This window comes from Macaca nemestrina, chromosome 9 (assembly GCF_043159975.1).
Source record: "Macaca nemestrina isolate mMacNem1 chromosome 9, mMacNem.hap1, whole genome shotgun sequence".
In the NCBI taxonomy this organism is placed as follows: Eukaryota; Metazoa; Chordata; class Mammalia; order Primates; family Cercopithecidae; genus Macaca; species Macaca nemestrina.
The window spans coordinates 135,888,782-136,103,701 of NC_092133.1; the positions used below are offsets into that span (position 1 = coordinate 135,888,782).

The 214,920-nt window shown below is 40.5% G+C and overlaps 1 protein-coding gene across 3 annotated transcripts; it reads right to left on the minus strand.

The window, feature by feature from the left end:
* Nucleotides 1–6,732: 6,732 nt before the first annotated feature.
* LOC105494346 (TATA-box binding protein associated factor 3) lies at nucleotides 6,733–209,015 on the minus strand. 3 transcript variants are annotated; one of them, XR_011608308.1, is made up of 8 exons: nucleotides 208,640–209,015; nucleotides 202,883–203,125; nucleotides 58,180–60,014; nucleotides 56,387–56,522; nucleotides 46,074–46,156; nucleotides 13,092–13,344; nucleotides 7,924–8,030; nucleotides 7,116–7,148 (listed from the first exon to the last, which is right to left on the minus strand). XR_011608308.1 is itself a non-coding variant. In XM_011762673.2 (7 exons), the coding sequence occupies exons 1-7, from the start codon at nucleotides 208,803–208,805 to the stop codon at nucleotides 7,034–7,036; spliced, it is 2,802 nt and encodes a 933-aa protein (XP_011760975.2). In that variant the 5' UTR covers nucleotides 208,806–209,014; the 3' UTR covers nucleotides 6,733–7,033. The 3 variants fall into 3 exon arrangements, 2 of the variants coding, with proteins under 2 accessions (XP_011760975.2, XP_011760977.2); XM_011762673.2 differs by lacking the exon at nucleotides 56,387–56,522 and having other exon boundaries at nucleotides 6,733–7,148; nucleotides 208,640–209,014; XM_011762675.3 differs by lacking the exons at nucleotides 56,387–56,522; nucleotides 202,883–203,125; nucleotides 208,640–209,015 and adding an exon at nucleotides 161,104–163,128 and having other exon boundaries at nucleotides 6,733–7,148.
* Between the last annotated feature and the right edge of the window lie 5,905 nt (nucleotides 209,016–214,920).

The following is a 214,920-nucleotide window of genomic DNA, read 5'->3' on the forward strand; positions in this document are numbered from 1 at the left end:
AGACCAGCCTGGCCAACATGGTAAAACCCCATCTCTACTAAAAAAAAAAAAAAGAAAAAAGAAAAAAAAATTAGCTGGGCCTATAATCCCAGCTACTCAGGAGGCTGAGGCAGAATCATCTGAACCTAGGAGGTGGAGGATGCAGTGAGCCAAGCTTGCACCACTGCACCCCAGTCTGGGGAACAGAGCGAGACTCCATCTCAAATAAAATAAAAAAAAAAAAAAAGAAAAAGGTTTTTATACGATCAAAGCTTTTTTTTTTTTTTTTTTTTTTTTTTCTTTGAGACGGAGTCTCACTCTGTCACCCACGCTGGAGTGCAGTGGCACGATTTTGGCTCACTGCACTCTCTCCCTCCTGGGTTCAAGCGATTCCCCTGCCTCAGCCTCCCAAGTAGCTGGGACTACAGGTACGTGCCACCACGTCGGCTAATTTTTTGTATTTTTAGTAACGATGGGGTTTCACCATGTTGGCCAGGATGGTCTTCATCTCCTGACCTCATGATCCACCTGCCTTGGCCTCCCAAAGTGTTGGGATTACAGGAGTGAGCCACCATGCCTGGCCATATTTATTTATATATTTATTTAGAGACAGGGTCTCACTCTGTCACCTGGTCTGGAATGCAGTAGTATGATCATGGCTCACTGTAGCTTCACCCTCCTGGGCTCAAGTCATCCTCCCACCTCAGCCTCCAGATGAGCTGGGACCACAGGCACGTGCCACCTTGCCCAGGTGGTTTTTATTTTTACAATTTTTTTTTTGTAGAGATGGGGTCTTGTTATGTTGCCCAGGCTGATCTCAAACTCCTGAGCTCAAGTAATCCCTCCCAAATCCCAAAGTGTTGAGATTACAGGCATGAGCCACCACACCTGGCTAGATTATTTTAATTGTAAAATAGCAAGCAGATAAATGGCTAAAACTTATATACACAGTTTTAACAAACAGATATAAAGAGAATCTTGTATAACACTGCCCAGGTCAAGGGGCAAGGTGTTCCCTTGTCCCTGGGAAGCTGCCCTGAGCTTGCTCACTCCTTCCCCATCAAAACTCCCTTTCTTCCCAGAGGCAGCCGCCACATTCACTTTTATTAGGGACTCTTGCTTTCCCATCATTGCGTGCATCCCTAAATAAGAGAGTGTGGTTCAGTCTCTTTAAAAACTTTCTATACAGGGAATTCTAGGTGTTCTTTTTATTCTTGAGGTGGAGTTTCGTTCTTGTTGCCCAGGCTGGAGTGCAGTGGCACAATCTCAGCTCACTGCAACTTCTGCCTCCTGGGTTCAAGCGATTCTCCTGCCTCAGTCTCCCAAGTAGCTGGGACTATAGGCACCCACCACCATGCCTGGCTAATTTTTGTATTTTTAGTAGAGATAGGGGTTCACCATGTTGGTCAGGCTGGTCTTGAACTCCTGACCTCAGGTGATCCACGGGCCTCAGCTTCCCAAAGTGCTGGGATTACAGGTGTGAGTCACTGCGCCCAGCCAGAATCCTATGTATCCTTATGTTTAATGTTGCTTTACCTTTTGTGCTATCTCCTTAGTCTCATTGACCTACAGCCGAACATCGGTCAAACTGAAGTGAAAAACAATCACCTTTCAATGCACTTCTGGTTTGCACCCGCTTCTGAGGTGTGTCCTGTGACGGCTCTCTGCAGCCCCGGGCACGCTGTCTCCTCCACCGCTGTATCCCCACAGTGCACGATGTGTCTTGCTCCGAGCGATGACTGATGAACATTTTTTACAGAAATGTATGAATATTGTTGAGTGTGGGACATCCTGGGCCTAATATTTGTTTTTGTGAATGTTGTAAATAACAATGTCAAAATAAACAAAATGAAGGGAAGATGAAGAATTAGCTATCAAGAAATCAGCTCTAAAGAATTCACTTTTTGGCTGGGTGCGGTGGTGCACGCCTGTAATCCCAGCACTTTGGGAGGCTGAGGCGGGCGGATTGCCTGAACTCAGGAGTTCGAGACCACCCTGGGCAACATGGTGAAACCTCATCTCTACTAAAATACAAAAAATTAGCCAGTGTGGTGGCAGGTGCCTGTAGTCCCAGCTACTGGGGAGGCTGAGGCAGGAGAATCACTTGAACCCAGAAGGCGGAGGTTGCAGTGAGCCAAGATCGCACCACTGACCTCCAGCCTGGGTAACAGAGGGAGACCCTGTCTCAAAAAAAAAAAAAAAAAAAAAAAATCACTTTTTGATTTGGTGCAGTGGCTCATGCCTATAATCCCAATACTTTGGGTGGAAGCAGGAGGACCACTTGAGCCTAGGAGTTCGACATGAATCTGGGCAACCCTGTCTCCACAAAAAAATAAAAATTAACAAGATGTGTGGCACATGCCTTTGGTCCCAGCTGCTCAGGAGGTCGAGGCCACAGTGAGCTGTGATTACACCACTGCATTCAAGCCTGGGTGACAGAGTAAGACCCTGTCTCATAAATAAATAAATAAATAAACAAATAAATAAATAAACAAATATTCACTTTCTAAAAGCTAGCAGAAAACAGTTTCATCAACATCCCAAACAGTATAATAAGAAATAATCAAAATATAACTTGATAATATTTTTGGATGATTTGAACTTCCTCTGGTAAGTACTTCTGATGCTCTGAATGAGTTAACTAGATCAGCACAAACATTTTCTTCAAACCATTTAACCTGGCAATAGTTAACTCATTAAGGATAATAACAATGACATTCTTCAGGTTTGTGGTTTTTTTTTTTTTAAACGATAGTCCTATTCTGAATGTTTCATTAATCAAAAACAAGACCAAACCAAAAAAAAAAAAAAAAAAAAAAAAACCCACAAAACTTCAAAAGGTGAAAATACTGACTAGGTTCTAAGGATATGGTAGGAAATGATTGCTTAGGGCTATGCACCTAAAATGAACTTCTGTTCTGAAAGCCCAACACATTTAAACTTTGTGGTGTATGTATCTATCTACATGTATTTTCTAATATCATGTCTACTCTGCTAGTTCCTAGGATAGTTAATGCAAACATTTGCTAAGTTCTTGTTTTGTTATGAATGTAAAATTTAAAAGCATGAAGCTCTAGTAACATTAAAAAATAGTTGCAGCCTAAGACGGAAAGATTATGTATGGAAAAGTGGGAAAAGAGTAATATGGAATACACTTAGAATTTGATGCAATACACTTTAATACATAGTATACTTTGGGAATGATTCCAGAATCATGGAGCCAGAGGAAGGGCTAGAGCAGATGAAAAACCAGACAACTGGAAATGAGCTTGGTTCTGATACATCATTGCCATTTCCATAAAATGTACTTAGCCAATGTGGATGAAATGAATGAAACCACTTAACAATGTCCTTCAAACTAAATTTACAACTGAGTTGCCCAGAATGAAAAAAATAACCAGTAGCCATTTTAGTAACTCATATGTAGACTAAATGAACAAGCTGTCCACCTAAATATCTCATTTCGATGTCATCTACTGGCCTGCACACATGGATTAATAGTTACTTTATACTTTTTAGGCTACAATGAACGCAAGATTCTCAAAGAAATAGTTTCCTAACAGAATGACTGATACCATTGTGGAAAAAGACATTATTCAGGACATTATCTGTTTCATTCTTTGGTCAAGGTAACTCATCTACTTTTAGACTTACACTTCTAAAGAAAGCTGCTATGATCTAAAGAGATTGGCCATAAAACTATTTGTATTGAAAACTTAGCCAGCATGGCTTTCGTGAACTTTCTTCATTAGCATTCTTAGTGGCAAGGTTTCCATATCTCAGTGTTCATTTTATACTTCAATTTGGTTAGTAGGTCTTTGTTTAATCATCCCATTGAAAGGAGAACAAAGGGGTTTAGGTGATACAGGAGAGTAATACACTATATTTTATCTTTGAAAAAAGCCCGACGAAGTCAGAACACTCTGATAGCCTCTGGTTTTCTCCAGAACGTTTGGAACCACAAATCAGTCAGGGGATAAAGATCCTCACTGTGCCTCACTGTAGACACCTTTGGAAGAGAAACACCTTGTCAGCCACAGAAATTAAGCTCTGCCAGTTCCATCTGGCTCTGACGGCAGATTATCACACCAGAAGGGTGTCTCGATTTCATGAGGTGAGGGTCTGTTTCTCAAATACCATCTCCCTCAATAAAATCACTGGTCAGGACAATCCCCGCGCCCCCTCCCTCCCCCCGCCCCCGCCATTACTTGTCTTTATAAAGTATTGATGCTATTCAAATGATAGTGCTGGGCTAAATTAAAACCAGTCAGGATTTTGCTTCCAACTGGAAAACTGCAAATCCTCTAAAGGGAAATACTTTTCATTCCTTTGTATCTAATTCTGCTACAGTAGTTCCTCAAATTGCTGCTGCCTTTTGCGATTTCCTTCTCCCTCAAAAGTCAAAACCCATTTTTTCCTAAAGTTTGGGCCCCTAAACTTTTTCTCCTGATCAAATCATCCACCCCACTTAACCCTCTCCTCCCCTCTCACCCAATGCAGGCTTTTCTTTTCCGGTTTTGCTTGACTTCATTAAAGAAAGTAAATTAATCTCCGTTTGTCTGTGGTATTTGTAAGTTGCTCTTTTTCCTTCAGTATTACTTTCTGGAAAATGACTACGCCCAACTTTCTAACTTTTTCTTTGTAACATAGACGTTTTATTTTCTAATCCACATTTCTTTTTGCAGTTTCTTGAACTTCCTTTGGTTGGTGTCACAGCCAGCCACCCAGTAGAGGCTGAGACCACCAGTTCATTTCACACAGGCCACTGAACAGTCATAAGATGGTGACAACTTTTGGTCTCTAGTGACCTGGACTGGATCTGACTCACTGACCTAGAGGTGAAAGGCTCTGTATTCCATTACTAATCCCTCGAGCTCTCCAGCCCCCTGAAAATGATTCTTTGGTTTTATTATTGCAAAGACCATTTATAAAATCATGAACTGGATTTAGGAAAGCAACCATGAAATAGCAAGGGACAACAGACTGATTGAAATTCCTTGAATGTAGCGTGGGCTGAAGCCTCTCAGACAGGAAGATCGGGGGAAAGTTATAGACAAGCACCTCCATTCTGGTTTCAGTAGCATGACCTGCTCACTTAAACGTGGCAACTTGAGATCATGGCCCATGCCTCAAGGAACTAAATCCTAAATAAAGAAAATGGAAAAGCAAACTATGAAATAGCCAATAATCTTTATTTTGCACTTCCCCCACCCCTCACCCCTCTCCAAAAACCACTAACGCGCATTTTTGTGCATGTGAAAATATTGTATAAAGTATTTAGAATGATCTCAAATTAATAAAACAAAAAAACACATATCTCAACATAGATGCTTTGTTTCTTTGCAGGGATAGAAAAATTCGGGCCTCTTGAACAAGGAGGGCAATGATACCCTGCACTCTGAAGAGGTCGACTCCATTTCCACTGATTTGCAACTTCACATTCACGGCAGAAAACTGCATTTCTCTAACCACATAATGTTTTAAAATATGACTAATCCATACACTAATAGCAATTTACTTGGCATTTAAAAAAAATCACATTTTCTAGTAATATATTTGTATTAGGTTCAAAGCCCATATTCTAGCATCCAAGAGATCCAGTACATGGGCCTACACTGGGATTATTTCAAAATCAAGTAAAAGTCCATATTTATTCCAAAGTTGCTAAAATATGCTAATAAAGTTAAATTTGATGTTTTTTTAACATTAAAAATAAAATATTTGGTTTACCTCTCAGACATCTATAACATATAATAAATAGTGGGCAGTATAATAATATAATAAAGTTTTGTGATACCCTGAAATTTGATGAGTTTTCTTAAAAAAATTCATAATATACTTCATTTCAGCCTTAAAGCACAATATTAATGAACAGATTTGTAGAAATAAAACAATATAAAGACAAAATGCTACAGTATATGTGGGGTTTTTTTTCTTTTTTTTTTTACTTTCATGGAAACTACATGTCCTTTTAGTAAAAGTCTGTCAAAGAAATTTACAAAAACAAAACAGACAACAAACGAAACACCTTCAAATCATAAACTCTAAATTTAAATTGCCTTGCTTTCCTTCCAACTGCTCGGGCCCTTTCCCCCATGATATTTTCGGGCACTGCACAGGTTGAGCTCAAGGGAAATTTCTTTGAACGATGGCTTTTTCTTTAGCCTTCTTTGTTTCTGTCCAGCGTCATTACAGACCTGGCTGAAATCACAGTGGATTTCAGAGAAAGCCAGAATTAAACACGATAAAAATTTAAAAAATAACTACTTCATAAATATTTATTATTTACATTAGGGGCAATCTTTTAGTCTGAAGAGTTTTTATACAAGTTGATGAAATGTACAAGCAGTGAGAAGAGACTCCAGCAGTTTAAAGAAGGGCAAAATTAGAATGCAACGAAGATATAAAATACATGAAACAAAAATAATTTGCACAAAAGCAAACAGGACATGATAGAAACCTTTTTCTTAAAAAATATAAGGTATTTCACAAAAGCCTGAACATTTTACATGTTAGTACTAAAAACGGGGGAAGGAGGGAAGCTTCGTATATTCTTATCACAAAAATATTTACCGGCACTCCCACTGGAGGTTTCTTTATGTTATTCTGATTATCTTACTATAGAGGGAAAGGGGCTGAAAACTGTATACAGACTCTATCATCCTTAAATTACAGTTGAGGCAGTTTGTACATTATCTTCTCATCTAACACCTCAATGAAAAGGCCCTGGAGAGAATAAAGGAAATCAAAAGGGAAGATGTACGCTCTTTATTAATAATACTTGTCACTGGTATTAGAGAAGTGGAGGAGGGGCAGCCCCCAGGCCACGCCTCTGCTCCAGTTTCCTTCTGTCGCACTGCCACGGAGCCACAGGCCAACGCGGCTGGGGAGTGAACAATGCAGGTGCGCGGTGTGTTCCAGCCGCAGTCCTCCCGGGTTCTTTATCCACAGGCATCTGGGCTGGAGGTGATGGCAGAACTGCACCAGCTCCCTTCCAGGGGCGCCAGGGAGGAAGCCTGGGCTGACCCCGCTTGGTCCAGCCCCTCGGGAGCCGTCAGTGCGCTCGATGCTTCCTCTTCTTGTGCTTTTTGTCCTTCTTCTTGTTCGCACACTTGGGGCAGAACCACTGCATCTCTTCTGGGGGTGCAGCCATGATTCCCACACAGGGCCTACACATGAAAGCAAGCTCAGATAAGCAACTTTTACACGGTCGATTCTCCTCCCTTCTGTTTTAAAGTACTTTTTAAAGTCTATGACATGTTTACCCGAAATCAAAGCCAAGCAGCACTGCTGTTGGGCATGCAGACTAGGATATCACAGACGCGCCCTTTACACGCCCTCTGCAGAGATTCATTAGTTCGTTCCTCCTTTCAGCCAGGAAGAGGAGGCTTCTGAGCCACGGCTTTGTCTTTATCTCACAGATATCGTATATCATAACTGAACAGGTTGCTATCTTTTTGTATCTGACATTTTAAAGATAACACGAGAAGATTATCTGCATAAATTCTGGTTGAGCTTTTCAGGTTTTAGGAACCGCTGAAGAGGTTTAAAAAAGTTAAGCAGTCTTTAGTCCTGCAGTTTGTTCCATCCTTACAAAGGGGCTGCCTCTTCGTGGCCCTGGCCAGTGCTACAGCTTCTAGGGAACATTACCGGAAAGGAAGGTCAGGGACGCCCCTGGGTCTCCTCTTAGTATTATTATTTTTCATAAGAAGGATAGATAAGCTAAGCAGAATGTTCAGAATTCAGGGTGAATAACAATAGTCTAAAGACTCTTGGGTTTTGCAGTTAATTGCATTTCACAGGCTCTGTAATTTGACTCCATGTACTGTCCCTAGGACAGCCCTGGGTCAGTCCAAAGGCAGGAATCTACTCAGTGGACGCTTTGTCTCAGGAGAGGCTGAGCTGCCTGATGCGTGCGGCCGGCAGGGCGCCCTGGGCACTCACCAGTGGTACCAGTCATCGCAGTCGTCACAGCCAATCATGGGACTCCCATCATCAGGCTTGTTACACCCAGGGCAGATCCAGATCTGATTGCCCCACTCATCTCGGATCTGATGTTTGCAAAGTGGAAGTGGCAAAAATGGAGGGAATGGGAAAAAAAACAAAAAGAGGTCAGATCAGAATGATTACTTTATACTGTTTAACTGAACCAACAGGCATATTAAACTAAAAAATATAGTAGATCAGCACTTCATTAATGCCATGATCAGCGTCATCACTGCTTTAGAATCGTGAAACAGAAAAATGCCAAGTGTTCAATGATAAGACATTTCTAATGAATATTCTAAGCTTTCTTTTGTAAGTCACAAAAATAAGCATTTTATAATCATCTCTGTGAACAATATGACCGGTAACCCCTTTCATAAACAAACAAACAAAAAAACTATAACTACATACATTCCTAATGATTTGGATCTCTATAAGGGTGGTAACAACTGATTTTTTGAAAGCTACAGACCTCCACTTTCTTTTTTTTTTTTTTTTTTTTGAGATGGAGTCTCGCTGTGTCTCCCAGGCTGGAGTGCAGTGGCGTGATCTCGGCTCACTGCAAGCTCCGCCTCCCGGGTTCACGCCATTCTCCCGCCTCAGCCTCCCAAGTAGCTGAGACTACAGGCGCCCGCCACCACGCCCGGCTAGTTTTTTGTATTTTTAGTAGAGACAGGGTTTCACCATGTTAGCCAGGATAGTCTCGATCTCCTGACCTCGTGATCCACCCGCCTCGGCCTCCCAAAGTGCTGGGATTACAGGCTTGAGCCACCGCGCCCGGCCCAGACCTCCACTTTCTATGTGGTTTTTCTCAATCACATTCATAGGCATGGAATTAATATAGACAGCCAAATGAGCATGCACCATCTTATTACTTATTAGCCAAGCCCTTCTCCTGAAGGAGCTGATAAGATCAAGGATATAAAAGAGTTGTTACTAAGTAACTTTCCATTCCCTTTATGACATTTTTAGTAAAGTACAATCAACTAAAGGGCAAATGAAATAAGGGGATAGGGAAACCAAAGAGCTATAAGGTTCAACATTATTTTGCTACAAATGTTGTGTACTCTGGAGTTGACTTTATTTAACTTAGCAGTCCTAAAGAGGGAACATCCTATTAACCACTTCCTCAAACTCCACATGAACAGAGCCAACCTGGAAGAAGTAATTCACTGATGGGCATTAAACACCAGCAATAAGAAAAAGGTAATTTCAAAAGTGTTTACAATAACAGAGCACATTATTGCATCCGGTTTATTTCATAAGGGATAGTTCTTCCTAGACTTTCAAATACCACACTGACTAGATGTGCTTTTAAAAAGGCCTTCTTTGTGTGTGACAAGTGCATTGGGGGTGCATATACGTTTCACTGTACTGATGGGCTTCCTTTAAGGCAACTCTACAAAGGCAAACTACATTGACAGGAAAACTTCCTAAAGAAATCTGTGGGCGACTACATCTCTGACCCTCTGTAATTTCAGGAGAAAAAGTAACAAGGGGTGAGAACCAGCAGTCACCTGTACCCGCTGTCTCATGGCCAAGGCTGGTGGAACATCCTATGCCCTGAAGCTCCCACGTGTGGCCAGTCCTGCTGCTGGCTGACCTTGCTTGAAGTCAGAAGGCCGTGACTCTATGTGCTGCACAAGAGCTTTGCCACAGCATCGACAGTAACTAACACCAAATACTTCACAGCTTACTACATTCCTCTAAACATCTCATTTCGTTTAATCATTGTAAAGCAACCTCTGGGTAGCTTATGAATGGGGAAACCGGAGCTAAGAGAATTTAAGTGGCATTTCCAACATCACACCATTAGGCAGTGACAAAATCTGCCTTTTTGCTCTCTAGCCTTCATATGTCATCTAAATCACACATTTTGTCCTCTGCCCACAAAGCGTCTCTTCATGAGGTAGAAGGCGTTTTTAAAATTGTCATTTTTATTTTAAAGACAGGGTTTCACTTTGTCGCCCAGGCTGGGGTGCAGTGGTGTGATCACAGCTCACTGTAGCCTTGACCTACTAGGCTGAGATGATCCTCCCAGCTCGGCCTCCTGAGTAGTTGACACTACAAGCACATGTCAACATGCCCAGCTAATTTTTGTATTTTCTGCAGAGATGGGGTCTCACTATGTCACCCAGTCTGGTCTCAACTCCTGGGCTCATGCGATACACCTGCCTCAGCCTCCCAAAATGCTGGGATTAGAGGCGTGAGACACCATGCACAGCCAGAAAGCTTTCCTTCTACACTGTCTATTCCAGCTGGACTCATCTCCAGGAGGTGAGTTAGTTCAAAGATCTACTGGAAAACCAGAACTTTCCGAGCTGGAACATGCCACAGAGATCACCAAGTTTAATACAAACTTCTTAATTATAGATGAAGACACAAAGGTTGAGGAGGTTAAGTACAAAATCTTTCCTGATCAACCCATTTGGGGGTAATGCTGCCTCAATTAAACACCTGCAACGATTGGTCCCTGGACAGACCAATTGGATGATCACAGTTTTAGAAGTTCCTTCCAAAACTCCTTTAAGGAAATTTAACAATAGGCCAGGCATGGTGGCTCACGCCTGTAATCTCAGCACTTTGGGAGACCAAGGTGGGGGGATTGCTTGAGTCCAGGAGTTTGAGAGCAGCCTGGGCAACATAGGGAGACATCATCTCCACATACACAAAAACAAAAAACAGCCAGGAAACAGCTAGGTGTGGTGGCAGACGCCTGTGGTCCCAGCTACTTGGGAGGCTGAGGTGAGGGAACCATTGGGGCCCAGGAGGTTGAGGCTACAGTGAGTGGTATTGTGCCACTGCATTCTAGTATGGACAAGAAGAGGGAGACTACTCAAAAGAAAAAAAAACAGAAAAAAAAAAGAAATGTAATATTGTACAGTTTATAATGACAAATACCATGAGTCCTACCCGGCCACTTTCCAATCATATTAGTACCTACCTAGTTACACAAGGTCAGGGCCACCATTAGGCTAACACATCACAGTCTGTGGATTTGGTAGTCACAGCAATGGCAATGGCTCCATACACCTTAAATACTTTGTTGTGTGTTTGTGTGTTTAATTCTATAGTGTCCAAAGAACATAATCTGTATAAATACTTTACTGCCAGACTGTATTCAGGGTTTGAGTAAGACCTAATACTATTAAGTAAGAGGAAAGCAACTAAAAACAGTCCCAGAACAACGTGGACTCATTCGACATGGTGGGATTTACTATTTTTTTTTTCTTGAGACAGAGTTTCGCTCTTGTCGCCCAGGCTAGAGGGCAGTGGCACGATCTTGGCTCACTGCAAGCTCTGCCTCTTGGGTTCAAGCAATTCTTGTGCCTCAGCCTCCTGAGTAGCTGGGATTACAGGCATGAGCTACCAGGCCCAGCTAATTTTTTTTGTATTTTTAGTAGAGATGGGGTTTCAACATGTTGGCCAGGCTGGTCTCAAACTCCTGACCTCAAGTGATCCACCCGCCTCAGCCTCCCAAAGTGCTGGGATTATAGGCGAGAGCCACTGCGTCCAGCTGGTTTTACAATTTGAAGTCATGCTTGGATACTCAGGAGTCTGGTGGTCTGAAAGTTCATTTCCATTTAATATGCAAGCCCTGGCATATTCTGGATCATAGCCAATAAAATATAACTAGTGCTATTATTGACAACCACCACCTGGCTCATAATATCAGTGCACATTATATAACTTACACTCAAATGAATAACTGAATTGCTTGATGAAGAAACTCAGTGTGAGATTTCAGCACCACTGTGCATCTCTACATTTACAGATTGATACTACTGTCTACATGTATAGAGTCATATCCAAAACAACATAAACACAATGCTTTGATGTTATTTATGGAGGCTATGTGAACACTGCAATGTAACTTTTTTTTTTTTTTTTTTTTTTGAGACAGAGTCTCGCTCTGTCGCCCAGGCTGGAGTACAGTGGCCGGATCTCAGCTCACTGCAAGCTCCGCCTCCCAGGTTCACGCCATTCTCCTGCCTCAGCCTCCAGAGTAGCTGGGACTACAGGCGCCCGCCACCTCGCCCGGCTAATTTTTTTGTATTTTTTAGTAGAGACAGGGTTTCACTGTGCTAGCCAGGATGGTCTCGATCTCCTGACCTCGTGATCCGCCCGTCTCGGCCTCCCAAAGTGCTGGGATTACAGGCGTGAGCCACCGCACCCAGCCCACTGCAATGTAACTTTTCAGCCAAAAGCTTGAAAATGCAGTGAAAAATGGCAATGAAGAAATGCATCTTGGCTGGGCATGGTGGTTCATGCCTGTAATCTCAGCACTCTGGGAGGCCGAAATGGGTGGATCGCTGGAGCTCGAGACCAGCCTGGGCAACATTGTGAAACCCTGTCTCTACCAAAAAATACAACAAATTAATCGACAGTGGTGGCAACTGCCTGAGATCCCCAGTTACTCAAGAGGTGGAAGAATCGCTTGAGCCTGGGAGGCAGGGGCTGCAGTGAGCCGAGATCGTACCACTGCACTCCAGCCTGGGTGACAGAGTGAAATCCCCTTTCAAAAAAACAAAAAAACAAAAAAAAGGCCAGTCGCGGTGGCTCATGCCTGTAATCCCAGCACTTTGGGAGGCTGAGGCGGGCAGATCAACTGAGGTCAGGAGTTCAAGACCAGCCTGGCTAACCTGGTGAAACCCTGTTTCTACTACAAATACAAAAAATTGGCCACCCATGGTGGCAGGCGCCTGTAATCCCAGCTACTCAGGAGGCTGAGGCAGGAGAATCACTTGAACCTGGGAGGTGGAGGCTGCAGCGGGCCAAGATCTCACCACTGCACTCCAGGTTGGGCAATAAGAGCGAAACTCCATCTCCAAAAAAAAAAAGAAAAAAAAAAAAAAAAAGAAAAAGAAAAAGAAATGTGCCTGGCCAGGGGCAGTGGCTCAGGCCTGTAACCCCACCACTTTGAGAAGCTACGGCAGAAGGATCGCTTGAGCCCAGGAGTTTGAGGTTGGGCCACTGTACATAGGGAGACCCTGTCTCAAAAATAATTAAATAAATAATAAAATTTGAAAGAGAAATGCCTCTGAAATTCGACAGCGACTCAGAGCACACACTTGTCTTGAACTGAAAACGTCTCCAGGCTAACCGCTCGGGCGGCAGGTACGCACCACGTAGGTGCTGACCGTCTCAGTCACCACGCTGCGCACGGGAGCTTTGGCACTGGCCCCGGAGGCGGCAGGACCCGGGGAGGGCAGCAGGGCAGGGCCCGCGGCGGCCTGGGCGAGCAGCGGCAGCGGCACGGGCGCAGGGCTCACGAGCATGGGGCCGGGGGTGGGCGCGGGGGCCGGCGGCGGGGTCTTCGGCCTGTTCTGCGAGGGCGCCGGCTTGGCCTCGGGCGCAGGGACCACCTTGCTGATAACACTGTCAACAAAAGAGGGAAAGGTAAAAGTCAAAACAGGATCATCATCGAACCCAACTCGTGCTTAAAAACATGATTGCAAAATAGCTTTTCTTCCAGTACCGACATATTTCAACGTCCAGAAGCGGCTCAAGAACTGAGTTTGAGGCCCTACATCAAGTGGCCTCTCCACTTACTCAGAGGAATTTTTCATTTTCCCAAACTTCCCCTCAGTGGCCAGATACCTAGAAATTTCTAGTAACCAATACACATGCACAGGCAGTGTGATTTCAATTGCCTGTTCCCGCGCTGAGGCAGAAGCTCTGACAGCTTCACAGGGGGAGCTGCCCACCCCCACCTCTCCTCAGTCCTCCACCGGCCCAGACAGGGGCCGCTCCTTCCACTGGGGCTCCAGCTGGAGAGGACCTGGAGCAGCCTGTGTCCCACACTGGAGATGGGCAAGAAAGACACATTTGCTGTTGGAAGTCCTTGAGATTTTTGGGTTGTTAATGACCATAAACCTAACCTGGCCTAAGCTGCTGGACAGGGCAGCTAAAAAAAAAAAAAAAAAAGAAGTTTCTATTTATCTCTTCTCAGTTCCAATGTTTCTTCTTAATACTCTCAACGCCATTGTCAATAAAACTGTGAAGACTTTCTCACTTCTGGATTTGGCTTTGATTGCCAGGTTTTACAGACTGACTGTTCAGGCTGGGCAAGGTGGCTCACGCTTGTAATTCTAGCACTTTGGGAGGCCGAGGTGGGTGGATTCCTGAGGTCGAGAGTTCAAGACCAGTCTGGCCAACATGGTGAAACACTGTCTCTACTAAAAAATACAAAAAATTAGCCGGGTGCAGTGGCGCGCACCTGTAATTCCAGCTACTCGGGAGGCTGAGGCAGAGAATCGCTTGAACCCAGGAGGTGGAGGTTGTAGTGAGCCGAGATCTCGCCACTGCACTCTAGCCTGGGCTACAGAGTATGACTTCGTCTCAGAAACAAAACAAAACAAAACAAAACAAAACAAAGCAAAACACAAAACAGAAGATTGTTCCCAGAGGGGCTGCAGAGGTGAGGAGGAGGTAATGCAGCGGCAGCTTCTGTCCTGGTGACGCTGCTGCGGGTCACTAGAGCTGTGGTGCTGTGACCCTGCTCCTCCACTAACAGCGTCCTCTTCATACAACTCAGTGGAAGCAGCTCTGGACTTGGGGTCAGGACATCTGCGTTCAAATTCTGCAGCCGCCAGGGACTAGACCTGTGGCCTTGGATTATTCATTTACTATAAAAAGCACGATTTATTGAGGACCTATCTATAAGAAGTTAGAGGTTATACTAGGCACTTTACAAATATCATCTCATCCAGTCCTCATGAGAACATCAAAGAAGTAATGATTACTCCATTTTGTAGATGAGGAAACTGAAGATCAGCGAGAGAAAGGAATTTGAGTAAATGGGTGGCAGCTTTTGAACCAAGGTCTACTTGATTCCAAAGTTTGCTTTTTTTAAAGCTTCTTTATTTAAAAAAAAAAAAGTATCATATATACATTATAAATATATATATATATATATCATTTTACACACAGAGAAAACAATATATCAGATGCCTAGGTAATAATCAGAGATAAAATATGTTAGCTTTGCCATATTTATTTCAGATGAACTTCCTTCCCTGCCCCAGAGCAACCGCTGCCCTAAAACAGGTAGGGTTTTGTTTATTGTTCTTGGTACTTTGTTTTCTCTGTACCTCTCCTGCCTTTGTAGGTGTCCATAAACAATACATACCACATTAGTGTTTGCTGTCTTTTAACTTTTATACACACAATGTCACACTCTAGTTATCAATAAAGTTTCTGGGCCATGCAATATGGCCATCCTCACCTCACCAGGAATCGCCAGCCTGCGGACTGTCCCAGCCTGTCTCTTTCTACTATTCCACACAATTCTTTAGGCCTTGTTTTTCTCATCAACAAAGTGAAAAGAAATGCAGTGGCCTCAGAGGGTTGTAGTGAGAACCTCAATATGGAGAAACACTTTAAAAACTGCATCCAGATGGGAAGTGTCAGCCCCGTGTCATGTTCACGGCTGTTGTTCACAACAGCCTCCGGCCTCACTGCTGCCAGCCTGCACGGTTCCACTTCCTCATAGTCCTAGTTTAGAAACCACTTTCACCAAAAGGCACTGACTCTTTGCTATTCTGATCATAAATTTATAAAACATTAAGTTACTTCAAAAACTTCACCATTATTTCAGCAAATAACTTCATTACTGCTAATTGTTCTCCATTTGTTTCCTGCAAGGGTGATCATCTTCCTAACCTGGATACAGCCAAAGATCAAGAGAATTTAACACACACTTGTTGGTGCAGCAGACACTTGATAAATGCTTAACATAATAATTAGTGACTATTTATTGAGCACTTACTATAGGTCTGACTGTCCTAAGCATGTGAAAGCCAATTGTGGGCCAGGTGCTATGCTAAATGTTTACTTGCCTTGCCTTATCTCGCTTTTTTTTTTTTTTTTTTTTTTTTAGATGGAGTTTTGCTCTTGTTGCCCAGGCTGGAGTGTAATGGCGCGATCTTGGCTCACTGCAACCTCCCTCCTGGGTTCAAGTGATTCTTCTGCCTCAGCCTCCCGAGTAGCTGGGATTACAGGCATGTGCCACCATACCCAGCTGATTTTTGTGTGTGTGTGTATTATTATTATTTTTTTTTCCAGTAGAGACGGGGTTTCTCCATGTTGGCCAGGCTGGTCTCGAACTCCCAACCTCAGGTGATCTGCTTGCCGTAGCCTCCCAAAGTGTTGACATTACAGGCATGAGCCACGGTGCCCGGCCTCATTTGTTTTTCATAATGACCACATAAGGCAAGCTATTATTCTGCTTTTTTAAATGAAGAAACCAAGGCACAGAGAGATTAAGTATCTTGCATAAATTAACACAGGGTACTGCTACATGGCAGGGCCAGGATTTAAACAAAGCAGTCTGATTTTAGAGCCTGTGATCTTTTTTTTTTTGAGACAGAGTCTCGCTCTGTCGCCCAGGCTGGAGTGCAGTGGCACGATCTTGGCTCACTGCAAGATCCACCTCCCAGGTTCACGCCATTCTCCTGCCTCAGCTTCCTGAGTAGCTGGGACTACAGGTGCCCGCCACCACGCCTGGCTAATTTTTTTGTACTTTTAGTAGAGACGGGGTTTCACCGTGTTAGCTAGGATGGTCTCGATCTCCTGACCTTGTGATCTGCCTGTCTCGGCCTCTGAAAGTGCTGGGATTACAGGCGTGAGCCACTGCACCCGGCAGAGCCTGTGATCTTAATAAGTATATGACACTGTCTCTCAATGTGTACTGAGGTTTGCCTTACATAAAAGGCATGTAATGTAGGAGTTCAAAGTTATTGCTATGGCATTTATATCCAGAGAGTAAGCATTCTCTATTTTTATGGCTAGACTAAATTTTAAAACGCTATTTCTGGAGGCAGTTTCCCATAATGGTTTAATACACAAGTGATGGAACCAAAGCTAAAGGAAAAAGCAGGAACCCTGAGAGGTAAGCAGAACACAGATGCTTTACCCCAAGGGCATTTACGCATTAGGCAAGTCTGATCTTTGGTTATGATGAACAGAACCAATGTCGAAGCCCAGGATCTGCCCAAAGTGGAAGGTCTAATAGAACTTCCTCCCGATACTAAGGATTCCCAATCAGCTATACCCATAAGGTAAAGATGAATGAGAATGTCATGAATTTTCACCTCTGGTGTTCTAGGATACTTTACATTTAAAGTAATTGGGACTTGCAATGTGCCCAGGCACACAGCACAATCCTGAGTGGAAATATCTTAAAACCTAGGTCTCATATTAATACAGAAAATTATCTTTAAAAAAAAGTAAGTGGCACATAATGAAAGACAATCAAACCTATGAGGAAGTAAGGTGGGATCAGGGAAAACTGTTAAGACATAACAGCTAGTATGAAGGGACAAAGACCACAGATACAAGAATTATCAACTATAAAACAACTTTGCTTACAGCATTAAAAAATAATAAAAGGCAAAGGCTGGAAATATAGGTGGCAGGAAGTCACAGATCTAGTGGATTTGAAAAGAACCAAACAGACTTTCTACAAACTAAAACATACAGTAACTGAGATTTAAAATTCAATGGAGTGATTTAAAAACAGATTGGAAACAACTTAAGACAGAACTATAAACTGAGTATTAGAACAAAGTAAATTTTCGGAGCATAGCCTGAGAAGCAAAGAGAATACAATAAAAGGTCTAATTAGTGCATGTTTGATCATAATTCTAGAAGAAAAATGGAGCAGAGACAAATGTTAACAAGGAGTACCTGAGACTTTTACAGAACTGATGAAAGATACCAATCCACAGATTTATGAAGCCCAACAAACCCCAGGCAAGATAAATAAAAACAAATCTATATCTAGGCACATCAAAGGGAAGCTATAAAATATCACAGAGAGAGAGGAAACATCTGAAAGGCAGCCAGAGGGAAAAAAGAACAATTCCTCTCAAAGAAGAAACAGGTGACTGCTGACTTCTTAATTAGCAATGATGAAATCTAGAAGACAGTGGAGTAACATCTTCAATGTGCTAAAGAAAAATAAATTGTGTCTCTGAAAACATCTTTAAGGAATAAAGATGAAACAACGACATTTACAAGCAGGCAAAAGCTAAGAATTTGCTGCCAGCAGACACTTAAAAAAAATTCTAAAGCAACAATTCTCAAATTTTTGGTCCTAGGGCCCCTTTAAATTCCTAAAAATTATTAAAACTTAAAAAATGTGCACTATATCTGTCAATATTTACCATATTAAAAATAAAACTGGAGCAGGCACAGTGGCTCATGCCTGTAACCCCAGCACTTTGGGAGGCCAAGGTGGGTGGATCACTTGAGGCCAGGAGTGATTCATCACAGTCAACAGGGTGAAACCCCATTTCTATTAAAAATACAAAAATTAGTGGGTTTAGTGGCGCAGGCCTGTAGTCCCAGCTACTCCAGAGGAGGAGGCAGGAGAACTGCTCAAACCTGGGAGGCGGAGGTTGCAGTGGGCCAAGATCACACCACTGCACTCCAGCCTGGGTGACAGAGCAAGAATCTGTCTCAAAAAAATAAATAAAATAAAAATAAAAATAAAACAGAAAAGTTTAAAAATATTTAGTAATTCATTTAAAAGTAACAACAATGAACCCATTATAAGTTATCAGATAACATTTTTTAAAATGCAAATAACTGTATTTTCCAAGACAAAAACTTGAAAATGACTGGCAATGTTTTGGTTGTTTTTTCTTTGATAATGGCGTCTTGCTCTGTTGCCCAGGCTGGTATTGAACTCCTGGGCTCAAGCAATCCTCCTGCCTCAGCCTACCGAGTAGCTGGGATTACAGGTGCATGCCACTGTGCCTGGCCAAGACTGGCAATGTTTTAAATTTTTTGCAAACCTCTTTAATGTAGGCATATGTAACTAGAGAAGGGAGGAGTATTTTAAAAGATTTTTTGGATAATGGTGTAAGTTCTTCCTTAATGCTGCATTAAATGCAACAAATGATAGTTTTTTATAAGTTAGTTACAATGTGTAATCTGAAATCATATCAACAGACATTCATATTCTGTTACATTAAAATTTATTGCTCTGTTTAGCACTCTGAATACAAAAGTTACCCATGCATAATTTTATAATGTCATACATTGGTCATTTGGAAAATACTGGTTCACTGACTTAGGCAGATCTTCCAAATGTTTACATAATTCATTACACAAGATAATAATATGTAAGCCAGTAATGGGTAAACAGAGCTAAGGTATTTTAATATCCCTCTATTATATAAAATGTAGTGTACAGGTAGTGAATAAAGTATGGTAATTTCTAGGGTAACCATGCAAAAATTACAAACGAAGTATAGTATGAGGAAAAAAGGAATGATGAAAAAAAACCCTTGGTCTGATAAAAGAAAGGAGAGAAAAAAAAAACACTGAACAGTAAAGTAGCAGCACAAAATAATAAGGTAAATTTCAAACTCAAAACATCAATGATTATATCATATAAATAGTCTAAGTGATTCAGTTGTCAGGCTGTATAAACAGTGAAACCCAATATATTCTAATGCCCAGAGGCACATCTAGCAATAGAAGGGCTGAAAGTGAGAGGCTATAAAAAGATGTATGCAAATACAAAGAAAAGTAATACTACACAAAAAAAGACTTTAAGGCAAGAACTATCAGTGATAATAAAGGCTATTTCCTGATGATAAAAGGTTCCAATTTGCCAGGAAGCTATAACAGTTAAAAATTTGTATGTACCTAATAACACATCTACAAAACATATAAAGCAAAAACTGACAGAACAGTAAGAAACAGATGAATCCACAATCATAGCCAGAGATGTAAGCATATTTATCTCCCTGCACAACTGACAGAATAAGCAGTCAAAAAACCAGCAAAGATATAGGTTTGAATATGAATAATGAAATTGACCCAATGGAAATTTAAAAAAAAATCTGTCTTCAATCAATGCAGAATATTCATTCTTTTCTAAAATATACTGAACACTGAAAGAAACTGACCCAATTTCATAAGGCTAAAAAACAATTTGAATAGTTTGTACACAGATTTGTTACCCCTGCTATATCAGTAGTTCCTCAAATGAACAAAAAGCCTTTTTAATTTCTATGTCCCCAGTGTTTAACATGACGGTTATTAAAATAAAATGTGTTAGAATCCAAACTAAGAAACAAAAGCTGATCCAGAAAGTAGTAATTGTCCAGATGACATGATACTTTTAGTGTATTTTTCTATACATTCAAAATTATAGCTCCTCCAAAAAAGTAGCAGAGTAATATGCTTTATGATGTGGGAAGGGATAAAGCACAGGTGAGAGAAATATGGGATATCAATGAAAACAGAAAAAAAGAAAAGAGAAGAAACAGAGCAAGTGAAAGAATTACAATTTTAGGTCAGGAAGCATGAGGACAACCCTGGCATTTTCAGTTGTTTGTTAATGGAGTTAAGTTCCGGGGCAGGAAAAAGAGAGGACAGAGGATGACAGGAAGAAGAAAAGAGAGTTGTGATCAATAAATATGACTGCAGGCAAAAATATGCCTGAAAATTTAAGTTATCAATAAGAGAGGTTATTCAAGGGAAACATCTTCTATCTTATAATACCCATTCGCAGGATCGATGGATGGGGTCTTAGAAAACTGCTTGCAAAGATTATCACTTTGTTTTAACTTCACTATTTGCCGGCTATGAGAGTGGGAAATGTTGGAGGTAAAGACGGAAGCTATTGTCCACAATAATTTTTAGACGTTCATGTGGTATACTATGCAATAATTATGCACGTGCGATTGAGAATTAGCTCAATTATGACTCCTTGGATGGTAGAGTTAATTTTAAAAAATCCTCAGAATTGGAGCTGTATCACAAACCATAGATTCTAAATGTCTTAAAAATTAGGCAAAAGAAAACAAGAGCATAAAAATTCCCAAAAAAGTAAGTAAATATAGATGTTTTTAGTCTTGGGGTAGGACGAAATTTCTAAGCATCTCACCAAAAGTTGAAACCATAAAGGGAAATGCTGATCTAACTGCACAACAATTTTATATGGCATAAAATAACCTCAGGAAAGTTAAAAGGCAAAAGACAAAATGAAGCAAACTACTTGCAACAATAAAGCATTCACTCCTTCTTATACAAAGAGTTGTTCTGAATAAAAAAGAATTAATGTTCTTATTCAAACATAAGCAAAGGAAACAGCAAGTAGAAGATAGAATAAAAAAACCAAAACCAGCCAACAGACAAGAAACAACGTTCTATTTTCATAGTAATCAAAGATATAAACCTGACGACAAAATGCTTCCTTGGTAAAGATGAAAAAGATTGACAACACCTGGTACTCTCAGTATGGGGGAAAGGGAGAGATGGTTGGTCCAGTATTTGGAATGATTATGGAAACCTTCAAAATGTGCAAGCTCTTTACCAGCAATTCCGCTTCTAGAAATGTATCCTGAGGCAATATTAGACAGCTGTGTAAAGGTATGGGGTAAATAATATGATTTGTAGCACTGTCTATGACTGCAAAAAATAAAATAAAAAAATAAACACTAGAATAACTGCAATTTAAAATACCCCCAGAATAGGAGATTGGCTACACAGATGATGATGAACAAAATACCATGTTGTTATTTGAAGTGGTGATACACATGTGTGCACACACACAAATGATATGTTTATCCAAGAAAAAGGCAGGTGTAAGATGCAATTTTTCTAAGAAAATAAAAAAAGCAAACAAGAAAGTATGAGTGTATACTTAGAAAAAGTTTGAAAAAATATACACTAAAGTGTCCAGCAATTGCCTCTATATGAAAATTATAGATGTTTCATTTAATTAATTAATTAATTTTTATTTTTTTTTGAGACAGGGTCTTACTCTGCTGCCCAGGCTAAGGTGTGGTGGTGCGATCTTGGCTCACTGCAACCTCTGCCTTCCAGGCTTATCTGATCCTCCCACCTCAGCCTCCAGAGTAGCTGGGACTACAGGTGCGTGCCACCATGCCTGGCTAATTTTTTGTACACATATTTTTTTGTGTTGAGAGATGCGGTTTTGCCATGTTGCCCAGGCTGGTCTGGAACTCCTGGACTCAAGTGATCCTCCCATCACAGCCTCCCAAAGTGTTGAGATTACAGGCATTAAGCCACTGTGCTGGGTGGATGCCTTTTTTTCCCTTTTATCTATAATTAACAAACATAACTTGTATAATAAAAATAACGAAAAAGTCTGGGTGCAGTGGCTCACATCCGTAATCCCAGCACTTTGGGAGGCCGAGGGGATCACCTGAGGTCAGGAGTTCAAGACCAGCCTGGCCAACATAATGAAACCCCGGCTCTACTAAAAATACAAAAATTGGCCGGGCATGCTGGCGCATGCGTGTAATCCCAGCTACTCGGGAGGCTGAGGCTGGAGAATCGCTTGAATCCAGGAGGTGGAGGTTACAGTGAGCTGAGATTGCGCCACTGCCCACCAGCCTGGGCAACAGAGCGAGACTCCGTCTCAAAAAACAAACAAACAAAAACCAAAAACAAAAAAGATGAAAACACCTGTTACAATGTATACATCTAAACTGTTGCTAGGAATTATTAAAGGATGGCTTGAGTTATACACTTAAAATTAATTCACTTTTCTGTGTGTATATTATACTTTATTAATTTACTGGGGAAAAAATGATAGCTTGGTTAAAAAGCCTTCAAGACAAATGTTGACCATAGTCTAGTCCTACTATGAATTTGTGAAATTCAAAGCTCTGAGAGAGATCAAAGAGCTGCACAATGGGGTGTGTCTAAGTTGAGTGCATCATCCATACCAGACCAACAAGGCCAGGGTCAAAGGAGGGGGAAGAGAAAACCTCCGATAAAGATGGTGTTTTCGTACAAAAAGTAATAAATCTGGGCTGGGTGCGGTGGCTCACGCCTGTAATCCCAGCACTTCGGCAGGCCGAGGCAGGAGGATTGCCTGAGATCAGGAGTTTGAGACCAGCCTAGCCAACATGGTGAAACCCCAGTTCTCCTAACAATACAAAAATTAGCTGGGCATGGTGGTGCCCGCTTGTAATCCCAGCTACTTGAGATACTGGGGCAGGAGAATCGCTTGAACCTGGGAGGTGGAGGTTGCAGTGAGCCAAGATCACACCATTGCACTCCAGCCTGGGCGACAAAGTGAGCCTCCATCTCAAAAAAAAAATTTTTTTTTTAACAGCCTTTAGATATTAAGGTTGGTATGTAGTTTTGGGTCTTATCTTTTCAAAGAAATACATTGCCCATGGTTGCTTTGTGTCCCAATTGTGTGCTGATCTGTCTCTATCATCCACATTAGGCAGTCAATTTCCTAACAGTAAGGTTTGTATCTTGTCTCTGGATTACTTGCAGTATTAAACACAGCAGCTCAAGAAATATTAATTAGCTTTAATAAGCATAATACCTACTACTGCAGTGAGAACTCTTCTGTAAAAGAATTATTTTTGCCTGTTTAAAATATTTTAAAATACAAGCCCATTTCCTCTGTTCTTTCCTCCCTGCCTACCTGAGTCACAGGACCACTGAGATTTTTGTTTGCCAACAGATTCCAGTTCCTCAGCCACCTAGTCATTCCCAACACCAGGTACAACCAGATAGATTATGAAGGCTTCGTTCTGTTTTCTGGAAATGGTTTTACATTGTTTTCAGCTATACCAAACACATAATGAGTATTATTTGCCTTACTTGACTCTTTTCCAATGTCCTTTAATTTTCTCCCTACATTTCTTTTTTTTCTTCTTCTTTTTTTTTTTTTTTTTCTTTTGAGACAGAGTCTCACTCTGTTGCCCAGGCTGGAGTGCAGTGGCGCGATCCCGGCTCACTGCAACCTCCGCCTCCTGGGTTCAAGCAATTCTCCTGCCTCAGCCTCCCGAGTAGCTGGGATTACAGGTGTGCACCACCACACCCGGCTAATTTTTGTATTTTTAGTAGAGACGGGGTTTCACCATGTTGGCCAGGCTGGTCTCAAAATCCTGACTTCAGGTGATTCGGCCTCCCAAAGTGCTGGGATTACAGGCGTGAACCATTACACGCCCGCCTCTCCCTACGTTTCCTAGATCTCTCCCTTACCTATAAGGCCTGATAATGGTGCCCATTAGAATGGCTTAAAATTAGCAGTGTGGCCAACAGATAGAAATAGATTGTTGACCGATTTTATGGGTTAAGACTTAAAATCTCAGAAATGTCTGCTTGTGCATATGTTCTCATTTTTTTCAATTTAGAGAAATGGCATTTTGCTAAAAATAACTTTGTAATGATAAGATAATCCTTCAAAAAATGCCTAACATTCCCAGTTCAATTACACTACCCCTTTTAAATTAAAAAAATATATATAGAGAGAGTGAGTTCTCACTCAAATTTTCTTAGTAAAAGAAAAAACATTCAAGTGGCTACTCAGTGTTGACAAGACAAACTTTTATCCTAACTCTTTGCTTTCCAGGGGTTAGACTGGTATATAGGCACTAAAGTAACCCATTTTTCCCAACTCTTTTGAAATTCAAGAGAAAATTCACCAGAGTTTGAAAGTCTGACTTAAGCTAAGGTTATTTTTGTGATGACTGAAAATAGTTTTAAAAACAATCCTTTTATTATTTCTTTAATTTTAAACAAAACAGAAAAATATTTAACAGTGTAACATGATACAATTTTTCATCACTTGTGAGATGAACTATCATCACTTAACCTAAATTGATCATTGTAAAAATAATTTGGAATTCCTATTGGCCTTTATTGCCAACCATTATTTGTTTCATACTTCTAGACGGTGCTTTGCTTTTCTGTATTTTTCTCCCTGAAGTATCACTTTTTCTCTCCTGTTTCATTGCATAGTAAGTTCTCGTCCAGAGCTTTCTGTTGAATAAGATGTCTTACAGAGAAACCAATACCGCCCACAGCTGGTCCCACAATGGCTCCATGCTGCTAGCATTACAGCTTTTGGAGGATTTGATCACAGTGCCCTCACTGCTATAAACACTGGCGTTATTCATAAAAACGTGCAGAAGGAGGGATTTTCAGCAGGATTTCTTTACCTGTTTCCCCACCACAAACCAGTGACATAAATAGAATGGGTCATGAGCTGCTTGGCCTGTAATGCAAACTCACAGCTTGTCAAGTCAATAAAGAGCCCGTGCTCACCTCCCCAGCTGCACGGAGCCTCCAGGGTTAGCGGCAAACACAAGTTGGATATGTCTGCACAAGACATTTAATGATCCTCATTATTCAGCTATTGTGTGCAAACACGATGAAACCAGTAATCCAAATTATCAAAGTCTGAATAGCTGGCTACTAAACTGCACACAAAGTTCCTAAGTTTCCTTACAATGGCTTACTTATTTACTTCTGAAAGTGAACGGCCATTCTTAAATGGTAACAAAATGATGCCACAGGTAAAAACGATTGCAACCACTTCCATGAATTTTACAGAAACTTTTGAACAGGAAGGTCAACATTTGGGAGGAAAATCACCTTAATGAAAAAACATATTGTTTACACCAAAACTTACTTTTCTTCAGATTTCAGTTTTTGATCAATCTCAGAAATACCAACCACCTTGAGAAAGAGATTCCCATGCTGTATTTTAAACTAACCCCCTTCTCGGCTGGGCCCAGAGGCTCACTCCTATAATCCCAGCATTTTGGGAGGCTGAGGCAGGCAGATTGTGTGAGCTCAGGAGTCTGACACCAGCCTGGGCAACATAGGGAAACTTCGTCTCTACAAAAATACAAAAAAAAAAAAAATTAGCAGAGTGTGCTGGTGCATGCCTATGGTCCCAGCTACTTAGGAGACTGAGAAGGGAGGATCACTTGAGCCCAGGAGGTGGAGGTTGCAGAGAGCTGAGATTGCACTATTGTACTCCAGTCTGGCTGAGACCCTGTCTCAAATAAATCCCAGAGCAAGACCCTGTCTCCAAAAAAGAATACAGATACCCAAAAAAACTTGACCCCTCCTCACAACAAATACAAAAAAAAAATCATTGAAATTTCACAATCAATCATATTACTATAAAACCTCATATCTGGATCAGTGATACACACATACACATAATCTTCATATTTTTGTTTTCTGATTTTTATGAAAAGCCCCAGAAATACTAAGCCCAAGTGTGGTGGCTGGCCTCCTGGCATTCACACACTGGCACAGTTCCCTCGCAGACTGGACAGGCTGAGCTGGATGGCTGGCGGCACATGGTGAAAATAACCACATGTCACCTCCAAGGCTAGGTCACAAAACAGGCTGTGGCTTCTATGGGGACAGTCAGTTACTCTGTGGGGAGGATGCTGAAGCTGCCTTATGAAGAGGTCCCTGAGGCCTCCTGCCAACAGCTGTGCATGAGCTTGAAGTGGCTTCTCTGCCCTCACAGAAGAAGCCTCTGGATGCCTGTGGTCCCAGTCACCGGCTTGCAGACAGACCTGAGCCAGAACCACCCAAATCCCCAACCACAAGAAACTAGCAAGTAACCAATGTTTATTCCTTCAAATCACTACGTTTCAGGGTCAATTATTATGTGGAAATAGAAAACTAACACACCAGGTATTCGATTTTTCTAACTTAGGTATGTAAATAAATATTCAGAAGTTGGAAGAAACTATATTTAGAGTACCAGTCCTTAAGATACCAAACTGTAACACAGTCATTTCCATATTTCAGATTGGATCAAAAAACACCAAATACGGCCGGGCGCGGTGGCTCAAGCCTGTAATCCCAGCACTTTGGGAGGCCGAGGCAGGTGGATCACGAGGTCAGGAGATCGAGACTATCCTGGCTAACACGGTGAAACCCCGTCTCTACTAAAAATACAAAAAACTAGCCGGGCGTGGTGGCGGGCGCCTGTAGTCTCAGCTACTCGGGAGGCTGAGGCGGGAGAATGGCGTGAACCCGGGAGGCGGAGCTTGCAGTGAGCCGAGATCACGCCACTGCACTCCAGCCTGGGAGACACAGCGAGACTCCGTCTCAAAAAAAAAGAAAAAAAAAAAAAAAAAAAAAAAAAACCACCAAATACCCAATGCCAATTATGAGAATCAGTTTTACGTTGATTCTTCAAGTCAATCATTGTTCCTTATTCTTCTTGATCCTCACAGCTCAAATTTTAGCATTCATATAATTTTAACACAACTATAAATGGATTTAATTCCTGAAGCTCGTGGCTTGCCTCTTGAATATTTACATCACCTCATAAAATGGTTATTTTATCTTGTCATAACCCAAGTACATATCAAGTAGCAAATATTTTATCTTTTAATGCAGGCATGACCTATTTGAAAAATGAAACAAATTGCATGAAGTAATTAGAGGAAAATACAGCCATTGTAGAATCTCCATTTCCAAGGGAGATTCTTAAATGATGACACTTCTATATCAAATGTTCCGAATCTGTAAAAATCTCTAAAAGGACATTAATATTCAGGTAAGCAATATATAATCCACATTTCCTCATATCTACAATGAGATACACTAGAAAGATAATAATACAAAAGAAACCAAAACGGCCTATAGGATAAGGGGTGTAAAGGGCATAGGGAAAAAAGGCATGAAAACAAGACTTCTCTGAATATATTCTGTTATACAGCTTTCACTTTGGAGTTAGGTAAATGGTCCACATATTCAGAAAGTTAAGTTTTAGAAAAATTCCTTATGAATCAAAACTAGATGAAACGAATGAACCTCAATGTATATCAAGCTGATGACAGAACCATGTGGAAACAAAAATCATTTCAAGTGACTTTAGGACAGTATTTTGTAAGCGTATCCATAGTGAAATGTATTTTAAGAGCAAATGCTGGAAAAAACCTTAGTCTTTAAAGACTTTATTTAATAATCTTGGTAGTAGTAGTGATAGTGGTACTATTACTTTTAGGCTATTTTATATAATTCTTGTTGAATAACACAAACAAATAATTATAATAATGCTCTTACTCAGGATTTCTTTTTTTTTTTTGAGACAGAGTCTTTCTCTGTCGCCAGGCTGGAGTGTAGGGTCACAATCTCGGCTCACTGCAACCTCCACCTTCTGGGATCAAGCGATTCTCATGCCTCAGCCTCCTGAATAGGTGGGATTACAGGCACGTGCCACCACACCCAGCTTTTTTTTTTTGTATTTTTAGTAGAAACAGGGTTTCACCATGTTGGCCAGGATGGTCTGGATCTCCTGACCTTGCGATCTGTCTGCCTCGGCCTCCCGAAGTGCTGGGATTACAGGCGTGAGCCACCAGGCCCGGTCAAGACTCAGGATTTCTAATGTGAAAGAAAAGATGTGACTGGGCACAGTGGCTCACGTCTGTAATCCCAGCACTTTGGGAGGCTGAGGTGGGAGAATTGCTTGAGCCCAGGAGTTTGAGACCAGCCTGGGCAACATAGCAAGACCTCATCTCTATTTTTTAAATGACAATAAATAAATACATAGCAGTAATGTTAAATCTGAACTGGAAACAGTATAAACTCATAGTTTTTTTTCCTTTTCTTTTCAAACCCATCTATTTCCTATTTCTGTCCCTTGTAAAGGCCTAGAATAATGACATCCCAGTAGCAGTGGGCATCTCTAGTGACAGATTATGGTTCCTAAACACCATTCATCATCAAAAGGAACCAATGTTCCTTGGAGAAATTGCTAATTCCAGATCTGTGGAAATATACAAGAATACACAGGAAATACGCAAGATAAACCTAGAATATTTTTTATCAGAAAGTAAGACAGCTATCAAACACAAATGGGGTTGTGTCGAAATCCAGTAGGCAACATGAAGGAATTCACATTGGTCAAGATGGTACAATACGAACATGAAAACAAAAGAGAAAGAGAAAGAAGGGGGACAAAGGAAGAAGGGAAATGGGAGAGAGGAGGGGTGGGGGGAGAGAGAAAAAGAGAGAGGGGGAGGGATGGGGGAGAAAAAGAGACAGAGAGAGAGAGAACCCTTTCTCCTTTCCAAAACCCTGTGCTCATCACTGGAGGTAACTATATCAACTCCATCAGCTCTTTTCACTGAAGACTGGCAAGTAAAAAAAAAAAAAAAAAGACTGCATACTTATCCTGCCTCTCTGGGCAGCTGAAATTTACCTTTAAGGATGAATTTCAGCTAATACATGTGAAAGGAATGACTGGATTAAAAAATAAGTTCCCAATGAAATGATTCAGTATCACTAAGAATGTGACAATCAGATATTCCATGCCTACTGATCTGAAGTAATAAGAAGTATGTAGCAGCAAAATATCCTTTAAGAAAAAAAGATTGAACTTAAATCTAATCAAGTACTTAGGACTAAATGCCAGTTACAGGGATAGAACAATAATTGAAATGACATTACAAGGAAGTAAACAGACAAATCCAGAAAGTGAGATATTCTGCTAAACAAAAGATCTGGTTTCTTCAACAAATCAATTGCACGGCAAAAAGGAAGGGGCTGCGCACGGTGGCTCATGCCTATAATCTCAGCACTTTGGGAGGCTGAGGCAGAAGGACTGCTTGAGCCCAGGAGTTTGAGACCATCCTGGGCAACATAGCAAGACCCCATCTCTACAAAAAAAAAAAAAAAAAAATAGCTGGGTGTGGTGGTGTGTGCCTGTAATTGCAGCTACTCGAGAGGCTGAGGTGGGAGGATGGCTTGAGCCCAGAAGTTCAAGGCTGCAGTGAGTTATGACTGTACCACTGCATTCCAGCCTGGGCAACAGAGTAAGAACCCATCCCCTTCCCCAGCAAAAGAGGAGGAGGGGCGTAGGAGTGCGGATTAGAAATAACAGGTCTAGATTAAAAGTCCTTATGAGATGTAAGTCTGGCTTGGATCCTGGTTAAACTGTTGAAGATATTTTTGAGACAAATAAAGATATCTGAATATGGACTAGGTATTAGATGATAACACGGAAAATGTCTGTATATTTTATGTATAATAGCATTGTGATTATATGAGAAAATAATCATATTTTTAGAGTTGCATACTGAAGAATACAGAGGTGAAATGATACTAAGTTTTGAATTTGTTTGGAAATGCGTTAGGAAGAAAAAGAAGAAAAGAATCAAGTATGGCAACATTTTGATAACTGTTAAATCTATCCAAGTTGCCAGCAGATGAAAGTGTATTATTTTACTCTTTTATGTTTGAAAATATGAATAAAAACTTTTTTTAAAAGTTGGTAATATGCATTCAATCCAGAATGATTTCGGATCATTAATCATAAAACTAGGGCACATATGAACTACTATGTCAATAGAATACTATGGAAATTTCTTAAGGGAAAATGTGCATTCATTATATCACTCCATACATCTTTGCTTTTATTTTTCTTCTTCACATTTCTCCATTTGTAAATTTTACTCACCCTAAAGGGCTCTACTTAAATTCTACTTTCCCCAAACCTCTTTAGCCCTTCCTAGTTGGGAGTAATCACTTTGAACTTCTTTATAATTTTAGATGTATCTCTTCCAGCCTTTAACACTTCCTACCGTCTACTGTGATATTTACTTATGCTCCTGAGAGAATTAACATGTGATCCAAATTCACTATTTTCAAGTCTACTACCTTTGACATGGTTACATTATGTATATAATCAAAATCAGTATGCGTTAAATGCAGATCAACTTTTCAAAAATGTAAACCCTGAGAGTGTTGTCTGGGGTACTTTGAGGGTTCTTTTCAAAACCAAATTTTCTGGAGTCAGAACTTTTAAAATCTTTTGTGATTTCAGAAAGGCTTTTGCTGCTCTGCAGCAAACAAGAGGGTGCTTTTACTAAGAAAAAGCAAAGCCAAATGAAATTGAACATTCAACATGGATGAAACTTTACTTTCTGTAGTCCCTGAGCCTACAGTCTATAGACGATGGGTAATTATTTAGTAAAAGATGCTTTCACATGAAAATGTTAAAAGTTGTAAGTTAGCCATAAAAGACACACCTTTACTTTTTATTTTTAGGATCAAATGACCTCCCAAGTTATTTGAAAACATTAAAGGTAATAAGATGATATGCAGTGAACTTGAAAAATGAACAAGATTGTGATTAAGATTTGTATCTCACTGGAGAGTTATAAAATTCAGTTATTACTGAAGTCATGCTTGGAAAATCCAACATTACCACTTCAAAATATATTAAAATTCAAAAAAGCTGCTAGGTCTTCACCAAAATCACCATGGTTTATATGAATTCTTATTGTACTTTGTAAATAGGATGGAAAAAATATAGTGTATATATACTTATTTAGAGTATGTGATATAGACACACACATACATATACATATATTCATCTGTGTGGGCTAAGAAGTGACTATGTATGCATGTGTGTGTGTGTGTGTGTGCATAAATCTATATCACACTGCTGACCTTTGTGCTGTCATTCTCCTCTGCGATTGCCTGTTTAATATTATATCTCTTTTAATAAACAAATGATCTTCCAAAATGAGAATGAAGAGGAGTTTAACAGTTTGGGGAAAAAAAATGGTGCAATGGTAACTGTAAAATATAAGCACACACACTTATTATATATACATGCACATGGGTGTGTATGTATACATGTGTGTATATTAATTTATATATACACACATATATATGTATGTACATAAGAAAGTTTCCAAAATTTTCTCTGAGGCAAGAGACGACTGAAATTACTACACTGACTTCAGATTCACATTAAAGATCATTGTAAAAGAGAAAAAAAAAGAAAAGAAAAGGTCACTGCAGCTCCTAACCTTGAAGGTCTTAAAAGGGTTGAAGGCGTCTGAGAGCTGCTTTAGGTTCTAGGCCTCTGAATCCTCCAGGTTCTGCCTCTAACATCTAGGACCATGGAGTAGGGTTAAGAGAAGCTTTCAGCCTCAGCTACAGGGACATGACAAGCAGGCAGGGCAGTGAGTCAGGCTGGTGTCTTCTGTGAGGAGGGCTGTGGGATAAGGGCTCAGAGCAGGACTCTCTAACGTACCTCTTGTGCTCCTCTTCCTCTTCACTCCCACTCATGTCAGCAATACGGGCCCTGCAGAGACTTTTGAACTGATGGGGAATCTTTTAATTGTTTTAATTTAGATGTAAAGGGAGCAAAAATAAGCAGAACAGCCAAATGCTGGACAATCTAAAATGCATTTCCTATTTAAGAGCCATTTTTCTTCTTTTAATGTATTTTAAAACTATATAATAACATAATAGCACATGTACTGATTTACAGAGGTATGTATGTATACAGAAAAACCGTTCACGCTAGCAAGGCGAGAAAAAAGATGTAGAGGTCATTCAAAATTTACCCTGACCATGTACTTTGAAGGCAGCCTCCATATAAGGCAGATACAAATTTCCTTGTATTAAATTATAAGCCAAATAAACAAAATGACGAAAACAATAAAAGGGTAGCCAGCCATTCTGCCTTGCTCACTTGGCTTTGAATGGTTTGATGAGAAAAAAACTAGAACATGGCTATTTACCACTTGCAATTGTGATTTACTCATTCTATTCATTCCGTTCAGAACAAATGACCCCAGAGGCATTAGCAACTCTCAAGGTTCCTCAGTGTTTTAGCAGAACTCATATTCATATACAGGTCAAGCAGTATTTCTCAGGTGGGTTATAACACATTAGAGATATATTCAAAACCAGGCTAATGTCGAACATCAGCCAGAAGCGTCCTACTAGTTAATCTAAACTAGAAACTAAAACAATCCCTTAAAAATATATACAGTTACTTTTAACTGGGTCTGTTGGGAAAAATACAATTCTAAAGGGAATTTTAAAGATCTTCCAATTACAATAAACTTTAGAAAAATATTATATTCAAGATGCACACAGTTATAAAAATAAAAGCAGGTAAGTATATGATATCATAGACAGAGTTGACATACATATACCGGGAACATTATGCTTCAAACTTTGGACAATGGACTAGTACCAGTCACCATCTCATTTTTACCTAACAAACAAATATTCTCTGCATCTGAAGTTAAAAGGTTTTATACCAAACGCCGAGATATTGTTAAAGAAATGCTGAAGCTTATGATTCAGCATGGGAAATACTGGTAGATTGGAATCTACAGAAACTAGGATGTTAGCTTTTAAATATGCCTATATAGAAAGGTAACACAAATTTTGTAATTTCTATCAAAAGTTTTAATTTAGTATCTATGATGTATATAGCACCATGTGGGAAAACAGTATTACCTCTGACTACCTAATATCATGATACTTAAAAACATATTTCATAGGAAACTTAAAACAGCAGCACAATTTATGGAAGGAACGATTCACAAATAAATAATGCAAATAGACATTTCTCAGCACCATGAAATATATATAAATAAGCCCAATGGCTTCTAGCATTTGGCATAGCAGAGGTCTAGGCTCGGGGCATCTGCTGGGTTTGCCTATCTCTACACAGCACCCATTTGCCCTGCCCCTGCCTTCAGTCCTCTCTCTTTTCCTTCTTTCTGGCCATGTGGTCTGAGTGGGCTTTATCCTACCTCTAGTTCCAAGCGACACACATGAGCCAGGCCAATCAGAGCCGCCGTGTCTCCACGGGTACAGTGACTGAGGCTGGTCACGTGATCTTAGCTGGCTCACTGACAGCTTGCTTGCTCTGGGACTTCCGGGCCCATTTCCTCTGGGTTGAAATCTTGATAGATCATGTGCTTGAATTCACAATAGACCAGCCCTGCCACCACTTGGGGCAAAGCTAAGTCTGATAAAACATATTTTATAAATAAAACACCAGGAAAGAATCTATACAATGACTAAAAAACAGGCAACAAAGAGGACACACTTTTTAATAGACAACATTTTTACTGTGGTATTTATACAAAAATTAACTTTTTTTTTTTTTTTTTTTTTTTTTTGAGACGGAGTCTCGCTCTGTCACCCAGGCTAGAGTGCAGTGGCCGGATCTCAGCTCACTGCAAGCTCCGCCTCCCGGGTTTACGCCATTCTCCAGCCTCAGCCTCCCGAGTAGCTGGGACTACAGGCGCCCGCCACCTCGCCCGGCTAGTTTTTTGTATTTCTTAATAGAGACGGGGTTTCACCGTGTTAGCCAGGATGGTCTCGATCTCCTGACCTCGTGATCCGCCCGTCTCGGCCTCCCAAAGTGCTGGGATTACAGGCTTGAGCCACCGCGCCCGGCCACAAAAATTAACTTTTAAGTGCAAAGTACAAACAATGTGCCATTTTACACAGGGATTTATAATAGATACTTATTTCCAAAAAAGAGGGGTACTATAAACAAAGAAACAAACAAAAACCAAATGGCTACTTGATCATCTTGATTTTCCTTTTTTTTTTTTTTTTTTTTTTGAGAGACAGAGTCACTCTGTTGCCCAGGCAGGAGTGCAGTGGTGATCACAACTCACTGCAGCCTCCAACTCCCGGGCTCAAGTGATCCTCCTGCCTTAGCCTTCCAAATGGCTGGGACTACAGGTACACACCGTGACACCAGGCTTTTTTTTTTTTTTTTTTTGAGACAGGGTCTCACTCTGTTGCCCAGGTTTGAAGTGCAGTGGCACGATCTTGGCTCATTGCAACCTCTGCCTCCTGGGTTCCAGGGATTCTCCTGCCTCAAACTCCTGAGTAGCTGGGATTAGATTACAGGTGTGTACCACCACACCCAGCTAATTTTTGTATTTTTAATAGAGACGGGGTTTCACCATGTTGGCCAGACTAGTCTCAAACTCCTGGCCTCAAGGGATCCCCCCACAGTGCTGGGATTATAGCCATGAGCCACCCTACCCAGCCCTGATAACCTTGATTTAATAGCAGTAACAACATCAAATATATTGGCCTTAAAAACTGTTTTTAAAAATTGGTTACTTATAAACATTACTTACAAATATAAGTTACTTATAAATATTATGAGTAAATTCATAATATTTCCCAGGTTCCTTCACAGATGAATTTCATACATGTACTCCAAAGCACAAACACTATCCCAGAGAAAGCAATTCTCTGCAGTATTATGTTTACATGAGTAAAGCCCTTAATGAAGAAAAACTCACCAGAGATGGAGCCAGCACCAAGGACCTACAGACTTCAGAAGAGACCTGGGAATAGCCTGAATAAAGCTGTTAACTGTTCTTCAACCAATAGCTTCCCCCAAAGAGGAAAGGATTTCTCTTTGTAAAAGGAACTCACAGGCCCTCAAGGGGGAAGAATGGATCGAACTTTTCATATAAAATTGCTACTAGTTGCCCAGAGTCGTCTTCAACTTTAGAACCATAGGATTGCACTAATTCTTCTTAAATACAGGGTCATTTCATTCTCATGTACTGCTGGTGGGAATTTTAACTGGTACAGCCTTTTAGAAGGTAATTTGGCATAACAATGTCTTAAACATTTTAAATGTTTACATTCTTTGACCTAGTAACATTGAATAAACAAAAATCTATATATGAGGATGTTGTTTATTTGTTATAGCAAAACCTGGAACTTAACTGTCCAAAAATTGAGGACGGGAAAGATAAACTATGATACAACAGTAAAATGAAATACCACGTCATACAGACATGGGAAACTGTTCATGATCTATTAGAGGGGAGGGGATAAGCTGCTGAACAGTATGTGTGAGATAATTCTAAGTTTTTTTGTTTTTGAGACAGGTTCTCACTCCTATTGCCCAAGCTGGTGTGCAATGGCATAATCATGAATCACTGTAGCCTCGATTTCCCAGGCTCAAGTGAAGCCTCAGCCTCCTGAGTACTTGGGACTAAAGGCACATGCCACCATACCTGGCCAATTTTTCTATTTTTTGTAGAGACAAGATCTCACCATGTTGCCCAGGCTGGTCTTGAACTCCTGGGCTCAAGTGATCTGCCCGCCTTGGCCTCTCAAAGTGCTAGGATTATAGGTGTGAGTCATCACGTCCAGCCCCTAATTTGTTTTCATAAAAATTGCTGATATACACATGGGACAGTCAGCAGTGATTAACTCAAGGGAAGGGTGAGATGTGGGGGAAACTTTTGCTTTCTAGGTTACATATTTTGAAGCAGTTAGTCTGTTTTTTGAAAGCCTATTATGTCCTGATCAGAGTTTTAAGTGTTTTGCTTCTCAGATCTTCTTATGTAATCTTCATTGATTAAAATCCTAGCTACATATCGCTTTTTCCCCTGTTTCTTAGCTGAAGGTATCTTTGCTTGGGGTGAGTTATGGATCCCTGTGAATAAGGATACAGACTTCTTTCTCTCATTGGCTGCTACTGACCTGACCATTTGTGTCTAGACAAGGAGGAGAGAGCCAAGCTTGAAGATGCTGAGCGGAAGTTACAAGATGCTGAGAGTTCAAGTGGATATTAAAGGAGACTTCTAGGTCAAGGCCTTTCTCTTTCCTTGGTTTTGTTCAGTTTGGGAAACTTTTGGAGCTAAGAAGACATTTATCTTTGCTTTTAGGACATCCAGTCTGACATTATGACATAAAGAAAATCTCCCAATTCTGTTAGTCAGATAGTTTTTGCCTCCATTCAAGTTACCCTAATGCCCCAAATGCCTTGAAAATGGAGGCACTGGTCTCATCATCAACATATAGGAAACAGAAGGAGAAGAACCACGCCGGGGGAAATAACGCTGGGTTCAATTTTGGAAATGCTATTTTTGAGGTGCTGCTGGTTCACCCAGGCAGAACTTTCCAGTAACTGGGCAGATTAGTCTGACTCTTGGGGGAGAAACATGAGCTGGTAATAAAGAAATGGGAAGCATCATTGCATAACAAACCTAAAGAGAAAATGAGAACATTTACGTAGAAGAAACAGCATTAATGTACCAAGAGCAAGAAGAAAAGAAGGGGGAAAAAATAAGTCCATAAAAGAAAACCAAAAGGAATCAATGGTAAGAGAGAATGAAAGGCCGGGCATGGTGGCTCATGCCTGTAATCCCAGTACTTTGGGAGGCTGAGGTGGGTGGATCACCCGAGGTCCGGAGTTTGAGACCAGCCTGGCCAACAAGGCGAAACCCTGTCTCTACTAAAAATACAAAAATTAGCCGGGTGTGGGGGCGGGTGCCCATAGTCCCAGCTACTCGGGAGGCCAAGGCAGGAGAATTGCTTGAACCCAGGAGGTGGAGGCTGCAGTGAGTCGAGATCACACCACTGCACTCCAGCCTGGGCCACAGAGCGAGACTCCATCTCAACAACAACAACAAAAAAAAATGAGAGAGAGAGAGAGAGAGAATGAGAGACTGAGTGTAGCATAGTATCACAAAAATCAAAGGAACAGAAAGTTTCTGAAAGGGCTTAGGGGACAGTGTCCAAACGGCAGAGGGGGTTTGTATAATAAGAGCTGCTGCAAGCTCTCTGGAACTGGGAATTGGGAAGCATCTAATGGTCTTAATAAGAAGCTGTAGAAACTTTTCTAGGGCAGAAACCAGAATATAGAAGGTTTAGGAGTGAATGATTGGAAGAAAGTACGACTAAAGAATAAGTTTTGAGAAGCAGAATGAAAAGCAGATGTTACATAGCCTTTTTCTCATACAGAGGGAAGGCTTGATGAAGGTGAGGAGGTTAGCATGGGAGAATGAAAGGCTGAACAAAAATGAAAAAAAAGAAGAGGAAGACACAGAGGAGAGGAGCTAATAGAGGGAAGGAAGTTCCAGCCGGGGCAGGAGAGATGGGAATGGAGGCAGCAGCTAAGGAAGGCTGACCATAGACACAGACTCTTTCCTAGAGCCTGGAGGACAAGCCGTGGGGGGTACAAGTAGGTTTGGAACCCAGAAGACAAGTCGAATCAGCTGGGGTACAGTGGCGAGGCAGTTCCACGTGCTGAGACTTGTGGCTACCACGTGAAAAAAGACTGCGCGTATTCTAAATGACAGCAGTCCTGCAGTGACGTGGATATCCACTGTATAAGCTGCGCAGGCAGGTGTGGGAAAAGAGAGGAAATGTTGCGCCATGCAGCTGCAATCTTTATGTAAGTATCTGAATACAGTATAGGCCCATAACCTAACAGGAAATAACAGAATGCAAAGGATTGAAATGCTCCATGTTGTTGGTAATAAGAGTGCCTAAGTGTTTCCATTTGTAGGAACGTATTCTTTTTTTAAATGCCAGAAGTGTGAGTAGTTTGATCTTTAGGAGAAATTATAATCAGATAGCATCCAAAAGGTTTCCATGATACAGCTAAATTATCTCTGCCTGTCACAGGTTAAGGAACATTTACATTCTGGAAGTCCACATCAGCTTTTTCTAGATAATGAATCTTAAGTACCTTCCTATATTCACTCAATTAGTGATCATGGACCTTGATAACATTGTGGAGAAAAAGTTTCCAACTATCATTCAAATCATATCTAAAAAGCTGGTCATAAATATTTTAAAACCTCAGTGAACTAATAAGACCTGGACCCATTAAGGATAAGATCTTTTACAACAAATTAAATAAAACAATTTATTGAAGTCTGGACTCAAGATAAGCTAGATTTACTAGCTGACCTTTTATTCATTTAAAGAACAAAATTAGCTCTAATTGCATTAGAATGGAATCCAGTAAATTTTCCTGAGTCTTCTAATGCGGCATCTATGTAAGAACTGCTGTAATTGTTTACAAGTAAGATGGAAACGCTTTGATTATAATCTCTCCACTTGTTTTACTGTGTAGTAAAAGTATTTCTGAAAAACCTAAAGCCAGTTTTTCTGACAGTTTACTATTTTTTCTAGTAAACATATTGCATCTTTGGTGTTAATGAATAAACAGTATTGTGCCAGGGGTAAAAATTAAATTTAGAGACTGTGTCATTATTCTAGGCAGTAAAAATAAGAGTAATATAAGGAAGTCAAAAACTCCTTTTCTGGAAAAACCAGAAAAGGGATGAAGACATGAATAAGAACATTTTAACTGCTACCTCTTGGATGTGGCTTGGAATCATAACTGAGATCTATGGGTTTGGGACTGCTGAATTTGTAAGTACAGGAAGGTATCAACAATGACGTATAAAACTCACAATTTTTGTTGCAGTTGTTCAGCGCCTAAGAAATTTCACTGGTAATGTTAGCATCTTTCCCTAGCATTAAAAATAGGTCATTTGAAAATTTTAAATACAGTCATTTAGAAATGTTAAATAATGTCACTTGTGAACTTTACCACAATCATTATTTATTTATTTATTTTGAGACGGAGTCTGGTTCTGTTGCCCAGGCTAGAGTGCAGTGGCGCCACTCGGCTCACTGCAAGCTCCACCTCCCGGGTTCCTGCCATTCTCCTGCCTCAGCCTCCCGAGTAGCTGGGACTACAGGCGCCCGCCACCACGTCCGGCTAGTTTTTTTTTTTGTATTTTAAGTAGAGATGGGCTTTCACTGTGTCAACCAGGATGGTCTCGATCTTCTGACCTTGTGATCCACCCGCCTCACCCTCCCAAAGTGCTGGGATTACAGGCGTGAGCCACCACGCCCAGCCCAGTAATTCTTAAAATTCTTTTTTTTTGTCATTATTTTGCTTTTTAAAAATTTATTTATTTATTATTTTAGAGACAGGGTCTCATTCTGTCCCCCAGGCTGGAGTTCAGTAGTGCAATGACAGCTCACTGTAACCTTGAGCTCCTGGGCTCAAGCAATCCTCCTGCCTCAGCCTCCTGAGTAGCTGGGAGTACAGGTGCGTGCCACCACATCCAACTCATGATGTTTAGCTTTTAACGTAGGCAAAATACCTATGAAATGTTTCACTTTCAGTAGCAAGTTAATCAGGGAAAAATAAAACTACTGATATTCTTTAATCTTTTTGTTTTTTGTTTTAAATCAAAAGCAGACAGTTTTATTAGGAGGAAATACTAAAAATAGAAAAGCAAAAGGCATTCCAAGTGTGACAGGATGACGTTCTGAAATGTTCCTAAACTTTACATTTAAAGTATCCTTTTGTACACCAAGTAGGTTCTTTGCCCTGCCTCCCCAGCACACTTCTATAAAAATGCAAAACTGACAGCATTTTCCTAACTAAAATAATACATACCCATTGCCTTTGCCTGCCTCTTGCTCCTTATTCTGGTGTGAGCCCTCCTTTCCTTCTGGAACCTACCACTTCCCCTTCTGACAGGGCAGCTTCCCTACCACAGGGGCCGGAGAAGTGCAGTCCTTCACGGGGACTGATAACAGAGGCCCGGGAAGCGGGGCTTCGCCAGGGACTGTGAGCACCAAGAACCACATCAGCCTGAGTGGCCAGGACCACCTCTGACACCGCAGAGGCCAGATGAGAAGAGGAGGGTGGGCAGAGCACTAGGATACTCGGCAAGCCTGCAGGCAGCCCCTCCGAAGTCACACGCACCCCTGCTGTTTTTCCCTGTAAGCTGGTTTGATTTGGGTTTCCGTTACTTGCCACCAAGAGTCTTGATTAACACAGTACAGAAAAGGAAATAGGAGTGTTTCCACTAGAGATGAAGAGGTGCTTAAGAGCTGTCAGCACTGAGCTGTTCTTTCATGCTTCCCTCTTGGAAGTGTGCAAAAGTCAATGAAAAATGTCTTTGGGTCACCTATAAAAACTGCTGTGGAGGACACTGTCCTTGTCATCTGCTCCCACATAGAAATTAATTTTTAAATTTACTGCCTTGAAAAACTCTCTCCTGAGAAACTGAGACACCTTCCTTTAAAAAAAGAATGTATTTCAGTCAAGCAAGATGGCTCACACCTGTAATCCCAGCACTTTGGGAGGCCGACGCAGGTGGATCATTGGAGGTTAGGAGTTTGAGACCAGTCTGGGCAACATGGTGAAACCCCATCTCTACTAAAACTACAAAAAATTAGCCAGGCATGGTGGCACATGCCTGTAAGCCCAGCTACTCGGGAGGCTGAGGAAGGAGAATCACTTGAACCCAGGAGGTGGAGGTTGCAGCGAGCTGAGATCAAACCACTGCACTCTGGCCTGGGCAACAGAGTGAGGGAGGCTTAGTCTAAAAAATAATAATGATAAATAAATAAATAAAAATAAATTAATTTTTAAAAATGTATTTTTTTGTTCTTACTGCTAGGAAGGTATGATCATATTTGACATACAATCATTTGCTTCTTTTTTCTTCTCTTGATCTTAGGGAAGAAGATCTATTTCTATTTCCGACTGTACTCTATATACTCTCTTTACTTTCCCCTAAATGTGTTTAGACTAGGAAAAAAGTTATAAATGAATAAAAAGCACTTCAAGTATAGAAAGAAAAATTCGAAAAGTGGGATAAAAACCATTTGCTATTATTTCTCTAAAGAATTTTTCACTAAAATACCACTACAAGTTTCACTCTGTTGAATGTCATTTGGTTAAATCTGGCTATATTTTAAAATATAAAATGCTTATTTTCCTTAAAAATATTTTAAATGATTATTTTTGTAACTGCCCATGATTATTCTCTACTACTATTGTCAAAAAGCATTAATTGGAAAAGTTTAGATCACTCAAAGACAAGTGTTTATACATACTATTTTTAAAGATTAACAAGCAAAGCTTTAGCTAAATCACATAGCTTTAGCTGTCTGCTAAAGCTTCTATATACAATTTTTATTGTATACAGAAAAAATTTAGACATTACAACTATTAAAAAGCCCCACAAGGCATAAGCTAAACTCTATGAAATGCAACAACAACAAAAAAACTAAATGACATGAGAAGCAAAGCATCACATTCTCAGCACTTTTGTTAGGATGAGGACTGATGATAAAGTTACTGAATTGTAAGAAATCAATCCACTTGCCACCGGAAATCAAAATGTCAGCAGAAAGAAAACTCTAATGCCAGAGGTAAAGTGGTTCCTGAAAAATATCTTGACAAAATTTGTGTATTTTGAAAAAGGAGTTATATTTGTTAAACAGAATACCTACTGTGAACTCTCAAAGGGAATTTAGAATTACTATTGATAACAATATTTTCCTCTGAAGGGCATCTCAAATGGTTCCTGTATCACCTGATCAAATATATTATGAGATATTAATTAGAGAAAATGTGACCATGCATGATGGGATGTCTAGAGGGGCCCAGCCAGTCACCCCTTCTCTGGTGCTTGCTGATAAAGGCAGGAGTGCTCAGAGAGCAGGAGGAGGAGGAGCTGCTCACCATGGACCTGGGCATGGGGGACCCACTGCCCGAGGGCAAGGGCGGGTGAATAGATGGAAGAGGACAGAGGCTTCCTCTTCAGTCCTTGGGAGAAGACAGCAGCAAAAGAGACATTTGAGAAATCTGAGGGGAAGAATGCTTATTCCTCTACCTTGTATTCATCCCAAAATCTTTATGCAAATTTGTATTTTTTTCTTAATAGTTTAGCAATGTTTCACTTTTTTTCACAAAGCTCCTTTAACTAATTCGAGCTTTATGGAAGAGCTGCACGTCCTATTCTGCCAAGTCTTTCTTGACAGTTCCATCCAAACAGTCCCTGTCCCTAAAATCCATCACATTACCTTGCTCCTACTTTCTTGACAGAAATGAGGAGAAGGATGAACACTGTAAGTTAGCCAACTCTACCTACACTTGCTCAAAATGACCAAACTCAATACGTAGTAAGATGGGGAGGACAAATAACCTGGTGCCTGCTTTGCTGCCTGCCCTGCCCTCCATGGTGGCTGTCACCCTGCTCCCAGCCCCAAGTCCAAGTGGGACCTCAGGATCCCATCAAGAGAGTTCCAGGCGGTGGTTCTGAGGCCAGCTGAAACTTACTTGCTATCCCAGCCTCAAGGCAAGGCTTCTGCTAGGCGGGACCAGATATTTCAGCAATTCACTTGAATATATTGTCTCTAGGTGTTGAGACTGTAATTTCAGGGTTAGGTTTTGGTTTTATCTTCAATATAGACTACAAGGAACTCTGGACAACCATTCCTGGAAGACCTGTTAAAGGAATATGAGGTCCTTGGAAAGTCATCTTGAATTTTAACACTACCAGGAGGAGGTCCTGGACTCACCATAGACTCCTTTAGAATACAGTTTCCAGGAATGTTAAATCAAGGGAAAAACAAGTTATTCCTGTCTTGCTTCAAGGAACAATAATAGAGAACAGAGCTCAAAGTACTTTTCTGGATCGAGGGCAGAAGACATAACTGCTTTATTTAAGACTCAGAAACTAAATATCGTCTTAAAGATCTTCCAACGAGAAGGTATAATTTGAACCCTGTAAAGCTTTTTCGTTTCTCCTAATTTCAAAAGATGATTCTGCCTGTTCTTCAGCAACAAATACCCCCCTGGACTATTCAAACTCCCCCTTTTGAATCCCGTCTGCTCATTAATTTCACTTCAAAAGAGTATTATTCCCCCTCAAGGTGTGTGCAAACTGGGTAACCACAGGCACAGTGACAGGAATCTGTTGCTTCCTTCTCCATTATTACCATGGGCTAAGCCATGTATCATGCTACCACCATGGGGGATCACTGAAATTTGAATGTTATATAATTTTCATGTGTCATAATACATTCTTCTTTTAATTTTTTTCAGCCATTAAGAAATATAAAACACATTCTGAGCTTGCAGGTCACAGAAAACAGGCAGTGGCCTGGATTTGGCCACGGGCCATAATTTGCTGACCTCTGATTTAGAACCACCCCTGCCCCACAAAAAGCACTTTACTGAGTAAGTTTTATTTTACATAAAATTCTATCACTATGAGACTTAGTCCTCCTTCTTTCTTGCTCTATTTTAATTTAAAATGTAATCTATTTCACTTCATTTATCTCTTTCTTCATTATAAGGATTTTCTTGCATCTGCCTTTGGTCAAATGATTAATCCTTCATATAACATGGGGGTCATTACCCACATATCTGAAAGTTTACATGATATATAATATGCTTTCAAGGGCGATTTGTCTAGAATACCTGGGTATTATAATTTCCCTGATACTAGACATTTTGTTCCAAATAGGATTTCTCACATCTTTCAATATCTCAGGTGTATGAGTGATTTATTGAGGGGGAAAAATAGAATAAATAGTCAACAGAATGACTGAAAGATGCTTAAGGGCAGGTGAGTTGAATATAACTATCAATACCTTTTTATTTTATTTTTTTTAGACGGAGTCTCGCTCTGTTGCCCAGGCTGGAGTGCAGTGGTGCAATCTCAGCTCACTGCAAGCTCTGCCTCCCGGGTTCACACCATTCTCCTGCCTCAGCCTCCCCAGTAGCTGGGACTACAGGTGCCCAGCTAATTTTTTTTGTATGTTTTAGCAGAGACGGGGTTTCACCCTGTTAGCCAGGATGGTCTCAATCTCCTGACCTCGTGATCTGCCCGCCTCAGCCTCCCAAAGTGCTGGGATTACAGGCGTGAGCCACCGCGCCCAGTTGCCTTTTTTTTTTTTTTTGAGAAGGAGTCTCGTTCTGTCACCCAGGCTGGAGTGCAGTGGCGCCATCTCGGCTCACTACAAGCTCCGCCTCCCAGGTTCACACCATTCTCCTGCCTCAGCCTCCCAAGTAGCTGGGACTACAGGTGCCGGCCACCAAGCCTGGCTAATTTTTTGTATTTTTAGTAGAGGGGGGTTTCACTGTGTTAGCCAGGATGGTCTCGATCTCCTGACCTTGTGATCCACCCGCCTCGGCCTCCCAAAGTGCTGGGATTACAGGCATGAGCCACCGCGCTTGGCTGCCATTTATTTTTAGAGACAGGGTCTGGCTCTGTTGCCCAGGCTGTAGTGCAGTAGGCATAATCATAACTCACTGTAGCCTTGAACTCCTGGCCTCAAGTGATCTTCCTGCCTCAGCCTCCCAAGTAACTGGGACTATAGGCACGGCCCACCACACTTGGCTTTTCAACCTTTTAACAAACCTTATTCCTCTAAAAGGTATGAGCAAGCCAAATTTCTGTGTGGGAGTCAAGATTAAGTAATGGTGAGTTACTGAGAAATGGGAATAAATATAAACTGCAGGAGAAAAGTACTTGTTGAATGATGGATAACAGCATCTTCCTCTTAGAGAAATGAGCCCATATGCAGAATTTGCATGGAGATGGAAGAGTTACTTTGGTTGGGTCTTCTCGGAGCCCTACTGGTTAAGAGATGAGGACATTTACGCTTCTGTAGGTAACATAGGTGCCCTGGTATACCAGAGAGCTGGTTTGAAAAGCACTGAATCCACAGGATTTTTGCTGCATTTCCTAGGTCTCTACCAGCACAACCAAAAGGAGTAATGTGGAAATTATCCAGAGAATTTAGGTGAGAAAAACAGAAGCCATTGGATTTTCTCCTTTAAATCTTCAGAGGGGTATACACTCCCCTGGAAAACCAAGTTGCCTCTCTGCTCAAATTCATCAGAATCATGCTGGACTTTTTCTTTGCACTATACATGGAGTTGATAGAAGCAACAGTATCAATACATGTAACTTTTAAGATGAAATAAACCAGTGAGAATACAAAGCAAATTTTCTGTCCTCTACTAAATAAATTCATGGCTCCTACTCTCACTTTTATGGCTAAAAATTGAATGTAAATGGAATGCCTTCTAAGCCTATTTTCAACACAGTATTTGATTACAATGTAAACTGCATTTTCAGGCTTAACAGGAAAAATAAGGTTGTAGAATTTTTATCTTGTGTATTTTATTTAGAGATGCATAATATGCTTTTAAAACAAGGAGAATGATTTTCAACATGAGTTACAAAAAAAAAAAATCAACATTTCATTACCTTATTAGGATCAGGTGAGAGCACTATAGGCCTTAATGCCTCCACAAAAAATGAATAAAAGAAACATATCCAACAGATTAACTGTAAAGACGAGTGGGTTGATATGATTCCATGAAAATTAAGATAAACAAACAGCAATGTGGGGTTTACATTTCTAGTGCTTTCTTTAAAAAAAAGAGTAGACTAAGTCATCAGTTGTGACGATTACATTCTGTCTCTCCAAGCCTTTGGTGTATCTTTGTTTTACAGGTACAGAATAAAACCATGTGTCATCTGAGTAAAAAGAGAATCTTTGTTCTTTGTCATGGTGATAGCTACTATGTACTTGCGAAAGTGCAGCATTGCATCTACCTGGGCGTAATGTGGCAGTAAGTCCATTCAGTACAGAGTTTCTTACTTTTCAGACACCTGGGACCTTAAACACCATGTAGAAATGATGTCAGGTGCTAGTTTTTAACAAAGAGAAAAAGAACAAGAAAAAAAAAAAAACAATCCTCTAGGTCAAATAAAGTGAAAAGCATTTACTCTGTGGAAGAAACCAATAAAAATGTGAAAACGAACAGTTCTAAAAAGAAAGCTTGACCCCACATGTTCATACCTGGGAGAAGCCTGTGGAGTTCTAAGTCCATTAGGAAAGGGTAGAGAAGGTTAAGTTTCATTTGTTTCACTCTGACTCAAAGCGTGTATACTTACATCTTGTCTTGGCCAGCACCGACTCGGAGAGTTAATCGGGGGATAACCGGACTCGGGGCCAGAGCGACTGGTTCCACTTTTATCTGTGGAAGTTAGCACGTTAAAGTTCAATATGGTTTTTCAACAAAAGTACCTCCTACCACTTCTCCTACTCCCCCACTCCCACAAACTGAGTAACAAAGTTGAAGTCTTAAATATGGCGAAAATCTTAGACAGACAATCCGGGCCATTCTGTGTTTTTGTTTCTCAACAACTGAAGGCTATCTGGCATCATGAGAAATTCTACAAACTTTAATCACGTTATGTAAATATGGTAGTTGTTTCTATTTGTTTGGGTTAACTTTTGGACTTAATTATATTGTTAAAAATTTTAAACAAAAATTGTTACCCAGATCATTTTTGGTGCAGCATTTAAATAATTACCAGACTTAATGTAAATAGAAAAAAATGCAATGATGTCTTCCCTATAAGATAAAAGCATCTCTTTATGAAACTTGACAAACATTAAACTCATCTTAAGTTTGCATTATCAAATGAGAAAGTTGAAATACTAAGTGTAATTGTTCCATTCAACTGTTCAATTTTTGGCTAGAGGTAAAACAATCTGAAATGCTGTAAACAAAATCTATGTAACTGAGGTGCATCTTATGTAACATGGTGATAGTATTGGTGAAAAACCTCAAGTTCTACAAAATTGAACACTAAAAATAAACAGGACTAATGGAAAAAATAAGAATGGAATATGTATATCACTCAAAACCCATGCAACTTTGGTAAACTGAGCCATAATGAATCAATGATTTGTATTGGAAAAATAGCACAAAAAGCACAAAAATAGCACACACACACACACACAAAACCCACCACCGGGTGTGGTGGCTCACACCTCTAATCTCAGCACTTTAGCAGGCCGAGGCAGGCGCATCACAAAGTCAGGAGTTCGAGATCAGTTTGGCCAACATGGTGAAACCCCGTCTCTATTAAAAACACAAAAAATTAGCCGGGCGTGGTGGTGGGCACCTGTAGTCCCAGCTACTCAGGAGGCTGTGGCAGGAGAATGGAGTGAGGGCGGAGCTTGCAGTGAGCTGAGATCGCACTACTACACTCCGGCCTGGGTGACAGCGTGAGACTCTGTCTCAAAAAAAAAAAAAACAAAAAAATTAGCCAGGCATGGCGGCGCGTGCCTGTAGTCGCATCTACTTGAGAGGCTGAGGCAGGAGAATCGCTTGAACTTGGGAGGTGGAGGTTGCAGTGAGTCAAGATTGTGCCACTGCACTCCATCCTGGGTGACAGAGCAAGACTGCATAGAAGGGAGGGGAGGGGAAGCGAGGGGAAGGAAAAGGAGGGGAGGGGAGGGGAGGGGAGGGGAGGGAGGAGGAAAACAGATATTCTCTTTTGGAATGGATTTGTGGTGAAGGCAATGGCTGCCGAATGAGGTGAAAACCTCACAAATACCTGACGTGTCCGCCAGAAGAGAACACAGAAACTGAGTCTGATGTTAAAGGGCCTCTTCACAATTTTTGGTTTGCAGATCATACAGTCAACATTTTGAATTAACAAGCTAAACAGAAGCTGTGCATTTCCAAATTATTGTCTGTCTCAGCGTTTTTCAGTGGGGTCGTAGGATTGGTATTTTTGGTGGGATGGTGCTTTGTTGTCAGGAACTGTCCCAAGCACTGCCAGATGTTCAATGTCACTGGTTCACTGTTAGTCACTGACTAGTTGCAACATTAATTTATGTATTTTAAGCTCAAGAATTACATCATAATAGAACAGTATAGTGGTTCTAAAGGGGAACACAGAAAATAATGATCAACATATCATAAAGTTAATATAGTACATGTAGATCAAATCTATTATTTTATCATGTGTATCTACCTGTCTCTTCGTAGAGTTGTTTTTTAAATCCCTCAGCCCATCAAGATCTACCGCTTCGACAAGCCCCTTGCATGGTGCCTGGCATGCAGGAGATGCTCAGCAGACATTTGTTGAATTATCAACTGATTTGCCCCAACCGTCTTGCCTTTTAGTTATTCCATCATACATCCAGGACCACCCTAAAACCATCCCCCAGAGCACCGAGTGATACCAAAGAAAATTTTTAATTCCATCTTAATGTATGCCTCCAATACTAGCTGTTTATCAGCTAACCCAGCTAAGGGCAGAGACCATGCGTGTTTTGCTTACTGCTATTTTCTAGTGCCTGTCTCAGGATCTGACACTAGTAAGTCTTAAGATAAGTGTAAAGCATGAATATGAAGCGATGATTTCAGTCTTTTCCACTTTCAAGACTCTTCCCATGACCTCCTTTCCCCTTCTACACATCCAGCTCCACAGGAAATACTGGTGAGGCCACCAGTATTGAAGGAGAGCTCCTTCAGTTCCCTGCAAACTTCTCTGTGCCCACAATTACACTAAAGAAGTTTTCTCTATCATCTGCTTATTTACAGATCTTCAGTCTCTCTGTTCCACAAATTATTTTCATCTCACTGTTTTTACTTTTATTTTTTTGAGACGGAGTCTCGTTCTGTCACCAGGCTGGAGTGTAGTGGCGATCTTGGCTCACTGCAACCTCCAACTACCGGGTTCAAGCGATTCTCCTGCCTCAGTCTTCCAAGTAACTGGGATTACAGGCGTGTGCCACCACGCCCGGCTAATTTTTGTATTTTAAATAGAGACGGGGTTTCACCATGTTGACTAGGATGGTCTCGCCTCGGCCTCCCAAAGGGCTGAGATTACAGGCATAAGCCACTGCACCTGGCCTTTATCTCACTTTTAAATGTGCTCCACTCCAACTTAAACATTTTCTTAACTTCTCTTCAACCTCTAGCTCCCAACCTCTAGCTTTGGACAGTTCCTTATAACAATTTCTCACAAATGTCCATCTTCACTTCATTGTCTGTTTTCTCACTTCTTCTTTAGTCCTCAACCCTTGCCAACGTCCTCATCCTCATGTCCCAGCATGTTTTCCCATTACAGGTCTTCTCATGCTCCTTCCTTCTCCTTTACGAACTCCTCTTCTTTCACCTGATTTTACTTGGTCCCTCTCCTTTTGTCATGCTACAGTTTCTTTAGTGATCTCATCCCTGCCCACAGTTTCAACTGTAAGTTTAAAATATGTCTTCAAAATTTCTGTCTGGATTAGCACTGATTGATACTAAGGCCAAAATATGAAGTTGCCTATTAAACATTTTCAACTAAATATAAGTATTTCATCTCATCACACTGAAATCTTAACTTACCAACTTCCCCACAAACCGCCCCTTCCCCCTAGCCAACCTCACTCTTGGCTGATGTCTCCTTCATTTACCTGGTCCTGCAGACAGAATGGTTCAAGGTCAAGGGTCATGAGGGGGATGGGTGGCAGGTAGAGCAAGGCCCATGCATAACAAGTGTTCAAGTCTCGTGTGTGTGTGTGTGTGTGTGTGTGTGTGTGTGTGTGTGAGAGAGAGAGAGAGAGAGAGACACACACAATCTCACTCTGTCACCCAGGCTGGAGTTCAGTGGTACGATCTCGGCTCACCACAACCTCCACCTCCTGGGTTTACGTGATTCTCTTGCCTCAGCCTCCCTTTAACTGGGATTACAGGTGCATGCCACCATGCCCGGCTACTTTTTGTATTGATATTAGAGACAGAGTTTCACCATGCTGGCCAGAATGGCCTTGAACTCCTGACCTTGTGATCTGCCCACCTCGGCCTCCCAATGTGCTGAGATAACAGGTGTGAGCCACCGTGCCTGGCCGTCTCCAATATATTTTTTAAAGGAAGAGTTTTATATCTAAACAAATCTGAAAACAAATGGTCCAATCTTTATCTTATGAACTATTTAACGCTTCCTCATCTTTCTGTGTTATCTGTGGAAAAACAAACAAACATAACAAAAATAAACAAATATTTATAAGCTACCTATAATCTGCCAGGCATTGTGCTTGGTTATATTCCCGATGTGCTCATTAAGGTTTTTAAAACACAAACATGGAGGGTAGATAGTGTGGGTTTCATTTTACTGAAATGAAACTGATCATATATGGAGAAACCATTTTTCCTTTCTTTTCCATTTTGTTTTCCTTTTCTGTTCTAAGGTCACACAAATAGCAAACCTGAGATGGAATGCAGTCTTTTTGATTCAGAGAATGAAAAATTATATGAAGTTCTTACATTCTTCAACTCTAAACATTTTAGGGTTACCTAGTCATCAATGATGAGGTATTAGAAGTGATATTTCTTAATTCTTCAACTGACAACACTAGCAGGTACGCATTCCAGTAACCTTTCCTTAAGCTCTATTTGAAAATAAAGCTGTTTGACCTACCTTTAAAAAAATTCCGCTCTACTATCATTCAGCTGTGTGTTTGGCCCATGTCTATTACCATAACACTCAATAATGATAACTTACACTTGTATAGTACTTGGTGAACTGTGTCCTATTTACATTATCCAACTCTGTCTTCACAACTCTATAGGGTAGGTGTGGATGGTGTTATTATTCCCATGTAAGAGCTCAGAAAGGGGAAGTGCTTTGCCCAGAGTTACAAAGTTAGTAGGTAAATGGCCTAAATCCAGGTCTCCTGACACCAAATTCATCCCCTGTTCACCATACTGCTCCTTAACTCTCTGACACATATTGTGAGTCCTTTTTCTGGTAATGCTGATGGCTTACATGGAGCTACTCACTTTATTTGTCAATCTCTCTTATGATAAATGACACACATCTGTGAGATGGCTGGGGTTAGCTGTAAATTTTGTTCTCTATGGGAGGCTAACTAGTTTATATGGAAACTGACGTTAACCTCGGCCCCGCCTTCACTCAACTAAACTAGCTGGGTTTTCAACGCTGTCTTAAATGGCTTGGAAGGACAAAGGAATCAAGACATGGTCTGTTTATTACCCACTATTAAAAAAAACTAAATAATATGTAAAAATCAAGTAAACAAAAGTGGAAACACATCTTATAAGTTAGATTTAAAACGGCATAAATGTGCCCTGAAGGCAACAGGTATTCAGTCAACTGGTTGAATTAATGAATGATTCACAACCTGCTATCTGGGCTCAAAGTTTCATCTGTAATTACAGTGGTTGTATCATCTAAACACAGATGCCTCTGACAGGAAAGGAGGGAGCTATTAATTATACCACATAACTGGGATTGTCCCAGGCAAACCAGGATATATCTAAAAACTACTTAGACACTTTTATTTCATTCCTAAAGACAAGTTAATTTAGATTTAACTTGAGAAAATTCAAGGGATTGCAGAAAAAGATTAATGAGGATGCTAATAATACACATACAGAAAGTACAATTTCTAAATTAAAATTTCTTCCCGGATTTTTGTTTCCATTAACTTTGTGTGCTTACCAATATAAAAACAGAGGCATTTCCTACAATCATAAAATAATTTCTCATGTGCACTTCCCAGAAAACAACATACAAAAGGATGACTTCACTCACTTAGATGGCATGACTAATGCCATCTTTTAATGGCATCAAGCCAAAATCTGGGGCCACAAGGAGCATTTAAGGGTTAAAATAAAAGAACAGCACTTTGGAGTAATGCTGAGAATTGGGGCACGCAGAAGAGCATTTACAGTGGATTACTAAGCTTCCCAATTCACCAAAGAGGTAAAGTCCAGCAATATAAGACTCCTTTGTAGCTAACTAAAAATACATTGTCAGTGGATTTGTCCAGTTTTATGTATAAGCAATACTTCTTTCACCTGAACTAATACTAGTAGTCATATAAGCCCCTTATTGCCATGTGCTGCATTTTTTTTGTTAATCTTCAAGGATTTAGCTTCTTTGCCACATACCTCAGGGCACCAACTGATAAAGCTCTAACTCTCCATTTTTCCAGGACACCAGCAGTGCAGCCTTGCAAAAAATGAAAATCGCTCAAGAGATTTAAGGGGGAAATTTATTTTTAAAATCATGACTTGAAGCAAAGAGGTGGATTTTTAAAAAGCTTATCTGTAAAGAATCAGTTCAAATTTAAATTCTATCTGGGAACTCTTTCATGCATTCCAGCTTTAAAGTTTATCTTTTGACGGGGACTTTCTGCAAAGGTAATGGGCAGCTTTGTCAATATAATCTGTCCAAGGTTTTTTATTTTTTATTTTTTTAATGTTAAACTCCTTTCATTAAAAAAGAAAACCCACCATATATGTATACTAGCTAGGGTAGCAGCACATTTAGCAAGCGCTAGTTCAGATTCCCATCTATGCTGTTATGTTAGAAAAAAAACTCGTAAATAGTACTGATGAAAGCTCAATTGAATAACCTAACATTTGGATGCTGAACTATGGCTGTAAGCATCTTGTATCTCTCAGCAATTAAGGTCTTTACATTATTTCCATTTAGAAACACAGTTTAAGTAAACTCCGATAACTATTTAAAATATTAAACAGAGAGTTAGAAAATGTGCAGTTGTGGTTAAGTATAACAAGTGCTATCCCACGTAGACAGCTGAGAGAGAACACGAGCTTTCCTGACTGTGCTCAGAGTGTAGAGTCAGAAAGGCTGGGAGCTGGCTTTGGGTAAACTACAAATTTAAATATACTCATTGAAACATTAAGCTTCTTGTTTCCTCTTGGAACATACAGTTATGAGAAACAGGAAGGAAATATTTCCCTCCCCTTTATTGGGTTTCTTTATTTACCAAAAAAACCCTTCGTTTCACTAATTACAATAGCTGATTAGAAAAGACTTGGAATGAGACTATATTACTTTAAACAGAAGGGGAAAAGGATGAAAACCTTTCATTAAAGGCACAAACCAATTAGATGATTTATCATTCTCTAAAGAACAAACTGTTTAAATTTAATAAAAGATTTTTGGGGGCAAATCCTACCGGATTTGGGGATAGATTAAAGAAACATTAAAATTTTTAATTGTTCTGATTGCTAAAGTCATAAAAGTGTAAGAAGATCCCTTTCCTGCTCTTTAAAATATGGCAGTTAAACAGGCGCTCTCTAAGGTATCTCCAGGAACTAACATTTTATAAAATAATGATGTCCCCTTACTGTCAAGCATCAAACCATTCGTATGCCCCTCATTTGCAACTGTCACTTAGGTCACCAAAGCAGACTGAGGGAAGTGGCCCGAGAAGGCCGTTCTGGGCAGTAAAGAACACAGGCCTCGGGCAGAGAGGCCTGGGCCCTCCCCACTGGCTGCAGCAAGGTACTCGACCTTTCTGTGCAGTTTTCTCAACTGTAAAACAGGAACCACTATACGAAACCCTCAGAGCTGCTGGGAGAATTAAATCATTGAATTCTGGCTAGGCCTGGAATCTGTAGGCACTCAAGAGGTGGCAGATGCTATCATTTACTATCGAGTTAGTTTATTCAGTAGCCAAAGTTCAAATAAAACAATTCCTCAATCAACAGGATAAAAAATGTTGAGAATCCTTTCTAGAATTTATGGGCTTTCCATTATCAACAACTCCCAATTATGTATGGGTTGATCATCAACACTATGGGATATTTGTATGAAAATTCAGAACTGTTATAGTCATCTACTCATCTTAATTAAACGACACAAACTGCTCTTCATTTAGTGTTTTCTAAGAGAAGGCAGAAAGAAGGCCTTTGAAGCCAAAATATTCTTAGAGAAGGTATGAATCTACTGTTTTTAAGCAGAGATAAGTTAAACTTTAGAATGCTGCTGTCTCTTCCCAGTTTTGAATGGGAGGAAGGAGACGGAGGAAAGAAGCAGAGGGTCTGTGAGGTTGAGAGGTTGGTGAATAACGAGTAAGTGGCAGAGCTGGAATTTCCACCCCAGTCAGTGTGGCTGCCAAAGCCATGCTCCCTCTGCCAGCACTGGACTGACTTATCTACAGGTGGTGGGTGATGTCAGCATTTTTGGGGTGAAACTCTACTGTGCCTTTCCAGATCATATTCAAATGTAAAAACAGATTCCTCAATTTGACAGATAGATTTTGGCTTACCTTCTATTTAAGAATATAGGTATAACCACTGAGTTCCACTAACATAAATTTAAAAATGCATTTATTTTTTTCAAAATGATCCTCCTTCCAAAAATCACTTAAAAGAACAAGAGGAATTTAAAGTAATCCTGTATACTCATCTAAACCCCAAAGATCCGTGCAATATATACAATGACACACACACAAATTTTAATAGAACATTTTAAAAAATTTTACTTAATCCCAAATGTGACAGTATTAGTAACAATTTTAAACTGTTCTGAAATGTACTGTTAAATTTATCACTGCTACAACTATTATGGCTGTGACTGCAATTGGATAACATAATTGCTCTTAACATGTTTTTTTTTCTTTTTTTTTTTTAAGACAGAGTCTCTCTCTGTCGCCCAGGTTGGAGTGCAGTGGTGCGATCTCAGCTCACTGCAAGCTCCGTCTCCCATGTTCACGCCACTCTCCTGCCTCAGCCTCCCGAGTAGCTGGGACTACAGGTGCCTGCCACCATGCCTGGCTAATTTTTTTATATTTTTAGTAGAGATGGGGTTTCACCATGTTAGCCAGGATGGTCTGGATCTCCTGACCTCGTTATCCGCCCACCTCAGCCTCCCAAAGTGCTGGGATTACAGGCGTGAGCCACCACACCTGGCCGTCTTTTCTTTTTTTTTTTTTTTTTTTTTTTTAAAGACAGGATCTCACTCTGTTGCCCAAGCTGAAGGGCAGTGGCACTATCCTCCCACCTCAGTCTCCCAAGCAGCTGGGACTCCAGATGTGCACCACCATGCCTAGTTAATTTAAAAAACAGTTGTTGTTGGTTTTTTTGGAGAGAGAGTCTCACTATGTTTCCTAGGCTAGTCTCAAATTCCTGGCCTCAAGCAATCCTCCTGCCTTGGCCTCCTAAAGTACTGGGAGCATGAGCCACTGCACCTGGCCATTAACATGTGTTTTATAAAAAGTCAGTGTGGTTCTATTTTAAATAAGTGACAGTGTAGACTCCCAACCCTGACGAGGTGTCTGATTGCCCACAAAGGGGAACTAAAAGCTTGCATAACTCACCACTCTCTGGATTTGTCATCATCAATAGAAAAACAATTTGAACTTCTTATGGTGAGTTCCTAATCACATGATTTCACTTATCCCATTTTAACATAACACAGAAAAGTGTGGTAGTTAGGACCATAAATTATAGCATCTGACAGCCTGGATTTAAATTTTGGCTCCTGTTCAATCACTTAACAGATGTGTGATCTTGGGCAAGTCTATTAATCTCTCTAAGCCTTAGTTTCTCATCTTAAAGTGACAATAATTACAGCATCTGTCTTAGAGGGCTGCGGTAAGGAATTAAAGTGCTTAGCATGGTGTTTAACACATAGTAATTACTCACTGTTAACTATGACTGTTTTGCTGTTTTTAGTGTTCTTATCATTATCTCTAAAGATGAAATACTTAAGGATTAAAGAAGCTAAAAAACTTGTCCTGGATCTTATTCCAGGTCTGCTGGATTCCAAAGCCCAAAGCTCCTTCTACCTACCAGGCAAATCCCTGTTTAATTAATCACATCTTTATTGGTTCTTGGTATTGATAAATGTAGATAAGGCTGGTAAAGGGTTTATAAACAGGTAAAATAAATGAGGAGATTAAAAAATTTAAACAAATGCTCTTGCTTGCCGATCTGGCAAGTGTCCATGAGAATTGCTCTTGGTCAGGATGATGAGAAGGGAAAACGAGATTGTGGCCTTCATTCTTTTGGCTGAAGACATTTTCTTGGGGCAGCTTAGATATGTCTCACTTCAGTTTACCTTTGGTGCCTTACTTCTGTAGATTTGTTGGAAAATTCTTGGACCATATGGAACCGCATTTCAGGTGTGTTTTTGTTTACTCATATGCCATGGTGCTTGGGGGATTTAAATGGGGTTGAAGAAAGGGAAGTCTTAACGTTTATGTCACTATCCCAATTACTATTCCTTGTCAATGGCATTTCCATGGGTTGTCCTAACCTTTATCCTTTCCTATTTGTATCAAGGGCTAATATTCCAAAGAATGCCAAGGAAGTAGAATAATTTTTAAAACCTACTAATAGCTGACCTGCCTGTATTAACACAGGCTAGCTGATACGGTCCAATGGAGCAGCAATCTCCAGGTTCCTACATTTTATCGTCTGATTCAGAATGGAACACCCTCTCCATCTACTGACATTTATGCGTCAGATATGGTACTAAGCACGCCCTGTACGTTCTCATTTAATCCTTATATAAATAACCATTTCACAAAGGTCAGGATCTGAACTCAGGTCTAACTCTATAGACATTACTATTTATTATTTATAAAGGTCTTATAAGGTAGCTGAATTTTCTACATTTTTATTTTTGCCATGTACCTGCTCCACAGCCCATCAAAACTGATCCAAGAACGTGTATCTTTCTCTCAGGTGAACTCTGTGCTTCGAGGGACTGAGCCTTTGCCTTCCACCAAGGTGGTCTGAGGGACTTTTCTTCCCTAAAGTCAGGTAGATGCTGTAGAAAGGCATGGGACTGCTGTTACAAACCTAATCTGATGGCTTCACTCAAATTCATAACGGCTGTTGAAACAACTCCATTGACTTTCCAAAGTGAAGATGGTGGTGAAAGCAAGAGTCCCCTGTTTGATTTACTGAGGGCTCAGCTGCCAAGTTACTAGTTACACGAGGGATAAATGACTAACTGCTGTCAGGCAACATCTCTAACAACAAACACCTCACCATGTGAAGTGTCTGCAGTGTACCTCACCCAGCTCTTGCTAGCTGTGTCATCCTGATCTTGGCCAAGTCACTCTCTCAGGCTCAGTTTCTCTTCCATAAATATTGCTAATACTACCTGCTGGACCCATGTCACAGATGTGTTAGGAGGAGAAAATAAGGTGTATGGATCTGCTTTAAAACCTGACAACTACTATATAGAAATCGCATAATAATATAATAAAATGATTTTTTAAATGGAAATAAGAGTTGGATTTCTGTGTCTTGTTAACTTGTCAACGTTCAGTTATTGATATCAGAATTCCCACTTCACTTCTTTATATTTTAGAATAGCCAAAGAGAACAAAGAAAGAATCAAGGTAGGCAGAAAAATGGGAGTTGCCATTACTGCTGTCAACTACACTAATTTTTCTAGGTAAGTTTGAAGTTAAAAATATTCCAAATTTATTGGTAATACATCTGCTGCTGGTCAAATACATCAAATTTCCTCATATGAAAAAAATTATTGGATATTTTGTAGCCAAGCTCAAAGAGGATAACTTTCAGAGGGAAAGGATCATTAGGAGCTCTAGGGGTGGCACCATGAATAGATACTTTTTCAGAAAGTTTATGAGAAATTTTCAAATAACCCAGCCGGCTGCTGTAATCCAAGGAACCATGGACTGAAAAGCAAAGGCGGGTAAGCAGAGGTCACAGCCTGAGGACTGAGGCCCCAGTGTCTACAAAACTGCGGGGTTTCTATCAGTTTCTCTGGCTGTACACTATGAAATTAAGTCTGACTTACTGAAATGGTGAAACATTTCTGCCATGTGGGATTACTTTCTGCCCACTCACCAGGCTGACAGACCAGCCTAGATACTCAGAAATGTGCCCTTATCTTATTAAAGCAGAAAACGGAAGGAATAAAAGATGCTACGGAAAGTTCTGTAGACAGCCATAATCCTAAACACATGCCAAAATGGCTCACCAAAAAGAAAACCAAAGCAGTGGTCCTTCCACGGGCCTTGCTGTCCTCTTAAAATAGTGCCGTGGTTTTGCATGCTTTTAGAAATATGGATGCTGCCTTTCTCAATAGTTGGGTACAAAATATAATGTAGTAGACTTGATAATTCACATAAATATTATTCACAATTTAAGAACCCAGATTTGCTTTTTTTAAATTGCCAGAGATCACTATAGCTAATAGAGAGTTTATAGTCTGTGATTAGATGCCTCTTAAGCTATGAATTTTTAACATCTGCTAGTGTATTGAGGGCTTGATTACAGGTTTATGGGTTTTAGAATTAAAATTAAATTTTGTAACCTCATTACAAATGTATTTCCACTTAAGTGATGGGTGATTTACATCCAGAATACAGATACAATTTGGGCTTTGTTTACCTGTGTTTCTCACTAGGACTCTGTTCAGATAGGGCCAAAAATGAGAAACTGCTTACTTTTTCATGCTTGTGTTTCTCCTTCTCTTTTTCTCTCTTCTCTCGCTCTCTCTTCTCTTTCTCTCTTTCCTTCTCCTTCTCCTTCTCCTTCTTCTCCTTCTCTTTCTCCTTCTTTTTCTTCTTCTCCTTTTTGTCCTTTTTCTTTTCTTTCTCCTTCGGCTTCTCTTTCTCCTCAAACAGTTTTTCCGGAAGCACTGGTAACAAAGACGGCAGCATGGCTGGGACCCTGGCGGCAGCGGCAGGGCTGAACAAGGGCAGGGCCAACTCTTTTGGGGGCAACACCAGTGGGGGTGCTGGGGCTTTCATCTTATCTTCTCTGCCTTTATCTTTCACTTTTTCTTTCTCTCTCTTATCTTTATCTTTCTTGCCTTTCTCTCTATCTTTCTTCTTATCTTTATGCTTCTCTTTCTCCTTCCTCACAAGTCCATCTTTCAATTTCACTTTGGGATCAACATCTTCCAATTCTTTGATTTTAAATTTATAGGGATCTGCCTCTTCCTCTTTAAGAAATTCCTTCCAGGGATACTTTGTTTCCCTGCCAGCTTCCTTGTCTTTCTCTTTATCTTTCACTTTATCCTTCTCCTTACTTTTGTCCTTGTTCTTGTCTTTTTCCCTCTCCCTATCTCTCTGCTTTTCTTTCTTTTTCATTTTAGTCTTGAGTTCCTTTTTCAACTTCTTCTTTACCTCCACAGAGGAAGGCAGCTTGGTTTTCTCCTCATACACCTTGTGGAGAGGTTCGGGAGTGGGAGGAGACACTGATGGAGAAGAAATATAAGGAAAGTTGGGGGGCATATTCGAAGGTGTTCCCAGTTTTGCTTTACGTACAACCTCATCAATGGAGGCATCCATTGTCCATGAGTTATCGGAACTTGAAGTTCCACCGGAAAGAGGCAGAGGAGTGGATCCTGACTTTGTGAAATTGTTCGTGGAAGTGGAAGCTTTGGGAGTGGTACACTCCGGGCCTGAAATTCTCTTAGGGCTGGTAAAAATGTCTCCTTCAGATTCTGATCCAGAAGAAAATTCGAAAGGATCTGGCTCTCGCTCAGCACAGGCTCGTGCAATCACAGCATCGATAGAGGCCTCAATTGTTTTATCTGCTACCAGAGCCTTTTTCGGCTGATTCTCATTGTTCAGTTTCCCTGCATCAGGGGGGGTCTGTATTTGTTTTACCTGGATAGTCTCTTTACTGATTTTTTCACTGACGGTAGCTGAAGGCGTCCTGTTTGGTGTTTCAGGCCTCACAGGTGTTTGGGGAATATGAGTCATGACCTTGGGGCTCTTGGGACTCTTGGGGCTCTTAGAACGTCCAGGTGATTTCTTTTCTTTGGATACAGTTTTTGGTGATCGAATAGGACTTCCGACCATTGCTGGTGACTGGGTGGTTTTAGGTGATTTAGTCTTCTGTCCTGGAGAGCTAGTTTTCGTCTTTGTTTTAGGTGTAAATGACTTTGTTTCTAATGGTTTTGCAGTTGGCATTTGGGATTTTGCAACTGGAGCCAACATTGGAGGCTCAGGTGAGGGAGGTGCCAAGTCTGTACTGTCCTGTACGTGGACTGGAGAAAGCATTGGTGGGATCTTTTGAGTATTTATTGAGCTGAGTGGCTCTCGAGCTTCCAATAACACAACATCTAGCGTGTCCCCTTTAGTGCTTAATAGCCGAGGCCGCTTCATGGCTGGCAGTTCTTCAGCTTCAGGACTATCCAGTGGTCTCTTACCCAAGAAATTCTCATCATTAATAATTTCTTCCTCCTCCAATTCATCATCTTCTTCCAAGGGAACTTGCATGGCTTCTGCTGATGTGCCTCCATCAGTGGGCACCTGCTCTTCTTCTTCTTCTGATAAAGGAAGAAAAAGGAAGAAAAAAAGAAATATTATTGGAATGTAACAAAATCTAAGAAATAAAAACAATGCTTCAAACATGATTTCTTTTTTCTTTCTTTTTTATCATTAAAGTTCTAGGGTACACGGGCACAACGTGCAGGTTTGTTACATAGGTCTACATGTGCCCTGTTAATTTGCTGAGCCCATCAACTTGTCATTTACATTAGGTATTTCTCCTAACGCTATCCCTCCCCTAGCCCTCGACCCCCCAACAGGCCCGGGTGTGTGATGTTCCCCTCCCTGTGTCCATGTGTTCTCAATGTTCAACTCCTACTTATGAGTGAGAACATGCAGTGTTCCAACATGATTTCTTAAAAAAAAAAAAAAAAAAAAAAGGAAATTGACAGTGTTTAAAAAGTAAGTTAGTTTTCAAGGATCTTCCAAACATGTGTGTCATCATTCTTAAAAGAGCAGTAGTCAATAACAGCGAATGTACACATAGATCATTGCCCTTTCATATGGTCTGGCCCTAACTTCAGGATCCGGAAATTGCTCAGTGTTTCCAGTTGGCCTTCTGTTGTTTCCTGAATTAATTCTTTTCCTAACCAGTAAACACCTTCTTTCTCTATCTCCCTCTCATGCACATAGAAGCACATGTGCACAACCACACGCCCATCTAAAAAATCAAGAGATGGATTATTATAGGACTTAGTATGGATTATTATTATCAGGAATGACAGGTATTTTTAGGACTTTTATAACAAATTCATATACTACTTATGTCTTCTGTTTTGCTTGCTTGATGTGAGCCACTTGGAGAGGGAGTATGGTGCAATGAAATACACTTGGTTTAGGCACTTGACAAATGGTTTTTCGGCTAGAGTTCTGGCACTAGAGAGCAACCAGCCTTAGGGACTCTCTTAACCTCTCTGAGCCTGTTTCCTCATCTTTCAAAAAGGAGCCGATGTTACTTGCCCTGTCTACTTGGCTGAGTTGTTCCAAGATCAGATTATTTCTCCCAACGCTTATTAACTAAGTATATAATGCACAATGATGAAGTCTAAAAGAGCCACTGAAATAAATCAGAAATAAATCATAACTAAAAGAGCTCACAGTTTAGTGCAGCAATAAAGGATGTGCCTAGCCCACAGAAAGTGGTTAGTGCCACAGACAAATAAAGTGCTACAGCAGGTCAAAGGAGAGACAGATCTCAGTGAGGTCAAGCATGCGGGTGAGGTTTGACTAATTATGCAGTGTTTGGGATACTTGGAGACTGGAAGTGGTGAAGTCCAGGACAAAGGGTCAGATGACAAAGAGATGAAGGTGAAACACAGGGAGTGTATGAGAAACAGAAAATGATTTGTCTGGAAAGTAGAGTGCAAGGTGGGGAGCAGTAGGAAGCAGGTTTAGTAAAGTTGCATCCAGATTCTAGGACTGCTGAATTCCAGAAAAAGAAATATAATCTTTATTCTACTGGTAGTTTGGACCTAGAAGGCTTTTAGACAACAGAGAAAAACGCATGGGGTATGTGTTGGGAAAAGTCACACCGGCAGGACCATGCATGATGGATGGGGGTGGGAGATAACGGGTACTGAAGGAGAGCAATATCATGGGTTTCTGAAGTGATGTGACAGGAAGTAAGGGTCAGAGCTAGAATAGTGGAAATGATCAGGAAGCAGCAGAGGTGAAGGATATTCTGAGGATAGAATGGATAGAATCTGATAAATGATTTGGGTATATGAATTGAGCAAGGACTCAAACACAATTTCAAAGCTTTGAGCCTGGTCGAGCATGGTGGCTCATGCCTGTAATGCCAACATCTTGGGAGGCCAAGGCAGGAGGATTATCTGAGCACAGGAGTTTGAAACCAGCCTGGGCAACAAAGTGAGACCCCGTCTTTACCAAAAAATACAAAAATTAGCTGGGCATTGTGGTGCACGCCTGTAGTCCCAGCTACCTAGGAGACTGAGGTGCGAGGGTCACCTGAGCCCAGGAGGTTGAGGCTGCAATGAGCTGTGATTGCGCCACTGCACTCCAGCCTGGGCGACAGAGCAAGACCCTATTTTTAAAGAAAAAAAAAAGGGAGGGGGGAAAGAAAAAGCTTTGAGCCTTGGTGAGTGATAAATGTAGTGATGAACAGAAACAGGAAATAAGGAAATAGAAAAGGACAATGATTATTAGCTCAATCCCTAGACACAGAGTTTGATAAACATTTAGTCTGCAATGGCTACTCGGCAGCTGAAATATAATACAGATGATCAGAAAACAGGGCAGAGTGCGTGAGAGGAAGAACGTTGTTGAGATAACTAAAGTCACTGTGATGGTTGAAATGAACAAGGAAGAAACAAGAGGAAACAGGTTCAGGTATTTTGAGGAATACCTACACATAGAAAGAAGAGGAAGAAGGATTAAAGAAATACATGGAGGGTCAGATGTCAAAGAGATCAAGGCAGCAAGAGTTTTAAAGCAGAGGCCAAGTGAACACAGCCAAATGCTTAAGAGGCCAATGAGGATGAGGCCAACAGCAGAAGCCACGCTGCAAAAGCATGAAGGGTGCACAGATAGAGAACACGTGAGGTGATTCATGGGAAAGCACTTAGTAAATCATAAAAAAAATCACAACCTTATCAATTATGCTACCGATTCACGATAATGATGGCATCATCCACCAGGTCCCAAGTCAGGAAAATGGCGTCATTCTAGATTCTCTCCCGTCTTCTCCGCCAGATCTGAATCGACAGCACAAGTTTTCTACTGTTTGCTTTCACGTGCTTTCCCCCTGCTTCTGTCTGGTTAATTTCAGTGTTCAGCACCTCTTCTCTGTAGGGCTGCAAGGACCTTCTACCTAGTCTCTGCCTCCAGTGCAGCTTTCTCAGAACCATCTCTCACGTCCTCCTACGGTGATCTTCTGAACACGCAAATCTGAGCGTCTGGTTCCTCATCTTAAAAACCTTTCACTGCTTCCTTCAGAAGCAGTTTGTAAAAGGCATCCCTTGGAAATTGAGGGTCTGTAGAACCCCTTCTGAGGCTACTGCGCAATAGAGACGGCTGTTCTTTATTACACGGAAGAGTTATGCCTCGGGTTATTTATTTTACATGCAGAGCTTCCACAAAAGCTTTTGTTGTGAGGCTAAAACATGTTTGAATATCACTATTCTAAAATACAAAAATCCTCTCCATCTGTGAAATCGGAGGAAAAAATAAAATATAAAAATCCAATTTCTCCAGTATGACTGACAAGGTGCTCCCTCAAACAAGCTAGGGAAGTAACCTCATCATTCACAGTGAGCTCCTGCGTGCTCTACCCATTCCAGCCACGCTGACTTATCTGCAATCCCCAAATACGTGGTCACACTCCTGTACCTCTGCACATGCGATTTCCCGTGCCTGAAATGTCTTTTCCTTCCTAACATGTGGGCAACTTCCAAGGCTCCCATCAAGTATTACCTCTTCTGTAATGCCTTTTCTTAGCAACTAGAAATAACCATGTACTCCCTTTGGGCTCTACTGTGTTCCAGTTATACATGCAACAAAGAAAGCCTAGAATATTTACCATTCAGCTCTTTACAAAAAAAGGTTTGCTGACCCCTGTCCTAGACCTACCACATTCAACTCATCTAAACTTTTCCCTCCCTCCCTCCCTCCCTCGCCTCCATTATCAGAATGACAAGACGGACTTCAGATCTGCTCAACTGCCAACAGATAAACATGAGAAAATTAGAAAGAAGACAGCTTTAGGGTATTCTGAAAGTGAATGGACATTCATTTATTAGTATTACATTTCCAAATTTCAAAGAACCTCCTCCTACTCCACAGAGGTTCATAAATCCCAATGATGCCAAAGCAGAACGACAAAGGTCTGGCTTAAGCAGGATAAAGGGTCTTTAGAGTATGTCATGGTGCACCCTGCTCTTCTAACTCTGGGGACTAATCTGGATCTAGCTCAGTTCTACCAACGTGTGTCCCTCAGGGAAGGCCTTAGGGAGATGCTGGGAGACCAGAGGGAAACTGCTGTACTCTAAGCATTCCCTAGAAAGGGAATACAGGGGATACCCAGGACTACTAGTAAGACAGTTTCAAGTCTTCTGGATGTAAGGCCTGTTTTGTAGTTAGAATAACTTGAAAATTTGGACTTTTCTGTATAGTAACACATATTGTATTATTTTACTAATGTGCAATTCTATCAGATTAGAACTGGCAAAATGGCTACATGATGGGCCTTTGAATGAAGGAAGAATGTGAGGCTTGGCTAGGAAAAAATGGGATGGTTTCACACAACTACTTTAGAAAATATATTGGTTTATTTTGAATTTAGAGCTCAAATAACTCATAAGGGTATCAAAAAATTAATGACGGTTGTGTTTGAGTAAAAAAAAAATTAACATTAAGCTTGATTTAAAGTAGGATGCCACAAGTTGGGGGTTTATTCTGTTTTTGTTATTTTGTTTTTATTGTTTATTTTCACTTTTGTTTTTCAGGTCCCTAACACAAAAATTTATATTCATTCCTTTATATTACTTAATACTGCAAAAACTTGTATTCATTCCTTTATGTTATTTAAAGGAACAGAAATGAATTGTAAAACTAAACCACTTCAAGTGTTGGTTTTAGGAATACTCAAAAATACAAACGTTTTAAAATAGTTTTTTTTAGAGCCAACAAGTTTCTTATTTTTATTAGTTTAATTTACACTTTCTTATTTACTTAAGATTTTATAAGAAAGCTTCAATTGCAGCATCAAAATCAGTTAAAATGAATGAAGGACTTCGTCAGAAGAAAAAGCCTGAAACTTTTTTTTTTTTTTGAGACGGAGTCTCGCTCTATCGCCCAGGCTGGAGTGCAGTGGCGCGATCTCGGCTCACTGCAAGCTCCGCCTCCCGGGTTCACGCCATTCTCCCGCCTCAGCCTCCCTAGAAGCTGGGACTACAGGCGCCGCGACCACGCCCGGCTAATTTTGTGTGTGCGTATTTTTAGTAGAGACGGGGTTTCATCGTGTTAGCCAGGATGGTCTCCATTTCCAGACGTCGTGATCCGCCCGCCTCGGCCTCCCAAAGTGCCGGGATTACAGGCAAGAGCCACCGCGCCCGGCCAAAAGCCTGAAACTTTTAATAAAAAAAGGAAAAAGTGTAAAGATACTTAAACAATTTTTAAAATTAGAAATGATCTGATATCTACCAGCAGGAATAAGTAACGCGCATGGAAGTTACGAAGCGTAACAATCAGTGAGTACCTGCGAGGCCATCGCCTACTTCAGAAGAGCATGAGCAGGGCCCTCCCAGTCCTGCGGCTCCTTTCCCATCCACCCCTGCTTTCTCCACTCCTACCCCAGCCCCCAGTGAACTGCTATCTTGATCTTCAATCTGTTTCCTTTGTAGTTCTACCACATTTGTACGTAGTTTGCTTGTTTTTAAACTTGATATAAATGGTATGATACTATAATGGTCTTTTTTTTTTTTTTTTTTTTTACCCAACATTATGTTTCTAAGATTACCCCAGGTTGACGCAGGTAGCTGTAGTTCACTTCTTTTCACTGCTGCAGAAATGTCCAATGGTGGTCCATCCATTCTCCCGGTATAAAAGTTCTCCACTTGAGTGAATATATTTTATTTTAAACATATTAGAATTTTAAAAATTAAAACAAATAAATACAGTTGATCTAGCTTCTGCCTGCTCAAATGCAGACTTGGTTGATGGTTACACATAATGAGTATCTGGCTTTTTACTACATGAATAATTTTAATTCTATGTTTTAAGTGTTTGGAATAAGACAAATGTGTAATGGCCATTGAACTGTTTAGCCTTTACCACTGGTAAAGGTGAACTTCAGTTTGATAATAATTGAATGGCAACATGCATGCATGTGTATAATATAATATAATATATAATATAAATGCATGCATGTGTATAATGACCATCATTTATTAATAATCTGTAAAATATCCTACAAATGTCTTAAAAATATTTTCCTATACTAATCTGTGGAAGCCTGTGTATTATAAAACTGCAAAATTTGGTCAGCATAAGCTTAATATTACAAGATATCTAATCTTGATATGTTATTGCAAAAATAGTAAAGAAAATATTTGGGTCACAGGCCCTTTCTACTTTAACACAAATATAGACATCATCATCATCATCATCATAGCTGTGTGCCAACATCGAGAAAGAGAAGGTGAGAGAGAGAGCATGTGTATATATGAAGCATTTCGAAGATTTTTATTTCCAGAGAACTAAGAACTCATTTTCTGTTATTTTAGTGTTCTGAAATGGAAGAAAAGGACTCTCCTGTACATATGTGAGAAACAAATACTGAAAAAAGTAATTTAAAAATTTGATTGTTAGTTGTAAGTTTTTAAACAAGTTCTTCAACTTCTTAGTGCACTGGAGTTCCTTGATCAACAAGACGAGTTCATTAGCACCATTTATCTTGAGAGCATTCTGAAAATTAATTGCTAATTAAAGGTAAGTATTCAAACTTCTAAATAATAATACCCATCAATAATAGAGATATGTCTTGTAAAGTTAACCTTACAACCCTTTTGAGAAGATTAAAAAAACAAAAAACAACTCGCCTCCCCGTAATCTCTGTAAAACCATCCAACAGCAGCACACGTCCAGAGTTAGCATCTGTGGGTGACGTGACCATCACCTCAGCCATCTGCCCTGATCTCTCTATCGCGCCATGAAAGCAATCAAGGGCTGTTGGGGAGGCTTTGAAGGACAGTGGGTATTTAATTAAGGAAAGGTAGTTCTGGATAGGTATTAATGCTCATGTCCCTAAAGGCATAGTAAGGATTGTTCACAAAAGTGGTGTCACCTTTTCTGCTTTTGCTAAAGTTGGGTTAAAGTTAACGGTGTTACCTTTTCTGCTTGTGCTAAAGTTTGGTTAAAGTTAATAGTGACATGACTTTTGATTTGCTTTTCCCATCTGTGAGAATGTGTTGAATATTATGTTATGTGTTATAATTGATTAAACTGTCATTCATCAAAGAATCCCATGAATTATGACATAACCCCTATATTTCTAGTAGAAAAAAGACACTAACAACAACTAAAGACATGAAGAATCACACCTAAACCAGGGTGGTAATACCTATCTTCAAAAAAATCTTAACTAAAATTCATGTCCTCTCTTAACAACCCTAGTTTTTCATGTTTTTCATAGAGTCACTAAAATGTGAATGCTAGAATTCCAAGAAAAAATGGCCACAGTAAGAAGGAACTCTTCATTCTGCCAAATGTTTTGCATGTCTGGTATACTTTTTTCACCAGACCAAAAAGGGAAACGATGTGAAATAATATGAATGACTCGGCACAAATTCATCACCACAGCTAGAGATTCACTTTTAGATAGATATTTAATTGGTAGTTGGGTATCTGATCATAATGTATACAAAAATAGGGAGACAGAGATGCTTTCTACGGTATCTTCTTGTTTAAACAATCAATGGTTCCAGGTCAACATTTGACTGTAAAATTATTTTTAAATTATTATTATTATTTTATGAGACAAAGTTTCACTCTGTTACCCAGGCTGGAGTGCAGTGGTGCGATTCCAGCTCACTGCAACCTCCACCTCCCAGGGTCAAGCGATTCTCCTGCCTCAGCCTCCCGAGTAGCTGGGATTACAGGCATGTGCCACCATGTCTGGCTAACTTTTGTATTTTTAGTAGAGACGGGGTTTCACTATGCTGACAGGCTGGTCTCGAACTCCTGACCTCGTGATCTGCCCGCCTTGGCCCCCCAAAGTGGTGGGATTACAGGCGTGAGCCACCGCACCCAGCCTATTTTTTAATTTTTTAATTTGAAATAATTTCAAACATAGAAAAGTTGTAAGAATACACAAAGAATTCGTGAATACCCTTTAACCAGATGCACTAATTAACATATGTATTATATAACTACATATATTAATATAATTACATAATTATAGTATAATTTTGGGAAACTATTTGAGAATAAGTTGTAGACATCATGATCCTTTACCCTAAAAGCATCAGAGTGTGACTGCAGAACAACTGTCAAATTCTTTTTAATCACATAAAAGCAACAAAATGTATCCATATTAATCCCTATCTTTCAAAAGCTTTACAAACGTTGATGGGAGCAGGACACCACAAACTCCATTTCAATTTTCCTTCATTAATAACACAAATAAATAATCCACACTCCCTATATTCTCCTGAGGAATAATGAGAAAAACATGCTTCTTTTCTAAACTTCTCAGACAAAAACAGAACAAGACAATAAGGTCTGAACACACCAAAAGGATTTTTGGGAGGTTAATTCTAAGCTACTATAAATATTGACTTAGAACAAAATATCTTTTTAACTAGAATAGTAAATGGCTTTAAAGAAACACTATAATCTAAAAAGTTCATAGACATTAGGAAATAAAGGGAAATTGTTTGCACATGGCATAAAAGCTTTTTATCTGACTAACTACACAGATGTGTGCAACTTTAAAATTCAGTGGCATGTTCTCAAACTAAGCAGAAAATACGCTTGTATTCTTAAATTTTAAGCAAAGGAACAACAAAATGCTATCTGCATATATTTCATCAAAAATTAAACGTATTTAAAGCTAGACTTCTTATGATTGGTTAAAAGTGTACACACAATCTTGTGTCAGATCTATAAATGAAAAATGTATGTAGATGTAGAAATTAATTTCTACAATGATGCACAAACTTTCCTATTAGTCCATATATGTCACTGTTTTTATGATAGATTCCTCTTTTACTAGCAAATGAAAGGATCATTTAAATGAATGCTTGGACAGCGTGGGAGAGGTGGGGCAGAGAGTTAAAAAACAAAACAGCACACTTTTTTCAAAAAATACCTTTCTATTTGTCGAATTTAGGTATATTTATTGTAACCAGTTCCTTGAAGTGACTCAATGCCACTAAAATTCATTCATTCACCTATGGAGTGCACTCTGAATCTCACTGTGGAGAGCTCTGTGTTAACTAGAACTAATTCATTCATTCGCCTATGGAGTGCACTCTGAATCTCACTGTGGAGAGCTCTGTGTTAACTAGAACTAATTCATTCAACTATGGACTGCACTCTGAATCTCACTACAGAGAGCTCTGTGTTAACTAGAACTAATTTACTCATTCACCTATGGACTGCACTCTGAACCTCACTATGGAGAGCTCTGTGTTAACGAGGACTAATCCACTCATTCGCCTATGGAGTGCACTCTGAATCTCACTATGGAGAGCTCTGTGTTAACTAGAACTAATTTACTCATTCACCTATGGACTGCACTCTGAACCTCACTATGGAGAGCTCTGTGTTAACTAGGACTAATCCACTCATTCGCCTATGGAGTGTACTCTGAATCTTGCTGTGGAGAGCTCTGTGTTAACTAGGACTAATCTACTCATTCGCCTATGGAGTGCACTCTGAATCTCACTATGGAGAGCTCTGTGTTAACGAGGACTAATCCACTCGTTCGCCTATGGAGTGCACTCTGAACCTCACTATGGAGAGCTCTGTGTTAACGAGGACTAATCCACTCATTCGCCTATGGAGTGCACTCTGAACCTCACTATGGAGAGCTCTGTGTTAACTAGAACTAATTCATTCATTCGCCTATGGAGTGCACTCTGAACCTCACTATGGAGAGCTCTGTGTTAACTAGGACTAATCCACTCGTTCGCCTATGGAGTGCACTCTGAATCTTGCTGTGGAGAGCTCTGTATTAACTAGGACTAATTCATTCAAGTATGGAGTGCATTCTGAACCTCACTATGGAGAGCTCTGTGTTAACTAGAACTAATTCATTCATTCGCCTATGGAGTGCACTCTGAATCTCACTATGGAGAGCTTTGTGTTAACTAGAACTACAAAGACAAATAAGACATGATTGGCTGTCCTTAATCAAACACATTTTGTGGCCATCAGTTCAAGTGGTAGGCAGGAATCTGCACAAGGTACACACGGAGCCACATCAAGGGGTATGAAGGCAGGAATGGAAATGTTGGCTGGGCAGGAAACCGAACTGAAATGACACCTGGGATCTGTTCACAGAGCCAAGTTCAACCCAGCACAGCCCATTTCATCTCCCAAGACCTAAGTTTTCTCATCTGTAAAATTGAGTACTGACATCTGACCTCCTCCTTATAAGAGATGAAGATCTTTATTATTAGGGTCATCTCTACGTGTAGTTGATGACGGGTGTGGGATGATCTAAAGGGCAGGACAGAGTTACTCCTGCCCCTAAATATCTCACTGAGCAGGCAACAGTTCTTGAAATTCTACCACTTGATTTATGTGTTTGGGTAAAGGCAATATCTTTAAAATGTTGCTGTGAAAATATTCTTAAGACCATGAAATTAACAAATGAACAACTCTATCCTACTTTTTGAAGTGAGAAGACTGGGAAAATGGAACCAAAGTGAAACAATGTGATGGAATGTTGAGGATGAGGTGAGTGTGGAACACAGGGTATTACTGCCAGGAAGGTCAGGGTCAGGCCCAGCTGGGAAGCTGCTGTGAGGAGAAGAGGTTGGGGCAGTCAGGAAATAATAGGAATACAGGCACTGGATGCTGGGAAGGAAAAGAAGGGAATGGCGTCAACAACAATCAAAATCCACTTCATCATTACATCTTCTAGTACTAAATGAGGCTAAAAATATTTAATTTCATTGACATCTCCTTATAAAATATTTTAAAATTGTCCTGTCTATAATGTAACAGAAATTAGACCCTTAAAACACAACTCAACATGTGTAAGTGGGTATGTATTTTTAAAATAAACCTGTTTACTTAAAAAATGTAATTACTAGCAAAGACAAGACAATTAGGCAATGACAATTCATACATTACAACCAATCAATAACACAAGAAATTAATAGTAGAGTGAATATGATGTGTTATAAATACCTAGATACACACTGACCTGTAAAAAAGCACTATTTCACTAACATTCTGTACAATAAAAAACTAAAATGCTATATAAGCAAGCCAACCTGAAATGACACCTAGTATTATAAATGGCCTAATCTATATGTTAATACTGTTGTATCACATAACTGCAGCAAGACTAAGATAACAATATGACTTTGGGGTTTCTATGGCTACATCCTGGGCTAACGTGCCTGAAAGGGCTGGCTGCTGACACCACACAACCATTCTGAGTGCTTCTTTTTGGTTATTTATGATATGATTTATGATAACGACAACATCTCCTATTTTCTCTCCTCCTCAGATACAATAAATTGCTATCGTTAATCACCCTTCTTGGTTCAACCATGATTACAATAGCATAATAGGGCCTGGCTATGGTAATATTGTGGATTTTTTTTTTTTGCAAGAAATAAATACAAGTAGATCTCTTCAGACAATGTCAATATCTCTAATATTTTAATAATCTTCCTTTAAGTCTTTCAGGATAAATTCTGTTACAATTGAGATTCCATATCCAGGATGTAGGCCGTTTGTGCCAATCGAATTTATAATCAAACACCACGCATTCACAAATCACTATCATCATGATTTTCCTGAACTTAAAATAGTAAGACTATGCAAAGGATACAGTTTCTTTTCTAAGAGAGACAATAGTATTGCTCTATAGGGATGAAACTAATCTCAATGCAATTCCTTCCCCACCCCAGGAATAAGACAAATTAGGCAAATTAGCCACTTATCTATAAGAAGACAAAACAGTAGAGACAGAATAAAAACCCTACAATCATAGAGACATGTATGATGTGCCTCTGCCCATTATTGGCTATGTGGTTCCTTCAACCTTCTGAACTTCAGTTTCCTCTTATGCCAGTTTGGGTTAACAGAAAGTACTACCTCTTTGGCTTTTGAGTAACCGTAAGACAATGTATGTAAAAAATGAGTTTGTATGTAAATGATTTAGTATGAAAAGTATGAGTCAGACTGTAAAAATGAACAGACATTCTCACCCTCCCTGCATCTATGCCCTTCCACAGGGCTTCTACAGCTGTTCTCATCAAGAGGTGGAGATGATTTTGGGTGGCCATGTGACTTGCTTTGGCCAATGGGCAAATGTGACAGAAGCAGAGGCATGGAAAGCAGCTGCACCCTAAGGGCTTGCCCTCCTGGCTGCTCTTGGGAAACCTGCAACCACTGTCACAGGAATGAGCCCAGGTTAGCCTGCGGGGTGATGACGTGTGTGGCCCAGGGCCCCAGCCAAAGCACCAGGCATAGGAGCAAAGCCATTGACCACCAGCCAACAGTAAATGTATGGGTGAGCCCAGCCTCGTCCAGCAGAAGAGCCGCACAGCTGAGCCAACCCAAAATGCAAACTCATGGAATTGTAAGCTAGTAAACGGTTGCTGTTTTAAGCTGCTAAAGTTTGGGGGTGGCTTGTTACACAATGACATGTCAGCTATATATTCATATGTACACATACAGTCACTTCTTGTTATTTGCAGTAGTTATGGTAATACAGAACAAACAAATACTGAACCACTACTCCTAAGAGAAATACAGGGTTAGGTTCCTATAAGTCTCTGGTCACAACAGTTTCATTAGCTAATCGATGCATACCCTGTTTTACATGTGCTTCTGCTTAAAGACACCTTATCTAAGACATTAATGATCCATTAACATGGAACTCCCAGTGCACAGCACTGTAACTCATGCCTAGAAGAGGCTTATGTAACACATGCATTTTCTCTATGAGGCACATCACTGCCTCTGGCATTGGGACCACTAAACGGGACTTCAGCACTATGCTTAGGGGCCATTTTAAACACAAAATTCCCAACAAAAGCACAGAATGAGAAAAACATGGTACTACTGAGATGGTGAAAACCAACACTTCCTTATAGTGTGAGAGCTGACACCGAAGGCAGAGCCCTGCCTTGTTCGACCTCAGCTGGGAACATGCAACGCACACGACTGAATTTTTGCTGCTCTGCATGTCTTCAAATGATCGTGAAAAACAGAATCTGTGCATAATGAGGATAATTGTATATAACTACATGGATATACACTCATCAACATCCAGTACTTTGATGGACTACTGACTTAAAAGACTTTGCTTGAAAGTGATTCCATCCTCAGAGGCGTTTCATGAAAAGAATAAATATGCTTCAGGAACTGTAACACTATGACTATATCTGGTAAGACGTTTCTCCAAATCCAAATTAGGACATGTTTGAGTTTAATTCAAAGAACTAGCCATGTGAGGAACTTTCTGCTCAAGACACACAATTATTCTCCAAACTTCTGGAAGGCACCAAGGCCTTTCTCTCCGCAGGGTCTTCATGCCCACATAGTCTGCTCCCCTCCCATGGGAACACTCTTCCCTGGGTCACTCTATACTTCTCTATCTCCCTTTAAGTCTCAAGAGTAATACTGTCTTTTCAAAGAAGTATTCTCTGGTTATTCTACATCCCCAAAATAAGGAGTCGCAATTTGTGACTGTTTGACTGCTAATGCATTTCTTGTCTGTTTCCCCAACAAAGCTTCACTGATACGGGAACCACGTCTGCCTTCAGCTGTTAAACCACCATTACAGGCTAATAATATATACTTTCGCCAGCAGTGCTATTATTAGAAAAATGAGAGAAACTATTTCACCACATATCATCGACTCTAATTTATCAAAATATGAAAACAAAAATGTGCATCTCTGAAATTGGGCCATCTCTTCTAATCAGGAGTATCTTCCTATCTTCACTGGACAGGCGGGACAGGCGGTGGTGATGTAGCAGTCACTGCTTGCCCGATGGGTGAACTTGACTGCTGCTCTTGGTAGAATGACCGGGCACTGCAACCCTTCTATGTTTCAGTCAACAAACCATTTAAGAAATTTGAAGTGTTTGTTCTATGCAGTTAAAAAAAAATGTTTTATATAAGAAAGAATTGCTTCACAGTCTAATTGGCAATGTTTCAGATTCTAAACAGCGCCTAACCCAGAGGAGGCCTTCACAGCTGCTGAGAGAAAGCTCTTAACCACTGCACCACCTGGCCTGCAGTGGGGGCTGGAGGGGCCATGCATGCAGGAAAGGTGGCCTGCAGAATGCACAAGAGAGCAGAGAACCAAGGGCAGGATTCTAGGGCTGCCAACATTTCAGTAACAGCAGAAGAGGGGCCAGAGAAGGAGACGGGACAGCCAATAAGTTGGAGGAAAATCAGAAAAGATTAAAACAACAACAATGAAGAGAAAGTATAAGCAAGTATAAGAAAGAAAAATTGTGGCCAGGCGAGGTGGCTCACACCTGTAAAGCCAGCACTTTGGGAGGCCGAGGTGAGAGGATCTCTTAAGGCCAGGAGTTCCAGACCAGCCTGGGCAGCATAGCAAGAACCCGTCTCTACAAACAAACAAATAATTATTTTTTTTAAAAAGAAAAGTTTTAACAAGTAGGGTAAGTATTCTATTGTGTCCAATATTAGAAAAGCATCAAATATACAAAAAAGGTGTTGTTATCACTTTGATACATGCTTTGAAATAAACAGGATAAAGGAATAGAAAATAACAACTGGGAAGGTGGTGGTGATGTAGAATGCCACCTTTTTTCTTTTCTTTTTTTTTTTTGAGACAGGGTCTCACTCTGTCACCCAGGATGAAGTGCAGTGGCGCGATCATGGCTTACTGCAGCCTCCACCTCCTGGGTCCAAGCGATCCTCCCACTTCAGCATTCCAAGTAGCTGGGACCAAGGACATGTGCTACCACGCCTGGCTCATTTTTGTATTTTCACAGAGATGGGGTTTGGTCATGTCGCCCAGGCTGGTCTCAAACTTCTGAGCTCAAATAATCTGCCCGTCTCGGCTTCCCAATGTGCTGGGATTACAGGTATGAGCCACGGTGCTTGGCCCACCACCTTCTTAAATAGAACGAAGCAACTATGTGAATACTGATTAATGAAACTGAGATGGGAATAACCAAAACAGCTGGTCAGAGACAAGCCAGGGAAAGTACTCCAGGCGCAGGGACAGCATGTGGACAGCCACACTGCGTAATGAGTATTTGTGTCTGAGGCATAGGAAGGAGCTAGTGAAGGCAAGAGGAAAGGAGGTGGGTTGGGTAGGTCAAGAGGGCTTCATGGATCATGGGAAAGAGTGTGAATTTTATTTGAAGGGTATGGGAAGTCACTGGTAGCTTTAAAATAGTTGGATCCAGTTTCGAGAAAGATGACTCTAGCAGCTGTGTAGAGGATGTAGTAAGGTTATGGATGACCTGAGAGGGTGGCTTTAGCCCCATGGAGAAGGCCAGGGCAGGAGGACAGTCAGGGTCAGGTGTGCATCACAAGGTCAAGGCAATCTCATCCATCCATTCATTCAACAAATATTTGTTAAGATCTGCGTCCGGCCAGCAGTGCGGAGGTTAACAAACAAAAGACAAGGTTTCTCTATTCATAGATTTTACTAGCAGGGCAGATAGGCAACAATATATACAAAAGGAAAATTCACAGTTAAGTGCTAGGGAGTAAGTAAAATGGGATAATGCGTGTGGAAAGAAAAAAGGCGATTTTAGACAGGACAGTCACTGAGAAGAGATGGTTCAGCTAAGAGCTGATTCAGGAGGAAGACTAGCTGTGTGATGATGTCATGAACAAGCATTTCAGGGGCACAGGAGCAAGGGCAGAGCCTTGCTGCCGGAACAGCCTTGCCCGGGGTGCAGCCGGGTGGGTAGTTAGTGTGGGGGCGGGAGTCGGTAAGGAGCTGCAGCGCGAGGGTAGGCCTGGCCTTCCTGGGGCATCTACAGAGTGTCTGCGAAAATGCTCACCATGCAGATAAACAAGATAAATTAGTAAGTCAAACAAACAAAATAACTGGAAAATACAGTTTTTTTAATCCACTAATGGGAAAACAATGCCATAGTAATAAGTAAATAAGATGACTGGTCAGATTTAAAACAACCATACCCAATAGGAAATCAATTATTCTGTGAAATGGCACACAAACAAAAACTCACTAAGCAAACAGGATCAGCATCCCTCTGTTCACCTTTCAGAAGGTGAGACAAACTGACCTACTCCAAACACTGCAATCCAGTCCTCTAATGCCACAGGTGCCAGAGGCCAGGGCACTTCAGAACGGGCATCGGGAAAGGCTGCCCATCTCCGGGACAAAGCCTTATCCTATTTTGAACAGTTTACTACCATAAAAAATGAAAATAGAGTAAAAAATTACAACTACACTTATGTAGTCCGATGCTACGTTTTCATGCTGCCCATATTTCTAGGTAGAGACTAATATATATATACCTTTAATCAAACCTTTATTCTAATGTAAGATTATCCTAGTGCTCTAAATGACCTTGACAAAATTCTGGAAAAAAATATTGCAAGACCTGGGGCTCTAAAGCTATTTTAGAATTAACTCTGAATAATTGTCCCAAAATATGAGTTTCTGATTAATTGCTTAAGATAAGGCCTCCCTTTCCCTGTGGCCTCCAGTGGCTCCCTCCAGTTCCCATAATCACTTTTGTCTCATTCTTCTAAACCCTGGAAGGCTAAGAGAAAAATCAGAGAGACACCAATTCTATTACTTGAGGATTAGCTAAGAGATAACCCTTTGTATTCCATTACTGACCATTGTTTGAGTAATTATTCAATAACTAGGGTACGTTTGAAAGATGCACTAATTGTTTTCTGAGGCTCATTCCTGCTGTATCTCAGACAAAGTTAGACCTGCTATGTCCTTTAACATTGCAAATCTACATTTGGGTTACATGAAAAAAAAACGCATAGTAACTTTCACTGCGTGTCATTTTTGATTTCTTTCTCTTAATAAAAAGTAAAAGCTAAAACAAGAATAATTAGTCTGTTGACGGTCTTACTGACTAACTAGAAAATTAGGACTCTATTTTTGACCAGATTTATGTCTTACAAGAGTCAAATTTCTGCATAATTTAGACAGAAAATTGGCAGGGGATGGCTGTTCCATCTAATTTCAGCAAAATTAGCATTCAGCCACCTGAATTTTTGGCAGTATTCCAGTGTGTTTATCCAATGCAGTAAGTAGACAAAAAATAAAATTGACAATCATGCCTAAACGAGGTAGTTTTTCTATCTACCTTTTCCCTCCCCCAACAACACACACACACACACACACACACGTACACACACACACAAGCATGAACATTTTTAAAAATGAGTGAATAATTTCAAAAGTACATTTCATGAATGGATTCGTAGTTTTGCATTCTTCCTCTTATGCATATCAGTCACAGAAATAACAAGAAAACCCACCCCCTTTTCAAAGTATAAAGAACCCTACTATAATGAGCGGACTCAATCTTGGTTTACTAGGGGCAATGATTTTTTAGAAATTGCTCATCCTCCAAATAAAGCAAATCAGTTATATCAGTTCCTGACTATCTGTGCTAATAGATGGAAATGATAGTGACAGTAATTCTAAATTCATTAGTAATTGCTTTGGAATACATCCTAATAAAAAGCTGAAAACCCATACAACTAATTTTTGCTTACCTTTCTCCCCTCGTAGAATTATATTTGGTTGGTACAGAAATGAAAAAGCCAACAGGCACAAATTATGCATTTAATGTGTACTGAGCACCTACCATCTGTATGCCTCGAGCTCAGAGGAAATGACAAGTATTTATTCTTCAAGCCCATCTTAACTTGTGCCTAGCAGTGTGCAAGACTGGTGGCTCTCAGACACTCCTGGCAGCTAGAACAGAACTGGCAAGGACAATGAAGCACGGTGTGAGGTTTGGAAGCCATGGTTTTAAGGCTGGCAAAAGAGGGGCTCCCACTCAGCAAGTGTATCTTATACACTTACTATCAAGGTGTATCAAGGGTGCTAAGAAGGCAAATACAAAAAACACCCTCCAAATGTTTCCCCAGGAAAAGCTTACAAACTAGGAAACAAACGTATCATTTAAAATGTAGGAGTTTGCAGTGCTAAGGAGCAAGCAGAATGTGATGCATAGGAGCCAGAATCAGAAGACGGAAGCCAAGAATCCAAGCAAGGTGAGCCCAACATGGAGCGCTTGTTTCATTCAAGGCAATGGCAAAGGCAGTACTGGAGGCCGAGTGGAGTTCTTAAGAGTCTCACAGAGCTACAGCGAACCACAGGATCGGCCTCCTTTGATCTGAGCAAGATCACAACAGCTGCTAAGTCAGGACAGACTTTCGGGAGTAAACAAACACAGACACAGAAGGAAACTGGACAGCAACTGCAGCAACTCAGGAGAGATGACTGTGGTTGAACGAGACAGTCAGGGCTGTAATGAGGGTCAAATTCCCGTTAAGAGCAGAAGACCCGCACAGCCAGCCTACGGCTGCAATCCAACCTGCAAATGTGATTTTTGTGTATGTGGTCTGCACAATGTTCTAAATATTTTATATTCACTTCTAAGAGTTAAGAGCCCAAAAAAATATTTTAACTAAATTTCCTGCCTTTACTAAAACATCGCAAGATCTAGAACTCCGTGCCCACATGCCTAGGCTGCCCACTTGAGATGGGGCCTCTGGACTTCACTGCCACCACATCCCCTAGCTCTTCTTAGGATCTGTGTTTGCAACCCCTAACAAGAGAGCTGGAAATGGACCTAGCCCAGGATTTTCTCAGTCAGCAATGTCCTAGGACTTGCTTGGATTCCCTCAAGTTTTCTTGGGAAAACCCAGCAGATTTTGTTTCAGAAAGCAAAGCTTACGGTTTTATAGGCACATCAGCAAGACTGTGTTACAGTACTGTTACTCACATAAAGCAATGTCATATAAATATACAAGTACATTTTGAAATTTTTTGGCTGAAAAAAATGTATTATAATTTTCAGCTGAAAAAAAAACCTGAACTACTGGAGGTAAGTTCTATACATAAGCCAATGAAATGTAATTAAAGCAGATGGGTTAAAATATATTTGGTAAAATATTTACCTTAAGTATCTTTTCAGATAAGTAATATTTATATACTCATACTATATGGGGAGGCTCGACTGAAATCGACAAAAGGCAATTTATGCATCGTGGGTGACTGCTAGACTGACTCCTTTTCCCCAGCTCTCACAGAGGGATGTCTTCCAAATCAGAATTATAAGAACATAACTAATAGAACATTATAGAACTTAATAAAAATGCCAACTTGTCACCTCCTGAAATATAACTGAAGTGGAGCCACATGATACAATCCCACTTGTGAAGCAAAAAAACTGACCTCAAAACAAACATTCCTGACTCCTTGAAGCTGTACTAATCTTGACACTTTGGGAGAAAATGACAAGAAGTAATTGAAAACAAACTATTAAAAACAAAAAGAGTTCCAAAGTAAAAGTTTACCGACTTTAAGAAACTAGGAGCCCAGAGCCAGATCCAACACAGGGCTGTCTCTCCACTCTGTTGCTGACACACATGCTCCAGGCTCTCTATGACCAAACATCCATGAGTGTAAAAACCTAGCTACCACAACCCTGCCCTTTTCCTCAACACTGCCACCCAGTTCAAGTAAGTAAGTTCTTATACTTAGTGACTCCATGAGAACTTATTATTTTCCAGACCTAACAGACACAGTCAGAAGGAAAGGATTTCACAGCCTTGAAGGCATCTGCGCAGCAGGAAGGACGTCCACGATGATGATACAGTGAGGCAGTGGCGAAGCAGAGGGCAGCGGCTCTTTATCCTTTGCCAGATTGTGCCAAAGAGCACATTTACCTTGATGACTCTGTTTCACGGCCCATTCACTCTGAAACTCTTCACTCTCTGACCTGCCCCAGCCATTCACTGGAAACGTTTCCCCCGGTCCCCTGTAGCATCCTCATGTCCAGTTACGAATAATCCCCACCCTGCTGACCTGTATCTAGCACCACCTGCTGAACACTTTTCCTCTTTCTTGAAATTTTATTATTCATTTAAAGTTTAATTCAACAAATATTTACTGTATGCCCATTCGATGCCAAACAGTAAAGAACTACTAGAGAGGAAAGACATTCTACCTGTCAACAAATTTGATCTAGCAGGCAAAACATGGTCACTCAGCTTGCTGGATTAATCCTCCTAAAAGACATCTCTCCCAGTGGAAATCTTCTCAATGACTCCCATGCCTTACCTTCAGCTTCATATTTGTGACTCTCTATAATATGTTGCCAACTTTTCACCCTTATCTTCCTTCCAACAGGACTGCATCACTTCAACAGGTCATGAGCTTTCCACTTTTGTGTTTTATATTGTTTTCTTTTTCTTTTCTTCTTTTTTTTCTTTGTTGAGATAGGGTCTTGCTCTGTCTTCCAGGCTGGAGTGCAGTGGTGTGATCACAGGTCACTGCAGCCTCAAACTCCTGGGTCCAAGCGATCCTCCTACCTCAGTCTCCCAAGTAGCTGGAACAGCCATGCACCATCAAGCCCAGCTAATTTTTCTATTTTTAATTTTTTGTAGAGACAGGGTCTTGCTCTGTTGCTCAGGCTGCTCTCAAACTCCTGGGCTCAAATGATCCTCCCATCTCGGCCTCCCAAAGTGCTGGGATTATTGGCATAAGCCACAGTGCCTGGCCACTATGTTATTTCTGAACTGGAATGCTTTTTTTCTTATACCTGCTTACGGAAATCCAATCTACTTTCAAGAACTATCTCAAATAATAATTCCCTTCGTGAAACTGCTCCCAATCTGATTTGCACTATCCATTCCTCAAATCTCCACAGCAGTTTCTAACTTTATGAGAACTGCACACTGTTTTTTATACAGTTATCTGAGTTATCCAGGATTAGGAAACTATAAGCTTATCAAAGGCATGGACTGTGTCTTAAATCATTTTTGTTTTCTGAACCTTTTCATTTACATCTATAAATATTCATCGGATAGTTATTATATGCATGGCATCACGCTAAAAATATAGTGGGTGCTTAAATATCTATTAGATTTAATTACGTTTAGACTGAATCATCTGGTAGTTTCCTGATAAGAGATGTATGGGAAATAAATGTTTTCAGACTCCACGTGTCTAAAATGTCCCTATTCTACCCTCAGACCTAACAGCTTGGTTGAAAACAGAATTTAAGGTTGATATTATTTCATACAAAATTCTGATGGTATGCACTAATGTCTTCTAACCTTCACCACTGCACCTTCATTCTGACTCCATTATGAATTGCAGTCCTTTGTATGTGACTGGCAAGTATGTGTAATTTCCTCCTAAACTCTGGTTTCCTCTAATTCGCAATAATATGCCTTGGTATGCATTTTTATTCAGTCATTGTTATGGGTACCATTTAGACTCCTGTAATATAGAGATTTATATGCTTTTCTTCTGAAAAATTTTCTTGTGTTATTTCTTTGATAATTTCATTTCCTTTAGTTTCATTGTTCTCTCTTCTTAGGACTCCTTTTAGTTGGCTATAGGACCTCATGAATTAATTCTGTAGTTTTCTCACTTTTCTTCCTCTCCTAATGTTCCTCTCTTTATCTAACTGTTCAGGTTTTCGTGACTTTATCTTAAAAACCCCTCTATAGAACTTTTTCTTTTGGTTATTATATTGTTCATTTCTAACTTGCTCTGGCTCTTTGATGGCTTGTTCCTCTTTGACATCTTCTGCTCTTGTCTCTTGGAAGGGGTGTGTGTGTGTGTATGTGTGTATGTGTGTGTAGTTTTCTTCTATTTCCTACATTGTCTCTATTTCTGAGGTTTCAGCTTCTGCTTTTCATGTGGGATACCTTTCATGTCTGGTAGTTACTGGGTGTTTAAGCGTGAGTTGCTGGAAGCTCTACATGTAAAATATTTGGGGCTTTGCTAACTGGTGGGCTTCACTGTAAGATAATCTAGCTCTAAAATGTTATTGTCAGTATGTATTTTCCCCAGGACAGCTCAGTTTTTTCAGAGAAGAATCCTCCAATTTCCTGCACACTAGGAGTCTGGTGCAGAAAAGGAAGAAGAGTCTCGCCTTTCAGTGTGGAGACTTAAACCTAAACTGCATTTCAGTATTGAGCCCAACTCAATACTTGGCACCCAGTGTTTAGCTAATAAACTAAAATATTGAGTTTACTAAAAATTCAAATGTTTTTGCTAATAAACAAACATGTACAAACAGACTTTATATCTTCTAAATCCCTGCCTTCTGAAGTTCCTGATGACCCCACTTCTGAACTCTTGGGGAGCAATCATCTTGTTTCCCATAATCTTCTCCTCTGCATGCTGGTATGTTTCAGCTTCCTCTGCTCTGCTAATTCAGTTCCTACTTTCCATCTCTTCCCTTGCTCTCTTATCCTTATGGCTTTGTACATTTTTTAGTACTTTCCTATCATTGCAGTGGGGTTTAGGAAGAAACACAAATGAACTCATGGGTCAATCCACAATGACAAACAGAAATCTCTGTTCCCTCAGGATTTAACTCCACTGTTCCTGATGTTCAGTTATTGATCAACTCGCAGTCTCTTTCAATACTCAACATTCGGCATTTCATCCCTTCTCGTGAGCTTAGCTATCACGTTAATGTTGCCGACTCCTAAATCTTTATCTTCACTTCTTTCCTCCTCTCTTATCTCAGTTTCATTTGCTTTGATTTCCTACTAGGCATCTTGGCTTGACTATTTCACTATCATTTCAAATTCAACATGTCATACATTGGCCTTATTATTTCTCCATTAAAGGAGGCTCACATTTTCTTGTCTTTTCTTTTCTTTTTTTTTTTTTTTTTTGTCTGACTGGCCGTTCAAATTCTCTCAGTCAACTAGAGACATGAGTTTTCAAGTCTTCCCACTCACCATCCATATCTAGTCACTAAACAAGTATTATTCATTTCCCTTCAAAAAACCTCCTGTAATCACCGTTTTCTTTATTATTCCCATTTGCTACCTTAGGCGAGGCCCTCCTGTCACACTGCCCCTGAACGAAAATGTAACAGCCTGATAACCATCAACAGTCCACCTCCACCCTGTCCTCCTGTGCAGCGGAGCCCATGTCCTGCCAATACTGTCTTCTTATCCCCACACACCTCCCCATCCCCTGCCACACCAAACTCCCAAGGCTCCTCACTGCCTCAAGTTAGGGATTTTTAAACTCCATGAGTCTTTTTTTTTTTTTTTTTTTGAGACATAGTCTCACTCTGTCGCCCAGGCTAGAGTGCAGTGGTGTGATCTCAGCTCATTGCAAGCTCCGCCTCCCAGGTTCACGCCATTCTCCTGCCTCAGCCTCCCGAGTAGCTGGGACTACAGGCGCCCACCGCCACGCCCAGCTAATTTTTGTATTTTTTCGTAGAGACAGGGTTTCACCGTGTTAGCCAGGATGGTCTCCATCTCCTGACCTCATGATCCGCCCACCTTGGCTTCCCAAAGTGCTGGGATTACAGGCGTGAGCCACTGTGTCTGGCCAACTCCATGAATCTTTAGGCAGGGATGCCACAAATGATTTAACCTACCTAAAAAAATATATTTATTGTTTTAAATCTTAGGACTCTAAGTTTTATTTTGTTGAAAAAAAAGTTTTATTAATAAAATCATTTATATTTCACATCTAAATACAGCTTTCTTATTCTGGGATTTAAAGCACTAAACAAGCTAGCCACCAGCTATTGCAAAATCCATCCCCTCTAATCGGCCCTCAATATAAACCCCACTTTCCAAGCAGGATGTTCCACTGACTGGTCTTAAATGTGGGCTCCGTTCCTTGCAAATTATGCAACCTTGCGTACCTTATTTAACCTCACTGTTCCTTCGCCAACACTTCTACAAAACAGCATGAAAAAAGCACCCCTTTCCTAGCTAAGAATAAACAAGTCAAAGCATGTAAGAGTGCTAAGCACAGGGCCTGATCCATAGTGAGTGCTCTTGAAATGTTCGGTGCTGTGAGTGTTACTATTCCCTGCGACCTGTGTGTGTGATTCCCTCTCACCTGTTACTCATCCTTCAGGATGGAGCACAACTGTGAGGAGAAGACAAGCCACAGACTATGAGAAAAATATATTTAAAAGGCATATCTGATAAAGGACTGTCACCCAAATATACAAACAAACTTTTAAAACTCAACAACAAAAAAATGAACCCTTCAATTTAAAAATGGGCAAAAGACCTGAACAGACAGTTTACCAAAGAAGATATACAGATGGCAAATAGGCACATGCAAAGATGAGAAGATGTTCCACATTATAAGCTATTAGGAGAATGGAAAGTAAAACAACAAGATCCCACTACACACCTATTAGAATGACCAAAAGCCGAAACACTGACAACGCCAAATGCTGGCAAGAATGCAGAGCGACAGAAACTCTCATTCATTGCTGGTGGAAATGCAAAATGATACAGCCAATTAGGAAGACAGTTTAGCAGCTTCTTACAAAACTAAACATACTCTTACCATAGGATCCGGCAATCACACTCCTTGGCATTTACCCAAATGAACTGAAAACTTACCTCCCCACAAAAACCTGCAAACAGATGTTTAAAGCAGCTGTATTCAACTGCCAAAACTTGGAAACAACGAAGAGTTTCATTTGGTGAATGGATAAACTGTGGTACAATCAGACAATGGAATAGTATTCAGCACTAAAAAGAAATGAACTATGAAGCCATGAAAAGATATGGAGGAATCTTAAATGCATATTGCTAAGTGAAAGAAGTCAAACTGAAAAGGCCACATACTGTATATTCCAATTACGGCATTCTGGGAAAGGTTAAACTATGAATACACTTTAAAAAAAAAAAATCAGTGGATGCCAGGGGGTAGAGGAAGGCGGGGATGAAGAGAAGCATCAAAGAGGATGTTGACGGCAGTGCACCTAGTCTGTGTGATACTGCGATGGTAGATAAATGTCTTTATTCGTTTGTCCAAACCCATGGAAGGTACAACACCAAGAGTGACCCCTAATGTAAACTACGGTCTCTGATGACTATGATGTGCCAATGTAGTTTCATCAATCATAATAAATGTGCCACTCTGGAGGGGGATGTTGATAGTGAGGGAGGCTGTGGAGGGAGCAAGCAGTGGGTGAATGGGAACCCTCAGTACTTTCTGCTCAATTTTACTGGGAACCCAAAACTGCTCTAAAAAAAAAAGTCTATTAAGAAAAAAAAAAAAAAAAAAAAAAAGATGCAGCTCAGGTCCTACCCTCTTCTGATATGCCAATCCACAGAAATCTCTGCTTTTTCTCAACTCTAAAAGAACTTGCTGACATTTGATCCTTAATCGTATAATGCTTTAAACTGTAAGAGAAATCCTCGTCTTATCTCCCCAACTAGAAGCTCCCAGGGATGACATTTTATAGCTTTTGACAGACCCCACAATGCCTAGTCAATTACAAAAAAGAAAAAGAAAAAGAGAAATGAAAAATTTCAATTAAGCAAGGCTTGTTTTACCTTGGGAAAATATTGTTACTGTGCTTGGGTTTCATTCCCAGTCTTTGAAGAAACGCACACACAGCTAACACTCTGTCTACAGGGCCCGTCTTCCTTATTGTCCCCTGGGTTCACGTGTTATTTGAATACTGTGGTTAGAATCGCACCCTCTCTCTGTTTTACGATACAACCACACTAGTCCAGGACACCGCCGTGTCTCTTAGATTACCTCCACACAGCCGGCCGGGCGCGGTGGCTCAAGCCTGTAATCCCAGCACTTTGGGAGGCCGAGGCGGGTGGATCACGAGGTCAGGAGATGGAGACCATCCTGGCTAACACGGTGAAACCCCGTCTCTACTAAAAAAATACAAAAAACTAGCCGGGCGAGGTGGTGGCGCCTGTAGTCCCAGCTACTCGGGAGGCTGAGGCAGGAGAATGGCGGGAACCCGGGAGGCGGAGCTTGCAGTGAGCTGAGATCCGGCCACTGCACTCCAGCCCGGGCGACAGAGCCAGACTCCGTCTCAAAAAAAAAAAAAAAAAGATTACCTCCACAGCCTCCATGGGGCCTTGTTGCTTCCCTCCGTGAGCCCCTACAATTGGCAGCCGGAGTAAGACTCGAGAGTGCTCTACTCCTCCAGCGCAGGGCTTCCCATCTCCCAATCCTACCTGAAGCCCTCTTCGTGGTCTATAAACGCCCTCTGTACTAGGCCATTTTTATCTTCCTCTCCCTCATTCAGGGCTAGTCCCACTTTTCTCCTGAATCGATGAGAAGTCTTCAGCCTCAAGGCCTGGAATCTGCACTTCCTCTCTTTGGAATGTGCTTCCCCAGTGGACCTTTAGGGCCTCTCCCCGATTCCCTAAGTCCCTATTTAATTCTCACTTATCAGAGCCCCCTTCCCTGAATAACCTATCTAAAATACGAACCCCCAGTATTCTCTGGCCCTCTACTTAGCTTTAGCTTTATTTTTCTTCTTAGTATTTATTTATTTATTTAGAGACAGAGTCTTGCTGTTGCCCAGGCTGGAGTACAGTGGCACGATCTTGGCTCACTGCAAGATGAGTGAGGCCACTGTGGAGGCCTTCCAGGTTCAAGCAATTCTCGTGTCTCAGCCTCCCAAGTAGCTGAGATGACAGGCGTGCACCACCACACACAGCTGATTTTTGTATTTTTAGTCCTTGGCCTCCAGAAGTGCTGGGATTACAGGCGTGAGCCACCGTGCCCAGCCTCTTCTTAGTATTTATTAGTATTTATTGTTTTATGTGTTTTTCCCCCAGAACAAAGCTTCATGATGGTACAGACTTTGGTTTATTCACTGATGTATTTTCAGCTCCTAGAACACGCCTGCCGCATGGGAGGGGCTCAATGAATATTTTTGAAATGAACAGATTAGTTAGTAAACTGATAGCATTTGATGTTTATAACTGCAATGATCACTGTTCTAAATCATAGTACTTTTAAATATTAAAAGAAGGGAGGCGGGGTACAGTGGCTCATGCCTGTAATCCCAGCACTTTGGGAGGACAAGGCGGTTGGATCACTTGAGGTCAGGAGTTCAAGACCAGCCTGGTCAACATGGTGAAACTCTGTCCCTACTAAAAATACAAAAATGGGCCGGGCGCGGTGGCTGAAGGCTGTAATCCCAGCACTTTGGGAGGCCGAGACGGGCGGATCATGAGGTCAGGAGATCGAGACTATCCTGGCTAACACGGTGAAACCCCGTCTCTACTAAAAAAAAAAAAAAAAAAAAAATGAGCTGGGCATGGTGACGGGTGTCTGTAATCTCAGCTACTTGGGAGGCTGAGGCAGGAGAATCGCTTGAACCCGGGAAGCAAAGGTTGCAATGAGCTGAGATTGTGCCACCGCAGCCTGGGCGGCAGAGCAAGACTCTATCTCAAAAAAATAAAATAAAATAGAATAAAATAAAATAAAGTAAAATAAAGTAAAAGAATGGAAGGACATGAAGATTTTTATATAAGGAGGGAATGACTGCCGCATTTCATTGAATCTAAGATGCCATCAATTACAAGACACACTTACTTTACGTGCCATTAAGGAAAAAACTCCTGCCAATTAAATTTTGACAATGCATTTTTATCACTTAGGAATTTTATTTTACACTAACTGAACACCTCCTTAGATTTTCTTACTAGATCGCCCATCCATACATTTTTAAAAAATGAAGTAAGTTGGTTAAGGTAGTCTAAAAGTTCTTTCCTTTCAGTGTCTAATTCTTCTGAATTATTTTTCAGCCCTGAGTTGTCAGAATCCACGCCTTGCCACACAGTATCAATCTCTATGCTATCGAGAGTGTTAGACAGGCAGCATTTTGTGCTCAATGAGCATCTCTGGGATTTTCCTACAAGCCACTGACACTCATTCTGCAAGTTTCAGTGCATGTGTGCAGGCGGTGACGACCTCATGACAGCTGCCAGGCAGCGACTGTGAAATGCATCTGGATTTCAGAAATGCTAAAATAGGGGGGAAAGTGTGCCTCTTTGAATCCATAAAACATGTTTTTTCCTCCAATATTATAATAGCCAAAGAATAGGCTTAAGATGTTTTCCATAATTTCATAGTTTACACTGTACATTCTTTTTCTGTATGGGCCCTGCCCCTTTTGTCCCCTGCCCCTTTGAGGACTGAGGATTACAGCAGGAAGAATCATCACTAGGGTCCTGTGAAAGACAGCACTGATGTGTATATGTGCGTGTGCAAATGCTAAGGACATTTTCACTATCACGTTACCACTGTGAATACTGTCCTGCTTTTCTTTCTACTTGGATTTGGGGAGGAGGGAAAGAGACAGGATGGAGAAGGAGAGACAGGGAACCCAGCACAGAAACTCCCTTGAAGATGTTATCACAACTGAAACAGTCACCTTCAGTCACAGATCTGCTGTCCAACAGCCCAAGTGAGGTGTCGCCAATGGTTGCATCAGAGCTCGCCGTGCGGCCTTTGGCTCCACACTGGGTATTTCCCTTCCTCAGGTGAGTGCCATGCAGGAAGCTGCTGCTCTGGGGAGATGCAGAGTGAGCAAGATGTGATCAAACTCTTTCCACTATGTGCCTCTGATCTGGAATTTATTTCATGTAACCACTGGTATGTTCAGTGAGCTGACATCTTAAAAAGTAAAATGCCATAGTGTTTGCATTCCTACAGTGAATTTCTATGTACATGTTAAGTGTTTCAATAACATGAAATATAAAGGTAATCTTGAAGAGAATATAATACCTACTTATTTCAAAGTAGCCAGGTATTTTTTTGGTTTGCTTTATCTTATCCCTTCTTTTAAGGCAGTGGGTTATCATATCCAACTAAAAGGATTTAGGCAGAATTGGGTTTGCTTCTGGTCTTGCTCACTTAATATTAAGTGGAACACAGGCTGGGCAGCACAGAGGTTCACGTCTGTAATCCTAGCGCTTTGGGAGGCCAAGGCGGGAGGATCGATCAAGCCCAGGAGTTCAAGACCAGCCTGGGCAATATATTGAGACCCCCATCTATACAAAAAATTTAAAAATTAGCTGGATGTGGTAGTGCATATCCATATTCCCAGCTACTCTAGGGGCTGAGGTGGGAGGACTGCTTGAACCTGAGAGGTCGAGGCTGCAGTGAGCCATGAATGTGCCACTGCACTCTAGCCTGGATGACAGAGCAAGACCCTCTCTCCACAAAAAATAAATAAATAAATAAAGTGGAACATAAATCAACATCAGCTACACACTTGTATTTTGGACTAAGAATGGGGTTAACACAACTGATCTTTACACTGGGACTCCTTCAAGTTAGAGAACACAGGAATGTTCTGCTTTGACTGGCGATTCTGGTTACACATTTAAAACACGACCCCAGACTCATAATGGATCTCTCTCCTCCCGCTCTCATACCCTCCTTGTCTTTCTCTCAGTCTGTCTGTCTGTTGACCTTTGGATACTTGCTGCAAAAAACACTGAATCAGTACTTCCAGCATGTGTGCTATCTGCTGGAACCCTTGCTAGTTGAGATGCCATTCCCTCTCTGTGGTGGACTGTACAAGGCTGGCCAGTACACACATTCCATGAGCTTTTTGTGTTTTCCAAGGAGCGGGGAAAAGAGAATTATCTGCCCAGGTGAAAACTGACACTACTCTTTAGTGCACAGATCTATTCCTTATACTATTTGAAAGCAGATCAATTGTCACACTGACTGATAGAGGTAGCATGTTCACCTTCTTTTATTTTTTAAAAACAGTGACTAGGCCGGGCGCGGTGGCTCACACCTGTAATCCCAGCACTTTGGGAGGCTGAGGTGGGTGGATCACGAGGTCAGGAGATCGAGACCATCCTGGCTAACACAGTGAAACCCCGTCTCTACTAAATCTACAAAAAAATTAGCTGGGCGTGGCGGCGGGAGCCTGTAGTCCCAGCTATCTGGGAGGTTGAGGCAGGAGAATGGCGTGAACCCGGGAGGCGGAGCTTACAGTGAGCCGAGATCATGCCACTGCACTCCAGCCTGGGCGACAGAGCGAGACTCCATCTCAAAAAAAAAACCAAAGAAAAAAACAGTGACTATACTCCCAGTATTGAATATGCTCCCAGTTAAATTTCTAAGACTCAGTTTTTCCAAGAAGTAACTAAAACATAAATCCATAGAGGATCTCTGCATTTCTGCATCTCCACATAGGGTGGTATAATAATTTTCTTGAATAAAAGTAATTATAGGAAAATATATTCTGGTTGCATATCTGTAGCACTTTGTACTCCTCAGGACCCAGTACATTTCTATTATTTCATCTGCCGCATTACATTGTCATGAATTCATTTATGTTTTTATCTTATCCATGAGGCCAAAGACAACACAACAATCCTCTGAGCAGGTAGGAACTGTCAGTCATTTGTATATCTAGTCCTTTACATATAGTTAACTGCCCAGAAATGTTTGTGGATTAAATGAAGTAAGCACTCAGTATTAATACTTGTTGCCTGACTGATTACCCAGAACTGATTTACATAATAAAACTGCAGAACATACAATGAGATTTGAAAACATGGGCTTTTTATCTAAGAAATCCATTTAAGACTCTTCAAGGTATAATTACCATTTTCTTGCTTTTCAGAACCTTCATGAAAATCTGTGGTCTGTTTATTTTTATAGTCTCATTATGTCAGAAGTGTAGAATATTGAGAACCTGTCCCTGTGGTCTACCAGACTTAAATGAGGGGCTGAAATTCCCCGAGATGCAACGTCACAATTAACAAGAATGTCAAGTATCTGTGGAAAATCTATTGCAGGGGAAAATAGTAAGAGAACTCTGTTGTAATGAATTTCAGGGTCAACAGGAATCTAAATATGGCATAGTGGGTAGGAACAGAGTTTCTTGGGGTTTGCCGTCGATCAGCAGTGATGCACACAGAAGTTACCTGACTTCGTAGTGACTTCATTCATCATCAGTAAAATGAAGAGAATAACAAAACTGACTGTGAGTTACTATGAGGCGTGAATTACATAAGATAACGTCATACATATCAAACACTCGATGCATTTTGACTACCATGCAGGTGGATTAATCAAGTATAATATCTAAATACAGCAAAAATTAAAAACACCAGGCAGTGTTACTATTATTCTAGTATCAGATGCTCTTACTGGCAGCAGATGGCAACAGACTTCACTGGTATCGTAAAGTCAAATTAAGTTCATGTTCTATTTATAGTATGCAACAGATTTGGTGGAAACAATTCTGGAAAGACAAAGTTGTGGGACTTATAAAGATCCTTTTCCTTCTAGAGATATTAACATCTTGTATGTACTACAGAAATATAAACCCTTATATTTTTATATACAAAAGTATAAAAAATATATATTATAGATATCAATATCCTCTGCTACTTTTGTAGTGATAACAGAAAAAAAAATGGATACCGGTATCGAGTATATCTACAGAACTGTTGACTACAAATTAATCAAAATTATTTTCTCAGCTGGATTCTATTTCTTAGGGAATACATGACCTATTCTGACCAAATGGTGCTTTAAAATGCGGATGACTGTACTCAGGTACTTTTCCCTTAGTGCCCAACATAAAATAAATTTGACTGCCAAGCTACTATATAGAATTAAGTTCCCATTAACTAAACAAAAAGAGGTAATTGTACTGTAGTTTAATACACTCCTTATGGCCGTAGAAAGGCAGTGAACATACACATTTACCTTTTGTTCCAGAAGATTGTGTCAGAGGAGCAGAAAAATCAATTTGTACTCCCTAATCTAGAAATAGGGCTGGACAAGTCTATATACTAAATGGTTTGACATTTAGCATTACTCACTAATAACCTATTCATGGATGATTAAGAATTTGTTGTATCTAGTTCAAGTAAGTATACATTTCTCTTTTTCCTCCCTTTCTACCCACCCACCTCTTACCTACATATGTATCTTGCTTATGTAACTGCTAGCCTTCCCTAGGCTGTATCTTTTTGTTTGTGTTGAGAAGGTGCCACTCTGTTGCCAGGCTGGAGTGCAGTGGCACAATCACGGTTCACTGCAGTCTTGACTTCCCTGGGCTCAAGTGATCCTCCCGCCTCAAGCTCCTAAGTAGCTGAGACCACAGGTGTGTGCCACCCCACCTTGCTATTTTGTTTTCGGTAGGGTCACAGTCTCCCCATGGTGCCCAGGCTAGTCTTGAAGTCCTGGGCTCAAACAATCCTTTCACTTCGGCCTCCTAAAGCGCTGAAATTATAGGTGTGAGCCACCACGCCTGGCCCTAGGCTATATCCTGAATATTTATAGACATGTAATTTCTTACTTGGACCCACTCTTACTATTCTCTTTTCTCGTCATGCCTGGACATTTTTTTTTTTTTCATCTTACTACTTCAGAACCACTGAAAAATTAAAGCCTAGCTCTTAAATGAGAAGAAAGAGTATTCCCTATTTTTATTTATCAGAAATGTTGATTAAACAATATAGCCTTATAATTTTTTAAAAGTAAAAAATACAGATAAGCAATGTAAACATTAAAAATATATAGGGCCAGGCACGGTGGCTCACACATGCAATCCCAGCACTCAGCTAACCTGGAGGCTGAGACAGGAAGATCACTTGAAGCCAGGAGATGGAGGTTGCAGTGAGCCAAGATCACGTCACTGGACTCCAGCCTAGGTGACAAAGCCAGACCCTAGCTCAAAAAACAAACAAACAAACAAACAAAAAAACCAAAACCAACCAAACAAACAAAAACATCCATAATCCTACCATCCAGAGGTACTACTTCCTTGTATGTATCCTACTTCACACAATCATTCCTTAACTGTAAATAACTGACTTGGTAACAGTAGTCTATTAATATATTTTGGAAGACTATTACCAAAAAAAAAAAAAAAACAAAAAAACAGAAAATAAATTACTTCTCTCAACACAAATGAAGAGATTTTCATAATTCTAGTTATAGTATAACTATAGTAAAGTATAGCTGAAGACCTGTCTGTATATAAAACATTTTCTAAAATTTAGAAATTAAATCCTTATGAGTGGATGGAGGACAGTCTGGAAGGCAAAAACCTCCCTTAAAAACCAAACCTAAAATATAGTTATTACATTAAATTCAAGTTTCTGCAAATTTTGCTTTGCAACAAAAGAATAAATATTCTCTTCAAGACTCCAGTTCTAACAGCAGGGGCAAATGCAGAACACTTAAAAAAAATTCTTCTGTGGACAAAAATTTTGCCATAACCACCATGCTTTCAACTACACGGTGTAACTTACTTTATAATATGCCTGCTTCTCCAGAGGCCAGGCTTCAAGAAGTCTCGGTATTGCAGAATATAGTTCTCTGAATCTGAAAACAAAAGCTGCCAAATGACAGCTACAAGTCCATTGCATTACTTGATAAGAGAAAGGGCCCCAGTCTTAGGCCATTACCTAGATCATGGTGAGTAGAATGACAGAAAACCCCAAAAGGAATAGAAAAACATTTACAACATTCATCCTTATCTGTTCTAAATCACCAACACAACGGTTCATGGTTATTAACACAAGGGCAGTCCTACAAGCTTCACTGGCCCACCTAAGAATTATAGTAATTATTATTCATAATGACATCCTTGAGTCAACAGGCAAAATACGTCTGAAATACTCTAGTTAGGAAATTCATAAAACCTATGACATAATTTGAAGATTTCCATAAATGCATTAAAATGGAATTTTTTGACAAAAAACGTAAAATTATATTTTGTGACCCACTCAGTTACCTAAAGATGCAGGATTAAGGTATTCTGCTATAGTGTAACAATTTCAATTAGCTCACTCAAAAAATACTGAAGTACTTCCTATGTGGCACTAGGTCCCAGGTACTGGGACGGAGCAGTGAGTAAAACAGGTAAAAATGCCTGACCACACAGAACTTACATTTTAGTGGAATATACAAAACAGTAAGAGTAGTATTTACTTCCCGGTCCTTTCATTGGGGAAGGTCAAAGGTCTCTAAATGCATGTCGTTACTACCACCTTATAGATCTAAAATAGGCACAAATGGAAGAGCTCTTATACTTTTGTTTTACAGCCAAGTTTTAAAGACTAGTCCTTTTTAAAATAAAATGTTAGAGACAGTAAAACAAATAATGCTTCATCAAAAATTCAGAACTCCAAAACAAAAGGCGGGGAGCCAAAAATGTCCAGATTTCGAGAAGGAAATCTTGACCCTGTGATTCCAAGGGTGATGACACTTTTAAACATATCCCGTTATTTCTGCAACTTCCTTGTTACTAAGAAGAAAGAAAAGGAAACAATGCCTCTTCATAAGCAAAATATGACTATAACTCTTATTTTATTAACATAATTTTTATACTTCCTTGTATGAATCATCTGGTCAGGTGGTACTTATTATATTATCAACTACATATATTTATTTCATCACAATTAAACATCACAATTTAAGGAGGAAGGGGTTATAACTGATTTTTATGAAGTAGAGTCTGAAAAGATTCTTCTTTGGGCATTATCTGACGTTAAAATATAGAGCAATCATTTTTGTAGATTAGTTGGTTGGGCAACTCATAAAAGATTTTGATTCCACATTATCTACAACCAAGTATGGAGAAACTGAGATACTGCTGGAGGAGGAAGAAAGGACATTTGGGGAGGACAGCGGAGGGGACAAAAGAGGAGCAGAGTTGGACAATTCTCTTCCACATTTTCAAGCCTAGGCTTTAGAGGTGACAATTCTTAAACATTTAGACAACTAGCAAAGGACTACTGGAGTGACTTCCAACCACTAACATGTTGGAAAATGGTCAGAAAAACACGTGGAAAAAGGTCAATGTGAGTGGAGAATGGAGAGAAGAATGTGAATGACAATTACATGTCCACCATGGACAAAATAATTTGTGCTCATTATCCTCCCCTTTGCAAATTTAATGACTCAAAACCATTTGAAATTAATTTTAAACTCATGGATATGAAAGATGAGGGTATAACATTAACTCAGAAAGTGTTCTCTGAATGAGGGCCCTCCACAATACTTGGGCATGACCAGTGCTTGTTTCTTTATCATTTGATAAGTCACCTAGTTATCCCATTGTCATGATCTTACCTTTTTCTGTGTTTATCCCCCAACCCATGTGTAATATTTTCCATGGTGGGCCACTTTCATCTTTGGATTCTCAACCTCTAGAATACCACTACTGATAATATATATACACGCTGAACCAAAGAGTGAAATAGCTCTTAATTCTCTCTGACATTGGTAATACTAAAATGCTGAAAAAAGTTGTTACGATAAAGTAAATTTACCCATGATTAAATAGCACCAAAGTTTAAAAACTATTGCTTACTAATCTCAAACTTGAGAACTGAAAAGTTTATTTTAGATATAATGGGCTCAAATTCAGATTCTGAAAAGGAAGAAAAAAAGAATTACTGAAGTAACTGTATTAGTGGATAAATTTTAAAGACATATTTTGTTTTAATTTTCAATTGACCAGAGTAATTATACAGATTTTAAAAGAACTTATTAGAGATGTAATGCTGAATTTCCATAATAAACAGACAATAACTCATGTAAGAAGTGGCAACAATTGCTCACATATAAAAAGTTAATCTCATAAAGTCTTATAAGAACACTTTGTTCTTTTAAACTGTAAAATACAAGCACTTTGCAATGCTGTTTATACTACTATGGACCTGGGAACACTTTTTCCTAATCAGATGCTTGAAAAGGGATTTTTAGACCAAATGAATCATCAAAATTCTGAATTAATGAAGTTTAACTTTTACTAAATCAAGTATGGCAGGACTTACTGAACATTCACAAAATGTACAACATCGCAGTGGCCAAAAAGTTTGATATATTAAAAGATGAACCAATAACTCATTGAGGGAGAAAGTAAAGAAAGGAAAATATCACATGATTATTTAGGTCATTCAAAGAACACCTACAAATTAATTCACCCTTTCTCAGTCAGATCGGTAACATCAAAAGTTAATCTATTTATTTTTTTAAAGATCAGAGATCTTCAATATTTATAAACAACAAAATCCTTTCTAAAAGCAAAACTTTTTACATAATTATAAAAGGCAGTCGCCCAGGCTGCTCCTGAACTCCTGGGCTCAGGCAATCCTCCCACACTGGCCTCCCAAAGTGCTGGGATTACAGGCATGAGTCACTGCACCTGGCCTTACCAGTCTTAAGAGATTATTACAATCGCAGCATATTCTTCAATTAAACTAATCAAGGTATTGAAATAGTAAAAAAAATCTTACTTTTCCTTCCTTCCTTTTTCCTTTTCTTTTTTTTTTTTTTTTTTTTTTTGAGACCAAGTTTCCTTTTGTTGCCCAGGCTGGAGTGCAGTGGCACAATCTCGGCTCACTGCAACCTCTGCCTCCCAGGTTCAAGCGATTCTCCTGCCTCAGTCTACCAAGCAGCTGGGAATACAGGCATGCCACCACACCTAGCTAATTTTTTGTATTTTTAGTAGCAACAGGGTTTTACCATGTTGGCCAGGCTGGTCTCGAACTCCTGACCTCAAGTGATCCACCTGCCTCGGCCTCCCAAAGTGCTGGGATTACAGGCATGAGCCACTGTGCCTGGCCAGAAATTTTAGTTTTCAAAGACAACCATGTAAGTTTGTTACAAATAATCAAAGTCAGACAAGAAACACTCCATGTTTATAAAAGAGGTGAACACCTGCATATACCATTGTCATCAGGACAAAACATATTCACATGCATTTACTTGTTGCCTACAACTAAGCCAAGGTGAGTGCAAAGCCAAGGTGGTAAGTCAAGGCTGAGTCATTACGGCAGAGCCTTGCCTGACTTGCCAGAAGGTTCACACACACGTCCACACCAACGTAAGCTTTCTGGTTCCATGTGATGAGCGAATGTGTAACGAACATAGTTATTTAAAACATCAGCAAAGAACTAAAATTTTAGTCGAGTACACATTTTTGAAGTTTAAAAATAGACCTTTATCCCAAGGTTCACAGAAAACTTGTTAGGTTGCCAGTATTAGTTAATACCTCTGTGGTCTCCTGAGGGTTGAAATTTGGTACCCTATACATTTGTAAAAGTGAACTAAAAAATTATTTATATAGTTTGAACCTTACAAATCTAAAGTATTTCTCACTTTTAACAGCATGAAACAGTACTAAGGTGAGGTATCAGGAAACTAAATTGACATAGTTACCCCAAAAGTAGAATCCTTAGCCATCTATACTTTCTGAACAACTCATGTTTTAAGTGAGATATGAACATGTTTGTGTGGTACGATAAAGTGAAACAAATGTGACAACGAGAGAACTAGGGATTTTTCTCTAAGTTTCAAAATTCATGTCCCTCTCTCACCACAAGAATAAAAAAAAGCACAGATAGTGTTCTATTGGGGTGGTGAGATAATGAGCATTTTTCTTGTCTACTTTTCAATTTTCCTGTAATGTTACATGTATTTAAAAATAAAAAAGAATAGATTTTTAAAGGATATTTGTTCACTCACAGGATCACTACCAAGATAGCACATTCTTAACTTCTACCAAAAGAAATAAGTTTCGTGTTAGGGAAGGTTAAAGAGAAAATGGTAGACATGCCCACACAAAGATGTGCAAATGACCTACGTGCTTGACTTCTATGTTTGTTATTGTTTGATGGGCAGATCCCCGGACTTCCAAGCAAAGCTCACAGGGATTTCAAACTCCTAAATGAAAAAGCAAGCACAGACACTTACTAAGTCACAACAGCTACAGTACAGAACCAAAAGCCCATACTACTCAGACATCCTTCTAAAATCAAAACATGCTAGCAGAGAACCGCCTCTTTCTTCCACGTTTTTGTGCCAATATGCTTTCTCATCGGGTTAGCACAAAATAAAACAAACTCGGTGTGCTCTACCAAAAAAGAAGTTTTGGCTTTCCATTTCTCCCTCACACTTCCTCAAATACCCTGGCACCACGTTTAGAACAGTCTGTCACAAACACTAAGAATGACATACTCAAACTTAATCGCGTCGATAGTCAAGACTTGGAAGCATTCTTTGGAATGGCATTGTTGTGCGCAAAGAGAATCTTACCTTAATCAAACGATGGCCTCAATACTGTCAACTATAGACTTCAACTGTCTGAAATTTTCTGTTTCTATCAAATTTTTAAACATTCAAGTACAAATTATCCTTTATACCTTGGAATACTCCTTTATTTTCAAAATGAAATTGAACAATTCCATTATAACTTCATATCAAATGTTAGCTTTATACAAATTTCTTAAGATATCAGCCTTGGTTTCTGTATTAAAAAGTCAATCGTGCAAAAATTCAATTTTTTCCCTATTTATTCTAATACAATGGATGATCAACTATAGCAATATTTGTATAGTTATCCAAAAACTTGGGGGAGGCCATTTCTTTTTTGCATTTAAAAGCAGGGAGGTACTGTTTTTAAAAAAGTTTTGCCATCAGGTATCGGCTACTCTATTGAATACAGGATGAAAACCAAAGCCACTGTTGGGGGAGGGGGGACTTTTTTTTTTTTTTTTTTTTTTGGCTATATAGCAAATACAGCAATACGTCAAAACCAAAATAAAGCCAGAAAAAAGTGATTAAGCCCTTTCTGAGATATTTTAAACATAAAGATGTGGCACATACTGGAAGAATAAAAGTTAGCATTAGTTTTCATGTAATATTACAGAATACAGATATTCCACCCCACCCTAAAGTACACGAGTCTGTTTTCATAACACACACAAAACCTACAACAAAAAGGTAATAAACAGACACATAAAACACATTTATATTATTTCAGATGTGAAACAAAGCAATTTTAAATTACATCTGACACCCTGTTCTTATCACTACTCTATTTTTTTAAAAAAAATTTTTTAAACACCAAGTTGAATAAGACACCAATCTGTTTCTGTTCACATACCAGGAATCAAGGATATAGAATGTTAGCCTTCAACATGCATGGTTTTGCTATTGGAGATTTCTGTCATACTCACAGTAGAATGGAAATATAATTGCTTATATTTAATGACATTTGTTTATTCATATAGAAAGAAAAAACTTTTAATAATGATAGCATGAGACACCCGTTTAGTAGGCAGCCCAGAAGTCCTATATAGATGATTTATAATACAGTAAGAGAAACTAATGTTATTAAGTGGCTTAAGTGTAGAATCTGGGAGATATAAATTTTCTAATAAGCCTATTGTTTATAACAGATCAAGACACTGCTCCAATTATGCATTTTAACTGCTTTTGTTATCTCTAAAGTGATAAAGCTGAGATAAAAATGAACTCCAAGTGATTTCTAAATATTTCAAGAAGTAGCATTGTATTGTAACATCACTTGAAAACAGAACACCTTTCATATGTTCTGGTATGTAAAACTGGCATTTAGTAATGAAACACCAATAACTTAGCAATAAACTATGACCGAGGGATTGCCAACCATCTGTTTACAAACCTATTATTTAAATGAGGACAGGGTACAACTGAGTCAACAATCAAGTCTAAATCACCAGGCAGTCATCTCAATGTGTTACGCTTTTATTCAAATAGTTTTACTTAACATAAAAACAACCTACATTATTATTCAGCACATTGTAATTTGCAATGTCTTAGGATTTAAAAAGATATTGAGGTATCTGTTTGCTATTTGGAATATCACTTGATAATCATCTATGTTTTACAGAAAAGACAGGCTTGGAGAAATTGAGGAATGAGATCAAGACAGTACAACATTCACAATGGAAAAGTTCTACAAGTTTCTAACTCACAAACTGGTCCTCTGATTCTATGAAACAGCAATAAAGAAATCTTCCATATTAGGACCCAAATAAAACCTAGTCTAAAACCTTTTCACAATTAACATTAGTTCAGTGTTAGTTTGTTTACTCAATGAACAAAAAATCCAAGCAGACAGAAGTACACAATTATAATAAGGCTTGAGAAATCTGACAAGATTCAAGAGGCAAATATTTCTTTTAAAAATTCCTTCGAGTTTGAATACTGAGAGTTGAATTTATTAAGTAAACAGGCCACCACTGTTAAGGAAGTAACATAAAACAAATATGAACATAATCTATTCCAATTCAAGTCTGACAAAAATTTGTGATTATTGGAGATGGAAAATTATACCTTTATACTCATTCCCTGAAATAAGAGAAATATGATTTCTGCTTAGCTCTGGCATTTAAGCTTTTGATCATATGACAATGTCAGAATTAGAAAAGAAAAATCACTTTTTAAAATAAGTAGTTTCTTTAAAAAAAAAAAAGTCAGTCTTCCAAATTTTCTTCTACAATATTCAACTAACAATAATATCAGCCATTTGGCTGAAATCTCAAGATTTAAAAATGCAAATGCTTGCAAAAAGGACTACACAAACTTACCTGAAATAATTCTCTGTAGTAATCATTTTCAAACTTTGGTGGTGACCCACAGTAAAAGGTATTTTACATTTTTCACACTCACATATATATTCACACAAATATATCTGTGTAAGTGCAACAAAAGTTGAAATAATACCTTGTCTTACTAGGAGCTATGTATTATTTAATTTTTTAAAATGCTGGTTTCAACTCACTAAACTGATTTAACAACCATTAATGGGTCATGACCTGACGTTTGAAAAACACTGCTCAGAAAGTTTAAATGGGGGAGGGGAAGTATCAAAGAAAGTTGATAAAGTACTTAATTTAGCTTTGAACAAAAATATTTTGGCTAAGTAATAGATGACTACAAAGTGAGAAATTTTAAAGGCAGTAGGGTAATAACCTCACTCTCAGTAGCCTACATACTACATTATATTTCTCAGCAACTAAAGTGGAAAGGATAGAAAAACTACCAAATAAAACTGCTCTTCCCCTCTACTTCAAAGTAAAGCTAATTATGTATTTTATTAATTAGATTTCAGATAGTAGACATTATTAACAGAGCCAAGGGAGAATTAAGAAATCTATAATACGGCATTGCAATAAAGAAAGAATAAAAAAAATTAAAAAAAGAAATATATAACGTCTGAGACAGCTTCTGGCCTAGAAAAGAGCTGCTGAGAATTATCTGGGGATTCCAACTTCCCTCACACAGAACGCCACTAATATCCTCCAGATTGGCTGGCCCAACCCCTAACCACCTCAAGAAAATGTTTACATTAAAGCTGGGTTCAAATGGAAGGTCAGTTAGCTTTAAGATTTGGGAAACCAGCAACAGCTTTTTAGCTACAGTATAAATCACTGTTAAAAAAATTATTAACTTTCTAAATTGACAAAAACTCTATTTCAACGCTACCAAATTTCCTTCAAATATTTGGTAAGATAAGCTTTATTTCAAGAATGTTTTACCCACAATTCAAAAAGCTTTTCAGATTTAGCCATATTATTTTAAAGAATGACAACAATTAACTGTGATTTTCATCTCAATTCTGACTTTTAAAATGGCAGTTTATATCAAGTAAACAAGATAAGGGATTTATATTGTACAAATTCAGATTTGTTCTTTAGAAACTGTTTCTGTGAATAATACAGAATAGATACCAGAAGATTATTTTCTATTTCATTATATGCTACACAAAAATCAGTATGACTTTATTTGGAATAAGACGGCCAGAAATGTTTTTATCATTTAAATTGCAGAACAAAATGCAAAGCATAAAAAGCTCAATTTTAAGAACCAAGACTGAAATCACACAACACACCCATAGCGTTCATCTAGTAGGGGAGAAAACCCAACAAATGAACCAAGCATTCACACACACACACATACACACACACGTATGTTTAAATTTTTTTTAATTAAAAAATTATTTACTCAAGAAATAAATAAATTTTGTCATGCGGGTTGGAGTACAGTGGTGTGATTACATCTCACTTGTAGCCTCCATCACCTGCACTCGAGAGATCCTCCCATTTCAGCCTCCCAAGTGGCTGAGAATACAGCCACATGCCGACATGCCCGGCTAATTTTTATTTTATTTTTTGTAGAATGGGTCTCCCTATGTTGCCCAGGCTGGTCTTGAACTCCTGTGCTCACATGATTTTCCTGCCTCACCCTCCTAAAACACTGGGATTACTGGCATGAGCCACCACACCCAGCCTAAGTTTTAAATTATTTGACACTAACATCAACAAATGAAAAACTCATTATAGAATATGAGGGGGGGGGCTAAAAATGTATACAATATTTTTCTACGTACATACAAGGGAAAAAAATGTCATTAAGCATACAGTCAGCCCTCTGTATTTGTGGGTTCCACATCTATGGATTCAACCTACCGTGGATCAAAAATATTTGGAAAGAATAATAATAATAGCAATAAAAACACAGTATAAAGACTACAGCATTTATACTGTATTAGCTGTTATAAATAATCTAGAGATGATTTAAAGTATATAGGAGAATATATGTAGGTTATATGAAAATACCATACCATTTTATATAAGGGACTTGAGCATTTGAGGATTCTCTGTGGGGGGTCCTGGAACAAATGCTCCACGGTTATGAGGGACCACTGTACTATAACCCCGTTCCCATTGGCGCTCTGTATGCACATTATCATTTAAATACCTGCAAGGCTAGTATTCATTCTACGGGTGAAAACATCGAGCTTGGGAGGACCACAGAACTTGTTCACATGTACAATGGACCTAAGTAACAGCAGGACAGCACGCCCCGCAAGATTTCAGCAAGGACTTGGTAGGACCAACCCTCCCCAGGCTCAATACTGTCCACTTCACCATCACAAACTGCTTAAGAGACCAAGCCCCAGATGGGGCCTACAGAAAACTGAGTATTACTTTCCCCTAGGAGAAAATCAAGACCGATAACCGTATTTTACATCCCCCATTACCTTAGCCAGAAGCTAGGCCTCCTAGGACATCCAACTGGATTCTAATTCTTACATGGTTTTCCAGCCCCTAGTCTCACTCAATCTCCCATTTTGTTCAGATTTTGTGCCCTCCAAAATGCACAATTTGTCATTAGCAAAATCTCCTCTACGTGTCCAAGGGCTTTTCTAACTGTTCCCTTCACCTTCCTGTTAAACCTCTGAGGAGTCTACCTCCATCATAGCCCCTTCAACTGGTAGCAATTTCTTCTTCTGTATACCACGCAGCTGTCTGGAGGTGAGGTGAGTACCTCCTTGTTCTTCATTTTGCTTCTAGACTATTTTCCCTCCCTCCTTCCACCCGCTATCCCTCCCTGTAGCAAACATCTTGGAATGAAAGGGTTATGCAGCTTCCTTTTTTGAAGACTTTAGTACCTGGTTTACTGTTCTCTCCACTTCTACCCAAGTGTTCCCAGGCAACAGATAGAGATATGGCAGAGATATGGTCTACAGAATATAATACATCCAAGACCTCGCTAAGCTTCAGGCTGAGTGCCTGGGTTGGAGGTCCCAGCTTGCCCCTTCTCCACTGATGACTGGAGGCCTGCCCCCTGGGGCATCTGCTTCTCTACCAGCAACAGGAGGACAAGTACAGAATCAGGCCCAACTCCACCCCAGGACCCACATTCCTCTCATGCTCCCAGCTCCTGTTCCTGGCTGCGCCACAGACTGAACTTGAGCCAGCTCACAGTCTCTCCCTCCCATGTGCCTCTTCCTCACCATCACAGTCACCTGGCCCAGTCCCAATCCTAGTCAAATCCCACTTTTCCCTTACTGTAAGTCTACATGTGGTGCTACATTGGACCCTCTTTAAACACAGAAACATACATTCCAAATGGGCCCGCAGCACTGTCCAGCAATCCCACCTCTTGTCTGGATCATTCTCTCTCCTGCTCTTAGTGAAGACCATTTCATACCTTCTCGTCTCTCTTCAAACCTTCGTCATGCTCCTTTTCCTTTCCTGACTCCCAGTCCTTAACTGTGTCTTGTTTTACGCATTTCATTAGTAAAAACAACCAGAACTACCTCTTCCCAAGTCAGCCAATGTACTCAAGGCCTCTGTTCTTCCACTTATCCCCATGCCAACCATCCATGAGCATACAAACATGCCGTAATATCTCGATCCTAAAAGCAAAACAGAACTAACAACTCCCCCTGGCCCAGCTACCTTCCTGTGTCTGCTCTTTGTCACGTCTAAACACTGAAAGTGCCTGTACCTGTTGTTCCTTCCTACCTTCCACTCCTTCTCTCCTCGGTCTTCTCCAGTCAGCCTTTCACCCCAACCATGCACTCAGATTGCTCTTGTCAAGGTCCACAGTGGCCTCTCTCTTGCCAAATCCAATGGTCCATTTTCAGTTTTCATCTTATATAACTTCAAAAGTATTTCCTTCTTCATTCCCATCTTTCCTCATTTCCTCTCTTCTCCTTGCACCCCATATCTAGTCCAATAGCACAAATGCTTGTTAGGCTTTCACGGCCACCTTGGTGGGGGAAACCCCCATAGCCCATCCGGTGACAGCCTCAGAACCCAACCTATTCTCCAGAGAGCAGGCCAAGTGCACTTGTTAAAAGAGAAATTAGACCATGCTGCATCCTTGACCAAAACTCCTTTTAGATTAGAAAAAATCCCAAGTCCATTCCATATCATGGCCTACAAGGCCCCGTAGGAACTGGCCCCTGCCTCCCTCTCAAATCCACCGGCCATTCCACAGTTACCTCCCACCATTCTCTCTAGATTTAGTCCTGCCACAAAGCTCACTCCCTCTCATGCACAGCTGGTTTCTGAGTAACAGCATCTGCACTTGCTGTTCCTTGCGCCTGAAATGTTTCAACCTGAGCTATCCATGTGGACTCCCTCCCTTAGATTTGCTCAAATGCCACCCCGACGGCTCCACCAACAGCAACTCCTCTCCCGACACTCCATCCTCGCTCTTTCCCCTCCTTCCTTCTTCTCACAGCAGTTAATACTGCCTGAAATCTTATCAAATGTTGACTTTTATATTGTCTGTCTCCCCAACTAAAATGTGGGTGGCACTACAGAAGCAACCTCGTTTCATCCACTGGAATATCTGCCATGTCAAAGGACTTACTGGTACTTGTTGAGCATAGAGAGGTTCTCCATGAATATTTGCTGAATGAATAAACTTAGTAAGCAGTGGTGAGGCTTTGAACCCAGATCCCTGTGAGTCCAAAGCCTATGTTCTTTCCAGCACACAACAGACAGTCTGTACTTCTCCAGAAACTAATTGAGTATGAACCCAATTACATTTCTTTTTGTCAATTAACTTACTTCAAAATCCTTATGTATTAAGATAAATAATATGGCTCAGATAGTAAGTAAAATGAAAAGCACCATTGTTGAAAGAAGAAACCTACATATACTCCTGGGTTGGGTTAAGGCAACAAGATATATAACCATCCACATTTATACATAAAAATAAAAATGATTTTTAAGAAGATTCCCTTAAATATCAAATTGTGCTAAAGCAGTTAACCTGGGATTTGAGCTACAAAATTATATATATATAAATACACACACACACACACATATATACACACACACACACACTTTATTTTAAAAAGCTCACCTATTATTAAAAACATGTCTTTTACAAGTTTAACTGCCTTGAAATTTCCATTAAAAAGAAAATAATGTGTTAAACATGATATTAGTTATTATAAATAAAGTACAATAAAATTGGGAGACGTACGTATATTAGCAGATACACTGACATATTTTTAGAATGAATTCAGTTCTTGCATTCTTAAAATTAACTGACATATTTATCCTACTTCATAGCTAACTACAATCTACATGTGACGCTGATGAGTTACAGCAGGGTGATGGTGCGTAAGGCTAATTACATGATTCGTTCTACTTTTGTATGCAACAGTTTTATGCATGTATGCAACTTAAAACATGGTCAAAAACTGAAATACATACATTAATTACCTGAAGGAGATTAAGACAAAGACATAATGTAATAATCCATTAACAAAGGAAAGTGTCTATCTCACTGAAAGCAAGGTTTCTATCTTCTAAAGAACCTGAACAAGTCACTCCTGGGTAGCATCCAAACGAAACACTTTGGGTTAAGAGGTGGAGCTACACTGAAACCGTTACAATCCATTCACTCCTCTAACACAATAAATACAACAGACTGTTTAGACTCCTAACAAGACTGGGGCTTTAAAAAGAACATTGTTTTGTTTTGTTTTGTTTTTTCTTAGTCTTACTCTGTCACCCAGGCTGGAGCACAGTGGTGCAACCTCAGCTCACTGTACTCTCTGCCTCCCTGGTTCAAGTGATTCTCCTGCCTCAGCCTCCCAAACAGGTGGGATTACAGGTGCCCACCACCACATCCGGCTAATTTTTGTATTTTTAGTAGACACGATATTTCACCATGTTGGCCAGGCTGGTCACAAACTCCTGACCTCAAACCTCAAGTGATCCTCCCACCTCAACCTCCCAAAGGTGCTGGGATTACAAGCATGAGCCACTGCGCCTGGCCTACATGGTATTGTAAACCTAGGGTGACATGATTCTTTAGGAGTCTAAAAAGCCCTCATCTATACTGTAAATGAGACTTCGTCCCTCCGGCAGTACAGGAAGAGCAAAGGGAATAGCGCAGGTTCTTCATAAAAGGCTGGGAGTGGCTGGGTGCGGTGGCTCACGCCTGTAATCCCAGCACTTTGGGAGGCCGAGGTGGGCAGATCACGAGGTCAGGAGATCAAGACCATCCTGGCTAATATGGTGAAACCCCATTTCTACTAAAAATACAAAAAATTAGCCGGGCGTGGTGGTGGGCACCTGTAGTCCCAGTTACTCGGGGGGCTGAGGCAGGAGAATGGTGTGAATCTGGGAGGCGGAGCTTGCAGTGAGCCAAGATCATGCCACTGCACTCCAGCCTGGGCGACAGAGCAAGACTCTGCCTCAAAAAAAAAAATAAATAAAATAAAAAAATAAAAAAAAGCTGGGGAGCAGGGAGGCTTTCCGGGGCATGAGGTATGGCAGGCGTATGTGGTCGGATGTATTTATCATGTACAAGGAAAAGGCTAATGGGTCAGTGATTTAACAATGCAGCTTTCACTCTACCTGCAATACTAACGACAAGTGCCAACCACTTAAGAAACGACTATTTAAAATGGGTCATATTTGAGTTCTCAAGAATAAAAGCTTAGGAAGCACTTACTACCCCATCCCTCAGAAAAAGGTATGCAAAGAAACTAGACATTTATAATAGATTTTATTAACAATTTACAGTAAAAGTCAAAACACAGAAACATCAAAATGCAAACATCATATGAAATAAAATTTCTTCTCATACAGTCTTTTGAGACGTATTTACTGAGAACCTGCCACAGGCCAGCAGTGTACCAGGCTCTGAGTATAAAGTGGGCAACCAGGGATGGCTCCTGTCCTTCTGCGGCTTATAGGCTGAGGTAAGACAGACAATAAATACATTAACAAAATACTCTTGCCAATAGATTATAAGCGCTGTGACACAAACCAACAGAGTGAAATGATTGAAATTAACAGGACGGGGAAAACGTCTGCTTCAAAGATCTCCCCCAAGGGGGTAACATAAGCCAAGACCTGAAGGATGAGAAACCAACCATTTTCCTCTTACCCTGATGTAGTTTAACACAAATCTCAGACATCAGATTATTTCACCAGTAAGTAATTCCATACATATTTCTAATAGAAAAGATATTTTAAGAATATGTATAGCCACAATGCCATCATCACACCTAGCAAAATTAATAACAATCTTAGTACCCGGTCTATGTACAAATTTCCTCAAAAATTGCAAAAAAACTCCCGAGATTTTTAAAGTCAGTTTCTTTGAATCTTTGAATCTAAAAGAGGACCACACTGCAATTGGCTGATGTCACATAAGTCACTTTTGAACAATCATGGTTCTGGCCGGGCGCGGTGGCTCAAGCCTGTAATCCCAGCACTTTGGGAGGCCGAGACGGGTGGATCACGAGGTCAGGAGATCGAGACCATCCTGGCTAACACGGTGAAACCCCGTCTCTACTAAGAAATACAAAAAACTAGCTGGGCGAGGTGGCGGGCGCCTGTAGTCCCAGCTACTCGGGAGGCTGAGGCAGGAGAATGGCGTGAACCCGGGAGGCGGAGCTTGCAGTGAGCTGAGATCCGGTCACTGCACTCCAGCCTGGGCTACAGAGCGAGACTCCATCTCAAAAAAAAAAAAAAAAAAAAGAACAATCATGGTTCCCCCCGCTCTCTTTTTTTCATGCCACTGATTTGCTGAAGAAGTCAGGTCATTGATTTGGCAGGATATCACATTCTGGATCAAGTTGCTTCCCTCCTCCTGTATCACCTTAATCTCTATCTGCCGTGTTTCCTATAAGCATGTAGCTGGATCTGAAGTCTTGACTGCACTCAGGTTCAATGTATTTGGCAAGAACAATTTATAGGTGACGCAGTATACCTCTCACTGTATCACTAAAGGAGGCACAAATATCTGCTGTCTCACTTTCGGTGATGTCAAGATTCATCAATGGGTTGATGTGAGCAGAGGACAGAAGAGTGTCCCTGGCACAGCGACCACAGTGCATGCCTTAGACAAGGACTACTGGGGAATAAAGGATGCCAACAAGCTGGAGAATACAAGTTTATACAGACAGGTTTGCCAGATTGGGTGGTGAGTCCCCCATCCAAAAGGATTTTAAAAATTAATCATAAAATACTGTGGCATAATAAATGGGTTGGCAATCTTTTAAAAGCAGGATCAAGCTTCTGACTTCTCTATTTTTATTATTTATGAGAGAAGGGGGTAGAAAAAGGCTGCAAAGTATTGCCTGGATCAAGCCCAGGCGAATGAGAACTGGAGTGGCTGCTGTGTGACCTGGGCTGCTTCCCAGGCACACCCTGCATTTCAGAGAAACCCTGGTTTCCTTTCACAGCCATCTGCTATGAACTCAATCATGTCCTCCCACCACTTCATACCTTGAGTCCCTAGCCCGCTGTGTGCCTGGATGTAGAGACAGGGCCTTTAAGGAGCTCCTCAGGGTTACATGAGGTCAGAATAGTTGGGCCCTGATCTGATAGGACTGGTGTCCATACCGGAAGAAGAAGAGAGACATCAGGGGTGTGTGTGCACAGAGGAAAGGGCCCATGAAGACCCTGAGAGACAGGCGCCCACCTGCAAGCCGAGGAAAGAGGTCTCAGGGGAAGCAAAACCTGCTGGCCGCTCGGTCCTAGACTTCCATTTCCAGAACTAGGAGAAACAAACTGCTGTTGCTTCAGCCACCCAGTCTGTGGCAGTTTGTGATGGCAGCCCGAGCAGACACCACCAAAAAACCTAACAGGAGAAGTGGAGGGGATTCTGGGGTCCAATTCAGGAAGGAAAAAAAAAGCGCTGGTGCCTCGCCAAACAGTGTTTCTGCAGCCACAGAGGACCTGGGCTGACGCATTAAGCCACTGGCAATGAACCATTGAACTGGATCCAGATTTGTAGGGAAATATTAAATGATTTGTTGTACTAACTCTGATATCTGCAAAAGTTTCTAAACAGTAAACCTACAAATTCCCAAAGATTTCTAAAGGTTTCTCACCTTCAGAATTACCATATATTTTCAGAAATTAAGAAAATCATGTTTTTTTTTTTTTTTTTAATAACCAGAAGGGTTAGGTCTTGCTTTTCAGTCTTACTTTTACAGATAAAACCAGTATCTACCAGTTACTGAAATGTAAAACTAGTTAGTCACACGGCTGTTCCCAGAAAAAAAAAAAAAAAAGTATCCTCAATTATTATTTTTTCCACTATACCGTGTTGTTTCTTACCCATAAAAACCATCATTTTTGGCCAGGCTCAGTGGCTCAGGCTTGTAATTCTAACACTTTGGGGGGCCAAGGGAGAAGGATCGCTTGAGCCCAGGAGTTTGAGACCAGCCTGGGCAACATCATGGGACCCTGTCTCTATAATTTTTTTTTTTTTTTTAATAAAAAAACTAACCTATCATTTTACAATTTTTTCTCCTACTTGTATTTAGTTTAGTCAACATGGAAGGCTTCAACTTCATATTTTATTGTAACTATTGGTTCTTTTATTTTTCCATTTCAATTATTCAAAGACATCTTTCCTGGATGATGAAATAATGAGGATAATATATTTCCTATTCTACATAAAAAAAGCTCTCCCAAAATACAATGACATAAAAGCAATAAATAAATCATGAATAATCATTATGATTTCAGAATTCTGGATGATCCAAAGTGCATATGACTCATGGTAGCCTGGACATGATTTAAAGTAGGGGTTTTAAACATAAGTGCCTTTAGGGACCAGAAAGGTGAAACGAACGAGTAAAGCAAGCTGGGCCCATTACAGAAAGGAGTCCTGAAAAAGGAAGAGAGAAAAAAAAGGCTTGGCCCCAGGTCACTGTGGCCATTGACCAAAATGGAAGCTCAATGGTCCCAAATCTTCAAATTTCTAAAGAAAAACATAAACACTGGTTATTTGGTACGCAAAATTTTTCTGATTTAAAAATGTTGGCAACAAAATCTGAATTTTAAAATACATAACATGAGACAAATGAAGTGTACATTTGGGATGAATGAAAAGTGTGTCCCACACCCCACCTCCTTTGCAGCCTCTGGTAAACGTCCTGCTGCTGCCAGCCACTGAAATCTATCAAACAAAGCTAATGACATTCCCTAAGTACTTTTGTAGACTAATACCACACGAGGTATGTACTATCACACCAGCCATTTCTTAAAATGCATTACTTTATTTCCTTTGGGTCTGCTTCTCTGCCTTGTGGCAGACGACTTGCAATCTTCCGTGAAACTCAGAAGCAAGTGTTCGCTTTTCTATGCAAATAATTTCAGTAACTTAAGTATTTTCTCTTAAAACTCTAAATATGTTTTCTTAAATGACAATAATTACTGTCCCAGATTAGGCCAGATTTCACTAAGTAAATATCATCAAAATGCCTCATGGGTTTGAATATTCAATCCCTTCCTCACGTTTGCTTGTTGCCATTTCTATTTTCTAAAGAAGTGGGTTTTGATCATATCAATAATTAACACACATTTTTCTCTTAAAGCACCTTCTTTAAAAGACCTATACAGTAAGACTACACTTTCAGGTGTGAGTCTTCTCCCTCAAAATCATACAATTAAAGTCAAAATACCACCTGCACCCCAAAACATACACTTCATTTAGTACTAAGAATGCGACAAACGAAAAAACAAAGACACTCAGAAGCTAAGGTTAAGCGGGTCCAGAGCTCTACATCACAGGTAAAATATCGTTCTCGGTCAGATATTATTTGTTTGCATTTTGTTCTTATTCCACTACTTAAGAGAGCATATATTATTTCTGGCTTGAACTTATTGATATATTTTTTAAAAATTCTAGTCTGGTTTGTGATTCAGTATACAACAAATAAATTCAGTTTAGAGCTCACCGAATTATTCCCGTCTTTTAGTTAGTAGTCAGGTTAACATCTTTGAAAAAACAATTTTCGCTTTATACCCAGAATTAAAGTTTATAATTAAAATTTATAAAGCAGATTGGGTGCAGTGGCTCACACCTGTAATCCCAGCATTTTGGGAGGCCAAAGTGGATGGATCATTTGAGGTCAGGAGTTCAAGACCAGCCTGGCCAACATGGTAAAACCCTGCCTCTACTAAAAATACAAAAATTAGCCAGGCATGATGGCAGGCACCTGTAGCCCCAGCTACTCAGGAGGCTGAAGCAGGAGAATCACTTGAATCCGGGAGGTGAAGGTTGCAGTGAGCCGAGATCGCGCCACTGCACTCCAGCCTGGGCAATAGAGCGAGATTCTGTCTCAAAAATAATAATAATAAATAAAATAAAATAAAACATATAAAGTAGAATTAATTTCAAAAGTCCTGACATTTAGAAGTTTGTATGTTGTAGCAGTATTTTCTATTTGCAGTACGTCACACTATATATCTTTATTAGACACTTCATACTTAAATAAAATAGGAAAATTTCCGTGTTTACAAATACTAAGTGCTCAGTGTAAGGAGGGACTGAAGGGCTCTAAGAGTTCAGGGAAACAGCTGGCCTCTGTACCCTACCTACAGGCTGTGCATCCTTGGACTCCACCAACTGCAAATACAAAATATTTGAGGGGAAAAAAACAATAAAAGTAACAATACAACAATAAAAAACTACAAAAATACATATAACAACTATTTACATAGCATTCACGTTATATTAATTATAAGTAACCTGGAGATCATTTCGAGTACACAGGAGGATAGGCATAAGTTATATGCAACCACTATGCCATATCAGGGACCTGAGCAATCGTGGAGCTGGGTATCTGCAGGGGTCCTGGAATCAGTCCTCCACAGATACTAACGACTTCTGTAACCATCCCTACCAGTGAGTGGGAAGAATAAAGGTTTCAGTTTATCTCCTGGCTCTGTCAATTACTAGTTGATTCCTATTCTGCAAATAAAGATACCTTTATAAAGCTATAAAGTGGTAAATCTCCACTTTGCTATGAGAATCAAATGGGCCTAAGAAAGTATCTGGCATACATTAGACTGTTAAGCACTATAGTTTCCTTTTGCCCTGGATTCATTGCTATCAAGCATAAATAATATTTCTTAACTTTAATTCATCACCCTTTCGAAATATTTGGCTCATCCTTCCATCTTCTGGCCTTCTTTGCTTTGACTCATTTTTTGAAATTAAGTTGTTAACAGATGCGGCAGTTTATCCAATGACTCTAGTTTATCCAATGGCACAGTGAAGGCCAAGGAAGCTTCTGGTAGAATCAAGTCTTTAATTTGGCAGAAGTGCTGTTCTGAGGGGTAGACAGTGGTGGAGGCCAAGTGCTGAAGGTGGTGAATATGGTTCTATCCATGGGTGGTTTCTTAAGCTGGGCTCTTCCTCCTGACTAGGGTACATGTACACCAATAGTTCCCAAACTTCAGCATGTACAAGAATCAACTAGAGAACTCTCAGAAACCCAGAGCCTGGGCCCCAGAGGCTCTGATCCAATAAGCCTCGAATGGGTCTATGAACCTGCATTTATGACAAGCTCCAGCTGAGGCTGATGCTGCAGGTCAGAGGTCCCCACTTGGTCTAGACGACCAAACACATTCCAGCAACAGCCCCTGGCAGGCCTCCAAGGGAGAAGTAACAGGCCCAGCGATGGTTGGTAAGGGACATGTCTCCCTCCTGGCCTTTGTAACTGCTAACCTCCAGCACAACAATTCTCCACTGTGGACTCCCAGCCCTTAGCATCACCTGGGAACTTGCTAGAAATGCGAGTTCTGGGCTCCATCCCAGGGCCACTGACTCGGAACCTCTGGGGCTGGGCCCAGGCACGTGTGCTTGGTCAAGGCCTTTAAAGGCTTCTGATGCAGTGAGAAGCACTGCTCTGGGAGACAAGCAGCTCTTCATAACCACTTCAAACAGAGCAGATCCAAACTAATCTCTCTTACATATCAGGTTTCCCTGTAAACGTTTGTTGAAGAAAGGGTTTTGTGGCTTGAAAAATGTTTGATATCAGCTTCTGCCTCATTATGTGCTTTGTGGCTCTGGTGGCATAGGGTAAGCTGGATGCTTTATACAGATAAAACTCTGTGCTACTTTTCTTCAGAAGCTCTCGGTAACCCAGATCTAGAAGAGGAGGTGGATATGAGGGTGGGGATGGTGACCATGATGGTGTTGGGTAATGCCAGATGACATTTATAAGGTGTTAGGTCTACGGTCTTTCATTTACGAACCCATTTAATCTTCACAGCCACTCCCATGAAATAGCAATTGTCATTGTTAGAATTTAAAGTTGTCAATGCTTAAAGTTTAGGAGATTTTGATTAATTATGTGACTTTCCAATTTTTAATGTTAAAATGGAAAAAACTGACAACACAGGGCTTGCTTTCCTGCATGGGAAGAGACAGCTGAGCTAAGCAGTAGCCGTGGCCTTCAGGTAGAAAAAGCCTCCTCCAGTTCAAAGATCCCCACCAGTAGGCCCTCTGAATCAATGTCATGCATGCTTGGTTCTGGAAGGCATCTGAGTTTGTGACTCCTGTTTTGGAACAAATGTACATGTCTATGTATATGCAAGAGGAAATGGCAATGGAGAAGGCAGGGAGCAGTGGAATGAAAGCAGGTTGGAAATGTGGAGTAAAGGACTTGATGGAAGATGACCCAGAGCTGTGGGCACAGGGCAAATTCCACAGGCTGCTGAGCAAATCTGCACCACTGCTAACTTCTACATATCTCCTGGACCGAGCCTCTTCTTTCTATTCCTGCTGCTGCCGCTCCAGATTCAGTCCCCATCTACTCCCACTGGTTGTCACAGAGCCCACTTCACTAGCTCCTGCCCTCTTGGTTTTTCCAGCTTCAACCCACCCTCCGTGCTGTCTTTCTAAAACACAGATCTAATCACTGGCCCACTCACCAAACACCTTTCATGGCTCCACATTATTATAATAGCAGCTTTCATACTTCAAGACACAGAATCCTCCCTTGAAAGAAAGAGCTTACCTGGGAGATGCATGTATCAAAATGGGCAGGGCAACGGATGAGGCATTAAAGGCTCTGCTACGAATCACCCATCTAAGTCACTTCATACCAAGTCAGTACTGCCCAAACTTCCGGCTATTGTATTACCCTCATAATTTGTTTGCAATGTCAGCATAACATCTGAATTCTTTATTATCCCTTTATTTCTCTTAAATTGGCTTATTTTTAACACTCACTTTACCCTTATTCTAAGCAGTAATAGCCATGAACTCACTGGATCCTTGAGCTAATTGTATTTTTCTAATATAAATTAAATACAAAAAATAAATCTAAATGCCCATTGGTTTTTCACCTAAAATTATCTCATCTGCCTGCAGGGATATGAATAGCACACTCTGGGCAACACTGGATTTCAAAGACCTCATCTGGCATCACAATTCTATGATCTAAGTTGCATCAGTGACAGCCCTGCGGAAGGGCTGTGATTCTATGGGTGTTGGGAAGCTTTGATGCAACTGCACCCCGATGTGGGTGTGACTGTGGCCATGCTTTCAACTCCGGGAGATTCAGGCTGTGCTGCTGCTACTCCATATGTGCCAGACCTGGCTTTGACATTGTACAAAAATTGCTGTAAGTTATTCAATCCTATAGGAAGGTAAACCAGGTGGCCCTACGAACACTGCAATGACAGTCACCTAAATTTCAGCCCAAAATGAATGGGAGAAAGTAAGGGGTCAGGGAAAGCCCACACTTCACATGCGAAGTCTTAAGACAAGAATCATGCTATTGGGTCAGGAATGTCAAGAGGCAAAAAGAGACCAACAGAAGAATAAGGTGTACGCTGGGCATGGCGCTGCACACCTGCAGTCCCAGCTTCTTGGGAGGCCAAGGCAGGAGGATCAGTTGAGCCCTGGAGTTTGAGACCAGCCTGGGCTCAATTGATCCTCCTTTACAAAATAAAGGCATAAGGTGCCTATTTGTAGAATTTCAAAACTAAATCTTATGTGCTGCTTGCGCTCTTGTTTAATTCGTTTGGTTCCTTCATTACTTTTGTAGGAATAAATTTCAATATTTTCCTGTTTGGGAGAAAAAAAAAAAAAAGCATAAGGAGCCTTTGTCAGTGTCACATTTGTTCAGGTCCATAAAGCAAATTAATTGTGTCTTAGCAGAAACCTCTAAGGTTTCATAAAACAGCCACCCTAAATCTTTTTGTATTTTTCTGGCTTTTCTCCTCTGAAAGGAGAAGAGAGCTTTAGAACAGTAATCTTAATCAGCAAATTGTTCCCCTCCCCAGTGCAGCAGCAGGTTTTGCCTTTGAATAAGAATCATGTAGCTGTAGTTACCACCTGTTTCTGATAGCTTTGTCACTAAGCAATGGATATTGAATAATCCAGTCGTGCTCTGTTTAAATGCGGGCATTATCAGAAATCTTGTTTGTTTTACTCTTTGGTTAGGAAGAGGCGCCCATCATTTGAGAGAAATGTTACCATCCAATATTGAAATTAAAGATAAGACACTGAAACTATAACTTCAGTAAGAAAAATAAAGGAAAGTTGAGTTGGAGGAGAAAGAGGAATTAGACAAGAGATGAAACATCACAAATATATTCTAAAATACTCAAGCAACAAAAGAAAACTCCTTTCATGGGATCAGGTGTTATCCACGAGCACTGTGAATTACCCTGACGCGATTCACTAAAGCACATTCTATCACATTCTATCACATTTCCTCTTGCCTCATTAGCAGTTGCCAACAAACTTTGGAATATAACTTTCTACCAAAATTGGTGCATTTACCATATATTTGATAAAGTACAAACATATAAAGCAGAATCTTTGCTTAAGCTTTTTTTTTTTTTTGGGGGGGGATGGATTCTCACACTGTCACCCAGGCTGGAGTGCAGTGGCACAATCTCGGTTCACTGCAACCTCTGCCTCCTGGGTTCAAGCGATTCTCCTGCCTCAGCCTCCTGAGTAGCTGAGATTATGGGTGCCCACCACCAAGCCTGGCTAATTTTTTTGCATTTTTAGTAGAGATGGGGTTTCACTATGTTGGCCAGGCTGGTCTCGAACTCCTGACCTCGTAATCTGCCCACCTCAGCCTCCTACAGTGCTGGGATTACAGGTATGAGCCACTGTGCCTGGCCCTGCTTAAATTTTTAAAGGAGTATTATTGCCTTGCAATGTTTTTACCCCGACTTGTAAATTTCATTAAAAACACTCAAAAAATGGGCTGTAACACAGCTCTGCCCAGCTATCTGAACTTGTTATCCAAACTAAAAAAGTGAATGAAGCTGAATAGCAAGAATTACTTACATTTTCATTGCGTATGAAAATAAAGGTTTTGTCTAAAAGAGAGAAAACACTTACTACTTTATTTGAATTAAAGTTAAGAAAAACTCTAATGTCAAAATCACTGGCTTCCCCTGAACCAGGTGCTTCTCTGAACTTTGCTATTTATACTAAAGGCAGCGCGTGTCACTCTTCTGTTTATTGCTTCATCTCTACCTGTCAGTTTCTGTACGGTCTACCTCAGGGGTCTCAAACTCTAACATAGGGTATATTTCATAAATAGCCCCGCTTGGGTTGTATTCTTACCATAGAGACACTTTATTTGCATATTAAAGACTAAGAATATTCTTCACATTCTCAAAGAAAATACCCTCCAACTACTTGGAGCCTTTCAGTCTATCTTTGGTTTTTCCACTTCTCGAAGAGACACGGATACAAGAAACGTTTCACTTCTCCTTTCACCTCTAGCAAAAGAAAAAGGGCAGCGTGAGGGAAAGGATGAAGGGCAACGGAGGGCTCGGTGTGGAGGAGGAGCGGGTGGGGGAGGAAGTGTGGGGAACTGGGGTGCGTGTGTGCAGCCTAAAGGGAGCACAGCCAGCTTCCACGAGCTCAGCCAGTTATGGTTGGCCCCATGTCACCAGATCTTCCAGTTCTTCCAGAGAATCTGGAAAAAAACCCCAAGTTTCAAATGCTGGTAACTATTCCAAGTTTCTACTAAATATCATGAAAGCTAACGCTGTGCACACTATGCAGTTCCAGCCCACCCACCTGCCAGTTGCAATGTGTGCTGGAGCCCTTCTCTCCTGTTCATTCTAACTTCCCCCTTCACTACTATCTTCGTAGCAGCTCGTCTGTCCACTCCTTTATTTACTCCTTCCTCTGTTCTTTCACTCATTCATTTACGCACTCATTCATTATTTCTGATTCAGTCATTTAATTACTCAACAAATATGAGATAAATGCTGTGTATCAGGCACTACTAGACTACTAGGTGTAGAATATGCAATGATGAACAGGACAGACAACGTCTTTCTCATGGCATTAACAGTATAATGGGGGTGACAGGCCTTAAAGAAAAAAATACATCAAAGATCATTTCATTTCAGTTGTATTAGGGCTACAAAGCATGAATAGGAAGGAGCCCAGTCTTCTTTGGTTAGGGAGGGCTCATCAGAGACACAATGTTTCAGGGCCTCTGTAACTCTACTGTGCGGGCTACTACCAAACTACCCAAGCTCGTCTCTATTTGAGATAACCCACTGCTTCTGAAGAGCGTGTCCCAACCTCACTATGCGAAACTGAACAGGCTCTCATTGCCTCTGGAATTCAGAACAAACTCAGTCTGAAGTTCAAGGCCTCTCTAAACTGGTTTCATCTTATTTCTAGCACTTCTACTGCTTCCCTCTGTGGTCCTCGTTTCCAAGTACATCGGACTCTGCTCCAACTCAGACATACCGTGAAACTTCTCAGACACCCTGACCCAGATCTGCTGCTTTCCAAATACCTACAATACCATAAAATATTTTGACACTTACTGTAGGTTATCTCACATTATAGATCTCTGAATACTTGTCTTATGTCCCTTATGTCCCCTAACAGACTGTAAGCCCCTGAAGGGGAGGATCTATATCCTACTCATTTCAATACTCACAGAACTTCCTAGCAAAATAATACATATTTCTTAAATATGGGCTAAATAAAACATATTTACGTCGGCCTGGAAAAGATGATTAAATTCAAAGGAGAAGACCAACACTCTGATCTTTTCTTTAACTGTAAATTGTGCTTCTATAATTCTAATTTTTTATATATGGTGCAATGCTAAACTCTGTATCAGCTAAGAAATTCCAAAGATGAACTAATCAAAACATTTCCTTGTTTTATAGATAAGAAATTGTTTCCTAAGATAAAAACATATTAAATCACAGGCTTACAATACAGTTAAACACCGTTGTCCTTATTAAAAATTATAAATTTTGCTAAATACCATTTCCCCACTAAAAGGAGTAGGGCTTTCGGGAGAAAGAGCTGCTTCTAAGGCTGAGACAAGGAAAGGAAGTACACAGTGAGCTTGGGGCTTCTTGTGCCAGAAGAGTAAGAAAATGCTCAAAAACTGAGATGGACATTTGTCAAAGGACATAGGAGTCACCTGGAAGGGCCTCCCATTTGTCAAATTTGGGACAATTTGAGCAGCAGCATACATGATGACAGAAATGGATTGTTACATTTTTGTGAGATAGAGTCTTGCTCGGTTTGCCCAGGCTGAGGTGGAGTGGCACAATCACCACTCACTGTAGCCTCGACTTCCTAGGCTCAAGCCATCCTCCCACCTTACCCCGCTGAGTAGCTGGGAGCATAGGTGTGTCACCATGCCAGGCTGTTTTTTTGTTGTTTTAAGAGCTGGGGTCCTACTATGTTGCCCAGGCTGGTTTCAAACCCCTGGGATGAAGCAATCCTCCCACCTCGGGTTCCCAAGTAGCTGGGACCATAGGTGAGCACTACCACACCTTTATTATTTTTAAACATTAAATAAAAAAAGAAACCTGAGTCTAGTCTAATCACTAAAAAAGGGTACAGGAGTGGAAGAGAGACAATTCTTTTTTTCTTAAACGGAAGATTTCAATACAGAAGTGATAGAAAATCAACATTCTACAACCACAAGTATAATGACTGACAAGAATCATCAATAAATGCTAAATGAACATGGAAGATCAGAACACTCACAAAGTCTCACAGTATCCCTCAGCCTATTACTCATCAATTATAAAGGGAGAAAGTGACCTTTACATGACAAACATCTGATAGACACCATCTGAACTACATAATCATCCCCCAGCACCCAGAGAGCCTGATATTATACACCTCCTGATGCAACATGCCGAAAAGCAAACAACAGCACCTATGAAATACCCTGAGAAAGGTTTTTTCCCCTGAGTTTCATCAGGAGGAAACATCCACACACAATCCATATTGGCCTGGACTCTTAATAACGTCCCATAAGAAAAGATTCTTTTTTTATTATTATTTTTTAGGACGGAGTTTTGCTCTTGTTGCCCGGGCTGGAGTGCAGTGGTGCAATCTCGGCTCACTGCAACCTCTACCTCCCGGGTTCAAGTGATTCTCCTGCCTCAGCCTCCCTAGTGGCTGGGATTACAGGCATGTGCCACCAGGCCCGGCTAATTTTGTATTTTTAGTAGAGACAGTGTTTCTCCATGTTGGTCAGGCAGGTCTCGAACTCCTGACCTCAAGTGATTCGCCTGCCTCGGCCTCCCAAAGTGCTGGGATTGGATATGTCCACACTGAATATTGGACAGTGATGTCACATCTATGTTAAAGTCCCTAAATATGTTAATTTGTGGTTATGGAGAAGAAATGTCCTGGTTCTAAGAAAACGCAGGCTGACGAATGTGGGGCGCAGCGTTAGTGTCTGCCAGGACTCTCAGTGGTTCCAAACATAAAGTCCGGAGGAGCGTCCGTGTGCACGCGCACATCTGTCAGTTTAAAGGGAAGAAAGCCAACGTTGCAAAAGGATAAGATTATCAAATTTGGAATATACCTTCCAAAACATAGGAGATATCTACAAAATATCAGGAAAAAAGGCAATGAAAATATCTATTTTCTGAAAAAAAGTTATTTAAATGTGACTGTCACAGCCTTAGTCACTCAGCTGTAAAGTGTTTTTAATACCATTGTGTTTCTGAAGCATCTTAATATAAAATATTAATTTAAGAAGTCTTCTGGGTATTCCCAATACATCTTAGATGTTAATTCCAAACTAAATACACAAAATAACTGTGCTCAACGCACACCTCACAGTGAGTCTAAAATATAACAAGCCATTGAATTCAAAGATCATGGGAAAAAAACTGACGGCCAAATGGAACCGGCCATCTAAACAGCCACACATAACACTGTTTTCTACTCAAGCCCAATTTCAAAGGAAAGTAGTTTTCAATGGTTGGTTGGTCAAAAACAACATTAAATAGCAAGCACTAAAAAGTTAATTGAATGTTTGCCAGAAAGAGTAGAACTTGTTTTCATACTGGATAATTAATTTCTTTGTTTTTATAAGAATTTTAAAGAGTGACCAACATGCACCCTGTGGGTAATTAACTTCATTTCAGAAAGACCCCTTGCTTCTGTGGCACGGACTATGTGGAGGTTTGGAAACATTCCAAGAATGCATTTATGTATTTTAAAGTTTTCTTTTTAAAGTATTTTCTTCATCTAAAGGATATGCATTATAGTTTTATGTTATTTAAACTTAATTACAAGTAGCTTTAATAAAATCATTGACAGTCAACACCTAGATAAGTCCCCATAAAATACACAGGTTTATAATATGGGGGCATTTAAAAATAACTTATAATCAAATGCAGTGGATCTTAGTAGTTTCAAATGTGTAACCAGAAAACTAATTTTTGGATGATCAGTCTGGGTTTAAAAAAAAAAAAAATTGAAGCGCTGGAAAGATTCACCATAAGCACATCAGAAGAAATTATAAATTATCTACATACACCACTGCTTCAAGAAGCACTCATTTAAAAAATAATTTAAAAGATTAATATGGTATCCTAAATGTGAATTGTTTTGGGATAAATTTACTATGATTTTTTAAAAAGTTTTATGATCTGCTAATGTCAGAGAAAATCCACGTGCTTCTAATAAAAATCTTTACCTTCTTAATACGAGACACAAAGAGCAAAACGTTCAGTAAAACAGTTAAACACTACCCTACCCTATACCTTCCTTATGTAACCTCCCCCCAAATTGGGGAAATTGCTATTTAAGTGTGTTTTAGAAATAAAAACTTTTATCAAATTAGTTTTTCTATAGTAATTAAAAGAATATGAATCATTTCACAACTTTCTACCTTTTCCTAGTTGAGACTGGATTTCATACCCCACGTTATAGGGGCACAGGAGTTTTCAACGATGCCAGCATTGGTGTGTGCTTCTTTTCTTGGCTCCTTTCAGGACCACACAATAGTAGCTGGATAGCTGGGCCTCTGAGCTCTCTCCAGCCATCCACCCCAAGGAGAAGCAGTTGTGTACAAAGTGGTCACCCATTTTATCTCCAATTTCTAGCTACCGAAATCATTCTAAACCCAAGAAATAATACATTATTGTATGTTTCTTTAAAAGAATGACTTTGAAACAAATGCCTCTATTAAAAGTATAATTTATCAATAATTGTTACAAAACACTCTTTGTATTCTTTTTCATTTCTTGACTGTTTTAAAGAATAGAAGACTTATTTCAGCAATAAGAAGTAATAGAGAAAATGGTAGGAAGTGGCTAAACTATGATATTCAAAGCCTTAGGAAAAGGCAAAAGTCCTGGTATAACTATTCTAAGCTGTAGCAGTCAGTGGATTTTATACCATTTGGTGTAAGCTTTACACCATTGTACAGGATGGGTATCTTTTCAAAATATTCTAATAGATATGTAATGGGGAGGCAAATAAGAAGGCACTTGGACATGAGTGGACACTGGCTAATGTGCCCACCAAGGAAAACAAGGGGAAAGGCAATCTTCACTGTAGTTCAAAAGATACTTCCCTTTAAAAATCACCATAACCGGGGCCGGGCGCGGTGGCTCACGCCTGTAATCCCAGCACTTTGGGAGGCCGAGACGGGCGGATCACGAGGTCAGGAGATCGAGACCATCCTGACTAACACGGTGAAACCCCGTCTCTACTAAAAATACAAAAAAAATTAGCCGGGTGCGGTGGCGGGCACCTGTAGTCCCAGCTACTTGGGAGGCTGAGGCAGGAGAATGGCGTGAACCAAAGAGGCAGAGCTTGCAGTGAGCCGAGATCGCACCACTGCACTCCAGCCTGGGCGACACAGCGAGACTCCATCTCAAAAAAAAAAAAAAAAAAAAAAAAATTCACCATAAAGAGCCCGCATCTCCAAGACAATCCTAAGTCAAAAGAACAAAGCTGGAGGCATCACGCTACCTGACTTCAAACTATACTACAAGGCTACAGTAACCAAAACAGCATGGTACTGGTACCAAAACAGAGATATAGACCAATGGAACAGAACAGAGTCCTCAGAAATAATACCACACATCTACAGCCATCTGATCTTTGACAAACCTGAGAAAAACAAGAAATGGGGAAAGGATTCCCTGTTTAATAAATGGTGCTGGGAAAATTGGCTAGCCATAAGCAGAAAGCTGAAACTGGATCCTTTCCTTACTCCTTATATGAAAATTAATTCAAGATAGATTAGAGACTTAAATGTTAGACCTAATACCATAAAAATCCTAGAGGAAAACCTAGGTAGTACCATTCAGGACATAGGCATGGGCAAGGACTTCATGTCTAAAACACCAAAAGCAACGGCAGCAAAAGCCAAAATTGACAAATGGGATTTAATTAAACTAAAGAGCTTCTGCACAGCAAAAGAAACTACCATCAGAGTGAACAGGCAACCTACAGAGTGGGAGAAAATTTTTGCAATCTACTCATCTGACAAAGGGCTAATATCCAGAACCTACAAAGAACTCAAACAAATTTACAAGAAAAAAACAAACAACCCCATCAAAAAGTGGGCAAAGGATATGAACAGACATTTCTCAAAAGAAGACATTCATACAGCCAACAGACACATGAAAAAATGCTCATCATCACTGGCCATCAGAGAAATGCAAATCAAAACCACAATGAGATACCATCTCACACCAGTTAGAATGGCGATCATTAAAAAGTCAGGAAACAACAGGTGCTGGAGAGGATGTGGAGAAATAGGAACACTTTTACACTGTTGGTGGGATTGTAAACTAGTTCAACCATTATGGAAAACAGTATGGCGATTCCTCAAGGATCTAGAACTAGATGTACCATATGACCCAGCCATCCCATTACTGGGTATATACCCAAAGGATTATAAATTATGCTGCTATAAAGACACATGCACACGTATGTTTATTGCAGCACTATTCACAATAGCAAAGACTTGGAATCAACCCAAATGTCCATCAGTGACAGATTGGATTAAGAAAATGTGGCACATATACACCATGGAATACTATGCAGCCATAAAAAAGGATGAGTTTGTGTCTTTTGTAGGGACATGGATGCAGCTGGAAACCATCATTCTTAGCAAACTATCACAAGAACAGAAAACCAAACACCGCATGTTCTCACTTATAGGTGGGAACTGAACAATGAGATCACCTGGACTCGGGAAGGGGAACATCACACACTGGGGCCTATCATAGGGAGGGGGGAGGGGGGAGGGGGGAGGGATTGCATTGGGAGTTATACTTGATGTAAATGACGAGTTGATGGGTGCTGACGAGTTGATGGGTGCAGCACAGCAATATGGCACAAGTATACATATGTAACAAACCTGCATGTTATGCACATGTACCCTAAAACTTAAAGTATAATAATAAAAATATATATATATTAAAAAAAAAAATTCACCATAACCCCATGATCTAGAAAAGTCACTAATACTGCAGTTTACATTTTCTTAGTATTTTTCTGTGCATATATATATTCATTTCCCTACATAATGGAAATCATACTAAACAGTTTATGTTCTATTTTTACAACATACTATAGTGTACATCCCTAATGTAATCTTCAAAAACATGATTTAATGAGCACTCAATAGTCTATCATATACATAAATCATTTTATTTAGTAATGTGCTTACTGTTGAACATCTAAGTTTTTCCTCTGATTTCCTCCTTTGTGTTCTTCAGTATCCGTGGGAAGGGAAGCTTCCTGAGCACACAGACTGTCTCAGCCTCCCAGTACCAAGCACAAAGCTGCACATGGAATATATAAATAGAGAACAATGTTCTAGAAGATGGAGAAGGGGTGAATGCGCGGGTTTAACTGTAGAGAAAGAAACGCTGCAAAGAGAACTGCAAATGCGTAAGTAAACTGCTCCTCAGGGCAGAATCATGGACGAGTCTGGGGACCAGAGGTGCCAGGTCCCTGGGAAGATGGACATGCGACTTACTGAATGTGTGTGCTGGAAGCCAGCCACCCAGATGACCATAGCAACCTCAAGTAGCCGGGCAGCGATTCCTTCTTCCCTTGGGCAGAAGACACGAGATTTTTCATCTGGGGAAGGGAAGGAGCCAGGCACAGATGGATGGAGGAACCGAATGAGAACAGCTCCAGATTGAGGGAGACTGTGTGCAGGCAAGGGGGTAGGTGAGGCCCAGGACCGAAAATTGCAATATTGAGTAAAGCTTCAATCTGATCAACAAAAATATCAACCTTCTTAGGCCAGTCTCTTAAATGCTCTCTTAAAAATGCTAGCAGCCAGTTACAAGAATCCCTCCCTTCCAGGTAGACTGGGGGAATCTCACCAAGAATAAATGAAAAAACCTACAGGAATGGGCCGGGCGCGGTGGCTCAAGCCTGTAATCCCAGCACTTTGGGAGGCCGAGACGGGTGGATCACGAGGTCAGGAGATCGAGACCATCCTGGCTAACACGGTGAAACCCCGTCTCTACTAAAAAATACAAAAAAAAACTAGCCGGGCGAGGTGGCGGGCGCCTGTAGTCCCGGCTACTCGGGAGGCTGAGGCAGGCGAATGGCGGGAACCCGGGAGGCGGAGCTTGCAGTGAGCTGAGATCCGGCCACAGCACTCCAGCCTGGGTGACAGAGCGAGACTCCGTCTCAAAAAAAAAAAAAAAACCCTACAGGAACGGACATTAATGGTTTTTAAAGGAAAGGCCAATTCCCAGTCACCGTAAAGTTCAACGCACCACGCACCATTCCTGACGACGTGCGTGAAAATTTCACTTGGTTTTTGAGTGCTTCACTCTCAAGTCTGAAACCACACCCAGCAATCCACAACATCTGAGATCATTTCCACCAAAAGAGAAAAAAAAACTCAAAGAAAACAAAGACAATTTAATAAGAGAGTTTCAAATAACAACACAATATTCTCAGAGTGAAAGGAAAAAACATGGTCTGAAGAGCTTCAAGAGAGTCTACCTCTTTCTTTCTGCTTTGGCATGGTAGTTTTATAAGAACCCAGCGCTTGAAGAGCTGCAGACAACTTCCAACTGAGAGGAGAGAAAGGCTGTCACACACCAAGAAAAACAAGGAAGAAAGATGGAAGAGGTAGATTCTTTTTTTTTTTTTTTTTTTGAGACACAGTCTTGCTCTGTTGCCCAGGCTGGAGTGCGGTGGAGTGATCTTGGCTCACTGCAATCTCTGCCTCCTAGGTTCAAGCAATTCTCCTGCTACAGCCTCCCAAGTAGCTGGGATTACAGGCACCCACCATCATGCCCAGCTAATTTTTGTATTTTTGTACAAAAAACTCTATTTTGTAGAGACAGGGTATCACTATGTTGGCCAGGCTGGTCTTGAACTCCTGACCTCAGGTGATCCACCCACCTCGGCCTCCCAAAGTGCTAGGATTACAGGCATGAGCCACCATGCCCAGCCTAAGAGTTAGATTCTTGATGACACCGTTGAGTCCCTGTGTCAATTTTGGGAACATAAATTCCTCACTCCTATTTATGTTTAAAAAACGAATTATTACTGTTGAAGCCATTTGTACTTGTGTATTCTATTACTTGGAGTTGAAAGCATACCAGCTGAGACAGAAGGGTTGATAGAAAAAATGAAGAAAAGCTTTTGAAAAGAAGAATAAAAGGTAAAGACATAATAAAACGAGAAAAAAATAAGAATATTAAAAATTCAAGAGATTCAACATCCAACCAATAAGAATTCCAAAAGAGAAAATAGGGACTGAGTGTGGTGGCTCATGCCTGTAATCCCAGCACTTTGGGAGGTTGGAGATGGAAGGATCGCTTGGTCCTGCAGTTGAAGAACAGCTTGGGCACCACAGTGAGACCCTGTCTCTACAAATAAATCAAAAAGTTAGCTGGGCCCAGCTACATGGGAAACTGAGGCAGGAGGCTCGCTTGAGCTCAGGAGTTTGAGATTGTAGTGAGCTGTGTTTGCACCACTGCACTCCAACCTGGGTGAGAGTCTAAAAAAAAAAAAGAGAGAGAGAGAGAGAATAGGAAATAGGAGAAAGGAAGTTATCCGAAAATAAAACAGGGAAACTTCTAAGAACTGAAGGGTACGGATTATCAGATTAAAAGAGCCCATCAGTTGCCTAGTGGTACCGTGAAAAAAACAAAACATGCATGAAGGCAAATCACAGTGAAATTTTAAAACATGGCTATTAAGAGAAGAATTTAAATTTGCTAGAGAGAAAACTCTGACAGTATACGTAGGATTGGGATTCAGAACGGATCAGAATTTCTCAAGTATATTATTCAATGCTAAAAGATAATGAAATAATCTGCTCAAAATTCTATTGGAAAGTAAATATCCACACAAAGTTCTTTCTTCAGTCAAATGAGCTGTGGTAGCCAGAATGCTAAGAGTGTGACCCTGCCACGACCCTGGCTTGTGTGTGATCCGGTCCTCTTTGGGTGTGGGTAGACCCTGTGAAGACAATGAGGTGTCGCTCCCAGGATGATGATGCACAAGGGAGACTTGTCAAGCGGGCCTGATCTCTTCACATGAACCTTTTAAGTGCAGAGTTCTCCCTGGCTGGTAGCAGAAGAAGTTGGGGAATCAAAGCATGAGGATTTGACAAGTCACTGCTGGCTTGAGGATGGAGGGACCATGTGGTCAAGAATGTCGGCCGCCTCTGAAAGGTAAGCACAGCTGCTGGCTCACAGCCAGCCAGGAACAGGGAACTCAGTCCTACGGATGCAAGGAACAAAAATCTACCAATAAAGAAGTTTGGAAAAGGGCCCCAAGTTCAACTGGGCTGACATCTGACTTTGGCCTTGTTGGACCTTAAAGAGAGAATCCAGATGAACCACAATGAATTTCTGTCCTACAGAAACTGTTGGTAATAACTCAGTGTTGTGTTAAGCTGCTAAATTTGTGGTAATTTGTCATGTGGTAGTAGAAAACTAACACACTTACTAATCAAGTATTTTGCTATTACATATACTCCTCTTTTCCTAAAAGCTCAATACTGAAGGAAAAAAAAAAATCTACTTTATGAAAGACCTCTGTCTCACTTACTGCAACTTAGCTAAATCTGTCCCCAAATGAGACTGTCAAATGAGAGGTTGCAGAACATGGCATGCATGTTGTGTTGGGCTATGGCAACTAGCAACCTATGACACAAGCATTCCCAGCTGGCTGAGTAGGTGGCAAGAAGTGGCTGGTGACAAGGGGTGGTCTCAAATACAAAGCTGAAAAGCCTCCTCCTGTCCTTCTCCCTTGTCGTAGGACCTCCTCCAAATCCCTGGGAGTAGTAGCACAGGACAGCATTAGAACTTACAATGTTTTGGGGGTCTATGTTTTTCCCCCATTCACGGAATCACAAGAGTAAAAGATCTGAGAAAAAGAATACAGAGAAGGGTTATTATTTTATTAGAAAACTGAAAGGTTCAAACAGAGTTGTTTTTTTACCTTACTAGCATACACAATAGAACAAGGTTCCAATATTCCATTCAGGGCTCGGTAAACTGAGGCTCAGATGCAGCTACTTCAACTCTCATCGGTAACCCACTCCTTTTCCTTCTTCTCCGAATCCTCCTATTCCATTCCCACTCCTGCTACTCATATGTATTTTACTATTTATACTATTTACAGTCACTGGCTCAACTTGGGATTTCCACCTCCACATGGTCAGCTTCGGTGTTCAGTGAAAGCACCTGATTCCTGTCACGTGACAACTAGACGCAGGGGGGGAGAAAGAGCAACCCTGACATCAGTGAATGCCTACTGAATGCCAGAAAAACTGCACACGTGTTCTCATTCCATCTTCACTTCACCCCTAAGAAGCAGATACTGTCATCCTCATTTTGTAGATGAGAAAGCAAAAGTTCTATAACTGTAGATAGAGGCCACACAATTAGTGGGAAAAAAAATGTGTGCAATGGAAAGTGCCACTCCAAAGCCCAGGCCCTTTTCAATTAGAATCATGCCCCAATTTTCCAAGACTCAACCTGCAGCCCTCTGCCTTTACCCATTTCCTTGTGATTATAAATAAGACTCCTATGCTTATGACCAAAAGTCATACTGACAACTCAGCAGCACAGATGTGGCAGGCCAAGGTGTTCGTGGCAGGACCATGATGCCAGTAAGAAAGCGTGATGCATGGTTTCAAGGAAAGCATTGTCTGTCTTCAAAATACTTAAGAACAGAGCAGTGGGATGTCTAAGGAAGAGATAAGAACTGTCTGCTTGCTTCAGAAAAGAAATGATTGTCATAAAATATAAATTTAATGGGAACCTGAAGCCACTGCTGTACAGATACAGCAAAGAATTTTCCAGAAAAGTTGAAATCACCGAAAAAGAAGGCACTCATGTTCTAGGCAGATGTCCAATGAGTCAATAAAAACAGGGGGTTAGGACTCACTAAAGCTGTTATCAAGTTACTAAGGAAACTGCCCCTCATTTAGGATTTACCTTTCAAAGACAGGTAGACTGTAATCCCAGCACTTTGGGAGGCCGAGGCTGGCAGATCACCTGAGGTCAGGAGCCTGGCAAACATGGTGAAACTCTGTCTCTACTAAAAATACAAAAATTAGCCAGGAGTGATGGTGGGCACTTGTAATCCCAGCTACTCAGGAGGCTGAGGCAGGTGAATTGTCTGAATCCAGGAGGCAAAGGCTGCGGTGAGTCAAGACCATGCCACTGCACTCCAGTCTGGGTGGCGGAGTCTCAAAAAACAAAAAACCACCACCACAACAACAACAAAAAAGAGAAGTAGAAGCTTGAGCACATCAAATAAAAAACAGAAGAGCAAAAGATGGAGGTATCTTCAGTCAAAACACCATCCATCCTGTATTTAACTAAAGTCTTAGCCTACACTCCAGCCCAGGGGAAAGCATACTAAAACAGTTCCATTAGTTTTGTTAAATATTTGATTTTATTTATTTAACAAACATACATACAATTTTCATAATGATTTTGGCATTTATAGTAAGTGTTCAATAAATATTAATTGGCTAAAAAATGAACAGAAAATAGGTTTCCAGAAAATGAATTCCAACTTCAAACAATGACCAATTAAAAATCATCGTTCTACTTTTAACAGTTCAACCATCTAGGTCCAGTAACCATCTAGGAATCAGTCCGGTCACTGACACACCACACTACACTTGCTAAGACGAAGATATGGATACCACCTCTCCACGTAGCGACCTAACCACTCCAAACCAGATGGTGCTGAGATGTAATGCAGGCAACGAGTAGCTGATGGATTTTGATGTTCTGTATAATACTTGTCTACCTTAGGTGGTAATTTTTTTTCACATTTCCTCTGTGACCAACTGTGTTCCTTGAGGGCTGACTGTCCCTGCTGACAGTAACTCCGTCATGGAAGAATTTGTATTGGTTAGGGGGAGGAGAAGTGGAAAAAATGTGCCACATTCCAAAGTCAAATAGAGAAAGGAACTGTAACTTTGGATTACATACCACTGCTTCCATTAGAATGGCTAATTGTCAACTGAGAGTTTACTGCAAGACAATATAAAAGAGGAAAAGAAAAAGGATAATTTAAGTACTAATAAAACAAAATGTGCAATTCCTTTGATGATACAGGGTAGAAGACTACAGTTGGAGTAATTTGGGTTTTGTACTTACTCCGCTGGTGAAAACATTAAGTCAAGAAGGGAGAAGAGAGAAACAGATTGGTTCTGCCTCTTTCTGTGTTTCTTAAGGGGTCTTCTGAGAAGGATGATGAAATGAATATGGGTATATAGAAATATTAAAGGAGGTGGTAATTATGAGGATCAATTTGTATAAGAAGGATCCTAATAAAGGTAAGAGAATAGCTGATAAAATATTGATATGGGCAAAACAGAGGTGAAAAGCTGAAGAAGGAAGGGCAGAGGAAAGAAGAACCTCTTTGGTGGTGAACACACACAGACAGGCCAGGCCTACACTAGAAGCAAAGGGATGATGAGAAGGAACTGGCAAGAGTCAGGGCAGAAGACAGTTGGATAGATCTGGCTACCGGAGTGGAAAAGATGGGACAAAATGTGAAGTGGAGCAACTAGCTATAGCAACAAAAGCCACAGACAGGCAAAGCACAGAGAGAAACATACCTGAGAATATGAACGTTCAGTACAGTAAAAGGAAATCTTACCTTTTTTTTTTTTTTTTTTTTTTTCTGAGACGGAGTCTCGTTCTGTCTCCCCAGGCTGGAGTGCAGTGGCACGATCTCAGCTCACTGCAAGCTCCACCTCCTGGGTTCATGCCATTCTCCTGCCTCAGCCTCCCGAGAAGCTGGGACTACAGGTACCCGCCACCACGCCCGGCTAATTTTTTTGTATTTTTCGTAGAGACGGGGTTTCACCATGTTCGCCAGGATGGTCTCAATCTCCTGACCTCCTGATCCTCCCACCTCGGCCTTCCAAAGTGCTGGGATTACAGGCATGAGCCACCGCGCCCGGCCAGGAAATCTTATTTTAAAGGGGTTCTGATGGGTCACAACGTAGACAGAACTTGCAGAAATTTACAAATTGAATGGCTCCTCCTTGCTTCTTCTCTGTTTAACTGATCCTAAAAGCAATATATCTTTTAAGTGATAAACTTAGCAAATCCAAAGCCACAGATTTAAAAAAAAAAGTTTCTCTATTAGGCCTGTACTAATTCATTACTACTAACTCATTATTAAGTAACAAAGCTTCTTTCAGGAACCTAGGGGTTTACATCATTCTTTAAAAGATATTAAGTTCTAGAAGTAATTTGCAGTTTTCCCAACATACATCCCAAATACTCAAAGACTGTATTTTAAAGTCTTTTTATAAAATAAATTTTAAGAAAATATATTGAAGTTGGGCGCGGTGGCTCACGTCTATAATCCCAGCACTTTGGGAGGCCAAGGGGGGCGGATCAACTGAGGTGAGGAGTTGGTGACCAGCCTGACCAACATGGAGAAACCCCATCTCTACTAAAAATACAAAAATTAGCTGGGTGTGGTGGCGCATGCCTGTAATCTCAGCTACTCAGGAGGCTGAGGCAGGAGAATCCCTTGAACGCAGCAGGCAGAGGTTGCAGTGAGCCGAGATCACACCATTGCACTCCAGCCTGGGTAACAAGAGTGAAATGACATCTCAAAATAAATAAATAAATAAATAAATAAATAAATAAATAAATAAATAAGTTACTTTCAGGAATGATTGAAGTGTTTATAGTAAAAGACACAGATACAAGTTAAATTTTGTACATATAGCCACTTTAATATATATAAAATAAATCACTGGTTCTATTTTGGATTCTTGGAAATTTCAAAGTAAAGATGGATAGACAGACCAACTGACCAACTGGCTGACCAACCAAAAATACTGTTGGAATTTTTCTAAGAAACAATGTGTTTCAAAAACCAACCCAAATAGCAGAATTGATAGAGATAATAAATATTTCCATTTTATAATCTGACAATGTATTCTATTTTACCAGTTTAAGATTTACTATGTTAAAATATTGAAAGATATAAAATACTATATGCTGCTTTTAAAAAAATTGCCACGTCTTACTGGAACAGAAGGAAAACCAGAGCAACCCAGCAAGTTTTCCGTTGTTTTTCCATCTTTTTGACTATGTTTACAAAATTTTGTAACCAAGTAGAAAAACAACAAGTACATTACGGTGCTTTCTTATGAAATTCGTACTTGATAAAAGGAACGTACATTCCATGAAGCTGAAAGTTCCTCAGCAGCTCACCCAGGCTGAGCGCACTTTCGAGCCGGACAGGCAGCACATCTAAAATTGCTAATTGATCTTTTCAGTTAGTTCCATAATCTATTTCCTAGCCAAGCCCTTATGAAATAGACAAAAGAGCACAGAAAATTCGAAACACTTCCAGAAAGAAGCAAAGGAGAAAAATAAGCATTCATAATATGTATCTGAATGTTGTAATGTATAAAGTTGTAAATATACTAATTACTCAATAAATATTTAATAAATGAACAATTAAACATCTGGATTTTGAAATTAAATTTTTAAAAGAAAATCTCCTATCTGTTAATGAAAAATTGGTCATAAGTTAACTATCAGCAAAAGCCATTCACTGTTATAATTTATATACATATTGTAATACTATATAACACTATTGCACTTGAGTTAACAAGTAGATACTCCATTTATATTGGCAATGTTCCACAAACAACAAAGCTAAGTCCCGTAGATACAACATTTTCAAAATGCATGTAAACTATTTAGATGAATTCTCTCTGCTGACAATCCCAGAGGAGAGAAGAGAAAATGATGTGTTTTACCCTAAGAGCTCAAAGCTCTCCTGGGAGGTAATTCAATTGAAATTTTACATTCAGTCTAGCCAGGCAGTGATAAACAGATGCTTAAATTAGCTGCCTTATACCATAATCAAATATCTTAAGAAAAAAACTTTCTAACAAAAACATAAGAAGGTAAAGACAGAAAAGAGGGAAAATAAAACATTTTTTAAAAGCTTACTGGTATCTTTAGAAAAAACTGTTTTCATAAACTCTTCTGTAAGTGGCATACCATAGCAACCATGCCTTTCAACACATTTATTGCTTAGTTTGAACCATAGTGCAAGTTAGCACACAAATAGTCATTGAAAAATAACTACCTTTTTCATATTTTTTTAAAAATGATATAATTTATAGGTTTTTTATAAAAGTGGTTATATGTACAAAATTTAACTTGTATCTGTGTCTTTTACCATAAACACCTCAATCATTCCTGAAAGTAACTGAAGGTAAAATCAAATAAATCAATAAAAGATGAAAGGTTGAAACTGACTCAGAAAATTACTCCTTTATATCAAAATGGGTAATATTGTAAAATCAGCTAACAAATATTATACTAGCAACCAATGGGAGATGACCTACATCAAAAACCTGCAGCCTCTGTTCAAATGAATCACTAGATTAACAAATGTCCTCTCCATTTGTCTCTAAAACACATCTGCTGTCGCTCACTGCCTGCTGCAGACATGCAGCTAGCAAAGGGCGGGCCCCGATTCAACGCTTCCATGTGTACTGGGATCCACAAGTTCAGCTACATGCTTAGCAAACGTCAGCTACGCTGTTCTCAAACTAGTTTTTCCCCGTTGGACTTGTTACCGTAATTGTGTTACTTAATTAAATATTAACCAAGGAAATATGAATGTAAAAAGAGACTTATTTGTAAGGAAACCTAAATTGAAAGCTTTGGAAAGAGTTGATATAGACTAATCACTGGGAAAAAAAAAAAAAATGCCTGTATGATGTAGGTGTGAGGAAGTATCTTAAAAATAAACTAAAAGGATTGTAAGTTAAAATTTGAAGAATTCTGCACTGATCGCTTTGCAAGTTTTTAAAGTTCTAACTTCATTTAAAAGAAACTGAAACTGGAGATCATAGATGATATACTAGAATGTGTTTTATGCAAGAAAGGCAAGGTTAAATTCTAATCAGACAACCAACACTCAGAGAGTCTTGATGTACTGAAAAGACAGATGAATGCACATATTTATATATCTTAAAACAAAATGCTAAAGTTTTCATAATATGAATCTTTTCTTCTTTCAACTATTGCCTGCTTAAACTTCTTTTCTGCGATTAACCAACTCTAATAGGATAGGAGGCTTCTACTCTACTATGATAGAACCTAGACTACAAACCCAAGCTGCTTACTACCCAGTGGGCAAGGCCACTTAGCATGAAAAAGGGCTATGCCAGAAGCATGAACAGGAGGCTAGGAGCATCCAACTAGGCTTGGTACCTGGGAGAGGCTAAGGGAGACTCTGAAATGACCTGAATCTTAAAAGGGACACAGAAGTTTAGCAGGCAGATAAGAAGAGACAGTCCTTCCAGGCACAGAAAAGGCAGGCAGTGAAATACCACGGTGAATTTCAGCTGGCTGCAGTTTAGGCTGGTGAAAAAGAGAAAAAGTCCCAGGGAAGTGACTGAGAGTGAAACTGGGCAGAAGCTGGTTCATGAAAGGTCTTACCTGCCATGGCCAAGAGTTTGATTTTTTAACTGAAAGGCAAAATAACTGGAAGAATTATAAATACAGCAGTAACCAAACAGATTTATGTTTCAGAACTGTTGCTCTGGCAGCAGGATGGAGATAAACTAGAGGAGGGAGGAAAACAACACTGGAAGAGGGTACAACTGAAAATTCAAAATCCAAATCAAAACAGGACCTGTGGCATTAGAAAATAATTTGGATTTAATATTTACGAGGGAGAACTGACAGGAATTAAAGGCAGCTGATGAGATGAGTGTGACAGAGAAACAATTAAGAGGCCACCCAGGCTTTTACCACAAGAAACAAGACACGAGATGAGGCTATTTCACAAGATAGGCATACAGGACAGGATCAGCCCAATGGAAGAAATAATTAATTCCTTCTTGGGAAGAATAACTAAGGGGCGGAATTTGCCCAGTAAGCCACCGAATATGAGTCTGGACCTCACAAAAGAGGTCAAGGCTTGAGGAAGGGACAGGAGGCATACATTAGCCCTGCCCAAGAGTGGTTAAAATCAAGGTTCCTGGAGTCAGAGTGGCTGTGAATCCAGTGTCTGCCATTTACTACTTCTGTGACCAAGGGCCAATTATTTACCTTCTTTCTGCCTCTGCTTCCTCATCCGTAACAGACAGATGTGAATAGTATTTGCCTTATAGGGTTGTTGTGAAGATGAAATGAGTAGATGGGAAGTGTTTACAACAGTGCCCAGCATGGAGCGTGTTTTACTACTAGCTGTTGTTGCTTTTATGGTAACCAAAGCTATCTGTACCGCTGAGATCATTCCCCAAATGTGGAGAGTGAGAAGAGAATCAAAGACCAAACCCTAGCAATCCTGAGCTTTAAGAGGAGGAAGATGCGAAGGCTGGAGCAGAAGAAGGAAGAGCACTGTCATGGGAGGCAAGCGAGTCCACAGTTTCAGAGAAGCCAGTAATGCTGAAGTCCACAAAGATGTGAAGTAAATGAAGTTCTGAAGGTGCGGATTCGAACTGGGAATTAAGAAGTCACTGGAGATGTTAATAAAAGCAGCTCCAATATCCCATGTGTAAAAAAAGAAAAAAAAAAAGTGCCCCAACCATCCTGTCTATGTATCCTTATAAATTATAGCGTATGCTGCAATCACGGGCTAATCTCTCAAGACACAATATACACCAGAGGGAGTGTGCACACACCAACAATAAAGAAGGAAAAACTCTACTTCAAATAGTTTTACTTAGAGCCTTGAATCTGGCAGGCCAACTTCTTGTTAGGTTAGATGACATGGTCATCTTAAGAGCACAATGTGGGCCGGGCGCGGTGGCTCAAGCCTGTAATCCCAGCACTTTGGGAGGCCGAGACGGGCGGATCACGAGGTCAGGAGATCGAGACCATCCTGGTTAACACGGTGAAACCCCGTCTCTACTAAAAAATACAAAAAAAAAACTAGCTGGCCGAGGTGGCGGACGCCTGTAGTCCCAGCTACTCGGGAGGCTGAGGCAGGAGAATGGCGTAAACACGGGAGGCGGAGCTTGCAGTGAGCTGAGATCCGGCCACTGCACTCCAGCCTGGGTGACAGCGCAAGACTCCGTCTCAAAAAAAAAAAAAAAAAAAAAAAAAAAAGCACAATGTGGCTAACGACAAGCAGGGGCCAGGAATAGATGCGAAAGCTCTGTCACTGTCTTCTTGGTCAACTATCTTGCACTATAATTAGTATAGTATATTCGACCAAAAGCTTTTAGGCTAGCATCTTTTAAAGAGCCTTTTCCATTTGGTGAGGGCACTGACATAACCTGTCAATGCACCTACCTGGGCGTGGATAAAGTGTTACACGTCACTGTAGACTGAAAGCAATCCAATGAGTGAATGAACCCTGTCCACCCTCCACACTACAGACCTCCCCATCTTCCTTAGAAGATCTCATGCCTGTAATATGACCTGAGCCTATTATTAATTAAGGGGTGTCAATGTTTAAATGTATTAAAAGTAAAGGAATTAATGCATCAAAATATTCATGGAACTTTTAAAATAAATTTAGATAAATATAAATAGAAGTTAAACACTTCCTCCACTGTCTCAATGAATCATATCATGTGCACCGCTCTGGAAACCATTGTTGAAAAGGATAGAGTGCGGAAAGCTTAAGAAGGTTAAGGAGTAAAGAAGCAAAAAAATGTGCTTGGACACTGTTTGAGGAGGCTTGGTTGTAAAACAAAGAAGGGGTGTAGATTCTGGCCTAGAGGAAGACAGCATTCAGGAAAAGCTTTAAAGGTTTCATATGGGAGAGATCTGAGTGTGCCTGCAGGCGAGAAGAATGAGCCAATGGAGAGAAGAGCTGGGAATGAGAGTTGATGGCTGGCTGCAGAGCAAGGGAACCTAAGCCGGACAGATGGGTGACATTCACCACAACGGCGGTGGTGGCAGGGGCACTTAAAATATGAATTCAAGGGCTTGGAAAGTTCCATTAAAAAAGTTCCTTGACTTATTCTGATATTGCTGCTCTGTGGACTGGAGCTGGAATCCCTGGCCTGGAGCTCAGATAAGCTTCCAATCCTTCACTTTTCCAACTCTATAATTTGTTTTGGTGTTCTTTATTTACGTGGCCAATTAAAATTATAAAGAATTTTAATAATCCAAAAGGTATAACCAGGGATCTTCCTCTCTATCCTTACCTTTCCTTTATCACCCCCGATTTTAGCTTGCATTGAAGCCTTTTCTTGAGGTTTGTTCTCAGACTTCAGATGATTCAGCATCAAAACACTCCCAGAGGCTCTTATCTGTTTCAGTCCCAGGCAGTCAATTCATCTTGCCTAAACAGTTCGCACTCATCACTAGGAAAGTCTTATGTTGCATTTTCATCTACTCTACTCTCTCATTTCCGGCTTCCTTTCCCCGCAAGTGGCAGAAGTGGGGAAAGAAAAAGAAAAGAAACAGAGAAAAAGAGAGAAGAGCTACATCCAGAGTCTCTTGATGGTAAGGATAAAGCCTTTCTTGACTCTCTGCAATCACAAAAAGTTGTTCCCACACTTGCAAAAATTTCCTAAGCAAAATTTCAAGCTGGGTTCACAGGTCAACGATTGCACACAGCAACCCCTTCAACTACCGCATCAGTTCATAAACTGCTTTAGATTCAGTTTTCCTAATCATTTCCTTAAACTGCTTTTTTTTTTTTTTTTTTTTTTTTAAACAGAGTCTCGCTCTGTCGCCCAGGCTGGAGTGCAGTGGCGCGATCTTGGCTCACTGCAAGCTCTGCCTCCTGGGTTCAAGCAATTCTCTGCCTGTCTCCTGAGCAGCTGGGATCACAGGTACGTGCTACCACGCCCGGCTAATTTTTTTATTTTTAGTAGAGACGGGGTTTCATCATGTTAGCCAGGATGGTCTCAGGCTCCTGACCTGGTGATCCACCTGCCTCAGCCTCCAAAAGTGCTGGGATTACAGGCGTGAGCCACCGCGCCGCCCAGCCCTCTTAACTAGCTCTTATCACTTATATGTAAAAGATAACATTTCAAATAAAATTTAAAGATACTCTTAAAGATTATATTTAATATTTTTCCAATGCAAGATTAGTCTATATTTTTTCCATTAATTTTGTAAGCATAAGTTTCGCTTCCTGAATAAGACAAAGTACAGAAATACAAAAGTACATCTCTCTTGAAGGCAGAGGTCATGTTATAAGTGTTGAGGTTAAAATGCGTATTAGGAGTAAGATGGGCAAATGGGAAGGGACTGACTATTTATTGGATGTCGGCTATGTGCTAGGATGTATATATGTTATTTCACTTAGTTTTTACACTAACCCTATGAGATATTATTACCCTCATTTAACTGATAAAGAAACTTCAGATCATAGGTCTTAACAATGTCATATAGCCACAACGTGGCAAAGCTAGAATTTTCAACCAGGTCTATAAATGCAAAATTCATACTTTTCTTTGGTTATTATATATTTTGTGTAAAGAAAAAAATAGTTACATATTAATGATTTAAAAATAAAGGCAAATATGGAAGAATTACAATAAAGGACACAGGTGAGAGAAAGAAAATGAAGAACATGCAGACGGGGGTTTGGAGAAGGACCAGGTCATGCCAGTCCTTCAGAGGGGAATGAAACACTTGGTAAACATTCGGGAGTGGCTGGTTATGTCTAATGTGGCTGACTCATCTCAAAATGTCAACAGGGCCGGGTGTGGTGTCTCACACCTGTAATCCCAGCACTTCGGGAGGCCCAAGCAACAGAGTGAGACCCCCAAGTCTACAAAACACAATTAGCCAGACATGGTGGTCGACCCCTGTAGTCCCAGCTACTTGGGAGGCTGACGGATCTCTTGAGCCCACGAGGTTGAGGCTGTAGTGAGCCATTATCACACCACTACACACCAGCCTGAGGAACAGATTGAGGCCCTATCTCAAAAAATATAATTTAAAAAAAAGGAATCAACAGATGAAGATGTGGCCCAAACAGGATTCTCCAAACTTAAAACCCTAAAAACAGGTAATCAAAAATAATAATATGAAGGCAAACGCCCCCGAAGAGTGGTCGGTCAGCTCAAAGGGCCTCCATTTAGAGAAAAGATGGTGGTGAAACTAAGGCATTAGCTAACAGGAGAGAACATGTGTGTGTTTATCCCTGTAAGGAAGAAAGTTGATTATTTGGGAGATAAGGAAGACTGTGTGGAAAGTAACAAAAAGAAGTATTTGAATCAGAAACATGGATAATTGAATATAGATGCAAAGGAGAAAATAAATCTGAAAGAGACCGGAAGGATAAAGCAGAAACTAATGAGACTCGTTGCCTACAGGAGTGGATGGGGCCAAGTCGAAAGGATTCGGTGAGGAGGGAAATGGGGCAGATAAAATGCAGGAGCGACACTTCTCTGAATATACCTTTTCTGTATAATTCTGACTTTTTTAGAGCCATATTAATATTGTACATAAGAAAAAAACTCAAGCATGGGAGGAAAGCCTAAAAAAGAAATAAAATGGAAATAAACGAATCTAACTATATTTCAAATCAATAACATCACTACCCTGGGGATAGGGGAAGGAATTAGTCACTTCGTGTGTATGTGTGTGTGTGTGTGCGCGCGCGTGTGTGTGTTAAAATCTATAACACATAAAATTTGCTATTTAAAATATTTTTAAGTATACAATTCAGTGGCTTCTTTTCACACTGTCATGCAACCATCACCACTATTTTCAGAACTTTTCATCAACCCAAACAGACATGCTGTATCCACTAAGCAATTACTCCCCATACTCCACTCCCCACCCCCAGTCCTTCCAAGTATCTTGTGAACACAAAGTTTTGACTATACACTTTCAAACTGCAGATTAAAAAACAAAACAAAACAAAACTGTGAACAAAAATTGAACTCCAGATATATCGGTATGGGTTAGCAATTCTGAAACTGCTTTCTGTATATTCTAGAATTGCACAGACAGTGAGCTGTATGATATTAAATCAGAACTGGAATTATTAATATGAAATCATGCTTTTAATATATATGGAGATATTACTATGGAAATAGACATAGATGTATGGATACGGATAAATGCACTCTAGCTCTGCTAAGGTGAACTAAAAGCAATGACATTGTAATAGCAATGACCAGTCCCAGTGCCCTGGATTCTAGACTCTATTCTTCAAAAAAAGGAGGCAGGCCAGGTGCAGTGGTGCACGCCTGTAATCCCAGCACTTTGGGAGGCCGAGGCAGGTGGATCACCTGAGGTCAGGAGTTTGAGACCAGCCTGGCCAATATGATGAAACCCTGTCTCTACTAAAAAATACAAAATTTAGCCAGGCATGGTGGCGGGCACCTGTAATCCTAGCTACTCGGGAAGCCGAGACAGGAGAATCGCCTGAACCCGGGAGGCGGAGGTTGCAGTGAGCTGAGATGGCACCACTGCACTCCGCCTGGGCAACAAGAGCGAAACTCCATCTCAAAAAAAAAGGAGGCAGAGCTCTTTGGAGAAATGGCTGCTTCCAGGGCTGAAGCTGGAAGTACAAGAAGAGCCTGGATCATCTTCTTGGGCCAGAAAGTAAGGGAGTGTCCAAAGAACAATGAGAACATTCCTAAGGACATAGGAGGAAGCTTGAGAAGCTCCCAGGGGGCAAATCAGGGACAACGGAAGCAGCGAAATAAATAATAACAGTAAGGGAGTCTGCTATGGTTTGAATGTTTGCCTCCTCCAAAACTCATGTCGAAACCCAGCCCCCAGTGTGGCAGTCTGGAGAGGCGGGGCAGTTGAGAAGTGACAGAGTCACAAGGGCTCTGCCCCTGTTACTGGGTTAATCCACTCGCAGATGAATGGGTTATCATGGGAGTGGGAATGGTGGCTTTCTAAGAAGAGGAGGGGCCTGGGCAAGCATGTTAGCACGCTCAGCCCCTTGCCATGTGATGCCTTGTGCTGCCTGGTGACTCTGTGGAGAGTCCCCTCTCCCCACCAGCAAGAAGCTCTCACTAGATGTAGCCCCTCTACCTTGGACTTCCCAACTTCCATAACCATAAGAGATAAATTCCTTTCTTTATAAATTACTCAGGTATTCTAAGCAACAGAAAACGGACTAAGAGTATAATACACTGAGTAAAATAAGTATCTGCGGATATCAATACATAAATAAGTAAGTGGGAAGGAGGGGCAACTCTTCCATAGAGTAGAATGCCAACTGATTAATGTAGAAGGAAGAATGGAATTAGAAATTTACCATCCAGCAACTATTAGGAATAACTAATACAAGTAAAGATCATCAATGGATGATAAACTAGTAGGTAAAAGTTTGATGAGAAACAGAGTATTTACATAGTCTCAAAGTATCTCTCCACCAGATAGCTCTCAGTGACAAAGGAGAAAGTAGTAACTCGACAGTGGAGAAACCTGGAAGTCACCACTTTAGCCAAATAAAATTACTATCAAATCAGTATCACAGGGCTCATCACATGAGGCATTAGAAGAACACACCACCACCGTCTATGGTACTTCTGATGAAAATAATCACCCTGAATTTGATGAGGAAATATCAGACAAACCCAAATGGAGGGACATTTAACAAAATAACTAGTTTGTTCTCTTCCAAAGTGGCGAGGTCATGAAAGGCAAAGACAGGCTAAGGAACTGTTCTAGATTGAAGAACTAAAGAGAAAGGCTGACTGAATGCACCATGGGACTCCTAACTGAACACAACCAGACAAACTGTCCTTTCCTTTTGCTGCGGAGAGTATTACTGGGACAACTGATGTAATCTCAATGTAGTTTGTGGATTGGACGACAGTATTGTATCAATGTTAACTTCCTGATTTTGATGACTGTTCTGTTACATATGAGAAACCACTCATTTTTAGAAAGTACCCACTGAAATATGTTAAGGATAAAGGAGCATCATGTCTGCAGCTTACTTTCAAACAGTTCAGAAACAAAAACTAACATGTATCTACACAGAAACAACACAGAAAAAGCAAACGAGATAAAGTGTTAGCATTTGGGGAATCTAGGTAAAGAATATCTAGGAATTCTTTGTGCTAGTCTTGTATCTTTTCTGTAAGTCTGAAATTATTACAAAGGAAAAAATAAAGCCCAGGTGTATTACCCCAGTGGTTGCGTACTACCCTCATCAAGTGATCATTTTGCAAAGCTTGCTCATTGCAGGAGTGATCTCACTGCGCGCTGCCTTCTGATATGAGCACTCTACCTTTAGACACTGACTGTTGGAGAATTCTGCCTTACGTTGAGTCCAAATATACCCCTGAGTAATTTTCATCCATCAAACCTATGTGTCTTTTCCTGTGGTTGCAACGTTATTTCCCTAAAACCTTTCAAAGGCTTTCCATCCTCCTTTAGGTTTAATTGTAACACATTCTTTCTTTTTTTTTTAAGGACTAAACTTCTCCCTCTCATTTCTTACTTCTGAAAATTCCTTTTCTCATCCCTGTAACAATTATTTCCTCGGTTATAAAATGAGGTAGATGGACTGGATGCCCTCTAAGATCCTACTGAGAGACTGAGTTCTCAGAGGCAAGGACTGTGAAGTATATGTATGACTTGCACACACATGTTGTCAGTGAGGAATACACGTATTGGATTGACCAAAACTTCCAAATCTAACATGCTAAGATTGATGCTTGGCGGTCTCCAATAAGATGATCTCTGCACTAAGCCACAGATTAGAGAAAACCTTCCAAAATTTGAATAAGAAAACATCTTGAAATTTATCATTGTTTTCCCGTAATCCAGTACAATTTATAACGCATCAGTATAGGAAATAGCTGTGTTCATGAAAACTCACAGACAAATCAACTCTGCCCAGGTTAGTTTTGAACTCACTGTCGGTGCCCAATCAACACCTGTTTAACTGCACTTACTACTTCCTCACATTATTCATTCCAGGATACCCTGGTGAATTTACAAGAACAGCCAGTGTGGAAGTCCACCAACATATAATACAAAGTCGCTGGTGAAATCATCTCTGCTCAAGAACCACAAAAATCAGTTACCCTTTTATTTTTAACAAGTCAACTAGGGCACAGAGAAGGTAAGAAACTTCTCTAAAGTCACACAGTAAATGAGACTGAAAGTCGGAAGGAGAACTCGAGCTGCAAGGCTCTTCTGTCACAGCTCTTTCTACTACACATCACTCTACCGGCTGCATGCTAACACGCTTCCTCTAGGTCCGTTTTTTCATTACATCTCAATGCATGATTGCTACTCTATCAAATTTCAAGGGGCCGCTAGAAATAGAAGGTGTCTTGCTCTTTTTATTTGTAAAACATAGACCTATTTGATACAAAAAACTTACTACGTTCAAGCTTCATTGCTAATTTTATACTAAACCTGCTATCTGTTTTTGCGTGTGTGTGTGTTTGTGTGTGTTTGACAGACAAATGTCTTTTACTTGGTTAAGCTATTGTCCTTTTAAAGAGAATTTTGAGGTTTTCATACACTGCCGACTTGGAGGCATTAAAGGCATATATCTTGAGGGTTAGGAACCTAGAATATTGAAATATAACTGAAGATTCTCAAGATACAGTAAAGCATTGCAACACATGGTGGGAAAACAGTACATTAAAAGAGTGTGTTTGTTTGTTTGTTTGTTTTTTGAGACAGGGTCTCGTTCTGTAGCCCAGGCTGGACTGCAGTGTTATACTCATGGCTCACTGCAGCCTTGACTTCCTGGACTCAAGCAATCCTCCTGCCTCAGTCTCCCTCCCAAATATTTGGGACTACAGATATGCACCACCATACCTGCCTAATTTTTGTATTTTCTGTAGAGACCGGGCTTCCCCATGGTGCCCAGTCTGGTCTCCAATTCCTGAGCTCAAGCCAGGCCCCTGCTTCAGCCTCCCAAAGTGCTGGGATTACAGGTGTGGGCCACCGTGCTCGGGCTAAAGAGCTAACTTTTTAGGAGAATCCTTTGGTAATGTGAATCATTTGTCTCTTATTTCTGTTTGTTCCTCTCAACACAGATGTGCTGGATTTGCAGAAAATAGATATGCTAATATTAGCAAGTACATCGTTTAAATATACATCTGTTACACTCATCGTGAATACTAGCTTTGCCAAATTACAATGCAAATGGCTTAGTGATGAGTAGGTAAGGAGTTGTTTCTGATAACCTTGGTGGTCAGAACAGAAACTACTAAAAAAAATCCACCTAGATGAGAGACTTAAAGGCATGGGAAGATACAACATGTACCGTGTAGAGTAGCTTATTCTAGGAATATAAATGCATTTATAAGAAATGGCCCTTAAAGGAAACAACGTCAGCAGGATGATGCCTATCACACAGGCAGAGTGGGGTAGTCTAAGAAAATTCCAATACAGGTTTCTGTTACTTAACTACTGCTCACTTCTCTTCAATACTGTGGCACACTGTTTGCTCAGGGTGCTGGTCAGGATAACTGCATATGTTTTATTTCTCACATCCACCAATTACCTCCAGACCACCACCTAATATACTAAATTTCATAACAAGTGATCATATTAATGCAAAAATAGTTTCTGTTTTCAGATGTGCAAAAATCTGTCAAATGAAGGCACTCCACTAAATCAAAGTTATTTCCCCAAAAAAGTCTAAGGAGTAAATTACTTGGGTTTTATTTTTCATTTTTTCCAAGACAAGGTTTCCTTCTGTTGCCCAGGCTGGAGAATACTGACTGATCATAACTCATTGCAGCCTAGAACTCCCAGGCGCAGGTGACTCTCCCACCTCAGCCTCCTGAGTAGCTGAGACTACAGGTGTGTGCCACCAAGGCCAGCTAATTTGTTCTATTTTCTGTAGAGGCAGGCTTCTGCCAGATGCCCAGGTTGGTCTCAAACTTCTGGGCTCAAGTGATCCTCCTGCCACAGACTCCCAGAGTTGCCAGGATTATAGTTGTGAGCCACCGTGCCCAGACAGGTTTTATTTTATTTACTAGGTTTTGTTTCTCCCAAACTAGGAAATAAAATACATACTTGGTATTTGAATAATGAAAGCTAAAAATCCAAATATGTATTTTATTTAATTGCATCATTATTTTTAATGATACAAGTCTATAAGACTAAGAAAAAAGGCCAAAATCAAAACAATATTTTAAAAGCCACCCATAAATTCAGAAAGGTAAATAACTATGGCCCATCAGATGAATAAAGTGAGTTACCCTCTACCTATTAGGTAGAGAAGAAATACTAAATATCCTAAAAACTATCTCCCGTCATTTCTATGCTGTCTGAATTATCTTACTAAAAGAGCCTGTGTTTATGCTTTGTATTTCAGGAGTCCATATTAGGGCTTATTAGTAAAATAAATTTCTAAATGTTTTCTAAAATAATACCATGTCATTTTCCAAATAAGACAGTTCACCGTTGTTCCTTTTAATCTTGTACAAAGATGAGGATGGGTATCATTATTTCATTTCACATATAATAAAAATAGTTCTGACTCAAAACCTTATGATAAAATACATAATCAATTATGCATGAGTATGTTACCAACTGAAACCATAGTTACATTTCATTAATAGTGTACAGTTCCAATAATCTTTCATAGGTAAGTTTGTAATTGATAATCTACCATGCAGTTTAATTATAATTGGTGAAAGTAATTTTACAACAAAGGTATAATCTCTCAAAAAGGGCAAATAGAACATATAAATGTCTTATTAATCTACTATTTTAAAATAACACTTCAAAAAAAAACCTCTAAACATGGACATATTAAACATTTCATAAAATTATAAATTTTTAAACTCTTAGCTTCAAAAAGATATCTGTATTGGAAAGAGCCTAAATGTGTAGTAACACTAAATCGGTTGAATTTTCCAGGTGCAGTGACTCACACCTGTAATCCCAGCATTTTGGGAAGCTGAGGTGGGTGCATTGCTTGAGGTCAGGAGTTTGGGAGTGGCCTGGCTAACATGGCGAAACCCGTCTGTACTAAAAATACAAAAGTTAGCTGGGCATGGTGGTGTGTGCCTGTGGTCCCAGCTACTTAGGAGGCTGTGACAGGAGAATCGCTTGAATCCAGAGGCAGAGGCTGCAGTGAGCCCCAATCATGCTGCTCCACTCCAGCCTGAGCAACAGAGAAAGACTCTGTCTCACATACATACCTACATACCTAAATTGGTTGAATTAATTCTAGCGCATCTAGAGAGGGAATTTCCTATAAGCTAGTGGACTGTGGGTTTCTCACTTACAGGAATCCCTCCCAATATAGCTGATTTAAATACTCTTGTTAAAGTATAATGAACACACACAAAGTTAATATACCCTAAGTGTGTGGCCTGATGACTTTCCACAAGCTGAACACACTCAGATCAAGACAGAGAACATCACCTGTGCCCTCCCTCCCCCCAACACCCCTCCCTCCCCCGCCAATACTCCAAGGCGACCGCAGCCAGTCTTCTAGGAGCGGAAGTGCTCTGAGGGCCTGGATTCTTTCACTCGAGTCTAGGCCGGAAAGATGTTTTTCACACTGTGTGCAGTCGGAGAGTCTTTTATGCTTTGCTATATAATATTTCACAGTCTATTTACCCAGTCTACTGCTGTTAGGCCTTTGAATCTGCTTTTGTGTTTGCTATTTTATATTACTTTCTTTAAAAAGGCTCCCCAAACTGTACAAGCTTAGGCCTCACAAAATCAGGATCTGCTCCTGGGTACATCCACATGATTAAATGTATTGTTTTAAAAATCGTGTTTTAGAATTAATAACACAGGAAGGTCAGATGCACAATACCTGTGCCCTATTATTTTGTATGCCAGAGGCACGTGGTACATACTTAAAAAAAATGTTTACTGAATAAACGCCAAGTTGGAAAGTACACGTCTACTTAAAGGACACTGTGACAGGTAAGGTGACAGAAACATTAGCTCCAATGTATTTGAGATCTGAATTGCCATTATAGTATAGGAACTAACTAGTCCCTTCTCGAAATAACACACACGGTGTATAAGAGGTACAAGAAGGAGACAGAGGGACGCAGAATTGAGCATGTGGTTAAAAAAATGGAGAAGAACCAAGAAACCTTACTCTATATGTCTGTCACTAATGAGCTTTTCAGATCTTGGCCAAGTCACTTCATCACTGTGGGTCTCAGTTGTCTTATTTTTAAATAGTAGGGTTGTAATCTCAGAGGCCACTTCAGCTCTAAAATTCTTAGATTCTCTTACCACGAGATAACGATAAAGGGAAAGTATTTATATTATTCATTGTATCAAAGCAATATTGGGAAACTCTAACAATAAATGCCATATTCTCATTATATTCACATTCATATCCCAAATATTTAGGAATTAAATAACAAGGTGCTTTTTACAATAATTTTTTCTGTGTCTTAAAGAACTGAGCAAGGAATTCCAACTTTCATTAAACATTTGCGGGCAATTCCGGGCTAAGAAATGTATCTACTTATTTTACACACAGTTTCTAAAATATTGATAAATTATTATGTGAAATACATTCAAATATGAAAGAAGAAAAACCTCCTAGATTTCCACATCACCACTCTCGCCACCTCAGTCCTTAATGATGATGTTACAAATTCAGGTAGCTTTTTTAAAATTAGGAAATCAGTATAAATTATTTCTAAAGACTCATGGAGACTGGCAATTTTCTCACTTATGCTAAGAAATTATCACCTAAATGAGTTCATATCCTTTGTAGGGACATGGATGAAGCTGGAAACCATCATTCTCAGCAAACTATCGCAAGAACAGAAAACCAAACATCACATGTTCTCACTCATAGGTGGGAATTGAACAACGAGGTCACTTGGACACAGGAAGGGGAACATCACATACCGGGGCCTGTTGTGGGTGGGGGGAGGGGGGAGGGATAGCATTAGGAGATATACCTAATGTGAATGACGAGTTAATGGGTGCAGCACACCAACGTGGCACATGTATACATATGCAATAAACCTGCACGTTGTGCACATGTACCCTAGAACTTAAGGTATAATAAAAAAGAAAAAAAAAATTATCACCCAAATTTGTGGTTACCAAAAGGAAGTAACAGATAAGTTATAAAGTAAAAAGTATTTTAAAAATCCAAGAAAGGACAGTAACAGCATAAAAAATAAACCTCAGATCTGGAATCTCCATTAGAAAAAAAAAAAAAAAAAAAAAGGAGCGAGCAGATAGGAAAGTGGGCAATTTGAGTAAAGGAAGTTCAAAGAGAGATTTGAAAATCAGGATGACAGTTTTATTTAGATTTGCTAAAGATAAAGGCAGCAAATCAAAGTACAAGTGATAGGTCTGGCACTGTCCTATTTCTAGTACAAGCAAAGAGTCTGGAGGAAGAATCATGCACTTCCCAAAGTTTCAACAATCTGCTGGGGAAAGAGGAAAATCGTTTCAATAGATGGAAGAAAATGTAAAGCACAGATGACAATTTCACCGAAAATAATGACTTTGGCTATGTTCCAAAGATAAAGATAATTAAGCCAAAGAACTTTCCTTTTAGGACAGTATAGCTGAATTTTCAAGTAAGCTGAGTAAACACACAAAATGTTACAGAACCACTGAGACCCCCATGATTCTGCATACGGCGCTCACCTACAGGAACAGGTACGACTGCCTCTGCTCTTTCTCCTATGTGGACAATAAACTCATTACCAATAACAGCATTACAGGAACTCCTGTTACAATAAATAAGTTGTTCTTTCATATTCGATTCTTATAAAACCAACAAGAACACTTTTAGAAAACAGTAGGTACTTTAAAATACCTGCTCATGGCCCATTTCATTGAAAAGATCTCTTTACAAGGGTCCCTAATTAATTTTCGAGAAAACCAGGCCCATAGTCTGAAATACGAGGACCTCTAAATGTGAAGCTAAAGTATTGCTTTCAGGTAATAATTAATCTTGTTAAATTTAAAAACTGCTTCACAATATTTCAGAAAATTAACCCTAAATAATAATTCAGTCTTTCTCTTACTCGAATTGTCAATTTTATAACTATTTGGGAACAAAGAAAAGAAAAATATAAAGCACTGCACAAAACTAATTTATGTGCAGATTTGTTCTTGTGGTCACTAAGTGTCTCCCTTTATTATACAGACAAGACAAACCATAAGCAAAAAGGGGGAAAACAAACTTCCTTTTTATAAATAGAAATTTAAAAGTTTAATAGTATAATAAAAAAAACTTAAAAAATAAAATAAAAGTTTAATAGTAATATAAGATTACTATCACTTGTTTGGAGTTTAATTTCTTTCAGTAAAATTAGTCGTACAAGGAAAAAAATGAATACGCTTAAAATTTACTTCTTTTATTGCCTTCTGGATTAAAACAGAATTAAAATGTTTTCCATAAAAAGTAAAAACTTGCCACTTTTTGCAATTTATTTTTCTGTTAGTAAAGATTTCTCCTCTTTCTTTTCTTTTCTTTTTTGAGTAATTAGACACCAGAGGCTTTGGCGGGTAAATTCACTAAACTAGATATATTTTAAAAGGACCATTGTTCTGTTTTTAAAGCTCTAATTTTCTTAATATTGCATTAGGACCACCACACAAAGATAACTTTTGAAAAGGGGCAGTCAACTTCTCTTTCATGCTACTTTTCAACTGGAGGCCGGCAACTCCTTCATGCCGCTGGCTCTGGAAGGACAGCGTCTGTTTTCAGCAGAGGTTTCCACACTTCCCTCTGTACCTCTTGGTTTTCTCTTCCTTATAGCACAATCAATCTAATCCAGCAATAAAATAAATTGACCTAATGTTGAGGAAAAATTATCACTCTTCAGCCAAAAAGAGAAATGGCTAAGTAGGTGGAAACGTAGACCAATATTATAAGGATTAATAAGCCAAAGGCTCAAAGAACATCATTTATAGGACTTTCAAAAACAAGTTTACAATTTCCAGAAAGGATGTCACATGCTTATATTACCTGCAATTTAAATGGTTAAATAAACAATGTATGGAGACAGAAACAAATATCGAGGAGGAACAATTATGACAGCAATGGTGATTATTTACCACCATATAAATAGTGACTGATAAAGAATACATAAAATCAATATGAAGACTGGTTTCAGTCTCCTTATTTCAATTATCAGCTAAGATAAGAAAGCTTCGCTTAAAACAAGGAAAACCTACAAACTGCTATCTCTGAGTATCAAAAGAAAAACAGCACATTTTGAAGAATCAAGAAGCATAAACGCAAGCAGGCACCACAAAATTCCAAACTGTAAGTCTAAAAAGTTTAGAAAGGATTTTTTTCAATGGCAGTACTGAAGAAGGAAAAAAACCTGAGCTCAATACATAATTTCTTTAGTTTATGTGTTTTGAACAGTTACATGATACATATAGCTAAGAGATCGATGAAAAAACTTTCCCATGTAATCTGCACCTAGAAAAGAAAATAAATTCAATCTACATTTCACCTAATGTCATGGTCATGTTTTGGGCCACAGAAAATTAACTGAAAAAAAACTAAGACAAAACATATCCTTTAGAGTCCATATTTTTAATATAGTCATAAATATAATCCATAAAAACTATTCCTCTCAGTGAAAAAGAAAACAAAATCAATGAAAATGTTTAGAATATTTTTGGTTTTAAATATATAGAGCTTATTTATATATTTAGGCTAGAACAGAAATTCTGAAATAATGAAATACTCACCATCATCCCTTGGTAAGTATAAAAGATCTTTTTTTCCACCACTACTCCCCAACTGAGGAGGCAGAAATCTGATTTATGCAGGAAAGCCCAGGGGTAAGATATATATATAACTTCAAAAAAATGATTATCTTAACAAGTAAACTCAAGTTACATTTGTAATTTATAAATGCTGTCTAACAGCTGTCCTTTTGCATTTCTTTAAAAATAATTAGCCTCTAAAACTTCATCAGTACAAGTTTAAATGCAGAGCAATTAAGGATTTCCAAAAACGTTGCTTTAATCTGCCCTTAAGTTTCTTTACTCTTTCTTAAAATGTCTGCAAAATTAATTGGACTCCTGAGCTCCATTCGGATAGATAAAACAATAAGAGGTATATTTTATATGACAAGCTCACAGCTTTAAAAAATCATTAAGAGCTTGGCAATAATATTTGCAGTGCATTTACTATTACCCATTGATCCTAATGCACTTGACTTATCTGTAACGATAAAACTTATCTTGACCTTGCTGAATACAAATAGCCCAGACTAAAACCTGCGATGGCCTCTCGAGGGGAAACACAGCGGTAATCATGACCAAGATAATACAGGGAACCTAAGTGCTCAATACAAATGTGCCAACAGAATCAACATTTGTTTCAGTCTCACTTTGGTAATAAGAAATGAGAAAGCAACAGTTTTCCATCTATAAACAGCATTAAGTTCTTTTCTCTAATCAACCTTAAACATTTTAATCAAGGAACTAGGACAGCTTCTGTCATGTCCTTCTGTTATTTGGCTGATTCTTCAAAACACCTGGTCCCATCTGCTTTATGATGCACCCTAAGGACAAAGGAGCGGGGGACTCCCCTCAGATTAGACACCCCCTCCTCATAGGAGGAGGGGGAGAACACTCGGATGTCTTCCTTTGGGGACATTCATAACACCAGAGAAACTTAGATTAAAAAAATGACAGCGTCCTTAAGGTGCATTTACATTTTTCATCCCACACTTTGTTCCAGTTCTACTAAAATATTCTAAAATTGCACCTACAGTGACTAATGCATAAAAGATATTCCTAAATGTTTTTCTTAAATTACATGACAGGTTCCTCAACCATCTTGTTCATCTCTCAAATTTTACCCTACATTTTTATTGTCAAAGTAAATCACTAAGTAAACATTAAATTACCTGCTTTCCTAAGTCTATGGATACAAAGTAAGCCAATGAAAGCCGTTTTCTGCCTTTTAAAATAGGTCTGTTAGAGATAAACACAATTTCAACAGAGCCAACTTTTCAGCTAAAGTATTTCATAAAGTTAGAAAAAAAATCTTGAAGAAAATACTAATTCTCTAATATGATATGGCTACCGATTAAAGATTAAAAATAAACCATTAAGATTCCAGATTCTCAAATATTTTTATAAATATTAAAGCACATAATTATATTCATTATAAACATACTAAATTATTACTTGTAATTTTTTAAGTTCCAAAAAACTGTATAGCAAATAATGTATAATTTAGTTTTGAAATAAGATTTCTGTTTGTTTTTAAACTACTTATGGAGACTTTGGGATTTACAGATAAATTATAACTTCATGAATTACACTTCTGACAACTCAAAATTCAGGCTTGGATTGTCTCTAAACACCCTGCCCCCAAATATTTCCCAAGGCAGCCAGGCAATGAATGCACATTTAGTGTCATTTTATATAACGGGTATGTCTTTTAAAGAAGAAAGAAATAACTTTAATTCTTCTTTAATACTATTTTAGTAGTTTGCTATCTACATCAAAATTGTATGATTTTAAGGCAGCGTGAAAAAGAAATTATATAGAGAATTTGCTAAGTAGATCAGTGGCTTTCTTAAGCAGTACACTAATGCAGATACAGTTTTGAAAACCCTGCAAGAATTAGTTGTCCTGTATTATTATTCAGGGCACCTGAACGCCAGATATTATAACTATGGCACATTAGCTCTCCTATTTCTCAAGATAGAACCAGGAATTTTAAACGTTCCCTATTGAGTAATTTGCTCAGAGCACCTAAATGAAACATACTGTAATTTTATATATTTCCATCTACAGTATTGCTTAGTGCTGATAAACGGCAATATAACTTCCTATATTTTAATAGGCAACAGTTCTGGCATTGGCTATAGACGAGCACAGACTTAAATAATAACGCCATCCACAAACTCTGCCACAAAGAATAAGGCTCCATTGCTAATTATACAGGGAACTGATTTTAATTACACAGAGAACATTGCTTTTAAAAACACTTTCCAAACTGCAAAGGCAGAGGGGCGGGTAGCTGGGCGGGGGGGAGGGGGGGGGAAGCAGCAAACACTTCTACCGTGTTACAACAGTGCCCTCTACTGGTAAATTGGAAACTTTGCAGGTTAAAAAAAGTAGAAAAGAAAGCCAGGAAGAACTTTAATTATGAAAATTTCGCTGACTTTCTTTAATATAAATAATGAAATTCAACTTGTGTCACTTTAAACCTAAATCAATATTTAACTTGACATGTGAAAAGCTTCCCGATTAAATTTATAGTTTTGAAATAACTGTGAATTTCAGAAATGTGGTTTCCAACTATGTATCATCTGGCTAAAAGACAAATCATGTTTATTTTAAGTGATGAACAAATATTAGAAATATTTGGATAGTTCATCAATATTTCTTAATCTAAAATTCACATATTTAGTAAAAGAAATTAAAATCTAATTCATTAAATGTATGAATTTTTACTTCTCAGGCTGTCATGCATATAATGTCATGTCAAAATAGCAATAGTTGGCCAGGAGCAGTGGCTCATGTCTGTAATCCCAGCGCTTTGGGAGGCTGAAGTGGGCAGATCACCTGAGGTCGGGAGTTCAAAACCAGCCTGACCAACATGAAGAAACCCTGTCTCTACTAAAAATACAAAAATTAGCCGGGCGTGGTGGCACATGCCTATAATCCCAGCTACTTGGGAGGCTGAGGCAGGAGAATCGCTTGAGCCCGGGAGGCGGAGGTTGCGGTGAGCAGAGATTATGCCATTGCACTCCAGCCTGGGCAACAAGAGCAAAACTCCGTCTCCAAAAAAAAAAAAAAAAAAAAAAAAAAAGCAGTAGTTATTTGTCATCAACTTAGATTCCAACAAAATTTTACTCCCAATTTATTTAACCAGTAAATATTTCTTTAAGCCGATAACTATTTCTGTAAGAATATCTTTGGTTTTAGGAACAATTAATGTATGCTTAGCACACAGATCTCAATAATGAAATAACTATCATTACTAATACTTCCTTTGTTTGAAGTGGAAATTCTACCACACACGCAAGTCTGATTTACAAGAAATAACAATACAAGACTTCCAGCTACATGTACTTTAAAATCTTTGAATTTTATATTGTATGATAGGAAACTTTTAAGTGAACTAATAAATTTTAAGAACAAGTATATTAAACAACTGACTACAGTCTATTACTATTTTTAATCTCTAGCAAAAATAAACTATTTGTTATGTCTAGACTAAAAATGTTCTGTCTTTCCTTATATACAAATAATTTTTTATTTTTTATTTTTTTTGAGACAGAGTCTCGCTCTGTTGTCCAGGCTGGAGTGCAGTGGCCGGATCTCAGCTCACTGCAAGCTCCGCCTCCCAGGTTCACACCATTCTCCTGCCTAAGCCTCCCAAGTAGCTGGGACTACTGGCGCCCTCCACCTCGCCCGGCTAGTTTTTTGTATTTTTTAGTAGAGACGGGGTATATAAAAATAATTTTTATCACAGATACATACAATCTAAGTCATGAAAATTCTGAAAGCAATATAAGAACTTAATAGCTTTACAGGAAACCAATTTTTTTCATATTACAAGAAACTCTGAGCTTCAAGAAAGGTAAGGCTTAGAATACATTCTTTTAGCATCTTAAATATGGAGCGGGGGTGGCAGTGTAGAAGGGATCAAGAACAAAATGGCCCCAGCAGAAAATTGTCAGGGAAAAATGTTAAGAGGGGGTAGGGATGGGTGTTAAGACACTCAAGGAAAGGACTTAGAGAAGAAGTGAAGGAAGGAGAAGGAAGGAGAACTCAGAAGTGTGTTGAGTTCTGCCGCTCATTAAGGCCTAAAAACTCAAGTGAGGAGTCTGCAGAAGTTTAACAAGTTACCATCTTAACTTCAACAGCAGACCCCCATTTTTCACTAACAGTTACAGTTTCCAATTTTATAATGGAAATCAATAGAAAAATGAAGTTTACGTTAAAAAATGTATTTTATAATGAACCTCCAGAAAGTATCTTCAATCAGGCAACACCCATGTAAATAAATTATATTCTTACCGACCACTGGAAGAAAAGAAACAAAAGTAATCAGGAAAGTAGCAGAGAATTAACCATAAGTAAAATGGAGAGAACATATCCTGATGGATCTGAATTTGTTTTTTAAAGGATATACTCCTGGAAAAGTGAGAACTGGTTTCTAATATATAGTAGTTCCAAAGTACAACCAATGACTGATGAGAATTTCATGCTCAAAGAAGAAGGAATGATGGACTTGGGATCAGAGTTTTACGATTTCCTACTCATAAGAATGAGTTCAAAGTTATACCTCTATTCAGTAATGTAGTGGGAAAGACACGTCTGTCTTTAGAGCGAGTCCTTAAAGCAAGTTTTGTTTTATGCTGATACCTATATTAATAATTGTATACTATTACAAGCCATTGTTCATTTCTCCTAATTATCTAATTTTTTTTTTAAAGATGCTCACCTGAAATCCCTAAAAATAAATTTAAATGTGCAAAACTTGGGGTCGAAGGTAGTCCAGTAATCTGTGGGCCAACCAAAACCCAGGAGTCAGGCATGATGAAACAGGCAAAGAATTTTTAAAGAGCAATTTATAATGGAAAAAGTACAGTTTATAAACATAAATATATTCATGGGTAATCAAAGGCATGCAAGATATAACTATTTTTCACCAGTCTGCCAAAGATAAAAAAGGCTACTATACACTGCAGATGCAGGCATAGGGAAGGAGGGAGTCTGCTGCTGTAGGGGTGCATGCTGGGACAGCTGGAGGGCAACTGAAATATGTATCAAAAGCTTAAGAAGGTGACAATCAACACCGCAATTCTTCCAGGAATTTCTCTTAAGGAAATTATGAGAAAATGCAAATGGATGTGTGTGATTAAGAATGTTAATAAAAGCACTGTTAAAATAGTGAAAAATTCTGAACAATCTAAATGTCACAGCAGGGAACTAGGTAAATTCATGATGGCACACACACGTAATGCAACCCTGTGCTCCCACTGGGGTAAGTTAACAACCGTGGAAAGACCTTTGCAATGAAATAAGCCGGGGAGAAAACCCACATCAGAACACAGAACACATGGTGGGATCTTATTCTGGAAAAAGAAATCAACACCTATGTATGTAAGTAAGTATGTATGTGTGTGTGTGTGTGTGTGTGAATGTTTGTGTGTGTTTCTACACTCCTGCCTCCACTACACACACACACACACACACACACACACGGTAGAAATCAGGAAGGATTATTCTCCATGGGATTATATGTGACATCTTTCTTTTATCTTCTCTGTAAACACTTTTTATCCACATTTAAAAATTTTTCTAAAGTTATTATCTTTCCTCTAGAATAAAGTTTTCATTTTTATAATAAGTAAAATATAATGTGAAATCTTTAGATTAACAAGCAAAATAGGGAATTGTTCTAGGATGTAATGTTTTACACTCTGAATTAATTATAAATCCAATGATCTGACTTCCAATCTTGGAAGGGCCTTGCTAGAAAAAAACACGGAGTTATGATTAAAAGCATAAATTTTGGAGTCAGACCTTCGTGAGTTTAAACCCTACCACTGCATTTCCTAGCTTTGTGATCTTAGGAAATTGAGTTCTCCAAGTATGTTTTTCATCTGAAAAAATGGTGATGTGAATACTTGCCTTATAAGTAAAATAGATAACAAAATTATAATTATTATATTAAATGTATTATTGTTCTTCTTTACTCGGCACTTTTTAGGTGCCAAAAGACATGGCACTAGGATCTTTATAGAGACGATCACTTCATCTTCACTACTACCCTGTGATGTGGGTAACATTTATGATCTATATTTCCCATAAGAGGAAACGAGATTTGGAATGTTCCCACCCAACAGAACATGGCTACTAACAGGCTGCTCCTGGATATGAATCCAAGATTGTGTGCCTACAAGGCAAATGGATTAGCCACTATGTCTCACTGCCTCCACTTCTGATGGTCACCAGAGCTTGGCCGCTATGTCTCACTGCCTCCACTCCTGATGGTCACCAGAGCTTGGCCACTATGTCACACCACCTCCACTCCTGATGGTCACTAGAGTTTGACCGCTACGTCACACTGCGTCCACTCCTGAATTACCAGAGCTTGACACTTTGTCACACTGCCTCCACTCCTGATGGCCACCAGAGCTTGACCACTATGTCACACTGCCTCCACTCCTGATGGCCACCAGAGCTTGACACTATGTCACACTGCGTCCACTCCTGAATTACCAGAGCTTGACACTTTGTCACATTGCCTCCACTCCTGATGGCCACCAGAGCTTGACCACTATGTCACACTGCCTCCACTCCTGATGGCCACCAGAGCTTGACACTATGTCACACTGCCTCCACTCCTGATGGTCACCAGAGCTTGACCACTATGTCACACTGCCTCCACTCCTGATGGTCACCAGAGCTTGACACTATGTCACACCACCTCCACTCCTGAATGGTCACCAGAGCTTGACCACTATGTCACACCGCCTCCACTCCTGATGGTCACCAGAGCTTGACCACTATGTCACACTGCCTCCACTCCTGATGGCCACCAGAGCTTGACCACTATGTCACACTGCCTCCACTCCTGAATGGTCACTAGAGGTTGACCACTATGTCACACTGCCTCCACTCCTGATGGCCACCAGAGCTTGACCACTATGTCACACTGCCTCCACTCCTGAATGGTCACTAGAGGTTGACCACTATGTCACACTGCCTCCACTCCTGAATGGTCACTAGAGGTTGACCACTATGTCACACTGCCTCCACTCCTGATGGTCACCAGAGCTTGACCACTATGTCGCACTGCCTCCACTTCTGATGGTCACCAGAGCTTGACCACTATGTCACACTGCCTCCACTCCTGATGGTCACTAGAGCTTGACCACTATGACACACTGCCTCCACTCCTGAATGGTTACTAGAAGTTGACCATTATGTTACACTGCCTCCACTCCTGATGGTCACCAGAGCTTGACCACTATGTCACACTGCCTCCACTCCTCATGGTCACCAGAGCTTGACCACTATGTCACACTGCCTCCACTCCTGATGGTCACCAGAGCTTGACCACTATGTCACACTGCCTCCACTTCTGGTCACCAGAGCTTGGCTGCTATGTCATACTGCCTCTACTCCTGATGGTCACCAGAGCTTGACCACTATGTCACACTGCCTCCACTCCTGATGGTCACTAGAGCTTGACCACTATGTCACACTGCCTCCACTCCTGATGGTCACTAGAGCTTGACCACTATGTCACACCGCCTCCACTCCTGATGGTCACTAGAGCTTGACCACTATGTCACACTGCCTCCACTCCTGATGGTCACTAGAGCTTGACCACTATGTCACACTGCCTCCACTCCTGATGGTCACCAGAGCTTGACCACTATGTCACACCGCCTCCACTCCTGATGGTCATCAGAGCTTGACCACTATGTCACACTGCCTCCACTCCTGAATGGTCACTAGAGGTTGACCACTATGTCACACTGCCTCCACTCCTGAATGGTCACTAGAGGTTGACCACTATGTCGCACTGCCTCCACTCCTGATGGTCACCAGAGCTTGACCACTATGTCGCACTGCCTCCACTTCTGATGGTCACCAGAGCTTGACCACTATGTCGCACTGCCTCCACTCCTGATGGTCACTAGAGCTTGACCACTATGACACACTGCCTCCACTCCTGAATGGTTACTAGAAGTTGACCATTATGTTACACTGCCTCCACTCCTGATGGTCACCAGAGCTTGACCACTATGTCACACTGCCTCCACTCCTCATGGTCACCAGAGCTTGACCACTATGTCACACTGCCTCCACTCCTGATGGTCACCAGAGCTTGACCACTATGTCACACTGCCTCCACTTCTGGTCACCAGAGCTTGGCTGCTATGTCATACTGCCTCTACTCCTGATGGTCACCAGAGCTTGACCACTATGTCACACTGCCTCCACTCCTGATGGTCACTAGAGCTTGACCACTATGTCACACTGCCTCCACTCCTGATGGTCACTAGAGCTTGACCACTATGTCACACTGCCTCCACTCCTGATGGTCACTAGAGCTTGACCACTATGTCACACTGCCTCCACTCCTGATGGTCACTAGAGCTTGACCACTATGTCACACTGCCTCCACTCCTGATGGTCACCAGAGCTTGACCACTATGTCACACTGCCTCCACTCCTGATGGTCATCAGAGCTTGACCACTATGTCACACTGCCTCCACTCCTGAATGGTTACTAGAGCTTGACCACTATGTCACACTGCCTCCACCCCTGGTCACTAGAGCTTGACCGCTATGTTGCACTGCCTCCACTCCTGAATGGTCACCGGAGCTTGACACTGTGTCACACTGCCTCCACTCCTGAATGGTCACCAGAGCTTGACCACCATGTCGCGCGGCCTCCACTCCTGAATTACCAGAGCTTAGGCACTATGTCGCACTGCCTCCACTCCTGAATTACCAGAGCTTGCTGTTCTTGTTCTTCTTGTTGTCATTACTATTGCTGGATGACGACTTTCTATTATTCTTATTTCAAAACATCTCATTTGTCAAACAATACAGCTGACCCTTGAACAGCATGGCTTTGAACTGCACACGACCCCTTATATGTGGAGTTTCTCCCGCCTCTGCCACCCCTGAGACAGCAAGACCAACCCCCCAACCAGCCTACTCAACATGAAGATGACAAGAATCAACAACTTTATGGTGATCCACTTCCACTCAATGAATAGTAAATGTATTTTCTCTTCCTTATGATTTTCTTAATAATATTTTCTTCTCTCTAACTTACTTTATTGTAAGAATACAGCACATAGTACACACAACATACGAAATACGTGTTAATCGACTGTTTATGTTATTGGTAAGGCTTACAGTCAACAGTAAGCTATTAGTAGTTAAGTTTTGGGGGAGTCAAAAGTTACACATGAATTTCTGCATGCTGTTCAAGGGTCAACTTTGTAATAAAAATCTAACTGTTCATTTTGGCTAACAAATACATTAATCTTGCTTCCTATTCAAAGCTGTCAAACTATCCTCCCTACCAAAAACTGCCAGTAGCCATCCTGTCTCCACAATATTGAAATACTATACAGGATGAGTGTGTACCTGTCTCCTCCATATTGAGACATCAGACAGAATGAGGGTGCACGTTCCTTACATTCTACACATCCTCCAGAACTACACTGTGGATCTCTTAAAGGTAAAACAAAAACAAATGGGCTAATTCAGAGCCAGGGTATAATTTTTAAATGAGTCAGGAAATATTTGTGAGCTGTAATTTAAACACTAGGATTCCTAAAATCTCACCATCAGCATTAAAATTCTAGTAAGAAACAAGTAACTAAGTACTAATTTCTTCCTCTAAAATACAAAATAATTTTTAAATGCCTACTTAAAAATCACATCTTTCTTTCTTTCTTTCTTTCTTTCTTTTTGTGAGACAGAGTCTCACTCTGTTGTCCAGGCTGGAGTGCAGTGGCATGATCTCGGCTCACTGCAACTTCTGCCTTCCGGGTTCAAGCGATTCTCTTGCCTCAGCCTCTCAAGGAGCTGGGATGACAGGGGCGTGCCACCATGCCCGGCTAATTTTTGTATTTTTAGTACAGATGGGGTTTCGCCACGTTGGCCAGGCTGGTCTCAAACTCCTAACCTCAGGTGATCCGCCTGTCTCGGCCTCCCAAAGTGCTAGGTGTGAGCCACCCGCACCCGGCTGAAATCGTGTCTTTAAAAACTGCTTTCCTCAGTTTGGAATTTAAATTGCACATTGATCTAAAACTTATCTTTTAAATTTGGAGTTACCATTTCAGGGAGATTACTTTTTAGAGTGTACCATAAAAACAAATTAATAAACTTCTTCTCTTCGTTTTCAACCTAAGCTCTACTTAACCTGACGCGTTTAACACTGCAGGGTTTTCCTGACACTCACCTCTCATTGGGCTTTCTAGGGTCTTTTTCAAAACACCTGGCAACTGTGGCTTTTTCTATAGCTCTCCTTTCTAATAACTTAAAACTCTTCAATGATTTCCCATTGCACTTAAAACAAAATCCTCATTCTTCTCCCTGATCACCAGATAAGCCCTGACCTCTGCTTCATCTTACGCCATGCTCCCTCAGTGATTCTAGGCATGTTGGCTTATTGCTGTTGCTTGAAAACATCAAGTTCACTCTCACTGCAGAGGTTTTGCGCTCATTCTTCTCTGTCTAGCACACTCTCCTTCGCTGGTCATGATGACTGGCTCTCGTCACCGGGCTATCAGCTTAAGTGCTCCCTTCTCAGAGAAGGCCTGCCCTGAAATTCCACGGTCGGTCACCATCACAGGCCCCTACGTTCATTCCCTTGTGCATCGCTCTCGGCCTCATTTCCCATCTTCTTACATGGACTATTAGCCCACATGAGGACGCGAGCGCCATGGAAGCAGAGCTTACCTATTTATTGACTGCTCCCTCCCCAGTGCCTGGAACAGCGGTGGCGCAGAGTGGACCATGCTGAAAGAAGGGAATTTCACTCCGTTTACTAATGGTAAAAGGAACATATGCACACTGGAGGAACTTACAAAATACAGGAGAGTTTCAGAAATTACGATCCAGAAAAAAACTGCTATTAAGCATTTCCTTTATCCACCCCTAAGATGACTCTCAAACATTCTTACCTACCAACAGTAAAGAGCTACGGGACATGCTGTTGGGTAAAACGAACGTCAAGGTGCCAAACAGTGCACCACAGGCTCCAGTCTGTGTTACACACGATGGGGAGGATGAAGTACAGTCATGGCTGCTTTCCTCTGCATAAATCAACACTGACGAGATGCAAGAGACAAAAGAGGGAGCAGCTAGAAGGAGCAGAAAGGAAGGAAATGGAGAGGCGAGGTGACGGGAGAGTCCTTGTCCGGGTCCTCAGCTGGTGTTCTAGGTTTGACCTCAGCGCAAGTACTGTCCATTCAAGAGAAGCACATTTACTTAGCATCTTTCTTTTTCTCCTTCACTCCTGCCTGTGAAAGCCTAACTCTAAGAATGAACCTAGTTACTACTTTCCATGTGGCTGCATCCACCCTGCCAGGGGCTGCTAAAGCCAGTGACACAGCAGGCCTGTTACTACTGCCCACCTCCAGGGGGGCCTCACACAGCTCAGCAGGCACCAGGGGTTTCTAGGCAGCGTGCTCCCCTACTTTCTGATCCACCCTTCCCTGCCTCTCCACTCCTGACGCTCCTGACCCCGAGCCCCACTCACTTCCCTCTGAAGCTTCCCATCAGATGCCACTGATGAGGACTCCCTCCTCAACCCATGGCTCTATCCACAAATCCACCAGCATTTCTACCGAGCTTCTCCCACAGCAATGGAATTCAACAAATGGAGCAGGGATCCTCCGACATTCATTCTCCCCGCCCCCGCCCCCGGCCACCCAAAACCTAAAACTATAAAACTTCTACAAGATAACACAGGACAAAAACCTTTGCGATCGTAGGCTACGCAAGGATTTCTTAGGGCACAAAGAGTACAAAACACAAAAAGGAAAAAAAAGATAAAACTGTATTTCATTAAAACTAAAACCTCTATTTCTTGAAAGATACTGTTAATAAAATGAAAAAAACCACAGGCTGAGAGGAAATATTTGGAAAACACATAGATGATAAAAAACTGATGACCAGGGTAGGTAAGGAACTCTCACAGATGAATAATAAAAAGACAAACAAGCCGTATAACCCCAGCATTCTACTCCTGCGCATTTATCCAAGAAAAATGAAAACACAAGTCTACACAAAAACCTGTACATGAAGGACACACCATGACAGTCAGACGGGAGGAACACATTTCAAGAGATCTGTTGTATAGCAATGTGACTACAGTTAAGAATAATATACTGTAGTATTTTTTTTAAATGTAGAGAGTGGATGTTAAGTGCCCTTACCATAAAGAGTTAACGATGTGACCTAATGCATTTGTTAGAGTTAACCATTTCACAATGTCTATATACTTCAAAATGTCATGTTGTACACAGTAATAACATATAATGATGGTATCTGTCAATTAATTTCTGAAAAAAGTAAAACTATGGAGACAGTAAAAAGGTCAGTAGTTGCCACAGGTTGGGGTGAGGGAGGGAAGAATAAGTAGAACACGGAAAAATTCTAAGGCAGTGAAACTACTGTCATTCTCTGTATTCGTCATTACACATTTGTCAAAACACATAGAATGTACACCACCATTGTACAAGGTTCAAGACTGAACCTAAGGAAAACTACAGACCCTGGGTAATAATAATGTGTCAAGGCAGGTTCATCAGTGCACCTACCACACTGGTTTAGGGTATTGACAGTGGGGAAGGATAAGGGGATGAAGGAGCAGGATGAATCTAGGAACTCTGTACTTTCTGCTCAATTTTGCTATGAATCTAAAACTGTTCTTAAAAATATTAAGTCTATTATTAAAGAAAAAAACAATGTATGCCATGTAAAACATTAAAAATATGAAATATTTATGGATAAAGTTCATAAATTATGTATAAGAGATACACTGAAAACTATAAAACATTACTGAGAAAAATTAAAGATCTTTTAAAAATGGAGAGATGTGCCATATATATTATTATTATTTTTTTAGACAGAGTTTTGCTCTTGTCTTCAGGCTGGAGTGCAGTGGGGCGATCTCAGCTCACTGCAACCTCTGCCTCCCAGGTTCAAGCAATTCTTCTGCCTTAGCCTCCTGAGTAGTTGGGATTACAGGTGTGCACCACTGCACCTGGCTAATTTTGTATTTTTAGTAGAGATGGGGTTTCTCCATGTTGGCCAGGCTGGTCTCAAACTCCTGAACTTAGGTGACCTGCCTGCCTCAGCTTCCCAAAGTGCTGGGATTTACAGCTGTGACCTGTCGTGCCCAGCCTTATATTCTTTAATCACAAAATTCAATATTGTGACGATCTCAACTCTCTCCAAATTGGTCTATGGATTCCATGCAGTCCCAATACAAATCCCTGCAGTCTTTCTTGTAGATGATACATTGATTTGAAATTTTATATGGAAATGCAAAAGACTCAGTGTCAAGAACCATAAAGGGTCTGAAATGCTGTCTTCCAAGAAGTTAGTCTGCCACAGTTTCCTGGATTTTCACAGAAGACATCAGACTCCTAGGTCAGAGATAAAGCATAGCTTATTGTTCACAGCCATTCCATTCCTGGGTATTTATCCATGATAAATGAAAGCATAAATGTTCATAGCAACTTTATTTGAAATAGTCCAAAACAGTAAACAACCCCAATGTAAATTAACAGATGAATGGGTAAACAAATTGTGGCATATACACATAATGGAATAATACTCAGCAATAACAAGGAGTAACTTATGGATATCTGCAAAATATCCAAAATTTTGGATGAATCTCAAAATAATAATGTTGGTGAAAAAATCCCAAACCAAAAAACTGTACATACCATGATTTCATTTATATAAAATTCTAGAAAAATGCAAACTAATCTACAGTGACAGTAAATAGGTCAGTGGTTGCCTGAGGACCCAGCTGAGGAGGAGGGAAGAGGAGATACGGATTGCAAAGGGCTTGAGGTAACTTTACAGGGTGATGGGTATTTTCATAATTTTGACTGCGACAATGCTTTCACAAGTATACACATATGTCAAAACTTACAAATTTGATAAACATGTAGCATTTACTGAACATAAATTACGCCTCAATTAAGGTAGAAAAAAATAAAGATAATAGTCCAGAAAATAGACACATATACACACACAAATCAAAACCTAAACAGATTTCTGCTGCTGCGCAGCATAGGAAAAACAGTGTGGAGTTTCAGTCGAGCTAGGTTAACTTCCTGCTGAAACAAAAAACAAGCACTCGTCAGGAAAACAGGAGAGCCCACCTTCTCCACAAACCACATTTACGATGTCAAGAACATAATCCAAAATTATTAGACATATGAAAAAGCCAGAACACTTTGATCCATAATGAACAGAAAGGCAATCAACTGAGACCATCACTAAGAGGAGCCCAAGAAGCTATGACTACTATGTTTAAGAACATAAAGGAAAATATGTTCACTGGCAATCTCAGGAGAGAAACAGAACTATAAAAACAAACCAGATGGTAACTCTATAACTGAAAAATATTATATCTGAAATTCAAACTTAACAGCATGTGTAGCAGAAAGCTCAGTGACCCTGAAAATACATCAACATAAATTATCAAATTGGAAGAACGGACAGAATAAAGACTGAACAAAATGAGCAGAACATCAGTGACCCTATGGGACAATATCAAAAGGTCTAACACATGTTTGATTGGAGTCTCAGAAGGAGAGGACAGGATAGGGAAAAAATATTCAAAGAAATAAACAGCTAAAAACTTTCCAACTTGGCAAAAGACATAAATACACCTTAAAGAAGTTCAGTAACCTCCAAGCACTGAGGAAAAAAAAGAAAGAAAGCAAACCACACCTAGCACATCCTACTTAAACTGATAAAAGCCAAACATAAACAGGAAGGTCTGAAAGCAACCAGAGAAAAACAGCACATGAGATCCATGGAACAACAGACAAATGACATCTGACTTCTTATCAGAAACAATGGAGGTTATGAGACAGTGGAAAAATATCTGTAAAGTGCTAAAAGGAAAAAAATATATCAGTACAGAATTCTATAAATTTTTTATGGACTTTTTTGGGAAATGGCTGATTTTACATCTCAGTCATGACATGTACAAGAAGAACCTGACTTGTCCCATCAGGTAACAAGGAACCTATATCAACAATCACTAGGATCAAGTCAAAAGGAATAGAAGCAAAGATGAAAAGGCTCCTGTGGGCCAGGTGTGGTGGCTCACGCCTGTAATCCCAGTACTTTGGGAGGCCAAGGTGGGTCGATCACAAGGTCAGGAGTTCAAGACCAGCCTGGCCAAGATAGTGAAACCCCATCTCTACTAAAAATACAAAAATTAGCTGGGCATGGTGGCAGATGGCGGTCATCCCAGCTACTTGGGAGGCTGAAGCAGAGAACTGCTTGAACCCAGGAGGCAGAGGTTGCAGTGAGCCAAGATCGCACCACTGCCTTCCAGCCTGGGTGACAGAGCAAGACCCTGTCTCAAAAAAAAAAAGAAAGAAAAGAAAAGAAAAGAAAAGAAAAGAAAAGAAAAGAAAAGAAAAGAAAAGAAAAGAAAAGAAAGAAAAGGCTCCTACTAGCTAAAGACTGGGCAACTGGACTCCAACAGGGACAAAAATTGAGATGGATTAAAACCCACTAAATATGTTTAAATCAATAAGTTCATAATGATATAAAAATTTAATTGGTGCCTTTTGTAGGTGACAATGAGTCATTCTGTTAAGTTGAAAACAATGGATAAAAGAAATCAAGCATTTATCCTTTTTGTTTTTTTCTATATGAACTATACCTCTGGGCAACCAAGTAGTATATGAGGGGAAGTATTTTGAAATAATTCCATAAAATATACAAATATACTCATAATACACATAATGTGTGCATCAAAAGTGTAGGGGTTACTTTTGGAGGAAAGAAGAGGCTGTGATTGAGATGGGGCAAAGGTACAACTTTATTCTATCATAGGTCATATGCTCCTATCATCCCATTTATAAAAATTAATCTTCAAATGCTTAATACTTAATAATTCATTTCTTGAAATTTTCTTTTTTTTTTTTTTTCTTCAGACAGGGTCTGGCTCTTTCATCTACCCAGGCTGAAGTGCAGTGGCACGATCTTGGCTCACTGCAACCTCTGCCTCCCAGGCTTCAGCGATCCTCCCACTTCAGCCTCCCAAGCAGCTGGGACTATAGGCATGCACCATCACACCCAGCTAATTTTTGTATTTTTTTGTAGAGACAGAGTTTGGCCATGTTGCTCAGGCTGGTCTTGAACTCCTGAGCTCAAGCAATCTGCCCACCTTGGCCTCCCAAACTGCTGGGATTACAGGCATGAGCCACCACTCCTGGTCAAACCAGAATTTCAAAAGGTGAATTTCAACGTATGTAGCTGCCGTTAGTAGCCGTATTTAGGATGAGATGGATTGGGAGGCGCAAACCAAGGATGCGTAATAATCATTATGAAATAAATAATAAGTTATCTGGGAAACGGCCATTTGTCCAACATTTACTAAGTGCCTACTAGGCACTGTACACCATTATAAGTGCTAGGAATGAAACAGTGAATAAAATTGACAAAAATACATCTTCTTGTGGATTACATTCTAGTAGAGGAAGAAAACAAACTAAATGAGTAAAATAAAGTGCAGTCATAATGCCCCGGCAGAAAAGTGGAATACAACACAATGGGCAGATGAACCGTATCCTGTTCCCTCGCTTCATTCTCAAATGAAGGGCAAATGCAGGGTGTCTAAGGTTCTTTATCAACAGCAAAGACGTGGGGGTAGGAATGGAGGAGGTGAAACCAGGCCAGTGCCCAGTGGACAACCCTATCTCAGACTTGACTTCAGGAACTGGGGATGTTGGAATATGGGTCCCTATTATTCTCCCCCAATCTGGAATGGGCTGAAGAAAAGGCCCATGTCAGATGATTGCAGAAATCCCCGCTGCCCTCCTGGAACTCAGAATCCACATGGCAGGATCCGAAGGCAGGATGTGTATATGCAGAAGAGGCATCACACTTTTTTTTTCATTTGCATTTTATTGATTGATTGATTGATTGAGACAGAGTCTCACTCTGTCACCCACGCTGGAGTGCAGTGGCGTGATCTCGGCTCATAGCAAGCTCCGCCTCCTGGGTTCACACCATTCGCCTGGTCAGCCTCCCTAGTAGCTGTGACTACAGGCGCCCGCCACCACACCCGGCTGATTTTTTGTATTTTCAGCAGAAATGGGGTTTCACCGTGTTAGCCAGGATGGTCTCAATCTCCTGACCTCGTGATCCACCCACCTCAGTCTCCCAAAGTGCTGGGACTACAGGAGTGAGCCACCGCGCCCGGCCATCGCACTTTTCAATAAGGTATTCTAGAAAAGCCTTGATGAGATAACATATGAATAGAGCCCAGAAGACACTGAAGAAGCCAGCAGTAATGTAGGATGCATGCACATGTACATATGCACACACGCACACTCACACGCACACTCAGTGACATGCACGCACACTCACACACAGACACGCACACACACACACACACACTTGCAGCAAAAGGTTCTGGTGTCCTCACCAAGTCTCTGGCCATCTAACTTAAACAGGAGAGAAAGGATAATTTTTAGAACCTCTATGCACCCTCAATTGTCATTCATACTCTTTTGCTGTCAGGTTAATTAAGAAACAGTAAAATCAAGGACCTGGGCCATCACACAAGCCTGGCTTTATAACTCGGATCTCCCGTGTAGGAAACGTATGACCTTAGACACCTGCGGAACTTCTCTGTGCCTCAGTGTTTTCACCTAAAGTGAGGATACCGGTATCTGCCTCAGAGTGGCTGTGAAAATTAAGTAGCTGATGTACATGAAGCGATAAATACAGAATATGATACCCTGCAGATGCTCAAAAAAAATTGGTTCATTCCTAAACTTCAATACTAAGACATCTCCCGCAAAGCCCCACTCACAGAGTTGGTATCAAGGGCCATAGCAATAGTGTCAACGGCTGTATCTGTTTGAAATCTGATGATAACAGGTCTTTGAAATCAAATGCTGTCTGAAGGAACTGTGGGTCAGTTTTATTACAACTACAAGAGACTAATTTTTTTGCTTATACTGTTATTTTGCCATGTCATATTTCTGGAAATAAGTGAGCTATAAGGGCTTATTTTGGGTCTGACAGTATTGTCAATGAAAGACATAAGAGAGGGAGAGGGAGAGGGAGAGGGAGAGGAGAAGAGAAGAGAGAAGAGAGAAAAAAGGAGAAGGAGGAGAGAGAGAAAGAGAGAAAGGGGAAAGGTAGAATTGTTTCTTTATAATATGAATAGCAACACAAATTGTTTTAATTATGTTTCAAGGTAGAGGCAGAGACTGTTTATTTTCCATTCCTTTCCTGTCTGAGGATATCCAGTTTTCTACTTCACTCCACTTTGAAGAGAACTGGTTTCAGATAAGTAGAGCCAAAAGCACAGCTCCAGCAGCATTCTCATTTCACTCTTCCACAAGCAAAGTAGTATCCTGGATGACTTAAAAGCAAAAACAACACACACGCACATACACACACACCCTATAATGTACCAGTGAAATCTAATAATATTGACATTAAAATAATTCATAGCTGCTAACATGTGCTGAGCACGTGAATATGTCCTGGCCACGATTCTAAGCATGTTACACACATTAAACTCACTGCAATCCTACAGTAAGTTCTCATTAACAGTAGATGTATTGAGAGGCAGAACAAACAAAAAGACTGAACTTAGTTAATAATCTAAGATAATGTTCAACACGACACAGATACAAACTTGCCAATCAATGAGATTTTTCTGCCTCCCAGTTCAGAAAGTACCTAATCAGTAAGGACCAGAACTAGTGGAAAACTAGGTAAGTATACATGCAAGAACAACCCCTGCTAATGATCATAATTGTAGTCTAGCTGTTTAGGAGGTTCTAAAGGATCAAACACCAGGAAGAAAAACTAAACATACAATTCAGGAACAGAACCAGAATCCAAGTCCAAATGATACAGTATTACTGGCAATTGCTTGTAACATCACTCACTCCTTTGATGACCTGCAGACCAGTGGTTTTAGAATAAAGAGGAGGATCTTACTATTCTATTACAAAAATTCTTTGGGAAAAGAGAGTGACTCTTAACAGCCAGGCCAGTTGTTATTTTGATTATATATTTTGAACTATATCCTAGAGTTCTTTTACTATGGGATATAAGAGAAAGCAATAGATTTCATGTCCCTATTTGTAATAAAACAGAGCCCAAATGTAATATAACAGAGCCCAAATGTTAATATGCTACTGAGGCCATTCAAACCTCTTTGTAAGCTGTCAACTCCATAAATCCTCAATTTCCACTCTTCCCTACTCCTACCTCCCCCAAATAATTCAACTGGCAAAGTTTCTGAGAAATCCCTAAGGTTAGCAGGAAAAAAAAAAAAAAAAACAGAAATGTTGAAAAGAACCCTGGAGTGTGACATACCTGAAAATCAAGAGAGTTCCTTCCCAATGAATTTAGAAAGCTAACAGTACTTTCATAACTTCTCTAATTTCCCCTACCTTTTTCTTTCTTAACCTTAACAAAAACATCACTTAAGATACTGAGGTAAATAATCACATAAAAAAAGCTGAGAGAAAGGTAAGAGCTTTCTTAGATATTTATACCCGTGTGAAAGAAAAAAGTCATTATTTCCCTCAAATAAAATACAATTATCCTTTCATGAAATAACTCACAAATAGGATGAAGAATTCAAGTAACATAAAAATCAAAATGCCCTTTAAAACATGAGAACAAGTCTGAGTAGAGTCCTGTGACATCCACAAATGATACGCTATCCAATGTCCACCTCCACGCTCCGAAGACTGTATGGCACCAACCCCCTTCCTCTCTGGGGGTACCCATGGCTACCCTGCAGGCGTCTTGCCAACTTCTCCTCCAGTTCCAGAGAACTTTCTCCTGGACAGACTGTCTAAGGGGGCAGTGGGAAGAAAGTGCTCTAACTTGCTAATGGGATAAAACTATGTACCTGTGGTAGGGAAGGCAAAGTTTCAGAAATGTTGAAAATGATTATATTTATAAGTGAGCTGTGGCTGTTCCATGGTGAAGAACACAAACAGCTGAGGAAATATTCTTCCAGGATTCAGAAACTAGCATCCAATTCAGCAGAAAAGTCACTCATATCGTTAAGCAAGGAGGGAAGTTGTGACATTCATACGTGTTGTTTCACTTTTGTCTTCCTCATCAGCATAAAGGAAAGTATCAACCAACGTTCAAGTTGGAACTATATTCGTCTGTCAGTTGTAATAGTGGTTTGCTTATGGACATGAGAGCTGGGAAAATTAACACAAGCATTCTCTGAGTATCAGTTGGCTACATGGAATTTACTACAAAGGATATTGTTTATCTCATGAGTATTTGTAAATGGTTTACTACACATTTTTATGGTAGTAAAATAAACTTGTGAAGCATTCTTTCGGTTTTTTTTTGTTGTTGTTGTTTGTTTTCCTTAGAACCAGCTGTTAAACACTGACCAGAACACCAGTGAGCGGGACGCTCTTTAAGTTGGCTTCGGAGTCCTTCAGACAAAACCCTAATCTTTGGTAGCTTCCTTGCTACTCGGTATAAGAAAATGTTCCAATTCACTTTGCAGATTTTCTGCCCCAGATTTGGAAACAGCCATTTTTCTAAGGAGCCCGTGTTCCTTTTAGAGGGAAGTAAATTCCAGGCAACAATCTGGCTTTATTGGTCCTCAGTGTTACACGGCTGGTCACCGTTCCGAGGCTTCTGCTCTGAACTTTTGTTATTCAGATATTAGACTTCCTGGACTGGTTCTATAATTTAAAAAAAAATCTTTTCTCTTTTAAAATCTATTTATTTATTTATTTTGAGATGATCTCCTGTGTTGTCTGCCCAGGCTGGAGTGCAACGGCGTGATCTTGGCTCACTGCAACTTCCACCTACTGGGTTCAAGCGATTCTCCTGCCTCAGCTTCCCGAGTAGCTGGGATTACAGGTATGCACGCACTACCACTCCTGGCTAATTTTTATATTTTTAGTAGAGACGGGGTTTCACCACGTTGGCCAGGCTGGTCTCGAACTCCGGACCTCAAGTGATCCGCCCACCTTCGCCTCCCAAAGTGCTGGCGTGAGCCACTGCGTGCAGCCAAAATCTTTTCTGATCTGCTCTTTCTAGGATTTCCTTACCTTTATCTTCTAGTTCTCTACTGCATTTAAAAAAAAATTTCTGCTGCCATGATTTCCCATTTCCAAGAGCTCTTTTGGCCGGGAACGCTTCTTCGGTGGCTTCCCCTTCTTCTTTTGCCCCATTTCCTCCTTTAAAATAGCACCCTGCTCTTGTTTCCTGGTTATCTTTTCTTGCCCTCTCTTAGAACACTAGTAAAGAACTATTTCAAGTTAATTCCTCTTGCATGACTGTTTCCTCCAGGTTGCTTTTTAGTTGGTTTTGTTCTCTTTCACATTAGAGGTTTTCTTCCTCTGTCTGGTAATCCTTTAGAAGAGAACTAAAAAAGCTGGCTGAGAGCTCTGAGTATGTCAGTGGGACTTAGGGCTTGGGAAGTGGGGATTCCACTGTAGAGAAATCAGATTGAGCTATTTCTTTGGGAAATGCTACCATCAATATCTTTAGGTATTCTATCTTGGTGTGGTCAGAACGTCTAGAGAAATCTCGAATCTCCTCCCCAAAGGATGAAGAAATGGCTACCAGCATCTCAAATGGAAGAAGGCTGGACATCTCGGCATCCGGCGTATTCACATTCCATGAATTCCCCCTTGTTTTCAGGATGCCATCCTGCCTTCTGGTCTGGTGTGTCGTCACAGGCCTCAACCCACAGTCCCTTTGTTTGGCCCTTTGAAGTCAGTCTTTTGTAGAGGCAGTTGCTCAGCTGCACCATACCAGGGAGGAAATCCATGTATCCATTTGATTCTTAAGCAGATTTTCAACCATTTCTCCCCCTCACGTCCAGAAGTACCTGGAGCCACAAAGCCTGGGGCTCTGGGTGGGTCTTGGGTTTCTTCATTGCTGACTTTGGATTCAGTTGTATTGGGTCCGCTGAGTTCTTTACCATTCGACCCTTGACTTCCCAGTTTCAAAAAATGTGTTACTCTTGCCCTTTATCCCATTCTATTCATTCTTTTAGACCTACAAACGTAACAACTACAACAACTTAAAACCCCTTCACTGTAATTTTACCATGGTGATGTAAGGAAGCTTAGGTGAATACACAGATTTAATTCTCCATCTTTAACCAGCAGTCAAAAGTGTTTTACAAATACAACTTTTGCTGTCTCATTCTGTTCATCAACAACACTCAGTGGTTCGAAAGTTCACATGACAATCTAAATTTTCCAAATGGCTTCCATGCTACTGTAATATACCAATGATCTACGTATGGAACTGAATACTTACTGTCCTTCACAAACCAGGAAGCCCCTTTCGAACACACACAGACATATGCACACATTTTCTTCCCTGGCTTCCTGATTTCCTAGTGAAGCTCCCCTCCCCATTAGAGGGCTCTTTTCAGTTCTCTTCACTGAAATTTAAATCTTACCCTTCAAGGTCCAGGTTCAGGTCAAGACCTACCTCCTCCACAGGCTTCCTGCAGTTGTGTTACCTCACAGAAGTCTTTCCCCATTCTGAATCCATACTATACTCACTGCAGTAATGAAAGTGTTTTGTATATGTTAGTTTTGTCTCTTTAGTATGTTAACTGCTTAAGAGCCAAAAATCACATAGAGCTTCAATGTGTGTATCTTACTGTGCCTCACATAAGAGTGTGGACCTAGAAATTGTTCTGGGGTAAATATTTCCTTCCAGTTATCTTATGTAGGCAGTTTGGGGGCTGCTATTGTTAGAAGTCAACAACTAACTTAAAATACAAACTCTATGCATGTTTGCGAATATGTGTTGGCTGACCAGAATTCCTGTGGAGTACTAAATTCTCATGAGCCTTGAATATATTATCCCTGTAAACCTGATGGTTCTTACTTCTTATGCAATTTCCAAGTCCCTCATTCAAAGGGTTGGATCATTTCAGTAATGAAATTGGTCACTGGATCCGACTGCAAGTGTATTGAGAGAGATGCTGGTAAATGTTTAACAACTGGCTGAGTGGGGCGAATGACTGTGTGTGTGTGTGTTTCTTGTAAGTTTTATTGATATAAAGCATGCACAGCACCTAATTTACAAATAAAAAGAACACTATTATAAATTCCATGCAGCCAATTGATTCTCAAAGATGTTTTTACTGATATTTCCAAAACTTATCTATCAGTGGCCAACCTGTGGTTGCAAGTGATGAATGAATGCAGTTTGGCATGACTGTCGGTTTAGACTAGAGAAGAGCACACTTACACTTAAAGGGCCAGATGGTAACTATTTTAGGCTTTTGGGATATACAGTCTCTGTCGCATCTCATCTCCGCCATTGTAGTGCCAAAGCAGCCACCAATAATATGTAAAGATATGTGTTCCAAAAAAACTTTATTTACAGAATCAGGCTGCAGGCCAGGCAGTTTGCCGACCTCTAGTTTAATGTAAAGCAAAACAAGGAAGGGGTATGTCAGAATTTCACTTGTCGATGATGTGAGCAACTTCTTTGCTGAATCATATAACAGTTGAAGAATATTTCCTCATTTTTATACCATTTTTGGTATTACTTACAATGGAACAGCTACAGATACTATACATTTTGAAGTTTAATCTACATTTTCAACATTTTTCACCACCACCTCCTGATGTCTAGACAATAAAGAAGACAATAAATCATGCCATGATCTGTAGCATTTGCTGACTGCTGTGATGTAAACACTCCTACAATGGCCAATTTCAAGCCGCCAATGTAATGTCCCGCATGTGGAGTTGGGAGGTGTTCAGTGGCACAGTCATGTAGTATTTTCACCCAACTATACAATAAACTTAACCTCAAAAGTAAGAAAACTAGAAAATGATGGAGTTTGAGCACCTTTGCTTTCAATAAAATTTATTTAGTTATAAGTTTATATGATTTTGTTTTTAATAAAGGCTGTGTTTAACAATCAGCCCATAAACTTCCTGGATACTGAACAATATTTGCCAACTGACTCTCAAAAATGGGTAGGAACCAGCGCCAACACACCACTGGTCCCATATGCCAAAGATGGGACAATTTGAACATCAATGGATAATAAATGAACTAATATCTATCAAATCTGTCTAAATCCATGAGATCATAATGATACTTTAGAAAAGCATATGCACAACTAGTTAGTGACTATTGGAAGAAGGCAGGACACAAATTCACTGGAAACTGATGAATGAAGAAAAGGGATCAAGCATTTATCCAGCTTTTCATATACAAACTCTACCACCAGGACACCAAATAGAAGATGATGGGAAGTTTCTCTTTATGGAAGTACTCCAGCTTGTGAAGAAAAAGGATAGAATTAGACTGTTACGAATTTGCAACTTCTACTGACTTAATGGTTCAATGTTTGCTAAAATCACAGCCACACATTCACAAATGATATTATATGTACTCTGATGGAGTTACACACCTCCAACTATGAAGGAGACTTGCCAAAACAATTGAACATGACATTTCATCAAGCTCTTAGAACTGACTATACCAATTTATGGGATAAACAGGACCACGTGAAACAAAACCATTAGGATGCCATAAGCAAAATTCAGACTATAAAAAACTCTACAGGACAAACAATGCAGTTTCTGCAACAAATATGAAAATGTAAAAGGGAAAGAGACATACAATGAGAAAGAATGAGAGAGGGAGAGAGACCAACCAATCACAATGTGTGGATGTTATTTGGATCCTAATTCAAAAAACAGTAAATCATAAACCAACAAACGTTCGTAACATTTGAGAGAAAATTTAAAATGTGAAAAGACTGGTTATTTGATTACATTCAAGAATTAGTGGCTGGCGAGGTGCCAGGCATCTGTAATCCCAGCACTTTGGAATGCTGAGGCAAGAGGATCTTTTGAACCCAGGAATTCGAGGCTGCAGTAAGCTATGATCACACCACTGCACTCCAGCCTGGGCAACAAAGTGAGACCCCGTCTCTGGGGGACGGTGGGGGAAAGACCAGACATGGTGACTCAGACTTATAATCCCAGTGCTTTGAGATGCCAAGGTGGGAGGATCGTTTGAGCCCGAGAGTTCAAGACCAACCTGGGCAACATGGTGGACCTCATCTCTACTAAAATTAAAAAAAAAAAAAAAAAAGCCAGGCATGGTGGCTCACGCCTGTAGTCCCAGCTACTCAGAAGGTAGGAGGATTGCTTAAAGCCTGCGAGTTTGAGGCTGCAGCGAGCCAGGACTGCACCACTGCAGTCCAGCCTGAGTGCCAGAGTGAGACCCCCGTCTTGAAAACAAAAGGAAGAAAAAATAATTATTAATTTTAAGGGTGTGATAATACTATTGTAGATATACCAAAAATAGTTATCTTTTAGAATTATATGCTTAAAACATTTGTGGGTAAAATAAAATAAGGTCATCAGGGCTTTTCGTCAAGCTAACATGAAAGGGGAGAAGGGAAAGGGGCATAGATGAGTAAGACTGGCCATGAGTAGATACAGGTGAAGCTGGGTGATAACGGAAGTTAACTGTTGTAGTCCATTTACTTTTACAGGCTTGAAATTTTCCTATGATAAAAAATGTTGTTTTAACATTAAAATGCTTCAATTCCTCTCACTGAGAGTAAAAAGTCAAACTCCTGCCACAAGGCCTGCCATGATGATCTCTGGTGCTACCTCTTGATCCCTCCTCTCCTAACACTCTGCCCCAACTACCCCTGCTCCAGTCATGCTAACCTCCACACTGTGCCCAAACACTGCAGCCATGTGCCCTTTGTGGGTCTTGCACTAGATCCTCTCTGCTTGAAGTGCTCCTTCCCCGAGGGCCTGCCCGGCTATCCCTCTCCCCTCTTTGAAGTCTTTGCTAGAATGCTGCTTTCTCACTAGTTTCCCTGACTACCACATTTTTGATTGCAACTTCCTTTCCCACACTCCAGCATTTTTATTTCTCCTTAAAATGCTGTTTTTTTCTCATAGTACTCATCCTCTTCCAAACATACTATAGAATTTACTTATTTATTATGTTTATTATTTCCTTTCTGTTCCACCCATGGAAGTATAAACTCCACAACAGCAGGGACTTTTTATCTGCTTTGTTCACTTATGTATTTTCTGTGTTCATAATAGTGACTGGGACACACAATCAGAGAACAACAACGATGTGCTGAATGAACTGAATAAAATTATAATAAGCACCATAACACAAACGTGTACAAAGCACTGTAAAGACAGAGACGACAGTACAGCTAACTTAGATGCTTAGGCCAACTAGAAAATAAACCTGAAATCTTAAAGCTAAACTTTTCTCTCTTAAATATTAGAATATGTATTGTGAGGCTGATATTTTAAATAGTATTAGTGCATGTGTGTGTGTGTGTGTGTGTGTGTGTGTGTGTGTGTGTATATATATATTTTTTTTTTTTCTTTTTTTTTTCTTTTTTGAGATGGAGTCTTGCTCTGTTGCCAGGCTGGAGTGTAGTGGCACAATCTCAGCTCACTGCAACCTCTGCCTCCTGGTTTCAAGCAATTCTTATGCCTCAGCCTTCCAAGTAGCTGGGATTACATGCATGTGCCACTATGCCCGGCTAATTTTTGTATTTTTAGTAAAGACAGGGTTTCACCATGTTGTCCAGGTTGGTCTCAAACTCCTGACCTCAAGTGGTCTGTCCGCCTCGGCCTCCCAAAGTGCTGGGATTACAGGCATGAGCCACTACTCCCAGCCTTAAATGGTATTAGTTTTTAATTTTAAATTTACACATGATACAGCTTTTGCCTCCAACATATGGCTTCCCCAAATGGACATCATGAATTGTCCTATCCATCACAGAATAAAATGAATGCAGCATTTTCTCATTCATGAAAGCAAATCAACGAAAAGAGTAGTAACTGTCCAGTTTGCTTCTTTATTAAAACACAGTAAAGATTTAATCCACAGGTACATCACTAAGAATAGAAAATAATGCTGAGTTTTGTTGCTATTGGCTACACAATTTACCCTGGCCCACACATAGAGGATTTATCAGGAAATGGGGGATCCATATTTTAAGCAAAGCCTGTAACTTGTCACTCAATGAATCCCAACAATTTTTAACAAATAATATTCCCTATTTTTTAACATCAAAAGTTTTCATGAGGCCCGGCATGGTGGCTCATGCCTGTAATCCCAGTACCTTGGGAGGCCAAAGTGAGTAGATTGCCTGAGCTCAGGATTTCAAGACCAGCCTAGGCAACATGGTGAAAACCTGGTATCTACAAAAAATGCAAAAATTAGGCAGACATGGTGGTGCAGGCCTGTGGTCTCAGCTACTTGGGATGCTGAGGTGGGAGGATCACTTGAGCCTGGGAGGCAGGGACTGCAGTGAGCCGAGATCGTGCCACTGCACTCCAGCCTGGATGACAGAGTGAGAGACACTATCTCAAAAAAAAAAAAAAAAAAGTTCTCATGATCCCCCCCAGTAGTTGTTACAATTGTAATACATGTTAATTGGGGCAATACATAATAACAGAAAGCTATGAACTAAGCAATACTAAATGAAGTTTAATTTTCCAAGTCACAACTATTATGAACATTTAAAACACAATTATATAATTTTTTAAAATTCAGCCTACATACAATGCTTATGCAACTTAAATTCACACATCCCATGCAATAACCCAAAGTCATCCCATAAGTGCAAGATCTACAAGATGACACCAATGGCATAATGTATCCCAAATCTTCCTTATGGATCACGGAACCTTTAGGATGACGCCTTACAAACGGGAATATCACTTATAGTAATAGAATCTAAAGACAAAAATAGCTCAGTAATTTTTTTAAAAAAGCTCTTTAGAGTCTGACTGCCTGAATTCAAATCCTAGATCTACCAGTTTCTAACATACCTTAAAAGTTACCCCTACACCTTATTTCGCTCATCTATAAGAAAAAAAAAGATAATAAGAGTACTTCCTTCACAGGATTATTATGAGGATTCAATGAGTTAATACGTGTAAAGCACTTGGTACCTAAGGAAATGTTGTATAAGTGTTGTTGCAGTTCATAAGTTTCATTAATTCTAGAATTTAGCCTCCTGTCCCTCAAAGTGTGATATAAACTCACCATGTTTTATCTCCTTTTGTTACTACAATTCAGAAAGACAAAGCTGAAAAAAGAAAGTCTCAAAAACACCCTACTGGGAAACATTAAACTATAAACACATGTTTACTAACAGGCTGTACTGGCACAGTAGGCTACACACCACTTTGGCAGGCCTGACAACTAAGAAGTATTTGTAAGAAGAGTGATGAAATGTGGCATATAGATATGTAAAGGCATATCAGCATAAAGTTTATGCCAAATTTTAGGCATAAACTTTATTTTTTTCAGAGCATTTTTCTTTAATACCACTGAGGACAATTATAACTGCCCCCTCCTTTCCAACAAAGCCAGCTTCAATAAAAACGAAAACACTAACAACTTATTTGAAGCTGAACTTTAAGAAAACCTTTAAATGTAAAACTAAGTCCATCCCTGCTTCATATTTAATTTGCAACAGGATATCTAGCAGATGTCGAGGGACCTGGAAGGGTTTGCTGGCTGATGACTGGGTGCCTGCTGAGATGGGCTCCACACACAGGTAACACTCCATTGCAACAAAATCTTAAGACCTACATGTCATTCTCCTTTAAAGTTAATCTGAACACACTGTACATGAAAGGAAATGAAAAAGGAGCTCTCCTTTACCATGGCGTTGGGACTTCCTGAGGTTTTCATTCCATTACTGATTGGTCCAGAACGATTTCCTTCTAACTATTCCCAATTGTGTATGTCAGACATAATTAGGACTGTACACTAAAGAGAAGTGCTAAAATGTAATAAAGCCATTAAATCTGAGAAATATTTTTTACTTTAACCCTCAGTATATCAGGAAGAACAGCCAGTACCAGTTAACATCTGGCTCCAATGGAGCCTTTATATTGTTAAGCCATTTAATGAAGAATGTGTAGAAGTATGAATAAAAAGATAGCAAAAACAATTTGATTAGAAATACAGGCTGGGCACGGTGGCTCACGCCTGTAATCCTAGCACTTTGGAAGGCCGAAACCGGTGGATCACCTGAGGTCAGGAGTTTGAGACCAGCCTGGACACCATGGTGAAACCCCCTGTCTACTAAAAATACAAAAATTAGCCAGGTGTGGTGATGGGTGCCTGGAGTCCCAGCTACTCGGGAGGCTGAGGAGAATCACTTGAACCCAGTAGGTGGAGGTTGCTGTGGGCCCAGATTGTGCCAGTGCACTCCAGTCTGGGCGACAGAGCAAGACTCTGTCTCAAAATTAAGAAAAAAAAAGTTTTAATAAGAATCTAAACATGTCAGTCATGGTAGCTCACACCTGTAATCCCAGCACTTTGGGAGGCCAAGGCGGGAGGATCACTTGAGCCCAGGAGTTTGAGACCAACCAGGGCAACACAGCAAGACTCTGTCTCTACAAAAATAAAAAAAAAACTAGCTGGATACGGTAACACATGCCTGGAACTACAGAGTTCCAGCTACCCAGAAGGCTGAGGCGGAGGACCACTCGAGGCCAGGAAGTCAGGGCTTCAGTGAGCTATGACTGCACCACTGCACTCCAGCCTGTACGACAGAGCAAGACTGTCTCAAAAAAATAATTTAAACACATGTAACCTTTTGTATCTGGTAAATTTTGGTGCTTAACAGCATAAAATATTTTTGAACTATCATACGTTCTTTCAGAACAGGATTGTCTAGGTTCTTGTCGCAAAAATATTTATTGCATGATAAAGCCCTTTCTGTCGAATGACTAGATGACAGACCATATTTCTTGTTTGTTCTTAGAAATATGTCAATTCATATTGACAAATATGAAATATATCAGATGTCATCCTAGAGGAATTTTCTTAAAATTCCTCTAGGACGTTGTAATCTGAAGACCCAGAGTCTGAAATTTCACTTATATGGCCAGTTCCATCATAATCCTCATCAGCCAGAAATGCTATCTCTTTGCATTTATTTTGATTTGTTTAATAACTGTGAAACATGTCAATTTTTTTCTTGTCCATTTTAAGGGGGAAATGAAAAACTCTAAATTTCAACTGTATTCAAATGAAAGCTAAAAGCAGACTAAAAAGAAGATGTTTCTAGTCCTTTTTAATACATTCTTGAAATATAATGTTCTGGGTCTCACACAATAAGAAAATGAAGGATGATAATCTATTTCACTATTGTATCATTATTATTTAGGTGATTTCATCATTCTTCCACTTATTATTTTAGCCTTTTTAAGCATATTTGGAAATAACTGATGATAATGATGAATAATAATTCCTACAATTATAAAATAGTACAATGTCTCAAGATGCAGGAAATATGATCCCTGAAGTCTCATTATGTCTTAAATTTATAGGAGGTTCAGTGGACATTTGGTGATAGCAAGAGAGAATGAGTTTCTTTCAGTTTTTTTAAATGATCAGTTTTCTCCTTGTTCTTTTGTTAGCCTCTAGGAAAGAATAAAAATCATGAAATGCCAATCTTTTCAACTAGTCAAAACCACTCAAAACTGTAATAGTTAAAATTGTTCAAAAACAAAACTTGAAAACTAAACTGGAGCCAATGGACCCAAACAGTACTCCAAGGGTTAAGAAGACGTTTCCTCAAATTACATTAAATGTTGATACCAGAAGAACTAAAAATCACAAATGCAAATAAAGCAACTATCAAATTAGAAACATGATTTTAAATGAAAGAACAGAATGCAATGAGTATTCTATATTATCAGTAGTACTGTAAATTAATACAATACTTTTTGAAGAAATCTTATCAAAAACTATTTTTAAAAACTTTATCCTTTTGGCCAGGCGTGGTGGCTCACGCCAGTAATCCCAGCACTTTGGGAAGCCAAGGCAGGTGGATCACGAGGTCAGGAGATCGAAACCATCCTGGCTAACATCGTGAAACTCTGTCTCTACCAAAAACACAAAAAATTAGCCAGGCATGGTGGCAGGCGCCTGTAGTCCCAGCTACTTGCCAGGTTGAGGCAGGAGAATGGCGTGAACCCGGGAGGTGGAGCTTGCTGTGAGGAGATCACACCACTGCATTCCAGCCTGGGCAACAGAACGAGACAATCGTCTCAAAACATCATCAACAACAACAACAACAACAACAACAACAAAAGTTTCATCCTTTTAAACACAGAAGTCAAACTTTTTCAACCATAAGAAGTAATCTGCTGCCTTCAATGCATTTGAAAATAAACAAATAGAAATAAAAATTAGAACAAAAAATCTGAATGTCAAGAAAACAATGGTATTCATGTAAGTTAAAAATCAGAAAAGACTAAGATGCTCAATACTAAGGAATGGCCTCTCACACAGCCAACTGGAAATGATGCTGAGATTATACAGCCACACGAAGTAAGGCTCTTCACCTTCATTTCAGATGAGACCTCTCACCTTCACTCTAAATCTGATCAGACACTGCTATAATCCTCACAGATATTCACCCAGCAAGCATTTAAGATAAAAATATTCCACAAACTTAAATATTTCCACATGACCACCTATCTCAAACACATTCTCGCTTCCACATACCCTTTGGTGACTAGCAGAACCACCCAAACCAAATCATTGCAGCGCATTTTATGCAGTTTGGGTTCACCCCACCCCTAGCACTGCCCAAAAAATAGAAATTAGTTAATGACTAGCATGTAGCAAGTGACTTAATTAAATGAAAAATGTAGGACATAAAATTCAACACTACACTGAAGTTATGCTAAAGCAGGAACTGTGTGCACACACACACACGCGCACACACACAAACGAAGACTTGGAGGGCAGCATCAAAAAATAACAGCAGTTATATTCCAGTGGGATTATTTTTTGGTAGTTCCCACATTTCAACTAAAAATTTTAAAACAAAATGACACACCTCCCAAATTGTGGAATGTAAGCTAGTCAAAAAACACTACACTTTGAAACGCTATTCCAGGGAGACTGCTGGGACACCGGTGTAATCATACATTCATTACGGCACTGTAAACTGATACAGCTCTTCTGGAAAGCAATGTGTAATATCTGTCAAAAACCATAAACGTGTTTATGCCTTTGACCTAAAAACTTCTACCCTGGGAATTTATCATAAAGAAATAATGTAAAAGAAAAACATGTGCAAAGATATTTGATGCAACACTGCAATATTTTAAAATATTAAAAATGCCCAACAATAAAAGAGACTGGCTAAGGAGCTAATGGCATATTCTTTTAAAAATAGGAAATACAAAAAAGACACAGAAACAAGGAAAACATAACAAATAATACGTTAAAAAAAAAAAAGCAGAACATAAATAATGCTGAATAAAAAGAGCAAAACTAAGTTGCGTTAACTGATCCAACTAGGTAAATGTTATGTTCATAATGGAAAAAGAGAGGCATAGACTAAAAAGAAGAAAAGGTGGCCGGGTATGGTGGTTCACACCTGTAATCCCACCACTTTGGGAGGCTGAGGCGGGAGGATCACAAAGTCAGGAGAGCGAGACCATCCTGGCCAACATGGTGAAACCCCATCTCCACTAAAATACAAAAAAATTAGCTGGGCGTGGTGGCACACATCTGTAATCCCAGGTACTCAGGAGGCTGAGGCAGAGGAATCGCTTGAACCCAGGAGGCAGAGGTTGCAGTGAGCCACGATCACGCCATTGCACTCCAGCCTGGTGACAGAGCAAGACTCCATCTCAAAAAAAAAAAAGAAGAAGAAGAAGAGGAGGAAGAGGAAGAGGAAGAAGAAGAGGAGGAAGAGGAAGAGGAAGAAGAGGAGGAGGAAGAGGAAGAGGAAGAGGAGGAAGAAGAGGAGGAAGAGGAAGAGGAGGAAGAAGAAGAAAAGGAGGAGGAGGAGGAGGAGGAGAAGGAGAAGGAGAAGGAGAAGGAGAAGGAGAAGAAGAAGAAGAAGAAGAAAAAGAAGAAGAAGAAGAAGAAGAAGAAGATCTGCTGTGTCAGAATGAGAAAAATGTGTTAACGTTTTTAAAGTATGTTGTACTGGGACTCTGGCAATAATAATAATAAAATCAAAACATGGAAGGAAAATGGATAATAATGGACAGTAATTTAAATTTCTGAATAGAAAATCTAAAGTTTCAGATAGGATATCATAAAGCCTTTATTAACAGAAATTCTGTTTTAGATAGATAAATTTCCTCAAGGCAAATAAATATTAAGTATATTCATGTGTAACTGTTCTCACAAAGTTCCAGAGAAGCTAAATTATGAACAAACTGTTACTACCCTTTCTAAAACAAGCCATCAGTGGCTTAAAGTCGTATGCTTTTTCTCAAGATTTTAGAACATTCTTTGACATTTAATTGGATATTCATTAACAGTAACAGAAATGGAAAGAGTGCCACCTACTGAACTGTAATCACTTCCATATAAAAGAGTCCGTTTTCTTATTTACGCTGCAAAATTTGAAGTCCACAAAGAGTAAAACGGATGACAAAATATTACTAACAACAGATGAGTGCATTTAACCATTATATTTTCACTACATAATATATGGTGAAAATGAATTATAAATTTAAACCAAGTCTGATTACATGAGAGAAATGATCAATTAATGCATGTTAACTGTACATGTGACATAAGCACAAAATATCAATAATTAAGCAACACAATTATCCAAGAACTGACCACAGTGCTCAAAAGAGAGAGAGAGAGACAGAGAGAGAGAGAGAGAGGGAAAGACATAGGGGAGACACACAACAGGGAGAGAGAAATATTATACTTTTTTCCTGTGGTAAAACTAGATATGAATAACTACATTTAAGTAGTATTTGTAAAAACATCTTAAATATGTTTAAGGGTTCAAAAAAGGTTAAAAGTTACTTAAAAGCAGATGACTACAACTAAAAGCAGATCAAAAAATGATGGAAGACAAATACAGACATTTAAAAGATGACTGTAGGCCGGGAACTGTGGCTCATGCCTGTTATCCCACCACTTTAGGAGGCTGAGTGGGGAGGATCACTTGAGCCCAGGAATTCAAGACTAGTCTAGGCAACACAGCAAGAGCCTATCTCTACAAAAAAAAATAAAAGTTAGCTGGGCATGGTGGTGCAAGTCTGTAGTCCCAGCTACAAAGGAGACTGAGGTGGGAGGATTGCTTGAGCCTGAGAATTTGAGGCTGCAGTGAGCTACATGAACTCCAGCCTGGGTGACAGGGCAAGACCCTGTCTTAAGAGCATATTCACAAGGTCTGGCCTGTGCAGCTTCTGCGCAGTTCCATGGGAAAGGCAGAGCAGAGCGTCACTTAACCAGAATGAGGTAAAAGCCCCAGACAGACACAGACTACGCCCTAGCAGGCCCACAGCATGTCAGAATTCCCAGATCAGAAAGACTTCTAGTGGATATTATTACAAATGCATATATTTACTGTACTGTGAGCATTTCTTCAGAAAACATAGTATGACAACCATTATGCTCAGTGCTGAGATTTTTCAGGAACAGACTGTAAATGTGGGCCTGCCCTCGGAAAATCATATCTAAGATCTGTAAAAATATATGACATTTATATCTAATTTGATTATAATAATTATCCAATGGAGGTTATTATTCCCATTTTACAAATGATGGAATTAGGGCTTGGAAGAGGATATAACAGATATACCTTACTGGAGAGAAAGTTAAAAAATGGCTTTGAATTGTCACGCTTAAATGACCTACTAAGCTATTAAATCTTTGGTAGTCAAAAACATGACATGAGAATAGTGACCATTAGATATCACTGGACAAATTTATATATATATACGCACACACACACACACACATATATATATATATAGCTTTAAGCCCTCATCTAAAAAATTTAAGGTTAGTGTTTAATCTTTTAGAACAAAACTGATTTTAGTTCTTCTTTTACAGCAATTCTGTTCTAGGAACTCAAAGAATATTAATTCAAGCCTGGGTGTGGTGGCACACATCTGTAATCCCAGCACTTTGGCAGGTCAAGGCTGGAAGATTAGTTGAGCCTTGCAGTTTGAGACCAGCCTGGGCAACATAGTGAAACCTCATCTCTACAAATAATTTAAAAATTAGTTGAGTGTGGTGGTACATGTCTGTGATCCCAGCTGTTGGTAGGATTGCTTGAGCCTGGGAGGCAGATGTTGCAGTGAACTATGATCGTGCCACTGCACTTCAGCCTGGGTGACAGAGGAAGACTGCCTCCAAAAAAAAAAAGAAAAAAAAGAGAATATTAATTCAATATCCTACAATGACAAACAGGGCCATCTTTAAACGGGGTACTCACACAACTCAATGAATGATAGGAGGGCCTCTGCCTCCCACATGGGGCGTCCTGCCTGGCCAACATAGGCAGTCATTTGGTAAAAGCCCACCATCCACCTGATTTAAAGCAAGTATACCCGCTGTCCTTAACATAAGCAACCAAGTCTGCCCTGGGTACCAGGTTCCTGTCATGTTTTACAATCCTGAGCTCTACCTGATTCTTATTTTAAAAAAATAAAGAGTTTTGTTAGAGGATTGCCTGCAGACTATAAGGTCCATTCTAAATTCTCACTCCAGATCTGGCCAGTCTGTTTAAGATCTGGATATTTAGCTATCTGACTACCCAGCCAATCTCCCAAGCTTGAAACCTAGGCTCCTCTGGGTAGCACATCCTCTACAATTTATCTATCACCAAATCCTGACCATCCAATAGCTCCCAAATTTGGTCCTTCCTATCATCTGTCCCTTGGGTGACCACCACAAGCTCTATCAGGACTCTTCCAGTGACATCTCCTCTCTAATCCATCCTTCTCAATACCAACAGAATTTATAATGAAATCATCTTAACCCCCTACCTAAAAAATATTCATTGATTCCCTTATTCCTGTAAGCACACTAGGTTAGAGACCTCTGATGTTTATAGTACTGGAGCACTCTGTTTTCCTTTAAGTATCCAAAATTATAATTTTAAATAGTATATAAACATGAGTCCAGCCCTTCTTTTCCCAAGTAGACTGTAAGCTCTAGGAAAGCAGGGAAGGACCTCTATTTCTTTACTCTCTCTTCAGAAATAAGCAGTGAGCATGCAGAAAGCAGGCTCTCCACAGCTCCTTGATGAATGAATGAAGGAAACAATTATTTTGAATTTCCTTTTGGCACCAATGGCACACCATCAGTATATAACCACTGTAAAAGAAGCAAATAACTTGCTATTATTTTATCTGAAATAGGAAAGTTCTAGGCCAGGCGCGGTGGCTCACGCCTATAATCCCAGCACTTTGGGAGGCTGAGGTGGGCAGATCACCTGAGGTCAGGAGTTCGAGACCAGCCTGGCCAACATGGCGAAAACCCGTTTCTACCAAAAATACCAAAAATTAGCCGGGCGAGGCAGCGTGTGCCTGTAATCCCAGCTACTTGGGAGGCTGAGGCAGGAGAAGAGCTTGAACCTGGGAGGCGGAGGTTGCAGTGAGCCAAGATCGCGCCATTGCTCACCAGCCTGGGCAACAAGAGCGAAACTCCATCTCAAAAAAAAAAAAAAGAAAAGAAAACATGAAATAGGAAAGTTCTATGTAGCTGTATGCAATTATCAGTTAAATAAAAGGCAATGAGTACACTGTTCAATTTCAGATTCAAATTCAGGAAAGCAAGACAAACTAACTCCTAACTTACAGGAAAAGTACTAACTTTGAGGTCTTACACTGAGCCAGCCACAAGCATGTACTGCCTGCTCCTCCTTGATATTCCCACCTTCCCCTCACACACGTGGGAAAATTTCCAAAAATCGTAAGTGTAGATAAAGAAATGTTAAATTTCTGGCAAATTCTAAATTTAGAAGCAAAAAAAACCCACAAAAAACCTTTTTTTTTTTTCTTTTTTGGTCTGGATGCCTAGAAGAGAGAAGTAAACAAATTTGGTGCTTATAGTCAATATCAAAACACTCATTTTCCTAAGATACTTCATAGAATTACTTTATTAATTTAGAAACATTAAAACTTTTTTTAAAATTTTTCAATCCCTTAAATACTCCCCTATCCAAAAACCTCTTACTATAACATTGGAAATGTGCTTTTGTTTTTATAAATTCAGATCGATTAAGGGAAAAACTTTTTTGCATGGAAGAGAATTTTGGTAAAGTCCACTCTAAATTTGTAAAGTCACTCTCAATCTGTGTATGTTGGGACTTTTACTCTCTATGCTGACTGCGGACATGTATACACCTCCGCTGAGGCGCCAAATCCTGCTGGCCTGAATGCAATGCAAAAGACACACAGATTTCTAAAAAATCTACTTCAATCTTTATGCTGTCAGTAAAAAAATCATTCCTAAGGATAACAAGAATAAGCAGAAAAAGTAACCCGAATAGAAGAATAAGATGTTAACAAAACACAATTTAAAAAAAAATTGTACTCAAGAAACCAATTTGAAAGGAAAAGAAACCAACGAAGAGCCACAACACAAGCCTTTGTTCTTCTATCTGTGCCCTTGAGAATGCTGCCAGGGCCATGAATGACACACAGGAGATGGGGCTGAGACTATGAAACCTGGGATCCCACTGTCACCTCTATCACTTCGCAGCCATGTGACTATGGACAAGCTAATTTTTGCGACTGCTCCCCCATTATTCTGAAAAACTTTCCCTAAGAACAGGAGTCAGTAAGTTTCTCCACGTTCTTGAATTTAACTCTCATAGAGTAGCAGGACCATAGGTTTTCTGCAAAAAAATGGGGAAATGGAGAATGAGTGTAGGACTTAAAGAGAAAGCAAGACCTGGATAAGTAACGGAGACAAATAAAACCAGTAATTATAACAAAATATATAAAGCATGATGGTAGAGATGTGTATTATATGGGTGCTCAAAGAAGCTGGGGTGGGCATGGCGATGGAGGAGAACTCCATGCCAGCATGAACTGACACAGGTACATGGTTATTTTTGGGAAACCTCATCAGTTTAATGATTCTGGAAGGTAAAGCACGAAGCAATGAGGGGCAAGAAACTAACATGTCAGGTGGGCAGGAGTCTGATCACACAGGGCCCTGTAGGTTTATGCCAAGAAACGTGTGCTGAACGCCACAGGCACATCCCGACATCAGCCCTTGGTATGATTTCAGCTGCAATTCTCTGCTCAGATACTGCTGGATTTAAAAACAAAACAAAAAACAAACAAACAAAAAAACAAGCAATGCCTCCAGACAACTTCCCTAGATACACAGAAGGAACGTCCCCCAGACCCTGGAACTCCAGCCTGACAAGGTAATGAACACCAAGGTATCTGAGAAGGCCAACAGAGAGGCAGTCAGACCCTTAACTAGGAGGCTGGGTGTGGAGGAGGCTTGCAGCATTGGATGTCAGGGGGCCAGAAGGTATTCAAGAAGCCTGCCCATTAAGAAAACCAGCTTGGCCAGGCACAGTGGCTCACACCTATAATCCCAACACTCTGAGAGGCCTAGATGGGTGGATCACTTGAGGTCAGGAGTTTGAGACCAGCCTGGCCAACATGGTGAAACCCCATCTCTACAAAAATTACAAAAATTAGCCAGGTGTGGTGGTGCACACCTGTAACTTCAGCTACTCGGGAGGCTAAGGCAGGAGAATCACTCAAACCCAGGAGGCAGACGTTGCAGTGAGTCGAGATCACACCATTGCACTCTGGCCTAGGCAATAGAGTGCAGAGTGAGTGAGACTGTCTCAAAAAAAAGAAAACTAGCTTGGTAAAGGTACTCTTCGGCTTAAGAAAGTCCTGGCCAAGCAGAGACTTCCAAACAACAGCAGAAAGGCCAAAACGGGGAGAGAGGAATATCTCACTCATCTCTTTACCTTCAACATTGGTCCCTTGTGTAGGATCCGACTCATGCCAGGTACCCATACACACAGCACTGAACAGAGTCAAACCCTAATCCAGCTCTGCTCCCAATTCCCAGTGTAGCACGAGGCAGGTTAATTCAACTATGATTTTTAAACTCTCATTTCTCTTTCCATAAATAGGAATGATAGCAGCATCTGCCTTTAGGACCTGTTTCAAGATTAAATGAGATAATGTTTACGAATATATTATGTGGTATCAAGGATAAATTATTTGATGGCTGCTTTTACATATACAAACATTATTTTAGCAACTGAAAGCCATGAAAATATCTTCATTAACATTCCTCCATTAAATCAGTAAGTAATCTAAGTTGTAAGAATAAACATCTTTTCTCTTGAATAACTACAGCTATTCCCTTTTTATGTATTTTTTTTTTTTTGATACAGGGTCCCACTCTGTCACCCAGGCTGCAGTGCAGGCTGCAATGCAGTGGCTCACTGCAGCCTCAACCTCCCAGACTCAATCAATCCTCCTGCCTCAGCCTCTGAGTAACTAGGACTATACAGGCTTACACCACCACACTTGGCTAATTTTTTTATTTTTTATTTTTTCTGAGACAGAGTCTTGCTCTTTGGCCCAGGCTGGAGTGCAGTGGTGCAATCTCAGATCACTGCAACCTCTGCCTCCCAGGTTCAAGCAAATCTGATGCCTCAGCCACCCGAGTAGATGAGATTACAGGCACGCACCACCACACCCAGATAATTTTTGTATTTTTAGTAGAGACGAGGTTTTGCCATGTTGGCCAAGTTGGTCTTGAACTCCTGGCCTCAAGTGATCCACCCGCCTCAACCTCTCAAAGTGCTGAAATTACAGGCATGAGCCACCACACCCAGCTAACTTTTTTTTCTTCTTTGCCCAGACTGAGCACAGTGGTACAATCTCAGCTCACTGCAACCTTCACCTCCCCAGTTCAAGCAATTCTCCTGCCTCAGACTCCCGAGTAGCTGGGAGTACAGGCCTATGCCACCACTCCAGCTATATTTTGTAGTTTTAGTAGAGACAGGGTTTCACCATGTTGGCCAGGCTGGTCTTGAACTCCTGACTTAAAGCCATTTGCCCACCTTGGCCTCCCAAAGTGCTGGGATCACGGGTGTGAGCCACCGCGTCTGCCCAGATTTTTTAATTTTTTATAGAAACAGGGTCTCACTATGTTGTCCAGGCTGGTCTCAAACTCCTGGGCTCAAGCAATCCTCTTGCCTTGGCCTCCCAAGTGCTGGGATTACAGGCATGAGCCATCACACCCAACCAAAGCTCTTTTTATTTTGATGCAAAAAAGAAAACTCCTCTCCATAGATATTTTTGTTTTTCTTTGAGGAAAAATAGTCGCTCACTGTAACTGTAAGCAGTTGGAGAGCCAATAAAGTGTTTCATAACGTGGGATGTGTTAATTTTTTGTCTTAGTTTGTTTTGAGGATAAGGACAGTTCAGACAAGAGATAAAGGTTTAAACAAAGGAAGTGATGGAATAATATTTTGGAAATTTTTTAAGAAAGAAAATGCTGGGCATGGTGGCTCATGCCTGTAATCCCAGCACTTTGGGAGGCCAAGGCGGGTGGATCACCTGAGGTCACGAGTTTGAGACCAGCCTGACTAACATGGAGAAGCCCCATCTCTACTAAAAATACAAAATTAGCCGGGCGTGGTGGTGCATGCCTGTAATCCCAGCTACTAGGGAGGCTGAGGCAGGAGAACCACTTGAACTTGGGAGGCAGAGGTTGCGGTGAGCCAAGATCGCGCCATTGCACTCCAGCCTGGGCACCAAGAGCGAAACGCCGTCTCAAAAAAAAAAAAAAAAAAAAAAAAAGACAATTAGCAGAATTAGAGATAAGGAATGAAGGAGAATGAGAAGAGGTCAAGCTAATTCTCATGTTTCCAGTTTGGGTGACTGAGTAGAGATGGTGCCACCAACTGAGATCGATAACACAGGTGTATTCAGGGTAAGAAAATGTGGAAATGGGCCGGGCACAGTGGCTCATGTCTGTAATCCCGGCACTTTGGGAGGCCGAGGCGGGCGGATCACCAGAGGTCAGGAGTTCAAGACCAGCTTGACCAACATTGAGAAATTCCATCTCTACTAAAAATACAAAATTAGCCGGGCTTAGTGGCTCATGCCTGTAATCCCAGGTACTCAGAAGGCTGAGGCAGGAGAATCGCTTGAATCCGGGAGGCGGAGGTTGCGGTGAGCCAAGATTGCACCATTGCACTCCAGCCTGGGCAACAAGAGTGAAATCTCATCTCAAAAAAAAAAAAAAAAAAGAAAAAGAAAACGTGGAAATGGCCAACTGCAATCGGCTGCAGGGTCTGAGAGGTGGATGTGGGGGACAGTTTGGGGAGGCATCAGCATACAGATGGGGGCTCAAACTATAAGAGTAGGAAAGTCAACTCTGAAACTAAGTAAAGTGAGAAACATAGTAGGTGAAGGATAAAATGTTGGAAGCACCAATGTTTTAGAGGTAGGAGAGCAAGGGAAGATATGCCCAAGAAAGGCCCCAAGATGGAGCTTATCGTATAAGGAGAGTTAAGGGAGGATGATGGTGCTGAAGAAAAGCAGCCTCAGGAATTGCCCAACAGTGATGGAAGCAGCAAAAAGCTTCAATAAGGGGAATCCTAGGAAGAAAGCGGTAGCTGGGGCAAGGCAGTTCGTGCATCTTCCCAAATTCCCATATGATCGTAGGACAAGTAACACAACCAGGTGACAAAGTACACCCATCAGTACCAAAATACAAGCATGTAAGAACATGCCACCAAGAGCTGTGAGACCCGAGTATGAGGCATCTATGCAGGGGAAACAGTGAGAAGCGACAGGAAGACTGACCTGAAACAGGAAAACCCCAAAAGGGCTACCAGGCCTCTGCTGGAACGCCCGGCAGGCCAACCCGAGAAGAGCGGCTGAGGCTGGGAAGGATGGGACCACTTCAAGTACAGGGAGTACAAGGGGCTGAGTGAGATCCAATGGGGCTGGAAGGCGAGACCAGGAGCTTTCAGACCTGACCCTGGCAGCTCTCTGCCAGGACAGAGCCTCGCCGAGAGGACACAGCTGGCAGTGGAATCACAGTTGGCCAGAAAAAGGAAAACTGACATGAAGGAAAGAGAACATCCAAGTAAAAGTGGTGGAGGAAAACAAACAGAAAATCTCAGTGAGTAAGTTCCCATATTTGGAATATTCCACAAAAACCGTAGAAGAGGGAGCACTGCAAAGTCAGAGGAGCTACCCTGAATCTTCTTCTAAAGCAAGCTTGTCCAACCCACAGCCCACGGGCCATATGTGGCCTAGGATGGCTTTGAATACGGCCCAACACAAATTTGTAAACTTTCTTAAAACATTATGAGATTTTTTTTGTGACTTTCTTTCTAACTCTTCAGCTATCGTTGCTGTTAGTGTACTTTCTGTGTGGCCAAAGACAATCCTCCTTCTTCCAGTGTGGCCCAGGGAAGCCAAAAGATTGGACACCCATCTTCTAAAGGCTCAGAAAACTAACTCACATACAGTTTCTACAAGGAAAAGAAGACTAAATAGCAAAACATCCCTCCAGACAATGAAAGTACAAGAGAAACGCACACTCAAAAACACAGATGAATCTATAATGTTCTATCTTAAAATGATCTAAAAGACATAAAAGAATATAAATCAAAATCAGAAAAAACTCAGAAATTAGGTAGCAGAACTCAAGACAGTAGCTATATGATCTGACAAGATACATATGGTACAATCACAGAAAATTGGTTTCATAGGGCAGAATGGGCAAAAAAAATTTTTTTTACCTGTTTCAGTAATCATGAATGATAGTATCAGTAGCAATATTGTATGTGTAATCTGGGATAAAGCAAATGAGTAATTATGGAATATTCTAATTTTATCATCGTCTTTATTCCTGAGAACCAGAATTCTCAGTATGGATGAAAGTATTTATGGATGTAACACAAAAAATAAAAACCTTGTAGTCCTAAATATGAACTGGAAAATCTGCATGAACTCAGGAGGAACCCTATCCACCTATCTATCTATTCACACACATCTACATGTATATAAATATTTATTTACTTATTGCCTAGAAACAATGAACAACTGAGTTATATATAATAAGTATCCCTTAGCACCAAGACTGTGTACTTGAAATGCTATTTCCCAGCGTGGAGACAACTGCATATCCATATGCAGAAGAATGAAATTGGATCCTTATCTCATACCACTTACAAAAATCAACTCCAAATGGAATAAAGACCTAAATGTAAGACTTGAAACTACGAAACTGCTAAAAGAAAACACGGGAAAAACTATAAGACATTGGTCTGGCCAATTATTTTTTACATTTGGCCTCAAAAGCGCAGGGTGACAAAAGCAAAACTGAACGAATGGGATTCCATCAAAATAAAAAGCTTCAGCACAGTGAAGGCAACATCAGAGTGAAGGCACGACCTGCGGGTTAGGAGAAAACACGTGCACCCACACGTCTGACAAGGGGCCCACATCCAAAACATATAAGGAACTCAAAAACAACAACAGCCACAACAACCACCAAAAAAAAAAAAAAAAGAGAGAGACAAAATACATAAGGAACCCAAACAACTCTATAGAAAGAACAGTCTGGCCGTTGTCCTGCACCAGAGGGCAGCAGGCAGCCATGGTGCCCAGCGGGAATGGCAAGATCTTGAAGCCCCACTTCCACGCGGACTGTGCAGCAGCTGAAGGGGCACCGCTCCAAACTCACCCTCTTCCCCAGGAAGCCTTCGGCCCCCAGGAAGGGAGACAGTTCTGCTGAAGAACTGCAATTGGCCACTCAGCTGACGGGACCGGTCATGGCCATCCAGAATGTCTATGAGAAGGAGAAAGCTCAAGTCATCGCTGAGGAGAAGAATTTCAGAGCCTTTGCTAGTCTCTGCATGGCCCGTGCCAATGCCTGGCTCCTCCGTATGTGGACAAAAAGAGGCATGGAAGCTACAGAACAGGATGTTGAAAAGAAAAACTAAAGACCTCTTGAGGACGTGTAATAAATCAGCAGTAATGCTGGGTCCCCAAAAAAGAAAATCCTATAGAAAGAAATACTCCAATAAAAAATGAATAGACATTCCTCAAAATAAGACATACAAACTGCCAACAAATATATGAAAAAATGTCCAACATCACTAATCATTACAGAAATAAAACCACAGTGAGATATTACCTCACACCTGTTAGAATGGCTACTATAAAAAAGATGAAAGGTAACAAGTGTTAGCGGGGATGTGGAGAAAAGGGGGAACCCTTGTACACTGTTGGTGGGAATTTAGATTAGTAGTCATGGAAAACTATGTGGAGTTTCCTCCAAAAACTAAAAATAGAATTACCATATAATCCAGCAACCCCACTCCTGAGTATTTACCCAAACGACTGGAAAAGATTATGTTGAAGAGATTCTGCTCTTCCAAGTTCACTGCAGCACTGCTACCAATAGCCAAGTCATAGAAATAACCTAAGTGTCCATTAACAGATGAGTGGATAAAGAAAATGTAATATATATACACCATGGAATCCTATTCAGCCTTTAATAGCACAACAGGGTGACTAAAGTAAACAATAATTTATTGAACATTTTATCTCGAACTCTTGGCCTCAAGTCATCCTCCTGTCTCGGACTCCCAAAGTGTCAAGATTACGAGTGTGAGCTACTGCACCCTGTACATTTAAAAATAATGAGAAGAGTATAACTGGAATATTTGTAGTACAAAGAAATGATAAATGCTGGACCAGGTGCAGTGGCTCATGCCTGGAATCCCAGCACTTTGGGAGGTTGAGATGGGCGGACCACTTGAGGCCAGGGATTTGAGACCAGCCTGGTCAACATGGTGAAATCACGTCTCTACTAAAAACACAAGAATTAGCTGGGTGTGGTGGCGGACGCCTGTAATCACAGCTACTTGGGAGGATGAGGCACAAGAATACTTAAACTTGAACCCAGGAGATGGAGCTTGAGTGAGCCGAGATCACACCACTGCACTCCAGCCTGGGTGACAGTGCGAGACTGTCTCAAAAATAAATAAATAAATAAATAAGAAATGATAAATGCTTCAGGTGGTAAATATCCAATTTACTCTGATGTAATCATTACATATTGCATGCTTTTATTAAAATATCTTATTTACTCCATATTTATAATTACTGTCTATCCATAAAAATTTAAAAATATTATTCAGCCTTTAAAAAAAGAGGAAATTTTGTCATTTGTGACAACATAGACGGAATTCAAACAATTCTGCTAAGTGGAGTAAGCCAGGCACAGAAGGAGACACACCACATGTTCTCACTTATATGTGGATGAAAAGAACAAAATTCCAGGAAGCAGAGAGTAGAGCGGTGGTTACAGAAGCTGGGGCAGGGGATGTGGGGATGTGGAGATGAGAGGCAAAGGGTCCAAAGCCTCAGTCAGATAGGAGGAGTACGTTTTTTGATATATTGCATAGCATGGTGAAAAAGAAAAATAATAATGTATCACACATTTGAAAATCATTAAGACAGTGAGTTTTAAATGTTCTCCCCACAAAAAACGATAGGCATTTCAGGTGACAGATATGTTAACTAGCTTGACTTAATTATTCCACATTGTATTTATAAAACATAACATCGCTTTGCACCCCCCAAATACATGCAAATATAACTTGATATTTTATAATTTAAAAAAATTCAAATTAAAAAAAGAAAAGCAATACTACTTTCCAAGAAACCAGGGTTTCCTGGACAGATAACTTATACCAAGCACAGAACATGACTATACATGCTGAGTCGAGAACATTTTGGTACACCAGAGTGGGAGGACATCACCAAAGTCAATTCGGGTCATGTCAAAAGCACTCAGAAGCAAGGGTGAAGAAGCTGCCACTGGCCAAAGATGCAACAGTTGAAGCTACAATACAGGTAAAAAACTATGAGGCCAGGCGCGGTAGCTCATGCCTGTAATCCCAGCACTTTGGGAGGCCGAGGTGGGTTGTTCATGAGATCAGGAGATCAAGACCAGCCTGGCCAACATGGTGAAACCTCGTCTCCACTAAAAATACAAAAATTAGCTGGGCGTGGTGGCGGGCACCTGTAGTCCCAACGACTTAGGAGGCTGAGACAGGAGAATCGCTTGAACCTGGCGGGCGGAGGCTGCAGTGAGCAGGTCGCACCGCTGCACTCCAGCCTGGGCGACAGAGTGAGACTCTGTCTCCAAAAAAAAAAAAAGTAATGAATGAAATCTGTCAAGTATGTTTAAATCTGTGAGTTCATAATGATAGAGTATTAAACGAAACTAGTCACCTTCTAAGGATGACAAGGAACCAATTTATTCCCATGAAAACTGGGTATACCATATGAAAAAAAATCAAGCATTAACCCTGCTTTCCCTACATAAACTATGCCATTAAGTTACTAAACAGCGGATGAGGAAAAGGATTTTCTTATAAAGTTATTTCAACTAAGAATGAACTAAAAACAAAGTGCTAGTATTATCATTACTTTGCAACCCCTAATGAATTAATGGATCCAGGCATTGAGCATCAGCACTGCTAACATCAACAAAAGGGAAAACTGGACATCATGAGCTGACATCTTGCCAAACCTAAATCTGGTCAAGCCTCGGATTCTTGCTGCCAGTTTTGAGAAACACACTGGGCTGCACTATGAACGCACACTGCGCAACATCCAACTGTGGGGCACTCTGTAGATCAAACAGCCCAGATTTCTAACATATAAACTCTAAGACAAAGAAAGGAATGGAAGGAGAGTCGCAAACTAAAAGGTAAATGACATGGCTGGGCAGGGTGGCTCATGCCTGTAATCCCAGCACTTTGGGAGGCCGAGGCTGGCGGATCACTTGAGGTCAGGAGTTTGAGACCAGCCTGGCCAACATGGTGAAACCCCATCTCTACCAAAAAATACAAAAATTAGCCAGCCACGGTGGCATGCACCTGTAATCCCAGCTCCTCAGGAGGCTGAGGCAGGAGAATTGCTTGACCCTGGGAGGGGGAGGTTGCAGTGAGCCAAGATCGTGCCACTGCACTCCAGCCTGGATGACAGAGCAAGACTTTGTCTCAAAAAAAAAAAAAAAAAAAAAAAAAAAAAGACCTGCAAAGTGAAAAAGGGTGTGCATGTGTGAAGAACATTAATGTGTCTAGGGATACGCATTTGGCTGATAAAACCGTAAAGCTAAGAAGTAATTCCTATAAAGTCAGGACAGTGGTTGGTTATTTTTGGAGGGAGGGAGGAAGGGGCCGGGGTGGGGTTGGGCACATAGAAGGTATTCTGAGACAGCTGGTAAAGTTCTGTTTCTTGAACTGGGAGAAAAGGTTTAAATTTCCTTCAGATCAACCATTTAGATAGTAATTGGTGTTCACAGCAAGAACTGCTTCAAGAAAAGGATGGCAGGAGCTTGAGAAAGAAATGGCAGGTATTGAAGTGGACACAGATTCTTGAGTCCAAGGAGTGCAAAAGGTCACACGGGAAGATGCAGAGGAGCCCCATCTGCCGAACTAGGTTATTCTTGGGAAGGGGGAAGAAGGGAAGTGAAGAGACACTTTCATTTCATAACAAATTCACTTGGCAATATATTTTTTCAGCAAGTTTGTATTACTTGTGTTAATTTTTTCAAACATGTAAATGTTTACTTTTTAAAGGGTTTCATCATAATAATAGAAATCTTAGTGGGGAAAGAGAGAAATCCCCATGCAGAAGAGTTCCTAACAACGTATGCAGATATTCCACCTTCAAAGCAGGATGCATGACTCCCTTTCCTTAAGTGCTGGCTACGCGGAGTGACTTCTTTCCAAAGAGCACAGTAGGGGAAGAGGGGATAGAAGAGAAACTTTACTGTGGAGAAACCAGATAAACATTACCCCAGCCACGTGATCACCATCAATATCAACAGTGATCAATTACATTGACAGGATAGACCTGTGATATGATGTGATTAAAATGCACTTGACCTCTGTGGTCTTTCTCCCTAAGATCTCATAACCCCAGTCTAATCATGAGGAAAACATCAGAAAAATTCCACTAGAGGGGCATCCGACAATATACCTAACCAATAATCCTCAAAACTGTCAAGGTCATCAAAACAAGAAAAGTCTGAAAAACTGTCACAGCCAAGAAAAGTCAAAGGAGACGTGACAACCAAACACAATATGATATCCTGGATGGGATCTGGAAACAGAAAAAGGACATCCAGTAAAAACTAAGGAAATGTCAATATAGTGGGGCGTCACTTAATAATAACGTGTCAATATTGTCCATTCATTGTGATACACGTACCATAGTCACGTAAAAGGTTAATAACAGAAGAAATGGTGCAGATGTGAGTGAACTCTCCATACTAACTTCTCAATTTTTTCAGTAAATCAAAACTGTTCTAAAAAATAGTCTATTTTAAATTTTTAAAAAATAGAAACTCTAAAAGTGGCAACCTCACAGTATCTTTACCAAGTTTAAGCTGAGCTTGGTAAGTTTCCTGCAATAAGTCAGGGTACATGGTTTATATTCCTTTTTTTTTTTTTTGAGATGGAGTCTCACTCTATCACCCAGGCTGGAGTGCAGTGGCACGATCCCAGCTCACTGCAACCTCTGCCTCCCGGATTCAAGTGATTCTCCCATTTCAGCCTCCCAAGTAGCTGGGACTACAGGCATCCACCACCACACCCAGCTAATTTTTGTATTTTCAGTAGAGGCGGGCTTTCACCATGTTGGCCAGGCTGGTCTTGAACTCCTGACCTCAAGTGATCCGCCAACCTCGGCCTCCCAAAGTGCTGGAATTACAGGTGTGAGCCACTGTGCCCAGCCTATATTTCTCTCTTATGCAAATATTTTGAACCAATCAACATACCCGCCCCAGAAGACCCTCATTGACCAGTGATCTAGAGACCACATTGTGAGAACCAACAATGACTTTGGCATAGTACGCTGTACTATTTTCAGACATTCCTCAGCACAATAAAATAGGAAGCAAAAAAATATGGTATTGGTGTGAATCTGAAAATATGTATGGCAAGCTGGGGAGAGAATGTTCTTGGATAAAACACACTGGGTACCAGCCATCAGAACTGTAACAGTCCAAGCAAAAATATGCATGTATAAAATATTTTCAAAGAGGTCTCACTTCTAAACATATAATCAGATACAGCAGGCAATAACTCCTTCCACATCATCTCCTCCTCTGTCATCTTCACACTGCAGATAATCACAGAGCTCCTCAGTCAAGTATCTATCCAGCCCAGCTAGTAAGTCTGTTCCCTGAGCTCCTCAGCATGTGATGGTAACACTACTCTACATTTATTATTCTCTTTTTTTTCAGAGACAGGGTCCTGCTGTGTTGCCCAGGCTGAAGTGCAATAGGCATTCACAGGCTCAATCACTGCACACTACAGCCTCAAGCTCCTGGGCTCAAGCGATCCTCCTGCCTCGGCCTTCCAAGTAGCTAGGACTATGGGTGTGCCACTGAACGCGGCTTGACACTGATTCCCCTTATAGCGTCACTTCACTAATGTAAATTGTATTTCAATGCAAAAATAAATTCTTTGAGAGCAAGAAAAGAAAAAGGGGAAGAGAACTAACATTCGCTGTCATGTGTTTTATTTTTTTCGAGACAGGTTCTCGCTGTCACTCAGGCTGGAGTGCTGTGGTGTGATCATGGCTCACTGCAGCCTTGACCCCTAGGCTCAAGAGATCCTCCCACCTTAGACTCCCGATAGCTGGGACTACAAGTGTGCACCACCATGCCCAGCTAAGTTTTTTATTTTCAGTAGAGATGAGGTCTCATGACATTGCCCAGGCTGGTATCAAACGCCTGGGCTCAAGCTTCAGCCTCCCAAAGTGCATAAGCCATCACACCTGGCCCACTGTTACGTATTTTATATGTTAAACACTGTCCAATTTTATATAAATGTGTTAACAACAACAACAAAAAAAACACTTGATTCCCCATTTCCCCAATGTGGTAGGTGTTATTACACTGATTTTACAGGTGACGAATATAAAGTTCAGAAAGGTAAAGTGACTTGGGAAGACTAGAAACTCAGTGACTCGCTGAGTCATGTCTCAGGGACGCCGTGAGGTCCATGCTGTGCCTCTCACAGCCTGCTGTCCCTTCAGGCCTTCTATGCGTACACACTTGCCGGCTCCAGGTGCTGCGCAGGGAGACATTCACTGGCTTTCTTGACACGAACCAAGTTGAGTGGCTGATAAGAGGGAACCCCATGGCAGGACCTTGCTAATAATATTTTAAGACCAAAGTCTAGCCTGTCTGTGGCCCTTAAGGAAGTAAAAGGAAAACAAAGAGCGTGGTGAACAGTACCATTATCAAAGGGGTTCACCGCTATATCTCACTTTGCACCACTAATCAGAATGCCAGGAATTTTCTAACATGCTGTACCCAGGAAAAAAAACTATTTCAGATTCTAAATGATAAGAAATAGTCTTGTATGGTTATATTTTTAAATGGCAACCAAAGAACTGCATTTTACATCCTTTTCTTATGAAGAGGACAAGGTTTTGACAAGCATCTACTGTACTGCCTACCACTCACTGCATCTTTATAAACTATATGCATCTTACAAACCAGCAATATTTTTCCTTCTTAATCCACACGTGTTAGATAAAAAATGAAAAGTAGTGTTCTCAAGATTTATGTTATTTTCCTTTTAAAATGTTTATAGTTTGCATAAAACTAAATGAGATTCTTCTTTTGCTTCAAATAATCCAGAAAAGAAACCCAAAAATTTATGGCAATATAGTAATTTCAGCCAGAAGTCAGTACCAAAACAAAACAAAACAAAACAAAAAAAACACTGAATTGTTTTTCATACTTCTTCACTACCTAATCTAAATCTGCTATCTTAGTTACATTTCCTTGCTGGTATTTAAATATGATAACCATAACACTTTAAGAGAATTTTATTCTGGAGTATTTGCATGCTATAAGACAAAAACGACCAAGCAGTTAAGTGTAGATTATGATCAAAGTCCTAGCTTTGGTTCTGGGCTGTCAGTGTGTTAGTATCATTCAGTAGAACCCACTGCAGCTAAGATCCAGAGTGCCGAAATGATGAGACACCAATGCACAAGTCCCTACCACTTAGGTCCAGTATCCGTCCAGTTTTTCAGATGAGGCAACCCTGACACACAGACAGTAAAACAACTTATGCCAAATTTAAACATAGTTCCTGAGACAAATAGGTAACGCTTCAAAAAGCTATTAAAGTAGAACCGATTATAAGAAATGAATTGCAAGAAACTGGAACCCTTGAGCACCACTGATAGGAAGGTGAGGATGGTGCAGCCACTGTGGAAAACAGTGCGGTGCTTCCTCAAAAATTAAGTAGACAATTACTATATGATCCAGCAATTCTACTTCGGGGTACAGACCCCCAAAAAACTTGAAAGCAAGAACTGGAACAGATATTTGCACACCAATGTTCACAGCAGCATTAATCACTAGAGCCAAAAGGTTGAAACAACCCAAATGTCCATCAGTGAGTGAATGGATAAACAAATGTGGAACGTATATATAATGTATTATTCTGCCTTAAAAACACACACACACAACGAAATCCTGACACAGGCTACAACATGAATGAACCCTGAAGACATCATACTAAGTGAAATAAGACAGCCATAAAAAGACAAATACTGTACAATTCCACTTATAAAAGGTACCTAGAATAGACAAACTCATAGAGACAAAAAAAAAAAGGAATGGTTGGCAGGGGCTGGAAGTGGTGGAGAATGGGGAGATACCTTTAATGGGAACAGTGTTTCAATTTGGGAGGGTAAAAAATTCTGGAGAAGGAGGGGGATGATGCTTGAATAACAATGTATACTTAATGCCATAGAACTGTACACCTACAAATGGTGACAACGGTCCATTTATGTGATGTATATTTTACAATAGAAAATCGTAAGTAAAAGTAATTGCTGGCATCATTTGCATTGTCCTGAAGTATACAGGTTTTAGAATTTGTTACAAAATGAAAGAACTTAATTGCAACTTTTCCAAGTCTTTTAAGAAAAAATACTGTGCACTTGTATTAGAGACCACAAATTACTTAAATCTCTTTTCAGAATCTTAGTGAACTTAGTGATCAACATCTAAAATTATACAGGAAAAAAGGGAACTCTGCAATGGGACTGACCACTGTATCTGATTAGCTATCATTTTATAATCAAAAGTTCTATTATGATCAAACAATAAACATTTCTACTCATCATAAAAAACAGAAGTAAGTCTATACAATATCAGTGAATACTCACGATTCACTCACTGTTTCCAGTATAAAGCTATGGCATTCAACTCATGGCCTGAATAGTAAGCGAGGAGGAAAGAGCTACCCCAATTTTTCTTTTTGTTTTAAAGGTTTTCTGGTTTACTTAATACCCCATTCTCATATAATAGGGCTGTTGAAAGGCTTCTCTTTGGCTTCACCGTTTTCCTCTACTCGAACTTTACAAAGGAGATAAATGCTTCAGACATAACCTTGATTACACCATGGCTTGGCCTGGTAATGTCAGTTGCAAGTTTGTTGGTTTAAGGGTTCGAATAATTTGTAAATAACAGTACATGTTTCTATTGTGTTTCCGGAATGTATAAAGTTGGCATAGCATGGAAAGCTAAGAGGATCAAAAATCCATTAAAATAGTCCCTAACAAATGAAGAAGAAACACTCACAAACCTTCTTGAGAAGACACAATGGGTGGCAGGTAATCAGGAATGTATTCTTTTCTTTCCTCTGCATCTTTACTTCCAGGTTGAGGAAACTGAAGTACATTGTTCTTGCTAACGGGAAATGACGGAATTTGGTGTGGGAAGGTGACAGGTTCAATGTTGTGAATATAGTCTTCTAGTTCATGTAGACTAACCCCCATCAGCTGGAAAGCTTCACCAACATCATCCAAAACTGGGTCTGTTCTGCCATCTGAAACAAAGCCAAAAGCAAATCAAATTATTTGAAGAAATCCCGTGAATATATTTTTAAATATTAAAAAAGGTAGTAAGTAAATATGCAGCTCAGAATCAAACATTTTAACCTAGTTATTGGAAAGAATTTAATATTTTAAATAGAACATCACAGAATCATGTTTAAGCTGATTATTAAGGTCAAGCTTAAATATGATCAGACAACTAGCCAGAACACCACAGAAAAATCACACTCATGATCAGCTTATATATTATAGAACAAATTTCAAAGTAGTTTACAGATGATCAAAAGCATCTGCAACAGTGCCTGACACACAGAAAATGCCCCAGAAATAATAATAATAGTGTTTTGTCTTTTTTTTTTTAGATGGCATCTTGGCTGGGCGCGGTGGCTCACACCTGTAATCCCAGCACTGAGAGGCTGAGGCGGGCAGATCACAAGGTCAGGAGTTCGAGACCAGCCTGGCCAACATGGTGAAACTGTCTCTACTAAAAATAAAAAAATTAGCCGGGCATGGTGGCGCACGCCTGTAATCCCAGCTACTCAGGGGGCTGAGGCAGGAGAACTGCTCGAACCTGGTAGGCGGAGGTTGCAGTGAGCCGAGATCACGCCACTACACTCTAGCCTGGGCAACAGAGCAAGATTCCGTTTCAGGGGGGAAAAAAAAAAAAAGGAGATGGCATCTTGCTTGTTGCCCAGGCTGGAGTGCCGTAGTATGATCACAGCTCCTTGCTGCCTCAAACTCCTAGGCTCAAGCAATCTTCCCCTCTCAGTCTCCCGAGTAGCTGGGACTATAAGCACATGCCACCATGCCTTGCTAATTATTATTATTATTATTATTATTTTTTTTTTTTTTGTAGAGATGAGTTCTTGCTATGTTGCTCAGGCTGGTTTTGAACTCCTGGCCCCAAGCAATCCTCCTGCTTCTGCCTCGCAAAGTGGTGGGATAACAGGAATGAGCCAATGTGCCTGGCCTTTTTTTTTTAAATCATCAAATAAGTAGTGTGCTGTGCTGACAAAATCAATGTTTGTTACATTTCCTCTGTTGTTCCCTGATGCATCTGCGGAATTTTAAACAGTGGCTGGAACTCAATAACAATAGCTGGCACTCAATAAATACCTACTGAATGAATTATACCATTAAATGAATTTTTAAAATCTAAGAATATTTACAAAGAAGGCTCAGATCATAAAAGTTTGGTTTTTGTTTGTTTTTTGAGACAGGGTCTCACTCTGCTGCCCAGGCTGGAGTGCAGTAGGGCAATCATGGCTCACTACAACCTTAACTTCCCAGGCTCAAGCCGTCCTCCCACCTTAGCCTTCCGAGTGGCTGGGACTACCAGTGCACCACCACCATGCCCAGTCATAAAGGTAATTTACCTATAAAATTTCAAATGTAATTAGAAAACACAACATAAAACAGAGATAAAAAGATAAAAAGTTAGATATAGTGAGTTTTTTTCTTTACAAAAGCAAGTTTTTCTTATGCCTATCCTTAGCAGAGCTTAAGGTCTCTACATCTTTAAAAACGTCTATGAAAATTCCAGTTTCCAATTTTCAATAGCCTAAAGGATTTAACTGAAATCCTGACTTTTTAACTGAAATCTTGAAATTTGATCACTTCAAACTCAGTATGTCTGAAATTAAATCACCCTGTAAAATGAACAAGAATCCAAATCTTGCTAGAATTGGACGCATGTGTGGTAATGCATACAGAAACGTCTAGAAGGATATTCAGCCAATGGTTAACAGTTGAAGGGGATGGAAGCTGCAGTAGAGGGGAGGGCTGTGGTGGAAGCAGGAGACTGACTTTTAACTCTACATACTTCTGCAGTCTTTGATTTTTTTTTTTCTATAAGCATGGGTTACTTCTAATGTATACTTCTAATGATGTATAAAAAAGAGAAAACAAATAAAACGAATACTCTTCTTACTGAACGTAAACAGGCATTTCAACTCTTCTATTCCTATTAAAGCTATTATTACTCTCTCAGTCTAAAAAATATAATCATCTTAAATTCCTCCATATGCTTTGCAGCCTCAAACCAAAACCTGGAACTGTTTCTAACCCTGTCCCCCTCCCCATCCCCGGGCACCTTTTTTTTTTTTTTTAACCATGATTTCAGATTTTTTTCCTTTCTCTCTATTCTTACTCTCTATTCTTCCTATTCTCTCTATTCTCTCTATTCTTCCCTGTCTCAGTATAGTCTCAAGTTCTGCCCACTTCAATGTCTTGTGCACATCACTGTCAGTACAATTTTCTTAAAATACCACTTTAATCATATTGTCCCCCTACTTAGAAGTATGCAATGTTTTCTACTACATGTTTTAATTCTTTTGTCTAGCTTTTAAGTCCCTCCATAACCTGATTTCACTGTGTTGAACATTTTCCTCAGACACCCTTGGAATGAACTAGCTGCATAGGGAGCTGAACACCTTACTGGTACATTTATTATGCTTAATCTCACCTGGACAGCTTAGTTTATGTGATTCTCTAACCCGGAATACTCTATACCTTTATACAACCATACTTCATAGCTCAACTCAAATCTTATCTTTTCTGTGAAGTTATCCTACCCCAGAATCCATACCCTACAACCATCTCTCCTCTTACTCCTTTTACATTTACTCCCTGTACCATACAAAAAATATTATAGTACTAGTGTTGAAGAGTCAGTCTGAAAGATTTAGCACCTGCTTTCAGCGCACGCCAACACATTTAACATATAATGTGACACAGACAGAGACACCTGCCCTTGAATGCTTGGAGAAATTGTTACCCTAAGGCAATTCTGAAGTTCATTATTTGTTCATTATTTGAATTAATGGTAACTTCTAATACTTGCTTTAACTTGAGAACATTTATTTTAGAAGAAACAAACACCATCAGTTTGTTTTTGCTGACATTCTGGCACTCTTGAACACACCTTATGGGCAGGGATTGTATCTTAGTAATTTTATGTCTCCAATGTCTAGTACAGGGATTGGTTCATAAGTGGTGCTCAATAAGTGTTTGTTAAAACAACAGAAAGGATTTAAAGGAGTGGAATACAAGATTCTGTAGTGGTAACTTGGAGTTACAGAATTCGATTTTAGAATAAGACTGGTATAGAAAAAAGAATCTAAAAATATCTAATAAGTATACCAAAACTAGTGTTAAAAAAAAAAGTCATCAAATCACAATGGGACATAATGAACCTGACAATCTCATTCTCACTGAAACCAAGAAACTGGCTATGGAAATTAGGTAATTAGGAAGAAGGTTTACACTGAAGAGCTGCAATGACCCCTGGGTGACTTTGGAATACCCAGTCACATGGAGTGCCAGCTCCCTTCTGTTTTGTATAAAAGGCAGGAAAGGTAACTAGTATTCAGGAGACATTTTGAATAGCTAAAGATACATGGTAGCAAACATAATCTGGACTATGCCTAGCCTAGCCTAGCCTAGCCTATCAGTAACAGTATACTCAAGAACCACTGCAGAGCAAGCCAGAGGAAAAAGAAACAAAAGCCAGAAGAGTAGTCAACTGGTGATGCACTTTCAAGATAAAAACACATGCATATTACTTTGTGGTTCCACATCCAGATGTATCAGTGAGCTGGGCATGGTGGCTCATGCCTGTAATCCCAGCACTTTGAAACACTGAGGCAGGAGGATCACCTGAGCCCAGGAGTTTGACGGCAGCCTGAGCAATATAACCAGACCACATCTCTACAAAAAAATAAAAAAATTAGCTAGGCATGGTGGCGTATCCCTGTAGTCCCAGCTACTTGGAAGGCTGAGGCAGGAGGATCACTTGAGCCCTGAAGTTCGAGGCTACAGAGAGCTAAGATCGCACCACTGCACTCCACACTGGGCAACAGAGTGAGACCCTGTCTCAAAAGAAGAAGAATAATAGAAGCATCAGTGAAATCAAGCATTCAAAACATACACATTTTTGGAACTCAATATGTAAAGTCAATAAGTGGCTTTTAGGGTAGTGGTTTATCAGTTCATTCATTTATTCAACAAATATTTCTCAGGTGCCTATTACATAATGGCCCTATAGCTTACAGAATACAAATATAATCAATTTTTTCTCCTGGAGAGGGGAAAGAGACATACACAGGTGATTACAAAACAAGATGACAAATAATATAAAAGAAATATGCACAGAATTATGAAAGCAGATAACATGAGTTCCCTAGAGCAAGTGATAAGTGCATCTCAAAATAAAAGTAGTACTACCGGTGGGCCAGGGGCAAAGGACAGTCTCGGTAAGAAACAGCACGTATGTAAGAATGGACAGCTTAAAACATTTTGGAAAAGGCAGGTAGCTCAGCGTGGTCGCAGATTAGGTAGGCTGGCAAAAGATAAGCAAAATGCAAGGTCACAAAGGGAACTGTGTACTGCTAAGAGTTTAGATTTTTAGCCTGTAACCAACGAAGTACAGTTAAAATATTTTTAAGAATAAGGACAGGATCAGATTTGTGTTATGGACAGATTAGTTTGGCGCCCTGTGGAAGAGGGAACGAAATTCGGGGCCTGAGAAATACAGCGTGTCTGTGAGTCTCAATTTTTCAGTATAGGAACCACTTTAACAAAACAAAATATCCTATGAGATACTTCATTCAGTTCTCCAGCTTATCACCTTAAATATCATGACTTGAACCTAAGATGAGTGGTAGTTTCCTCTCCTCAACAAACACACATGCAATGCTTCATATCAACAAGATAATGTGGAGCTTCTATTAAAATATTCCATTCCTTCCATTAAATTATTAAATACCACTAGCTATAGATATTACCAGACATTCACTTAAAACCCGTAAGTACTGTAGCCCAGATTACCTGGAGAATCTTGTCAACTGCCCACGGTCCCTCTATCCTACTTCGATAACAACTGACATCTCACTAGTAACCGAGACGTAAGTGAAAGTACATCTCATCAGCGAAACTGACAAAGTCAGCCTTGGGAAAACAGTAAATGGAGATGTCGTTCACGAAACGAACAGACACAGAAAGACGAGGCAATGTCCCTAACGGAGCAGAGCTGTCAACGAGTCTATGTAGTTAGGAGCTCAGGAATGGCCAGTCTTGTAAGAAACGGCCGGTAGACGGAGCGCCTGTGACAACTAGTTGTAGTAGTTTGCGGGCAAGGGAGAAAAAGGACCGAGGTAAAAGAGGGTGTAGGGCACGCTGGGGGTGGATCTACCCGCAGCAAACAGGAGACAATGAGAGAGATCCAGGCACATTTCAGGGCGGAGGAGCGGTAGGAGGGTGTGGAGCTGGGAGCGAAGACCCGGCTCCCAGGCTGGTGGCGGGAAGTTAGCGGATGAGGAAGAGGCACCCGAAGGATGACTAGAGTTTGCAGGGGCAGTGGAAGCCCAGGGACGCGGGAGGCCGAGGAGACAGCAGATCTCGAGGCAGGGTGCGGGATGCACACCCCGGGGACGCGGAGGGACAGGGAGAGCGGAGGTGTCACCCTTGACTTGCCGGGGCAGCCCTCCCGCACCCAGCCCGGTACTCACAGAGCTCAGAGTACCGATGGCAGCCCCGGCCCAGTTGCTGCAGATAGCGCTGCAGCACGTCCGTGAGGAGGTGGCAGGCGCTGAGCTGCACCGAGTCCCAGCCCAGCGCCTGGCAGATCTGCGCCACCGAGACCCTCAACAACGACCTGGAGTAACTCTCGCACATCCCGCTGCGTGGACGCCACCGCAGCCCTTGCTGCCACTGCTCTCCAGCCCCGCCGCCAGACCTTAGCAGGGCCCCCAATTCATCCTCTAGGGCTTCCGCGGCGGGGAAATGGTCCCCCGGACCCCCGGCGACCACCTCAAAGCCCCAGCAGCACGGAACGCGCCAGCCTGAGAGCCGCCATTTTGGACTCGCTCCGCCTCCCGCTGGACGGCCGCCGGAGCGAGGCAGCATGAGCCGAATGCTGAGCGCGCCGATGAGAAAGCCCCGCCCCTTCGGAGCGGAGCGAAGCCTCGGGATCGCCTCTGAGGCCTGGAAGCCGGCCGGAAGCGGGCGTGCGGCGCGCAGGTGGAGGAGGCGCCCGGGGAGGCAGGTGCTGGGGCGCTCACCTCGAGGAGCGCGGGGACGAAAACGTCGGTGTTTTAGAGGCAAACGAGGGATCTGGGATACGACATTGACAGGTTAGAGAGTTAGCATTAATAACGTTAGTCATATGAGAGGGTTATGTGCTAGAGAGAAGTTCCGGGCGTGGGAACTTACGGTGCTCGCCGAACGCAGACCTGCGCTGGTCTTGCCTATGCTAAAAATTTGTGTATTAAGCTGCTTGCCACTGTAAAAAATAAATAAAGTCCAAGCTGTTCCGCATGCCCTTCAAAGCCCTTCGCAATAGGGCGGGGACTAGGAAGAGGCCTCTGTGCCAAATTAATGGGGGCCCCAAAAAACTCAGTCATCAAGATCGAGAAAAAATCCAAATCCATGCCATAAACTCCTGACTCACTCATGTCATTCTAATCCCAGCCCTGGTTCCAATAAAACTTTTCTTTTTCTTTTTCTTTTCTTTCTTTTTTTTTTTTTTTTTTTTTTTTACAAATCAGGTGAGCTGCCTGTGGGCTGTAGTGTGCGATTTGCGCATCGCGGCTGTGACCTGTGGGGGGTTGGGGACCTCAGCTGCCTACAGAGGCCAAACCGGAGCCTTAAACCGGTGTCGCAGGCCGAGTGCCCTGGGAACGGTTGCCTACCCCAGAGCCTTCTCCCAGCTCCAGCCAAGTATTGCCAGAAATCGGGATTTAGGGATAAATATCTTGATTTTTAAATACAAAAGTTGGGAACACATCTCAAAAGCCAAACTCATCCCACGATTAGTCTAGATTCAGCCTGCAGGTCGCCCAATTGCAGTGGCTGAACTATGCGGTTTCTTAAATATGCCCTTCTGTACCTATCACAGTTATTTAGTATAAGAGTTTATGTGCTCCTTCAATAAATTCCGAGTTTATGAGTGGCTCTGTATTCCTCCTACAGGGACTATTCCAGAACTTTGAACATGATATTCACATTTTTGAAAGTCTGGAAAACTCAATAATAGAACTGAAATTATGGTTCTTCAGCTAAATGGTGATCTGCAGAGAAGCAAGGTACTAGAGGGCAAGGTGCCTGTATTTACTCCATGGACACTCTGTCCCCAAGTTATCAGGAACATTGTGTTGCTAAATTTATGAGACATTTTTCAGTCCTAGCCTTACTTGATTATTTTGTAGCTATTTGATAATGTTGAATGCTTCTGTAACATTGAAACTCTCTTGGCCTTGGATTTCACAAGTCTGCCCGGCTACCACCACCACCCTGAGTGTTTGTTCCTCTTCATTTGCCTTTCTGTGTATAAGGGAGGGGATTTTATTTCGGAAAATTTCAAACCTACAGAAAAAGGTGAAACAAAATCATAGACTCAAGTATACACTTCATCTAGATTCACCAATTGTTAACATTTTGCCAATTTACTATGTCTTTTGTATTTATATATGCACACAGCTATTTTTTTCCAGCAGTTTGAAAATAAGCTGCAAACTTCATGACACTTAACCCCACCACACCTCAACATGTATCAGCCCAAAACAAGAACATTCCCCCACATAACTATATACAAGTTCACATGTCACAGGCTTTGTTCCTCAGGAAGTCAACTCTGAAATAGAGATGAGCCTGCAGAAAGTTCATTGAGGAATCCTCCTGGGACTTGGGGGAAGGAATGAAAGCCAGGGTGCAGTGAATGCCTTGGCAAGAAAGCCTCAGCCAAGCCAATGCCATAGTGTGCAGAAGCTGGAGTGGCCCTTCAGAGCTTCCCTGAATCCAAACAAGAAGGCTGGACTTTGGCTGGGCGCAGTGGCTCACGCCTGTAACCCCAGCAGTTTGGGAGGCCGGGGCAGGCGAATCACAAGGTCAGGAGATCGAGACCATCCTGGCTAACACGGATCACAAGGTCAGGAGATCGAGCCCATCCTGGCTAACATGATGAAACCCCGTCCCTACTAAAAATACAAAACACTAGCCGGGCGTGGTGGCGGGCGCCCATAGTCCCAGCTACTTGGGAGGCTGAGGCAGGAGAATGTCGTGAACCTGGGAGGTGGAGCTTGCAGTGAGCAAGTGCAGTCCCGCCACTGCACTCCAGCCTGGGCGACAGAGTGAGACTCCGTCTCAAAAAAAAAAAAAAAAAAAAGAAGGCTGGACCTTTATATTCCCATACGAACAGGTCACTGCATGAGGGCTACCTGGGAAAGGGTGTGTGCTCTCAGGCAAAGGAACTCTCTGCAGCTGAGTCCATTCAATTCCAAGGACAGCTGAAGTCCTTCAGTCCTGAGGGGCTCTGAGCAGTGCATTAGAGCATTCATCACACTTCATCTCTTTTTTTTTTTTTTTTTTTTTTTTTTTTTTGAGACGGAGTCTCGCTCTGTCGCCCAGGCTGGAGGTGCGGTGGTGGGATCCGGTCTCACTGCAAGCTCCGCCTCCCGGGTTCACGCCATTCTCCTGGCTCAGCCTCTCGAGTAGCTGGGACTACAGGCGCCCACCACCACGCCCGGCTAATTTTTTGTATTTTTTTTTTTAGTAGAGACGGGGTTTCACCGTGTTAGCCAGGATGGTCTCGATCTCCTGACCTCGTGATCTGCCCGCCTCGGCCTCCCAAAGTGCTGGGATTACAGGCGTGAGCCACCGCGCCCGGCCTACAGTTCATCTCTTTTACCCTCAGAGACATGTCTTGGTTTGAGGAACGTCTCCTCCAGGATTCTGGAGAGGGCCCTTTCCCTGGGGAAAACATTAAAGAGGAAGGTCAGGAGACAAATTAGAGCCCCGACTGCTGCAGCCAGGCCTCAGCTGATACTCAGTATTCTCCTCCTCAGGCCTACATTTCTCTCACTTCTGGTCTCAGTAGCTTACTTGGTGGCATGATGCAGACCCTCGTGTGCAGGTCTGAGCCCCTGGTTTCCAGGCCCTTTTCATACTGTGGCTGCTGAACTCGTCCTTGTACCATCAAAATTGGGGAAGAGAATACCCACAATTGGGCAAGAGGCACCCAAACGAACCATCTGGAAACCAAACACTCCACCTTGCCTCCCACTCTGTAATAGGAGCCCATCCCCCTCCTAAAGATGACTGCTCTCTTGGCTGCAGTCTCAGTGGAAGAGCCCAGGCAGCAACTGTAGCTAATGTTTCAGTGGGACTCCTGCTAGGGCCTCTGGTGAAAGCATTCCCCCTTTTGGAAATGGGATCTGTAAACCTGGAGAACCCGGAGTGGCAGGACAGGAAGAACAATTTCCCAGGTGGGTCCCTGAGAGTGATGTAAGTGGAGAAACCCCAGTCTCCACCCTGTGTCATCTGCTTCTTGGGAACCCAGCATCACAGAAGAGTCATTGACTTGGTGGGGCACAGTGGCTCATGCCTGTAATCTCAATACTTTGGGAGGCCAAGGCAAGTAGATGGCTTGAGGCCAGGAGTTCAAGACAAGCCTTAGCAGCATAGTGAAACCCCCATCTCTACAAAAAATTATTATTATTATTATGTGTATATATATGTGTGTGTGTGTATATATACATATATATGTGTGTGTGTGTGTGTGTATATATATATATATATATTTTTTTTTTTTTTAAAGAAATTAGCCCCAGTTACTCAGGAGGCAGAGGCCAGAAGATAACTTGAGCCCAGGAGTTTGAGGCTATGGTGAACTATGATCGAGCCACTGCACTCCAGCCTGGGCGACAGTGAGACCCTGTCTCTACAAAAAGAAAAAAGGTCATTGGCTTAAAGAGTGCACAGCAGCCTAGGGGATCAGGCCCATCCTCAGAAGGTACTGCCTGTGCGCTGGTGCTTTCATTGTGCCTAAAAAAGGCTGTTCCATTGCTGTACCAGGCTGACAGCTTCTGAGTGGTGTGGGGTGTGATATGACCAGTGGGTTTCATAGTCTTGTGCCCACTCCCACATCTCCTTTATTGTAAAATGTGCCCCTTAGGCTAACATAGCGTGATATGGGAACCCAGTGACTCTACAAGATAAGCAGGAAAGGCAAATCCATACCCAGAATATATTTCTTATCACAATGAATGTTTACCCTCGTTATCACATGGCTGACTAGGAGTTGTGGCTCACAGCCTCTGTCCAGCATCATGAGAGAGCATGGTACCACAGATTGCTAGCCTGAGAAAAGATCAAAATTCAAAGTGTGGTTTCTACTGAATGCATATTGCATTTGCACCATCGCAAAGTTGAAAATCATAAATTAAACCGTCGTTAAGTTGGGGACCGTCTGCGTATGATGACACAGGGTGAGAGAATTAACATAGCTCTAGGGCAAGACCAAAATGTATACTGTTGTCTGTTCCAAGTGCACAGAAACTATTTCTGATCCTTTCTGTTTGGGATGGAAAAGACAACTTTCACCAGCCAATGACCACATGCCATATGCTTGAGACAATGTTTATCTGTTCTAGCAAAGACACCACATCTGGCAGAGCAACTGCAACCAGGGTTACTACTCAGCTAAGTTTACAACCGTTCACGCTCACCCTTCAAGATGCATCTCATATTTGCAGGAGCCAGACTGTCAGATGAAATGAAAATGTCGTGACCCACTGCCTCAGCATCCTTTAGGTCGTGATTTCTGCCCACCCCACCCCAGCTGCAGGGGCAGTTTCAGAGTCATCTCCTCAGCCCTCCCACGCCCAAAGTTCTTACCTACGGGCCAAAGAACCAGCGGAGGGGTTGTGCCAACATCCCAGTATGTCTGTTCCAGTGACACATTCAGGATTCAGGGAATTGGCCACTGAGTGGATATAAGTGTGAGCTGAGCCTGGGTCAAGACTCCAGGTGCCACTTGGCCTCAGATGCTCCCACTCTGACAAGGGATTTGCGATGACTCTGCATCTCCTGGTTTCATTCTCAGCTTCCTCAAAATGTCGGTTTTCCCTTTCCCCAGTGGACAGTCACCTGAGTAATGGCTGTAGGTTATTTTGCAAAAGGAGTTGGGGGATCATTACCTTCACTGTTTGGTGCTGCAGCATTCTTCTTCCTGAAGACTCAGCCTCTTCTTCAGTCAATAGGGTTTCAGTCTGAAAGCTGGCTTGGATACAGGAACTGGGCATGGAATCATGACTGGTTATGGGGGTATCTGCCCTCAGCCCCCTGACTACCCATCCTTGAATTATTCTGATGGTCCAGATTGAGTAGCCCACATGTCGGCGTCCATCCATTTCGCCCAGGTACCCCTTACTCTGTGAACCAGCCCCGTAACTCGCCAGGTGAGCCCACACCCCTCTGATTGCTCTCACGCATAACTGCATTCACTTGGCTTCTGACTGCTAAACAGTTAAGTATCGCCACCTGGTTTCTATGATTTTTGGGGTCCCATGAGCTCTGAATTTCTCAAATATCTGGTATATTCCTATGTTGTCCCAGCTTGCTTCCACTGTTGTACCACCCTGTTCACCCCTGGTGGAAGTTTTAAGACTTGCACATTCAGGAGCTGCTACCTTGTGTCAGGTGGCACCTCTGTGCTTCATCCACCACCCATGCTGAAGTCCTCACCGCCAGCCAGTGAGGGAATCCAGCTCCAAAATCCCATCTTTACATCTGCTCTCTGAGACCCCTCCGGCACCAAATGTCCCAAGCTGGACTCCCCAGGAGGTTGTCTCTGAGATGAAGATTAACCTCAGAAGAGGGCTGTTGGGGTCATCACCTGGCAGAGAGGAGAGGAGGAGGGCAGGCAGGAAGCAGGACTAGGGAAGGGTAGTGTTGAGAAGGGAGGGACTTGGGGAGGGGAAGGGATAGGGGAGAGGTTGAGGAGGAAAGGTGG

What these genes read in the sequence shown, in the direction of transcription:
- LOC105494346 (XM_011762673.2), bottom strand. Translation starts at nt 208,805, where the DNA reads ATGTGCGAGAGTTACTCCAGGTCGTTGTTGAGGGTCTCGGTGGCGCAG. An exon ending in GGTGCTGGCCAAGACAAGAT is followed by an intron (nt 13,345 to 46,073) that starts GTAAGTATACAC and finishes TTTTGTTGACAG; the next exon opens with TGTTATCAGCAAGGTGGTCC. An exon ending in TGCGATGACTGGTACCACTG is followed by an intron (nt 7,149 to 7,923) that starts GTGAGTGCCCAG and finishes TTTCATGTGTAG; the next exon opens with GCCCTGTGTGGGAATCATGG.